This window comes from Papio anubis, chromosome 19, assembly GCF_008728515.1.
Source record: "Papio anubis isolate 15944 chromosome 19, Panubis1.0, whole genome shotgun sequence".
NCBI lineage: Eukaryota > Metazoa > Chordata > Mammalia > Primates > Cercopithecidae > Papio > Papio anubis.
The window spans coordinates 42,909,347-43,197,704 of NC_044994.1; the positions used below are offsets into that span (position 1 = coordinate 42,909,347).

At 41.2% G+C, this 288,358-nt stretch overlaps 4 protein-coding genes and 1 pseudogene across 8 annotated transcripts; 3 read left to right on the forward strand and 2 right to left on the reverse strand.

The window, feature by feature from the left end:
* The first annotated feature begins 11,174 nt into the window (after nt 1-11,174).
* Nucleotides 11,175-82,878, forward strand: ME2 (malic enzyme 2). 3 transcript variants are annotated; one of them, XM_003914383.5, is made up of 16 exons: nt 11,175-11,604; nt 29,310-29,429; nt 40,992-41,125; nt 45,686-45,835; nt 49,056-49,131; nt 50,226-50,387; nt 51,002-51,105; nt 53,360-53,469; nt 53,584-53,681; nt 54,138-54,251; nt 57,209-57,323; nt 58,856-58,998; nt 65,906-66,008; nt 74,029-74,099; nt 74,749-74,847; nt 82,014-82,878. In XM_003914383.5, the coding sequence occupies exons 2-16, from the start codon at nt 29,322-29,324 to the stop codon at nt 82,179-82,181; spliced, it is 1,755 nt and encodes a 584-aa protein (XP_003914432.1). In that variant the 5' UTR covers nt 11,175-11,604; nt 29,310-29,321; the 3' UTR covers nt 82,182-82,878. The 3 variants fall into 3 exon arrangements, with proteins under 3 accessions (XP_003914432.1, XP_021785812.1, XP_021785813.1); XM_021930120.2 differs by lacking the exon at nt 29,310-29,429; XM_021930121.2 differs by lacking the exons at nt 74,029-74,099; nt 74,749-74,847.
* Nucleotides 82,879-103,454: 20,576 nt separating this feature from the next.
* Nucleotides 103,455-123,439, forward strand: ELAC1 (elaC ribonuclease Z 1). Its single transcript, XM_009192755.4, has 4 exons — nt 103,455-103,954; nt 110,112-110,276; nt 120,168-120,635; nt 122,772-123,439. The coding sequence occupies exons 2-4, from the start codon at nt 110,120-110,122 to the stop codon at nt 123,236-123,238; spliced, it is 1,092 nt and encodes a 363-aa protein (XP_009191019.2). The 5' UTR covers nt 103,455-103,954; nt 110,112-110,119; the 3' UTR covers nt 123,239-123,439.
* Nucleotides 110,170-221,155, forward strand: SMAD4 (SMAD family member 4). Of its 3 annotated transcripts, XR_640505.4 has the most exons (13): nt 160,391-160,503; nt 177,793-178,168; nt 179,557-179,731; nt 180,164-180,193; nt 185,333-185,545; nt 188,842-188,961; nt 189,058-189,174; nt 190,601-190,651; nt 200,191-200,374; nt 201,766-201,934; nt 212,793-212,931; nt 213,463-213,575; nt 214,414-221,155. XR_640505.4 is itself a non-coding variant. In XM_009192754.3 (12 exons), the coding sequence occupies exons 2-12, from the start codon at nt 177,920-177,922 to the stop codon at nt 214,623-214,625; spliced, it is 1,659 nt and encodes a 552-aa protein (XP_009191018.1). In that variant the 5' UTR covers nt 110,170-110,276; nt 177,793-177,919; the 3' UTR covers nt 214,626-215,952. The 3 variants fall into 3 exon arrangements, 2 of the variants coding, with proteins under 2 accessions (XP_009191018.1, XP_003914434.1); XM_009192754.3 differs by lacking the exons at nt 160,391-160,503; nt 213,463-213,575 and adding an exon at nt 110,170-110,276 and having other exon boundaries at nt 214,414-215,952; XM_003914385.5 differs by lacking the exon at nt 213,463-213,575.
* On the reverse strand, nt 149,945-163,905 carry LOC110741760 (translation initiation factor IF-2-like). Its single transcript, XM_021929899.2, has 3 exons — nt 163,886-163,905; nt 159,791-160,712; nt 149,945-150,428 (listed from the first exon to the last, which is right to left on the reverse strand). The coding sequence occupies exons 1-2, from the start codon at nt 163,903-163,905 to the stop codon at nt 159,803-159,805; spliced, it is 930 nt and encodes a 309-aa protein (XP_021785591.2). The 3' UTR covers nt 149,945-150,428; nt 159,791-159,802.
* A 63,273-nt stretch (nt 221,156-284,428) lies between the features above and the next one.
* LOC103879742 lies at nt 284,429-286,156 on the reverse strand (annotated as a pseudogene).
* Between the last annotated feature and the right edge of the window lie 2,202 nt (nt 286,157-288,358).

Consider the following 288,358-nt stretch of genomic DNA (forward strand, 5'->3'; position numbering starts at 1 on the left):
TCTTAAAATATTTTGATAATGAAGACACTGCTTATTATGGCACTAGTTTACTCTTTAGACAGCTTGAAAGCTGTATTTATTTTAATTATATAAAGAATTGTTAGTACTTTTTTGGAGGTAATTACCACCATCAGCACTTCACTGTATTTGGGGAAAACATGATTTTTTTCTTAATGATCGTACTTACCTACATCAAATGCTTTTATGCTTCACTTTCAGACTAGGCTGACAAAAGGTTTGTTTTTGCAGTATGTCTAGCAAAAAAAATGCCTTTAGATATACTGTTTACTTACTCTTGTATTTTTAGAGTTTGCATTTTTAATGATCCTAATTTATTACAGAATAATTCTCAGTGGTACATCAGTATTCATTATTAATATCTTCTATTCTAAAGCAGATGGAGTTATACAAATCTAAAGATGTGAGTAGCACAATCTATCTGCTTTTGCCGTAGATAATGTGTCAACCTAAAGCCGACAATCTTACTCATATACTACTCTCATCACAAAGAGAATAACCATCTGTAAGTCTCTGAAATCTCAATAATATGGATTTTGGCCAGGCAGGGTGACTCATGCCTGTAATCCCAGCACTTTGGGAAGCTGAGGAGGGCAGATTTCTTGAGCTCAGGAGTAAGAGATCAGCCTGGGCAACATGGCAAAACCCCGTCTCTACAAAAGAAAAAAAAAAAATGTGTGTGTGTGTGTGTGTGTGTATATATATATGTATGTATGTATATAAATTAGCCAGGCATGGTGGTGTGTGCCTGAGTCCTGGCTACTCAGGAAGCTGAGGTGGGAGGATCGCTTCAGCCCAGGGGGGTCAAGGCTCCAGTGATCCATGATTGGGACACTGCATTCCATCTTGGGTAACAGAACAAGACCCTGCCACAAAAATAATAAAAATAATAATAAATTAATAAAAAGGAATCATGGTGCTTGGATGAGATAAGTCTGCTCCATTCTCACAGCAACTGATACTGGATACAAAAGTTTTTCTAGGCATCTTCCTTTAATTTTAAGAAAAGCTGTGAATATATGCCCATCTTGAGATAACTGGCACATATACTGCTTTACACTTTGCCAATGGAAGGATTTTACAGGGAAGTCACATGACCAGGTGTGTGCCCGCAGACTGCCACTTTAAGACTCCTCCTCGTTCACAGGTGAATAGGCTGAACTGAAAACAAAGCCCAAAATAGCAGCCTCAGTTTCCAACAGTACAGAATTCATACAACTAATCCACACCCCTGCCTTCCTCTGTCTGTCTGGTTATCAAACCAAACACCTATTTCTTCCTCTGGTTTCATGTTCATTTGGGCCTTGGCACCTTGTTTTACCTGATCCTCTGTGTTGTAATCCATCTTTCTTCCAAGAAGAGCTTGTGTCTTCTTTCTGGGCCCAGCATTGTTTGTATTGTTTGCAATGCCATTTGACCACGCTGACAAAGCCTTGTGAGCTTTATTCTGGGCAATCAAGAATGTGCCAAGGATGGCTCTTTCCTTTTTCTCAGAGAGTTTAGTATCAGACACCAAGGAGGAAGTCCATTAGGAAGATGTTGAATTCACAACTGAGTTGCAGTGAACCTTTACTCCCAAAGAAACAGCAATGCACAATGCAAATGGCTTGTTTTATATATTCATTGGGGTGGATATAAAATTTATGCAGTGAGGTATATAAAGTATACAAATTTCAAACATGATGAATTTTTACATATGTACACACCTATGTAGCCATTGCCCAGACTAAAAGATAGAATGTTTTCAGCCTCCAGAAATTTCCTTTATGTCTCTTTCCAGCCAACCTATCTTAACGGTAACCATTTTAAAGACTTCTGTCATCATAAATATTTCCTTAAAGACTATTTTTTTTTTTTTTTTTAGGCAGGATCTCGCTCTGTGGCCCAGGCTGGAATGCAGTGGCATGCTGTGATCTCAGTTCACTGCACCCTCTGCGTCCCAGGCTCTAACGATCCTCTCACCTTAGGCTCCCAAGCAGTTGGGACCACAGGTGTGTGCCTCCACGCCTGGCTAATTTTTCTATTTTTAGTAGAGACAGGGTTTTGCCATGTTGCCCAGGCTGGTCTTGGATTCCTGAGCTCAAGTAGTCTGCCCGCCTCGTCCTCCAAAGTGCTGGGATTACAGGTGTGAGTCACCGTGCCCAGCCAAGGTTAAGTTCTTAAAACTCAGATGAGTCATTTCTGTGTCCACAATAGCAAATAAAATGTCATAATTGTTTCTCATTCACAATAAACTTAGGTTTCAAGCATTATAATAAGCAGTATTTAATTAAGAAATTGGAAAACTGAAATTGAGAACTACACAAAGCCTTTTCCTAATTTCTTTTACCACAAGAGCTTTACTTTTTGATCATACAAATGAATGATGCCCTTGGAGCCAGCTGGGTTTCAGAATTTAGACACTTTTGAAGCATATACTGTTTGTTACATAATACCCACTGTGGGATCTGGAGCAGTGCCTATTAACACATTCACATTTTTGAAGAGAAATAAATAGATACTTACACTATGTTGGGGAAATAAAGACTATAGATAGCCTTGTGACAAATTCTTATTTGTCACCAAATAAATTCTGGCACTACCAAAATGACAAAACTAAACAACAAAAAAAACTTTTTGGATTTTGGAAGTATAGATAATAGTTTGTGGACCTGTAGTAGATAATATTTATATTTATTTATTTATTTATTTTGAGATGGTGTTTTGCTCTGTCACCAGGCGGAAGTACAGTGGCATGATGTCGGCTCACTGCAACCTCTGCTTCCCGGGTTCAAGCGATTCTCCTGCCTCAGCCTCCTGAGTAGCTGGGATTACAGGCATGCACCACCATGTCCAGCTAATTTTTGTATTTTTAGTAGAGAAGGGGTTTCACCATATTGGCCAGGCTGGTCTCGAACTCCTGACCTCAAGTGATCCATGCCCCCCCTGGGCCTACCAAAGTGCTGGGATTACAGGTGTGAGCCACTACACCCAGCTGATAATATATCATTTAAGGGACTTTTCTGCTTGAGGCAAGGCTCATTCTGATATCCATGTTCTCCACAAAGCTTTCTGAGGTAATCCAAATTTAAGAAGTGACTACTTCTTTTGAACTACTACACACTTTGAGCTTATTCTTCACATGGTGACTTAAAAAAAAAAAACTTTTCACAATGAAATGCTTGATTAAACCCAAAAGTAGAAAATGTAGTATAATGAACCCCATGAAAACCTCATCTGGGGCCGTGTGCAGTGGCTCATGCCTGTAATCCCAGCACTTTGGGAGGCCAATGTGTGGCGGATCACCTGAGATCAGGAGTTCAAGACCAGCCTGGGCAACATGGTGAAACCCCCTCTCTGCTAAAAATACAAAAATTAGCTGGTGTGGTGGTGCCCACCTGTAATCCCAGCTACTCAGGAGGCTGAGGCAGGAAAATTGCTTGAACCTGGGAGGCAGTGGTTGCAGTGTACCAAGATTGTACCGCTGCACTCCAGCCTCAGTGACAAGAGTGAAACTCCATCTCAAAAAAACCAAAAAACAAAAGCAAACAACAACAACAAAACCTCATCCAACCTCAACAGTCTCATTAGAAATATAATGATTGTATCACTTCACCTGTACATATTTAATTATTTAATAACACACTGCCTGTTTAAATACTTACATGAGTAAATACTTTGTTTCCATATTGTAATGTAGACTCCTTGATGGTAAGTGTTGTGTCTTTTTCATTCCTATTTCCCAATTACCTTTTCTCAGCAGGAAATTTAATATAGGAAAATAAATTATGCCCTGAGGAATGCTTGATGAATGCACATCAAACAGTGATTCTTAAGCTTGAGTGTATGTCCAGATCACTAGGAGAGCTTGTTAAAAGGAAGACCCTTGGGCCCCAACTCTGGAGTTTCTGATTCAGAGGCTGTCGGGTGGGGCCTGAGAATTTGCATTTCTAGCAAGTTCAAGATGATGATGATGATGGCCTGGGACCACACTGTGAGAACTCCTGCGTTAGATGTCAACATTGAGTGACTTGCACAGTAAAACAGACAGTTTTATCCTTTAATCAAGCATCAGTCATATGTGAGGACTTAGGAATACAGGAAGAAACACTTTTTATAAATCTCTACTCTCATGGAGTTTCTAATATGCTGTACAAAAAGTATATGAAACAGAAATACACGAGAACTATTAAGAAACATGGATTTTGGAGACCCACATCAGAACATTCTTATTTTATTGGTATAAGGTAGGCATCAAATTGTTTAAAGCTCCCTGGTGATTCCAGTGTGCATTTACATACTATTACACCAGTGTTCACTGAAGAGGTGAGATTAGAATTTGTTCTTGAGTTATGAAGCAATTTTTAATTGACAGCTTACAGCGGGGAAGGCTTTCCCAGGTTGGGGAGTGGGGTGACATAATGCTCCAAGCTTACTTTCAAATCTTTCCAAGACACTGAACTGTACATAAACATATTTTAAAATATTCAGTCTATACAGTGTAGTTTGTATCCTCTTTCCACTTATTAGTGGTATCCTTGGATGAATCAACCTCTAAGTCCTCAGTTTTCCCACATGTAAAATGGGGATAATAATTATACCTACCAGCTGGGCACAGTGGCTCATGCCTGTAATCTCAGCACTCTGGGAGGTCAAGGTGGGAGAATAGCTTGAGATCAAGAGTTCAGGAGCAGCCTGAGCAACATAGCGAGACCTTGTCTCTACTAAAAATAAAAAACATTAGCTGGTTGTGGTGGTGCATGCCAGTAGTCCCAGCTACTTGGGAGGCCGAGGCGGGGGGATTGCTTGACCCTAGGAGATCAAGGCTGCAATGAGCTACAATTGGCACTGCACTCCAACACTTCCAATACAATTGTCCAACTCCAGTAGTGACAGAGCAATACCCTATCTCCAACAACGACAACAACAGCAAAAACAGGAGTGGCACAGGTGGCTCATGCCCATAATCCCAATATTTTGGGAGGCCAAGATGGGAGGATTCATTGAGTTCAGGAGTTCAAGACCAGCCTGGGCAACATGGCAAGACCCCCCATCTCTAAAATAAAATAAAAAAAGAAAAAAAAAAAACAGAAATAATTATACCTACTTGATAGTGTTGTTAGGACAATTAAATAATTTTAATATATACATGAGGTGGGCAGGGTACAGTGGCTCATGTCTGTAATCTTAGCACTTTGGGAGGCCGAGGGTGGATCACCTGAGGTCAGGAGTTCAAGACCAGCCTGGCCAACATGGCAAAACCCTGTCTCTACCAAAACTACAATAATTAGCGGGGCATGGTGGCACATAACCTGTAATCCCAGCTACTCAGGAGGATAAGGCAGGAGAATCACTTGAACCTGGGAGGCGGAGGTTACAGTGAGCTGAGATCATACCAGGCACATCAGCCTCACTGGGCAATAGAGTGAGACTCTGTGTCAAAAAAAAAAAAAAGTAAAAATAAATAAAATACATTAGGTGCCTTAGAGTAACGCTTAGTAAATAGTAAGTGCTCAGTGAATGGTAATTATTATTTATGGAACATCATCTACATGCCAGGCAGAGAGCCTGCATAAGAATACTTTGTATCCTTTTAAACTTTGCAAAACCCCTGCATATTTTTTCATCTCATTCCTCTTTTCAATGCCCCTTGAGATACGTAGGGAAAGTTTAATTGTGTTCACCTAACAGGAGAAAAAGACACCCAGCCTCTTATTAAGACAGTGTGAGAGCTAGCCCTAGAATTCAAGTATTCCACACTCCCAAAGTGTGCTTTTTCCTTCTATGTAAATAATTAAATGAACAAAAATAAAACAAAAGCAAAAAAAGTTTGAAGAACTGAGGCATTTGTCCAGATAATTTTCTAACACCCCCTCCATGTCTCCCACCCCCATCCCTTAAGAATCCAAATAACCTTCCTTCTATCATTCCCTGATTATCTATAATGGGGATGTCTAATTTGTGGATAACTTATACTCTGCTTGGAGTTATATTTCTTCCTCAGCCATAGTTCTAGTCGAAAATTGTCAGGTTTTATCTTCATTTACTGGAGAGACCCTGTATTTAGAAGAGATTCTTTCCTTCTCTCAAGGATTATCCAGAAAGTGATTGAGCCATGTTTAGCCTTAAATCCTACCCTCATATTTTTGTGAAAAAGCCCATATTTGTATAAATCAACTCTAATTGGGTTTTCCATTGTTGGGAGCTAAAAATAATTTCTAACAGTTACTGTTAAAATGCACAAAAATCTTGTACCTGTCATAGTATCTTCATTTATACTTCTTCCTTTAAAATAGCTCATTAACTCTTATTAGGTCAAATTGAGGATGTCAAGTATAAACTGCTAGTAGTAAAGTAGTATTAATAGTAGTAAGGATACTCATAGTACTGTTTTGGTTCTGTGTGCTCCGACCTACTATATATTAGACTTTAACATTCATTTTTTAAAATTCTACACTTGAAAAATAACTACACACTTACATTATTTCTGGAGACCTCGGGATGTATATAATTCCCCTTGGTCCTTTAAGCATTAACTGATGAGACATTTTAGTGTCTCACTATAACTATTACTGGATCAAAGTAGCTTTTTTTTTTTTTTTTGAGACAGAGTCTCACTCTGTCGCCGAGGCTGGAGTATAGTGGTGCCATTTCCACTCACTGCAACCTCCAGTTTACCTCTGCCTCCCGGGTTCAAGCAATTCTCCTGCTTCAGCCTCCTGAGTAGCTGGGATTACAGGTGCACACCACCAGGTCCAGCTGATTTTTTTTTTTTTTTTTTGTATTTTAGTAGAGATGGGGTTTCCACCATGTTGCCCAGGCTGGTCTTGAACTCCTGAGTTCAGGCAATCCACCCACCTCAGCATCCCAAAGTGCTAGGATTACAGATGTGAGCCATTGTGCCCGGCCTTTATTTTCTCTTTTTTCTTTTCTTTCTTTTTTTTTTTTTTTTTTGGGAAACAGGGTCTCACTGTCACCTAGGCTGGAGGGCAGGGATGCGATCTCAGCTCAGTGCAACCTCCGCCTGCTGGGCTCAAGTGATCCTCCCACCTCAGCCTCTCAAGTAGCTAAAACTACAGGCATGCACCATCAGGCCTGGCTAATTGTGTGTGTGTGTGTGTGTGTGTGTGTGTGTGTGTGTGTGTGTAAAGATGAGGTTTCGTCATCTTGCCCAGGCTGGTCTCAAACTCCTGTGCTCAAGCAATCCGCCCATCTCGGCCTCCTAAAGTGCTGGGATTATAGGAGTGAGCCACCTCACCCAGCCCAAAATATCACCATTTAAAGATGAAATAGCTCAATTCAAGCAAGAATGCTGGACAGATAGGGGATAAAAGGTAAATGCAAGAAAGCACAGTATTTTTCAAAGCTTAAGATGAGTATTGTGTTTAAAGTATGTGAATGACTTTCCGCACATCTGTTTTCAATCACGCAGAAAATTCACAACCGGTTGCAGGGTAATGACCACTTTATTTAACCCAGGAGTTATATCTGCCAGTGTAATTCTTGCCTGTAGAAACCAGCAGAGGGAAATTTCAGAAGGTTTTAGACATTATGTTTCTACTAATGATTACTCATGTTTTCCAATTACATGTGTCTTTTTCCTGCCTTTTCACTGCTCAGATCCTAATACATGTAGTATGTCACTCAGCAGCTGTTACACAAAAGGAACGTGTTAGGTTGCTATATTAACTTTTCCCGTATGCATGTGTGTGCACTGAGGAGAAGAACCCGGGCTCTTCTACTCCTCTGACATCCTTAGACTGCAGGCCTTCATTCTCTTGTTTGTCATCCTATGGCCCAATGATGGGTGCCATGCAACTAAACATCTCTGGCAAAAAGTGAGATGAAGCAAAAAAGCCAAAGACACATGCTAGTTGAATCTGTTCTTTTTTTAAAAAAAAAGCCTTTCCAGAAGCCCCAGCCATCAGCTTCCTTGTATGTGTTTCTAACAGGGTCACCTTAGACCAGCATTGTCCAACTGAAATACAGAGCAAGCCACAAATGGAAACTACGTATATAAGTTTAAATTTTCTGTAGCCACATTTAAAAAGTAAAAGAGATTTAAAAAATAACTTTAATAATACATCGCATGAACCCAAAATATACAGAATATTATTTCAACGTGTGATCAATATTTTAAAAATCAAGTTATTTCCATTATTTACATTGTTTTGCACTGTCTGCAAATCCAGTGCATATCTCAACTTAAAATAGCCACATTGCAAGTACTCAGTAGCCATATGTCACTATACTGGATAGGAAAAGAAGCCTGTGACATTGTGATAGAATAGGAATGTATATTTGGTCTCTGCCATGGTTCCTGAGAAACAGCTTCTAAATCCCTTGGAATTTCCTGAGTGACAGGGGTATCTTTTGTTCTAATGAGGCAACTCTTGGTGGGCTCCTAGATAGCCTCAGGATGGGGGCTGGTTGCCAGGGGAACCAACCATGTGATTAGAGGATTGGAACTTTTAGCTCCATCCCCTGCCCCCTGAACTCCTGGGAAGGAAGAGAAGATAGGGGTTGAATTGATCTCCAATGGTCGATGATGTAATAAATCATATCTATGTAAGGAAGCCTCCATAAAACTCCAGAAGGACAGGGTTCAAAGAGGTTCCTGATTGCTGAACACGTGAAGCATTTGGAGGGTGGGAAGCCAAGAGAGGGCATGGAAACTCCACACCCCTTGCCACATACTGTGCCCCATGCATCTCTTCCATCTGGCTGTCCATCTGTGTCCTTTATGACATCCTTTATAATGTAAGTAAAGCGTTTCCTTGAGTTTTGTGAGCCATCTTAGCAAATTTATACAACCCAGTGACAGGGTAATGGCAACCTGGGACTTGTGACTGGCATCCAAAGTGGGGGACACTCTTGTGAGACTGAGCTCTCAACCTGTGCGATGAGACACTATCTCCTGGTAGATAGTATCAGAATGGAGTTAAATGATAGGACACCCACCAGGTCACAGCTGAAGAACTGGTTGTTGGTGAGGAGCAACCTATACACATTTTGGTGACTAGAGGTGAAGTATTGTATTCTGTGGTGACTGTGTGTGCACAGTAGCAGAAAAAGTTAGTTCTGTTTTCTTTCTTTCTTTCTTTCTTTTTTTGAGACACAGTCTCGCTCTGTCACCCAGGCTGGAGTGCAGTGGCGCGATCTCGGCTCACTGCAAGCTCCACCTCCTAGGTTCACGCCATTCTCCTGCCTCAGTCTCTTAAGTAGCTGGGACTACAGGCGGCCACCACCACGCCCGGCTAATTTTTTGTATTTTGGTAGAGACGGGGTTTCACCGTGTTAGCCAGAATGGAGTTCTGTTTTCATTAGAAAGTCTTTGACCAATCACTGGAAGTGGCTAAGGGGAAATAAATTGTCAGAGCAGACCAGAAAACAGCAGTGTCTACCTCCTTGACAGTAGCAGGTATTTAATAAGGAATGAATTGACTTCAATTTAAGCAAAATAAATTCCCTCCATGATAGCTCTCTACAACCTTCAACCTGGGAGTATTCGAATGTAGAATAAACTGTCCTTAAATTTTTTAAATGGACAAACAATAATTGCATATAATTATGGTCGGGCGCGGGTGATTCATGCCTGTAATCCCAGCACTTTGGGAGGCCGAAGCAGGCAGATCACTTGAGGCCAGGAGTTTGAGACCAGCCTGGGCAACATGGCGAGAAACCCCGTCGCTACTAAAAATAGAAAAATTAGCCGGGCATGGTGGCGGGTGCCTGTAATCCCAGCTACTTGGGAGGCTGAGTCAAAAGAATCGCTTGAACCAGCAAGGCAGAGGTTTTGGTGAGTCAAGATCACATCAGTGCACTCTGCACTCTAGCCTGGGCGACAGAGCGAGACTCCATCTCAAAAGAAAAAAAAAATGTATATACTTTTATGCAATGGGGTACAATGTAATGTTTCAATACGTTGTGGAATGATCAAATTAGGCTAACATATCCATTACCTCACATACTTATTTATTTTTGGTGAGACTATTTAAAATCTACTCTTTTAGCCATTGTGAAATATACATTATGAACTATAGTCACCACGCTGTGCGGTATTTCTAAAACTTACTCCTAACTAAAACGTTTTACCTTTTGACCAATATCTCCCCATTTCCCGTCCACCCTCCCCACCCCCACAACTGTCTTTCAAGGACAAAAGAATTTCACCTCTACTAATGAAGCGTTTATGTAGAAAGATACTTGTAATGTTTCGTTTCCTTCATCCAACCTGCTGCATCTTGTAAGTTCCTGGCAAGCAGGGTTACTTTAGGTCATGCATATTTATAACTTCTCCACGCCTGCGGTGGTTATTATAGCAACCACACCTATGGGTTATCACCTAACTGGAGTTTCCGCCCCACCCTTCAATGTTTAGAGAGGGGCGGCTGCCCCAGATTTTACATAATTATCAGAGTTTAGGAGGGAGAAATTCACTCTTCTCTACTTCCACTCCATCTTCTTAATCCTACATTTCCAACACTTTTAATTTTATTCTGCCTTGCCTCTTTTTTATATTTTACATCTTATTTTTGAAATTAACATTACCTTGCCTTGTTTTAAGAGTACACGAATTCATTACAGTAAAGAGTTTTGGGTGATAACATTTTCTGAATTAAGGGTGAAGAAATATCTCCCATGTCACAACAGTTGCGGGGGCGGGGGTAGGGATGTAGGAAGGCACGGTCCCTGCTGCTTTCAAGGACAAGACAATTAAGTGTTCCGTTGCTTTTCTGAGGCAGAACACTGAACATCTATTTATGGTGACTGTGACAGTGAAGGTGATTGGTAAATTCCCCGCAGGCCAATAATCTTGCCAGCAGCCACGAGGAGTGGCAAAGAATTCTACGGAAGAGCAAGTCCTCCGCACACAAAACAGCTCGGAAAGTGAAAGCGTCGCTGAAGTGCGGAAGCCTCGCATTTCCTGGGTGTTCTTCCTCCTTCCTTTGTTCTTCCTCCTTCCTTTGCAGTGTCCTGCCCTCCCGTCCTCCCCCTTCCTCTGTGGCTCAGGCAGCACGGACCCCAACTCCCAGCTTCCCTGGCCTCGGCGGGTTTGGAGACTAGGACCCCAGGGCCGGGAGTGCTGGGGGCGCGGTCGGCCAGCCCCGGCTTCCTTCAGGGAGCGGCGGAGCTCCTCCTCCTACTCTGCACTGCACTTCTCACACCCGCAGCATGGCGTTCACGAAGGCACCCGCCCCGCCTCAGAACCGTAACCTCCAAGAGCGGAGTTGAGGAAGGCGCTGAGGGCAGGAACCCCGGCGCCTGCAGCTAAGCCTCCAGACGGAGTCCGCCCCTCAGGGCGGTTCCTGCCTCCCATTGGCCCGCGAACCCGTCCGTCTCCGCGGTGGGCCGCGCCTTCCGTGGGCCGCGCCTTCCTGGCCCCGCGCCTGGCCGGCTCCGGTCGCCCTCCTCTCACCCCGCCGCTCTTCGGGCTACCTCGGGGTGTGGGGCCGCCCGCGCCTGTGCGAGCCTGAGCTGGCGGCGGCTCCGGGAGGCTCGCAGAAGGGGACGGCCGGGCTGCGCGGGAGCTGAGCATCGCCAGGGCGGGCGGCAGGGCGCAGCCTCTCCGCCGGCAGCACCACCTGTCGCGGCGCGAGACCTCTGGTAAGGCCCGGCGAGGTGGGGTCCGGGCGGGGTTCCGGGAGAGGAGCGGGCGGCGCCGGCCTCCCTTGGCCCAGCCCCGAGAGCCCAGCGCTGCCGCGCCTCCGGCCTCCGGCCTCCGTGCGTGCGGCCCCAGCCGGTCCCGGCCTGGCGGTGGGGGCTGGGGGAAGGGAGGCGGCCCGCGGAGTCCGCGCTGAGGGCGAGAGACCGGCTGCGTTGCGGCGACCCGGGTTCCAGCGACCGCGGCTCATCCGTGCGCGCGATTTCCAGGTTCCTCCGCACGCTGATGCCGGGGCGCCCCCGTCTCGCCCGGGAGCGAGGCCCTGGGCCTCCCAAACGCCAGCATCTCTTTCTGGCTCTTTCTGCACCCCTCCGCAGAAGGACTTTTGTGGCTGGAAACCCCTTTGGCAAGTCTATCTCTTATTCAGTCGGGCCGAGTTAACGGCAGGAGTTAGGCTGTGTGTGTGGCTCCTCCCTTTAAAAAAAAAGACTTGCTGCGGGCTGGAGAGTTATAAGATTGGACTGATTTCGTCTATTCTTATGAAATGCCATCTGTGGATCGGGATTGGCACGTGTTTCTTCCACGCTGGAGATAACTATCTCTGCATATGGTGTTATCTAGGTGGTCCTAGGTTTCGACTTTCTTTTTTGGTTCCAGAGATAATTCTAGAAAATTTATGTTGCTTGTGGTGAGAAGCGTGATCAAATTAACATGTGCTTTCTTACAAAACGTTTTAATGTCTTCTGTCTGTGGATTTACCTTCCTGATGCTTGTGGCTATCACCTCTAAGCAAAGCGGTTAATAGCATTGCTATTTCTGTTAGTGTTGCAGTTGATAACGATAACAATAGTAGCATGTGTTAATCGCTGGTGACAGGCAGAGCGCTAGTTTCTACACGGATTGTCTCAAAATAACCCTTTTGAGGTTGATACTGTTACTGTCTCCAGTTTACAAACCAGGAAACTAAGGTTTATGTAGGTTGAGTAACTTGCCCAAGACCACAGTTTTAACGTGACAAAGCCTAGATTCAAACTCAAGTGGTATAACTTCATAGCTGCATCCTTCACCCCCACTCCCATAAACGTGCATGTTCCTTAAGCATTGCTCATGTTGTTAAGCTAATTGCGATATTGTACCCATGATTTTGATTTTCAATTTGCAAATATTCTGTTAGATGAGAGAAACGGTTGTTTTTAAAAACATACATATAGGTCGTTCGCGGTGGCTCACGCCTGTAATCCAGCACTTTGGGAAGCCGACGTGGGTGGATCACCTGAGGGCAGCTAATTTTTGTAATTATAATAGAGACGGGGTTTCACCATATTGGCCAGGCTGGTCTCGAGTTCCTGACCTCAAGTAATCTACCCACCTTGACCTTCCAAAGTGCTTGGATTACAGGCGTGAGCGACTGCGCCTGGCTCCCAGTATGACTTTTATCGGGCATTAATAGCAAATGTTGGGCTATGCTTCTGTAGAAATATTCTCTTGAGAATAATATATTTATGCTTAATAGCTATTCCTGAGAACTGCTTATGGGTGACACCCTTAGAGGGTGTTTGTATGTTTTTGTCTTTTAATATATTTATGAAAACAAAATATTCATAAAGGAAAAAACCCATTTACCATTTGGGAACTTAGTTTGTAAAATTTAAAACTTCTAGTTATGTATGTATAATTTGTATATTAAGTTAAAAACTCTAATTGATTTTGGTGAATTTCAGACAAACTAGACATATTTTATTTTCTTTAAGACGGAGTTTCGCTCTTGTTGCCCAGGCTGGAGTGCAGTGTTGGTGATTTCCGCTCACTGCAACCTCCGCCTTCTGCGTTCAAGCACTTCTGCATCAGCCTCCCTAGTTGCTGGGACTACAGGCATGCGCCACCACGCCCGGCTAATTGTGCGTGTGTGTGTGTGTGTGTGTGTGTGTGTGTGTGTGTGTGTATTTTTAGTAGAGACGGGGTTTCACCATGTTTTTCAGGCTGGTCTCGAACTGCTGACCTCAACTGATCCACCTCCTTCGGCCTCGCACAGTCCTGGGATTACAGGCGTGAGCCATATTTTGAAACACAAATAACATTAAAACTTATATTTACTAGGGATTAATGTTAGAGGACAAAATTCACACTAAAAATTACATTGACTTTATAAAAAGATAACTTTTATTAGAAATTATTTTATTTGAAAGTTACCATTTTGATTTTATGGCAGCATATTATACCTCCTTTGATCAATATGTACAGATTTCAAAAGTGATAAAAAATATATTGATTCTGTATATACTTGTTTAGGATGACATTTAATGTTGCCTGTATCTGTATGCCATCCAAATTCTCATTCTTGACTTAGAGATTTGATTTGAAATATTTTAAATAAATGTTAATCATGATTATCCTTTCAGTCTCTTATATTAATTTCATCATTAAAAGATGTTGATGCAGAAACTAGCAGGCATTTAGAAGGCACCTTGCAACCACCTTAGTCTATAACTGCTAATAGTAATGCTTATAACTAGCTTCTAGAGCACCTAGAGGGTGTTGTGATAAGCATCTTAAATAGATTATCTAATTTAAATCTTAAAACAGCCTATTAAATAGGTCTTGTGGTTTAATGTTCCCATTTTACTCATGAGAAAATGCGAATCGGGAAGGTTGTGCCTTACTCAGCATCACAGAGCTAGTAAATGGCAAAGCCAGGATTTATTTTGTTTTGCTTTGTTTTGTTTTGTTTTCGTTTTGGAGACAGGGTCTCACTCTAACCCAGGCTGAAGTGCCCTGGTGCTATTATGGCTCACGGCAACCTCAACCTCCCATGCTCAAGCCATCCTCCTGCCTCAGCGTCTGAAGTAGCCGGGACTACAGGCGCATGCCACTACCCCCAGTTAATTTTTGAATTTTTCGTAGAAATGAGGTTTTGTCATGTTGCCCAAGCTGACCCGGAACTCTTCAGCTCAAGCAGCCCACCCTCCTTGGCCTCCCAAAGTGCTGGGGATTACAGGTGTTAGCCACAGGATTTAAATCCAGGCAGTTTGACTCCAGAACTCGCCCTTTGACCACTCTGCTAGACTATTTGGTATGGGTTTTATTAAGCAAACTTTCAAGTCAAGTAGTCAAGCTCTTTATACTGATACTATTGTAAAACTCTAAGGAGTATATTAATAATACGTATATCAACATTACTACACAGAATTCTGCAAGTTTCCCCTCCCCCACTTTATTGATGAGAAAAATGAGACATCTAAGTCAATGGCTTCCAGACTTTTGGACTTAGTGGACAAGTGAAAAACTGTATGTGTGGGGGACAGTTGGGACCAGACGTAAGATCTCCAACTTTTAGTTATGTCAAGGTTAAGAACCTTCTTAAAAACTACTGCAATCTGGTTGGGCGCAGTGGTTCATGTCTGTAATCCCAGCACTTTGGGAGCCAGAGGTGGGTGGATCACTTGACGTCAGGAGTTCGAGATCAGCCTGACCAACGTGGTGAAACCCCGTCTCTACTAAAAACACAAAAATTGGCTGGATATGTTAGCACACACCTGTAATCCCAGCTACTCAGTAGGCTGAAGCAGGAGAATCACTTGAACCTGAGAGCCTGAGGTTGCAGTGAGCCGAGATCATACCACTGTACTCCAGCCTGGGCGACAGTGATTTTTGAGACTCTGTCTCAAAAAAACAAACAAAAAACCTACTGCAATCTACTGTCCTGATCCTTTCCTTTAAAAAGGGACATTTTTACCACCACAAAGGTAGGAAGGTCATAATTACAACATAAAAACAGAATAATATTATGAAAAACTGTATTACGTTGTGTTAGTTTTTCCTGATTTGGTCATAGACCAGTCAAAAACATGTCCTAAACTAACACCAATTCAGAGACCATTTGGGAATGCCTGGGTGACACAACTGATTCTGAACTGGTAATTAGCTGAGTCCAGTCCAGATTCACTCTCCACTCTGTCTGACCGCAAGGCCTGTGCTTGTTGCCCTGTCTTGAGCTCTTTCTAGTGAACAGTGTCTAGGGTTTTGGTCTCCTGTGAACAGTCTTTCTCAGGTGTTGACTGTTTCCTTCTCCCCCCAGGTAGGGGGCCAGGGAGAGTAGTCTCCAACAGCCAATGTTTTCACAGCTTTAGTCCCAGTGCAGTTTATAAATACCACCCAGAGGGTGAGTTCCACTGCCTCCCTGTTTGAAGTAGTTCTTTTGTCCATGCTTACTCATGGAAAGAGCAAGGCAGTGGCCATACCAGGGCAGGAAACCACAGGCATATGCCAGTATTCAAGAAACTCTCCGGCCAAGTGTAGTGGCTCACACCTGTAATTCCAGCACTTTGGGAGGCCGAGGCAGATGGATCACCTGAGCTCAGGAGTTCGAGACCAGCCTGGCCAACATGGTGAAACCCCGTCTCTACTAAAAATACAAAAAATTAGCCAGGCATGGTGGCGGTTGCCTGTAATCTCAGCTACTCGGGAGGCTGAGGCAGGAGAATTGCTTGACCCGGGAGGTGGAGGTTGCAGTGAACCAAGATCGTGCCATTACACTCCAGCCTGGGTGACAGAGGAAGACTCTGTCTAAAAAACAAAAGAAAGAAACTCCGGTGAATAGCTTGATTTTACTTAGTTATTCAAAATTAGAATCCCCACCTTCTTTTATTTGCTGTTTTTACTTCCCTCGCTCCTGTAGTTCTCCTTCTGTCATCTTTGTGTAACATAAGGAGTTAGGTGTGTGTTTTCCGTGTTCTGTCTTGTCTCCAGCAGATATTAAGCCCACCTGTCTGTTTCTCTCTGTAAGTGTTCTGAGTGCTGATTTCTGCAAAGATTGGTTTTTTCCTTAAGTTGTTTTTTTGCTTATGCCTACTAAAGACACTGTTAAAATTACTTTTATATTTTATTTTACTCTATCACTTGCTAATAAAATTAAATTCTCTAATACTTTGAATAATATGTTTTATCTTTATAATACTCTTTTGCATATATTCTCTTATTTGATCATCACAGTTTTCTGTGAGGTAGATTTGAGAGGTGATGTTGTCTTTATATACAAGCCAAATTCATTATTTTATTTATTTATTTTGAGACAGAGTCTCACTCTGTCACCAGGCTGGAGTGCAGTGGCGCAATCTCTGCTCACTGCAACCTCCACCTCCTGGGTTCAAGCAATTCTCCTGCCTCAGCCTCCCAAGTCACTGGGATTACAGGCACGCACCACCTCGCCTGGCTAATTTTTGTACTTTTAGTAGAGATGGGGTTTCACCATGTTGGCCAGGATGGCCTCAATCTCTTGATGTCGTAATCTGTCCGCCTTGGCCTCCCAAAGTGCTGGGATTACAGGCATGAGCCACTGTGCTGGGCCCAAATTCATTATTTGATAGGAACAAGATTTTAACTAGGAGTTGAAAATAGAATATTTCATATATCAGAAACCTGATCTTAACTGATGATTCCAAAATGCATTTTTTGGGGGATTGCCTTTGATTCAAAATAAAATGTATTCCATACCATTTTAGATTTACCTAGTTTGCAGTACTAATCACCAAAGTGTGCGTGTGTGTGTTTGAAATGGAGTTGCGCTCTTGTTGCCCAGGCTGGAGTGCAGTGGCATGATCTCCACTCACTGCAGCCTCCGCCTCTCAGGTTCAAGCGATTCTCCCACCTCAACCTCCCGAGCAGCAAGGATTACAGGTGCCTGTCACCACACCCAGCTAATTTTTTTGTATTTTTAGTAGAGACAGGGTTTTGCCGTGGTTTGGCCAGTCTGGTCCCGAACTCCTGGTCTCAGGCAATCTGCCTGCCTCAGCCTCCCAAAGTGCTGGGATTTCAGGCTTGAGCCACGACGCCAGGCCCAAAGTTGTAACTGTAGTAAATAATGCTGTCTCTCCCGGAAGAGCCACACAAACATATGATGAATTACTTTAGAACTTCTTTTTAGCTGGATGTGATGGCTCATGCCTGTAATCCTAGCAACTCACGGGCTGAGGTGGGAAGATTGCTTGAGGCCAAGAGTTCAAGACCAGCCTGGGCAACATAGTGAGATGCCAGCTCTACAAAATATTAAAATCAGCCAGGTACAGTGGCTTATGCCTATAGTCCCAACTACTTGGGAGACTAAAGCAGGTGAATCATTTGAGCCAGGAGTTCAAGACTGCAGTGAGCTATGATTATACAACTGTACGCCAGCCTGAGTGACAGAGTGAGATACTATCTCTAAAAATAATAATAATAATAAAACTTTTTTTAAATGACAATTTTTAAAATTTAAATAGGTTTTTTTCACCACTTAGCAGAGTATCAACCATCCCAATTTTGTTAATAATACTTTTGTCGCCATGTTGGGGATTCTGGGGAGAAAGCTACTTGGTGTGCATATTTTTAACACTGTGCTGATATAATTAACATTAGTAATTTGATACTGATTAATTTTAAAAGTGTAGAAACATGATGTATATAGAATTTGTACTTGTAGAACCAACTGCCGGTACTTTCTGGAGTACGCTAATAGACGGAAATAAAGTGATATGGACCTTTCATGCAGCATAATCCTGAAACGATGTATAAAAGTCAAATTTGAGTAACTTGAAATTTAAAAATAGCCTGAAAAATCTTGCTATTTAAAGAAATCCAGTGAAGAATTCTCTTATATAGCAAATTCTCTCTCTTAAAAGTAAAATCAACGGAGTTTGTTCGAAGCAGGCTCTACCACTGTTTCTTCTTCTAGATTGTACGTATTTAATAGATATCAATTATTAGATTCAGATAGCGAAGATATTTTGTAAGTACACAATGGTGGTTCTATGTGTGTGTGTGTGTGTATACCCATACAAATTTAAAATTTTTAAAAAAGAACACTTGGGAAGCCTATACAGATATATGTCTATTTTTTAATTTAAAACTGAGAAAGGGTGAGTTAGATTTTGTTCTGAGATGGAGTCTCACTCTGTTGCCTAGGCTGGAGTGCAGTGGCATGATCTCGGCTTACTATAACCTCCACCTCCCTGGTTCAAGCGATTCTGATGCCTCAGCCTCCTGAGTAGCTGGGATTATAAGAATGCACCACCCTGCCTGGCTAATTTTTGAATTTTTAGTAGAAGTGAGTTTTCACCACGTTGGCCAGGCTGGTCTTGAACTCCTGACCTCAAGTGATGCGCTCGCCTCAGCCTCCCAAAGTGCTGGGATTACAGGTATGAGCCACTGTACCTGGCCAAGTTCTTTTTCTTGGTTTTGTTCATGTTTATAGTTCTTTTAAAAAGCACAAAGGTGAGCTTTATATAGGACTTTATAACTTACTGGTAATAGAACATTAACAGAATATATTGCATGGTGGTGATTTAATAGATTCTGTTGAATGCTTTTGATGTTTACCTAAAGAAAACCAAATCTGGCTGGATGCAGTGGCTCACACCTGTAATCTTGGCACTTTGGGAGGGCAAGGCTGGCAGATTGCTTGAGGCCAGGAGTTTGAGACCAGCCTGGGCAACATAAAGAGACCCTATCTCTACCAAAAATACAAAAAAATTAGCCAGGCATGGTTGTGTGTGCCTATAGTCCCAGCTACTTGGGAGGCTGAGGCAGGAGAATCACTTGAATCCAGGAGACAGAGGCTGCAGTGAGCCAAGATCGTGCCACTGCACTCCAGCCTGGGTGACAGTGACAGCGAGACTCTGTCTCAAAAAGAAAAAGGAAAACCAAATCTGATGGTGTACGTTTCATAGAGGCTAAAAAGACATGGATTCCTGTAGTGTTAAGTAGGATTATGAGAGCAATACTAACCGTAGGCCTCATTCCGGCCCTGGCGTGTGGTAGGTGCTCAATAGATGAGTAAATAATTATGATATAGGTTTAAACTGAATCAACTTCCAGTTTAAAGTGATCAATTAGTCACATGCCGGAATCTCCCTTTCTTGCTCTAAAAACACAGAGATGGTAAGTAAAATTGAAACAACACAGAGCCAAGTTTGAAAGCAAGAGAGAAATCTCCACATGCAGGAAGGAAGAAAGAACCTATAGCAGTGAGCTTGATTGAAGACAAATGTTCCATGGGTAGACAGGGAAGAAATACAGTACATAAATACTACTTAGGGTCTGAAGTGCTTATTGCTTGCCAGGAGATGGAAACTGAGTTCCCAAGGCCTGTTCAACATTCAGAACCAAAATTAGACATATATTGGGAAGCTGAGAATGGGGAAACACTTTTCTCTCCATGAATGAAGACTGTATCCTCACTGGGGTTGAGACAAGAGTTAAACCATCCATCCCACACCATAAGTAGAATCCTAAGCCTCAACTTGTTTGAATTTGACTTTGGAATTCTACCCGAGGTATGTAACCATCTAACACAGAAACTAACGTAGAAACTAGTTTTAGCCTGTAGACCCTCTAGATCTCATATAGAGGCAAACTTAAAACTGCCCCCAAGGGTTGATTTCCACAACATACAACATGTATGGGACCACCGTGAAAGATTGCTCTTATTTTTTTTAAAAGTGAGCTTACAGACAAAAATTATGCCATTGAAAGAGACTGAAAATTTATATTCAGGCACTAAAGACATTAGAAAATGTCTTTAAAGTAAATATTTAGGCCAGGTGCGGTGGCTCAAGTCTGTAGTCCCAGCACTTTGGGAGGCCGAGACGGGCGGATCACGAGGTCAGGAGATTGAGACCATGCTGGCTAACCCGATGAAACCCCGTCTCTACTGAAAAAAAAAATACAAAAAACTAGCCAGGCGAGGTGGCGGGTGCCTGTAGTCCCAGCTACTCGGGAGGCTGAGGCAGGAGAATGGCGTAAACCCGGGAGGCAGAGCTTAGATCTGGCCACTGCACTCCAGCCTGGGCGACAGAGTGAGACTCCGTCTCAAAAAAATAAAAAATAAAAATAAATAAATAAATAAATATCTATTTAATGAGGTCAGAATTTAAAGTTATGAAGCATGAACTGGTGACTGTAAAACAGAACCAAATAGAAATATAGACATAAAATAATTGAAGTGAAAAAACGGAATATCAGAAATAGATAACTAAAGAGCTGTATAAGAAGTTAGATGGTGGATAAATTGCTTAATCAAGAAATGAGGCCGGGTTCAGTGGCTCACGCCTGTAACCATAATACTTTGGGAGGTTGAGGCTGGCAGATCACTTGAGCCCAGGAGTTGGAAACCAGCCTGGGCAAAATGGTGAAACTCTTTCTCTGCCAAAAAAAAAAAAAAAAAAAAAAACCTACAAAAATTAGCTGCGCATGGTGGCACATGCCTGTCATCCCAGCTACTTGACAGGCTGAGGTGGGAGGATTGCTTGAGTCCCTGAAGTCAAGGCTGCAGTGAGCTGTGATCATGCCACTGCACTCTAGTCTGGGGAACAGAGCAAGATCCTGTCTCAAAATAAAAGAAAATAAATGAAATGAAATTTTGTCTTTAAAAATGGAATTTAGAAAGGAATGGGAGGGAATACGTTTATGAAACAAAAACAATATAACCAAAGGCTCAGAAGCTGAAAAATTTGGAAGAGGAAGGGAAAGCAAATAAAAACCCTGGACTACCACTAATAAGCTGAGTGATACTGGACTGTCCATTTCTATCTCTGGGCTTTAGGGTTTTTTTCATTTAAATTAAGATATTTAAACTAGGTGATATCTAAGACTCGTGATAACTATAATTATGATTCAAGAAAAATCTATGTAAATCTAATTAGAATAAAGCACTATTTAGTTTAAGGTTTATGTACTTGGTAATAGATACTGTTTTAGGAAGGAAGCTCTATAAAGGGTATCAGGGTCATAAAGATGCATTAAATAGTGTGGTATTGTACTGAATATATTGATCTTCCCAATTCTGTCACAGAGCTCCTCCAACCCTTGGATTTCCTGAATGATAGGAGTGTCTTTAAAAAAATGTTTTTAACTGATGCATAATAGATGTACATAGTTCAGGGTACATGTGATAATTTAATATATTCATATAATTTGTAAAGATCAAGTCAGTGTATTTTGGTTAGCCATCACTTTCAATATTTGTATTTATGCTAGAAACATTCTTTTAACTATTTTAAAATGTACAGTAGATTATTATAAACTATAGTCACCTTACTAATCTAACACTAGGTCTTATTCCTTCTGTCAAGCTGTATATTTGTATCCATTAATCCCCTCCCCCCCCCATGATAGGCATGTTTTTTGTCATAATGATCCCCTTTTGATCACACCTGAGTGTATGCTAGTCACATGAGGTGACTCTAGTCTGCCTAGGTAGAGCCCCTAGGCAGCCTCAGGATAGGGCTGATCACTAGAAAGACCAAGTGATTAGAGGGTTAGAACTTTCAGCCCTATCCATGAGCTTTGGGGTGCTGAACATTAAGCTCTGTAAAACTCTTGAACAACAAGATTTGATGAGCTTCTGGGTTGCTGAACACATGGCGCTGGGAGAGTGGCCTGTCCATAGAGGGCATGGAAGCCCTGCATCCCCTTGCCCCCAATACCTTGCCATCTACATCTCTTTATCTGGCTCTTCATCTGTATCCTTTGTAATAAAGGGGGATCTTTTTGAAGATGTATTAGGAAAAAGCAATTTACCACAGATAATAAGACTTAAAAATGGGCCATGGTTAAAGACTTGATAAGAGTTCGTAATAATAATGATACAATTGACAAGGAAATTTAGTTATTTCTGTGACATACAACAGTTTAGCATTAGAATTATGACTGACAACATTTCCTAAGACGTATCAGATTTCCAGGAATCTCATGCAGTTTTGGAACACATATTGACCTGTTCATGTTAATGTGACTGTAGGAAATGGTTAAACATTATTCTTTTTTTTTTTTTTTTTTTTTTTGAGACGGAGTCTCACTCTGTCACCCAGGGTTGGAGTGCAGTGGGCTTGATCTCAGCTCACTGCAAAGCTCCGCCTCCCGGTTTACGCCATTCTCCGGCCTCAGCCTCCCAGTAGCTGGGACTACAGGCGCCACCTCGCCTCGCTAGTTTTTGTATTTCTTAATAGAGACGGGGTTTCACTGCGTTAGCCAGGATGGTCTCGACTCTGACCTCGGATCCGGCCTTGCCTCGGCCTCCCAAAGTGCTGGGATTACAGGCTTGAGCCACTGCGCCCAGCAACATTATTCTTATTTGATAATGCTTCCCATATAATTTAACATGCCCAGTAAGCCTAATAGTTTCACTTGGGCTTCTGCGTGCCCTTTTGGAATGTCCAAGAGTTGGTTTAAGGTCAAAAAGATATAATTTGGAATTTGAAATTTGATTTGGTGATAGTTTAGAGATTTCAAAAATCAAGAATCCTCACTCTTTGATAGAAAAGCAACCCCATTTTCCAAAAAAATCAAAAGGCTCAATAAAGACAGTATGATGCAAACAATGTTTCTTCTATTTTGCAGCTTACTCAAAAGGCAAATTATAGTCTTTTGTTATTTTTTTATTAATACTACACAAAAATCTTATTCAGAAGAGAAAACCAAATTCAATATATTATTATTATTATTATTATTCCTTTTTTGTACTTTTTGTGGAGACAAAGTCTTACTATGTTGCCCAGGCTAGTCTCGAACTCCTGAACTCAAGTGATCCACCCATCTCAGCCTCCCAAAGTGCTGGGATTCCAGGCATGCACCACTGTGCAGGGCCTCAATGTAGTACTATTAAAGTGAATTTTAATAAAGCCTTATAAATAAATTCAATCTCAGTCAACTTTGACCACACAAGATAAGATTTCTGTAAATTTTTTACAACTACTTACAAAATTATTTCAGGTTTTTTTCTTCTCTAACTTATTTTATCAATTTAGTTTTATCTATATCATTTTTTTCCTTCATTATAAAACTTTTAAATAACCTCTAAACTAGACGGAATTACTTTTTTAAACAAAAAACACATCTTTTGTCTGTCTTATAACTTTCCTCACCAAAAAGCATCCTGCCTTTCTTGTAAAATAATTTTCTTTATATCTAGTTGTTTTAATTACATATATTGCAATTTTGACTCTTACTAATTTCCAGTATAAAACCTAGCAGGAAGCAATTTTAATTGCTATGTACCAGGTACAGAGTCCTGGACAGAGCTATGAAGACTACGTCTGTCTGGGGGACCCAGCCCCTTCTAGCATGGCCAGGAGGCACTGCTGGACCAGGAGGGCAGGACCATATAGGGCCTGGCTCTGCCCTGCAGCTGGTGGCCCAGGTACTGAAGATAAATGTATGTACCTGGGCCTCACCATGGTCACCTGTGTAGACTGCAGAATTTAAAGGCTCAAAACCAAAAACATAAGTTCAGACAAATCAAACAAATATTAAAAATATCTCAGGAGCAACAGTTTGATGACCTTAAAATAAGGAAGAAGAAACTGTAAATCTGACCAGTGGACCCAAGGCAAAAATGTCTGAATTATATTTAATACTGACAATTTTGAGACATTCTTATTTTACCAACAATTTTTAAACTAGCTTTATTTCAAATAGAATTTAAGCTTTTTCAAGAAGGAGTTTGGCTAGGTCAGAGGAGACACTGAGGAAGGTTAATCTGAACTACCAGACTACAAGGTGGAGTGGTCTTCTTTATAAATCCCACAGGGGATCCAAAGCAGACAGTTTGAGCATACAAAGGAGTTTTACTTTGTTGTAAATCTGAATTCTGCTTGTGATTTTCCTTTTGTATCTTTTCATAGATCTCTGAAAAGATAAGAGGTCTCTGAAAAATTTTCTCATAAATACAGCCAATTAATTTATTTCATAAGCACCTAAGCCAATGAGCCTTTTTCATGGAAAGTCCCAGAGGTAACTCTGCAGGTTTAGAATACCATAGACATGAGTGACATTTTTTAAATGGCACAGATGTGTTTCCGCATGATCCCCAAAAGAATTCACTCCCACAAATAGGCTAAGATAGCAGAAGACTCTTGTTGCCATAGACAGTGATGGTGTTTGTTCATGGTGTCTCCAGTATCACACAAATTTGTGGGGGGCACTAGTCACAGACCCGTTTCTCCATGACACCAGGAGGCCTACCTGGACCACCTGGAATTGGACTTACAATTTTTTTTTTTTTTTTTTTTTTGAGATGGGGTCTCACTCTGTCATCAGGGCTGGAGTGCAATGGCATAATCTTGGCTCACTGCAACCTCTGCCTCCCAGACTCATACAATCTTCCCACCTTAGCTGGTACCACAGGTGTACACCACACCCAGCTTAATTTTATTTGTGTGTGTGTGTGTGTGTGTGTGTGTTTTGGTGGAGACGGGGTTTCACCATATTGACCATGCTGGTCTCGAACTGCTGAACTCAAACAATCTGCCTGCCTTGCCCTCCCAAAGTGCTGGGATTACAGGGGTGAGCCACTGCACCCGGCCTGGACTTGTAATTCTTTATAGTTTCTTTACTTTCTGAAAAAATGTTAACATCTTTAATCTGTTTGAAAGGTTTTGCTAACTGTAATGGCAAATCCTTCTACCTCTTCTTTTTCAAAATTTCTTGGATTTTCTCACATTTGCTCTTTCAAATATACGTTCAAGCTGAGTCTAAAGCTCCCTAAAGTTCAAGGATGCAGTGAGCTATGATTGGGCCACTGCACTCCAGCCTGAGCTCAGAATGAGATCTTGTCTCTAAAAAAATAAAAAACAAAGCTCTATAAATATTCTTGGAATTTTTGTTGGAATTGCCTTAGAACTGTGTGGATTGTTTCAGGGGAAACTGATATTTTTACTGTTGACTATTCCCATCCAGAAATGGGTATTTCTATCCATGTATTTAGGACTTCTTTATGTCTATTAGTTTCTCTGTTGGTGTACTTCCTAGGTATTTTATAATTTGTATTAGTATTATAAATAGAATCTTTTATCCTATTAAAGATCTTATTGCTGATATAATCAGCCACTTTGCTGAAGTCTTCTTATTAGTTCTAGTATTTTTTTCGGTTGCCTGTCTCAGATTTTCTAGATGGCAGTTATATCATCTGCAGCTTTAGACCTGTGTTGTAAATGGGCCCAAAATAATGCTGCTTTTTTATTCTAAGAAAAACAATTCAGTGGAGTCATGAAGTGAAAAGTATAGTAAAAAAATTACTCTTTAAGGCCAGGCGCGGTGGCTGACACCTGTAATCCCAACACTTTGGGAGGTTGAGGTAGGAGGATCACAAGGTCAGGAGTTCGAAACCAGCCTGGCCAACATGGTGAAACCCCATCTCTACTAAAGATACAAAAAGTCAGCTGGGCATGGTGGCACATGCCTGTAATCCCAGGTACTTGGGAGGCTGGGGCTGGAGAATTGCTTGAACCCGGGAGGCGGAGGTTGCAGTGAACCGAGATCATGCCATTGCTCTCCAGCCTGGGCGATAGGGTGAGACTCCATCTCAAAAAAAAAAAAAAAAACCCTTTAAATTTGCTTGAATACTTGAGTTATTATAAAATAATAAGCATAAATATACAGAATAATAGTAATAGTGTATATGCAAAATCGTAATTTTATAGTATTTTGAACTTAAAGCATCAAGATGGTAGCATAAATTAATTTCTAAAAAGATAACCTGAACACTTATTTTTCATCATGGTTATTTTTGCTACTCTATTATGACTATAATAGAAATGCAGCAATGAAAAAGGATGAGGATAATGATGTAGCACCTGCTTAATGAATAAGACCAGTCAGATGAGTAAAATACATAATTTCAATAATTTGTGTTACCTTTCCCCTGAAAAGGCTATCAGGAAGTTGTTAGAGTTTGATGCCTCCCCAATAGTCAGCCTTGGTAATTGAGAAAGTAATTTGCTTGTGTTTGACTCAAAAGGTTTGTGTAGGCTCAGCTACTGGTTATTTTTCTGTCTTACTGTCTTTTGAACAGCTCAAATATTTCTTAAAAGGGTCTCAAATCTCCTATGTGTGATTTTGTAGTTTTATTCTACTAACAACATATTCAGAAATTAAATCATTTTTTTAACAGTACATTGAAGATTTTCTATTACTGCCTTTTCCTCTTACTCTTTCTGCTCTTCCCATTTTCTACATTCTTTGTCAGTGTTTTGTTAAGGCTCATAATTAATTCTTAAATTTCTTCTTTGAAGCTGTGAACAAAACCATCCCTACTATCTTGGCCTGGCTACCTGTACAGTGTTTTTCACTTTTTTGACAAAGAACAGGAAATCTTTTAAATCATTCACACATTCTTTTCATTCATGTCCTTAATGCTTTGATTATTTAGTTTAATTGCATCAATGACTATTTAATGTGAGTGAAACATTCTTGGCAATGTTGAAGGACTTCTCACTCTGACTGCGTCATATTTAATATCAGGCTTACCATCCATACATGGATGTGTTGATGAAACGCTAAGCCTCGTGCAGGTGGTCTTGAAACATCAAATCGCACTTCATTTCAAAGGTTGGTGGATGGAAGTGGTATGGGAGGCAGAAAACAACTTCAGCATAGTTACTTGCAAACTGGAGTGTTTCAGTGTCCAGGAATAAGTGATCATGCAACACCTTTAAAACATCCCTTTTTGGCCAGGCGCAGTGGCTCACGCCTGTAATCCCAGCACTTTAGGAGGCTGAGGCAGGTGGATCACCTGAGGTCAGGAGTTCAAGACCGGCCTGGCCAACATAGTAAAAATGTTGTCTCTACAAAAATACAGAAAAAAAAAAAATTAGCCGGGCATGATGGCGGGTTCCTGTAATCCTAGCTACTCGGGAGGCTAAGGCAGGAGAATAGCTTGAATCCAAGAGGCAGAGGTTGTAGTGAGCTGTGATCGCGCTGTTGCACTACAGCCTGGGCGACAGAGAGAGACTCCATCTCAAAAAAAAAAAAAATCCCTTTTTTGGTTGGGCACGGTGGCTCATGCATATAATCCCAGCACTTTGGGAGGCTGAGGCAGGTGGATCATGAGGTCAGGAGTTCCAGACCAGCCTGGCCAATATGGTGAAACCCCATCTCTAATAAAAATATAAAAAATTAGCTGGGCGCGGTGGCATGTGCGTATTGTCCCAGTTACCCAGGAGTCTGAGGCAGGATGGCAGGATAATCACTTGAACCTGGGAGGCGGAGGTTGCAGTGAGCCGAGATGGCGCCACTGCACTCCAGCCTGGATAACAGAGCCAGACTCTTTCTCAAAAATAAATAAATAAATAAATTCCCTTTTTTGAAGTTCTCGCTGACCTCTGGATTGAAATATGCGTAAAAGTAATCCAGAAATCATGCTGCCACTGAACAACCCCCCCCCACCTCGTGTGTGTGTGTGTGTGTACAACACAGGCAGGATAGTTTCCTTCCTGCCTTTCGGGTCACAGGGATTTGTAACCCTTATAGTAGAGCTTGGCAAAACTTCTGTTGTAAAGCATAAATATACAGAATAATAGTAATAAAGAGTTTATGTTGTAACAGACCAAAAGGAGGAATGGGGAATAACTGCTTAATGGGTATAGTGTTTCTTTCTGGGGTAAAAAGTTATTTTGGAATAAATAGAGGTGGTGGTTGTACAACTATAAGAATTTTCTGGCCGGGCTCGGTGGCTCATGCCTGTAATCCCAGCACTTTGGGAGGCCGAGGCAGGCGGATCACGAGGTCAGGAAATCGAGACCATCCTGACCAACACAGTGAAACCCCTTCTCTACTAAAACTACAAAAAAATTAGCCAGGCATGGTGGTGGGCGCCTGTAGTCCCAGCTACTCAGGAGGCTGAGGCAGGAGAATGCCGTGAACCCGGGAGGTGGAGCTTGCAGTGAGCTGAGATCGTGCCACTACACTTCCGCCTGGGCGATAGAGCGAGACTCCATCTCAAAAACAAAAACAAAAAAAGAATTTCTGAAATGCCTCTGAATTGTTCAGTTTAAAATGGTTACTTTTATGGTATATGAGCTTGAAAAAGAAAAAAAAAATCCTTATGTAAATGGTTTTGCTGCCCCCTCACACAGATCATGGATTTCTCCACAAATAGAAATTCCATTTAAAAAAACTTAACAGCATAATCATTGCAATGATTTGTAATGTTTAAAGAAATAAATAGGCATTTCAAATTCTGATTTTTGGTGAGGTAATTGGTAAGCAGAAGAATCTATTGTCACTAAATATTTTACATTTAATGTATAGTTTTCTCTTTAAAAATGTCCATGTTTATGATGGATGCAATTATTTTATACATTATTTCATATAAAGTAATTATACACAATTTGTATGTTTTCTAGCCAATTTATATTATTTATTTATATTAAATAACAGGTTTGCTAAGACAAAAAATTCTAGTATATTAAATTTAAACATTAAACATAGTACATTGAAATTCTAGGTCTAGATTAAGAATCAGGATAGTTTTTCTTCCTCTGTGTGTGTCTCCACTTTCCTATTATTTACTTTTCTACCTTCAAGCTAAACTCTCACTCACTAAAATGAAACTCACTTTGCTATTTACTATGTTACCTTGTTTCTTAACCTCTTAATTTGTTTCTCTCACAAGTGGGAGATGCATACCTTGCCACACTTGTGTGTCTAGAAAGAGGTTAAATGTTTTTTGCAGTGTCTGATACATAGTAGGTGGTACATAAAGAGTAGCAGTGATTATTTCCCAAGAACATAAGAGTGTTATCAGAAAAAGTTAAGTTTTCACCTTCGCCTATTGTTACCTTTTTAAAACAGTTGCAGCCTATGGAAACATGAATGTGTTTTGAAAACTGATACCCAGTGGACATGGAGGCCTATAATATGATTCTCAACAGTGGTTTATTTGGTTTGTTTTTTTCAGGTGAAAGAAAAGATGTTGTCCCGGTTAAGAGTAGTTTCTACCACTTGTACTTTGGCATGTCGACGTTTGCATATAAAAGAAAAAGGCAAGCCACTTATGCTGAACCCGAGAACCAACAAGGTGGTAACATTAATACCAATGTACATTTTCTCTCTTCCTGTTAAAGGTTTGATATATTTAAGACTGATAAGGTGTGACATATTTTTGTAGCTTTATGCTAAGGCTGTTCAGAGATAGTTGTTTACATGAACTTTTTACGCTTCTCTACATGGCAAAATCGTGGTTGCTTTATACCCCCTAAATTTCATCCTCATGACTTTTACCATCAGAAAAGGATTGACTTTGATTCCTAGTTCTAGCTTTAAAAAATAAAAACTTGGAAGAGTGCTTTGGCCAGGACGTTGGGCCACATGTGAGATATTTACATTTCCCCAGCTCACATCAGGTACTCACCCTGAGCTAATCAGTTAGGTCCTTGGAAGGTAGGGTCAAAATTGTGAAATGAACCTTTATGTAAAGTCCACATCACCCCACCTCCACCTGTCTTTTTGGACACAAACCATTGCACACAAAAAATTTTCCCCGTTAGAATGATTAGATGACTGCTTCAAAAGAGAGAGACTCTTGACTCTTTATTATACTCTTGGGACAAAAGTGACGTGCAGTATTGAGATCCAGTCATGACTTCGTCCTTCATCTATGTTTAGTTCAGTGGACAAGTGCCTGTCTGTTTTTTAGTGGCAATATTAAATGGTAAGTAAAAGTTCTGGGAAGAGATTTTTTTACAAGAAGCTTGCAAGAGGATACATTGCAATATATGAAATTTACCTTTTGGGGAAAGGTAAATTCAAATGAAAGGTGTGACTTATTTTAAAAGAGCAGTCATAAAAAACTTGTCAGTCCCATTTGTTTCCCACTATCAGGGAAAATAGTTTATTGTTATCATATGATAAGTAATGAGGGGTTTCAGGCCTACAAAGGGGAATTTGACCATGGGTAACACAGAGCACCTCACCTTTGTATTCTTGTGTGTGACACAGAATGAGTTCGGCAAGCAGTTAGTGCGTTAAATGAAGCTTAATGAAGGATATTCTAATCCTCTCTTCTTTGTGCTTGACCTCTCCACATCACATTTGCTCTTTAAGATGCACTTCATTTCAAATCCAGTTCTCCTGTAGAACCTTTTTACACCACCATGGAGGAGTAATTACTCCCTTCTCTGAAACCCCATAGCAGTTTCTTCCTGTACCTGTGGCAGGTAATCAGTATGTGTTGCTTTGTGTTTCTTTTCATGGTTTTAAGCTGTTATTGAAGTAATTTATGGTAGTTACATTTTCATGAATTTGTATCTTCTTGACTATATTTCTGGTTCCTTTTGGGCAGTGACCATTCAAATACTTCTGTGTATCTTTTACAGTGCTATGGGTGCATTTGATAAATATATTGGTTTTATTTTATCTTTTATCCTTATGGAAATAATTTATGTAAAACCTACTCTGGGGATTTAGAGATTATAAGAAATTTATAAAGTACATTGAGTGGCAAACAAGTTTGCAGATGGAGCATAGTTTAAGTGCATTACTATACTTCTCTAAAGAAAATAATGTCAGCCAGACTCAGTGTCTCATGCCTGTAATCCCAGCACTTTGGGAGGCCGGGGCGGGTCGATCACCTGAGGTTGGGAGTTCGAGACCAGCCTGACCAACATGGAGAAACCCTGTCTCTACTGAAAATACAAAATTAGCTGGGCATGGTGGTGCATGCCTGTAATCCCAGCTACTCAGGAGGCTGAGGCAGAATTGTTTGAACCCGGAAGTGGAGGGTGCGGTGAACCTAGGTTGTGCCATTGCACATCAACCTGGGCAAGAAGAGTGAAACTCTATCTCAAAAAAAAAAAAAAGAAAAGAAAAAGAAAAAAGAAGATAATGTCTAACATCTGGCCTTCTGAAATCTCTAAGATTGAATAGCATCTGTATGGTCACATCGTTGAAGGACCACTTCTGGAAACCCCTTAAACATCAGGAAGAGTTTAATTTTTGTTTGAAGAACATAGACCAGTGATTCCCAAGTCATAGGTTATAGACTCCTCAGGAACTTACCATGTAAAGAAATCAAGTTTGCACTTCAAACATTGTAGACTTAATAACTTTTCAGATTTTTGTAAATATTATTTTAAGGATATGTTGCTGCTATAATTAATAAAATAGTAATTAAAGGCAGTATTGAATTCTGAATCTTTTTAAATGTATGTCTGTAATCACTGTATACTCAAGGTATACCTGCTCTTTGTTTATAAAACTTTTTTATTGTGGTAAAGGAAGCATATTATAAAATTGACAATTTTAACCATTTAAAAGTATACAATTCAGTGACATTAAATTCATTTAGTGTTGTGCAACCATCATCACTATCTAGTTCCAGAACTTTTTTATTATCCCAAGTAGAAACCTAGTATTATTTCATTTTATTTTATTTATTTATTTATTTATTTATTTTGAGACGGAGTCTCGCTCTGTCACCCAGGCTAGAGCCAGTGGCACAATCTCGGCTCACTGCAAGCTCCGCCTCCCTGGTTCACACCATTCTACTGCCTCAGCCTCCTGAGTAGCTGGAACTACAGGCGCCCGCCACCATGCCCGGCTAATTTTTTGTATTTTTAGTAGAGACGGGGTTTCACCGTGTTAGCCAGGATGGTCTCAATCTCCCAACCTCGTGATCTGCCTGCCTCGGTCTCCCAAAGTGCTGGGATTACAGGTGTGAGCCACTGCGCCGGGCCTATGTTATTTTTTTGAGACAGGTTCTCACTCTGTTGCCCAGGCTGGAGTGCAGTGACACTATCACGGCTCACTGCAGCCTTGACCTCCCTGGGCTCAGGTGATTCTCCCATCTCAGCTTCCCGAGTACCTGAGACTACAGGCACGTGCCACCGCGCCTGGCTACTTTTTGTATTTTTTTGTAGAGACGAGGTCTTGCCATGTTGCCTACGCTGGTTTTGAACTCCTAGGCTCAAGCGATCCACCTGCCTTGGCCTCCTAAACTGTTGGGATTACAGGCATGAGCCACCACACCTGGCCAAAATTTCTTATACTTTAAAAGGTGGGACACCATTATGCTAGGTTATAAGCAGGAGTTTAGGTGCTAATTTGAGCTTTACCATTTACTAGCCATAAAACTTTGGCAAACCCTTCAACTTCTCTAGGCCTTAGTTTTTTCATGTAAATAATATAGGTAATAGCATTTGGAAACATTTAAAGTGCTATACAAGTATAAAATTGTATTTCTCCTTTTCTCTGCATGCTCATTTGGCTAACTTTTCTAATAATTTTCTGAAATTTAGCTCTGCATCCTTTCCTATACAGCAGAAGGTGAGCAGTGGTTGAGCAAGTGAAGCTTCATCTGTATTTACAGCCACTCCCCATGACTTGCATTACCACCTGTGCTCTGCCTCCTGTCAGAGGAGCACAAACCGTATTGTGAACTGTGCATGCAAGGGATCTAGGTTGTGCACTAATTATGAGAATCTAATGCCTGATGATTTGAGGTGGCACAGTTTCATCCTGAAACCATTCCCCACCCCCTGAAATATAGTCAACAAGATAAAAACTCATGAAAATATAACTATCATCAATGACTTCAATAACAGCTAAGACATGAAAAGATAAATTGTCTTCGGCCAGGTGCAGTGGCTCACACCTGTAGTCCCAGCACTTTGGGAGGCTGAGGTGGATTGCTTGGGCTCAGGAGTTTGAGACTAGCCTGGCCTGGTCTCTACCAGCCTGACCTCGTCTCTACCAAAAATACAGAAAAATTAGCCAAGCATTGTGGTGCATGCCTATAGTTTAAGCTACTCAGGAGGCTGAGGTGGGAGGATCACTTGAGCCCAGGAGGTGGAGGTTGCAATGAAATCGTGCCACTTGCACTGCAGCTTGGGTGACAGAGTGAGCCCCTGTCTCAAAAAAAAAAAAAAAAGAAAAGAAAAATTGTCTTCCATGAAACTGGTCACTGGTGCCAAAGAGGTTGGGGACCACTGCTCTAGGAAGTTTTCACTGACCCTTTTTTATACTTCCTCACCACACTGGATGAGTTACTTCCCTGTTTGTTCTTTGAGCATTCTTGTGCTCACTTCTGTCAATACCATTTATCATACTCAGTTGGAATTATCTCATTCCTCCCTTGAGGACAAGGACCATATCTTAGTCTGTATCCTCAATATCTTACCCCAGAGTACTTAGCACACACAGAGCCTCAGTACATGCTGGATAGATGGGTGAATGCATGAACAAATGAACACATAGGAAAACAAAATCTGACATGATTGGTGCTCAGAGTTTCACAGATAATTAAACATGGGTTTTGTTTTCAGAAAAGAAGTTTGGATTAGGTAGGAATTTTGTTACCTACTTCTTGTAAAACAAGTTAGGAAATACCCCATTCACACCTTTTTTTCCCAATGTACTGATTTATATGTCTTCTTGTCATTTTTTGTGTTTTTCTTAAGCCCACTTCATCTTACAAAGTCTTAAAAATTGAGTGATACAGTTTTTTTTAAAAATAAGAATAGGAGGAAGAAGAAGGAAAAAAGTAAGAATAATTTTAAATTATGTTAAAAAGTTTTCAGTTGATGAGTGATATGATTTGGCTCTGCGTCACCACCTACATCTCATCTTGAATTTTAATAATTCCCACGTGTCAAAGGTAGGACCCGGTGGAGGTAATTGAATCATGAGGGTGGTTTCCCCCATGCTTTTCTCGCAAGATCTGATGGTTTTATAAGGGACTTCCCCCTTCGCTCAGCACTCATTCTGTCTCCTGCCACTCTGGGAAGAGGGACCTTCCACCATAATTGAAAGTTTCCTGAGGTCTCCCCAGCCATGTGGAACTGTGAGTCAATTAAACTTCTTTTCTTATAAATTACCCAGTCTCAGTATTTCATCATAGCAGCATAAGAATGGGCTGACACAATGAGTATATTTTATTTCAAATTTATGTATTAAGACCTAATTCCTATACCAAAACAACATAAGCAATAGAACATGCAATGTGAGTAATTGTGGATTTGTGATGAACAGAGCTTTCCACTTAGTTATAATTTGCCCTTTTTAGTGCAAGTTCATCTCAGTTAACACATTTTCAGAAATGTAAACATGCATTTGAATGCTAGTGAGGCACTGGCTATGTGGTGCCTATCCGTATTGAGGTTAAGGGAATGCATTTTATCTCCTGCATATAAATGTATATAAATGGATTCTATCTCCTGAATCATTTGCTTTCTTACATTTCTCAGTACAAACCCAAATCAGTATTAAAGAGTCTGAAAAGTTGTTTTAGTCTTAGATTATTTCTGTTACACTCATGATATGTCTTATATTAGATTGTAAAAGGCTTAAAGATATAGATAAAATGTGCTTTACAGTATGAAATGAGTACCAGTAAACAAATATTTGGTTGAATCATAGATGATAAAATATATAATAAATGAATTGGCTATTCATTTTTAGTGTGGATTTAAAGCCTTTAGAGGTAGATAAAAGTGATACTTTCTTTTACACTTTAATAATGCTTCCATAGAGTAGAATTCTCAAACAAGAAATCTGGGGAGGATTCAGGCTGAAGTTTATTATGATTACAACTGTAAAAGTGTACAATTGTTTGATTACAAGATGAGCCAACTCTAAACTATGTACATAGCCTCCTGCCCTCAATTTTTTTTTCACTTTTGTTCTTCCTGCCTCTGTGTTGGCTGCCTTAGCAAGAGAGACGCCAGATTTTTATTGATGACCCAGTGATTTAAAGGTATAGGAGTCCTTCTGAAATTTTTTTTAAAAACACCTGAACACTATTGATAGAAGCTAGTAATTCTCAAATCACTCCTTCTATCTACATTTTTTTCTTTTTCCAGTTCCTCCCGTAATAGTACTGAGAATCTCTTTTAAACCAAATATTCTCTTCAAGATGTAAGATTGTAAAGAGATTTTACTACAGATTTTTAATTTATTTCAGCCAAATTAAAATATCCTAATGGACTCTATTTAGAATAATGAACCATAGATTGCCAGAACTAAAAGAGCTAAGTACATAGTAAATACCTATGCAAACCATTAACTTAATTCAAGAAGGAGTGTTGAAGAAGAGAATCAATAACTACAAAATTTATTTTGTAGATTCCATCCCGAAGATTTAAGGACATGCTCAAGCTTTGTATCTGGAACTCTGGTTTTCTGGTTATTAGTTCTCTGAGGGTTTTGTTAATTTATTTGTTTTTATTTTAACTTCTCCTGGCTAGTTCTTTAATGAATTTAGAATTTTCTTCTGGTTCTTATTTACACAAATAATATGACTAATAAAAGATAAAAAAAACTATCATCTATTTTTATTTGGCCATGATTCTCTTGAAAGTATACTTACTTTTAAGATTATAGCATATACTTTTCTATGCAATTTTACCACTGAGAAAAGTATATTATAAATATATCCCCAAAATGTTTCATAAGCCATATAATAAATACATGGGTGCATAATAGCGTAATAGTCATTGGATTTGGAATTCCAATGGCTGATGAGACTCCCACTTTACACCCTTACTGGCTCCCTAGCATGTTTACCTGAATATTCAAGTGTCTGTTTAAGAGATTTGTGTCAGCATTGACTCCTGTGGAGAAACAGCATGTGCCTAATGGAAAATAGTTCAGGATCTTTCAGGATCAGCTGGAAGAAGTACACCTCTGCTATGTAAATTGGGAGGGAGGGAATTGCTGTTGCATAGATGAGAAAAAGGGAGACTTGGGAGAAGTGGCAAAGGGAGATGGAGAAGAGTAGGTGAGAGGATGATCATTTCAGCTTAATATTAAACAAATAATTTGATATGTTTCTTCTTTTTCTTTTCTTTTTTTTTTTTTTATTGAGGCAGAGTCTTGCTCTGTCACCCAGGCTGGAGTGCAGTGGTGCAATCTCGGCTCACTGCAAGCTCTGCCTCCCGGATTCATACCATTCTCCTGCCTCAGCCTCCCCTGCAGCTGGGACTACAGGCGCACGCCGCCACGCCTGGCTAATTTTTTTGTATTTTTAGTGGAGACGGGGTTTCACCATGTTAACCAGGATGGTCTCAATCTCCTGACCTCATGATCTGCCCACCTCGGCCTCCCACAGTGCTGGGATTACAGGCGTGAGCCACCGCACCTGGCTGATACATTATGTTTTAATGCAAAGTATCTTCTAATTTCCCTTGTGATTTCATCTTTAGCTAGTTGGTTATTTAGGAGTATATTATTTATTCAAATATTTGTGAATTCCTCAAATTTCCTCATATTATTGGTTTCTTATCTCCTTGCATTGTAGTCTGAGATCACACATCGAATGACTTAAATTATTTTACATTTTCTGAAACTTGTTTTATGGTCTAACACGTGATCTGTCCTGGGCTGTTCTGTGAGCACCTGAGAAGAATATGTATTCTGCAGTTGTTGAGTGTTCTGTGTATCTGTCAGGACTCATTAATTGATGCTGTTGTTCAAGTCTGCTGTTTTCTTATTTTGTCTAGTGTCTCCTCCATTATTGAAAGTGGGTATTAAAGTCTCCAACTTGTTGAATTGCCTTTCTGTCTTCAATTCTGTTAGCTTTGCTTCATGTATTCTGAACCTCTGTTGTTAGGTATATCTATATTTATAACTGTTATATCTTCATAATAGATTCACCCTTTCATCGTTGTAAAATGTCCTCTGTAGTAGCAGCGTTCATTTTAAAGTGTGTTTTGTCTGTTGTTAGTATAGCCACTGTAGCTCTCTTTTGGTTACAATTTGTGTGGTATATATTTTTCCATCCTTTTACTTTCCACTTAATTGTGTCCCTTGCAGAAAGCATATAATTGGATTATGTTTTGTTTTTTCTGGTTTTTTGTTTTTTTGAGACAGAGTCTCGCTCTGTCACCCAGGCTGGAGTGCAGTGGTGCAATCTCGGCTCACTGCAACCTCCACCTCCTGGGTTCAAGCTCTTCTCCTGCCTCAGCCTCCCAAGTAGCTGGGCCTACAGATACCCGCCACCAGACCTGGCTTATTTTTTTTTTTTTTTTTTTTTGTATTTTTAGTAGAGACAGGGTTTCACCACATTGGCCAGGCTGGTCTTAGAACTCCTGACCTTGTGATCCGCCTGCCTTGGCCTCCCACAGTGCTGGGATTACAGGCATGAGCCACCGCGCCCGGCCTAATTTTGTATTTTTAGTAGAGACAGAGTTTCTCCATGTTAGTCAGGCTGGTCTCAAACTCCTGACCTCAAGTGATCCGCCTGCCTCAGCCTCCCAAAGTGCTGGGATTATAGACTTGAGCCACTGCTCCTGGCCGACGTTATTTTCTTTAGAGAAGTATGGTAATGCATTTAACTATGCTCCATCTGCAAACTTGTTTTTGTCTTTGTCTAGGTGTAGATCTCTTTGAGTTTATCATACTTGGAGTTGTTGAGCTTGTTGGATTAATGTTTCTCATATTTGGGAAGTTTTGGGGCATTATCTCTTGAAATATTCTTCTGCTTCTTTCTCTTCTTTCCTCAGACTTCATTATGCATATGTTGGCATACTTGATGGTATCTCACAGGTCTCAGAGATTCTGTTCATATTTCTTTTTTTTGAGACGGAGTCTCCCTCTGTCCCCAGACTGGAGTGCAGTGGCACAATCTCGGCTCACTGCAACCTCCGCCTCCCAGGTTCAAGCAATTCTCCTGCCTCAGCCTCCTGAGTAGCTGGGACTGCAGGCACATGCCACCACACCCAGCTAATTTTTGTTTTTTTTAGTAGAGATGGGGTTTTATCATGTTGGCCAGGATGGTCTCGATCTTTTGACCTCGTGAACCGCCCAACTAAGCCTCCCAAAGTGCTGGGATTAGAGAGAGGCATGAACCACCAGGCCCGGCAATTCATATTTCTTTATTCTTTTTTCTTTCTGTCTTAGACTAGATAATCTTGGGTGACCTATTTTTAAGTTTGCTGGTTCTTTGTCCCACTTGCTCAAATCTACTGTTGAACCCCTCGGGTAAATTTTTTATTTTCATTTATTGTACTGTTGATGAAAAGATTAAAAGTCTGTAAAACATTTGAAGAGATTTATTCTGAGCCACATAATGAGTGACCATGGCCTGTGACACAGCCCTCAGGAGATCCTGAGAATACGTGCCCAAGGTTGTGGGGGCACAGCTTCGTTTTGTACATTTTAAGGAGACATGAGACATCAAATACATTTAAGATACACATTGGTTCAGTCCAGAAAGGTGGGATAACTCGAAGCGGGGGCTTCCAGGTTATAGGTAGATTTAAATGTTTTCTTATTGGCAGTTGGTTGAAAGAGTTATTATCAATAAAAATAAATGTCTGGATTATGATAGGAGGTTTTGGAGACCAAAGTTTCTTCATGCAGATGAAGCCTCCAGGTAGCAGGCTTCAGAGAATAGATGTAAGTGTTTCTTATCAGGCTTAAGGTCTGTGTTGATGTTAATGCTGTAGGAGTACAGTGAGGCATGTCCGACCCCCCACTTGCTATCATAACCTAAACCAGTCTTTTCAGGTTAAATGTTAGAGTGCCCTGGCCAAGGAGGAAGTCCATTCAGGTGGTTGGGGGACCTTATAATTTTATTTTTGGTTTGCAGTACTTTCATCCCCAGAATTTCCATTTAATTTCTTTGTTGATAGTCTCAATTTGGTGGGACATTATTCTCACACTTTCCTTTAGTTCTTTAGACATAGACATCTTTTAGGTCTTTGAATGTATTCAAAGATGTGAATTTAAAGTCTTTATCTAGTAAGTACAATGTTTAGGCTTCCTCAAAGACAGTTTAATGATTTTTGTTGAAAACTGGACATTTTAAATAGGGTAACAGCTCAGGAAATCAAATACTCCTCCCAGGGTTTGTTGTATTGCTGCTCCTTTTGCTTGTTTAGTGATATTTCCAAACTAATTCTTTTCTTTTTTTGAGACGGAGTATCGCTCTTTTGTGCAGGCTGGAGTACAGTGGCATAATCTTGGCTCACTGCAACCTCCACCTCCCAGGTTCAAGCGACTCTTCTGCCTCAGCCCCCCAAGTAGCTGAGACCACAGGCACGTGCCACCATGCCCAGCTAATTTTTGTATTTTTAGTAGAGACGGGGGTTTCACCATGTTGGCCAAGCTGGTCTCGAACTCCTGACCTCAGGTGATCTGCCCTCCTTGGCCTCCCAAAGTGCTGGGATTACAGGCATGAGCCACTGTGCCCGGCCTCCAAACTAATTCTTTATAAAGTCTGTATTCTTGTACATGCCCACTGAAGTCTCTGATTGGTTAGTTTTGTGGTCAGCTGATAATTAGACAAAGACTTAAATGCTTGGAACTAGTAAATTTCCCATTTTTTGCCAAGCGGCTCTGTGTGCATGTTGCAGCATACCTCCAGGCAGTTTACAACTACCCAAAAGCCTTCACTTCCTGCTTGCACAGAGCCTCAAGGTTAGCCAGAGGTGTGAGCTAGGGTCTTTTCCAGGTGTTTCCTGGATGTGTCCATAGCTCATGTATGTAACCTTCTAGAGTCCCAGTAATACCTCATGGCTTTTCAAAGCTCCAATCCCATGGTCATCTCATTCTTTAGCTTTTCCTTGTCAGCTTTTTGGTTACCCTGTTGTTTTCCTCAACTGTTATCCACTGTCTTGGGCAGCTGCTATGCTAAATTATTGCCTCTTGATTATTTCCAACAAGCACTTCTGGGGAAATGGCTTTTCACACTGGGTGAGCACCAAGTTAGGTCAAATGAAGACAGCCTTGCAAGTGGGGTCTTCCAGGAAACCACCTGACAGGTCAAATAATGACATTTTCCTGGAATGGGGTTTTAGAAGAATCTCCAGCCCCTTCTCCCTGCTCCAGTGGCTTCCAGGCTGCTGATTTTCACAGCAATTGTGAGGTGTTAGTTTTCAATTTAAAACTGGCACAAAACTTGCTGCCTACTGAAATCCAGCCATTTTTCCTGAATAACTGCTCACTGGTTGCTACATTCCTTTGGTAGATTTCCAGAATGTTGAAGAAGTTGTTTCTGGTTATTTGTCCAGTGTTCTTGTTGCTTTTATGGAGGAAAAGATTTTCCAAAGGCCTTGCTCCAGCATTTTCACTGACATTGTTTTGATATGAAGAATTTAACCCATAGTCAAATACCAGAAATTGAAAAAGATTTTCTTACGATATAGATTAATTTTTTCTAAAGCATCATTTCTTCTATCCCCTTTTTTATGGTATTTCATGGTATGAATATACTATAGGATGCTTAACTCTTTCATAGTTAATGGGCTTTTGTTAGCTTGTAATAGCCAAGAGAACTAGAAACAACATTACAACTAAATTTTTGTATATGCCTCTGTATGCCATTAAGAATGTTTTTCTAGAATGGCTACCTGGAAGTCAGATTGCTTGATGAATAATATGTGCATTAAAAAAATTTAAGAATACTTTAAAACTGTCTTCCAAAGGCCTAAACTGGTTTATATTTCCAGCAGTGGTTTGTGAGAATATCTCTTTTCCACACCCTGACCAATACTGGACATCAGTCTTACAAAGTTTTGAAAGCCTGGGCAAAAATAATATGTCATTGATTTTTCAAATTTGCATTTAAATTATATTTTGAAGAACAATGTCATTGCTACCCCAGTAAGTAATAATTTTTAATCCTTTTATTTCTCCTCTTTAGGGAATGGCATTTACTTTACAAGAACGACAAATGCTTGGTCTTCAAGGACTTCTACCTCCCAAAATAGAGACACAAGATATTCAAGCCTTACGATTCCATAGAAACTTAAAGAAAATGACTAGCCCTTTGGAAAAGTAAGAATTGGTTAGATGTTTCATTTTTTTATTGGTATTCTGATTAGAAAACTTGTGAGCATTATGGTTCTTATGGCATGAGAAATATACAATCTCATATAAGTTTGTGTTTTGTCAGTTAACTACTTTTATAATGATTGTGTTTTACTTCAGTGAATACTTCACAAGTATTCACTGTTGTAAAACTTAACAAATTAGTTTTTATGCTTACAGTTAGAGCAATTCAGATTTCAGTGGAATATTAGAAGCAAAGGATACCATCTAATTTGCAATCATTTTATTCAACAACTTTTATTGATCACCTACTTTGTGTTGACACTGTACCAGCCACTGAGGCTATAAAGTGGGTAATAGATAGGGTGACCATATGCTATATCACCTAATCCAGGATACTTTGGAGAATAAAAAAGAGGTGTACCTAAAGCTATCCCTGGCAAACTTTTTTTTTTCTTTTTTTTGGACGGAATCTCGCTCTGTTGCCCAGGCTGGAATGCAGTGGCGCGATCTCAGCTTACTGCAGTCTCTGCCTCCCGTGTTCAAGCAGTTCTCCTGCCTCAGCCTCCTGAGTAGTTGGAATTACAGGCACCCATCACCATGCCTGGCTCATTTTTGTATTTTTAGTAGAGATGGAGTTCACCATGTTGGCCAGGCTGGTGTCGAACTCCTGACCTCAGGTGATTTGCCCGCCTCGGCCTCCCAAAGTGCTGGGATTACAGGCGTGAGCCACCACGCCTGGCCTTTTTCTTTTTCTTTCTTTCTTTCTTTTTTTTTTTTTTTGATACAAGGTCTCACTCTGTTGCCCAGGCTGGAGTGCAGTGGCACAGTTTCGGCTCACTGTAACCTCCACCTCCCAGGCTCAAGCAATTCGCCCACCTCAGCCTCCCAAGTAGCTGGGATTACAGGAGTGCACCACCATACCCGGCTAGTTTTTGTAGTTTTTAGTAGAGACAGGGTTTCACCGTGTTGCCCAGGCTGGTCTCGAACTCCTGGACTCAAGCAGTTTACTCGCCTTGGCCTCCCAAAGTGCTGGGGTTAAAGCTTGAGCCACTGCACCAGGCAGCAAACTTAATATATATGACCAACCCAGTAACTCACAGCCCTGTCTTCTAAAAGGTCATCAACAGATAGTTATGCTATGATTGTTATTGGTCTCTAGACCACAATGTACAGTACAATGAGAAAAGGGTACATGCAGATATATTCTGAGAGCCTGCAGAGGGCATCTAGCTCAACTTGGGGGAATCAGATAAAAGCTTCCTGAAGGGAATGACGCCTAAGCTGAATTGTAAATGGTATGTTACAGGTAGCAGGCCAAGTATTCTGGGTAGAGGGATAAGTCTGCGTGTAGAGCTAAGCGTATCAATTGAGTTTGTTAAGTATAGGAGATTATTGGTGACTGGTAAGAGTGGTTTCTTTGGTGTGATGGAGCAAAAGAGATACTGTGATAGACTGAAAAATGAATGGAAGGGGAGGAAATGTAAACTACCCTCTCAAGAAGTTCAGATAAGGAGGGAAGGAAGACATTGAATAATAAGTAAAGCAAGACTTGGGATTAAGTATGTTTCAAGCTGGGAGAAAGTTTAATGTTTCATCGTAGTTATGAGGAATGAGCCCAGGAGAAAGGATAATTGATAGAGCAAGGTCTCAGGGAAAGGAAGAAGGCATAGGGTCAAATGCAGAGATAGAGTGGCTGGCCTTGAGCAGGAACAAAGAACAGCTCATTCTCCAAAGCTGGAGGAAAGATAAATACAGATATTAGTAAGGATAAGTATGGAGATGATTGAGCAGAAGTAATGAACTCTCAGTTTAGCTGATGACCTTGCTTTCCTTTATGACATAGAATATGAAAGTCATTACTCAAATGTAGAAGGGCCAAGGTTGAGTAGAGTTGGTGAAGAGAGTGATAAATGCTTGGAAGAGCCACGTAGCTATAAGATAAAGCTGAACAAAAGCTAGGCTTGGTGGCTCATGCCTGTAATCCCAGCACTTTGGGAGGTCAAGGTGGGAGGATCACTTGAGCCCAAGAGTTCCAGACCAGCCTGGGCAACACAGTGGGACCCTGTTTCTACAAAATTAAAAAAAAAAAAAATTAACCAGGCATGCTGTTACACACCTATAGTTCCAGCAACTCAGAAGACTGAGGCGAGAGGATTACTTAAGCCCAGGAGGTCAAGGCTTCAGTGAGCCATGATTGCACCACTGCACTCCAGCCTGGGTGATAGAGTGAGAGCCTGTCTCAAAAAAAAAAGAAAAGAAAAAGGCCGAACAAGAGCAGGTTAAAGGGATGAGAGCAGACCCTGATGGCCTGGTGGCAAGATCTTATTTATATTGGTGCCATTCTGCACAGCAATGTTATTTTTCCACAGAAAAGATGAAATGTAACATTCATTCAGGCTTGGAGTTTGCTGGGCTGGCAAAGGTTACTTCAATTCATTCAGTTAATATTCAGGACTGCTATGTGCCTGGCACTGTTCTAAGTTTTGGAACTCCAAAAATGAAAACACTCAGCCCTTCTCTTCAGAGAGTTCACTGTCTCTGGTGGAAAGGCAGACACTGTGGAAGGGGAGTACAGTGAAAAATCATGTGGGGATTCCTAAACAGGAATGACAGGGAGATATTTGCTCAGAGTGAGAGATTTGATCCTGGGATTCAGAGGAGGAAACAAAGAGAATCCCCAAGGGAGCCCATAGAATTGGGAGAGAATGAAGCAGTCAGAGCTAGAGATCCCTCTGAAGGATGACGAAGTGAGGGCATCATATGGTTACCCAAAGTGGTAGAGGATTATGATCCGAGAGTGGATAAGGGCATTCACCATTACTGAGCTATAGCGATCCTAGGTGAGTGCTGCCCATCACTGAGGTACACAGAAGAGTGACTAAAGTGAAATAAAGAAAATGGTAACGTTGAAGAGATCCATGACTTGCACAGCTTCCTTCTATCACATGCCTCGTAGGTCATCTGTTCTTTCCTTAACATTACTTCCATCTCACAAAGCCATCCATTCCATTTTAGCAGCCCAGTTTGTTTACTTCCCTATACTGCAGAGAAATCTTCTCCCCTTTAATTTCTATCTATTGATACCATTTCTTCCGCTATTAGCTATGTAGAAAATATAATTGAAGGGATCACTTCTCCCCATTTATTCACCAAATATTTGCACACCAGTTGTATGCCACATATTGCTATTAATAGTTCCTGGACCTATAGAAGTATATGAGGTGATCGTTTCTAACTTACGGTATTGTCTAGACTGGAGGAATCCAGAAAGTCAAGAAGTGGAGTGAGAGTTACAGAGGGAAGTAGCGTATCATGGGACCTGAAAACAGGAAAGTCTAAAACGTGTATGTATACATGATAGGGGAGGGGAGTGGATAGAAAAGGGCCCCCAGAGAGCACGCCACCTGAGCTGCATTTGGAGTGCACGTGTATAGGACTATGCCTGGAGAGAGAGTACAGGCAAAGGGTGCATCAAACGCAGCAAGTCCAGGTTGAGTTGTGATCCTTTTGAGGAGCTAAGTAAGTCAGCATGAAGAAGATGAGACTGAAAAGTAGGCAGAGGTCTTGTTAACTATTTTAGGAGCTTGAGCCTTATTTTACGACAATGTATTTGGAAGCGAAATGATCACAGTTAGGTTTTTAAGAGAAGAATGAATTGGAGCATAGGAGGAAAATTGTATTTATAAAGACTGGTAAGAAGGCTTTTGAGGTAGCCCAGCTGAGAAATGGTGGTAGCTTGTACTGTGTGAGGGTGGAAGGAGCAAATGGATATATTTGAAAGCTATTTAGCAGGTAGACTCTGTAGGACTTGGTGATTTATAGGATTGGTGTTGGGGAGGGTAGGAGAGGAAGAAATCAAGAATGGAATCTGGGTTTCACATTTGGTCATATGATAGCAGAAGAAACAAGGTCAGGGAAAGATAAGTCTGCTTTAGACATATTTAATTCAAGATGATTACTGACTTTCAAGCTTTCAAGCCGATAGTTCCCTGTTCTCTAAATTTAAAAAGAAGTTATTTATATATTTATTGACATCAATTGACAATTGCCTTTTTTGTGCTGCTTCTGCACTCTGTGTAGACCTTATAATGCTTCTAACCCTCCTGGGTTATAAACTCCTTGAAAACAGGGGTCACTTCTTATATCTCTGGAAAATAGTGCCAAGCAGATAGTGTTAAGCAAATGTTTGAATTAATGCCACTTTATTTTGCTTCCTTGTTTATATGTCAGTGTCCTTGAAGAATGATTCTTTAAGGATAGGGACCTCATAGTGATCTTTGCATTTCCAGTGCCTTCTACAGAGCCTGACCCACAGTAAGGGTTCAGTAAACATTGTTTCTATTGTTACTTCATTGTCATCATCATCATCTACCATTTAAGTACCCTCATATTTTTGTTAATTTTTAGTCCTGGGTGTTAAATAGTGATAATCTGAGGTTTTGGGTTTTTTTAGAATGTGATGTGAGCGGGGCTCAATTTCAATTTTAGGTTTAACTTTCATAAGCCAAGACTTTTAATGTAATGCAGGCTGACTGAGACATTATTTACTGTGCTTAATTTCAGATATATCTACATAATGGGAATACAAGAAAGAAATGAGAAATTGTTTTATAGAATACTGCAAGATGACATTGAGAGTTTAATGCCAATTGTATATACACCAACGGTTGGTCTTGCCTGCTCCCAGTATGGACACATCTTTAGAAGACCTAAGTAAGGCTTATTTAAAAAAGAAAACTTGTAAATGGTTATTGAATAAGGAAAACATCATTCCATAACAGCTATTACATTTCTATTTTATATATCTTAGCCGAATCACATTTCCTACCTCACAAAAATGTAATTTTTATTAAAAGTGATTAACAAAAACCCAACATTTTATCTTTGTAAAAATAGCATCATTCATTTCTAATCTTCTTTAAATTATTGTGATTGTTAGAGTAATTATATACTTTTAGAACCTGCCCCCCCACCAAAAAAAGTCTTAATTCTGGTGGGAGAGAATCCAGAATTATTAAAATTTTTGTCAATAAAGCCAAATTAAGAGATTTTTTTTCTCATTTTTTGATCGGTTTTAATTTGTTTTTTGTTTTTGAAAGAGTCTCACTTGGTCACCCAGGCTGGAGTGGAGCGCAGCGGTATGATCTTGGCTCACTGCAACCTCCGCCTCCCAGGTTCAAGTGATTCTCGTACCTCAGCCTCCCTAGTAGGTGGAATTACAGGTGCACACCACCACGCCTGCTAATTTTTGGATTTTTAGTAGAAATGGGATTTCGCCATGTTGGCTGGGCTGGTCATGAACTTCTTACATCAGGTGATCAGCCTGCCTCAGCCTCCCAAAGTGCTGGGATTTACAGGCACGAGCCACTGCAGCCTGTTCTTTTTTTTTTTTTTTAATGAATTTTCATTTCAAATAGTTCTAGCACCTACAAACATTGTAAATGGGAAGAGTACTGAAATGGCAAGAACTGACTGTATTCCTTGAATGAGTCACATGATCCCCATGAATGTGTTTCCTTGTGACAGTTCTTTGGAAAATTATAAGCGCTCTCTCTCTATATATATATACACACACACACACGTACATACATGCGCACACACACACACACGCATGCTGTTTTTACTTAATCTGAGTTTTCTTGTCTTATTCCTCTAATCTATTATTACTTTTCTCAATCCTTATAATATTTTCCCCATGCCCAATTAACACATTCTTCCACGTGTGGAAATTCAAACAATGTATGACAGCTTTTATATTCAGTCTCCTGTCATCTAGTCTAGTGGCTTTCAAACTTTAATGTGTATAAGAAATACCTGTGGGAGTTACTCAAAATGTTGATCTCTGCCAACTTTCCTCTCCTCCCCATCCCCAAGATTTCTGATGAAAAAGAAAAAAGGTCTGGAGGTCCGGATTTTAGTGAGCACCCTCAGTGATTGTGTTGCAGGTATTCCCTGGAAGACACTGAGAAACAGATTGTTCTAACCTATATGCTGCCAACAATTACTGTAACTAAAACATTTCTGTGACATAACCATGCTGTTCAGCTATTTTATAGTTTCCTTATTAGAATGATTAAAAGATAGAGAGAAACTTGGAAATACTGATGCCTGAGCCCCACCCCCAGAGATTCAGATTCAGTTAGTCTAGACTTAGGAGTTTCACAAAAGAGCCTGGTGTGATTCTGATGTGTACCCAGAGTTGAGAACTGACTTGAAACATGAAGAGCATGGCTTATGTGTGAGGGCAAATACTGTTTATTATTTATGCAATGTATTGTGCTATGGGTTTTTTTTTTGTTGTTTGTTTTGTTTTTGTAGATGGTCATTAAATCTTGGTTGGTTGATTGATCTAAACTTTAAGCCAATTAAATCAGAATCTTTGGAGATGGGACCCTGGCATTTTACAGCGTACCAGATGATTCCATTGTATAGCCATGATTGAGATATTGCTGAACTAAACTGATTTGAACTGTAATAGTGGTGCTAAATTTAAGATACCGATGAGACAGTTAAACATAAGATCAGTTTGACAGCAATGAGGATCCGTTGGCCCTCATGTCTGCCTGAACTGTGTTCTTGAACCTGCATTTCTTCTTTTTTTCCTCCTTCTCTTCCTTCTTTGCTTTCTCTTTTGAAATCTGGATTGATTATCTGAATTAGGTAACAACATACTGTGTTTAAAATGACTTTTTTGTTAGCCATTCCACAATTTATACAGATTTCAAAACATGTTTTACATGATAAATATAGTTGACCCTTGAACAACACAGGCGTGAAGGTCCATTTTTACTCAGGTTTTCTTGTCCTTTTGCCACCCTTGAGACAGCAAGACCAACCCTTCCTCTTCCTCCTCTTTTTGATTTTGTTAATAACATTTTCTTTTTTCTAGATTACTTTATTGTAAGAATACAGTGTATAATTCATATGGCATACAAAATAGTGTTAGTTGGCTGGGCACGGTGACTCATTCCTTTAATCCTAGCACTTTGGGAAGCTGAGGTGGGTGGATCACTTGAGGTCAGGAGTTCGAGACCAGCCTGGCCAACCTGGTGAAACCCTGTCTCTACTAAAAATACAAAACTAGCCAGGCGTGGTGGTGGGCATGTAAAATCCCAGCTACTCTGGAGGCTAAGGCAGGAGAATTGCTTGAACCCTCCGTGGGGGGCAGAGGTTGCAGTGAGCCGAGATCATGCCACTTCACTCCAGCCTGGGTGAAAGAGCAAAACTCCAAGTCAAAAAAAAAAAAAATTCTTAGTCAACCTATGTGTTACTGGTTAGGCTTCTGGCCAGTGGTAGGCAACATTAGTAGTTAAGTTTTTGGAAAATCATACAATTTTTGTACGTAAATTTTTATCATGTAAATTTTTGACTTGATTTTCTAACACCCACATTGTTCAAGGGTCAACCGTATATCCAATTTTTGTCAAAAAAATAATATTAAATAAGTAAAAGTAACTTTTCACTTTTTCCTTATGCTTCAGGTAGCTCATCTTTTGTGTGAATTTATTGTAATTTTCTTCTTTCCCTTCCTGCTCCTTCAAATTTCAAATTTTCAGTTTCAGTAAGTTTTAACAGTAGTTTAGTTGGCCTTGTAATGCTCTCCTGCATTGGTGGCTTGCTTCAGATTTTTTTTGTTTTTTTTTCCTGTTGGTGTATTGAGTTTATTTGAACATGAGATGTGGATATATTTCTTCTTGGGTAAAATGATTGTATCATGTAACAATAATCTTTGTTGCATCTGCTATGAACATTGTAATTACAGTTTGAAGTACTTGAAAATGTTTGAAAATAAACCAATGTGACTTAGGTAAATCTGCTTGGAAATTATACCATGTCTTGATATTTTATTAAAATATCAAAATATTTCAATTATGAACAAAAACTTAGAAACAAAGCTGTTGTGAAATGCAAAGGTGTTTTTGTTCTGTTGCAGGGGATTATTTATTTCGATCTCAGACAGAGGTCATGTTAGATCAATTGTGGATAACTGGCCAGAAAATCATGTTAAGGTACTAATAGTACAACCCTCCTTTTCACAATGTTTTCTCTTTTCTTGTAAATTACCTCTAAATCTCCAAGAACAGTTTTTCATTGTTGCTCTGATTTATTTTGCACTTATATACATGCAGATTTAGTGCTTTGCAGCTGAGGCGATGATAATAGTAGTAGTTATAAAATGGGCTACCGGTATAGAGTTTGACTCTGAGAAAGAAATTGGAGCTAGAATACAAGGTGAGCCCTGTCGGTATCGGCACCACTGGTGTCTCTTGCCCTCTCAATATCCTTTCCTATTTCACTAATATTATTCTAGGTAAAGAAAATACTTTAAAATACCATAAAAACTTTTGTTTATAATGGTGTTAGAAAAGTTTGATTATGCCTTTTTTTCTTTTAAATCTAAGATTGAGAACCTTAGCAAATATGAAAGTGTTAAATATAAGCCCTGGCCTATTTAGTTATCTTTCATAAAGTGAAATGTAATAACTTATTTCAAGATCTTTGGGTAGGCTTTTGTAAATTTTATTATAGGCAACAATCTTACCTGCCTTTATACTCCTTTCCAAAATAAACGTTGATGAATGATCATTGGTTTGAATAATCTAGCAAAAATTTGGTCAAATAATTAAACTGACAGTATCATCTTAAGACCTTCCTTATAAGTAGGTATTTTTTTTTTGTTGTTCTAGACTTTTTCTTTTCCACAGTTGCTAAGGTTTTTCTTGTTTGGCCTAGGTTATTGTGTTGGAGTACCATACTGTTTATTTCTAAACTCTTATTTTTCTCTTATGGTAATCTCTCCATCTTGTTCATCTCTGCCATATTTAATCTTTCTGAAGATATTTAAGTTGGTCCTTTAGTCAGAAGAATTCTATTCCTAAACCGAAGTCAGAGGGAAATCAAATCTAGTTAATGTCTCATAATAGTCAGAAATCCTAGAATTTTAAGTATGGTTGATTGGTTTATATTGGAAATTAGCCAAGAAACAATTTTGTTTTTAAGAGCAAAGAGTAAATATATGTGAAGTGACTCAATCTTTTTAAAAATGCTTTTCTTTAGTGCCCCATTTTTGACAACTTTTAATTTGCATTTTTTTGTGTTTAAGGCTGTTGTAGTGACTGATGGAGAGAGAATTCTGGGTCTTGGAGATCTGGGTGTCTATGGAATGGGAATTCCAGTAGGAAAACTTTGTTTGTATACAGCTTGTGCAGGAATACAGCCTGATAGATGCCTGCCAGTGTGTATTGATGTGGGAACTGATAATATCGTGAGTAACATCATTTTCCCCCTTTATCTTCCTCCTGTATTTTTAAAAATTTGTATAGTATCCCTCTTTTGAAAATGATAATTTAAGAAGGGAAAGTTTTATGATTAAATGTTAGTTTTTTTCTTAAACTCCACTTTTAATGTTTATATAAATAATAGTAAATTAAGTCTATTAAAAGTTTCTTGGGCTGGGCATGGTGGCTTCTGCCTGTAATCCCAGCACTTTGGAAGGCCGAGGCGGGCAGATCACTGGAGGTCAGGAGTTTGAGACCAGCCCGGCCAACATGGTGAAACCCTGTCTCTACTAAAAATACAAAAAAAATTAGCCATACGTGGTGGCACAAGCCTGTAATCCCAGCTACTTGGGAGGCTGAGGCAAGAGAATCGCTTGAGCCCAAAAGACGGAGGTTTCAGTGAGCCAGGATCATGCCATTGCACTCTAGCCTGGGTGACAAGAGTGAGACTGTCTCAAAAAAGAAAAAATAAAGTTTCTTGAAGGGCAATACATTTAAAAAATTGTATTAGTAATTTTTTATTTTGCAATTTTTATTGTATGTGTTTAAACTGATTATATAATATAAATTATTTTATTTTTACATTTGTTTTGTTTTGTAGGCACTCTTAAAAGACCCATTTTATATGGGCTTGTACCAGAAACGAGATCGCACACAACAGTATGATGACCTGATTGATGAGTTTATGAAAGCTATTACTGACAGGTATTTTTTTAAAAGTTTGAGTATATGAAAGCACTTTTAATGGGGGTGGGGGCGGGGTAAAAACTAAAGTTTTGTTTTGTTTTCCTTTATTTCTTGTGAAGATAAGCAGGAAGCGATTAAATTTTTGAGAACTTTGTTCTACTGGCTGTCTCTGCCTGATTAGATGTGCTGATTTGAGGTGGTACCCATGGTCTGCCTTACTTTCTTGAGTTACCTGACATTTTGAGGGAAGTCTGCCCTCACTGCTCCTGTCAAACCCTTACTGCTCAGTACCTTTTTCAGCCTTGACCTTCCGGCTCACGCCGACCATTCCACTGAAGCTGTTGTGCAGCTTTCATATTTTAAGTTCTCTGACCATTTGGTCCTCCCACCTCTCTACCTCTTTGCAACATCGACTACGGTTTTCCCACTTCTATGTCCTTGAAACTCTCTCTTCTCTTGATTGCTAAACAGCTTCCTCCTAACTTGGTCTTCCTCCCACCTTTCTCTCTCTCTCTCTCTTTTTTTTTTTTTTTGGTCATCTTCACAGGTTCGTGCTGTCTTATTAAATGTGGATAACCACCTAGTCCTCTTCTCTTTCAGCCATGTCAACTATGACCTTTATGCATGTTACTACTAAACCCATAAAAACCCATCTGTAGTCCCCCTGCTCTTCTGAGGCCTGCATTTCTAATAATCAGAATATTCCATCTGGATATTCTGTTGTGTGTGCATATTCATATCCCACACTGAACTCCTTTCCTTTCCAAACAACCTATCTTCTGTATTCCCACCTTCTATTATTGGCAGTAACATTCATCCTATTGCCAAAACTTTGATCTTGGTGTTATGTTTGACCCTTCTGCCTTCTCCATCAGTCTCCCGTGCAGTCAGATATTCCTCAGATTCAGTGGGTACTACCACTTAAATGTCTCTTGTTTTCCATTACCACAATCTTGCTCTCTCCTTATGTCTCTTCTGAAGTTTTCTAATTCTTCCTCTAGTTTCTCTCCTCTCCAGTTCATCTCCACCTTAATACCAGATTAATTGTTTTGAAACATGTACTTCATTATGTCATTCTTTTGCTTGAAATCTCTCATTGGTTTCTTATTGCCATAGGATAAAGTCAAACTCTTTACCTTAATGATCTAACCCTGGCCTACCTTTAAAATTGCTGGCATGTAGAAGGTACTTAAAAATTAATTCCTTTTCAGAGTCGAAGTCAACAAGTCTAAAACTGAACTTTATATCTTCCCAGAAATTGTCATTTCTCCTTCTTCCTCTCACTTTCCTACCTTAGACAACCAAATAGTATCTTCTTAGTTATCCCAGTTACCTTGACATTGTAACAGCTTCTTCCTCATTTCCCAGGTGATCCTTATCAATTTCTATTCATCCTAATAGCTCATAATTACTCCTTTTACTTCCTGCACCTTCTGCTTCAGATCTCTTGTCTTCGTATCACAGTAGCCTCCTAGTTGCTTCTGCCACTAACATCTCTCCCCACACCAATATGTGCTACGTATCACTGGCAGGTTTATCCTTTCTAAAGGGAATCATATGTGAATTTTTTCCTTTCTTGGCAGCCTTCACTGTTTCTACATGGGATGCAGAAGAAAGTCCCTTTTCTCTAATTTAGTATTAGAGATTCTCCCTTATTTGGTCCCAACCTGCATTAACCAACTTCTCCCTTATCTGTTAATGTAAACCATGAAATGTATAGCCAGACTGTTGAAAATTCAGGGTCACCCTAATAATAGCCTGCTTTTCTTTCTACCTCTTTACTTTTTGTTCTTTCAGGGCCAACCTCCTTTTCAAGCCTTCCCTTACTACTTTAGCTCACCTAAACGATTGGCATCTTTTGCTGAATGTCAGTGAACTCAAATAGCAATTATTTTTCAGTTACTTATTTAATATATACTTTCTTGTGTTGCTGTTTAACTATTAATGTAATGAGAATATGCATATCAAATATATATTTTTTGAGTTCAGAGTCAAAGGAAGTATCTCCTGGACACTTGAAAATAGTTTACATAGATTGATATCCCATGGGTTTATCATGGTGCCACGTTCTTTTTAAACACCTCATACTTTTTTTATTGAATAATTTCTACATTTTGGATCTAGTCTTTTACAGGCTCTGAAATTTTTCAGATGGCCTTAATTGAACTAACATAATACATTATTTTTGAATGCTATTATAGGGAATATTAGGTGGAAAGCTGTTTAATAGTATTATTTTCATCACAACTATTGTGGGTTTTGCTGTTTTTAGATATGGCCGGAACACACTCATTCAGTTCGAAGACTTTGGAAATCATAATGCGTTCAGATTTTTGAGAAAGTACCGAGAAAAATATTGTACTTTCAATGATGATATTCAAGGTAAAGCAAAAAAAAAAAAAAAAAAAAAACAAACTTTAGGGTTTGGATTCCTACTTTTTAAACATTTTTAATGTGCCCATTTTTTATTTGTAAAACTCTTTGTTTTTCTGATAGGGACAGCTGCAGTAGCTCTAGCAGGTCTTCTTGCAGCACAAAAAGTTATTAGTAAACCAATCTCCGAACACAAAATCTTATTCCTTGGAGCAGGAGAGGTAAGTTTTGTAGGCTTTTTAAAACTTAAGCCCATCCTCTCTTCTAGAATTGGAAAATGGGCAGAATATTGATATTTATAAAAGAGCATAATGACCCTGTAATTTTGTTGAGATAGAGGGTATGAAATCAAGACTTCTTCTGTAAAACAGGTAATTTAAAATATGTTTAGAGAGAATATCACAAAGAATTTTTGTTTGATTCGTAAGGGAAAAATAAACCAAATAGTTTTTATTATAGCATATAATTTTGCTATTTAGAAGGCTATTGGGGGATGTATGTTTTGACTAGTACACAGTTTGGTACTTTTTGTAATGTTGGTTTTCATCAAATATGTTGTGATTCTTTAGCATATAGCATATATATAAGATTATATGCTATATAATCTTCATATATAAAGTAATTCAAGCATTGCATCATACTCTAGTATATATTGAAATTTATGTTTTGTTGAACAGGCTGCTCTTGGAATTGCAAATCTCATAGTTATGTCTATGGTAGAAAATGGCCTGTCAGAACAAGAGGCACAAAAGAAAATCTGGATGTTTGACAAGTATGGTTTATTAGTTAAGGTAAGGTATTTAAAATTTGGAGAAGCAAAAGAGTGTATTATATTTTTAGTTGGATTTTAAAAATATTATTCCTTAAAATCTTGTTTCTCATTGGAGTCTCCAAATTATACCAATTGGGACCTTCCGTTCTCTTTTTAACAAATGTCCCCAGTCTTGTTGTCTTTTACAAAGACTCCTGCTTCATATTTAATTAATCTGTATGTTGGCATCAGACTTACTCTTTCTTGCTTTGTTCTCTTGCTCTTAAGAGATCAAATGGCCACTGTACAAGTATGATTGTGTTTGACACTCTTAAAACTAGGTTTTTAATAGGAACTGAGAATTTCCTGATGAAATTACAGTATTGCAGAACTTTTGATATTTGAGCAGAATTTTTTTTTTTTAATTTTCTTAATTTTTTTTGGGGGGGGAAGGGGGATGAAGTCTCTCTCTGTCACCCAGGCTGGAGTGCAGTGGTGCGATCTCACCTCACTGCAACTTCTGCCTCCTGGGTTCAAGTGATTCTCCTGCCTGAGCCTCCTGAGGCCACTGTGCCTAGCCATGAGCAGAAATTCTTAACCCTTTGGAGATGATAAGCCCCTGAAGCAATCTAATAAAAATCTATGGACCCTTTCCCCAGGAAAAAAGCATGTGCTCCTGAAACCAATTTATGGATAATAAAGAGCTTATCTCCCAGATTAACTTAGTACCTTTGGGCCTGACTATCTGTTGGCATTGATTACCATTTTCACTAGCTTAAGAATGTCATATATCTTCTACTGTGTAACACATTGAAATATAAGTAAACTGTTTCATAGTTAAACCAATCCAGTACACAATGCTATTATATTTTTGTACGTATACATTAAAATATAATGGTATAGCTGTTGCTTGGCATTTATGTCTGTGGAGCAAGCTATCTAAATGTACTTTACTCCAGTTCTAAAATCTTTTCTTCTTAATTAGAACCAGTATTCTATTAGTACAAAAAATAAAATGAAAAATTGACATATGTGAATGAAAAATCTTGAGTGCTTAAACTACATGTAATTTAAAATGTAATAGTAGTTATATACCAGACATTGTTATAAGACTTTACATGTATTATCTCCTTTAATCATCTCAAAAACCCCTGTGAAGTTTTACAAATTAAGAAACCGTTTAAAAGGTCAAGGGAGTTATCCAAAGTCATCAGCTTATAAGTGACGGAGGCAGGATTCGAAACCAAGTATCCTGACTGTGAAGTCTGTGCTCTGAATAATTAAACTGTGCTGCCTCCCAAAGAGGCTGTAACTACCATATTTAACTACCATATTTACTAGTATGTAAGGCACAAGGATAAAACATCACATATTTAGAAGGCTATTGGGGGATGTATGTTTTGATTAGTACACAGTTTAGTTTAGTACTTTTTGTAATGTTGGTTTTCATCAAATATGTTGTGATTCTTTAGCATATTGGTAGGTCAGGTCTAACACGGTATTGGTAGCTACAATGTGTTTACTTAGCACAAAGTGAGAACCCTGTCCATCTCCATATTCATTATCAGATTATATATTTCTTTTCCAGTGTGCAGGTAGCTTGGCCTATGGGCATTAGGCTTCCAGTGTCTCCTGGTGACCCTAAACACTGCCCTTCATTTTGAAACTTTGAAAACAGTGACTTCTTATGTCACTGTTTGCTCAGCCTGGTTTTCTGAGCTGACTGATGATAGTGTGCTGCTTTTCTAGCCCCTGCAGGTTCTTATCTGGGGTTATCTTGGAGTTCTGATGGAAACACACTTTTTCAGGAGAAGTCTTCTTTTTTACCAAAATAAGAATATGAACTTCTCAGGTGGTTTTTGCATTCAGTATGTTTTTGTCTGCCTCAGATCTTTGAGAAACTCTTCATTGTTCTAGTCTGTCAGTGGTATCTCTTCTGGCTTTGTGGCACTACTAAGAATTTAACGTTTATGGTTTTTGACCTGGGACTTGGAAAAGAAAACATGTCTCTTCATTCAGCCATCTTTAACCAGAATTCCCTGTTCCTCTTGTTTCTGAACTCTTGGTAGTACAAGTCCGTGGTGGCTGTCTGCAATTCTGAAATCCTAAAGGCTTTGAAATTCCAAAATTTTTTCCGAAATTTATTTTGGTGACCAATCTGATTGCCCTGAACTTACCTAGTAGCAAAACCTGACTCAAACTACAAAGAAGCTCTTGGTAATCTTAACCTTTTGTACTTGATGTGACTATTCGTAAGTTTGTTCAGTTGTGGAGTATCTGTTGGGAGGGAGAATATGTAATATTTGATATATGCCATATTGTATTTCTAAAATATGAAAAATTCTCAGCCAGGAGTGGTGGCTCATGCCTGTGGTGGCTCAGCTTCCCACTTTGGGAAGCTGAGGTGGACGGATAGCTTGAGCCCAGGAGTTTGAGACCAGCCTGGGCAACATGGCAAAACCCCATCTCTACAAAAAAAATTAGCCAGGCATGGTGGTGTGCGCCTATAGTTCCTAAACTATAAGTAGTTTAGTGTACCTAAACGACTCTGGAGGTTGAGGTGTGAGGATCACCTGAGCCCAGGGAGGTAGAAGCTGCTACTGCACTCAAGTCTGGGTGACAGAGTGGTACCCCATCTCAAACCAACCAAATTAAATTAAATATGAAAAATTCCTAATTCCAAAACTCATCTACCTCAGATAAAGGATTGTAGGCTTTTGTGCCATAGTGAACTTAGGAAGACCTCATAGAGTAAATGCATTTTTTAGAGGAACTAGAAAGTTTCTAGGAATAATGGGAGATTGGATTTTTGTTTTATATTTGAGTTTATGGACATGATGAAGATAGAATTGGAAGATACAGGTTGAAGAGGAAAGTAAATGAAAATGAAAAGACATTTCTATTGTGGAAACAATGTGTAACTCATAATGATGTCTTTTTATTTCATCCTTAACATGCGTTGACTAAAAAAATACTGTATTTTATCTCAAAATTTAGGGGCGGAAAGCAAAAATAGATAGTTATCAGGAACCATTTACTCACCCAGTCCCAGAGAGCATACCTGATACTTTTGAAGATGCAGTGAATATACTGAAGCCTTCAACTATAATCGGTAGGTAAAGTTATTCTGATAAATAATTTTACTTCCTAACTGTATGTTGCCAGTCATAATTACCATGTAGGATTACTAAAAATGAGTTGGCAGTTTTATGTTTTACCTAGATTTCAGCTTGTACAATGTTTTTCTGTGATAACTTTTTGGTTACCGTGCATGAAATTCAGTTACCAGATGTTGCTTTATACTTTTAGGTCCTAGACACTGTGCAGTCGATCATGCTTTGCTTTTAGAGTTGGTATGACTGTTGGACTCAAAACATGAAAAAGACCAAAGCCGTTTGCAGATTTTACCAGGGAAATTCTGTGCAGACTCAAAGTTTTCTTGGGCAACAAAGCTGAAAACTTTGAGTGTGACATTACATAGCTGCCATCAGACTGTGCCATCATGGCATTACCTTCTCAGCAGAAAATGTAAAAATGTTTAAAAGAGGAGCTATTTAATTTTCTATATAGCTGTAAGTTGTTTTGTTTTCTTTTCTTTTTTTTTTTTTCTGAGGTGGAGTCTCGCTCTGTCGCTCAGGCTGGAGTTGGCTCACTGTAACCTCCGCCTCCCAGGTTCAAGTGATTCTCTTGCCCCAGCCTCACAAGTAGCTGGGATTACAGGTGCCTGCCACCACGCCCAGCTAATTTTTGTAATTTTAGTAGAGATGGGGTTTCACCATGTTGACCAGGCTGGTCTCGAACTCCTGACCTCAGGTGATCCACCTGCCTCGGTGGGTGAGACTCCATCTCAAAAAATAAATAAATAAAAATAAACAACTCCCCATTTTCCCCACCCCCCACCCCCTAACAGCCACCATTCTACTTTTCGTCTCTATGAATTTAACTACCTCATATAAGTGGAATAACATGGCATTTTTCTCTTTGTGACTGGCTTATTTTATTTAGCATAATGTCAAGTTTCATCCATGTGGTAGGTAGCAAGTGTTATCCTCCCAATTAGAGTGATGAAGATAGTCGTATACTCTTTTTAAAAATTGGCTGGGCATGGTGCCTTACGTAATTCCAGCACTTTGGGAGGCCGAGGCAGGCAGATCACCTGAGGTCAGGAGTTTGAGACTAGCCTGGCCAACGTGGCGAAACCCCGTCTCTGCTGAAAATATAAAAATTAGCCAGGTGTTGTAGCACACACCTTTAATCCCAGCTACCTGGGAAGGTGAGGCATGAGAATCACTTGAACCCAGGAGGGGGAGGTTGCAGTGAGCTGAGATTGTGCCACTACACTCCAGTCTGGGTGACAGAGCGAGACTCTGTCTCAAAAAACAAAAAGTTAAAAGAATAAAATTTCCCATAATTTACTATGTGTATAGTAGACAATAAATATTTAAGTGAGAACTTTCAGCATCTTGTTTTTTCTTTTCAGATTTGAGATTGCGTTCTCATAGATTTTGCATTGCTGAGATAGTGCTGTCTTTGTGATGAGATATTACCTGTGTTTTTGTTATTGCAGGCCTATTGTAGAAATGCTATTGATAAGCATTGCTTTTATACCTGTAATGAAGTTGCTGTTTTTCCCTCTTACTACAGGAGTTGCAGGTGCTGGCCGTCTTTTCACTCCTGATGTAATCAGAGCCATGGCCTCTATCAATGAAAGGCCTGTAATATTTGCATTAAGTAATCCTACAGCACAGGCAGAGTGCACGGCTGAAGAAGCATATACACTTACAGAGGTATTACTAATCACATGAATTGATATGTGTATTATTTTCCCTCCACTAGCTTATTAATTATACATTCTTACACAGTTGTTCTAGTGGTTTCCCTAGAGATTACAGCATGCATCTATGGGTGATCAAAGTCTGATATAAATCATTGCTTATGCCAATTATGGGAAACAGGTACTTTATAACTCCATTGAAATGCCCTCACACTGTTTGCATTATTGTTGCAAATTTTAATTTTCTATGTATTTTAAACCCAAAATACATGATTGTTATATTTTACAAAAATTATTCAGATTTACCTACGTTTTAATTTATCACTATTCTTCCTGCAAGTCTGCTTCTACCTAGGATCATTTTCCTTCTACCAGAAGAATTCCTTTATTTAAGTGTAGATCTAATGAATTCTCTTGGTAATTTATTTTGCCTTCATTTTGAAGGATATTTTCACCGTGCATAGAAGTAAAAGTTGGTAAATACTTGAGCATTTTGAAGCTATTTTACTGTTTTCTGACTTTTGTTTTGTTTTTGATGACATATCATTGTCTTAGGTTTTTTTTTTTTTTTTTTTTTGAGACGGAGTCTCGCTGTGCTCCCAGGCTGGAGTGCAGTGGCCGGATCTCAGCTCACTGCAAGCTCCGCCTCCCGGGTTCACGCCATTCTCCCGCCTCAGCCTCCTGAGTAGCTGAGACTACAGGCGCCCGCCACCATGCCCGGCTAGTTTTTTGTATTTTTAGTAGAGACAGGGTTTCACCATCTTAGTCAGGATAGTCTCGATCTCCTGACCTCGTGATCCGCCCGCCTCGGCCTCCCAAAGTGCTGGGATTACAGGCTTGAGCCACCGCGCCCGGCCCATTGTCTTAGGTTTTTAACAGTTTGACTACGGCAGACCTTTGGGTGGCTTTCTTTGTATTTATTCCACATGGGGATTATACTGCTCCTGAATCTGTGGCTTGATGTCTGTTTTTGGTTTTTGTTTTTTCTGTTTTGAAAAAATACCAGCCAGTATCTCTGCTTTGGCCACATTCTCTTTCTCCTCTTATGGGACTCTAATTATATGGTCAGAGATATATCTCACATATCTTTTACACTGTTTTCTATATATATTATCCCTCTTGCTCTCTGTGTTTCAGTCTGGTGATTTCCTTTGGCCCTATCTTCCAGTTTGCAGATTCTGCGTTCAGCTGTGCTCATCTGTTGTTAGGTTCTTAATTTTAGTTACTGTGTTTTTTTCATTTGTAGAATTTCTGTTTTATCTGCATAGTAATTTATTAATTTAGTAACAGACTTAAAATCATGTACTGTAGAAACAATCAATTTCTAAATATTGCCTTTTTGTACTGACATTTCATGAAACATTTCTTTTTACTCTCTTCAAATGCGTCATCACCATCAGTGTTTGTCTTTTCTAGGGCTGTTTTTTTTGAGTCATCTGACAGCTGTGGAGAACAAATTTTTATTTACATCCAAACTGTTTAAGATTGACTACTTTTAGATCTTTGACACTAGCATGGGTTATAGCCCAATTAGAAATATCAGCCTATAAATCACTTGACATTTGGGTTTTTTTCCTACCAGTCTGTAAGGATGTAGTTGTAATCTCCACAATTACTTTCTATATTGTTCTGGTAAGTGATCTAACTGGCTCTAGGAAGTGATTTTTAAAGGCTTGTTTACAATGATGTCTAGCAACTGTAATTGCTAGATTACATCCTTGAGATTAAGTAATAAATCTGTGATACATTTTTTAATCTTCACTCCTTTAAAAAAAAGATTTTTATAATAGAAAAATATTATAGTTTATGTCTTAAAAGCTAAGGATTCTTTTAAAAATATAACCACAGGGCCGGGCATGGTGGCTCACGCCTGTAATCCCAGCACTTTGGGAGGCCGAAGCAGGCGGATCACGAGGTCAGGAGATTGAGACCATCCTGGCTAACACGGTGAAACCCCGTCTCTACTAAAAATACAAAAAAAATTAGCCGGACGTGGTGGTGGGTTCCTGTAGTCCTAGCTACTCGGGAGGCTGAGGCAGATGAATGGCATGAACCCAGGAGGCGGAGCGTGCAGTGACCTGAGATCGCGCCACTGCACTACAGCCTGGGCGACAGAGCAAGACTCTATCTCTAAAAAATATATATATACACACACACACATATATGTGTATGTATATATGTGTGTGTGTATATATATGTATAACCACAGTACTGTTATACCTCATAATTTGAACAATAATTATATCTTGTCATTTAATTTTTTTTTTTTTTTTTTTTTTTTTTTGAGACAGGGTCTCCCTTGGTCGCCCAGGCTGGAGTGTAGTGGCACAGTCATAGCTCACTGCAGACTCCAATTCCCGGCTCAAGTAATCCTCTTGCCTCAACTTCCTCAGTAGCTGGGACTACAGGCAAGCACCACCATACCCAGCTAATTTTTTAATTTTTATTTTTGTAGAAACAAGGTCTTGCTTTGTTGGCCAGGCTGGTCTCAAATTGCTGACCTCAAGTGATCCCCCTGCCTCAGCCTCCCACAGTGCTGGGATTACAGACATGAGCCACTGTGTCCCACCTAATTTCTTGAATATATGAATTACAATTAAAATTTTCTGATGGTAACAAATATCTCACCCATTTTTATTATCTATCTTTTGTTCTGTCTTGGTTATCAGGTTTGTTTATAAGGCTAATTTGTACTTTGTTTTTTGTTTTGTTCATTTTTTTGTTTGTTTGTTTTGTTTTTCACCTGCCTCAGCCCCCCGAGTAGCTGGGCCCCTGCCACCATGCCCAGCTAATTTTTTTGTATTTTTAGTAGAGACAGGGTTTTACCGTGTTAGCCAGGATGGTCTCGATCTCCTGACGTCATGATCTGCCTGCCTTGGCCTCCCAAAGTGCTGGGATTACAGGCGTGAGCCCCTGCACCTAGCCTGTTTTTGGTTTTTTTAATTGAGTGATGGATAGTGTAGAAAAAGAACTACAGCAATAATTTAAGGCTGTGGTTAAAGTTATCTTTGGAGAAAGGGACTTTACTTTTTCGAGTAGATCACCATAATCCAGTCAGGATGTGGTCCACATGAGACCTGGGGTATTTCCAGTTTGCCCTTTCTCCTGGTATCCACTGCTTTGGGTATCAATCATCAAAAGTCCTGAGGTATTTATCAGCACCTCTCATCTTTAATGGTCCCTGAACATCCATTTTCCTCTCTGTCATCATGAGACTTTGGGTAGCTTTGCTGTTCAGGGTCTCAGCCACAGCTTTTGATTTGGAAGTCAGCAGTCATCTTGAGGGGAAGAGCTTCAAATGCTAGGCTCCTATATCTTGCTTCCCTCTTCTCTTGGATCTTGGAAACCACTCTTCCCCAACACCAAACTCTCACTATCTTGTTAGGTCTCTACTTCCTTACAAAAATTTTTAAAAATGTATTTTATCTGGTTTTTAAAATTGTAACCAGAGGAAAAATTGGTATGAAATAACCCAGAAAATCATTGCCAAAGCAGAACTCTCAGAACTTCTTGAACTTAATATTCATACTCTTGCTATATTTGGCATTCTTTTTTTCCCATTGTTGAACACTGTGTAGGCCAGGCACAGTGGTTCATGCCTATAATCCCAGCACTTTGGGAGGCCGAGGTAGGCAGATCTCTTGAGGCCAGGAGTTCAAGATCAGCCTGGCCAACATGGTGAAACCCTGTCTCTACTAAAAATACAAAAAAATTAGCCAGATGTGGTGGCTCACGTCTGTAGTCCCAGCTACCTAGGAGGCTGAGGCTGGAGAATAGCCTGAACCCAGGAGGCAGAGGCTGTGTGAGCCAAGATCATGCCACTGCACTCCTGCCTGGGCAACAGAGCAAGAGTGTCTCAAAAAAAAAAAAAAAAATTTATGTTGACACATGTATTCTCTCAAAATTCTTTTGCTTCCATATGGCCACTCTGTTAGTCAAAATAAATTCTCGTGACGTGACTGTTGGTTTCCAACTGATATAATAATTATTGAAGTCTCTTCTTCTAAATAAATCACAGAATCATCATACAGATACTTAAAAATTAGTCTCTTTAGTATACGGTCTTATCTTTTTATTACTTTTAGTTTGATTGCCTGTCCTCTTCACCAGGCTTTACTACTTAAAACTAATGATTATTGCTCCCCAAATTAAATCTTAGTCATCTACAATGACTATTTGGTAAGGATATTAAATGCATCATGGATCGTTGACATTTCCAAAATATAAAAAATTTAAGTATTTCGAGCAGTAGTAGTGTATCACCAGAAGACTGCTCATTTAAGAATTTTATTTTTTTAATAAATATTGTAATAAATGTACATTATTGGAATACATAAAAATTCCCCAAGGAGACTAGTTTGATATACTGTATTTCATCAGTTTTAAGATCAAGGATCACTTGAGCCCATGAGTTTGAGACCAGCCTGGGCAACATAGCGAAACCCTGTCTGTATAAAAAATTTCAAAATTAGCTGGGCATGGTGTTGCACACCTGTGGTCTTAGCTACGTGGGAGGCTGAGGTGGGAGGATTGCTTGAGTCCAGGAGGTTGAGGCTGCAGTGAGCTGTGATTGTGCCACTGCACTCCAGCCTGGGCAACAGAATGAGACACTGTCTCAAAAAAAGTAATAATAAAAAGAGCATTGTGTCATAGTTTACTTTTACATAAATTATTTGTTAGTGTTACATGAAATAATGGCATAGAATTTTGAGTAGTCATCACCTGTTAAATTTTTAGTCCCCTTTTGTTTTCACTGTGGAGATGTTACTCCAACACCCTTTGCTGCTCAGCGAGAAAAATACTGACAAAAAAAAATCTTCATAGTTGAATTGTCAGCTGCTTACGTAGGGCAACTTGGACTTCAGAATAAGAATATACTATTATTAAAACCTGGCCACGTTTAAGCCCTGGATTAATTATTGGGTTAAATGGGCAGGGGAGGCAGGGATAATGACCTGGAGAACATGAACTGCTATAGAATGTTGTCATTATTGAAGAGATTCCCAAGATCTGTCTTTTTTTTTTCTTTTTTTTTTTTTTTTTTTTTGAGACAGAGTCTCGCTCTGTTGCCTAGGCTGGAGTGCAGTGGCATGATCTCATCTCAGCTCATTGCAAGCTCCGCCTCCTGGGTTCATGACATTCTCCTGCCTCAGCTTCCTGAGTAGCTGGGACTACAGGCACCCGCCACCAGGCCTGGCTAATTTTTTGTATTTTTAGTAGAGACGGGGTTTCACCGTGTTAAGCAGGATGGTCTCAATCTCCTGACGTCATGATCCGCCCACCTCAGCCTCCCAAAGTACAGGGATTACAGGTGTGAGCCACTGTGCCCGGCCAACCAAAATCTTTCTAAATTTCCAAACTTAACTGATATCATGAGAACATTTTTTCCATGACGTGCTATATTGTATAATCTACCTTATAAGACTATTAAAATTAATGGTGCCAGAAAAATAAGTATGTGCTTATTGTGATAACATGTATGATATTAACCATGAACTAACCTTAATCGTCAAAGAAACAAAATTTTTAGTCATAAGTAATGTTTGGAACAGATAGAGAATTGTAATAGCTATCCATAGAATAGGTGGAAAATGATAAAACAATATAGAGTTGCAAGTCTAAGATAGACAGCTGTGCCCTAGTAGCATAGTTAGCTTGCTTCTACTCTTAAACCTTGTATCATTTTGAAATGGAAAGTATTTCCTGTAAAAGTAATGCTTACTCTGCATTGTTGACCTTCAGATTACCTGGAGTCAAATTCTTGAATGTTAAATCCACTAAAGCCAAGGGTCTACAATACTATAAAGAATAATAATACAATTAATTATCTTAGAAATACTGAATATGCCAGTAACATTTATTATATGCCATTATAGAGCATAGTATCAAAATTGGATAGATGTGACAAATTTGGAGAAGTATTCTGCTTTAACAAGGCATCAGGCCATTTGTTTTCCTGGAGTGATACTATGGTCATGCCATATGCCTGTGTTATAAACTGCCTACTGCTGGGTATTACAGCATCATTGAAAACCTGTGGCTGTGGAGTTACAAAAAAATCTAGATTAAGATTTAACTACTACAGTTTTGATGTGTGACTTTTGACAAAGTATTTGAAAATAGCCTTAGTTTTCTGATTTTTTAAAATTAGTGAAATGGGGATGATGATGAAGTTTTCATGATGGCAAATTAACTGAGTTAACACATATAAAGTACTTGGTTATTAGTTTTAGCAGTTATACAGTAAATGACGGCCATTTGTTTTGGTATTTCCCCTTCATTCATAGGTGTTTATATTGGTCTTTATAATATGGAATGATATTTATTGGCTATCTACATTTTAAATTTCTTTTCTTTTTTTTTTTTTTTTTGAGATGGAGTCTTGATCTGTTGCCCAGACTGGAGTGCAGTGGCATGATATCGGCTCACTGCAACCTCTTCCTCCCAGGTTCAAGTGATTCTCCTCCTGAGTAGCTGAGATCACAATAGGCATGGGCCAACACACCCAGCTAATTTTTTGTATTTTTAGTAGAGATAGGGTTTCACTATGTTGGCCAGGCAGTCTCAAACTCCTGGCCTCCAGTGAGCTGCCCACCTCAGCCTCCCAAAGTGCTGGGACTGCAGGTGTAAGCCGCTGTGCCTGGCCTTAAATTTCTTAAAAATAAGTGTCTGGTTTTTAAATTTTTAGTAATAAATGATGTTTAACTTTATTAATTATTTATTGAATGTATACTACACATAAAACAAACCTCATTCTAACAAAGGATTGTAATGAAAAGATTGTTATATAGTATATTATGCTTTGTTTCCAAGTAATATATTGGTCTACTTTACTCCAGGACTTGATTTTGTATGAATTCACCCCAATTTTCTCATCCACAGAAAATAACAAAATTGAAGTTATTCCATCTTCTTAACAGGGCAGGTGTTTGTTTGCCAGTGGCAGTCCATTTGGGCCAGTGAAACTCACAGATGGGCGAGTCTTTACACCAGGTCAAGGAAACAATGTATATATTTTTCCAGGTAATAAATGCTGTCATTATTTATGTTATAGAGCAATAGTTAATTATGTAAAAATACTTAATGGAATTCTTTGGAATGGAAGATTAAAATGAGCAACAGTATTAGAGATTTTGGTATAAATGTACAAGGAAACTCAAGGAATTCATTGAATTCAGCATGCTCCATTTTCTCTGAAAATTTATTCATATTGTTAATTAAATGTTTTTATTATAGAAATAATGTATTCCATGATTTGTGAAAGTTCAGAGGAACAGAATGGCACAAAATTCTGTAACCCTCTCTATCTTCCCTTGGTGTACCTCCTTAATCATACTTCCCAGAACCGTTGTCAGTAATTTGCTGGGAGTTTTTCTGGTGGTTACCATCGTGACTGATAGCTTTGTCTCCCAGGTTCAAGCAATTCCCCTGCCTCAGCCTTCTGAGTATCTGGGACTACAGGCATGCACCACCACACCTGGCTAATTTTTGTATTTTTAGTAGAGATGGTGTTTCACCGTGTTGGCCAGACTGGTCTAGAAATCCTGACCTCAGATGTTCCGCGCATCCCAAAGTGCTGGGATTACAGGTGTGAGCCACCACGCCCGGCCAGGTGTTCTCATTTTTTAAGATACAACCACTATACTGGTATCACACCAAAGGAAATTAATAATAACTGCTTAATATCATTTATTATTAACTCAGTTCAACAACTTATTTTTATTCCCAATACCTTTTTTTTAATTTTAGAATTGCTCTTTCTAAATAACTACTTTAAAAATAAAAACGGCTACAGTATTCTTTCAGCTTTTTCTGGAGAATTATTAGGATACCTTTTAATATTTCTTCCTTTGTGCTGTATTTTCCATAAATTTCTGGTAATCCTCAGTTGTCTCTTTCTTTTAAGCAAGACTATATTGAGTAAAACAGGAATTTTGTATGATTTTCTTTTGCACTTGTGTCTTTTTTCTTCTGGTAGGTCTTTCCCTGACTAGCTGACAGCAGGCTCTAATTAAGATATGACAAGTAGTCTTATAGTTTATATAGGCTGGCATCAGGCAAGCATGTATAACTATTGTCAGAGTAAAGAAGGTATTTAGTCTGTGAATATCCTAGTGCTTTTCTATATTTTTCTTTTTTTTGCCCCTCATGTTTTCCTGTTATCTTGAGACCTAACTTCTATAATAGAAACTGTCCCGTCATCCATGATCTCTTTCTAGAACTTGATAATGTTCAAAATCAATATGTTCTATTCAGTAACATTTCTATGGCCTAAAAGGCATGAGGGCAGGAAAGGCAATACTTTTCTGCTGATTTTAACAAAGCTATTTTTTTTAACTTTTTTTTTTAGTTTCAGGGGTACATATGAAGGTTTGTTGGGTAAATTGTATGTTGCAGGGGAGTTCATGTATAGATTATTTCATCGCCTGGGTAATAAGCATGGTACCCGATAGGTAGTTTTTTGATCCTTACCCTCTTCCCGCCCTCTACCCTTAAGTAGGCCCCAGTGTCTGTTGTTTCCTTCTTTGTGTCCATGAGTTCTTATCACTTAGCTCCACATATAAGTGAGAACATATGGTATTTGGTTTTCTGTTCCTGTGTTAGTTCACTTAGGATAATAGCCTCCAGCTCCGTGCATGTTACTGCAAAGGACGTGATCTCATTCATCTTTATGGCTGCATAGGATTTTTTTTTATTTATATACATGGTGTGTATGTGCCACATTTTCTTTATCCATTTTACCATTGATGGGCATTTAGGTTAATTCTGTGTCTTTGCTATTGTGAATAGTGCTACAGTGAACATACACATGCATGTGTCTTTATGGTAGAATGATTTATATTCCTTTGGGTAATACCCAATAATAGGGTTGCTGAGTCGAATGGTTGTTCTAAGTTCAGCAAAACCGTTTTTTATATCATATCTGAGTATTAAGGAATTTAGCAGTTGATTATTTTTATGTAACCCTTTAAAGTCCTAACTTTAATAACAGGGATACCATAAATATGGACATTAAAAATGACCTGGCCAGGCATGGTGGCTCTCACCTGTAATCCCAACATTTTGGGAGGCTGAGGCAGGAGGATTGCTTGAGGCCAGGAGCTTGAGACCAGCCTGGGCAACATAGTGAGACCTTGTTTCTTCCAAAAATTAAAAAAATTAGCCAGGTGTGGTGGTGCACGCCACTAATCCCAGCTAGGCAGGAGGCTGAGGTGGAAGGATCACATGAGCCTGGGAGGTCCAGGCTGCAGTGAGCCATCATCATGCCAGTGCACTCCAGGCTGGGCAACAAAGTGAGACTGTCTCAAAAAAATAAAATAAAATGACCTGGCATTTGAGGTAGAAATGAGCCTAAAAATAGGAGGATTGGCTGAAAGTCTGTTTATAAAGCAACTTAAAAAAAACTTAATATTTGAATGACCTAGTTCAGCAACTGTAACAACTGGATGAAATTTTTTTTTAAGACCATAAAAGGGTCAAAGGGATAAGATACTGACTCTAATGGAATATTGGGGAATTCTGGACCAAGGTTAGGGAGGGAACTAAGGCACAGAGCCAGCTCTTGAAGCCAGTTTTACAGTGGAAGCACAGACCAGGAAGAAAGTGGCTAAGAGGTACAGCTGTGCTTTTCATGGAAGGTGGACAAGATCGGCACCGTGTCCAAGTCTGGCACCACCTCCCACTCTGGACTGAAACCCTAAAGTGCTGTACCTTGGATTGGGGGTATAGTTTGCAGCAGCAATGGGTGATTTAGAAAACCTCAGGCCTCTGTTCGGGACTGCCAGTGCCCACAAGCGCCCAGCAGAAGCAAATAAAAATTTCTCTGAAATAAGATAATACTATCCTAGTCCTCAAATTATTTTTATAAATTTTCAAGTACAACCTAAGTGGAAAAATAAAAAAAGATAATGAGGCACATAAAGAGACATAACAACAGAAGCCAAAACCAATGAAAACAAGAAAAACAGACATACTGAAACCCTAGATATAACACAAACGCTATGAAACAAATATGCTTATTATATTTATAGAGATAAAAGCCAATCTTGAAAACTTAGACAAGTACCATTAAATTCTAAAATTGAAAAATGTAGTAATCTGTAAGAATTGAGTGGGCTGGGCGTAGTGGCTCATGCCTGTAATCCTAGCACTTTGCGAGGCCAAGGTAGAAGAACTGCTTGAGCCCAGGAGTTTGAGACCAGCCCTGGCAACGTAGAGAGACCCCCATCTCTACAAGTTTAAAAATATATATATATATTAGTCAGGCATGCTGGCATATGCCTGTAGTCCTAGCTACTCAGGAGGCTGAGATGGGAGGATCACTTGAGCTTGGGAGGTCAAGGCTGGAGTGAGTCATGATTGGTCCCCTGTGCTCTAGCCTAGGTGACAAAGCAAGACCCTGTCTCAAAAAAAAAAAACACTGAGTGAATGAGGCTTATGGCAGATTAGACCAGAGAGAATTAATCAACTGGAAAATATCTCTGAAGAAACAATCCAGAATGCAGCACAGAGAGACCAAAAAAAAAAAAAAAAAAAAATAGGTAAGGGACAGACATTTCATTGATAGATGTTTAATTGAAGTCCTAGAATAAATGAGAATGAAGCAGAGGCAACATGTGCTGGCCTCATGGCTGAGTTATTTTTAGAACTGATGATTGACAATCAATATTCAAAAAGCTTGCAGAAACCCATGTGGGATGCATAAAAAGAAATCTACATCTAGGCACATTACTGTGAGGCTTCAGAATCACCACAAAGAGAAGAATATGAAAGCAGCCAGAACAAAAAGATTTCCTTCGAAGAAGCGACCAACAGACTGACAGCAGGCTCCTCAGTGACAATAAGATCCCAAGGCTGTGGAATGACCTATGAAAGTTGCTTATGGGAAATACTTGCCACCTAGAATTCATTACACAGTGAAAATATCCTTCAAGAATTAAGGCAAAGTGAAGACATTTTTCAGAAAAACAAAAAAACCGGGGATTCACCACCTGGCAGACTGTTTTTATATTAAAGGAAAGGAAATTTTGTTCCTTAGGGAAAAAGAAAATAATCCCACATAGGAACTCTAAGGTGTAGGAAGGAATGAAGAGCAAAGAAAGTCTATGAATAAGTGGGTGGGTACAACAAAATGAATGTTGTTTATATAGAATGAAACAAACATGGGATTTTGAAAAATACATATAGAAAGAATTAAAATGCACAATAACAGTAGCTCTGTGAAATAGAGTTAAGCTGTTATGAGGGACTTACATTGATTGGCAGGAAGGTAAATTAAAAATTAATGTGGAGCGGGGGACATTGGCTCATACCCATAATCCCAGCACTTTGGGATGTCAAAACAGGAGGATCACTTGAGGCCGAGAGTTTGAGACTAGCCCTGGCAACATAGGGAGGCTCTGTCTCTACAAAAAAAAAAAAAAAAAAAAATTAGCCAGGTGTGGTGACATGTGCCTGTAGTCCCAGCTACTGCAGACACAGAGGACGGAGGATCACTTGAGCCCAGGAGTTTGAGGTGGCAAACTTTGGTCGTGCCACTGCACTCTAGCCTAGGCAATAGAGTGAGACCCTATCTCAAAAAAAAAATTTAATGTGGAATGTTGGTAGTTAAAGATGCATGATATAAATTTTAGGATAACCATTAGAACACTACAAAGACTTCCTGTTTATGGTAAGGTTGGGATGAAATGAAGCAACAAAAATCCGAAAAGCAAGAAAGAAGAGGAAAAGGAACATAAAATAAGCAAGGCAAGGTGAGATGAGAGTGATGAGACTAAGTGTTTGGGGGCTAAATCTGTCCCAATCACTTAAAAAAAAAAAAAAGGTAAAAACTACATTAAATGTAGATGGACCAAATTATCTACTTAAAAAAAATGCTATTAACCATGTGATCTTCTCAGCTATGAGGTAATTGGATGACTACCCTTCCTCAAAGCCAGTTGGGATATTCTTTGAATAGAATAAAACAGTGTTTCTAGGCTGGGAGACACCAGACATAGTTGAGGACAGAGGTGCTAGAAAATAGGAAGTTTAAAGGCTTGTATGGTGATGCTCAGAGGAAGCAAACCCCACTCTCACGCTCATAGCTTCCAATCATTTTCTCTAGTTCTTAAGCCTTAAATGTGAGAAATGCTTGAAGATTACTAGTCATATGAGGAAAGTCTCTTTATGAAAGATTTTCATAAAAGACCAAAGCAGACAAACAGAAAAAGACATATTGGGGAAAAAAACAAGGATAATGGGAAAATTTAAAAATTATCACTATCCTCAGGGTGACAAAATATTATATCCTCTGAACAAGACAGAATTTTATTTAAAAAAAATTAGAAAGCAAAACAAGCTCCTAAAAATAAAGTTTGATAGTAGAAAGATTAGAAGAAAAAGATGAGTAAGTTACCTAAAAAGAGAGCAGAGGACAGGAGAAGGAAAATAAAGAAGAAAATTAGCCAATCCAAGAGGTACAGTATCAGAAAATATAAATGTCAGGGAACAAGAACAGAAAAATGGAGGGAAGTGAATCCTCAAAGCTTCACGAACATTTCCCAAAAGTGAAAGACTCATGTTTTCAGATAGGAAGCGCCTACTCACTGAATGCTAAACATGATGAGTTAAAATAATGCACATCAAGGCACAGTGTTAAGAAATTGCAGACCGTTAGGTATAAAAATAAGGATCTGGCTGGGCACAGTGGCTCATGCCTGTAATCCAAGCACTTTGGGAGGCTGAGGCAAGAAGATTGCATGAGTCCAGAAGTTTGAAACCAGCCTGGGCAGCATAGTAAAACCCTGTCTCTACAAAAAATAAAAAAATTAGCCAAGTGTGATGGTACATGCCTGTAATCCCAGCTACTCAGGAAGCTGAGGTAGGAGGATCGCTTGAGCCCATGGAGGTTGAGGCTGCAGTGAGCTGTGATTGTGCCACTGTACTCCAGCCTGGGTGACACAGCGAGACTGTTGCCAAAAAAAAATTTTTTAAAGGGATCCTACTTGCATCCAGAGATTAAACAAAAACAATCACCTAAACAGGATCTGAACTCAGATTGATGCTTCTTACCAGCACAGGAAGCTAGACAGTATTGGAATAATACCTCACAGTTCTGAAGGAAAAATATTTCCAAGCCAGAATTCTAAACCTAGACAAACTATCAAATGTAAGTAGAAAGAAGTAAACACACACGTTTTCAGAAATGCAAGTTTTCAAAAAATGTGTATCTCCCATGCACTGTTCTTCGGAAAGCTATGGGAGAATGTACCCTACCAAAAGAGGGAGTAACAAACTAGGAAAAGTTGAATTTAGGAAATGGAGTCAACTTAGAAGCAAAGAGCCCATGATGATAAAGGGATTTTCTAGGATGACAGCTCCATAGCTGGAATGGGGGACAACCAGACCAGAATGGAGCTTTAGCAGATTTATTCTAGAGCATGAAATTCGAGAATATATAAAGTAACTAAAACAGAAGAAAATTTAGACAATTGAGAGTTCCAGAGTGAAATAACAATGTTAAATACTAAAAAATCAAAGTAAAGGAAAAAGGATAATTATTAACTTCAAGAAAGACAAAATTGTGCAGAAAACAAAAAGTAATTATGATATAAGCATTGAATATTGATTGAACCAAAATTATGCTCTAACTATATCGGGAAGAAGAGAGAAAGCTGAAAATATGAAAGAGCACTACTTACTCTTATAGGAAGGAGTCAGTGATCTCCAAAACAGAAAATGCAAGATCAGCACAGTAAGAGAAGGCAAAAAAAGAAAAAAAAAAAAAAAAAAAGAGAGAGAAAAAAAATCACAAGAAACAAGTTATTTAAGAGTGAGAGAGATAAACAATCAGCTAAAAAAAAAAATTGAAAGTCCTGGTGATCCGCCAGCCTCGGCCTCCCAACCTGCTGGGATTACAGGCGTGAGCCACCGCGCCCTGGCTGACACGGTGAAACCCCGTCTCTACTAAAAATACAAAAGATTAGCCGGGCGTGGTGGTGAGTGCCTGTAGTCCCAGCTACTGGGGAGGCTGAGGCAGGAGAATGGCGTGAACCGGGGAGGCGGAGCTTGCAGTGAGCCGAGATCGCGCCACTGCACTCCAGCCTGGGCGACAGAGCGAGACTCCGCCTCAAAAAAAAAAAAAAAAAAAAAAATTGAAAGTCATTGCCTCTGTAGAGCAATAAATGGAGTGTTAGAGGTGGGCTGGGAACTGGTGTTAAAACAAGCGTTGATGAATTGTGTGTATTTGTCATTTTCATAAATGTAAAAACTAAACTGAGAAAAGCCATTTGATATTTCTGAAATTACTTACAAATAAGAATCATTAAAGATATCGTTTGATTTTGGCCGGGCGCAGTGGCTCAAGCCTGTAATCCCAGCACTTTGGGAGGCCGAGACGGGTGGATCACGAGGTCAGGAGATCGAGACCATCCTGGCTAACACAGTGAAACCACATCTCTACTAAAAACTACAAAAAACTAGCCGGGCGAGGTGGCAGGCACCTGTAGTCCCAGCTACTCGGGAGGCTGAGGCAGGAGAATGGCGTGAACCCGGGAGGCGGGGCTTGCAGTGAGCTGAGATCTGGCCACTGCACTCCAGCCTGGGCGACAGAGCAAGTAATCCCTGCACTTTGGGAGGCCGAGACGGGTGGATGACGAGGTCAGGAGATCGAGACCATCCTGGCTAACACGGTGAAACCCCGTCTCCACTAAAAAAATACAAAAAAACTAGCCGGGCGCGGTGGCGGGCGCCTGTAGTTCCGGCTACTCGGGAGGCTGAGGCAGGAGAATGGCGTAAACCCGGGAGGCGGAGCTTGCAGTGAGCTGAGATCCGGCCACTGCACTCCAGCCTGGGCGACAGAGCGAGACTCCGTCTCAAAAAAAAAAAAAAAAAAAAAAAAGATCGTTTGATTTTAACTCAGATTTCTGTTTTTTCTTGGCTGTTCTGTTTGGGGGGAGTTGTTTGGGATATGGATGGACATTTATTTGCCTGAATATAGAAATTGACTTCTTTCATAATTTGAAAAGTGACCGTACTAAGTAAACTTTAAAATGTATTCTAGGTGTGGCTTTAGCTGTTATTCTCTGTAACACCCGGCATATTAGTGACAGTATTTTCCTAGAAGCTGCAAAGGTAAATGTTTTAAATGTTGCTTATTTTATAAAGGATGAATTATGAAGGTGAATAGATCTGAAAATTAAAAGCAGAGAGAGAATGGGTTAAATCTGCCTTATTAATGAAAAGGAAGTTACTCATACATTACTTTTATGGTTTGCCTATTTATGCATAGAATTGATTTTTTTAATCATGACCTTTCAAATGTTTGTAAACTGAATCCTCTCATTTTAATAACATTTAGACTATACTTGCTTTATATATATCTGGATATATTTTGACAGCATAGATAACTCATTGCATGCTTTTAATGGACAAGTACTGGTATTATTTGGAGTGCTGGCCTATGGGAGCTCCAAACTTTGAAGTATTTCTGAAGAACTCACATTAATACAATTAATGTCTGTTTTCAAAGTAGCCACTGCAATTAAGGCACGCTCTACATGTATAATATAAAGTAGAATATAATCAATAAGTCTTTAAATCTGGTTATTTATTGTTTAATGATAACAGTTTTAATTTCTGCAGTGGTTTAAGTGTATTCCTTCAAGAAATAACGGGAATTATATTACCTGTATTACTCTCTGTTTCCCCAATGCTTTTTCCATTTTCCTGGGTCCTTATTCTGTTATTTAAACAAAGAGCAAAATGCTGTTTTTCTCTTCAGGCACTGACAAGCCAATTGACAGATGAAGAGCTAGCCCAAGGGAGACTTTACCCACCACTTGCTAATATTCAGGAAGTTTCTATTAACATTGCTATTAAAGTAAGTAATAACTTAAACTTCTTCACATTAATTTTCTTATACAAGAAATACAGGTTTACTAGAGATAAATCTGAAACATTTAGAAGGCTGCAAAGAAGAAATTTTAGGCCCGTATTCTTACTACCAGAATATAACACACATGATTATTTTGGGCTTGTTGCCTTCTAGACTTTTTTCTTTGCAAACACATATATGCATATACACATGCATGTAGTCACTTGTGCCTTTTTAAAAAATTATTTTAAAGAATAGAGATGAGGTCTCCCTGTGTTGCCCAGGCTGGTCTCTAACCTCTTGGCCTGAAGTGATCCTCCTGCCTTGGCCTCCCAAAGTGGCCTGTGCCCATTCTTATAATTGGTTTCTTACTGCACTTTTTCCACTTAATATATTGTAAGCCTTTTCCATGTAAGTTAATAATAATTCTCATGTATGTGATCATTAATGCTGCATGGTGTTCTCTTTATATCAAAATGTGTTTCATCATTTCTCTGTTTTTGGACATTTAAGTTTTTAGCTTTTTATTGTTAGAAATAACACTGTAGGCTGGGTGCAGTGGCTCACACCTGTAATCCCAGCACTTTGGGAGGCCGAGTCATCTGAGGTCAGGAGTTTGAGACCAGCCTAGCCAACATGGTGAAACCCCATCTCTACTAAAAATACAAAAAAAGTTAGCCAGGTATGGTGCTGGGTACCTGTAATCCCAGCTACTCTGGAGGCTGAGGCCAGAGAATCACTTGAACCTGGGAGAAGGAGGTTGCAGTGAGCCAAGATCGTGCCATTGCACTCCAGCCTGGGCCACAAGAGTAAAACTCCATCTCAAAAAAATAAATAAAAATAAAGAGTTTTTTAAAAAGAAAGAAAGAAAGAACAGTGTAGTGAACATTTATCCTTACAGCTAAATATTTGTGTGTACTTTGTGTGTATTTGTGATGGTTTCTTTTTTTTTTTTTTTTTTGAGACAGAGTCTCACTCTGTCGCCCAGGCTTGAGTGTAGTGGCGGGATCTCAGCTCACGGCTCACTGCAACCTCTGCCTCCAGGGTTTAAACAATTCTCCTGCCTCAGCCTCCCAAGTAGCTGGGATTACAGGCGCCCACCCCCATGGCCCAGCTAATTTTTTGTATTTTTAGTAGAGACAGGGTTTCACCATGTTGACCAGGCTGGTCTCGAACTCCTGACCTCAGGTGATCCACCCAACCTGGCCTCCCAAAGTGCTGGGATTACAGGTGTGAGCCACCACACCCGTACTGTGATGGTTTTTCTTTGCAATAAATTCTAAGCTTAAGAACAAAGGTTTTTAAGGTGTTTTAAGGCTTCTGATGCATGTTGTCAAATACTCTCTTCAGAAAAAAAAGTACTGATTTACATTGCAGCAATTAGATATGAGTGTATGTTTTTCCACACTTTTGCCAATACTTACAATTATTTTTTTAATCTTGCATATTTACTAGGTAAAATTGTTTCTCATTATTAAGGCATTATTAGTGAGATTGAATAATTTTTTGTTTATTCAACAATTGTATTTCTTCAACGAACTACTTTTTCATGACCTTTGCTCTTTTTTATATTGGATATTTGCTTTCCTACTTTCTGGCATTGATTTCTGAGGGCTTGTTTTTTATATATATATATATATATATATTTATATTTTTATACTTTAAGTTCTAGGGTACATGTGCATAACGTGCAGGTTTGTTACATATGTATACTTGTGCCATGTTGGTGTGCTGCACCCATCAACTCGTCATTTACATCAGGTATAACTCCCAATGCCATCCCTTCCCCCTCCCCCGTCCTGAGCTTTTTATATATTAAGTGTAGTGATCTTCCTGTTCACTGTGGTGCAGATATTTTCCCATTTGTCATTTGTTTTAACTTTATAGAATTGTTTGACATGTCTTTTTAAAGTTTTTTATGGAATTATTTGTTTATTTTGTGGATTCTGTCCTCACCTTTTATGAATATTAATGCCTTCTCTCACCCCAAAATCATAACTGTCTACTTGCATTATCTAAAATAAAACTTTTTTAATCTCTCTGGGATTTATTTTAATGTATGATATGAGAAAGGGAAACATTTTTTCCTGAGTAGTTAACCAGTTGCCCCAGCATTGTTTATTGATTAATGCCATTGTTTATTGATTAATGCCTCCGTTGTTTACAGTTAATTGGCAATTGAATCTGTTCCTGGGATTTCTATTCCTGACCATTTTTGTTTACCATCTGACACTGTTTTAAATTTCGTAATGTGTGTAATGTGGTAACATTTGGTACTTCATCTTTCCCATCATTATACTTTTTCAGTATTTTCTTGACTGTTCTAAATTGTTTTCTTTTGGACAAATTTTTGTATCTGCTTTTTTAATTTTAAAAAACTTTGCAACTTTGTATGAAATTGTTACATTTATAAATTGGTGAAATTGGGTCTTTCAGTATTGAGTATTCTCTAATCACTATCTCTGTTTATTAAGATATTTTTTAAAAAGTCTTTCAGTATAATTTTGTTTTCTTCATCTGAATATGGCTACTTTTTCCTAAATATTTTTAAATTTCTGTTATTCTAATATAATAAAGACTTTTTTTTCTTTCCAAATATTTTTTCATTGATCATTTCTAATTTATAGGAAAAGTTAGGAATACTAATACTAATTTGAAAACATTCATTTTTATGAATTTACTTGATGACCAGTTTTTTGAACAATCTTATTTTAATAGTTTTTCATTTCATTTGGAATTGTTTTAATTGTCTGCAAGTAATTTTTTCTTTTTTTAATATGCATAGTCTGTTTTTCTCTAACTATAAACTAGCTGAAACTGCAGAATAGTCTTAAGCAATTAGGTTAGTAAGGGTATTCTTGTATTTTTTTTTCAATTTAGAGACAGAGTCTATATGGCCGGCCAAGCTGATCTCAAATTCCTAGGCTCAAGTGATCCTTCTGCCACAGCCTCCTGAGTAGCTAGAGGCACATGCCACCACCTGGCTAACATCTTTGTATGTTAATATTAAATGTGATGCTAGCTTTTGATTGAAATAAGTATTTTCGTCTTTTTAAAAGAAGTAGTCTTCTATTTCTAGATTACTAAGATTTTTCTTAAACATGAGGATTGACTATGGAATTTATCAACCACAATTTCACTTCTGTACAGGTGATCATAAAATTTTATCATTTTGACTAATAAATTTATTTATTTATTCTGAGGCAGGGTTTTACCCTGTCACCCAGGTTGGAGTGCAGCAGTGTGGTCTCAGCTCACTGCAAGCTCTGCCTCCCAGGCTCAAGCGATCCTCCCACTTCAGCCTTCCAAGTAGCTGGGACCACAAGCGTGTGCCACCATGTCCAGCTAATTTTTTTTCTTTGCATTTTTGGTCGAGATGGGGGTTTGCAGTGTTGCCCAGACTGGTCTTGAACTCCTGAGCTCAGGAGATCTGCCCACCTTGGCCTCCCAAAGTGCTGGGATTATAGATATGAGCCACTGTGGCCAGCTTTGACTATTAGTTTTATTATTGCATTATTTTGGTGCCTGTCACCTAAGCAAAGATTGGGAATTGGTAAAGGATGGTATGTTTAGGGAATAATAGTTGAGCCTGGAGTCTAAGGAACAGGTAGGGAAATGGCATAAAAGAGAATTTGAAAGTTATATTAAAGACAGCTGTACAGATATACAAATGCCAGCCTAAGGAGTGTGATTACCTTCTACTGCAAAACAATTGAAGATTTTAGAACCCAGAACTAGGATGATAAGAGTCCGACTTTAGAATTTATAGAATGATATTACAGGTAGGGGAGATTTTGGAAGATACTGGTCAGTTAAGAGATTACTGGGCCAGACACAGCGGCTCACTCCTAGAATCATAGCACTTTCAAAAGCCAAGGCAGGAGGATGGCTTGGGGCTGTAAATTTAAGACCATCCCTGGATAACAAAGATCTCACCTCTACCAAAAAAAAAAAAAAAAAAAAAAAATTAGCCAGGCACAGTGGTATGTGCCTGTAGTCCCACCTACTCAGGAGGCTGGGGTGGGAGGATCACTTAAACACAGGAGGCCAAGGCTTCAGTGAGCTATGATCATACCACTGCACTCCAGTGTGGATGACAGAGCAAGACCCTGTCTCTAAGAAAAAAAAAAGAGAGAGAAATAATTGGTATATCCAAATGAGAGGTGGCCGGGCGCGGTGGCTCAAGCCTGTAATCCCAGCACTTTGGGAGGCCGAGACGGGCGGATCATGAGGTCAGGAGATCGAGACCATCCTGGCTAATACGGTGAAACCCCGTCTCTACTAAAAAATACAAAAAACTAGCCGGGCGAAGTGGCGGGTGCCTGTAGTCCCAGCTACTTGGGAGGCTGAGGCAGGAGAATGGCGTGAACCCGAGAGGAGGAGCTTGCAGTGAGCTGAGATCCGGCCACTGCACTCCAGCCTGGGTGACAGAGCAAGACTCCGTCTCAAAAAAAAAAAAAAAAAAACAAATGAGAGGTAGTACATGAGGTCATAGAAGACCTCTGCTTTGGATTAGTATAGGAACACAGGCCCAGGTTCATGTCTCCCTGCGTTTCCCCAGAGGCAGGAGTAGAGAGAGTGCTGCATCTGCAGTGGCATAGGCTTTTCTTTTTAGAAACAAAGAAGAAAGTGGTGAGTAGAGGAGGCAGAGCTTTGTGTCTGTCCCAACCTCAAACAGCCATTGATTCACCCCTTTGGCTCTATGAGCAGGGCTGTGTGTGTTCCTCTGACAGCCACCAGTCACCTCCTGCATGCCTCCAGGACCAAGGGGAGCTTTCTCCAATCTCATGCCTTGTCCCTAATCTTTTTCTGTGGGTACCAGCAGCCTGTGGGAAAGAGATTTGCAGTGAGTGTGAGCCCCCCTTATGTCTAAAGTTTGCAGTTGTTCCGGAATAAAACACTAACTCTCATTGACCTTTGGCAGTTCCTTAAAATTTTAGCTGACTTTTTATTGTATGCATGGTGGCCACTGTCATTCTCCCTCCCATGCTGTGCCACAAGTGAGAATTTGTATGTCTACTCTGCTGCCTTCTCTCCTTCGTTCATTTGTTTATGAATTTATATTTATTTACTTATGTTAATTATACTGCTTACTGGCTTCAGAACACCTCCCACCACCCCTCACATCAGGCAGGCCACGTGCTCAGCTCTCCAAGGTCGGAAGGAAAAGTGTGTGTATTCCATCTTTCTGGAAGCAAAAATCTCTGCCTGTCTTTTTATATCATTCCGTTTTTCCTGTTTAGTACAAAAACTGAGAAGAGCAGTTTGGTCAACAAACTACTAATGACATGTGTTATGTTTATTTGGCCCTTGGGTTTTTTGTTTGTTTGTTTGTTTTTGAGATGGAGTCTTAACTCTGTCGCCCAGGCTGGAGTGCAGTGGTGCAATCTCAGTTCACTGCAACCTCTGCCTCCCAAATTCAAGTGATTCTCCTGCCTCAGCCTCCTGAGTAGCTGGGATTACAGGTGCCTACCACCACGCCCGACTCATTTTTGTGTTTTTAGTAGAGACAGGGTTTCACCATGTTGGCCAGCCTGGTCTCAAACTCCTGACCTCAGGTGATCCATCCGCCTTGGCCTCCCAGAGTGCTGGGATCACAGGTGTGAGCCACTGCGCCCAGCCAGCCCTTAGGTTTTTAACCTTCTCAGATCTTTATTGCAGTTACCTGCCACTGAGGATCTAGCCCTTCCCTACTTCTTTTTCTTAGTCAATAATAAAATATTAGTAAAATATGTTTTATATAATAGAACAGAAAACAATTGAACACATTTTCTATCACAAAATACACTGAGATGGAGCTCTTGGTACCAAGGATTATTTTTTTAATCACCATCTTATTCTGAGATTTTTCTTTTAGAAAGTTGAAATACGAAACTTTAATAATGGTTACCATTTGGAATGAGAATTAGAGGAGGAGAATGACACCTTATAATTGTTTGAATTTTTTCTGCCATATGTCACTACATTTTTTTAAGTTAAAATAAAACCTGCCAGGCACGGTGGCTCATTCCTGTAATCTTAGCACTTAGGTAGGCCGACGCGGGCGGATCACCTGCAGTCAAGAGTTCAAGAGCAGCCTAGCCAACACGGCAAAACCCCATCTCTACTGAAAATACAAAAATTTACCAGGTGTGGTGGTGCATGCCTGTAGTCCCAGCTACTGGGGAGGCTGAGGCAGGAGAATCGCTTGAACCCAGAAGACGGAGCTTGCAGTGAGCTGAGATCGCGCCACTGCACTCCAGCCTGGGTGACAGAGTAAGGCTCCGTCTCAAATAAATAAATAAATAAATAAATAAATAAAGCCATGACTTGAGAACTTTACTGTGTGAGAGGCACTGTGTTACCCTGTGAGGAAGCGTTTCACATTCCTCATTTTATATCAGAACTGAGGCTCAAAGGCTTATTCTCACCACCAATCATGGTATGTGGCTTGGGTGCAAAATTTGAAATTCAAGCCACCTTTGGTGGGGAGTAATCAAGCTTACTGTTGAGGGTCTAATATCTAGACTCAGAATGCTTTGGGTTTGAAACAGCTCTCACGTAACTACCTTGGGCAAATTACTTAAACTCCTCTCATTCCTCATATGCAGAATGAGAATAAAGATAGTACTTATCTCATGGGGTTCTTGTGGAGAGTAAAGGAGGTATCCTTGTAAAACACACAGAATATGCCTGGCAGTCAGTGATAGTGGTGTCAGTTCCCATGTATAGGTTGTAGCTCTGAATTTACTTGACTTTATAGTTCTAGTGTCTAACTCCTGATTTATAATAATTACTATGCCTCTTAATCCAAATTCTAGAGTAGAAACCTCTCCTCACCTTGGGTTGGGTTTTCATCCTGGTCAAGTTGGCTATGATTAGGAAATAGACTCTGTGGCCCTCTAGAAAGGCCACCCTTTCAGCAAGACTGGGAGGAATGACATAGGCCGGGCAGATTACCTAAATGTATTTACTTGCATCATACACAGTAGAACTTAAATGTGTTTGGTTTTATCTTTTAAACTTTCCATAGTTTCCAAATGTTTTGAAAGAAGTCAAAGTAATGTTACTTTTTATTTTGAAAAAAGAAAACTGCCATTCTTTTAAACTTATTTTCCTGTGTTATAATAGTACGTTGTCTCTCTAATAGGTTAATACTCAGAGCCTACACAATAACCTTATTTATTTTTCAGGTTACAGAATACCTATATGCTAATAAAATGGCTTTCCGATACCCAGAACCTGAAGACAAGGCCAAATATGTTAAAGAAAGAATATGGCGGAGTGAATATGATTCCCTGCTGCCAGATGTGTATGAATGGCCGGAATCTGCATCAAGCCCTCCTGTGATAACAGAATAGAAGCACTCCCCTGATAAATACTTTCTGTGCTCCAGGGAATCCCTTTTTTCAGACAAGAAGAGATAATGTCTTCAGTTTTATGGTGTTTTATGTGTTTTGTTCTGCCCAGCCACTTTGGTTGACGTATTTTTTTCCATGCGTCTCCACATCTGTTGGGGTAGACGTGTTGATTGATTGCATTGCCCACCAGCACCCTACAATCAGATAGTTGTGATGCTTTAATTCTAACATACAGCCCATACCACATCCAGGAGATGTAAAAAGTGTGTTTGTGAATGTCTTCACTTGTATTCTAATTCAGACTTGCCAAAGTATTTGCTATTTACTATTATGGGTAATAATCTTCTCTCGCCTGGTTGTTTTAGAGCTACTAAAATAGAAATTTACTTTTATGGATAGAAGTACAGAATTTTGAGAAGAAACTAAATTTTAAGGAAAAATTGTCAGCATCTAAAAATGTTCTTCTACATCTGCTTCATCTTACCTTCATACTCTGAAATTCCCTTATAGCAGACAGAGCTAGGGAAACATTAAAATTTTACCCTATTTATTTTCTGGAACTAAATCAAGGCTTAACTATAACATTATGAGAGTAATGGGAACTACTGCTGGCTTTAAATAAATAAAAGTCATTGTTTTCAACAGTGTATAAAAATCATAATGTAACCTTTTTATTTAATAAATATCTTAAATTTAATTGTTTCAGTTATGCTATGTTATTGCCCAACTAGAAATTTAGATTTGCTTATGAAAAACACATATTTTTGTTACTTCTAGATGATTCTAGGAGGGAGTATAAGATACCTAACTCATATGGGGAACATCACATGACTTTTAAAATCTAAGTTAGTCATGCTTCACATCAAAATGAGTCATATTTAACTGGAGAAACTATGCCCTTATTCCAGAACTGATGCTCTTTATTACTTGAGATAATTTTGGAATGTTACTATGATACTGTTTCTTTGAATGTCATTACTAGTGACATCTCTTTCTCCATTGAAGGCAGACTTAATTTTTTTAAGCCACCAAAATTAATTTAGAGCTAAGCGGGAATGAATAAGGTTGGTGTTCATCCAGGAAATGCCCTTTTTAATCCCAGTAAAATGGGTAATTATGGCTAATGAGAACAGTTTTCTTGTGTAGCTTGCATATTGAAGAATTCTAAAGGAAAATGTATCTGCCTACCGTGGTTGCTTTGAGGGAAGAAAACTTTTAAATGCTCATTCTAGGATAGAACAACAACAGATATTCATTGATAATATGAGCATGCACAGTATTTTATATTGCTTTGTAGGAAAAAAGAGACTTCACTTTTTTCATCTTCTGCCTATGGGTACAAATTGATTCTTTTTTTTTTTTTTTTTTTTAAACAGAGTCTCGCTCTGTTACCAGGCTGGAGTGCAGTGGGGTGATCTCAACTCACTGCAACCTCTGCCTCCCAGGTTCAAGTGATTCTCCTGCCTTAGCCTCCCAAGTAGCTGGGACTACAGGCACGTGCCAGCACGCCCAGCTCATTTTTGTATTTTTCATAGAGACAGGGTTTCACCACATTGGCCATGAGGGTCTCGATCTCCTGACCTTGTGATCTGCCCATCTCGGCCTTCCAAAGTGCTGGAGTTAACAGGCGTGAGCCATGCGCCCGGCCAATTTTTTTTTTTTTTTTGAGACAGAGTCTTGCTCCTGTCGCCCAGTCTGGAGTGCAGTGGCATTATCTCTGCAACCTCTGCCTCCTCAGTTCAGGCAATTCTCCTGCCTTAGCCTCCCAAGTGGCTGGAATTACAGGCACCTGCCACCACACCCAGCTAATTTTTGTGTTTTTAGTAGAGACAGGGTTTTACCATGTTGGCCAGGCTGGTCTCAAACTCCTGACTTCAGGTGATCCACCCACCTTGGCCTCCCAAAGTGCTGGTATTACACGTATGAGCCACCACACCTGGCCCAATTCATAATAATTTTGAATATAATTTGATAATTTTAAAATGGTTGCAATGACATTGCCATTTGGAGTATGGGAAAGTGCAGTTGGTTAATTCATTGAACAGATGAGTAAAGTCAGAAGTCTTTTTCATAACATATGGTCACAATTCCTTTCTTTTAATTAAAGATGAAAGGTTTGTGGGTTTTGGTTTGTTTGTTTTAGATACGGGGTTTTGCTGTGTCGCCCTTGCTGGAGGGCAGTGGCTGTTCACAGGCATGGGTCATAGAGCACTGCAGCCTGGAACTCCTGGGTTCAGGCTCTCCTCCTGCCTCAGCCTCCTGAGCAGCTTGGACTAAAGGTGTGCACCACTGCACCTGGCTGAGAGGCTTCTGTTTCTCATGTTCCCTCTGTCAAAACAAAATCACGCCTAAAAATACTCTCTGTGTGAAATCTTGATTTTAGTTCAACCTAAGAAGTACAATAAGTATAAACCTGTTTCTTGCTTAATGTTTATTGAAGGCAGGAACATATGCTGAATTAAAGTAATTTTACTAAGAAGTTTGCTTATTAAGTATGTCTGGTACAGTCTTCATGGAAGTTATTAAGTATTTTAAGGAAAAAAATAGGCTAAATGGCATATAGCCTACTTAAATAAAACAATTCTATTTTTTTAAAAGCTCCCTGTTTTCATTGTTATTTACCAGTCAATATTTTAACAAGTATCAATTATTAGATGTAAATAAAGTAAAATTGCTTAATATTAAGCTAAGAATACAGGAAGGATTATTAGCATTGAGGAAGTCGGGGGAGGCCAGAATGGCATCAAGCTGGAAAAGAAATTAAAATGTTACCTTCGATAAGACTTTACCTAGTAAGAAGGTAATTATTTTGAATAACAGCAATAGAGAATCTTCTATTTTGAATTGAGAAGAAATTCTGATGATTAGTGTCAGTAAGAGAAAAAGGTGAGAATACATGTGTTTCTAATCTCCCACGACCACCTGTTGTATGGAACAAATTGGATTACTAGCAAGGGTAAGGTTTATTGACAATAATGAGAAGTTTTAGTCCAAGATTTTAGTTAAAATATTTTTAAAGGATGGATTCATAACCAAGAAGTTGCCTCAGATCACTGTGAAGCTTTAAAATGCAGGTGCCTTTGCTCCTCTTCCCTCCAGGCCCCCAGGGCAGAGTCCTGGCTGGTGTCTCTTCAGGAGGTCCCCTTGACACACCGATTCTGCCTTCACAATCACTGCCTTAAAGCAGGCAGCAGAATCTTTTGGAGAACTAACAAGATTCTGATGCTGATGCAGGGGACCTGGGATAGGGCCTCAGATTCTACAGTTTTGTTTGAGACAGGGTCTCTTCCTCTCTCACCCAGGCCGGAGTGCAGTGGCACACGCTCACTGCAACCTCCACCTCCTGGGCTCAAACGATCCTCCCGCCTCAGCCTCCTGAGTAGCTGGGACTATAGGCGCAAGTCACCACACCCAGCTAATTTTTGTATTTTTAGAAGAGTCGGGTTTTTGCCATGTTGCCTGGGCTGGTCTCGAACTCCTGACCTCAAGTGATTCAACCACCTCAGCCTCCCAAAGTGCTGGAATTACAGGCATGAGCCACTGCACCCAGCCAAGAATGTCCGTTTCTGACAGGCTCCCAGGTGATGCCTATGCTGCTGGTACAGTGAACAACATGCTAAGAGGCATTGCTCCAAGGTACTGCATGTAGTGAGCAGTTCTTTATTGTTTATGTACCATATACTTCAATTTACATGAAAAAGATCAACTGAAATTATGTTCTTACACAAAATAGTTTTCATCTAGTTTTATTATGTTTTTACAGACTGTTTACAAGAACAAAAATTAATAGAGAATTTTTGAACATACTTTTCTGAAAACATAAAAACTAGAATACTCTTTAATTCTAAATTATAGATTTGTAGCATACTTAGTGAACCCAGCAACCAATTTTCATTTGTAAAAGATTAGCTATCAAGTGGACATTTATTTCTCTATTATCAGCTTGCTTAGGACATGACTTACCTTATCCTTTGTCGTTTTTCTATAAATTGTCAGCCTCTGGAGAAACACGATTTTGCATTTTTGCCGATGAGTTGCCAATGAATTAAGACCAAAACATCATTATTAAGGAGTATGAAGCATTATTTACTGGCTCTCAGATAACAGAAAACCCAAAAGGGATGGTGGGGGAGTGAAGAAAGCCTTTCCTTGGGAAAAATACTTCAAGTGCTCCTGCAGCTTTTTTCTCAAACCCAGTCAGTATCCTTCAAGGATAACTTTTTCATACTTTTTTTGGTTTGTTTCTGCTAGCTTTATGGCAGAGGTTATAATACTCTTTTCTCCTCTCTTCTTCTTTGACATGTTACGTTGTCTTTTTTTTTTTTTTTTAACTTCTTCATACTCTTAAAAAGCTCCAGAGTGGCCAGGTATGGTGGCTAACGCCTATAATCCCAGCACTTTGGGAGGCCGAGGCGGGCTGATCACGACGTCAGGAGATCGAGACCATCGTGGCTGACACGGTGAAACCCCCGTCTCTACTAAAAATACTAAAAATTAGCCAGGCGTGGTGGTGAGTGCCTGTAGTTCCAGCTGCTCGGGAGGCTGAGGCAGGAAAATGGCGTGAACCCGGGAGGCGGAGCTTGCAGTGAGCTGAGATCCGGCCACTGCACTCCAGCCTGGGCGACACAGCGAGACTCCGTCTCAAAAAAAAAAAAAAAAAAAGCTCCAGGGCTTTGTTGAATTCACCAAAATGGAGTCCGCTCTGGTGAGCCTACGTAATACTCGAGAGCGTTAATATAAAGCTATAGCTCTTTACTGGGCTTCCATTTAAAAGGAAGTCCTGAGAATGAAATGGCACCAGCATCGTGTTTTCATCCAAGACAAGAGCACACGTGTACAGGTGCCACGCATTCATGTAGCTCTCAACTGATTCGTGGTTTCCACTTTGTGCATCTAATTATTAAAATGAAGCTCTCTACAGGTGAGCTGAAGTAACATACTTCATATTTAAAATGTTCACAGCAATTTGACCATAGAAAACTTTCTCATCTGAAATCAGGATAAGATTTTTTTTTTAATGTAAGCAGAGAAAAAACTCAGTGCTTTATTTCAAATTTCAGTAAGTTCAGGTGGGCCTAATTAAGACATGACTATTACTACAAATCCTATTCTTGCCAGAAGTTACTTAGATAGACTAGCGATTGGATTTTAAAAACATTTTCCTTTCTTGAATAAGGAAAATTGTGCATCACAAAGAGAAAAGTAAATATGGAAATATGTTCATAGTTCAGTTGCATAAAATAGACACATTAAGTCAAGTGATTTGAATGCTTAGTATCTTTTGGTAAACAGCATTTTGTCAACAAACTTTTCATATGGCTATAGGATCTTGTTTTTTCCAAATAAAAACTTTGCAATTGGGAAAGTTATTCCTCCATTCAGCACACTTTTTAATGTTAAGACTAGGGGAAACTTGTGGGTATATATTCATTGGTTTTCAGGATTTTCTTTTATGTTCTAGAAAAGTAATTTTTCCTTTCCTAGTTTTAAGTGTATATTCTAGCAAATCATTGATTCGTATGCAGCCATTGGATTATCACCAACACATTTGGTATATACAATGGGCTAATAATGACAAACTAAAGTTTATGGATAATACCTACTGTATACCAGACGCTGTTCTAAGGATCTGACATAATTTAATCCTCACTCCTAACCTCTGTTTCTGTGCCTGATTTACAGATAGGGACAGAGGCACAGAGAGGTTAAGTGACTTGTCAAAGGTCTTAGGATGTGTGGCAGAGCCTGGGTTTTTAGCTCAGACCCCTCGCAGTGAAGAAAGGCTTCTGTGTAGCCAATTTGATCTAATACCTTCGGGAACTGTTACTTCAGATGAGAACTCTTACCTATTCTTATGAGATTAGTCTTAGGTCCTTTTTAATACATTTTGCCAGTTCATCTGATTTTTACTTTGTTCCCATTTCTAATTCAAATATAATATAAACCGTTTATTCATTTAGTGTTCAGCATTGTAAGTATTGGACACAAACATTAAATATTTGGTTTTGAATTTAATAAATTACACCAAAAATCTCGGTAGCCAATTCACTAACATCTTTTGATTTAGTAATCTTCGCAGAATCAACAACTGTTATCACCTCTGTGCTATTCAGTTTCAGTTGTGCTTATATATTATAATATTCACTTTAGGAATCTACCTGTCAATTTGCAATTCAATTATAAGGTATATTTTAAGTGATATCTATGTATTGTATATATATATTCCATCAAAAGGTGAGAATAATTAGAAAGTAGTAATATTAAAATATGTATGAAATAAGAACTTTCTTAAAAGACCTAGTTTAGCTGAATAAATGACAATATAAAATGTCTGCCCAATGTTTTATTATACTTTGCCTAATGACCTTGAAATTTAACCGAAATTAAAACCGTACTTTTGCAGTTGATATTTGTGTGTTCCCTTTGATAACATCCCAAGCACTAATTATTGACTTAAGGAAGCCACGTATTGCAAGTCATTGCTTAGCCTTTCACATCTTTGTGTTGATAAGATGATGGAATGGGTAGTCTTGTAGTAATTGCTTATGGGAATGCTAGTTTAAGAGGAATGCCTTGTATAGAACATATTATACCAGATTGACTTGTTAAAAATGGTTCCAAGAATCAGTCTTAAAACTTCATAATTACGTGAATTACTTTTTCTCTTTTGTGACATGTTGTAATGAGATGTGTGCTCTTATATTTTCTTAGTAAAATTTTCTTATGCATAAAATGCTTTATGGTCTTGTTTTTAAAGGCTCTATGTATAGGACACTTTTGAAACTTGGTAATATAAACCTTAACACACACACACTCTCTCTCTCTCCAGAATACTTGATCCCCTGGGAATGTGTTGTTGGACTTAAATTCACATATGGAGTACTAGTTTTGCTCCTCAGCTTTTCATTCCCTTTTGTTCAGCTTCCTACCCTATTCCTCTCCTTATTTGATTTAATTATGATACTAAAGGAATTCTCTATCGCCTTTTCTTCTCCCCACTTCTCACACACAAACACCGAGACTCTAATGTTAAAATACTAAATCAGGAGAGATGTATGTTGATTTTGTGATGAAGGGGGGAATTATATAATAACAAATACTGACTGAGACCCTCAGATAAAAGTTCTTTTTTTGCCTCAGGATTCATGAATAGCTTCCGGGAGTCCACAAAGCCCCTGAAATAATACATGATCCTATGCTTGTGTCTCTTGGAGGGAGAGAATCCATCACCTTCTTCAAAGGGCCCTTTCTTTTACCAGAATACGTTGAGAAAAACTAGCCTACACCTCTTTTTTTTTTTTTTTTTTTTTTTCCGAGACAGATTCTCACTCTTGTCACACAGGCTGGAGTGCAGTGGGGTGATCTCAGCTCATTGCAGCCTCTGCCTCCTGAGTTCAGGTGATTCTCACCTCAGCCTCCCAAAGTGCTGGGATTACAGGCGTGAGCCACTATGCCCGGCCGGCCTATACCATTTTTTAACAAGTCCATCATGCTTCTTTATTGGGAGGGTTGGCATGGTGAAATACAGGCCCCAACTTGCATGCCGGCTGAAACAGGTAGCCAGACCAATAAAGGCCTTTCGTTGCCTCTATAGTAAATGACACCCAGATACCTCAGCAAAAGCAGTGGGTCAGCAGCACGTACTTCCCCAAATACAACTGCTCTGTTCTTGAATCCTGAACAGTGTGGACCTCAGATACCACCTGGTCTGTGTCCAAACTGAATAGAATGCAACTTTGAAAACAAATGATTTTCTTTCTCAAGCTGATCTAAAAATTACACTTACAACCTCGCAGATCTCCAACTGCTGGAAATACAAGTAACTACCATCTCCAATTGCAGCGCTCTGAAATTCATCATGGCTTTCATGTGGAAGCCATGCCTCCTGTGGGCTGCTCTTAGCCAGTGATTTCTCACAGCAGGGATGGTATGACAGGCCTATTCCTGGAAGACAGGAGACTCCTCGGATGTGTAGCTTTAGCCCAAGCCCTCCCCCGTAGCCTTGCCAAGCTCAGAACTGTACTTCAACCTAAGGCACTTCTTCACTCAACCTCTCTTCCTTTCCTGTCTCTTTCACTTGGGATCAGATCTGTATGATGCTATGAAGGCTCTTGCATGCTCTTCCTGGCTCCCTCCCCACCTTCACAGACGTTTCTTCTCATATAAATTACTTGCGTATCAGCTGGATACGGTGGCTCATGCCTGTAATCCTAGCACTTTGGGAAGCTGATATGGGAGGATTTCTTGAGCTCAGCAGTTCGAGGCCAGCCTGGGCAACACAGTGAGACCTCATCTCTACAAAAGATACAAACAATTAGCCAGCATGGTAGTGTGCGCCTGTAGTCCCAGCTACTCGGGAGGCTGAGGAGGGTGGATTGCTTCAGCCCAGCAGGTCAAGGCTGCAGTGAGTCCTGATTGTGCCACTGCACTATTTCAAGAGACCAAAAAAAAAAATTACTAGCACGTCTATCCTCATCTTGGATGAGATGTTCCTTCTTGGATGACCCAGACTAACATAGCAAGTGATTCAGGATGTAGGTTTGCCAATTAGAAACACTAAAACTATTAGAGCTATTGGTAAGGTAATTAGACTTTCTAGATTTTCTGATATGATCTTTCTTCCAGATACACTCTCTCAACTCCAGACCATGTCGTGAGCTAACCTAAACCAATTTGGACACATGCTCCCAAAATAGGTACTTTCAGGTGGCTAACAGTACCAAAGAGGTTTTAAAAACGAGCCTCAGACCAAATTCTGCCATGTATGCAAACATTCATTAAGCAAATATTCATTAATAAGCAGGCACAGGCCAAGCATGATGACTCACACCTATAATCCCAGCATTTTGGGAGGCCGAAACAGGGGAATCACTTGAGCCTAGGAGTTAGAGATCAGCCTGGGCAACATAGTGAGACCTTGTCTCTACAAATTAAATTTAAATTTAATTTAAAATTAAATTAGCCAGGTGTGTTTGTATACACCTGTGGACCCAGTTACTTGGGAGGCTGGGTTGGGAGGGTCTTTTGAGGCTGGGATGTCAAGGCTGCAGTGAGCTGAGACTGTGCCACTGCACTCTAGCCTGGGTGGCAGAGTGAGACTCCATCTCAAAAAATAATAAGAATAATAAAAAATAAATAATTTAAAAAGCAGACACAAAACAACTCATATTTCTTAGTCTACTCAGGCTGTCGTAACAAAATATCAGAAACTGAGTGGCTTAAACAACAAAAATTATTTCTTCACAGTTCTGGAGGCTGGAACTCCAGCAGTTTCTGGTGAGGGCTGTCTTCCTGGCTTATAGATGGCCACCTTTTTACTGTGTGCTCACAGGGCCTTTTCTCAATGTGTGCATGTGGAGGGAGGGAGAGAGCAGAGGACAGAGAAAGCGCATGCTCTGGTCTCTCTTTCTTTTTTTTTTTTTTTATTATTATACTTTAAGTTCTAGGGTACATGTGCATAACGTGCAGGTTTGTTACATATGTATACTTGTGCCATGTTGGTGTGCTGCACCCATCAACTCATCAGCACCCATCAACTCGTCATTTACATCAGGTATAACTCCCAATGCAATCCCTCCGCCTTCCCTGCTCCCCATAATAGGCCCCGGTGTGTGATGTTCCCCTTCCCGAGTCCAAGTGATCTCATTGTTCAGTTCCCACCTATGAGTGAGAACATGCGGTGTTTGGTTTTCTGTTCTTGCGATAGTTTGCTGAGAATGATGGTTTCCAGCTGCATCCATGTCCCTACAAAGGACACAAACTCATCCTTTTTTATGGCTGCATAGTATTCCATGGTGTATATGTGCCACATTTTCTTAATCCAGTCTATCACTGATGGACATTTGGGTTGATTCCAAGTCTTTGCTATTGTGAATAGTGCCACGATGAACATCTCTTTCTCTTCTTATAAGGACACAAATCCTCAATCAGGGCCCTACCCGTATAACTTGATTTCACCTTAATTCCTTCTGTAAAGACCTCATCTCCAAATACAGTCACATTGAAGTTTAGGGATTCAACATTTGAAATTTGGGGAGAGATTCAATTTAGTACATAGTATGAACTGTACATTTGATGACATTCTAGCTCTCTGTCCTTTTAGGGCCTCTAACTATACCTTATAGGAAAGGTTCACTCAAGGAGAACAACATCCCAGAGGCAGGATTTTTAATGCCCTCTACTTGGCATCATGAAATTAGAAAAGGCTCTCCCCAAGACAGCCAGGGAATCCAAGCTCAGGTGCCATTCCAAGGGTATAAGTTATAATCTCAATAGATTCTTTAGTTTGTTAATCCAAGGATGGAGAAAATCTCTGAATTATTTCAGCCAATCTACCTATATTGAATACTCTGCATTTTACCAATGATAGCTTATTTCTAACATTCATCATGCTAAATAACAAACCAATAAAACCCAGTTTTTGACATTCGGTATGCTAATTTGCAAATCATTGGTTTTCTATCAAAATGATAATAGCAGAAGGTCTTGTGGTAGCTACTTTTACAGTGCAGCTCTTTCTGATTTAAGGCAATCATTCCAGTATTCTTATTGGCTGACCACCCCCTAAAATTAAAGCTTAAATTAATTGACAAATACTTAATAATACATCAGTAGACTGAAATATTTGAAAGCAAATTACAGGCCGGGCACAGTGGCTCAGCCTATAATCCCAGCACTTCGGGAGGCTGAGGCGGGCGGATCATGAGGTCAGGAGATCAAGACCATTCTGGCTAACATGGTGAAACCCTGTCTCTACTAAAAAATACAAAACATTAGCTGGGCGAGGTGGCGGGCACCTGTAGTCCCAGCAGTCGCAGCTACTCGGGAGGCTGAGGCAGGAGAATGGTGTGAACCCGGGAGGCGGAGCTTGCAGTGAGCCGAGATCGCGCCACTGCATTTCAGCCTGGGTGACAGAGCAAGACTTCGTCTGAAAATAAAATAAAATAAAATAAAATAAAATAAAATAAAATGCAAATTACAGGCGGGGCACAGTGGCTCATGCCTGAAATCCCAGCACTTTGGAAGGCCAAAGCGGTGGATCACTTGAGGTCAGGAATTCAAGACCACCCTGGCCAACATGGTGAAACTTCATCTCTACTAAAAAACACAAAAATTAGGCGGGCGTGGTGGCAGGTGCCTGAAATCTCAGCTACTCGGGAGGGTGAGGCAGGAGAATTGCTTGAACCCAGGAGGCAAAGGTTGCAGTGAGCTGAGATTACACCACTGCACTCCAGCCTGGACAACAGAGTGAGATTCCGACTCAAAAAATAAACAAATTGGCTGGGCATGGTGGCTCATGCCTGTAATCCCAGCACTTTGGGAGGCCAAGGCAGGTGGATCACCTGAGGTCAGGAGTTTGAGACCAGCCTGGCCAACATGGTGAAACCCGGTCTCTACCAAAAATACAAAAACTAGCCTGATTGGTGGCGGGCTCCTGTAATCCCAGCTACTCAGGAGGCTGAGGCAGGAGAACTGCTTGAACCAGGGAGGCGGAAGTTGTAGAGAGCCGAGATCACACCATTGCACTCCAGCCTGGGTGGCAAGAGCGAAACTCCATCTCAAAAAAATAAATAAATAAAATAATAAATAAATAAAATTATAGCTATTGTAACAGATCATCTCTCCCAATTTCACTTAGAAAATAGTTACTATAGATTTGGAAGGATAGTGTTTAAAAATGCTATCAAGAAGGGTATGGAAATAGTTCATTTGAGTGAAATCCAAGTGCCACTATCTTTCTCTCTCTCTCTCTCTCTCTGTCTCTCTCTCACACACACACACACACACACACACACACACACACACACACACACAATGTAGACTGAAGTGAGGAAGAAGCAGGCTTAGATGAAGAAAATAAAAGTTCTGTGGGGGTCAGTTAAGTCTGAGGTGTGTATTAGACACGTTTTGGGTGACAGTCAACATCCACTCTGTTATTTTGGAGGGATTTCTCACTATGTGGGGTGTTGCAGGGGATGAGGTGTGCTGTCTTCCACTATGGAAGCCAAAGCTGGTATGGGGAGGATCTGCCTGCACCCTACCTCATGGCAACCAAGAACAGAGGCCAGTATCTACTGGCGTTGTCCATGGCAATGCCCTAAGAAGACTCTGAGGCAAGACCTTGACTGTGGTTCCTGCTGCCTCCATTAGCTCATGTTTTCTGTCAGTTCTGTGGATTATCCAGTTTCCTTCCAGTCTGCTTAAATTAGCCAAAATTAACTTCTGTTTTAGTAACCAATAATTCTAACTGACATCGAATGAAGAAGATCTCAGCTATTTATAAGAGTGTATATATTAGATCATTCAACCAGACTTTAAGCAAAGTGAGGACAGGAGTTGTGTCTTTTATTTTATATAGTCTCAAAATCTCTTTCTCACCCAGTCCAGGGCTCTTTCTCTTTATTTATTTATTTATTTATTTATTTATTTATTTATTTATTTTTATTTTTATTTTTATTAAGACTAGTCAAGTACAGTAGTGAGAAGGGGGTAAAGAGTAGAAAAAGGAACTGAATCTGTAACTGACTATGAACAATCTATTGAGATTACTCACTACCTTTGGACCAGCACAGGATTCTTTTTCTACTCTATAGGTTTAAGCAGTGCTTGATTTCACATAATCAAATGATCAATTTCTGACTATAATTTGAAAGAGAAAAACAGTGATGAAGCCTGCCATGTTAGCAGTTTGTTGGCTCTAAAACTTGCCTACTACTTTTTAGTAATTTGTAATCAAAGGCATTATTTTCCCCCTTCATTCTAAGTTAGTTTTTTTTGTTTGTTCGTTTGTTTGTTTGTTTGTTTTTTTGAGCAGCAGCAAGATTTATTGTGAAAAGTGAAAGAACAAAGCTTCCACAGCATGGAAGGGGACCAGAGCGGGTTATCTCATTCTAAGTTAGTTACCCATGAGGACAAGGCAGTAGGTAGGTTTATTTACTGATTCTAGAAGACCACTATTATATTACATGTAGATTACCTCTAAGCAGAGAGCAAGGGAGAAAAGGGAAAACAGCTTTCTCTTATCTGTATAAATTGTACTATTAGATGTGCTAAGTATCACTTTGAAATGACTTAAATTTGAATAACTCATTACAAAGCATTTCAACAAGCACCATTTAGTCCTTATAGCAAAAGTTTAAGGCACAATTATTATCCACATTCTACCAATTAAAAAAAGAGGTTCTGAAAAGTTAAATGACCACCTGATCCAGGTCACTCAAACACAATGGGACAAAATCAAGATTTAAATTGTATTTTGATTAAAAAGTTTATATTGTTAAGAAATGAAAAAAGACATATGAAAAATTGGGGAAAAGATTTGCAACTTATTTCATAGTTAAAGAGTTATTATTGGCCAGGCGCGGTGGCTCACACCTTTAGTCCTAGCACTTTGGGAGGTCGAGGTAGGGGGGATTGCTTGAGCTCAAGAGTTTGAGACAAGCCTGGGCAACATGGCAAAACCCTATCTCTACAAAAATACAAAAGTTAGCTGGATGTGGTGGCACACACCCGTGGTCCCAGCTACTTGGGAGGCTGAGGTGGGAGGATTGCTTGAGTCCAGGGAGATCAAGGCTGCAGTGAGCCATGATCACATCACTGCACTCCAGCCTGGGTGACAGAATGAGACCCTGTTACAAAAAAAAAAAAAGAGAGAGATATTATTCCTAATATACAGAAAGCACCAAAAAAAGAGAAGATAAAGGCCACTAATACAATAGAAAACTGACCAAAATATATGCACAAAAAGTTCACAGAAAAAAATGCAAATGAGGCCAGGTGCAGTGGCTCATGCCTGTAATCCTAGCACTTTGGGAGGCTGAGGCAGGCGGATCATTTGAGGTCAGGAGTTCAAGACCAGCCTGGCCAACATGGGGAAACCCGTCTCTATGAAAAACACAAAAATCAGTTGGCCTGGTGGTGTGCACATGTAATCCCAGCTACTTGGGAGGTTGAGGCGGGAGAATCACTTGAACCTGGGAGGCGGAGGTTGCAGTGAGCCAAGATCATGCAACTGCACTCCAGCCTGGGTGACAGAGCAAGACTCCATCTCAAAAAAAAAAAAAAAAAAAAAAAAACACGCAAATGGATCTTAGATTTATGAAAACATACTCAACATAGCGCACTTATCAAAGATAAATGCATTTTTAAACTACATTAAGATATTAGACTGGCAAAAATCCAAAAGTTTGACAACATTATTGGCGATGGAGATCCAAGGAAAAAGGCACTTTCATAAATTGCTTAACGGAAGTCAAAATGGCACAACCCTCATGGAGGGAATTTTAGCAATATATAGCAAAATTATATGTGCATTTACCCTTTAAGCTATTTATCCCATTTGGTAGAAATCCATGCCAAAGATATACTTGCGAAAATAAAAAATTACTTATAAAGAAGACTATTTGTTACCATAATGAGATAACAAAACAAAACAAAAAGCAAAAAGCAAAACTGGAAACAACTCGAAGGACTGACTGAATAAAATGATATAAAATCACTCAGCAAGTACTAGGTAACTGTGAAAAGGAATGAGGAGGAATTTTGTGTATTGACACAGGGTTGTGCTATTTAGAACTTCCTTTAGAAAAAAAACTTGCCATTCAGCTACAAGGAGTGCACCTTTACTAGTGCATTTTGGTTTTTGTTCATGGGAATTTTAATTCTCATCTGGGGGCCACTTGCTTTCAGCCTGAAGATATTCCTTTAGTATTTTTTCTTTTCTTTCTTCTTCTATTTTTTTTTTTTTTTTTTTTTTTGAGATGGAGTCTTGCTCTGTCATATAGGCTGGAGTGCAGTAGTGCGATCTTGGCTTACTGCAACTTCCGCCTCCTGGGTTCAAGCGATTCCCCTGCCTCAGCCTCCTGAGTAGCTCAGACTATAGGCACAAGCCACCACTTTTAAAAATATTTTTAGTAGAGATGGGGTTTCACCGTGTTAGCCAGGATGGTCTCGATCTCCTGACCTCGTGATCCACTTGCCTCGGCCTCCCAAAGTGCTGAGATTAGAAGTGTGAACCACCGCGCCCAGACTCTTTTTATTTTTCTTTCTTCTGACAGGGTTTCACTTTGTCACCCAAGCTGGAGTACAATGGTGTGGTCACAGCTCACTGCAGCCTCAACCTCCCAGGCTCAAGTGATCCTCCTGCCTCAACCTTCCAAGTAGCTGGGACTACAGGTGTGCACAACCATGCCTGGGTAGTTATTTTTTAATTTCATTTTTTAATAGAGAAGAGGTCTCCTTATGTTGCCCAAGCTGGTCTCAAACTCCTCTGTTTAAACGATCCTTCCACGTCAGCTTCCCAAAGTCCTGGGATTAGAGGCATGAGCCACCACACTCAGCCTGGCATTTCTTATAAAGCAGTTCTGCTAGCAACAAATTCTCTCAGGTTTTGTTTATCTGAGAAAGTCTTTATTAATCTTCATTTTTGAAAGGTAGCTTTGCTGGATACAAAATTCTTGGTTGACAGGTTTTTTCTTTGTGTACTTTAAATATGTTATCCTACTGCCTTCTGGCTTTCATTGTTTCTGCTGAGAAGTCATTTCTTAATCTTTTAAGTGATGAGTCATTTTCCACTTACTATGTTCGAGATTTCCTCCTTGTCTTTGCCTTTCAGCATTTATATTATGATGTGTCTGTCTGTAGATCTCTTTGTGTTTATCCTATTTGGAGTTTGTTGAGCTTCAGGATGTGAAGATTATTGCTTTTCAATAAATTTGGAGAAATTTCAGCCATAATTTCTTTTTTTCTGCTCCTTTCCCCCTCTCCTGATATTCTCAATACACTGACATTGGTGTGCCTAACCATGACCCACATTCTTCTGAGTGGGTCACTGAGTTTTACTTATCTTTCTTCATTCTTTTTTCTCTTTATTATTTAGATCGCATAATTTCTGTTGACCTAGCTTCAAATTTGCTAATTCTTTCTTCTGTTAGTTAAAATAAACTATTGGGCCCCTCTAGTGAGTCCTTCTTTTTTTTTTTTTGAGACAGAGTCTCTCTCTGTTGCCCAGGCTGGAGTGCAGTGGCATGATCTTGGCTCACTGCAAGCTCCGCCTCCCAGGTTCATGCCATTCTTCTGCCTCAGCCTCCTGAGTAGTTGGAACTACAGGCGCCCGCCACCACACCCGGCTTACTTTTTGTATTTTTAGTAGAGATGGGGTTTCACCGTGTTAGCTAGGATGGTCTTGATCTCCTGATCTCATGATCCACCTGCCTCGGCCTCCCAAAGTGCTGGGATTACAGGTGTGAGCCACCGTGCCTGGCCTAGTGAGTCCTTCTTTCTTTCCTTCCTTCCTTTAAATGAAAAGAATAACATATAAAAGAACTCCAATATGTCTGGCAAGAGATTTCTCAGTTGAAAACTTATGGACCAGGAGAGAATGGCATGATGTATTTAAAGTGCTGAAGGAAAAATACTTTTATCCTAGAATACTGTATCCAATGAAAATATTCAAAAATGAAGGAGAAATAAAGACTTCTCCAGAAAAACAAAAGCTGAGAGATTTTGTCAACACCGGACCTGTCCTACAAGAAATACTAAAGGGAGTTCTTCAATCTGAAAGAAAAGGATATTAACAACCTATAACATGTCATCTGGCCTGGGCATGGTGGTTCACACCACCGTGGGAGGCTGAGGTGGGAGACTGAGCCCAGGAGTTCGAGACCAGCCTGGGCAACATGGTGAATCCTTGTCTTTACAAAAAATACAAAAATTAGCTGGGCGTGGTGGTGTGCAGCTGTAGTCCCAGTTACTTGGGAAGCTGAGGCAGAGAATCGCTTGAGCCCAGGAGGCAGAGGCTGCAGTGAGCCAAGATGGCACCATTGCACTCCAGCCTGGGCAATGGGAGTGAAACCCTGTCTCAAAAAAGAAAAAAAAAAAAAAAAAAAAGATATCATCTGAAGGTAGGAAACTCACTGGTAACAGTAAGTACACAGACAAATAAAGAATATTATAACACTGAAACTGTGTTCTTAAATTTAAGACCTAAAACTGCTACCGACCTCGATCCCTGGTGGACTGAACAAAGAGAGTGAATGCAGGAATAAAGACAAAGACAAACAAGTATGTTTGGAAGAAGGGGTGAGGGGGCACCTTGACTCTAGTGGACAAGGGCCCAGGCTTTCCACAGCCCTTAGTATTTATTGGTAAAAGAGATAGTGAGAAGTGGGGTGGCAGAAAAAGTCAGCTGCTCGGTCCAGAGTAGGCTTGCAAGACTGTATTCCTCAAACAATAGGCTCTAGATGTCCCAGCAGATAACCTCAGGGAGCCAGGTGCCAGGGAGTGACCGCCCTCAGCAAACCTTCCGGCAGCAGGCGCAGTGTGAGTTTGCCCACATCCTGCATTCATGATAGAAGGTTTTCTGTTTGATCATATAGCCTCCAGTGGAATGCTGAGTTGGTCACGATCCCTTTGGCCTTTTCAGCTCCCAACATAGAACTATGGAAACTACTAAAAGAAAACATTGAGGACACTCTCCAGGACAATGATCTGGACAAAGAGTTCTTGAGTAATATCCAAAAAGCACAGGCGACCAGAGCAAAAATGGACAAATGAGATTACATCAAGTTAAAAAGTTTCTGGCACAGCAAAGGAAACAACTAACAAAGTGAAGAGAAACCCACAGAGTGGGAGAAAATGTTTGCAAACTACCCGTCTGACAAAGTATTAATAACCAGAATATATAAGGAATACAAACAACTCTATAGGAAAAAATCTAATCAATTAAAAATGAGCTGAAGATCTGAATAGGACTTTTCTCAAAAGAAGACATGGTCAAGAGGTCTATAAAAGGTGATCAACATCATTGATCATTAGAGAAATGCAAATCAAAACTACAATAAGATATCATCTAACCCCAGTTCAAATTGCTTCTATCCCCAAGAAAGGCAATAATGAATGCTGGCAAGGATATGCAAAAGAGGAACCCTTATACACTGTTGGTGGGAATGTAAATTATTAGGTTGCTACAAAAGTAATTGTGGTTTTTGACATTAAAAGTAATGACGGCCAGGTGCGGTGGCTCACCCCTGAGAGCCAAGGAGGGTGGCTCCTGCCTCGGAGGCCAAGGCAGGTGGATCACCTGAGGTCAAGAGTTCAAGACCAGCCTGGCCAACACAGTGAAACCTTGTCTCTACTTAAAATACAAAAAAATTAGCTGGGTGTAGTGGTTTGCACCTGTAATCCCAGCTAGTCGGGAGGCTGAGGCAGGAAAATCGCTTGAACCCAGGAGATGGAAGTTGCAGTGAGCCGAGATCGCACCACTGCACTCCAGACTGGGGGACAAGAGTGAGACTTTGTCTCAAAAAAAAAAAAAAAAAAAAAAGAAAAAAAAGAAAAAGGAAAAAAAGAAAGTAATGACAAAACATTACAGAACAGGGTAAAATCCCATTTACCCTGATGTGATTATTACCCAATGTATGCCTGTATCAAAATATCTCATGTACCTCATAAATATATACACTTACTGTGGACCAATAAAAATTAAAAAAAATTTTTAAATTAAAAAAGTTATAAGATGATTAGGAAAATTTGAACAGTCACTGGATATTTGATGATATTAAATAATTATTTTCTTATTTTTACAATATAATGATATTATGGTTCTATTCTTAAAGTTCTTATGTTTTACATATATTTACATACTAAAATGCTCACCATCATTATATAGTGATGAGATTTTTTAAAAGGGTCCTTAAATGCTCATAGAGGTATTTATGAACAAAATGATATTTTGCCTGGAATTTGCCCAAAAAGAATCCAGGGTTTTGTCACTGTTGCTGTTGTTGCCTTTGGAGAGAGAGGGGGATACTGTGGATGGTTGTCCTCTCCAAATCTTATGTTGAAATGTGATCCCCAGTGTTGGAGGTAGGGCTTAGAGGGAGGTGTCAGATCACGGGGGTGCATCCTTCATGAATGGCTTAGTGACATCCCCTTAGTGACGTCTGAGTTCTCACTCTATGAGTTCACTGGGGAGCTGGTTATTTAAAAGAAGCCTGGCCCTTCCTCCTCGCTGTCTTACTATGTGACATGCCTACTCCCTCTTTATCTTGCCATGATTGTAAGCTTCCTGAGGCCCTCACCAGAAGCAGATGCCGGCAGCACACTTCCTGTACAGCCTGCAAAACTGGGGGCCAAAATAAACTTCTTTTCTTTATAAATTACCCAGTCTCAGGTATTTTTTACAGCAATGTAAATGGACTAATACAGAGGAATAATAGGTGAAACAAGACGGATCGGATGTTTCTAACTGTTGAAGCTAAGTGATGATTGTATATAAAGGTTCATTCGTAATTTTCTCAACTTTTATATGTTTGAAATTTCCCACAATAGAAAATTTTTTAAATGAACAAATAGTTCTATCCACTATTCTCTAAAAGTATAATAACCTCCGAGAAGGCAGTAGGAAGCTTTGATGGCTGGGCAGAAATAAGTCCTAGCCAGGTCTATGGAGAATACTGCTCTGGGAGACCCCTAGCTCAGGAGTCTTCAGCCCTGGGCTGCAGACCAGTACAGGTCTGCGGCCTGTTAGGAACTGGTCCACACAGCAGAAGGTGAGCGGCAGGCCAGCAAGCATTACCGCCTGAGCTCTGCCTCCTGTCAGATCAGCCGGGGCATCAGATTCTCACAGAAGCGTGAACCCTATTGTGAATTGTACATGTGAGGGATCTAGGTTGCATGCTCCTTATGAGAATCTAATGCCTGATGATCTGAGATGGAACACTTTCACCCCCAAACTGTATCCCCCACCCCCTGCCCCCAAGGAAAGATTGTCTTCCATGAAACTGGTCTGTGGTGCCAAAAAAGTTGGGGACTGCTGTCCTAGCTGATTGTGATCAAGACCAAGCTGTAGAATGCTATGTGTCTTCTTAAGGAACTTTTAGCTAGGCAAGTGTCAGGATAGATAAGTTCAAGTTCCAGTGTTCAATGCTTTGCTAATTTAGACCCCACTTGACCAAGTCCATTTTATTTTTTTCATTTCCACATTAATTCGAGTGTCATCCATCCTACAAGACCCAGCTCAAATTCTACCTCTTCCTCACTGATCTCTTAGCTAGTGATCTCCCTTTTTCCATATCCTTTTCAGTGGATTGTTTCCTGACAACTTTTGCCAACCTGAGTATAGGCTCCTTAAAACCAGGGACTGGCAGGGCACGGTGGCTCACGCCTGTAATCCCAGCACTTTGGGACACTGAAGCGGGTGGATCGCTTGACTTTAGGAGTTTGAGACCAGCCTGGACAACATAGTGAAACCTCATCTTAAAAAAAAAAAAAAAAAATTAGCTGGGTGTGGTGACTTGCCTTTAGTGCCAGCTACTTGGGAGGTTGTAGTCCTGTAGTCCCAGCTACGAACACTTGGGAAGCCGAGGTGGGAGGATTGGTTGAGCCCAGGAGTCAGAGGTTGCAGTGAGCTGAGATCGCGTCACTGCACTCCAACCGCGGTGATAGAGTGAGACCCTGTCTCAAAAACAAACAAACAAACCCCAAAACCAGGGACCATGACAAATTTTTAAAATCTCTCAGCACCAAAAATAATACTATCCACAAAGTCAGAGCTCCATTAATATTTGAATAAAGGTTGAAAGAGTCCAATAAGTAGATCAATTAATGATTTTTTAAAAAGTGCTGGTCTCTCTGTCCTGGTAGTTTCAAAAAACCCCACTCCGATTCCTATTTTGAAGCCGCTGGATTTTTTTTTGTTTGTTTTTTTGTTTGTTTTTTTTTGTTTTTTAGACAGAGTCTTGCTCTGTCGCCCAGGCTGGAAGGCAGTGGTGCGATCTTGGCTCACCGCAACCTTCACCTCCCAGGTTCAAGCAATTCTCGTGCCTAAGACTCCCGCGTAGCTGGGACTACAGGCGTGTGTCTCCATGCCCGGATAATTTTTTTTTCTTGTTTTGTATTTTTAGTAGAGACGAGGTTTTGCCATGTTGGCCAGGTTGGTCTCGAACTCCTGAGCTCAGGCAATCCGCCCACCTTGGCCTCCCAAAGTGCTGAGACTACAGGCGTGAGCCACGGCGCCCAGCCAGCTGCTGGATATTTTGACCACTTCAGGTATACTGAGCACGAAATCAGTGCATCTGGCAGTACATAGGAGACTGAAATACTTTTTTTAAAGTTGTTATTCAAACTGAAGGAGTTTTTCCCTGTGATCTATAATCGCCACGTGCCCGTTCTGTATACGGCCATCCTGGGCTTTTTCAATCCCATGTCCACTACCTAAGAGAACACGTCTGCAAGGCTTGGAGTGAGTACGGTACAATTAGCTTCAGATGTTAAGCAAATATTCCAACCTGGAGTAGGAAAATGGAATATGGATGGGGCTTTATGAAGGTGAATGGTCAGGCAAAGGATCTTAGTGGATGAAAGACAGTAAAGATTCCTCCCAACCAAAGACCAAAAACGACACATATGAGCAAAACATCAGGAAGAACACTCCTGTGTGGAAAATATTACACGGAAAACAAAAGAAGAGTCACTTTTTCCCTTTTGGTTTAGCCCGCTCTGTTCCTCAGGTCGACCGTCACCACCTGACACACAGCGACCTGGGACGGAGGTAAACGCAGACACTGCCCTCGCTGCCCAGGGGAAGCCCGGAAGCGCGCCCAGAGCCAGGCCCCGGGCGGGTGCCACCGAGCGCGGACATCCCTCGCATCCTAGAGCGGCCGCGCGGGACCCGGCCGGCGGCGCACTTCCGCCAGGGCGCATTGCAGCCCCGCGGACGATTGGGCCAGGGTGTGGGCCTGCGCCTACCTCGGCTTCTGGCGCGGGCCTCGAGGGTGAGTGCGGTGGGCATGCCAGAGGGGGGCGGGCGCGCTTCCTCGGGACTCGCCGGCTCGACCAGGCCCGGCCCGGCGCCGGGGACCTAAGCCTGGGGAGCGCCCGGGAGCGAGGACGCGCCTCGTTCACCGCCCCGGGCCGGAGCCTCGGCCGCCCGGCGCCGCCGCCCACCCTGCCTTTTTCGAGGCTAACACGGTCCCATGGGGGAGCCTGAGCTCTCTAGAGGCGGAAATCTGGCTTCTGGCCCTGCCTGTACCTCGGCCTCTCACTTTCCGCCTCCCGGCCCCGGTTCTTTCAGCTCTAAGATGGAGGACGGCGGTATCTGCCCTCTGCACAACGCAGAGTGATTGCAGGGTTGACACTGCCTGTCTGAAAACGAAGGAGCTCTGGTTCTCAACCCGGCAGCCAGTAGAATCGTTTGGGAAGCCTCCAAATGCTGATGCCCCATCATCACCGGGGAATTGTGATCTGTGGCCAGGACCGAGATCCACGGGCCCAGAGTGAAATGACAGTAGTGTGATCACGACTGGAATATGCACTTCGCCGAATGTGGATCACAGTCTTGAGAAAGCAAGCAGCTGGGTTTTTGTTTTTGTTTTTTGTCCAAGAAGACAGGGACCTAATCTGGTTTGCTCGCATTTAATTCCTAGTGCCTAGAATGGTGCATGTCCCAAAACATGCACCATTGATGAAATAATTTCTAATTATTTCCCGACCTGTTTGGAGGGTTTTCATTATATTTGTTTTAAATTATTATGGAAACCTTCAAGTCATATATGAAAATTGAATAGTATACTGAACTTCCAATTCATGATCAATCCTGTTTCATCTGTTACCCTCTCCCCCACTGTAGTATTTGAAAGCAAATCTGAAATGTAACATTCCATCTGTTATCTTGTTCATGTTTATAAAACACAGTGACACCTTTTAAAACATAAAGCCGTTATCAGTGTGATTAGCACCTCATTTTACCCTCTACTATCCAGTCAGCATTTACATTTTCTTAGTTGTCTTTCTCCTCTTCCCCGGTTTGTCCAAATCAGTATCCAAACAAACTACACACGTTCCATTTGGTTGATGTCTGTTAGATCTCTCTTAATCTTTTCCCCTCTGTGTCTATTTTGTTCCCCGTATTTTACTTGAAGAACAAGTCATTTGTACGGTTCACGTTTTCTACATCCAGGATTTTGCTTTTTCCATCTCCTTTAATAAGCAGATATTTAGACCTGCAGCCTTGTTCAGGTCAGGTTCTATTTTTTGGCAAGCGAGCTTAATGGGGGATTACTGTGTTTATCACATTGTGTCACGCCAGGAGCTAGAGAGCATCTTGCCTCTTTGTGGACCTTTTAGCATCATAGGGTAACAGTTGACCAGGGAATGCCAGCAAATACATACAAAAGAAATGAGACACTATCACCTTTTGGCAACCTCTAATGAAATAATGGATTCTGGCAATGATCACTAGTGGCTGTTAACATCAGAAAGAGAGACAGCTAGACAATGCGTGCTGCCTAATGGGGTGCTTCCATCAGACAGCACACGTTTGTCTTATCAAGTATTCTTGGAGTAATGGGGTTGGTGTGTATAGATGAAACATGATTGCCTATGAGTTAACAATTGTTGAAGTTCGATGATGGGTGTGTGGCATTGCATTATGCTAATTTCTACTTCTATATGTGTCTGAAGTTTTTCAGAATAAAACTTCTTTTAACAAGATTGATTAGTTGGTGAGTTTAGATCAACCTGATCCATCCATTGCAGTTCTCTGTTAGCCTTTTCACTAAGTGGTTCTCAAATCTGACTCCATGTTAGGATCACAGGAGAAGGCTTTTTATTTTTTTATTTTTTATTTTTTAATAAACATGTCTCACTTGCAGAATTTCCTATCTAAATGTTCTGGGATGAAGCCCAATTATTGATGTGGTTTTTTGTTTTGTTTGGGACTACAGGTGTATGCCACCATGCCCGGCTAATTTTTTATAGAGACAGAGTCTTGCTGTGTTTCCCAGGCTAGTCTTGAACTCCTGGCCTCAAGCTACCCTGCCAAAATGCTGAGTTTACAAGCATGAGCCACCATACCTTCACTGATATGTTTTAAAAGCTCTCCAGGTGATTCTAATATGCCCCCGGGGTTATGTACTACTGATCTAAATCCATTATTTGTTAGGGATGACAAAGTGATTATATTCTATTATTCCTTCTGCAGTTCATTTGCCTTTACAAATGTTAACTTTCTGCATTCTATTTATTCTTACCTATCTTGCAAATCAATAAAGAAGCCTCTGCAAATAAAGCTCCTTTATTATCAGAGGAAGACTTGATCTTGGAGGTGAAAATGTAGAGTAACACATGGAAGGGATATTAGCAATAACCTCAAGGCTATGCTTAAGGTAGAGATGCACCACCTTATGTATGACGGTTGGGGGCAGAAAATATGGGGAGGAGCTGTTTCCCAAAATGGAAAGGAAGACTAGATGGCGTGTAGTTAGAGAAGCATGTTTGGGCGTATGACACATTTCCAAAAAAAAAAAGAAAAAATCAGCGTTAAGTAAATATAAATTTTTTAAAAATGAAATAAAATGCCACTTATTAAAACATAATCCAAAGATTTAAAAGAAAAGTTAATCCCCCATGCAGCCCCCACCCCATCACTTTAATCACCCCTGAAATAACCCATATTAACAGGATGGTGTGTATCCTCTCCCACATCAGACTTCCTCTGTCTTACATAAATGTAGGGGTTTGGGGTATTGTTATAAAAATGACATCATGCCATAGCCGTCTGTAACTTTTCTCTGTCATCCCTCCATGACAGTAGTTACAGAAGACTTTATTAGCTGCAGAATAAATAGTTGATAGAATAAACAATAGTACAAATGTACAATAAAATATTCAGCCATTTTCCTATTGACATATTTAGATTGCTTCCATATTTTAGCCAACTTGAGACCACCACAATATGCGTCATTGTACATAGATCTTTATTATTTGGGTAGATTCTGAAAAATGGGAATTGCTGGGTGAAAGCATATAATTATCAACAGCATCATTATTACTGGTAATATATATTGCCAAATTATTCTCCCAAAGCATAATCGCAATTCATAACTTTGTCACCATTAGTTTGTGACAGTACCCATTTACCCTCATCCTGGTTAGCACTGGCTAGCATTGCTCCATTGATACTTGCCTGCCAACTGATGTGTGGTAAATGGTCGCTTTTTTTGTTTGTTGTGAGAGTGTTCTTGTTCTGTCTTGTTCTGTCACCCAGGCTTGAGTGCAGCAGTGAGATCACAGCTCACTGCAGCCTTAACCTTCCAGGTTCCAATGATCCTCCTGCCTCGGCCTCCTGACAAGCTGGGACTACAAGCACATGCCTCCATGTCCAGCTGATACTTGTTTTTAATTTTTTTGTAGAGACAAGGTCTCACTATGTTGCCTAGGCTGGTCTCAAACTCCTGGGCTCAAGCGATCCACCCACCGCTGCCTCCCAAAATGCTGGGATTATAGGCATGAGCTACTGCACCCAGCCTCTTTTTTCTTTATTTTGCATTCCACTAACTAACTGAACACTGAACCCTTATCTTTTATTTATTACTGTTAATTTTTTAAATTGATACACGATAGTTGTTTGAACCTTTTTCATGCTTATAGGCCATTTGGATTTCTTCTGTGATTCATATATATATGTGTGTGCGTGTGCGCGCGCGCATGTGTGTGTGTATATATATCCTTTGCCTGGTTTTCTGTTGCACCAGTATTTTTGGATTTTGAATGCATTTGCATAAACTTTTTTTTAGGAGCATTAACCCCCTCTCATAAGGGGGTCCAAACAATTTTTTTCAGGTTTTTTTTCCTTGTCCTTTGACTTTATGAGTCTTGATATGTATAAAAGATTTTATTTAATTAAAATGTCTGTTTTTAAAATTTCTGGATTTTATGTCTTGCCAATAAGGGCTTCCCATCTCCACAGTTAAAGGTGTAAACATTCTCCTAATTCTTTTGAACATGTTATTGGATTTTTTACATTGAAATTTCTTAACTATGTGAAATGTGTTTTTATATACAATGCGAAGTGAGCATCTTGCTTTGCTTTTTTCTGCTAGAACAGCCAATTATGTCAGTCCCATTCATTAAAGAAACCACACTTTTTACACCTTCGTTGTATACTGTATTGATTCCAATAGGTAGTTGGTTTATTTCTGAACTTTCCTTTCCCTTTTATCTCTATTTTTGTGCCAATATTATTCTGTTTTATTTATTTATTTATTTATTGAGACAGAGTCTCACTCTGTCACCCAGGCTAGAGTGCAATTGCACAATCTTGACTCACTACAACTGCTGCCTCCCAGATTCAAGTGATTCTCCTGCCTCAGCCTCCTGAGTAGATGGGATTACAGGTGTGTGCCAGCATGCCCGACTAATTTTTGTATTTTTAGTAGAGACAGGGTTTCACCATCTTGGCCAGGCTGGTCTCAAACTCCTGACCTCAGGTGATCCACCCACCTCAGCCTCCCAAAGTCCTGGGATTACAGGCATGAGCCTCCGTGCCCGGCCTATTCTGTTTTAATTATGTCAGATTGCTGTAGTAAATGTTAATACCTAGAAAGGCAGGTCACTACTCACTGCGTTTTGGAATTTTCTTGCCCCTTCTCAGACATTTATTTTTTCTTCCGTATGATTTTTGGATTGTTTCTGTTCCAAAATAAATCCCACTGGAAATCTGATAGAATTTGCACCAAATATATCTACATTAGCTTAGGAACGATGAACATCTCTGTGATTTCAAGTCATCCTATCAAGGACGTAATGTGTATCTCTTATTTGTGTGAATCTTTTGGGTGCTGTTCCTTTTCTGCTAACTTTATTTCTGGTAATTTTGTTTTTGCTCTTGGAATGGGTTTCCCCCCCCATTTCTGTTTTTATCTTGTTATTGCTAAGACTGAGAAGAGTTATTGAAGTTTTTGTATCTTATATATCCAGCTGTTGGTCAAATTATCTTATAGTAGTTTTTCTTAAGCTTGTTTTCTTCCCTGACGTCAATGTGGATAATCTATAATCGGTTATGTATAAATTTCAGTTCATTCTAATTTATTCTGTTTGATACACATCTTCCATCTCATAAGTATATCAGCGATGTCAGATGCACCTGGAAATAGTGAAAGGAATAGTGCTAGGAGTTGGAATAAACCTGCACATTCAACAGGTTATTGCTGATCACTTAAAATAGCAGAGTCCCAAGTCCTCGTGAGTCATGGACCATGTCACGTAGGGAGTGAGACATTTGTTCAGCATTATTGTGAAATATCAGCATGACTGGAGAGCATCATAGAGCATTACTGTTATGATTGTTTAGAGAAAGGGCTGATCATTATGGGCATCAGAGACACCATTTGATAGGCATCATTAAATACCATCTCTTGCCTAGTATCTCAGCTAGAGTTGTTATTGTTTAGTGTTTATTAGAAGGAATTTTATTTTATAGTTAATAAGTAGAGAGTACAGAGAGTTCCCATATACTCTCTTATCTCTCACCCCTCAGTTTCCCTTGTATTAACATCTTGCATTAATGTGGTACATGTTCAGAAGCTTAAGGGCTCATGAAAAAAAAAAAAGAAAAATGTGCTACATGTTACAGTTGATGAGCCAATATTGATACACTGTCAACTAAAGTTTACATTGAACTCATTCACTCTAGTGTTGTTCATTCTGTATACAATTGACCAATGTATAATGATGTATGTCTGTCTTACTATATCATACAGAATCGTTTCACTGCCCTAAACATCCCCTGTGCTCCACTTGTTCATTCTTCCTTCCTTTCCCCTGTATCACTAGCAAGGGCTATTCTTTTTACTGTCTCCATAGTTTTGCCTTTTTGAGAACATCACATAGTTAAAATTCAACTATAGTTTTTAATTGCCTGGGTTTGGTTATTTTTGTTTGTTTGGGTGTGTGAACAATTATACAAGATTTGTTAACTTGTAGTTTTGCCAAGTTATTTAAAATCTTACTGTGGATATGTGTGGAATACTATGAGAGAACAAGAATCCAGACTTCTAAATAACCAAAAAGTAATAATAGTGATAAATATTACAGGAATGTGTTTTTGGTGCAGTGATATGAAATAATCCGCAGATGATCTTTCTGTTGCAGGGTGGAAGATGTCTATGGATGTGACATTTCTGGGGACGGGTGCAGCATATCCATCTCCAACCCGGGGTGCCTCTGCTGTGGTCCTTCGGTGTGAAGGCGAGTGCTGGCTCTTTGACTGTGGGGAGGGAACACAGACACAGCTTATGAAAAGCCAACTTAAAGCAGGTTAGTGTGCCTTCAGCTATCTCATTAAGATTTTTTTGGTGTCCTGCTTCATTTTCTTGGCTCTCCTTGGACATTTTGTTCGGAAACAGCCCTGATGGTTGCATCCCACTTCAATGCTAGATCCTGGTGAGACTTGGAGGGCCAAGTCCACTGGACTTCATTTACTTATTTACTTGCTTTTCATTTATCCTGTGGATGTTGAGAGCAAGGGTTCGTGTAGGCTCGGGGTTTGGGAAATGTCATGGGATATACCAGGCATATTAGATGGACACTACTTTAGCAAGGAAGCAGTGTACATACTTACTTCCACCAGGAGATAGTTTTCCTGAGAGGATGCAAAGGGTAGGAAATGTTTGGAGGAGGGAGATGCTCTTTTCCTCTTGATGTTATCAGGGCAAACTTCTCAGAGAAGTTGACTTGTCGGCTGTCAGAGGAGGAGGAGGAATTTCAGGGCTGAGGAGAAGAGGGGCATTTCAGCCAGAGGGAATGGAGTGAGCAGAGGCCAGCACCGGGGAGACAGAGCAGTCCAATGGTGAAAAGCTTCAGCTCAGAGTCAGGCAGACCTGGGTTCTAGTCCTGGCTGTGTGTTGGGCTTGTGACCTTAGCAGATCAGCAAACTTCGACTTTACTTTCCCCATCTTGCAAATGGGGATAAAAAGTCTACTTAGAAAGGGTGTTATGAGAATTACATGTAATCACTTATTCTCTGTGTGGGTGCCTCTTTGTCAGTTAAATCTTAGCTCAAATGCCATCTTCTCAGAGGCTTTACCAGATCCTCCTGGATTAAATAGTTCCTCTCTCACCCCAGTCATTCCTTTACTTTGTCCTATTTTTATTGACTTCTTTGCATTATCAGTATCTGAAATTATGTTATTTAGTTTGTTTCTGTGTTCTTTATCTCCCTATACTGTAAAGTAGGTTCCATGATCATTCATATACCTAGTAGGTGCCTAGCTATATCTCTTCAGCTAGGCATCTTACTAAGTATGTAAATGATTATGGAACTTACTTTACTTTAGTGAATGGATAAGACGTTTAGCAACTTAGCATAGTGCCTCTCACTTATTAGGTCTTGATAAATAGTATTGAAATCATTATTCCTACAACTCATCACAGTACCTGGCACTTGGTGACTAAAGATACTTCTAGTGTTCAAGGATCTCTTGGTCTAGTGATGGAAACTGACATGCAAACGGACAGTAATCAATCATGTAATCTGATAAGTAGAATAATGGAGGTATTTTCTAAGTACTTTGGAACACAAAGGAGGGGGAAGTAACTAACCATTCATTAAGAGAAGGCATCCCAGAGATTGTTAACAGTTGAGCTGGGATCCAAGAGATAAATAGAAGTTTTTCTGAGAGAGAAGTAGAGATGGACATTGAGGGAACAGACAACAAAGTGAGCAACAAGTAAGGAAGTTTCCAGGAAACTGGAAACTTGGGGAGCATTGAGTAGTTGGCTAGGCTAGATGGAACTAAGAATGCTGAAAAGGTAGGCCGGGCGCGGTGGCTCAAGCCTGTAATCCCAGCACTTTGGGAGGCCGAGACGGGTGGATCACGAGGTCAGGAGATCGAGACCATCCTGGCGAACACGGTGAAACCCCGTCTCTACTAAAAAATACAAAAAACTAGCCGGGCGAGATGGTGGGCGCCTGTAATCCCAGTTACTTGGGAGGCTGAGGCAGGAGAATGGCGTAAACCCCGGAGGCGGAGCTTGCAGTGAGCTGAGATCCAGCCACTGCACTCCAGCCTGGGCGACAGAGCGAGACTCCGTCTCAAAAAAAAAAAAAAGAATGCTGAAAAGGTGAGGGCTGACTGTGAAGTCCTCTGTAGCATAGTAAGATATTTAGATTTTATTATTTTACTGGGAAAAAGGAACCATTCATGTTTTTAAGGGGGGAATAATGCGATCTTGTTTGTGTTTTAGGACAGAATTTTCTGATGGCACATGTATTGGGAGAGAGAGAATAGCATCAGGGAGACCAGTTCCAAGGCAGTTGCAATTCACTTGTATTAATTTATTTTCGTACTGCTATGAAGAAATACCAAAGACTGGGTAATTTATTAAAACAACAAAGAAAAAAGGTTTAATGGACTCGCAATTCCACATGACTGGGGAGGCCTCACAATCATGGTGGAAGGCGAAGGCAGAGCAAAGCCATGTCTTACATGGTGGAAGGCAAGAGAGCATGTGCAGGGGAACCACCCTTTGTCAACTCATCAGATCTCATGAGACTTATTCACTGTCATGAGAACAGCATGAGAGAACCTGCCCGCCATGATTCAATTACTTCCCACCAGGTCCCTCCCATGACATGTGGGGATTATGGGAGCTACAATTCAAGGTGAGATTTGGGTGGGACATAGGTAAACCATATCATTCCACCCCTGACCCCTCTAAAAGCTTATGTCCTCACATTTCAAAACCAATCATGCCTTCCCAATAGTCCCCCAAAGTCTTAACTCATTTCAGCATTACTGCAAAAGTCCACAGTCCAAAGTCTCATCTAAAACAAGGCAAATCCCTTCTACCTGTGAACCCGTAAAATCAAAAGAAAGTTAGTTACTTCTTAGATACAGTGGGGGTACAGGCATTGGGTAAATATACCCATTCAGAATGGGAGAAATTGGCCAAAACAAAGGAGCTACAGGCCCCATGCAAGTCCAAAATCCAATAGGACAGTCAAATCTTAAAGCTCTGAAATGATCTCCTTTGACTCCATGTCTCACATCCAGGGCATGCTGATGCAAGGGGTAGATTCCCATTATATTGGGCAGTTCCACTCCTGTGGCTTTACAGGGTGCAGCCCACTTCCTGGCTGTTTTCATGGGTTGGTGTTGAGTGTCTACAGCTTTTCCATGCACACAGTGCAAGCTGTCAATATATCTGCTATTCTGGGTTCTGAAGGATGGTAGCCCTCTTCTCACAGCTCTACTAAGCAGTGTCCCAGTGGCTATGTGTGGGGTCTCACACCCCATATTTCCTTTCCACACTGCCCTAGTAGAGGTTCTTCATGAGGGCTCCACCCCTGCAGAAGACTTCTGCCTGGACATCCAGGTTTTTCCATACATCCTCTGAAATCTAGAAGGAGGTTCCAAAACCTCAGTTCTTGACATCTGTGCTTCCACTGGCCCAACACCACATCTAAGCTGCCGAGGCTTGGGGTTTGCACTCTCTGAAGCAACAGCCTGAGCTATACCTTGGCCCCTTTAAGCCACACTGGTACGCAGAGCACCAAGTCCTGAGACTGCACAAAGCAGCAAGGCCCTGGGCCCAGGCCAGGAAACCATTTTTCCTTCTAGGCATCTGGGCATGTGATGGGAGGGGCTGCTGGGAAGACCTCTGACATGCCCTGGCAACATTTTCCCCATTGTCTTGGTGATTAACATTTGGCTCCTCATTACTTACACAAATTTCTGCAGCCAGCTTGAATTTCTCCTCAGAAAATGGAATTTTCTTTTCTATCACATCGTCAGGATGCAAATTCTCTGAACTTTTATGCTCTGCTTCCCTTTAAACATAAGTTCCAATTCCAAACCATATATTTGTGAATACATAAAAGTGAATGCTTTTAAGAGCACCCAAGTCACTTTTTGAATGCTTTGCTGCTTAGAAATTTCTTCTGCCAGATACCCTAAATCATCTCTCTCAAGTTCAAAGTTCCACAGATCTCTAGGGCAGTGGCACAATGCTGCCCTCTTTGCTAAAGCATAGCAAGAATCATCTTTGCTTCAGTTCCCAATGAGTTCCTCATCTCCATCTGAGACCACCTCAGTCTGGGCTTTTTGGTCAAAACCATTCAACAGGAAATTCCAAACTTCCATGTCTTCCTGTCTTCTAAGCCCTCCCAAGTCTCTAGGAAGTTCTAAACCTTCCCACATTTTCCTGTCTCCTTCTGAGCACTCCAAACTGTTCCAACCTCTGCCTGCTACCCAGTTCCAAAGTCATTTCCACATTTCCAGGTATCCTTATAGCATTATCCCACTCTACCAATACCAATTTACTGTATCAGGCCATTTTCATACTGCTATGAAGAAATACCCAAGACTAATTTATTAATTAAAAAAAAGAGGTTTAATGGACTCACAATTCCACATAGCTGGGGAGGCCTCACAATCATGGTGAAAGGCAAAGGCAGAGCAAAGGTATGTCTTACATGGTGGCAGGCAAGCGAGCATGTGTAGGGGAACTGCGCTTTATCAAACCATCAGACCTCATGAGATTGATTCACTGTTGTGAGAACAGCATGAGAAAACCTGCCCCCATGATTCATTTGCTTCCCACCAGGTCCCTCCCATGATGTGGGGGACTATGGGAGCTACAATTCAAGATGAGATTTGGGTGGGGACACAGCCAAACCATATCATCACTGTGTATGTGTGTGTGTGTGTGAGAGAGAGAGAGAGAGAGAGAGAGAGAGAGAGAAGGAGGATGTTGAAGTATAGAGATGGAGATGAGAGATTCAATTTAAGAGATATTTGTAGAGCCAAGAGGAGGTGGTCACTGAATGTCTAGTGTGTGAGGACGTGAAGAATTAATACAAGTTACTGATGGTGATGTCCTGGACTTAGAGAAGAAGTCAGGAAAAGAGTTGTAAGAGGAAGGAGCTAATGCATATTGTTTGGGACATGTGGCCTTCAGGTATGTACAGTTGAACCCTAATTATATACTGTCTTGTGTTGAAACTTTGAGATAAGTCAGGTGCTATTCTTTGCTTTACTTGGATTGTACAGAGATTCCTTTCATGAGAACCTTTATGAGAGCCCTCCGGGCAGGCACAGGTCAGAGTAGAGACTTGATAACATTTCAGACAGTAGGAGTTGAGGTGGCAAGGTGTACTAAAATAGAAACAAGAAATTGTTAAGAGTGAGTACCAGAGGTTTGGCTGTGGGAATACATCTTTTTATTTAATATGTGTGTTAGTTATCTGATATTATCTAATAATGCATAACATTATAAATTTAATGGCTTTTTTGCATTTATTATCTCCTAGTTACTGTGGGTTAGGGAGTTCGGGCCTGGCTTAGCTAGGTTTTCTGCCTCAGGGTCTCAGTAGACTGCAGTCTAGGTGTTGGCTGGGGTTACAATTTCATCAGAGGCCCAGCTGGGGAAGATTTCTCAGCTCTTTCAGGTTGTTGGCAGAACCCATACAGTGGTAGGACAGTCTGCCCTGAGCTCTTTGAGTTCTCTGCATTGTGGGTTTCTGCTTCATGGTAGCTTACTTCTTCATAGCCAGCATGGGAGAAGGAGACTCTAGAGTAAGTCTGCTAGCAAGATGGAGTCTTATGTCCCATAATGTAATCACACTGCATTCTTGTGCCATATTCTACTGGTTAGAATCAAGTCACAAGTCCTGGCCACACCGAAGGAGAGGGGATTATAGGATGTGAACACCAAGGGGTAGGGGCCACAGGGACCACCTAAAATATCCACCACAATTTTACAGTTCCTTTATATATGATTTTTTTTTTTTTTTTTTGAGACAGAGTCTTGCTCTGTCACCCAGGCTGGAGTGTAGTGGTGTGATCTTGGCTCACTACAACCTCTGCCTCCTGGGTTCAAGTGATTCTTACGCCTCAGCCTCCTGAGTAGCTGAGATTATAGGCACACACCACCACACCTGGCTTTTTTTTTTTTTTTTGTATTTTTAGTAGAGATGGGGTTTTGCCATGTTGCCCAGGCTGATGTCAAACTCCTGAGCTCAGGCCATCCGCCCACCTTGTCCTCCCAAAGTGCTAGGATTCAGGTGTGAGCCACTGCGCCCAGTCTATATAGGATTTAAATAAACAGTTGGAGTTGGGCACAGTGGCTCATGCCTGTAATCTCAGCACTTTGGGAGGCCAAGGCAGGAAGATCACTTGAGGCCAGGAGTTTGGGACCAACCTGGGCAACATAAAGAGACTCTGTCTCTACAAGGAATTAAAAAGCCGGGTGTGGTGGTTTGCACCTGTGGTCCCAGCAGGAGGCTGAGGCGGGAGGATCCTTTGAGCCCAGAAGGTCAAAGCTGCAGTGAGCCATGATTGAGCCACTGCACTCCAGCCTGGTGACAGAGCGAGATCCTGTCTCAACAAATAAGTAAATAAGCATGAATGCATGCATTCATACATATAGTTGGTAAATCTAATCCTGGCCACAAAAACCCAAACAAACAAACAAACAAAAAACCCCAAAAGCCCAAAGGAGCCTTTAGTTTACTACATTTCTATAGGCTTAGAAAAAAAAATTTCTGAGGCCAGGAGTGGTGGCCCACACCTGTAATCCCAGCACTTTGGGAGGCCAAAGCAGGTGGATCATGAGCGAGGTCAGGAGTTTGAGACCAGCCTGGCCAACAAGGTGAAACCCCATCTCTACTGAAAATATAAAAATTAGCAGGGTGTGGTGGCAGGTGCCTGTAATCCCAGCTACTTGGGAGGCTGAGGCAGGAGAATTGCTTGAACCTGGGAGGCGGAAGTTGTGGTGAGCTGAGATCATGCCACTGCACTCCAGCCTGGGCAACAGAGCGAGACTCCATCTCAAAAGAAAAAAAAAGAAAAATTTCTGGCCTTAGAGAGGAAGGTGAGATAGTAATCCCAGAGCATTAACTGTGACTCTCTAGTACTTCATTCAGATGCCCCCAGTCTCAAACTGGAATGAAGCACCCTCAGTACATACTAATTTCTCTCCATAACCTATTATGGACCTATCATTAGGTCCTATCATTAGGTCCATAATAGGTTGAAGCCCTTTCAGCTTGTACTACCTCCAGGTATAATAAGTTTTGAATACAATTGCAGTTTTGTTACATGGATATATTACATAGTGGTGAAGTCTGGGATTTAGTGTACCCATCACCAAATAATGTACATTGCACCCATCAGGTAACTAATCATCCCTCATCCTCCAGCCACCCTTCCACTCCTCCAAGTCTTCCATGTATATTATTCTATACCCTATACTCATGTGTACATATGAAATGATTATTAAAAGTATTATAGGCCAGGCGCGGTGGCTCACGCCTGTAATCCTAGCACTTTGGGAGGCCAAGGTAAGCGTATCACCTGAGGTCAGGAGTTTGAGGTGACCTCCTCGAACATGGTGAAACACCGTCTCTACTAAAAATACAAAAATTAGCCGGGCATGGTGGCGGACGCCTGTAATCCCAGCTACTCAGGAGGCTGAGGCAGGAGAATCGCCAGAGCCTGGGAGTTGGAGGTTGCAGTGAGTAGAGATCGAGCCACTGCACTCCTGCCTGGGTGACAGAGCAAGACTGTGTCTCAAAAAAAAAAAAAAAAAAAAAAGAAAAAAAAAAAAAGAAAAAGTACTGTAAGAGCATGATTTTTTAAATGATATAAAAAGTATAAATGCTTATTGTAAAAACTCAAAGCAGAAAAGTGTAAATAAGAAAAGTCCGAGTCCCCCCCATAGGTGAATTTCCTATGTATATAGATATGGTGACAGTACGGAGTGTGTGTGTGAGTGTGTGTATAGTTCTGCATACATAGAATTATACTGCTCTTGGCATAACCTGCTTTTTTTTTCAACTGAACAATGTATACAAACCATATATTGCAGCTTTTCCAAATCCACTAAATATACCTATGTCTTCATTTTTAGAGAATGTTCAGTATTCCACTCCTCTGTGGATGACATATTCCCCCATAACTTCCTTGTTTCCAAGGGAAAGGGAACTCAGGCATTTTTGTGTCTTCATTTGAGAGCTTCCTCATACCTTTGATAATTGTGGTTGCCATTCCTTCTCCCTTTGAAATCAGGTTTCTTGAAAAATGAAGTGTTTGTCTCCCTGAAACTATGATAACTGTAAAAAGCAGTTTTTTACTTAATTTGCCTCACTTCGGGTTCACAGGTTGTTTTGGTGTTCAGTTTGGCTTTGTTTTAGAGTAGATAGAGAAGGGCCCAGAAAGTCAGATGCTGGCAGTTTTTAGGCCACTGGGGGATCTGGACTCAGTGACTGCTGTAGTTCTTTTTTTTTTTTTTGAGATGGAGTTTAGCTCTTATTGCCTAGGTTGGAGTGCAATGGTGTGATCTCGGCTCACCACAACCTCCACCTCCTGGGTTCAAGCGATTCTCCTGCCTCAGCCACCCAAGTAGCTGGGATTACAGGCATGCGCCATCACACCCAGCTAATTGTGTATTTTTGGTAGAGACAGGGTTTCTCCATGTTGATCAGGCTTATCCGCCTGATCAAACTCCCAACCTCAGGTGATCCGCCCACCTTGGCCTCCCAAAGTGTGATTATAGGCATGAGCCACCGCGCCTGGCCCTATTGCTGTAGTTATTTTGTCTGCAGAGTCCTCAGGTCACGCATGGAGGTGGCTTGGCAATCTGGACAGGGAGACGGGGGAAATGAGGGATTCAGGCAGTAAAAAAAAAAAACAGCAAAAAGGAGCATATTGAGGAAACTTCTAGCGTGCCTCCTGGGGATTCACAAGTTCCACAATCAGCCTGTGCCAATCTATTGTTCTCTCTGTTGCTGGGGCCTGAGCTTGATGTTGTAATTCTGGGAAGACTTCCTTGGAGAACACTTGATATTATGGAACAAATCACATTATAGTAAACTATTCCTGTTCTTTTATGGTATCAGTAAACTGTTTCTGTACTTTTATAGCATCAAATATTTAAAATAGGTGGGCCTTGAGCAAAGGACCAGAAGCCTCTTTTGTACTAGAAATGTGTAAATTGTGGTTGTTACTTTTGAAATGCCATGTGGTGCATCTCAGAAAATGCTGATGTGGCATCCTGCCACATTCCAGCAATAAATTCGGTTTACCATTGGCTAAACCAAGTTATAACCTAAGCCCATATGCACTGAAAAAACTGTTGTGTTAGTTCAGACTGAAAGGAAGAATGGACCCAAGTACCCTTACATAATCGGCCCTCCTGCATTCTGGCATCTATTGCCCATCTTCCTTCTCAGTTCCTCACCTTGTTCGTCTCCTACCTCCATTCTCCCTCCTCCTTTTCCCCTCCCTTCCTCACCCTCTTTCCTTTTTCTCCATCTTCTTCAACCTCACCCAGACAAGCAGGCTGTGACCTGATTGGTTAATCCCTGTCCAGCACAGGGAGTCCTTAAAAGGCAATTTTGGGTTCAGGCACTGGTCCAGTCAGTTGGAGCCAGTGGAACATTTTGTTTTCCTGGAATACATGTTTGCTTTTCTCAGAGGGAGCAGTAGGGAGCAATGTAATTGCTAGATATTTTTGATACTTGAGGCCTATCTATTTAATAGTTAAGTGAATTATTTTGGTACACTTATATATTTTACTTGTTTTTTTATGTGGCAGAAAATGTATGAAAATACTCTGAGAGCTGTAAAACTATGTAATATGAAGATGTTTTATGAAAAATGTTATATCTTACTGAAACCATCTAGCGGGGCTAGGCACAGTAATCCCAGCACTTTGGGAGGCCAAGATGGGAGAATTGCTTAAGGCCAGGAGTTTGAGACCAGCCTGGGCAACATAGCAAGACCCCATCTCTACAAAATTAAAAAAAAAGAAAAAGCCAGACATAGTGGTAGGCTCCTGTAGTCCTAGCTGCTTGAGAAGCTGAGGCAGTAGGATCACTTGAGCCCAGGAGGTCAAGCTGCAGTGAGCTATGATCACACCACTACACTCCAGCCTGGATGACAGAGCGAGACCTGTCTCTTTAAAAAAACTATTAAAAACAAACAAACAAACAAACAAAAAACCATCTGATGAAATAAAGCCTGTCTTTCTTGTTTTTGGAATCATGTAGCAAAATGTAAATGAATAAGTTTATGATGGTAAGTAGAACTTTTAAATTCAATTTACTATTTTTAATGGAAAGTGTTAGGCTTGTTTCAAATAGCTTTGTATGGGTTTTTAGTTAATGAAAAATTTCCAAATGTATTTCTCTATCTCCATCAAAAGGGAGAATTACCAAGATCTTCATCACACATCTTCATGGAGACCATTTCTTTGGCCTTCCTGGGCTCCTCTGCACAATCAGCCTGCAGAGTGGCTCCATGGTGTCCAAACAGCCTATTGAAATCTATGGCCCTGTAGGGCTTCGGGACTTTATCTTGCGAACCATGGAACTCTCTCACACGGAGCTGGTCTTCCGTTATGTGGTTCATGAACTGGTTCCTACAGCGGATCAATGTCCTGCAGAAGAATTAAAAGAATTTGCACATGTGAATAGAGCAGGCAGTCCTCCCAAAGAGGAACAAGGAAGAACTATCCTATTAGACTCAGAAGAAAACTCGTACCTTCTGTTTGATGATGAACAGTTTGTTGTAAAAGCATTTCGCCTCTTTCACAGAATTCCCTCATTTGGGTTTTCAGTCATGGAAAAGAAACGCCCAGGTAAACTCAATGCACAGAAACTAAAAGACCTTGGTAAGTGTCTTTTTTTTGTTTTTATGCTTTTCCCCCCCTTCTCATCAATAGGGCTCCTGTTAACTGAAGCTATAAGAAGTGTCATAGTAAGGCCAGGAGTGGTGGCTCATGCCTGTAATCCTAGCACTTTGGGAAGCCGAGGCGGGCGGATCACTTGAGTTCAGGAGTTCAAGACCAGCCTTGGCAACATGACGAAACCCCATCTCTACTAAAAATACAAAAATTAACTGGGCGTGGTGGCATGCGCCTGTAGTCCCAGCTACTTGGGGGACTGAAGCAGGAGGATCACTTGAACCCGGGAGGTCAAGGCTGCAGTGAGCCAAGATGGAGCTACTATACTCCAGCTTGGGTGACAAAGTGAGACTCTGTCTCAAAAAAAAAAAAAAGTGTCATAGTAAACTTCCACTCCTCTATCCCAGGCCTAAAACTGACATTTTCTCCACTTAGTCCCTTTGCCCAAAGTTTGCTTATTAAGGAAAATCCATGGGACCAAAAAATGCTATTTAGAACAAAAGCCAAGTATACATTTGAATCCTATCTTCAGCTTCCTGGATCCACATTCTTTCTTATACTATCTTGGTTGGCAAGGTGATTTGGGTGATAGTGGTGGTGGCTTTAGGTCCAGGCTTTATTTTTTCACGTCTTCCCTTTGATATGTGTTTTTGATGACATCTTTGGTCTGAGAATTTTTGCCATTGATCTTAACCTTACAACTGCAACCATGTGCTTTCAGAGTTTCCTTCTCTATCTACTTTGCTTACTAATGTAACCTTCATTAAATTAATTTGGTATTCAAAACCCTGTGCCTCAACCAGTTTGATATACCAGGGTTCGTTACAGTGGAAAGCAAGCATGCAGAGGTGGGCTTGGGGCCCATCTAAGGCTTCACACCTCCTCCATGCTAAGCCAGTATGCATGAGGGGATCTTCAGCACCTCTTGCGAGGTAGAGTCCAGGTACATTATATCTCCAGTGTCACTGCCTTCATGGGCATGGTGTGGCAGTGCCTGTAAAAAGCATGGTGGCATTTTGTGTGTGCTTGTTTTTTTATTTATGCGATCTCTTCCTCAACTAAAACAAAATGCTAGATAATGAGGAAAAGTGACTTAGGTTAATGGTATTTTTATTACCTGAAAGCCTGTAGAAATACTATTATATTTGGAAACTTTAAACATGATCTGTGTTGGAATTGGTGGTCATGTTATACTAGTTTGTAAGTATTGTCCATAGTGATGATCAGGTCTTATTTTAAATTAGTATGAGATTTAAGCCCACTTTGATTAAGTGTGGAACTGCCCGTCTACCAAGAAGATTAATAATGTACAATTGCCTGAAAAAATGCTCCTTGATCTTGTAATACAAGCAATCTTCACTAACAATTTTTTTATTAAGTTACTTTTAGGTACTTGTTTTGACGAGGTGTTGATCATATCGTGTTTTTTTTGTTTTTTAGTTTTTTTTTTTGAGGCAGTCTTACTCTGTTGTCCAGGCTGGAGTGCAGTGGTGTGATCTCAGCTCGCTCACTGCAACTTCTGCCCCCTGGGTTAAAGCAATTCTCGTGCCTTGGCCTCCCATGTAGCTGGGACTACAGGTGTGCACCACTACGCCTGGCTAATTTTTTGTATTTTTAGTAGAGGCAAGGTCTTGCCATGTGGCCAGGCTGGTCTTGAACTCCTGAGCTCAAGTGATCTGCCTGCCTTGGCCTCACAAAGTGCTAGGATTACAGGCATGAGCCACTGCGCCCAGCCTGATTATATCATTATTTAGATGCACTCTCAAATTTTACCCAAAAGTGAGCTTATTAAATAAAGCACTCTCAAAAACTGTTGTTTCCTTGCACAATAGAGAATCAAGGATGTTATAGTGACTACAATAAGGTCCTAGTGATACTTAGGAGACTAAAACTTGTCTGACATGTATGCATGGGAAATGTTTTAAGTACTAAGGCATTGCTAATATCAATCAACACTGAAACTTTAAAAATGTATAAATAATTCCAGTTTTCCACAAGTAGTAAAACATTTATAACAATTATGGATGCCTTTTCCATTAGCTATTTGCAATGCTGTTAAAATAGACTCTTGAAAAGTCATAAATTCCATTCCTATAATGTAATGTTATCTGCCTTCATCATTAGGTGTTCCACCAGGTCCTGCCTATGGGAAGCTGAAAAATGGAATTTCTGTTGTTCTGGAAAATGGGGTTACAATTTCTCCCCAAGATGTCTTAAAAAAGCCTGTTGTTGGAAGAAAAATCTGCATATTGGGTGACTGCTCTGGGGTTGTGGGTGATGGAGGAGTAAAGCTGTGTTTTGAAGCAGACCTGTTGATCCACGAAGCGACCCTGGATGATGCCCAGATGGACAAAGCAAAGGAGCACGGCCACAGCACACCACAGATGGCAGCCACATTTGCAAAGTTGTGCTGTGCAAAGAGGCTGGTTCTGACTCACTTCAGTCAGAGGTACAAACCAGTTGCCTTGGCCAGAGAAGGAGAAACAGATGGCATTGCAGAACTAAAAAAGCAAGCTGAATCAGTGTTAGATCTCCAAGAAGTGACTCTAGCAGAAGATTTTATGGTGATAAGCATTCCAATCAAGAAATGAAACCAGTGTTCCTGGGTGCATACTGACATGTCTGTGAATATGTTACTGAACCTACAGTCCAGTTTTTTATTTCTTGTTTTAGTCTGAGATTATTTGGGCCTTAATAATCCTAAAAAGAATGGAGCTGCATTGATGAATTGGCTCAGTATTTAAAGGGAGCAAGCTTTTTGATAATAAATCTTTTTAAGAGAAAAAAAACCCCAGCATCCTTTTTAAAGTCCAGATTTGACAAAATGATAGACTATTCAGGTATACGTCTCATTTTGTGCTGCTACCACAGATAGCCAATATTCCATGCAGTCCTGGGTTTAGCTTCTGCCCAGCTTTATTGCTGCTGTTGGCAAAGAGCACAGGACTCAGCCCTCGTGGCTAAAAATGGTATTTTGGCAGTTTGTATTGAATCTGTTTGTGTTATTAACAGAATAAGGAGAAATGTCATGAAACGCTGGACACGCAGGATTGACGATAGCATGACCATAGCTTTGCTGGAATACTGAATGCAGGGTTTGGCTAGGTGTTTATTTTCACATTTTATTGAACTTTCTGTTTGACTCTTAACCCATAGTTCTCAGCTTGGGTGACACTGCTCCTCTGGAAGCAGGTTTGAAATTATGGGGATGTTTTCTTGTCACAGTGACTGAGTATGGTGGGGCTAGGTGGTGGTGGTGGTGGTAGTGGTGGTAATGGTGGTACTACTGCTACTGGTATTTAGTCAGCAGGGATCAGGGATGCTAGATGTCCTGCAAAGTTTTGGTCAGTAATGTACAATAAAGAATCATCTCACCCCGAAATGCAAATTGCAGACCCACTGAGATACACAGCAAGTTAAAGTTTATACTCTTGATGTGAATATAGTTTACCAAAATTAGTGACATAATGAGTCAAATTACTAGGTAAGTCAAATCCAAAAGAGTGAATATGTTAGAATTGCAATGTCATACCAAATAACATTCAAAAGAAATGAGCCATCAAGTGAAGCTTATGAACCTGGAGGTAAAAAATGCTTATCTATTAAACTAAGGTTTCTTTTTTTTTTTTTTTTTTTTTTTGAGAGGGGGTTTGCCCTGTAGCCCAGGCTGGAGTGCAGTGGCCAGATCTCAGCTCACTGCAAGCTCCGCCTCCCGGGTTCACGCCATTCTCCGGCCTCAGCCTCCCGAGTAGCTGGGACTACAGGCGCCTGCCACCTCGCCCGGTTAGTTTTTTGTATTTCTTAGTAGAGACGGGGTTTCACCGTGTTAGCCAGGATGGTCTCGATCTCCTGACCTCGTGATCCACCCGTCTCGGCCTCCCAAAGTGCTGGGATTACAGGCTTGAGCCACCGCGCCCGGCTAAACTAAGGTTTCATTTATGTGTCCCTATTAGTAAACATTATTTCCCCAACAATGTTTCTTAAAACATGCTCCATGGCTAGTCTTGAGTGCTGATTCACTCAAAGGGGCTCCTCAGTCAAATCAGTTTGGGAAACACTTTATTGCTGTCTGTCCTTCTAGGAGTGGTGTAGTGCCCATCAACATATTAAAAACAGTATTGCTTCAACTGATCGTAAACCAGTGTTGGATGCCAGAAAGACCTGATCCTACAGTCCCGTTCTGTGACTTATGGTGGTACCTCTGTGTGGTCTGGAGCAGGTAACTCACTCTCCGAGTTTCTTCAGCTTGTTCATTTCAAAAATGGGAAAAACAGTAAGACCCATGTCATAGATTGTTAAACAAGACAACATATATAAGGGGCATAGCACATTGCTTAAATGTGTTGAGAAATCCTGCAGTACAGAGGCCTGTCATCTCTATTGAACCCCTTTCTCAGTCCTATTTCACCAGGTACTACCAATTAACATCTCAGGAACCTGGAGAGCTTTACAGCACACATATTTAGAAACACTGTTGTAGTACTTACTGTTCGATTCCTCTGGGTTCTGGGGCTTCTCTGGCCAAAATTTTTGACTCCTGGCTAGTTGTGGAGACTCCAAAGTGGTGATGATCGGCTGGGGGCAGTGGTTCGTGCCTGTAATCCCAGCACTCGGAGGCAGGCGGATTGCTTGAGCCCAGGAGTTGCAGACCAGCCTGCGCAAATGGTGAAACCCCATCATTACAAAAAATACAAAACTTAGCCAGGCATGGTGGTGTGCCTGTGGTTCCAGCTACTCAGGAGGCCAAGGTGGGAGCCTGGGGAGGTTGAGGCTGCAGTAAGCCATGATCGTGCTATCACAGTAAGCCATGATCATGCTATCGTACTCCAGCCTGAGCAACAGAGCAAGACCCTCTCTCAAAAAAGAAAAGAAAAAAGCAATGATCAAGATAGGTCTGGTTACTTAAGATATGATCATCCTGATGTAGTCTCTAGAATGGTCTGTCTTACTGTAGACTCTGCCCCCAGAAAATGCCAAATTTTGATCATGCATAAAGCATGTCATGGTTTCTAAATTCAATTCAAATAAGCATTAGACATTTAATATGTACCCAAACTTGTGCAAGAGGCTAGGACTAGAATGGCTCTAGGACTAGAATGGCTTAGATGAGTATCTCTAATGCACGAAGCCCCTGAAGATAGAGATTATGTCTTAGTCACCGCCACATCCTTAGAAATGCCTACCTAGAGCTGAGTGCAGTGGTGTGTGCCTGTAGTCCCAGCTACTCAGGAGGCTGAGGTGGGCGGATCACTTGAGCCTAGGGGTTTAAGTCCGTAGCATATGGCAAGACTCCATCTTGGCTGGGAGCAGTGGCTCACACCTGTAATCCCAACACTTAGGGAGGCCGAGGTGGATGGATTGCTTGAGGCCAGGAGTTTGAGACCAGCCTGGGCAACGTGGCTAAACCCCGTCTCTACTAAAATTACAAAAATTAGCTGGGCATGGTGGTGCACATCTGTAATCCCAGCTACTCGGGAGGCTGAGGCACGAGAATTGCTTGAACCCGGGAAGTGGAGGTTGCAGTGAGCTGAGATCACATCACTGCACTCCACCCCCTGCCAAAAAAAAAAAAAAGAAAGAAATGCCTACTTATAGTAAGTACTCAGAAATGCTTTAAGTTCAGTAATGAAACTAGCGCATTTCATTGCAGAACTTACCAGAAAGAATTTAAACCACCGGTTTGGTGGTGCCTCATTGACTGAGTACTAAATAAGTGCCAGACTTTATTGTATTGGTAGTACATAAATGAATAGACAAGTGGCAAAATTTCAGCCCTAAGCGCACAGCCTAGTGAAAGAGACCAGTAGATAAAAGTAAATCTGTAGTTGCTTCACATGTTCTAATCTTGTAGCCTGGGCACTCGGATTTTGCTGTTCCTGAGCATTACTTGGTAGCTGACTTGAGCCATGCCCTTAGAATCAGGCTCTATAAATACGTATGGGCTAAGCCCTCAGAGGCCATGGGAATGTGGAAACGATATGTTGGGTCAAGTGTAGAGTATCAGTCCATGATGATAAGTTTTTCTAGACCCTCTTCTGGGCTAAAATTTGTTTTCAATGATAGGGACATTCTAAGAATTTGTGGAGCCAGAATTAAGAAAGAAGTTTATATTAGACTTCTCAGAACCTGTAATCTACCCAAGGATTTGACTTTTAAGTGGGGAGGGTGACCATAATATGCATTGTGCCCCAAATTTACTTGATTACTGAATCCTCTTTTTGCCAAGGAAGATGTTGGAACTTTAGAACTTTAGAAATGCCATCCTCCATATGTCGCAAAATTATTCTATTTATATTTTTTACCTGCACAATTTACTGAGGTAATGATTTCCATGTCTACACTTAATATATTACTTCCTTTGTCCTAAACTGAGTCAATTGTGAGGAATCCATAGATACCTACTTATTTTAGATTTTATTATTATTACTATTTTTTTTTGAGACAGAGTCTGGCCCTGTATTTTAGATTTTAAAAATGTACACTTGCAGCCAGGCACCATGGTTCACCTGTAATCCCAGCACTTTGGGAGGCCAAGGTGGGCGGATCACTTGACGTCAGGAGTTCAAGACCAGCCTGGCCAACATGGTGAAACCCCATCTCTACAAAAATTAGCTGGGCGTGGTGGCTGGCGTCTGTAATCCCAGCTACTCTGGAGGCTGAGGCAGGAGAATCGTTTGAACCTAGGAGGGGAGGTTGTAGTGAGCCGAGATCACACCACTGCACTGCCTGGGCGAAAGAGCAAGACTGTCTTAAGAAAAAAGTGCACGTTTTAATTCTCCAAAGTTGTTTACACTTTCCCAAATAGACCTTAAATCAGCTCTGTTTAATACTCATGCCTCATTAATGCACTTTTAATGAACTTTGAATTATAAAAGCAGCGTATGCTTGGTACAGAATTTTTTTTTTTTTTTTGAGATGGAGTCTCGCTCTGTTGAGGCTGGAGTGCAGTGGCGCGATCTGGGCTCACTGCAACCTCCGCCTCCCAGGTTCACGCCATTCTCCTGCCTCAGCCTCCCAAGTAGCTGGGACTACAGGCGCCCACTCCCACGCCTGACTAATTTTTTATATTTTTAGTAGAGATGGGGTTTCACCGTGTTAGCCAGGATGGTCTCGATCTCCTGACCTCGTGATCCTCCTGCCTTGGCCTCCCAAAGTGCTGGGATTACAGGCGTGAGCCACCGCGCCCGGCCTGAGAATTTTTTTAACATTCAATAAAAGAAGACAAGTATTCATAATTCCTTTACTCATAGAGAGCTGTTATTTCTGATCCAGTGGTCCCCAAACTGAGGGGTGAGTGAGAATTACTCAGGGTGTGTAGTAGACAGAGATCCTTAGGCTCTGCTTTAAAAGACTTAATTCACTAGGTCTGGGGTAATACCCAAGAATCTGCATTTTTAATAAGCCCCCAAGGTGATTCTGAGGTATATGAGTGGCAGACCATATTGGGAGAAAGAAACTGTGTATTCTATGCATTTTTAAAGTTTTGTGTATGTTTAGATATTTTGTATGTGCTTCTACCTATGTTTGTATATATGTACATTATACACATGTACACATGTATATTTTTACATGTAGGCTGACCTCAACTGTTTTTCTCATTTAGCATATATGAGCATTTCCCCACGGCATTAAGTGTTCTCTGAAAGCATGAATTTAATGATTTTCTATTATTGCATTCTGTAGATACAGTATCATTTAACCATTTTTTTATTTGGAGGCAGTGAGATTGTTTTCCATTATTATAAATAATACTATCACGAATAGTCTTATGCATAAATCTTTATCTATGAGTATTTCGTTCCTTAGAATTGATTTATCTGAGGGTGAAAATCTGACTTCTTTTTGGAGGTTCTGCGTAGGAATTGCCCACTGGTTTCCATGCTCTTTTACACTCCTAGCAGCAGTGAATAGGAGTGGCCTGTCTCGGTATTCTATCTGGAGATGATATGGAGTATCATCAGCTCATGACCTTGCTAACTCTTCTTCCCCAAGACATTAGTCCTATGAAGATTATTTTCACCTCCCAGTGCAAATAACTTTGTTATGTCTTGCAAGTAGGACGTATTGTGATTTCCTTGAATACTCTTATGCCAACTTAAAAATTTGGTAGTTTTTACTTTAAGGGTAAAAATCCTTGCTTCAAATATGTCCATGACAGACGTACAGTGAAGGTACTTTTTTACTAACAAAGGTATAAATTTATCATGAAATGTGCTGGTTCTGTCCTTACTGATTGATGGATTTTTCAGGTAATGAATGAGTCAGCATTTTTCTTACATGGGAAGACTAAAAAGGAAGCGCTGGTAATGCTTTGAATGTTCCCTCTTGGCAGGATAAGAATAGAGCGGGGGGTGGGCCGGGGGGAGAGGGAGGAACGGGGAGCGGGTAAGATCGCAAAATTCGTTTCTTCCTTAGTAGGAAGTAAACAATGTCTAAAAGTGAAAAATAAATAGTACTCTAAGCATAGTATGTTTTTAAAAAGCAGAAGGAGGGGAGGAGGGACTACTAGATGAATAGTTAAGAGTGGAAGAAGGGATCAGAAGGGTCCAGGGGTAGGGAGGGATGGTCAGGGGACCGCTATTTTTTATTAGCCAAATAATATTAGCACTATTTGATATTTTAAACTATTTGTGTGTATTCATTTACTTCAAAAATTACATTAAAACACACATACAGATAAGATGCTGCTCTGAGTAATCTTATCAACTGCATGTCTCCCCATGGGTACTCCAGGCAGTTAACAGCTGCTGTCAAGCCTTTGTAACATTCCAGTCCCATTCTCCATACTGCAGTCTGAGTCTGTGTGTTTTGTTTTTTTCAAAATGCACATTTGAGTCTCACATTCCCCCTGCTTGAAACTTTTTAGTGGCCATATCTTACCCACCTTCCCAATCTAATCTTCCTCTATACTTCTGCAGCCCCAACCACGTGGGTCTTCTTTCAGTCCTTTGTCAGGACTTTCTGTTGTCATGAAGCCTTTGTTAGGCCTGCTCCCTCTGCCTGGAATGCTCTTTCTCCTCTCCACAAGTTAACCCTTACTGGGCCTTCAGATCACAGCCCTATAGTCACAGCCTCATGGAAACCTTCCCTGGCCTCCCCACTAGGTAGCATATTACTCTTTTCTTTTCTTTTTTTTTTTTTTTTTTTGAGACGGAGTCTCGCTCTGTTAACAGGCTGGAGTGCAATGGCGCAATCTCTGCTCCCTGCAACCTCCGCCTCCCGGGTTCGAGTGATTCTTCTGCCTCAGCCTCCATAGTAGCTGGGACTATAGGTGTGCACTACCACGCCCAGCTAATTTTTGCATTTTTGGTAGAGACGGGGTTTCACCATGTTGGCCAAGATGTTCTTGATCTCCTGACCTTGTGATCTGCCTGCCTCAGCCTCCCAAAGGGCTAGGATTACAGGTGTGAGCCACCACACCCGGCCGCATATTACTCTTAGAGCACCTGCACCTGACCTTCCTGGTGCTTGGCACTTACTATTTTCATGTTGGTTCTGTGAGCGATGTTTCTCTTTCCCATTAGCATTGTAAGCTTCTCAAGAGCAGAACTGTGTCTTTTGTTTCCCTCTGTGCCTAGCTTGGTGCCTGGAACATATTAGGCACTCGATAAATAGTGTTGACTGGTTCAGTTTTCCCTGTCATCCTGTTATTCAGTTAATATGCAGTGCCTTGTTTTCCTAGGAATTCTTCCTGATCAATATTAAAAACAAACAAAATTTCCATCCCTAGTCTCTGAAATAAAAGTGGGAAGGAGGATAATGGTTGTCTGTGACTGTAGTGGGGTGAATCCTTTTAAGTACTAATTTTAAAGCTTTAGTTTTGTGTCATACGATATGCAGACAGAAACCTGGACCCATGGGAAGGGTTGGAAAAAAGATTTACTCTGCCTAAAAAGTTGGGATGTTAGCTTTTGCAATGTGTAGGGAAATCAGAACAGAGAGGAGACAGCCAAGCCCTAGGCAGGAGTCTGGAGCCCTGTGCAGGTAGGAAAAGTGGGAAAACTTTAAGAACGCAGATATCTGATACTCAATTTCATGTTTCCTGCATTGCTTGGAATTAAATCCGTACTTTCTACCTGACTTTCTTTGAAGTCTGCTATACACACATGACTTGGGGATCGCTTCCCCACCCTGCACACCACCAAAAGAGAACAAGTTCTAAATTCCATGACTAGGTTGACCTGGCAGGGGGCAAAGGACAGCAGGGAAGAGAGTGAGACAATCCCCAAACTCATACAGTTCACAGGAGCTGAAGTCAGAGGTGATTACATGAACCAATGTTTCCCAGTTATTTTCAGAACATTGTGAGGACATTTACCTTAACATAGTCTATGGAATGAGAGTGTCGGGGTTAAGCCAATTTCATGTATATCTTAAAGGACAGGGTAACTCCACCTGACATCTAGACACAGATATTTCTGTGTCCTTGATATGTTTCAAGGGTTAAAAGGCCGTCATATCCAGTATAACAAGGAAGTTTTTTGCGGGGAAGCAGTGCCTAAGTTTATCCAAAGTAAAAAATATTTCCACCCCTAAATAAAGCTAGCTGAGAAGCACTGCTGCTCAGATGTCAGGATGCTAATTATACACCCAGCAGACATGGAAGGTACAAAGATGACATGCACCCACGAAAAAGTAAAAGGGGAAAGGCAAGGAATCAAGTTTTCCAGCTATATAAATCTACCTTTAATTGCCAGAAATGGTTCAGGCAGCCTCAGGTAGAGAACTACACAATGTTTAGTTCACTATCACCAAATGAAACCAAGGTTATCTGGGTTGTTTTCTACATTGTTGTGGCTTCCAGACATCATAGGCTTGTCTGACTATGTCTCCTTGACACATCCTGGGCTGGAAGTGACCTTGTCACTTTGCCTTCTAAAGTGCTGGGATTACAGTTGTTGACCCAGACATGGGTACTTCTAAGGTACCCAACTCAAATGCTGATCCCAACTGGCATACAAAGGGCCTTCCCATGGAATACATTTTCACACAGCTAGCAGATAATAGGGCACAATCCTCCCCAGCATGCCTATACCAAGAGGTAGTATAGCCTAGTGGAGTGGTCTTCAGGCTAGGTAATAGTATCCCTGGAGATATGTAAAGACTTTTCTAAGGATACATAGGCATATTCTCATATGAAATATTTCCCAAAGTTTATTTTCCTGAGAACTATTGCAATCAAAGTGTTTTGCTGTAGATTGTGTATTGTTCCAGAACGAAAAGCCTCTGGGATACCAGTGAAAGGGATAATTGAAATATTGATATTGAGGTTGAAAAAAATGAATGATTAACACCTTCTTTTATAAGTTAGGTAGTCTCCAACTTGTTTTGAACAAAATTGAAGGAGGATCTAATCTGTCCAATGATAGATTTGTTTAAGCAGCTTTACGGAGATGTAATTCACATGCCATACAATTTGGTAGTTTTTCATATAGTCACAGAGTTGTGCAACCATCACCACTATCAATTTTAGAACATTTTCAGTATCCCCCAAATAAACCCCATACTCATTGGCACTCACTCCCACTCCTCTCCATCCCCCAAACCTACTATCCCTAGGCAACCACTAATTTGCTGTCTCTATCGATTTGCCTATTTTGGACATTTCAGATAAATGGAGTCATATGTTATGTGGTCCTTCGTGACTGGCTTCTTTTAGTATAATGTTTTCAAGATGTATCCATGTTGTATCAGTCCTTTATTCCTTTTTATGACCAAATAATATTCCATTCTGTGGAGATACCACATTTTATTTATCCATTCATCAGTTGATCCAATAATAGATTATGAAAAATATTGTCTACAAAATTCGTATATCAGGAATGAAAAATGAGATATTGCTACAGATCTTATTTGTAAGATATTGCTACCTGATATGTCCGAAATACTATTTCAACCTATAATCAATGTAAAAAATGATTGAACTATTATTATACATTCTTCTTTTCATACTGTCTTTAAAATCCAGTGACTTTTTCCACTTACAGCACATCTTAATTTGGACTAGCCACAGCTAGATTATAGGTTGAAATAATATTTTGGACATATCAGGTTAAATAAAAGACGTGACTAAAATTAATTTCACTTGTCTCTTTTTGCAGTTTTTAATGTGGGTAGTAGAAAATTTAAAATTACCTATGTGGCTCACATTGTATTTCAACTGGACAGCGCTGCTTTAGACAGTCTTTCTCAGTGCCAGCAGAGTGGTTCTTTAAAGATACAATTCAGATCATGTCACTACTCTGCTCAGAACCCTCCAGTAATATCTGATCTCACTCAAGAGCAAGTCAAAATCCAGATCAAAGTCTACCAGTTCTTGTGTGATCAGCCTCCACCCCACCCCTTCTCTCTCAGGTTCAGTGTAAATCAAGTTCCAGATTTTGCGAAACCTGAAGTTTACATCATGGGAGAAAGGAAGGGGAGATGAAGATGGGTTCTTGCTAAGAAAAAGAGTACAAATTATGAATTTATTTATTTATTTATTTAGAGACAGAGTCTTGCTCTGTCCCCCAGGCTGGAGTGCAGTGGCACGATACTGGCTTACTGCAGCCTCCACCTCCGGGGTTCAAGCAATTCTCCTGCCTCAGCCTCCTGAGTAGCAGGGATTACAGACTGGGTAATTTTTGTATTTTTAGTGGAGACGGGGTTTCATGATTCACCATGCCCAGCCAGATTATGAGTTTAGAATTAGGTACTGTGATGGTTAGTACTGGGTGTCCACTTGACTGGATTGAGGGATGCCTGGATGGCTGGGGAAGCATTGTTCCTGGATATGTCTGCGAGGGTGTTGCCAGAGGAGATTGACATTTGAGTCCCTGGACTGGGAGAGGAAGGTCCAATCAGCTGCCAGAGCGGCTGGAACAAAGCTGGCCGAAAGGGGGAAGAAACAGCTTCCGGAGTCCTCTCCGGCGCTCTCTCTTCCTGTGCAAGATGCTTGCTTCCTGTCCTCCTGCCCTTGGACATCAGACTCCAGGTTCTTCGGCCTTTGAACTCTGGGACCTGCACTGGCAGGCTCCTGGAGGCCCTCCGCCCGTCGGCCTCAGCCTGAGGGCTGCACTGTCAGCTTTCCTGGTTTTGAAGCCTTCAAACTTGGACCGAGCCATGCTCCCGGCTTCTCTCTGTCTTGCAGACAGCCAGTCATGGGACTTCGCTAATCCTGTGAGCCAATTCTCCCTGATAAATTCCTTTATATATATACACATATATCCTATTGGTTCTGTCCCTCTGGAGAACCCTAATACAGGTTTTGGTACCAGGAGTGGTTCTAGAGGAACATAATTTTAAGCATAAATTTCCTTTGTCGGTTTTGGGGTTTCTGGAGTTGGATATCTAATCTGATTAGACCCAAATGCTAAACACTCTATTTCTAATAGTATGGACAGCAGTAATAGTCCTTGGCTTGAACTGTTTAGAGAGTTATGCAAAATACATGCATTTGATATTCTGATTCCCTGTTCCTAAGAGACAAGGAGTTCGGTGACTCTATACATGATACCTTTGAACATTTGTGGAGAACCAAGGAATATAATGAAGTTGGTTGGTTGCTCCTAAGTTCACTGGGCAAAGTGATGAAGGAAAAGGATGAGCTCAGGGATTCTATTTCCTGGTTCTAGATACACATGCACAGCCAAAAAGTTTCTCAGGGTGCCCTAGGTAAGAGTCTTCTCTTCTGTGGACAAAGAGCTGAAATTGCGGAAAATCAGACACAAGCTCTTACGCAAGTGGCTGACCTGCAATGGAAGGTTCATGCTTAGCCTCACCAAGTGTCTACTGTCAAAGGGAGGGCTTTGATTGGGAAAGAGTGGGACCCTGTAAGTCGGGATGGGAATATGGGGGACTCTGATGAAGCTGGGGACACCTGAACAACTAAATTCTGATGAGCCTTTTTTGCCAGAGGAAATGGCGTCTCCACCCCCAGTAGTGGCAACATGCTTTTACCCACGCACTCCAGTACTAGCCTTTCTATCTTTGAGATTAACCCTGCATTTTCCGGGGAAATAGTGATGTCCTCCCTTGAGGCAGCTGCCAGGAAAGACAATGCTGGTTCTCCTCGGGACCCATCCCCACCCATCTTTGTCTCTGGACTCTAACTGGACTCCAGTTCCTACAGGCCCCTAGAGGTGAGGTTCAGGTTATGACTCATGAGAAGGCGTGTTACGCTTCAAATACTAATCAGACTTTTTGGGGGCTACTGGATGCTGGCTCCAACTACTCGAGTTTTCTAATTTACATGAGAAGAAATCCAGGGAACAGGTATGGGAATGGATATTAAGAGTGTGGGATAATGGAGGAAGGACCATAAAGTTGGATCAGGCTCAACTTATTGCTATGGGTCCACTAAAGATTCTGCATTTAATGTTGCAGCTCAGCGAGTTAAAAAGGGTTCTAATAGTTTTATTTGCTTGGTTTGCTGAAACATGGATCAAAAGATGGCCCACTGTGAGTGAGCTGGAAATGCCTGATCTCCCTTGGTTTAATGCAGAGAAAGGATCCAAAGGCTTAGGGAGATTGAAATGTTAGAGTGGATTTGTCAGTGAGGACCTACTTATCCCAACTGGGAGGGTCCAGAAGACACACCTTTCACCAGTACTTTGTGAAACGGATTTGTGAAGGGAGCACCAGCATCCTTGAAGAGCTCTGTGATTGCTCTTTTCTGTATACCAGATCTTACAGTGGGAACCGCAGCCACTCAATTGGAAAACTGAAATGCAATGGGAATAATTGGATCCCGAGGTGGCAGAGGCCAAGTAGAGTACTCAACCATCAAAGGCAAGGTGGGCATGGTTAGTAATGGATAGCAGAGGCAAAGCAGCAATCAGAATAGTCTGAAACCTGTACAGCTCTAGCATTGGCTAATTTATCATGGTCTTCCTAGAAGTGAAGTCAACAGGCAGCCTACTATGTTCTTACCTGATCTGTATAAGCAGAAAACTTCCAGGTCAAGTGAACAGTAGTCCAATTTGAATTACAAAACAGAGAATCATGGTCCTTCAATCAGTTTCCAGACTTGAGCTGGTTTACAGACCCAGAACCCCTTGAATGAAAGGGAGGCCAGGTCCACTTGAGGAAGGACCCCACTATACTACTGAAAATTTATACTGTTAATCTTTCTCCTAACCTTCCTCAAGGAGACCTCTGGCCTTTTAGCAGGGTAACTGTGCTCTGAAGAAAGAAATAATCAGACTTTTGGGGGGCTACTGGATACTGGCTCTGAACTGTCATTGATTCTAGGGGAGCCAGAATATCACTGTGGGACTGGGCATGGTGGCTCATACTTGTAATTCCAGTACTTTGGGAGGCTGAGGTAGGCAGATCACTTGAGTTCAGGAGATCAAGACCTGGCTGACCAAAATGGTGAAACCCCATCTCTACTAAAAACACAAAAAATTAGCTGGGCCTGGTGGCATGCATGTGTAGTCCCAGCTACTTGGGAGGCTGAGGCAGGTGAATCACTTGAACCCAGGAGGTGGAGGTTGCAGTCAGCTAAGATTGTACCAGTATACTCCAGCCTGGGTGACAAATGAGATTCCATCTCAAAAAAAAAAAAAATCATTGTGGCCCTCCAATTAGAGTAGGGGCTTATAGGTGTCAGGCAATTAATGAAGTTTTATCTCAGGTCTGACATATACTAAGTCCAGTGAGTCCCTGGATCCATCCTGTGGTCATTTCTCCAGTGCTAGAATGCATAATTGGAATAGATATTCTTAGTAGCTGGCAGAATCTCCACATTAGTTCCCTGGCCTGTGGGGTGAGGGCTATTACAGTGGGAAAGGCCAAATGGAAGCCATTAAGAATGCCTCTACCTGGGAAAATAGTGAATTAAAGACTTGAAACACACAGGGTAGTGATTCCCACCACATCCTCATTCAGGTCTCCTATTTGGCCTGTGCAGAAGATGTGGATCTTGGAGAATGACAGTGGATTATCATTAGCTTAACCAAGTGGTGACTCCAATTGCAGCTGTTATAGTAAATGTGGTTTCATTGCTTGAGCAAATTAACACATCCTTTGGTGCCTGGTATGCAACTATTGATCTGGCAACTGTCTTTTTCTCCATTGCTGTCCATAAGGCCCACCAGAAGCAATTTGCCTTCACTGTCCTACCTCAGGGGTATATTAACTTTCCAGCTGCATGTCATAATCTTTTTCACAGAGACCCTGATTGCTTTTCCCTTCTACAAGATATTATATCAGTTCATTACATTGATGACATTATGCTGATTGGACCTAGTGAGTGAGAAGTAGCAACCACTCTGGCCTTATTTGGTGAGACATTTGCATATCGGGGGTGAGAAATAAATCTGACTAAAATTCAGGGGCCTTCTGCCTCAGTGAAATTTCTAGGGGTCCAGTGGTGTGGGGCCTGTCGAGATATTCCTTCTAAGGTGAAGGATAAATTGTTGCATCTGGCCTGTTCTACAACTCTGAAAAAGGTGCAACACCTAGTGAGCTTATTTGGATTTTCGAGGCAATGCATTCCTCATTTGGGTGTGTTACTCTGGCCCATTTATTGAGTGACCCAGAAGGCTTCTAGTTTTGAGTGGGACCCAGGACAGGATAAGACTCTGCAACAGGTCCAGGCTGCTGTGCAAGCTGCTCTGCCACCTGGGCCATATGACCAGCAGATCCAATGGTGCTTGACGTGTCAGTGGGAGATAGAGGTGCTGTCTGGAGCCTTTGGTCAGCCCCCATAGGTGAATCACAGTGGTGGCCTCTAGGATTTCAAAGGGCAGCCTTACCTTCTTCGGCAGGTAACTACTCTCCTTTTGGGAGATAGCTTCTGACCTGCTACTGGACCTTGGTGGAAACTGAACATTTGGCCACAGGTCACCAAGTTACCATGCAACCTGAACTGCCTATCATGACCTGGGTGCCTTCTAACCCATCTAACCATAAAGTTGGGCGTGCACAGCAGCATTCCATCATCAAATGAAAGTGGTACATACATGATTGGGCTTGAGCAGGTCCTAAAGGCACAAGTAAGTTACATGAGGAAGTGGCCCAAATGCCCATGGTTCCCACTCCTGTGACCCAGCCTTCTCTCTCCCAAGCTGCACCTATGGCTTCATGAGGAGTTCCCTAAGATCAGTTCACATATGAAGAGAAGAGAATACCTGCTTTATAGATGGTTCTGCACCATATACTGGCACCACCTGAAAGTGGACAGCTGCAGCACTACAGCCCCTTTCCAGGACATTCCTGAAGGACAGTGGTGAAGGGAAATCTTCTCAGTGGGCAGAACTCTGAGCAGTGCACCTGCTTGCGCACTTTGCTTGGAAGAAGAAATGACCAGATGTGTGACTATATACTGATTCATGTGACGTAGTTAGTGGTTTGGCTGGATGGTCAGGAACTTGGAAGGATCATGATTGGAAAATTGGTGACAAATCTGGAGAAGAGGTATATGGATAAACCTCTCTGAGTGGTCAAAAATGGAAGATATTTGTCCATGCGAATGCTTACCAAAGGGTGCCTTCAGCAGAGGAGGATTTTAATAGTCAAGTGGATAGGATGACCCATTCTGTGGACACTACTCAGCCTCTTTCCTCATCACCCCTATAGTTGCCCAATGGGCTCACAAGCAAAGTGGCCGTGGTGGCAGGGATGGAGGTTATACATGGGCTCAGCAACATGGATTTCCACCCCACAAGGCTGACCTGGCTACAGCCACTACTGAGTGCCCAATCTGCCAGCAGTGGAGACCAACACTGAGCCTTCGATATGGCACCATTCCTTGGAGTGATTAGCCATCTACCTAATGGTAGGCTGATTACATTGAACTACTTCCATCATGGAAGAGGCAGCGGTTTATCCTTGTTGGGACAGACAGTTACTTTTTTTTCTTTTTTTTCTTTTTTTTTTTTTTGAGATGGAGTCTTGCTCTGTCACCCAGGCTAGAGTGCAGTGGCGCCATCTCAGCTGACTGCAAGCTCCGCCTCCCGGGTTCCCGCCATTCTCCTGCCTCAGCCTCCCGAGTAGCTGGGACTACAGGCGCCCGCCACCACACCCGGCTAATTTTTTGTATTTTTTTTTTAGTAGAGACGGGGTTTCACCGTGTTAGCCAGGATGGTCTCGATCTCCCGACCTCGTGATCTGCCTGCCTCGGCCTCCCAACGTGTTGGGATTACAGGCGTGAGCCACCGCGCCCGGCCGGGACAGACAGTTACTTCTGATATGGATTTGCCTTTCCTGCATGCAGTTCTTCTACCAAGACTACCATCTGTGGGCTCACAGAGTGCCTTGTCCACTGCCATGGTACTCCACACAGCATTGCTTCTGATGAAGGAACTCACTTCCCAGCCAAAGAAGTGCAATAGTGGGCTCATGTTCATGGAATTCACTGGTCTTAACTATATTCCCCATCATCCTGAAGCAGCTGGCTTGATATAATGGCGGAATGGCATTTTGAAGCTGCAATTACAATGCCAACTAGGTGACAATACTTTATGGGACTGAAGTCTTCTCCGGAAGGCTGTATATGCTCTGAACCAGTGTCTAGTATATGGTACTGCTTCTCTCATAGCCAGAATTCACAGGTCCAGGAACCAAGGAATGGAAGTGGAAGTGGCACCACTCACCATCACCCCTAGTGACCTACTAGCAAAATTTTTGCTTCTTGTTCCAGTGACATCATGTTCTGCTGCCTAGAGGTCTTAGTTCCAGAGGGAGAAATGTTGCCACCAGGAGACACAATACAATTGTGTTGAACTGGAATTTAAGACTGCCACTGGATACTTTAGGTTCCTCAAGCTTCCTAGTCAACAGGTTAAGAAGAGAGTTACAGTGTTGCCTGGGGCGATTTACCCAGACTGTCAAGATGAAATCAGACTGTTACTCCACAATGGAAGAAAGGAAGAATGTCTGGAATTTAGGAGATCCCTTAGGGTGTCTCTTAGTATCACCCTGCCCTGTAATTAAGGTCAATGGGAAACTACAGCAACCCAATCCAGGCAGGACTACAAATGGCCCAGACTTCAGAAATGAAAGTTTCGGTCACACCACCGGGTAAAAAAACCACAACCAGCTGAGGTGCTTGCTGATAGCAAAGGGAATACAGAATGGGTAGTAGAAGAAGGTAGTTATTGTTAGGGACAAGCTGCCTCAGGGATTCCCCCCACCCTCCCCAGCAATGCAGCTGACCCTTACCCTGAATACTCTGCAGCTGAACTCCTGAACCCTTATCTAGGTGCCACAGCAAGGTCACCAGACTTGCTGAGCAAACCCTGATTATAGGCCCCCGGGCAGCACTGGAGAGGTCACAAGAAACCTAAGTTACACCCTCTTGTAAATTCCTATTTTCACAAGACAATATATTGTAAGCCAGTCACTGTCACAAGATGATATGTGGTAAAGTTAACTGACAAAGAATCCCAGGTCTCTCTCCCCCATATAAACCCCTCATTTTGTAAGCTCAGGACTGCCTCCTCTGACTATGGTGGTGGTAATAGCCTGGCAGGTTAATGAACTTCCTTGCCTGACCTTGGGTCTCTCTCTCTCTCTCTCTCTCTCTCTCTCTCTCTCTCGTCCTTTCTTTCTACTAACCTTACAGTTATCAATACCAGCTACCACTACATGACCCATTTCAGAAACGAGGACTGTAATTGTCATGAGTATACTCCTTATTTTGTTAATAATACGTTTGTGCATATATACACCTGTATTAAGTAGATATCTTTGTTTTATGTCTTTTCTTGTTTCTTTATGATGTAACATAAGATTTACTGACTTCACATCAGCACTTAAGTGTTGTTAATTTTATGTAATAGTATTTAAGTTAAGGATTAGTGCATTTTCAGTTGTACAAAGGATAGTTACATTATGTTGGGTGGAATTATGACCTTGTTATGGTCTTTATTTGGAGATAAGTATGATTTAAGGTGTGTGTGAGTGCCAAGTTGACAAGGGGTGGACTTGTTATGGTTAACGTAGATGTCAACCTGATTGGATTGAGGGATGACTTCATGACTGGGGAAGCATTGTTTCTGGGTGTGTCAGTGGAGGGTGTTGCCAGAGGAGATTGACATTTGAGTTGTTGGACTGGGACTCAGTGTGGGTGGGCACCATCCAATCAGCTGCCAACAGAGGCTGGAGCAAAGCAGGCAGAAGAAGGGGGACAAAGCAGCTTGCTGAGTCTTCTTGCTCTCTCTCTTCGTGTGCCGGATGCTTGCTTACTCTCCTGCCCTTGGACATCAGACTCCAGGTTCTTCAGCCTTTGAACTCTGGAACCCCCACCAGTGGCCTCCTGGAGGCTCTTGGGCCTTCAGCCTCAGACTAAGGGCTGCATTATTGGCTTCCCTGCTTTTGAGGCTTTTGGACTTGGACTGAACCACACTCCCAGCTTCTCTCTTTTTCCAGCTTGCAGATGGCTTATTGTGGGACCTCACCTTGCTATCATGTGAGCCAATTCTCCCTGATAAACTCCCTTATATATATATATGGAAGAATATATATCTGGAAGAATGCTTCCAGATTGCAACTTGGTTCCCCTTTACCCCATCTAGAATTCTCCACAACCCCAACAACAACTGCCCAGGCTAAGGGGAGCCTTGAAACTCTGACCTCACTGCCTTTGACCTCCCCTCTCTTTCTGCCTCCTTACTCTTGTTTTCACCATGCCGGTGCCCACTGTACAGCTTTTCCATTTGCTCTTTCTTGTGCTTGAAATGCTCCATACCCAGCTGTCCACAGAGCTCACTCTCTCATCTTCAGGTGTCTGCTCAAATGTCACATCAAAGCAACCTACCCTGTTCTCCCTGTAAAAAGCAGCAACGCACTTCTGCACTTTCTATTCTCTTTACTGTGCTTTAATTACTCTCATAACACTACCAGCTGACATATTCTGTGTTTACACATTTGTTTATTCATTGTCAGTCTCCCTTCTTTAGAATGGAAATTCAGGAGGATAGGGACTGTTTTGTCTCCTCAAGTACACCTAGCACCTAAACTAGGCCTGGCCCTTGATAAGACACTTAAAAACTATTGGTTGAATGAGTGAATATAAGTTGAATAACAAGGAAGCCTTATTTTTCAATATGGAATTAACTCTTTAAGGAAATAATTCACTCCACACTCCCAGCCCATATCCTCAATTATCAGTTACCTCAATTACCTACTGGTGTGTAATAGCTACTATTTTTGGCTACCTGGCATGCTTCCACATCATTCTTACTCTAATCCCACACTCCACTTATCCCCAGGAATAAGCACACACTCAGCATGGCCAAGTGGTATGCTCCAGATGATTGGTCAGAAATGAGCTCACCACCTAAGCTTGGCCAATCCATGACTTCCTCAAGATCATTCTCACTGGAGTTAGGGAAGAGGAAGTAGCCCCTTGACATGTGTCACATTATTGAGCTAGAAGGCTGTGAATTAAGGGCTCTGAGGGATGTGTTTTTCCCTGGCAGAGAAAGAGATGGCTTGAAAGAAAGTCCCAGCAGCATGCAGCCCTGGGTCCAGTTTCTGGAGCTCCTCTGCTTCCTGCAGCTCTTCCTGCAGTTCCAGGATGCTGGAACCTAGGAGTTTCCCAGCATCCTTCCAACTTCCTTTGCTGCTTTAACAAATACCAACTGAGCTCCTGTTACTCACGATTAAAACTCCTCACTAATATGCACCAGGCACCAGGCTGTTCACTGAGGATGTAGTGATGACCTGGACACTATCCTTGCCCTCAAGGAACTTACAACCTTCAGGGAGAAAGCAGAAGGGAAGATGGCAATGGCAATGCAGTCCGAACACATGTATTGGATACGGGACTTGCCAGAATTCAAAGATCTGACGTGTGTCATGACATTGATCAGCTACTTTAAGATCTTGTGATAATTCTATGTTCAAAGCAACCTAAGGATCTAAAATAATATTGTTGGTCATCAAATCAATATATATACTAACTGAGCACCTACTGTATGCAAAGGTTGCCGTAAGTGCTATGATACAGACCTGTAGAGCATTCTAACTGGGGTAGGTTGCCCTTCTAAAAAATAATACATGGTAAGTGTGAAATGAAGTCATAGGGCATTCTATTTCTTCCTATCTGTGTCTTTCTTTTTTTAATTCTATTTTTTTTGATATGGGGTCTTGCTTTATCACCCCAGCTGGTGTGCAGAGGCACGGTCATAGCACATTGCAGCCTCCAACTCCTGGGCTCAAGTGATCCTCCTGCCTCAGCCTCTCCAGTAGCTGGGACTACAGGTGTGCACCAACATGCCCAGCTAATTTTTTTAAGTAGTGATGAGGTCTTGCTATGTTGCCCGGGCTGGTCTTGAAATCCTGGGCTCAAGCTATCCTCCCACCTCAGCCTCCCAAAATGCTGGGATTATAGACATGAGTGAGTCACTGTGCCTGGCCCTATCTGTGGCTTTCTAAAGGAGCAGCTTAGCATATGGTTGGGAGTGTGAGCTTTGGAATCCCAATTGTGTCACTAGCCAGGTGATCTTGGGCAAAGTCACTATCTCTGTGAGACTCAGTATGTTCCTGTAGACTGGATAATGTAACTATTTATTTTACAGGGTTGTTAGGAAGATTAAATGGGTCCATTTGAGTAAAGCAGTTAGAATAGTGCCTGATACATAGTAAATCCTCAATAAATGTTAGCTAACAACACTATGTCTAAACCATATGAATTATAAATTCCTCAAAAGAAGGAGCCTTACATTATTTGTAGCTGTGCTAACATGTACAGACCACTCAAGATTTTTCTAGTTGCTTGGCTCAGCAGTATTAATATATTAGCAGATGTAGCATTGTCTTGCTTGCTGGTTTTTCCATCTGCTCTAAATTTAGTACTAAATAAAGCCAGTTGTAGGGGTGGAGGAGGTTTTAAAGATCTCTGGTCCAAATCCATTAGGTTTTTTGTTTTCTTTGAAAGCTGTCATCCAGAGAGAGTTTGGAAGCATATGCTAAAGACCATTTTTAGGCATGTTTTGCAGAAATTTATAGCATCTATTTACATTATTATGTGTTTCCATACTTTGAACTGTCAACCCTTTGCATATAGTAGTATCCTAACTGATGTTCCAAATTTGCTACTATGCTATACGTGGGCTTGCATAATTCCTAACTCATAACATATGGATATTAAATAAATTAGGTTATGAGAAGCAATTCACTTTTTTCCATCTTGGTAAGCAGAATAGTCACAATCCAATAAAGATAAATAAAGATGTCTAGGACTAAGGCATCATAATTACACCTTGTATTTGTATAGTGCATAATAATACCTTACATTTGTATACCTTATTTAATTCTTACAACCACTCAGTGAGGTAAGCAGGCATGGAAGTATCATGAATTCCATTTTACAGATGAAGATATTAGAACCTAGAGGTTTTAACTGACTTGCCTAAGTTTACTACATGGTAACAAATGGCAGAGCCAAGATCAACTTGGGTTTGTTGACTGGTAGCCCAATGCCCTTTTTACTTTACTGGTAGAGGAAAGTGTTAGGAATTCTCATTTTCTTCCACTGATATTTACAGCCTGACTCTACAAAGAACCTTGCCAATAGTGGTCTGTTGTGAGCCTTCGGCAAGGTATGGGTCTCGGATGCTTAATCCCAATTTGTAAATGTTATAGAACCATCCCCCTGGCAAGGAGGATTTATATCAGGCAAATGTTGCAGATAACAGTATTTAGCTGCATGTGCTAGAGCTGACAAACTTTGGAATCAAAAGAAGAATCATCAGTGAAGTAACTACAACACTCAATCTCCTTGGTCCTTAAATTTCAAGCTAAAGATGCCTATAAAACTCCATATAATATAATCACAGAAGATATTTTGTAGGTAGTACTTTGCACAAAAGCAATCATAGGAGTTTTACAGTTTGTTTTTATTGGAAGAGAGCCACCACTCCAGAATTTCTTGTCATTGAATAGATGGGAGGGAGCGGGAGTTAGAAGCAGAAAAGAGAATCAGCCTGAACGTACAGATGCTGGGGACTATGTGGTTGGGGCAGAAAATGTTTATGCTGTGAGGAATTGGTATGAGTGGTAGAGACAGAGTGACTAAAATTTCTACACAATTACTATATAAATTCTTTTTTTAGTATGTAAATTCTGATCAGACTAGTGTAAACTGGCACACACAAATATGAAGCAGTTGATGTTGGACATAGAAATGGCAGAAAAGCCAGACAATGTAAAAAATTTATTCCCCACCCACTCCAGATAACACCCCATTGTGAGAGTTAGGAGCCCATACATTTCAAGAGACTGAAAACCAATTCAATGAGCTTGAAAAATAATAAGATGTATTGATTCTCATAGGTCAAAAAAACAGGGATGGTACCAGCATCAAATGCAATTGTCTCAAAGGATCATAGGGTTTTCCCTCTCTCTCCTTCTGGCTTTCTACTCTGCTTTCTTGTTTATTATTTTCTTTCCTACTGCAAATGAGCTTCCTTGATGTAGTCAGAGAAGCTGGCTGCCAGCAGTGGCAGGCCGATACTCCATGCTAGGGTACCACTGTTAAACGAAATCCCAGCACAAAGAAAGAACACTTTTCTCTGATGGCTTCCATGTATAATGTCTTAGAGAAAGATTGTGATTGGTCAGTGTGGACCACATGTCTGCCTGTGAACCAGTCTCAAGCTCTTGAGCAATGGAGTGCTAGGACTGGCCAATCCTTGGTTATGTCTTCACACTTGTAGCCAAAGCAGATGGAGTCCATCACCAGAAAAGTGGTAAAGAATTCAGCTGAGCTATCCCAGTTAATTACAGCAACAGTTCCCAAATTGACCTGAAGATAAACATCCCCTGGACCCTTGTTAAAAAACAGATTCTTTGGTTCCCAGCTTAGACCTCCATAATCAGAATTTATATAGGAGAAGGATGGTAATTTGTATATTTAGCAAGTACCCCAGGTGTATTAGTTTCCTATTGCCACTGTAACAAATTAACACCAATTTAGTGGCTTAAAACAACATGGATTTATTATCGTCTGGAGGTCAGAAACCCAAAATCGGTTTCACTGGGCTAAAGTTCAAGGTGTTGACAGGTTTCTTCTGGAGGCTCTGAGGGGAGAATCCATGTCTTTGCCTTTTTCAGCTTCTGGTGGCTGCCTGTGTGTCCCATTCCACCATCTTGGAAGAGCATCACTCCAGTTACTGCTTCTATAATCACATCACCTTCTCCTCAAACTCTGACTCCTTCTGTGCCCCTTTTACAAGGACCATTGGACATGGGTCCACTTGGATAATCCAGCATAATCTCCAAGTTCAAGATCCTAACTCAGTCACATCTGCAAACTCCCTTTTGCCATATGCTATATGGTTTGGAAGTGTCCCTCAAATTTTGTGTGTTGAAAACTAAATCCCCAAATTCATATCTTGATGCTATTTGGAGGCAGAGATTTGGGGAGATAATTAGTATTAGATGAGGTCATCAGGATGGGGCTCCTATGATGGGACTGGTGGCTTTATAAGAAGAGGAAGAGAGACTTGAGCTTGCATGTCTGTGGTCGTTTGCCATATGATGCCCTTCACCATGAAAACCCTCACCAGAAGTTGAGCAGATGCTGGTGCCATGCTCTTGGACTTTCCAGACTCCAGAAGTGTGAGAAATAAATTTCTTTTATTTATAAATTACCCAGCCTTAGGTATTCTGTTATAGCAACAGAAAACAGTCAAAAACACTATTCATGAAAACCCTTACCAGAAGTTGAGCAGATGCTGGTGCCATGCTCTTGGACTTTCCAGACTCCAGAAGTGTGAGAAATAAATTCTTTTTATTTATAAATTACCCAGCTCTTAGGTATTCTGTTATAGCAACAGAAACAGTCAAAAACACTCTTCATGAAAAACCCTTACCAGAAGTTGAGCAGATAGTGCCATGCTCTTGGACTTTCCAGACTCCAGAAGTGTGAGAAATAAATTTCTTTTATTTATAAATTACACAGCCTTAGATATTCTGTTATAGCAACAGAAAACAGTCAAAAACACTATTCAAGGTAACATTCACATGTTCCAAGGTTTAGGACATGGACATAGTGAGCCACTATTCAGCCTACCACACCAGGTAATCATTATCAGGTAAATCTGAGAAATACTGATAAAGGAGTTAAAAAGAAATTACTTACACAGGTTGTGAAGGTAAGGACGTCCTTGGTAAGGTTCTCCTTTTAATGAAAAGCAGCCCCCAAATCATTTTCTTTTCTAACAAAGAGCAGCCTGTAAAATCAAGCTGCAGGCATAGACAAGCAAGCTGGAAGCTTGCACGGGTGAATGCCGGCAGTTGTGCCCATAGGAAAAGGCTACCTGGGACTAGGCATGATTAAAATGGCAGCTCCATGTTTCCTTCTCTTTGCTAGCCATGTGTACAGTAAGGAGCAGACAAGACAGCACTGGCCAAGTGGAAAGCCATTTGCATAGTAAGATTAGGGTGGGGCAACCAGCCATCTCCGTGTGCTATGTAAACATCATACCTGGTCAAACCAATCTGTGGGCCCTTCGTAAATCAGACACCACCTCCTTAAGCCTGCCTATAAAATCTGCTGCAGTTTGCAGCAGGCCAGCTTTTCCTTTCAGACAATGCCTCTCTCTCTCTCTCTCTCATAAAAGAGAGCTGCTCTCCTTTCTCTTTCTTTTGCCTATTAAACCTTTGCTTCCAAACTCACTACTTGTGTGTCGGTGTCCTTAATCTTCTTAGCACAAGACAATGAACCCCAGGTGTTTACCCCAGACAGTGATACCGCTTCAGCACCATAGGAATGGTTAACACCACAAGTGCAACATAAATATTCCAAACATAAAAATTCCCAATATTATATAAGCCTAACTAATCACTTAACTGTATATAATATATAGATGCCCCAATTGGGTGGCCCAACCACCATGTTTTTGAATGTGTCAGTAACTCATTTCATTTTTATTGTTTAGTGTTCCATTGCTATGGTTTTGAACATCCCCCCAAAACTCATGTTGAAATTTAATTGTCATTGTGATAGCATTAAGAGGTAAGGTTATGATGAAGCACAAAGGCCCTCACCAGATGCTGCTGCTATACTCTTAGTCTCCCCAGCATGCAGAACCATGAACCAAATAAATTTCTATTGTTTATAAAGTGCCCAGTCTCAGGTATTCTGTTTTAGCAACAAGATAGAGCCAGGATTTGAATGCTTGTCCATTTAACTTCAAAGCCCATCCATTATCTTAGCCTCTATGCTACTGTCTCATAATGAAGTAGAATGTATACACACAAGACTACAAAATCAAGTGCCAGTGGACTGGCTTGAGGTTGTTTGGATGAGATCAGCAGAGGAGATGGAGTCATCAGTAGGAGGGGAGTTGGCCTCATGCATGAGTGAGATTTGTAAAGATGGAGGCAGGAGGGAGGGCAAACCTTGGGCCTGGACCTGCGATTGTCCACTGTGGCTTTGTCCTTGGCTGAAGAAGCCAGTTCCCACCTTCTCCTGGGAGAGCAGTGAGGATGGAGGGCCAGCTGTAGAGTCAGGACTGTGTAAGCCGCATTCCTGGGCCTTTGTGTCATACCTACCAACAAAGGACACTTTCTGAAGAGCTTTTGTGGACTGTGGTTAGGCCTGCAGTCAGGACCCGCATTCTAACTAAAAAGTGTAGCCTCCGGCAAGTTCAGAGCCACTTTGCAGCTCCCTGGCAATGGGGATTATCTGTGTACTGGGGAAGGCAGCTGGGCCCAGAGGGGCTTTTGAACCACAGCATTTTTCTTAAACATGAGGGATGTTATTTTTGAACCAGGTAGGAGGTGACCCGGGAACCAGCCTCCCTGAAGAGGAGGGAGGGAGACACCTATGGCCAGGGTTATGTGGTGCTCTTATTTCCTTCCTGATTAAAGATGTAGATGCGTTGGTACTTGAGCCCTGCAGGAGGCTTCTTCAACCTGAGAAAGCACTGTGCCCCAGCTCATCCTGGGAGCTGGCACAGAGGGAAGGAAGGGGGTGGCAGTTCAAGGGCAGCAGCTGGGAGAAGCGTGTCAGAAGTGCCAGGGAAGCGAAAGTTGCCTAGGGAAAGGAAAGGGGAAGAAGGAAAAGCAGAGAGGCAGCAGCAGCTCTGGGAGAAAGGGACAACAGACCCTTAAGAAGGGCAAGTGTTCTGGGAGCCTCAGAGCAGTGATGGATTTTCCATCTTGGAATCCCCTCCCTTCTCTGCCCCTTACACACAGCTTGTCCTGAGGAGCAGACATGTGGTCTGTGCTCACCCAAGAACTCACAGTCTCCTTCTCTCTTCAATACCCATTTGCTGGGCCTAATTCTTACCTCAAAAAGGTAACTTGATTATTCTTAAAAGTTTTAAAAAAAATAATAACTGTGATTTTGGTCTAAGCTAAAGTTAATCATTTTTCTTCAAGGTTGTCTCCCAAGAAAAATGCTTAAAGAGGCCGGGTGCAGTGGCTCATGCCTGTAATCCCAGCACTTTGGGAGGCCGAGGTGGGCGGATCACCTGAGGTCAGGAGTTCAAGACCAGCCTGGCCAACATGGTGAAACCCCCATCTCTACTAAAAAATACAAAAATTATCTGGGTGTGGTAGTGAGTACCTGTAATCCCAGGTACTCAAGAGGCTGAGGCAGGAGAACTGTTTGAACCTGGGAGGCGGAGGTTGCAGTGAGCCAAGATCGTGCCATTGCACTCCAGCCTGAGTGACAGAGTGACTCTCTCTCAAAAATAAATAAATAAATAAATAAATAAATAAATAAATAAATAAGAAAAATGTTTAAAGAATATGAAAATAATTTGGTGTTGTTTAGGTAGATTGTTTTCCTCCTCAGAGTTGAAAGCTAAAAAAAGTAACACAGATATTCACTAGATTTTATCACTGAAATGACACCATAGCACTGTTGCCCAGGCTGGAGTGCAGTGGTGCAATCTCAGCTCAGTGCAACCTCTGCCTCCCTGGCGCAAGTGATTCTCCTGCCTCTGCCTTCTGAGCAGCTGGGATTATAGGCACATACCACCATGCCTGGCTAATTTCTGTATTTTAGCAGAGATAGGGTTTTGCCATGTTGACCAGGCTAGTCTCAAACTCGACTTCAAATGGTCTGCCTCGGCCTCCCAAAGTGCTGGGATTACAGGCATGAGCCACTGTGCTTGGCAGGTTTTTTGTTTTTGATGAACTTGTCATTTCCAGCACTCCCTGCTTGCGATGTTCTCTCTTGTACCTGTGACACTGAGGGAAACTGTTAGATGCCAAATTCACCTGAGGGACTAAAATCTGTCTAGATGTAAGTCTGATCTGGCGTCTACTGGGGGAAGGGAAAGACTGAGTAAACTCTGTTTTAGTTCATATCCATTGCCATTCAATTCTGAATTCTAAGATATGGCACCCAGTAGGGTCACTCCACATGTTTATTCAATGGAAGTGATGTCTGAAAATTCAACTTTTATCAAAAAGCATTTTAGGTGGGTAGAATTATGACTGTGAACTGTCTCCTAAATAATTTAGTGTTCCATTATTCCCCTTCCCAATACATTTTGGATTTTAGGCCCTACATAGGTCTAGACCCTGGAGTCTAGGACTCTGCTTCTGGAACCAGCAGTATTGGCCTCACTTGAGAGCTTATTAAAAATGGAGAGTCTCCAGCCCACCCTCAGATCCAAGGAATCAGGATGGACTTTTTAACATGCTCCCCAAGTGATCTGTGTGCATGTTAAAGTAGGAGAAACGCTGCTCTGAGCATCTGATCAGGAGGCCCTCCCAGCCCTGGCTTCAGGGTAGAGCTATCTGGGTTGCAGGGTGGCACCATGCCACACATTGTGGGCAGAGAGTTCAAATTCCAGCTCTGCTGTGAACTTCATCACAGGGACAAGTGACCTAAAATTTAAAAAAAAAAAAAAAAATCAAACTCACAGAAAAGTCGCAAGAATAGTACAAAGAACTTCTGTAAATACTTTACCTAGATTCACCAACTATTAACATTTTGCAATGTACACTTTATCTTTTTTTTCTTTCTACCTATGTATGATGATTATTCCTGAATTATTAGAGAGTTAATTGTATATACTGGCATGTCTTTACCCTCAAGACTTCAGTGTGTAGCTCCGATAACAAGGACATTTCCCTACACGACAACACCAGGGCTAGAACTAGAGGGAGGCTAACAAGGCCTGAGCCTGGGTGGCCCTTCAAGAAGGCTTCCTTCAACTTTGTACCCTAGGAACCTCTGTTGTCTCACCCTAGTTCTGGCCTGCATGCTACAGGTATCAAAATCAGGAAACCTAACGCTGACTCAATACTATTATCTAATCTACAGTCTATTATATTTAATCTATAATCTATTATATATCTATAGTCTAATCTTTAAGCTATTTTCCAATCATGTCTATTGTCCCAATAAGGTCCTTTGTAGCAAAAATTTTCCCCAGATTCAATTCAGGATCATGTATGACATTTAATTATCCTGTGTATTTAGTCTCCTTTAATCTGGAACAGTTCCTCAGGCTTTGTCTTTTATGATATTGATATTTTTGAAAATTATAGACTAGTTATGTTACAGAATGTCCCTCAATATGGGAAGAAGTTACTTTTTAATCTCTTAATGGTTCGGTTTCATCACTATTAAATTGGGAATAGTCCCTCCTTGTTGTTGAATCAAATAGATGAAGACACGTAATGGGCTTGACACATGGCAGGTGCAGGTGGATTAAACAAGAAGCTGCCACTGATCGGGCACTTGTCAGCGCCATGCCAAGTGCTTCACACGCATTGTCTCATTTTGTTTTTACTGCAGCTCTGTGAGATGGGCTGTATTTTTACCCCTACTTCACAGAAGAAGAATCTGAGACTTAGAATCATTTGTCCAAGGTCTCATAGCTAGTAAGGAGTGACATGGGGACTTGAATCAAGTCAGTGAGACTGCAAAGATTATTCACTTGTAACATGCTTGTGGTGCTTGCTACAATCTAGCTTTTTAAGCATAAAATTTTCCTAAAGTTCACCATTTTAACCATTTCAAAGTGTATAATTCAGTGTCTCTCAGTATATTTAAAATGTTGTACAACTCTCAGCACTATCCAATTCCAGAACATTTCCATCGCCTCATGAAGAAACCCTATACCTCCCAATTCCCCTGATAACCACTAATCTGTTAATCTACCTCTGTTTCTGTGGATTTGCAGATACATAAAATGAAATACTACTAAGCAATAAAAAGGAACTAACTACTGATACGCAGTAACATTCTGGATCTCAAAAACACACTGAGTGAATGAACCCAGATACAAAAGACTGCATATGGAAATATTCCATTTATGTGAAATTCTAGAAAAAACAAAGCCTTAGGAACAGACAACATGGCAGTGGTTGCCTGGGGACAGGAACGTATGGTTGGGAGGTGGCACTGACTGCAAAGGGGTATAAGGGAACTTTTTGGAGGGACAGAGGTGTTCTAATATTTGATTGGTAGTGGTGGTTGCACATTGGATATATTTGCCCAAATGCATCAAATTGTCCACTGTGTCAAGTTTATAATATGTAAATTATACCTCAATAAGATTATAAAAAAAGAAGAAAAAAATCTAAGCATATCTGATCCTGAATGGAGTTCAATTCATCAGCACAGCTTCCTTTGTTGCCTGGCCCCAGATCCATCTTCCCAGCCTCATCTCTCACTTCTCTGACACTTGCCATGGGCAAGCCCAGTGTTGGGCACTCAGAGAATGTGGGGGAAGGAGAACCTCTATCTTCAGGGAACTCACAGCCTAGTCTGGGAGCAGAAAGAAAGGGCAGCCAACTCTGACATAGCAGGGCACCCTTCCTAGAGGACCACTGAATCCTACGGACAGGAACAAAGATATTCCAGACACAGCCTGGATTCCAGTCATTTTGAATCTCAAGTTTGAATCAAGTTTCAACCTAATATTTTGAATAGGTAATACATTTCTATGGCTGTATACTTTAAGCCAAAGAGATGACAGAGTTTATTTTAGTGCTTTTAGGAATGTGGGAATCACTTGTAATGTTTAGGTTAATCGATGTTAAGTAATTTTCGGGAGTAACTGGAATTATTTTAAAAATCACTGGGTTAAACTGGGTGCAGTGGTGCGTGCCTGTAGTCCCCAGCTACTCAGGAGGCTGAGGCAAGAGGATCACTTGAACATAGGAGTTTGAGTCCAGCCAAGGCAACACAGCAAGACCCCATCTCTAAAAAACAAAACAAAACCAAACCCAAAACATTGGGTTGACACTAAAATATCATGATGCTAACCTGTGCCAGGAGGTCCTTTGCTTGAGGGAGGAGCACTGTCTCCATCCCTAGCATGAAAAGATTAAACTTCTATATTCTCTTCACCCTTAGAAAGCTCCTATTCATAAGAGGTGAAACCATTAAATAAAACAAAAGGAATATAAACCTTTCAAGCCTTTGCCTGCCCCATCAGAGATCTATGTGGAACTGGCAGTAGCTTGGCTCCCTTTGAGTGCTTTGTAACTATGGTCTTCAAGATTTCTTGCTTGCTTTTCTCCTATAAGAAATTTGAGGCCGGGCGCGGTGGCTCAAGCCTGTAATCCCAGCACTTTGGGAGGCCGAGACGGGCGGATCACGAGGTCAGGAGATCGAGACCATCCTGGCTAACACGGTGAAACCCCGTCTCTATTAAGAAATACAAAAAAACTAGCCGGGCGAGGTGGCGGGCGCCTGTAGTCCCAGCTACTCGGGAGGCTGAGGCCGGAGAATGGCGTGAACCCGGGAGGCGGAGCTTGCAGTGAGCTGAGATCTGGCCACTGTACTCCAGCCTGGGCGACAGAGCGAGACTCCATCTCAAAAAAAAAAAAAAAAAAAAAAAAGAAATTTGAAAAACTGTGTTTTGTTCTTTCTTCCTTCTTTTCTTTCCTTTTTCTGTCTTTCTCTCTCCTTCCTTCCTTCTCTCTTTTTTTTTTTTTTAAATAAGAGATAGGGTCTCATTCTGTCACTTACGCTGGAGTGTAGTGGCATGATCACAGCCCACTGCAGCCTCAAACTCCTGGGCTCAAGCAATCCTCTCGCCTCAGCCTCCTGAGTAGCTGGGATTACAGGCATGAGCCATCATGCTTCGCTAAAACTGTTTCTTCTTGTACTTTTAAAGGTCATATCTAAAATGTTTCATCACAAGTTTAAATTATTATTTAATTTAAATTATAAATTATTATTTAACAAACCTATTATTTAATAAGGTTTGTTATTTCTGGCTTAAGTATTGGCATTTTAAAATAAGATTGCTACATCATTCTTTAAATGTATCCAAGGAAATTTAAAGATCATAATGCATCTATCATCCATTTAAAAACTACATGAACAAGCTTTTCTTTAAAGTAAATTTTACATCAGTCTTTATTTTTCTTATCTTGTACTTCCATTCCACTTACCCCTGAACATTTTAATATAATATTTTAAGCTGGAGAGTCTTTTATTGATCAACCTACCGCATTTCCCTACAATTTTTTTTTTTAAAGAAAATTCTTGACTGACTCTGATAAGCTTAAAAAGCTCATTTTGATTGCATAATTTTAATACCTAATTGATCTAAATGACACAAAGTATTACATATTTTGGTATCTATCAAAATTAAAGGATATTTTTGCTGAATGAAATAGAATTGGGTCAAACCTAGTCCTAGTTTTCACTTCTATGGATAGAAACACAAAATACCTTGTTCATTCATTCAACAAATATTTATTGAGCATCTCCTACGTGTCAATAGCTACTTTAGGCACTTGTGATACACTGGTAAATACTCCAGATAAATCCTTGCCCTCATGGAGCTTACATTCTAGTCGGGGGTAATAGGCAATAAACAATAAACACAACACATGAGTAAATCATATAGTATGTCAGAAGTGCTATAGCAAAAGAGAAAGCAGGGTAAAGGGGCTTTAGGTGTACTGTGAAAGTTAAGAATCGGTTGTGATTTTTAAAAGGTCAGGGTAGGCTTCAATGAGGTAACTTTCGACCAAAGGAGGTGAGAGAGTTGGCAATGCAGATATCAGGGGGAAACATGTACAAGGCAGAGGGCACAGCCAGTGCAGAGGCCCTAACTTGGGAGCATGGCTGACATCTTCTAGGGACTAGAAAAGACATCGGGAAGGCTAGAACATATTGGAGAATGACTGATAGGAGATGAGATTAGAGAAGTAATGCTCAGGGGTGGAGTGGTGGTACTGATCTTATAGAACCCTTTAGACTATTGTAAGGATGTAGATTTTTACTCTAAATGAAATGAGGATCATTTAATGTAGGGATTTAAGCAGAGAGAAGATATCTGACTTATTTATTTTTTTGAGATGGAGTCTCGCTCTGTCGCCCAGGCTGGAGTGCAGTGGCGCAATCTCCACTCACTGCAAGCTCCACCTCCCAGGTTCACGCCATTCTCCTGCCTCAGCCTCCCGAGTAGCTGGGACTACAGGCGCCCACCACCGCGCCCGGCTAATTTTTTTGTATTTTTTAGTAGACCCGGGTTTCACCGTGTTAGCCAGGATGGTCTCGATCTCCTGACCTCGTGATCCACCCGCCTCGGCCTCCCAAAGTGCTGGGATTACAGGCATGAGGCACCGCGCCCACCCCTGACTTACGTTTTAAAACGATCACTGTAGCTATTATATTGGGAAGAGGCAAGCATGAGAACAGGGAGAGCTTTTAGAAGATGAATCCAAAGATGAGATGATGGTGGCTCAGACCAGGGAGTAGCAGTGGAGGTGGTTAGGGATGCTCTGTGGATTAGACATGCGTGTGAGAAAACGAGGGGAATCCAGAATTGCTGGACAGCACTAAGGATTTACTTGAGGTTCATGGTGATGAAATTAAAGTGAAACTACTCGGGGTTTTTGGTCTGAACAACTTGCACAATAGAGTTATCAAATGAGATCGGAAAGCTAGTGGGCTCAACAGGTTTGAGGGAGAATATTGTTCAGTTTATGACGTGTTTGAGGATATCAGAATCTGGAGTTCAGGTAAGGTCTGAGCTGAAGATATAAATTTAGGAGTTGTCATCATATATGATGATATCATATATCTTAGATAGTATTGAAAGTCAGGAGACTGGATGAGATCAAGGAAGTGTATATAGATTAAAAAGAGTTCAAGGGGCCAGGCACAGTGGCTCACGCCTGTAATCCCAGCCCTCTAGGAGGCTGACGCAGGCAGATCACCTGAGGTCAGGAGTTCAAGACCAGCGTGGCCAACAAGGCCAAACCCTGTCTCTACTAAAAATACAAAAATTAGCCGGGTGTGGTGGCGGGTGCCTGTGATCCCAGTTACTTGGGAGGCTGAAGCAGGGAGAATTGCTTGAATCTGGGAGACAGAGGTTGCAGTGAGCTGCGATCATGCCACTGCACTACAGCCTGGGTGACAGAGACTCTGTTTCAAAAAAAAAAAAAAAAAAAAGAGTTCAAGGAATGAGCCCCAGTTAAGGGGTTTGAGAGAAGAGATGGAATCCAGCAAAGATGACAGGGAAGGAGGAACCATGAATGAAGGAGAAAAACCAAGAGGATGTGGTTAAAAAAAAGAGAATCAAGTGATTAGCTGTGTCAGCTGTTACAGATAAGTCAATCAAGATGAGAACTGAGACTAGATCATTGGGTTTAGCCAGCGTGAAGTTCTTTGTTGGCCTTCGCAAGAGTAGTTTTGATAGTGTGGTAAGGATGAAAGCATGAATGGAGTTTCAGAGAGGATGGGAGACCTAACACTCAGCTGATGACCTAAAATACGCCACATGTGTACCTCACATGTAATGATTCTACTACGTATGTATGGAGTCTTAACATACATATCATGCTTGACATGTTTTTGAACTTTATATAAATGGTATTGTATGGGATGTATTCTGCTGTTGTAGAATGGGAGAAGAACTGCAGATAAAGTATAGAAAACTCTTTTAGAAGTTTTCTTGTAAAGGGAGTAGAGAAATGGGTGATAGCTGACAGTAGAAATAGGTCCAAGAGAAAAATCTGTGGGATTGGAAAAATCACAGCTGCTGGTAAACTTACCAGAATGACACAGTAGAGAAATATTGATAATACAGAATAGGGGGATAATTGCTGGAGTGACAGTGAGGATACTGATTAGGCAAGATAGGACTGGAATCTATGTGTTGGTGACAATGCTCCTTTAGCTAGGAGCATGGCAATTCAACCATGTGAGGGTGGGGAAGGCAAAGTAGAGGATGGCATGTGGGTGTGGGTGATGCTGAGATTCTGTAGAATTTTTTCTCTTATTGCTTCAATTTTCTCAAACAAGGCTGTTAATTGAGAATGATGGAGGGGAGGATGTGCAACTTAGAGGACAGAGAAAGTACAAACTCCACAAGAATGGAGGAGGGAAGGAGAATTGCTGGACAGCACTAAGGGGTCTGCCTGAGGTTCCTGGTGATGAAATTAAAGTGAAAGTAGTCAGTGTGATTGCGTTCTTCTTTCGCCACATTCAGGGCGCTAGCTTGAATCAGGGTTGTGGTTTTGCCAGGCAAGCACAACAAAGGGAGAGAAAGGCAAGGGGGCTGAGGGCATGTGTAAGAGTGATTGTGATTGGCCAGGGGTTGAGGCTGGGTGAGAGCAGATATGAGGGGTTAAAGAATTGTCGCAGTTAGAGTACTACAGGGAGTGACCTAGAAAACCGAGGTGGTGATCAGGGTATGAGATGTTTGAAACTGAGATAATGAAGAAGTTGCAGAGTTCGATAAGGCTACTGTGATTATGACCATGGGAGGAAGTGGCTTAGTTAGGGTATGTGCAAGTTAGAAGTTAGAGAAGGTACAAAATCCAGAATGATCAAGGGGAGGATGTGTAAGTTAGAGGACAGAGAAGGTACAAAATCCAGAAGAGTGGAGCAGAGAAGTGTAAGAGAATTGCTGGACAGCACTAACGGTCTACCTGAAGTTAATGGTGAACAGTGGGGGTCTCCACCCAACAGCCAGCAAGGGACTGAGGCCATCAGTCCTGAGGCCTGCAAGGAACTGAATGCTGCCAACAACCACATGAGCTTGGAAGCAGATCCTCGTCCCAGCCTCACGTTGTAGAGGACCCAGCCAAGTGATGCCTGGACTCTTGACGCAGAGAAACTGTAAGATCATAAAATTGAAGCAATGAGAGAAAATCTTTGAAGAATAAAAGGAACTGAGAGGCCAGAGTACTGGGAAGATCTTATAACCACCTAGCACTAGGACAGAAGTGGCACTGGAGTGACTGACAGGAGCAAATTGTGCAGAGATAAAGTGGGGTAAGGTCAGCGATAGAGGTATTGGATAGCAAGATTTAAAGTTGCTGGTTTAGAGGAGGAGGGGGACGGCCTGGAAGCAATGTTGAGAAGCAAGAAGGAAACCTACCTCACCTCCAGGCACTAAGAGGCTGAAGGTTGAAAACACCATTGCCACTACTTGATAGGTGGAAGAAAGAGCAGTGTCCCAGGGCAAAGTTGGGTTTCCCTTAACTAAAAAGGTGAAGGGAACCTGAAGGGAAATTCTGAGAAGAGGTTGAGCTTATAGGGAATATCATTTGCATAAATAAATAGATGGTGTGGTAGATTCTAAACAGGCCCCAAATGATCCCCGCCTCCTAGTGTTCAAACTTTTGTGTTTCCTTCCCCTTCAGTGTAGGTGGCGCCTGTGATTTGCTTCTGGCCAGCAATGTATGGCAAAGGTGACAGAGTATGAGTGACACTGTGTATGTGATGATGTTACATAAGATTGAAACCAGTGTCTTGCTGAGACTCTCCCCGTTGCTGGCTTTGAAGAAGCAAGCTGCCATATTGTTAGCTTCCCTATGGAGAGGACCACATGGCAAGGAACAGAGGGGGTCTCCAGCCAACAGCCTGCAAGGGACGGAGGCCCTCAGTCCTGCAGCATGCAAGGAACTGAATGGTGCCAACAACCACATGAGCTTGGAAGCAGATCCTTTGTTCCAGCCTCACTTTGTAGAGGACCCAGCTGAGCCATGCCTGGACTCCTGACCCAGAGAAACTGTAATATCATAAATGTTTGTTGTTTCAAGCTTCTATATTTGTGGTGATATTGTTATATAGCAATAGGTAACTAATACAGACGGAATGGAAGAAGTTTAGTTATAACTATGTGTCAATTTTTAAAAAACTTCTTCTGAGGTATATTACCTAAGAATCACATATTGATCTATTACCAAATCATGTTTTGTAATCTATCAGCTGACAGATCTTCCTTCAGTTTCGTTGACAGAAAAGATCTGAAAACTATCTGACTTGAAAAATAATTTAATATCCATTCACTAAAGTCATTTACTTTCTCAGCATAGATACCGATTTTTGAATTGTCCCTTTTGGATTGCTGGGGAAGTACTGCATTGATCCAATGCACATTAGTAATGGGTGAGAATTTTGACTTTCTTTTGTAAGGTGGGAGGACAGTTTTGAAAGGGGATGCTGTGTCCTCAGCTCCTTTCTTAAGCTGGGCAATTTTCGAAAATAGAACATACAGCAGTGGAAGATGTGGAAATGAATTCCCTTAAAACTGGTCTTCATAAATCCCAGGAGTAAGAGAACACCAGTTTGGAGCTTAAGGAGCTTTCTGGTAAAAGAAGGAATGGCCCAGGCAGTGATGTGGAGGATAGAATGAAGCACTGAGTATGAGTGATGAAGGCGTGCGGTGGGTGTAGAGAGTTTCTGGGCGACGTGACTTAAGAAATGACTTTAGAACTGGCTAATCATTAGTTTTGGAGGGACTAAAAGTAGTTCCAAAGTAGTTCCTGGTTGGTGAATATAAATCATTAATGTGTTTTAAATGAAAAAGAAATGCATGCGTCTTGTAAAAAATATGAAATAAAAGAAGCATAAAGTCAAAAGCAGAGCCTGTGCCTTCCCCCACCAAACAGGTAACCTAGTTAACTGGTGTGTCGTAGGATTCGAAGTTCCCCTCCCGCAGAGAGTGCGCCTACATCGCTTCCAACAAAATCCACTCACACTTGCAGGGCAAGGCTCTTCAATATGTGATTCCTTGACTGTTCTGTGCGTCTCTCGAGTTCAAACACCTCTGGGGCTCGTGATTTGGGGCTGCCACACAGGGAAGGAAGGTGCGGCCAGCGTCTGTTTCTTCCCTAAGTGAACTCCTACAACCTAGCCACCTTCTCCCCAGAGCTGTCGACCGGTGGTTGAAGGCCAATTTTTGTGCCTACGCAGGTCCTCCACACAGAACAAAACAAATACACAACAAAAGCCGGGCTAATAGCTATTTATAAACACTTACTGGACGCCCACTCTACGCCGAGCTCTCCCGCGCTCCTTGGGAACTTTTTTGCCAAGAGATGCCAATTTTCCCGGCGACCACTCCCTCAAGCAGGCCTTCGCCTCTGCCCGCGCGGAGGCTCAGGCCCAGGCCCAGGCCGGGATTCAGAGCCGCCCCTCGGCTGGCTCTGCCCTGCAGGCGCCTGCGCAGAGCGACTCTCGCCGTCACTTGGGGCGGGAGGCGGCGACAGCCGGGAGAAAGGAAAGCTGCGGGGGAAAAGGGCCAAACCCTGAAATTACCCGGATGTGGTCCCCGCGCGCGCATGCTCAGTGTGTTCTCGACAAGTTGGCAGCAACAACACGGCCCTGGTCGTCGTCGCTGCTGCGGTAACGGAGCGGCTCGGGTGGCGGAGCCTGCGTTCGCGCCCTCCTGCTCTCCTCGGGAGGCCCTTCCCGCCCTCCCCTCGGCTCCGCGGCCGCCCAGGGGGTGGGAGCGGGTGAGGGGAGCCAGGCGCCCAGCGAGAGAGGCCCCCCGCCGCGGGGCGGCCCGGGAGCTCGAGGCGGTCCGGCCCGCGCGGGCAGCGGCGCGGCACTGAGGAGGGGCGGCCTGGCCGGGACGCCTCGGGGCGGGGGCCGAGGAGCTCTCCGGGCCGCAGGGGAAAGCGACGGGCCCGGCGCGTCCGCGGACCAGCAGCGGCGGGAGAGCGGACTCCCCTCGCCACCGCCCGATCCCAGGTAACCGCGCCATGTCCCCTCCCCTTCCCCCGGCCGGGCCCGCGCACCCCGCCCGCGGCTTCCCCGCCCCGGGGCGGGCTCCCGACTGCTGCTGCGGCGGCGGCGGCGGGGAGCGCGCGGAATCCGCTGGGAGGGCGACCGCGGCCGCCTGACGAGCCGGGCCGGGCGGCGGTGCCTTGCCTCCGTCCGGCCCCCAGCTTCGCTTGCAGCTCGTGGGAGAATCAAGTTAAAGTCAGACGGGACTCCTGCCGCGGCCGCCGCTCCTCTTTGTTGTTCTCGAGTAGTTTCACGGTCGCCCCGGCTGAGCGCGTTGGGTCGGCTGGAATGTGTTGCCTTAGGGTCTAAATGAAAGTTGTAAATTGTTTGTCTTAATTTATTTTCTCCAGCCAATTTCGGTTTTCTCTTTGTCCCCTACTTTCTCTTCCTAGTCTTGTCATGCCAGTTTACGCTTCTGGCTTTGATATGTTTACTTTTTGAGTATTGAGAGTGACGGCGGTATGCAGGACACATTCTTAGCACCTAACTGAACCCCTCCTTGCCCCCAATAAAACATGCTTCCTATTAAAAGACATAGTTGATCTTACTGTTAGCACTACATGTACTGAGAGTGAAATTGGTGTAGGGTGGAGGGCGGTGGCTCCATCACTTGTCCCAAACTGCTGTTAGGATTTCTCAAACTAGATTTTCAAAGGGACAAGTGTGTAGTTAACGTGAAAAGTTTATTTGCTGGTGCAGAGGCTTTAAAAAGCCCTATTGAAGATTGATAGCTGTTTCCCCTTAAAAACCTAAGTACGTTTGTTTTTATTTTAAAAAAACATTTTATTATGCATTATAATTTGGAAACTATTATTTCCAAATTAGTTTCTTAATGCATTTAGTTTTTGCACCGTAGTTTAAGATGGAATTGCCAGTTATTTAGGAATAATAAATACAACAAGATAATAGGGGAATTATCCTAAAATTGCCTTCTGCAAACATATGGTCTCAGCTAATTTTTGTTAATAACCTTTGACTTTTGCCAGAATTAGCATCCTTTTAGTCTTAGTAGCAGCTTGGTTACTCGGGTGTTTAAGAAGTAGGTTCACTACTTTTTGCTGGCAAAAACCATTTAGTCTCTAAAAAAAAAAAAAAAATGAAATGCATAATTTCGTAATTAGATTTAGAACATGGCATTTGAATAATTTTTATGATGGATTTCATAAATTGCTTTTGCCATACCCTGCGGAGACTAAATATATACATTTCAGTTGAAATATAGGAAGTTCTAAAATGTACCTTTTTTTTTTTGATGCTGAGGACTTTATATTGGAAAGTTCTGATATGATTAATACACAATATTCCAAACTGTAAAATGATTAACATTTAAAAATACAGTTTTTTAAATTAGTGTTTCTTCCATAATGCTGTCATGATTTTGTTTACTTAAATGGGTTTGTTACAGAAAAATGTAATAGAGATAGATAGGCCAAGCATTTATAATTTGGAGTAGCTTTAGATCTAAAGATAGTGGTGAATTATGTAGGTTTTAAGTTGTTGGAATTAAAACTAAAAGCTTCTTTAGATAAAAATTGTTGTAACAGTTTGTGACTATTAATAGAAGTGGCTTTTTCTTTGCTTTCCAGGTTTTTGAGTGAGTTTTAAAGAATTATTGCATCTTAGTTTTTTTATTTTTGAGGTGAGAGTGTATGTCTATTTAGGTAACTGCCTTCAGTGTAAATCTTGAGTTTAGAAAAAACCAAACTGCAAATGTTTTTCAGACTTAATGAAAATTTGTACTGAGAAAATCACTTTGAAATATTTTGGAGTAAGTTGGCTGGGCGGGGTGGCTCACGCCTGTAATCACAGCACTTTGGGAGGCCGAGGCTGGCGGATCACGAGGTCAGGAGATGGAAACCATACTGGCTAACACGGCGAAATTCCGTCTCTACTGAAAATGCAAAAAATTAGTCGGGCCTGGTGGCGGGCGCCTGTGGTCCCAGCCGCTTGGGAGGCAGAGGCAGGAGAATGGCGTGAACCCGGGAGGCGGAGCTTACAGTGAGCAGAGGTCGCGCCACTGCACTCCAGCCCTGGCGACAGAGTGAGACTCCGTTTCAAAAAAAAAAAAAAAAAAAAAAAAATTGGAATAAGTTTTACGTGAATGATTTTTAAAAGCCTGTGCTTCACTTTCTTAAGCTACATTTTAGTCGAGTGATTGTGTGTGAATTCTTTTTCTGTATTCCTCTTCAGTTTTTCTTTCCCCCCAAATTAAGGAGCAAGAATTAACCTAATTTACGCTGCCCAGTTACACTCCAGCTCTCTCACTTGGAAGCAGTTTTTTTCTGATTGAGCCAGTGTTATAGTAACATCATTAGGCACTATTCTAATTGAGGTGTGAATTACTGAGGCCTCTACTAGGGAGGTTAACCCTACAGAATCTGCAGGGTTCATTATATTTAAATTGCATATTTAGGCTTGTCTAAATTTTTGCCTATTTTGGTGAAAACATGTTGTTCTGCCGATGTTTAAACTTGGTTCATTTTATCCCTCTCTAGTTCATGACTAACCATTTTTTTCATTTTTAATTCAGTGATTTTTTTTTAGAGTGACTGGTTCTTTAAGCATCTTGTATTAGCCATTTCAATACTCATTATGTATGTTTGGATTTCTCTTATTTTGTTGGTCTAGAAGACAGTGTAGTTATGCCAAAAAAATTTTTTTTTCTTAAAGCGATGATGAATGGTGACTCCGAGTTGACCATTAATCGTGTATAAAAGTAACCTGACTAAAATGTTTCATTGTTTTCTACAGTTAAAAGACTTAGACCAGCATAACACAGCATTTTTTTGTTTTTGTTTGACATGGAGGCTTGCTCTGTTGTCTAGGCTGGGGTGCAGAGGCATGATCTCCCTCACTGCAAACCTCGCCTCCCAGGTTCAAGCGATTCTCCTGCATCAGCCTCCCGAGTAGCTGGGATTACAGGCATGTGCCACCACACCTGGCTAATTTTTGTATTTTTAGTAGAGATGAGGTTTCGCCATGTTGGCCAGGCTGGTCTTGAACAACTGACCTCAGGTGATCCGCCCGCTGTGGCCCCCCAAAGTGCTAGGATTACAGGCGTGAGCCACTGTGCCTGTCCTATAATACAGCATTTAATACAGTTTTGTAAAATCACATATGCCAAGCATATGCTTGATCGTAAGTCAGATTTAGAATTTTTGGATTTTGTTTTCTCTTTCTAAAATGTGTAATTTTGGTAATGGGAAATTTGACTGAATTCCAGTTTCTCAGGAACAAGGTATTTTAGGTTGTGTCACCTTGATACTATTGCATGGTGTAATTGGCATCCTGGAATATTTGTGTTTAATTATGAGAGTGAATGAAAACTAGGGTAGTGCTTACATACGTAAAACTAAGATCATGCATAGTCGGATTCTTACAGTTTATAAGGTTCTTATAATCTAAGCCTTGATAAGTTGCTACTGCAAATTATATCATAGATCAGATAAGTACCAAAGACCAATTGTAAAGAGGGTCTGTTAACATTTTAATCAGTTTATAATTGGTGGTAACAGTAAAGACCATTCGGCTCAAAGAATGTATTTCATTATTTATATTTCAAATGAGAATTTTTTGCAGTTTGGAAAACTTGTAAATGTGTTGAATTCATCTTTTTATTGCTTTTTTACTCCCAACGTTTAGGGCAATGGTCTTCTCTTCTCTCCTGTCTTTCTTTCTCTCTCCCTTTCTCCCTCCCTCCCTCCCTTTTTCTTCTTTTCTTTTCTTTGTTTTTTTTTTTTTTTTTTTTTCCTGAGACGGAGTTTCGCTTTTGTCGCCCAGGCTGGAGTGCAGTGCAGTGGTGCGATTTTGGCTCACTGCAACCTCCACCTCTTGGGTTCAAGCTATTCTCCTGCTTCAGCCTCCCGAGTAGCTGAGATTACAGGTGTGCGCCACCATGCCAAGCTAATTTTTTTGTATTGTTAGTAGAGGATGGGGTTTCACCATTGGCCAGGCTAGTCTTGAACTCCTGACCTCAGGTGATCCACCTGCCTCAGCCTCCCAAAGTGCTGGGATTATAGGCATGAGCCACTGCGCCCAGCCTTCTTTTTTTTTTCTTTTTCTTTCCATCTTGCTCAGTGTCCCAGCCTGGAGTGCAGTGCTGCAATCATAGCTCACTGCTGCCTCTACCTCCCAGGCTCAAGCAATCCCACCTCAGCTGCCCCAGTAGCTGGGACTACAGGCACACACCATCACACCTGTCTTAATTTTTTGAAAATTTTTTGTAGAGACAGGGTCTCCCTCTGTTGCCCAGGCTGGTCTTGAACTCTTGGGTTCAAGTGATCCTCCCACCTCAGCCTTCCAAAGTGCTGGCATTACAAGCATGAGCCACCATGCCTGGCAAGTAGTTTTCAATCTTGGCTGTACTTTTAGATCCCTTGAGGAGCTTTACAAAATACTGATGCCTGAATTCTAGCCCCGGAAATTGTGATTTGGTTGGTCTGGGGTGCAGCCAGGTTAGCCCTCCACAGTGATTGAGCCGTTAGGGTCCTCTGACTTTTTCTTTTGAGCTGTTTCACTTGTGTTAGCTTTACATTCTTTAATGCAGTGATATACGCATGTACAGTGTAGTCATCTCATACATCTATGTTAACATGTATGAGAGTATTGCCACATTTGCTTTGCTTCTGTGTCTGTCTCTTTTCTTTCTTTCTCTCTCCCTTCCTGTCACCTATTCCTTTCTCCTCTGTTTCTTTCTTCGCATTCAGTTTATTTGAACTGTCTGGTAGTAAGTTTTAGGAAGCTGTATTTCCCATGATGAGAAGTTAATATATCATCACTATTTTAAATAGGAAGTTGGTCTTCTTTTAAAGTATATTCTCAAATGCTTACTTGTACTCCTTTTGGAGACTAATTACTTTAAATCCCCAAGTTAGCATCTAAACTCCCTGTGGACTTGGTCTAGTGGCTCACATCTATAATCTCAACGCTTCTGGAGGCTGAGGCAGGAGGATCACTCGAGCCCAGGATTTCAAGGCCAGCCTGGGCAACAAAGTGAGACCTTGTCTCTAAAATAAATAAATAAATAAAACAAACTCTCAATGCAAATTGTCTTCTCAGGGGGTTAATCTGCTTGGTAAACCATACATTTTTGCGCCTCCAATTAACTAGTCACTTAACTGGTTTCTGAGAGGCAGGTTGCGTTGGGCCTTTTCCGTCAAGGCTTGTCTTATACACTGCGAGACAGTTGCTCAGCTAGGCTAGCTAGCCAGTTTCTTTAGGGATCATCTAGGGCATGTTCAGCTCTCCATTTACGTCACCTGAAGTAGTTCCCAAGTGCTGGGCTATGGAGTAGTTTCATCTCTGTCTCTGGAAGAGCTATTTAAAAAAATAAAAAAAATTTTCCCACTTGATTTCAACACACATTTTGCTTCAGAATGGGAATGGAGTGGAGGAGGCATGGGAATCTGTGTTATTTTTAAAAAGTGCCTCTTGATTCTAAAGGTTTTGTTTATTTTAGTATGCTTATCCTTATTGCTTTATTTACCTATTTTTTAGAGACAGGTTGCCCAGGATGGAGTGCAGTAACACCATCATAGCCCACTGTAACCTTCAACTTCTGGGTTCAAGAGATCTTACCTCAACCTCCAGAGTAGCTAGGACTACAGGCATGCACCGCCACACCTGGCTGATTTTTTAAAATTGTTTTGTAGAGATGGGAGTCTCGCTTTGTTGTCCAGGCTAGCCAAATCTTATTTATGATTTAAAACTAGTACTGCTACTGAATATTTATTTTTATAGGAAGGTATTATTTCTGTATCTTAATATGGATGAAGGTATGCTATTTAGGTCTTTTCAAGTAAAAATGTATCTCTAAATATAAACTGAATTAAGGATATTTGTCAGTGATATTCACTAGTGAATTCTAGAGCATATGTTATCAGTAGATGGCCAGTCATTGTAAAAATTGAATAATCTAGTGAAAGGATGACTGGAAATAATGGGGTAAGCTAAGCCAGGAATCATTGTACATAAACACATTAGGTGTGTCTTATATCATAAGTATGCCTACTAAAACTAGTTGAAGGAAGAACGTGTATAGATGTTGCAATAATGAAGGGCTGGCTAATTGTAAGGAAAAATGATACAACTTCTATGTAATTAGTATTTTTAATCAGTTGTGTATATTCATGGTATTTAATTTGTGAAGTAAAGATTGTAGACTAGATCAATGCTTTGTAAAACTAACAGTACCTCAGACTTCCAGAGTGCTTTTTATTTTTTTTATTTTTATTTTTTGAGACGGAGTCTCGCTGTGTCACCCAGGCTGGAGTGCAGTGGCGCAATCTTGGCTCACTGCAATCTTCGCCTCCCAGGTTCACACCATTCTCCTGCCTCAGCCTCCCCAGTAGCTGGGACTACAGGTGCCCACCAACACGCCCGGCTAATTTTTTTGTATTTTTAGTAGAGATGGGGTTTCACCGTGGTCTGGATCTCCTGACCTCGTGATCCACCCGCCTCCGCCTCCCAAAGTGCTGGGATTACAGGCGTGAGCCACCGTGCCTGGCCTTCCAGGGTACTTTTTAAAGTACAGCCCCACCCTTGATTCTAGTTAGTGGAGCTGGCCTAACCTGCAGGGGATTTTGATATATCCCCCTTTGAAGGAATAAGCTAGATGACTTGAAAGTCTCATTCATTTAAAAGTTTTATGAAATGAGGCCGAGTGTAGTGACTCATGCCTGTAATCTCAGCACTTTGGGAGGCCGAGGTGAGGGGATTACCTGAGGTCAGGAGTTCGAGACCAGCCTGGCCAACATGGTGAAAGCCTGTCTCTACTAAAAATATAAAAATTAGTCGGATACGGTGGCACACGCCTGTAATCCCAGCTACTCACATGCCTGTAATCTCAGCTACTTGGGAGACTGAGACAAGAGAATTGCTTGAGCCGGTGGACGGAGGTGCAGTGAGCCGAGATCGTGCCACTGCACTCCAGCCTGACCGACAGAGCGAGACTGTCTCCAAAAAAAAGAAAAAAAAGCAAGAAAAATTTTATGAAATGTATTTTTCAATTATCAGTTATTGAAATTCAGTTTGGTTTCCACCATCTTTTGAAACAGTGGTTCCCAAAGAGTGGTCCACAGACTCCTGGAGATCCCTAAGATCCTTATATTTAAGGGGTTCACAAAATCAAAATTATTTTCATAATGAAACTGAGATGTTATTTGCCCTTTCAGTGTGAGGACATTTGTATGAATGGTGAAGGAACAGTGGTGGGTAAATTGCTGGCACTTTAAAATGACTCTAGGCAGTTGTGCCAAACGTATGAGTCTTTATAGTCAAACACACATTAAGCATTTGAAAAAAATGCCGGTTTCACTTAATAATCCCCTTGCTGCAGCAGTAAAAAGGTGTAATTTTAAAAATCTCTACCCTGGAGTACTTGTCTTTTTAATATTCAGTGTGATTAAATGGGAAGTATGCATAAAGCATTTCTGTACATTGAAGTACAGTGTTCTTTTCTAGGAAAGGCACGTGTGTGATTGAGCTGCAAGCTGAACTAGCTGCTTTTTAGTGGGACACCATTTTTATTTAACAGGACGACAGATAAGCTCAGATAGCTATTTAGATTTGAGTATTTGGCAGGTAATTCGTTGGAAATGAATAAAGTGAGCCGGCCGCTTTGAGGAAAACATTTATAGCCAGTACTAAAATCTAATGTTTCAAGTGAAAATTAGATTTTTGGGAAACTCCTGTCACTATGACTTGCCAGTTTCTTAATACTTAAAGACTTTTCTGATGAGATGGGTGGTGATATTAAGGAATGGGATTAAAAATAATATGTTGGGCCAGGCCCAATGGTGCATACCCGTATTTCTAGCACTGTGGGAGGCGGAGGTGGGAGAATTGCTTTTGGCCAGGAGTTCGAGACCCTGTTTCTACAAAAACGTATAAAAAATTAGGTGTAATGGCATCTGCCTGTAGGTCTAGCTGCTCAGGAGGGTCAGGTGAGAGGATTGCTTGAGCCAGGGAGTTCAAGGCTGGAGTAAGCTAGGATCGCACCACTGCACTCCAGCCTGGGCTACAGAGTGAGACTGTGTGTGTATGTGTGTGGGGGTTGGGGTTGGGGGGGCAGTATGAGGAAGTGTGTCAACACTGGGAAGATCTGTGTAACTCATTGGACCAATATTTTCCCAAATGACCAATTCATGTTATAAAATCATGCATGGGTAGGCAATCCATTCAAAGTACAACATAGACAAATGGATTTTTATATACCAGAGCCAAAAAGTTCATTGATACAGTGAATTCTACATTGCAACTAACTTTTCAGAATTGCCACTTGAGTTTTGGTGTTGAATAAAAGATGAATATCCATTGCTTTCTGAAAAGGCTATTAAAATACTCCTCTCTTCCAATTAGCTGTCCATGTGAGGCACATTTTCTTCATGTACTTTAACCAAAACAACATATCAGAACAGATTTAGTGCAGAAGCACATAGGAGAATCCAGCTGTCTCCTATTAAGCTAGGCATTAAGAGAAATTTGCGAAGATGTAAAACAGTGTTACTCTGATTCCTAACTTTTTTGTTTTAGAAAATTCTGTTTTTCATGAACTTATTATTTATATTAACATGTAATGGGTTTATTATTTTAAGTGAATTAATAAAGCAAATACCAAAAATTTTAGTAGTTGTATTTATTTGTAATATGATAAATATCAATGTATATAGCCCACATAAAAGCTATTTGATGTCTTTAATAATTAATATAAATAAAGGTCCAGCTTGGCCAACATGGCAAAACCCTGTCTCTACTAAAAATACAAAAAATAGCTGGGCGTGGTGGTACATATCTGTAATCCCAGCCACTTGGGAGGCTAAGACACGAGAATTACTTGAACTTGGGAGGCGGAGGTTGCAGAGAGCTGAGAACATGCCTCTGCAGTCCAGCCTGGGCAACAGACTGAGACTCTGTCTCAGAAAAATAATATGAATAAAGGGATCCTGAGATCAGAGAGTTTGACAGCTGCTATTTTAAAGTAACTATTTCTATGTATTCTCGACTAAATTACTGATTGATTTGTTTCTGTGGTTTATACTATATTGCTGTTATTTCTAAGGATGTTAGTCATTCAGTTTCTGTTATCAGGGAACGTGTAGTAGACTTAAGTAAAAAGGGGAATTCATTGGCTTGATCTGGAGATTGCTATATCCAGGGTTTCAAGCAACATCACCAGGGCTCTTGACTTTGCTTCCTTTCAGGTAGTTTGCAGGCTAGCTACTCCCAGCTTCAAGGAAGCATGAAGAGGGCTTTTTTTTTTTTTTTTTTTTTTTCTCTGTAGTTCCATCGGAAGTGCTGGCGCTATGTCACTGGCCTGTCTTGGGTTCTTTTTCATCAGAAACAACACTGTGACCAGGGGTTGGCTCTGGTTAGTCTGGGAATTGTCCCACCTGGCCAGATTGGGAGATTCTCCTTGGAAAATCAGACAGCTGTGTTACAAATAGGGAAATATACACTGGTACACAGAAACTGATGTCCACCTATAGTACTTTGTTATTTCTTCTTTTAACAGCCTTTATTAATCCAAAAAGGGTAATTTTTAAATAAGATCATTTAAACTGAAGGTGGCATACCAAAATGACATTTAAACTTAAGACTCATGGGTAAACAAGAAGCATACCTCTCAATTTGTCCTTTGTAATTCATCTTAAAAGTTAAAAAAAAAAATCTTTTTGTTGCTTTTATTGCTTTATAAATCCTTTGTGCTCTTGGAAGTTTGCCAACTGCCCTCAGTTTGAAGAACCTCAACTTGCTGTCTAGTGTTTAGTCTTTAGCTTGTGCTGCAGACAGTTGCACTAACCGTGAACACCTTTTTTTCCTGTTGGTAAACCTAAGTTTAGAGTTTCTTCCTAGTGATATATTACCAGGCCCAGCTTTTTTCTCCCTCCCCTAGTTGAATTTAAGCACTTTTCCGCCGGGCATGGTGGCTCATGCCTGTAATCCCAGCACTTTGGGAGGCCAGGGTGGGCGCATCATAAGGTCAGGAGATCGAGACCGTCTTAGCCAACATGGTGAAACTTGTCTTTATTAAAAATACAAAAATTAGCCAGGTGTGATGGTGTGCCCCTGTAGTCCCAGCTCGGGGGGAGGCTGAGGCAGGAGAATCGCTTGAACCCAGGAGGCAGAAGTTGCAGTGAGCCAAGATCGCACCACTGCACTGTAGCCTGGGTGACAGTGAAACTTTGTCTCAAAAAAAAAAAAAAAAAAATTTAAGCACTTTTCGCAAATATTCCCGTAGTAAGTAGTTTATTGATCACTGATCAAAAAAAGACACTTATAACTTCTAGAAAATATATGTGTGACACATATAATACAGTCAATTCAAAAATTAACATCTGAGAAAAAATGTCAACATTCCTTACCTAAAATGTATGAATTTACATGAGAGCCTCTCTCAGGCCAATATTCAGCCTGTTTAATTTTAGAGAGTATCTTAATTTGGTTATTTGGCTTTCTAGTCCATTGATTATTATACCTGTGGTCAACATCAGGTGACAGCTTATAATTAATAGCAAGGCTAGAGGAAAAACACAGCAGGCAGGTACAAGAATCAGCTGTCTCTTCCTGCTGACTCTTTGCCTCTCATTACTCTTTACTTGACTGATTGTAATACCTGTATATGTTAGTGCCTTTCAGATAGGCCTAACTTCTCTACTCATCTCTTCAAACTCAGGATATCTAAAACTGAATTTGTTACATACCTCCTTTTAATTTTTTTTTTTTTTTTTTGAGATGGAGTCTCGCTCTTTGGCCCAGGCTGGAGTACAGTGGCGCGATCTCGGCTCATTGCCAGCTCCGCCTCCTGGGTTCACGCCATTCTCCTGCCTCAGCCTCCCAAGTAGCTGGGACTACAGGTGCCTGCCACCACGCCCGGCTAATTTTTTGTGTTTTTAGTAGAGATGGGGTTTCACCGTGTTAGCCAGGATGGTCTCGATCTCCTGACCTCGTGATCCGCCCGCCTCGGCCTCCCAAAGTGCTGGGATTACAGGCATGAGCCACCGTGCCTGGCCCTTTTTAAATTTTTTTATCATTGAGTTATCTAGAAATGGGTCATCTTTTAATTGTCCCCTCTTTTTCACTTTTCATGCTTCAGTTGGTTAAAGACTCCAATCTTTTCTACCTAGAAATAGCTCACTGATTTCCCCCTCCCCTCTTTGGCCCATTGCCCATGGCCCTAGTCTAGGATCTTACCACATTTCTGATAATTGTTTCCTAACTGGTTTTCTATTTCCTTTTCCAAAGCTGTTCTCTAGGCTCTCACTGAAGTTTTCTTTCTAATACAAATCTAATGCTGTTTTTTCTCCTCTTTTTCTACCATGAACCTACTCTAGACAAAGCTCTTATCTGTCTCTGCTTTTCTTCATCATTTTCCTTCAGCCTGGCAAATTCTTATTCATGTGTGGTAATCCATTAATACTATTGTACCAGTATTCTGATGGCTCTCCCCTGGCACATGGTAGTATTGTGCTTCTTTGTCTCCCTTATCCCTACCTTGAAATTAGGCATGGCTCAGTGTTTCTTGCATTGGCACTGTTGACATTTTAGGCTGGATAATTTGTTTTGGGGGTTGTCCTGTGCTTTGCAGGGTCTTTAGCAGCAACCATGGCCTTTAGCCACTAGATGCCCGGTAGTATCCAGTTGTGACCATATATTGCCTCCACATACTGCCAGGTGTCCCCTGAGGGACAAAGTTGCCCCTGGTTGAGAACTCTTGGCATGGCCGTATGACTTTAGCCAGTCAAACATGAGCAGAAGAAGTAGCCTGTAAAAGAAGATACATAAGCTGTCCTATCCCTTTTCCTGCCATTTAAGGACATATGTAGAAATGGAGCCTTTGTCAGTCTAATTTCTGAGCGATGACAATGAGCAGTGCCCGCAGTTGATGAATGTGTGTTATATCTTAAGCAGGAAATAAGCTTTTGTTTTAAGCTACTGATCTTTCGGGGATTGGTTGTCACTGCAGCATAGACTTGCCAGTCCTTACTGATGCATTGTGCCAAGACCTAGGTTACCTATGAACTTTCCATGCTCCCTCATTTATAGTCCCAAATCACTTTATACCTACTTCTATTTTTTTTTGTTTTTTGAGACGGAGTCTTGCTCTGTTGCCCAGGCTGCAGTGCAGTGGCGCGATCTTGGCTCACTGCAAGCTCCGCCTCCTGGGTTCACGCCATTCTCCTGCCTCGGCCTCCTGAGTAGCTGGAACTACAGGCACATGCTGCCACGCCCAGCTAATTTTTTGTATTTTTAGTAGAGATGGGGTTTCACTGTGTTGGCCAGGATGGTCTCAATCTCCTGACCTTGTGATCCGCCCGCCTCAGCCTCCCATAGTGCTGAGATTACAGGCGTGAGCCACCGCACCTGGCCCTGATACCTACTTCTTTTAGCATTTATTACTTATGTAATAATATGTTTGGGTCTTCCAGATTAGTAGTTCTCAGTGGAGTAAGTACTGCTCTTTAAGGGATGTTGTGGAAATTTGTGGATGGGTTTGGTGGGTTGGGGGCCAGGGATGCCATCCTGCAATGTGAGAGTGAGTAATTATCTTGCATCCCACAAGACTTTCAGATGCCCCAGAAATTCATGTAGGAGGAAAACATAATTAGCCCAGAACCTAACTCTATAATGTATATTCACTTTGCCAGGAGTTAAATTTCATTTAATTCATTTTTTTTTTTCTTGCCTGCCTCCCTCTCTCCCTCCCTCTTTCTCTGTTTTCTGTCTTTTTCCTTTCTCCCTCCCTCCCTCCCTTCAGGCTCTGTCACCCAGGCTGAAGTGCAGTGGTATGATCTTGGCTCACTGCAACCTCTGCCTCCCAGGCTCTAGCCATCCTCCCATCTCAGCCTCCTGAATGGCTGGAACTGTGCAGTGGCGTGATCTTGGCTCAGTGCAACCTCTGCCTCCCAGACTCAAGCCATCCTCCCACCTCAGCCTCCTGAGTAGCTGGGAGTACAGGCATGTGCCACCATGCCCCACTAGTTCTTTGTATTTTTTGTAGAGAGGAGGTCTCACTTTGTTGCCAGGCTGGTCCTGAGCATAAGTGATCCAATCATGTTGGCCTCTTAAAAGTGCTGGGATTACAGGCATGAGCCACCCTGCCTTTGTTTTTTTGTTTTTTGTTTTTGAGACCAAGTCTTACTCTGTCACTTGGGCTGGAGTGCAGTGACTCAGTCATAGCTCACTGCAGCCTCGGTCTCCTGGGCTCAAGTAGTCCTCTTGCCTCAGCCTCTTGTTAATTCATTTTCTTAGTTCAGGTTGTTTAAGAGTTCACCATTTGGGAAAATCCATGTTACCGACTGCAGTGCCATTGTGCTATTTGAGTTGCCAGTATAACACATTTGTCTTGGGAGGTCTGAATTTGTAGCTGTCATATTTGTGATGATTCTGTACATAAGTGCTGGCATCTAACTTCTTCGTTACACATTCTAACTTAGTTGGCATGCCTGAGTATAGGTGAAAGTACACATTATATATTAAGCTTTTCCTCCTTTTTGTTATAGTTAGGGCATTGTTGAATTTTCAAAATATGTGTAAGTAGTTTAGAATTTTGTTTCAGTAAAGCTAAGGTGGTAATATAAATTATTTGTTAGAAAAAAATGGGATGTTGCTCTGAGAGAGTCCAGACCCACTTTCTTACTGTGGGCTACCTGTTTTTGTATCTGTAGTGCTTTGTATGTACAGTGTTTGTTGAATTGGTCAATTTATGTTTCCCAGATTTCTTTTATGTACATTGTTGCATCTAATTACCACAGTAAATTTGTAAAGTTGGCAGGGCAGGTGTTTTCATTTTATAGATGAGAGAATTGAAAGAGATGTTAACATTCAGTCATGCTGCTTAGACCTTTACTTAGAATATATAATTTTATTTATATTGATATTATGCCCTTGCCTACCATACTTCCATAATCTAGAACCATTTAATGTAGGAATACATCTCTATATTCCTGCTGGGATTATTTTTTATATACATAACTTCTAATTATGTTTCAGGCACTTGTGATCATAGGAATACAATAAAGAGAAAGATGAGAAAGCTGTGTTTGTTTAAGAAAGCAAGGTCATTATCATTTGTATTCAAAGCAACTTGATGTTAAAACAACTTTGAGATACCATTAAGGCCCCAGAACAGCATACATTTTAGAAATGATGACATGTGATGGTGAGATTGTGGTGAAATAATTACACTTAAACATTTTAATTACACTGTAGATTCATGCACATCTTTTGGAATATAATATCAGAAAATGACTTCAAAAGTATATGCAGTCTTCTTCTTTGTTGTAAGACAATTCCACAGATAAAAAGCTATGGTCAGTCCAGAAATACTTGCCTGGTATTTGTCAGGAACTGTGCATGGTTCCTGGAATTTCTAAAATGAGAGTGTTGTTGCTGTTTCCTTGGATTTCTAATTAGTGGCAAAAATGTGAGACAGGTATGTAATCAAATAACTAATGTGTTAAATTGTAATTTAACATATCTTTCCTTTTCCCTATTCCCCAATTCCTTTCCTTTCTACTGAGTCTCACTCTGTTGCCCAGGCTGGGGTGAAGTGGCACAGTCATAACTCACAGCAGCCTTCAACTCCTGAGCCCAAGCAATCCTCCTGCCTCAGCCTCCTGAGCAGCTGGGACTATAAGCCCACACTACCATGCCTGGCAAACCTACATTTTTGAGACAGATTTTAATAGAAAATGCAGAAAAATGCGTAATGCATTTTAGGAAAAAATATCCTTGTAAAACTACTACTATTTTTTTGAGATAGAGTCTCACTCTATCTCAAAGTGAGAGTGGCTCTATCTCAAAGTGCAGTGGCACAATCACGGCTCACCACGGCCTTGACCTCCCAAGGCTCCAGTGATCTTCGAGCCTCAGCTACCCCGCGTAGCTAGGACAACAGGCGTGTGCCACCACACCCAGTTAATTTTTTTATTTTGAGTAAAGATCGGGTTTCGCCATGTTCCCCAGGCTGGTCTCAAACTCCTGGGCTCAAGCGGTCCACCTGCCTTGGCCTCCCAAAGTGCTGGGATTACAGGTGTGAGCCACCATGTCTGGCCACAATTAAGCATTTTAATATTTCAACAGTAGCTTTTTCACTGAACACTATGTATCAGACACGTTATGTAGAATTTTTCCTTTGAGCTTCTGTATACCCTCCTTTTAATCCAGATTCAGAGTAACTTCATTTTCTGACTACCGTGAAAACTGGAATTCTAATCCAGATCTCTGACTCCAAAATCTCCATGCAGGTTATCTTTGGTTATCTGGAAGGTGTACCTTCAGTGTGTGTATTGAATGTGGGCAAGTGCTATAAGACATGTGAAAAACTGCTTCTCTGCATGGGGTTTATGAGTTGAGACAGACATTTATGTAAAAGGGATAACAACAGAGGGAGAAGCAAGTCTTAAATATCAAGTGATGTACATTCTGAAGAGGCTCCAAACTACAACAGCGGCAGGGAGAATGGAAGGAGAGATAGAAATGACTGAGGTAAAGAATCTTGTAACTGTGAGGGAATGTAGGGATAGTGAAAGAAAGAGACAGGTCAAAGATCTTTTGCAAAGCTTTCCAAGGCTGGGTAATTGAGTGGAATCGATACTTTAACAAAGGTCTTCAGAAGAGGAAGAGATTTTGGTAGTATGATGAGTTTTATTAATCTTGTGGGAGGATGCTTTTATACAGCAAAAGAAAATGAAAGCAAAGTGAGTCTGGAATGCAACTTCAGTGAACAAATAAAATACAACCAAGCACACACAGTACACGCTCCAGTCCTGCTTTGCCTTCTTCTTAGGCTAATGGCCTTTTCCTATTCTCTGTGGGGTCTTGGCGTCAGATAAGTTACTTTAGTTTTCTACCTGTTGAATGGATTATTTATTAATCTTCACTTTTTGTTATTTTTAAGTTTTTTGAAAATAATTTACCGTGATGCTTTTACAGGTAAAATCTTTTGAGGAATTTAGTGATCTCTTTAAAGAATAGCTGTATTGAGATATAATTTCCGCACCATAAAATTCACTGTTAGAAAGTGTACAATTCAGTGGTTTTTACTATAGTCAGAGTTGTGCAACCATTATCAGTATCAATTTTTAGGAGTTTTTCATTACAACAAAGAAACACCGTACCCATTAGCAGTCATTCCTCATTCCCCTTCTCCCAGGCCCTGGCAACCACAGATTTACTTTCTGTCTCTGTGGATTTGCCTATTCTGTATATTTCATATAAATGGGATTATATAACGTGTGACTTTTTGTCAGGAACTTCTTTCACTTAACATGTGTTTTCAAGGCTTATCCATGTTGTAATGTGTTAGTACTTTATTCTTTTTTATGGTTGAATAATATTTCGTTGTATGGAATTTTATTTATGCATTCATCAGTTGATGGACATTTGAGTTGTATCCATTATGAACAACGCTGCTGTGAACATTCATGTACAGGTTTGTGTGGACATAGGTTTTCATTTCCCTCAAGTAGAAGTATGAAGAGTGGAATTGCTGGGTCATATTTACTCTGTTTAACATTTTTTATTAATACCAGACTTTTCCAAAGTACCTGTGCCATTTTGTAATCCCAGCAGCAATGAATGAGGGTCCAGTTTCTCTGCTTCTTCAGTACTTATTGTCTTTTTGATTTATCCATCTCAGTAGGTATGAAGTGGTAGCTCATTGTGGTTTTGATTTTCATTTCCATGATGTCTAATGTTGAGCATCTTTCATGTGCTTACTGGCCACCATCTTTGGAGAAGTATCTTTTAGAATCCTTTTGTTCATTTCTAAAATTTTTTTTTTTTTTATCAGTCTCTTTTAACAAAGGTGAGTGTTAACTGCTAGGTAGCATTTAATATCAGGGGATGGTAAATTTTTCATAAATATTAGTAATAGACTTTTAGGTTTAACTAGTGCTGTTCCTCATAAGTAATCCTTTAAAAAAGTGCTGGTGAGATTTCCTTCAGGGTGACTAGTAAAGTCAGTAAGACTTGATTGAGTGTGCCACTATCATAATGAGAAGACCTAACTTTAATGGTTTTGGAATGTCAAAAACAGTGACATTTTAATTAAGTAATTTTATTTTTTAAAATTATTTTTAATGGTTAATATTTTATAAGAATTTTAAGTAATTTTCAACTCTGAGCATCAAATTTTAATTATGTGCATTGAATCTCTGGCTTAACCAGAGCAATTTCATTTTTTCCCAAGTAGTTGAATCTACTTCGTGAAATGTGTTCTCATGTGTGTCTTTTTTTTTTTTTCTTTTTTAGGTTATCCTGAATACATGACTAACAATTTTCCTTGCAACCTTAGCTGTTGTTTTTCACTGTTTCCAAAAGATCAAAATTGCTCCAGAAATTGGAGACATATTTGATTTAAAAGGAAAAACTTGAACAAATGGACAATATGTCTATTACGAATACACCAACAAGTAATGATGCCTGTCTGAGCATTGTGCATAGTTTGATGTGCCATAGACAAGGTGGAGAGAGTGAAACATTTGCAAAAAGAGCAATTGAAAGTTTGGTAAAGAAGCTGAAGGAGAAAAAAGATGAATTGGATTCTTTAATAACAGCTATAACTACAAATGGAGCTCATCCTAGTAAATGTGTTACCATACAGAGAACATTGGATGGGAGGCTTCAGGTTAGTCTTACAAGAGTTTTTCTATACCCTCTGTGTTGGCAGATTTAAAAACTTGCTAAGTTTCCTTTCAAGCTACTACAGGGTAATTTAATGCCTGCTCCATCTCTTCAGATACTGTGCATCCTGTACAAATATGCGTTATGGGAATTTGTGGAAGAATATGCAAAAGATAAAATTTTAAAGTTTTTTAATGTTCTATCAGAAAAAAGTTCAATGGAGAAAATTTGGAAAATAAAAATAAAAAGCAGAAGAAAACCCACACTTTGCAAGAACTACCTTTAGCACTTTGGTTTTCATTTTTGTAGCCTGTTGTTTTCTTTTTTTTTCCCCTAGATGGAGTCTTGCTCTGTCACCCAGGCTGGAGTACAGTGGTGCGATCTTGGCCCACTGCAACCTCCACCTCCCAGATTCAAGCAATCCTCCTGCCTCAGCCTCCTAAGTAGCTGGGACTACAGGCGAGTGCAACCACGCCCGGCTAAGTTTTGTATTTTTAGTAGAGACGGGGTTTCACCATGGTGGTCAGGCTGGTCTCAAACCGCTGACCTCAGGTGATCCACCCGCCTTGGCCCCCCAAAATTCTGGGATTACAGGCGTGAGCCACTGTGCCCAGCCATGTTGCTTTCTTTTTTGATATCGTATGTATATTTAAACAATTGGATTACACTTAGTCTTTTTATAATTTAGAAATCTGATATGTTTCACTGTTACCAAATGTTTCATTGATCACATTTTTCAGGTAGAACTTCATAATCTCCCTTGCTGAAATAAATCTTACAGACATTTTATGTCTTAGATTTTAAAGTTTTATTTCAAGACTTTATACATGGTTTCTACAACACAGTCTTTTTAAATATTTATTTATTTCATTTTTTTTCTTTGAGACATGGTCTCACTCTTGCCCAGGCTGGAGTGCAGTGGTGCAAACATGGCTCACTGCAGCCTTTACCTACTGGGCTTATGCAATCCTTCTGCCTTAGCCTCCTGAGTAGCTAGGACTACAGGCACATACGACTATACCTGGGTAATTTTTTATTATTTGTGGAGACAAGGGCCTTGCCATGTTGTCCAGGCTGGTAATGAACTCCTGGGCTCAAGCGATCCTCCTGCCTTGGCCTGCCAAAGTGATATGATTACAGGTGTGAGCCACCATGCCCAGCCACTTTTTGCATTTTTAAAACCTGAACACAGGCCTTGAAATTATACCAAGGTTTAAATTACAGGTCTGATGCATGACATGGCCAAGTTAGTTATTTTGAATTTTAGTTTTCTCATTTATGAAGTGGGGATTGTAATACTGACTTGGTAGGATTGTGAGGATTAAATCAGAATATATATAAAAGTGTCTTGCATAATGTGACAGATGAATAAATGGTCGTTTATTTTTCTAGGTGGCTGGCCGGAAAGGATTTCCTCATGTGATCTATGCCCGTCTCTGGAGGTGGCCTGATCTTCACAAAAATGAACTAAAACATGTTAAATATTGTCAGTATGCATTTGACTTAAAATGTGATAGTGTCTGTGTGAATCCATATCACTATGAACGAGTTGTATCACCTGGAATTGGTAAGTAGACTTTGCTTTTATCCTAAGAAACATAAAGGGAAAAGGATCTCAATAGTGTTTTAATTTTTGTAAGTTAAATTATAAATTTGGAAGATAGCCCACGACTTTAAATAAGGTTAAAGAATCAGACATTTTTAATATACGTGTTTTAATTTGAACTTAGGAACAAACTTATATTTTGACTGCTAAAACCAAGTATTATAGTTGATATTTTGCCCATTTAGAACATTGTTTTTGAGAAATAAGATGGAAAGCGTTATAAATTTGAATACTTACTGTGTGTATTGTTAGATAGTGTTTATGCTACTTCTGAATTGAAATAGTTCATGAACTTTTGTAATCTCTGGTTTAACTTGACATTCTCTGTTAAATGGAAAATATTTTCATTGTAATGATTAATGTTTCATTTGTTTTCCCTTTTAAACAATTAAGATCTCTCAGGATTAACACTGCAGAGTAATGGTAGGTAATCTGTTTCTTATTACTTTCTCTTTCTTTTGTCCTATCCTCTCTGTTTTTTCGTTGACCTAGAATTAGTTTGTGTGGGCAGCAGTAACATTAACAAGAAAGTAACTTACTGATTTGGAAATTTAGATTTTGGGGTTATGGGGCACGTCAGCATTTAAAACTGGATTTAAATTGGCTATTTGCTCTTTGTATATGAACTGCAATTTATGAACTAAAGTACTGTAAAAAACATGATAGAGGAATGTACCAAAAACAAATACAAAGAATATTTTTTGAGTTAAGACCCATTTTTGAAGAAAATCTCACAGAACCAGTTTTAATGGGTGTTAAGTACCCAGAACGTTTGGTAATATGGAATCACGTATAACATATCCTTTAAAAATGCCAGTATTCTAATTTTCCTTCATTTCAGCCTAACATTTTTATGAATGATAATGTTGAGAATGGTTTAAAATCGTGCTCATTTGTATTTTTTCAGTCTTGTTACATTTTGAGTAAATAAATCAAGGCTACTTAAAAGCATATGCCCATCACAGCTTACCTAATTGTATTCTTAAAAAGAAGAACTGTTTTAAGGTGATTGAGAAAATGAAATGCGAATGGGGGTGTGTGTTTTTGTTATTATAATATTTGAGAATGGAGTTTTATTAAATCTTTAGCTCTGTTACTTAGAACTTAATAAACTCAAATTTCTGTAAGAACTAATTATTTGCGGAGAAACTCTTATAAGGAACCACTGTCAGCCAGGCATGGTGGTTCACGCCTGCAATCCCAGTACTTTGGGAAGCTGAGGCAGGTGGATCACCTGAGGTCAGGAGTTTGAGACCAGCGTGGCCAACATGGTGAAACCCTGTCTCTACTAAAAATATAAAAAATTAACCAGGTGTGGTGGTGGGCGCCTGTAATTCCAGCTACTCAGGAGGCTGAGGCAGGAGAATCACTTGAACCCTGAAAGTGGAGGTTGCAGTGAGTTGAGATCACGCTGTTGCACTCCAGCCTGGGCAACAAGAGTGAAACTCTGTCTAAAAAAAAAAAAAAAAAAAGGAACCATTGTCGTCTTAGAAAAGGTGTGCTGTTGCTCTGGAGGGAAATTAGTAGTAGTTTAGCACCTTTTTTGTTTGCAGAATTTTATAGGTGAGTCAGAAATACTAGGTGACCTTAACGAAAATTTAGGAAGAGTATGCAGTTCTACTTGATTTTATTTTCCACCTTTCTCCCATATCACTAGTAATGGAGGAAGACTCAGTGCCTTGTTGTGCTCGTTAGTGACTAGTAGGTGTCTGACAAGTGTGGGTTTATTGTTAGGAGCTGTTGTGGCGGTCTGGGAAGGGTTGCTTTAAGATTGGTTAAAACTCTGCCTCTTTGCTATGCAGACATTGATATTATATCACTTCTTTTTTTTGAAAGTAAACACGCTTCATATCTTCACTGTTTTCCATCCATGTTTTTGGAGAAAACATTTGGCTCAGTGGGTGTTAAAAGTTGGGAGACTGCAATGATAAGTGTATCTGAATCTCTCTATGGGGCTGTTTGTGAGGGGATTCAAATTCTGAATGCTCATCACACACCTCCCCATTCTAAAATTATTGATGCACCGTTACTGATGGGATTGTGTGGGTTTTTTAGCCTTTCTTTAGTGACTGTAGGACTGTATTCAGCCTTGTAGGTCCCCCTAGTGGTGGTTTTGTAAAGGCTGTCTTCAGTGCCTTATTTCCTCAGAAAACAACTGGTATTTCTCACAGCTCCTTCTAGATTTGGACAAAGGAATAATATAAGACCAGGTAACTAAAAGTTAAGAAAATAGGACGGTTCCTTCATTTTTGAGTTAATGTCTTATGGTAGTCATTTCCAGCCTTTTATCTTTCATGAAACTTTCTGTGACCACGTCGACCTGTGTATTCATTTTAACAAATATGTAATGAGCATGTATTGCCTGGTACTGTGTTAGTTTCCAGGGATGCTAAGATAATAAGGTATGTTTTGTCTGCTCAAGTGAGCTTATAGTCTAGTGGAGGAGAGAAAAAGTAAATAAGAGAGTGATAATACCATCAGATAGGTGCTATGTCCTGGCTGCTGGTGATGATAAAAAATACAGACCTAGGGTGGGCCCAGTGGTTTCAGCTTTTTTGTCACCTATAGAAAATATATTCTTTGACCCTCTTAGAACATTTTCTTTTTCTTTTTTGAGACAGAGTTTCGCTCTTGTTGCCCAGACTGGAGTACAATGGTGGGATCTCGGCTCACTGCAACCTCCGCCTCCTGAGTTCAAGCGATTCTCCTGCCTCAGCCTCCTGAGCAGCTGGGATTACAGGCGCCAGCCACCATGCCCAGCATTTATTATTATTATTATTATTTTTGTATTTTTAGTGGAGATGGGGTTTCACCATGTTGGCCAGCTGGTCTCGAACTCCTGACCTCAGGCGATCCACTGTCTCAGCCTCCCAAAGTGCTGGGATTACAGGCATGAGCCACTGCACCCAGCCCTCTTAGAACATTTTATAATCACTATATATATGTAAAACTACTCTAAAAATATGGTTAAATAATAATAGCTAACACTTACTGGGTACTCATTGTGTGTCAGGTCAGACTGAGCTAAATGATTTCTGAGTATTATGTCATCATTCTCATGATACTTCTACATGGGAGGTGGGATTATTTATACTTTAACAGATGAAGGAACTGCTACCTGGAGAGGTGAAGGAACTTGCCCAAGAATAGACAACTAGGAGGAGCTGGAGTAATGTGTGTTTGCTATTAGATATTTAAACAATGGGAAAATATTACAAAAGACTGCAAACTCCATGACAGCAGGGATATTTGTTTTGTTTATGGCTATATCCCAAGTACTAGAACAGTACCTGGAACATAGGTGCTCAAGAAATATTTTTTCAGTGAATGAATTTGTTGAATGCTAGCCCATAAAGAGAAATATTTAACAGTTTGGTGTCTGTTTTTCTGGACTTTAAAAAATATATACTATATGTTTTTTTAATTTTATTTTTTTGAATAGGCAATACATGGTCCATAAATCAAAATACTATAAAAAGGTATACAGTGAAAAGAAGTGCTCCCACCCCTGCCCCCATTCCCCCCTAATTCAGGTAATCACTTTTTTTAGTTTCTGGTGTTTCCTTCCAGGGTTTCTATATGCAAAAAATACATACCTCCTTTCTTACACAAAATGTATACTGTGCATACTGTTCTGGACCTTGCTTTTTTACTTAGAGTATATGATTTTTTAAACATGCATATGATCATAGTGTACAATAGTGTTTTGTAACTTGCTTTTTTTCTCTTGGCAAAAATATATTGCAGATTTCTATACTTGTTGATACCTTCAGTTTTACCTGAGAAACATTATGGATTATCTGGGGTTAAAGAAATCTGTAGACCAGTAGAGGTTTCAAACTTACATTTGGGAAGTTTAGCCAGCATATTTAAGGCAAGAAAGATTTATGAGTCATAACTGTTTAAAAGCAGAATGCAGTAGGTACTTAAAGATGTTATGATTGCTGATTACACTGAAGAGTCACCTGAAAAGCAAAAGCAGTGAGTACCAAATTGACCAGTTGTATCCTCAAATCAGCTAGCAAAACCAGTAAGTCGGTAAAAAGATCCTGGTTGTTATAACAGCAGAAAACCTAAAATGTCCAGGAATTATTTAGAGATGTCAGGATTTATATGAAGAAAATCATTGAACTTTGTTGAAGGGTATAATACAAGGCTGAATAAGTGTAGACATACCAATTTTATGCCCCATTTTTTTTCTTTTTATTATTTTTATAATTTGGCCAATGTTAGTGACGAGTGATTGTGTTCAGTTTTTTTATCGATACATAATTTGTTAAACATCCTTTTGATTATCTTTTTGTTTCTGTAAAATTTCTAAAGAGGAACTTTGGAATGGGATTTATGGGGTCTTCAGAATATCATCGTCATGACTTTTGATGCATGAACGTACTTCTTAAGAGGTTTTTAAGAGGTTGCACATAGAAACTTGCACAATGGATGATTATTACTGCCTTGAAATAGTCTCAATTTAATAAAAAATACCCATGTAACTTAACTGATATTTACATGTAGATTTTTTTCGAAGGTTGACATAGGGAAAGATAAGGGAAATGATATGCTGGTTCTTAATGAAAAAGGGAATGTCTTTTTGTGGTCTACTAATTTACTGCTTTAAGAAGAGAACCTACTATTAGTTCAGTGGATTGTTAAGTTCTGGAGTAGTGTTAGTTCAGAAGCAATAAAGGATTGGTTGTTAAAGATAAAAAGCAAACCTTAAAACAATAACCTAAAACCAAAAGGAAGGTTCCAGGCAGAGAATTAACATTTATGCAGTTCAGTTTCAGTTTTCTTTTTCTCATACAACAGAGCAAACTATTTCCTGGTTTGTTAATGGAAAGGTGTTATGCTATATCAACTGGAATCTAGCTTTACTTATGAAGGTGTAACCACATAGGTGAAAGATTGATTACTGAGTTTTCTCACACCATATGTTTATCAAATATTCTTATTTGGGTTGGGTTTCTAGAGGGAAATTTCAGCTTGACTTTTCATTTAGAATTTTTCTGTTTGGTTCTAAATCTATAGGGGACATTCAGTACACTTCATTTTTAAAGAATATGTTACTTAACAATAATTCTAGATCCTGGAATTGGATATCTGTCAGATCCCACTGATATCTCCACAGTGTGAAATTAGCAAAAGGATGTAGTTAAATACTCAATCTCGATTTAGACCGAATAATTGTTTTTCTCAGCTGGATACACATTTTCCAGCCTTTTGGTTTTTGCCTGCCTTATGTATTTAGGTGATTATTATTCTACGTTTCTCAAGAAACTGAGGAGTACCTTTTTAGGATTGTTGCTGGAGGCTGTTGGAACATAGACTAGCTTCGAATTTGAGAGTCAGATTGATGGATAAAATATATCTGATGCTGTTACCATTAAATAAATGACTTTTGCTGGTAAAGTAGTATGCTTTTAAAATAATATGAAAAAATTCTGATTTAAAGTTATTTACACTGTAATTGATTTTAGATGTTATATTACTTGCTAATAAGATTTTTTTTTTCTGGGGATAGAAGCTTATAAAAATTTAAAATACGTTTAATTTTCTACATAGCTCCTTCAAGTATGATGGTGAAGGATGAATATGTTCATGACTTTGAGGGACAGCCATCGTTGTCCACTGAAGGACATTCGATTCAAACCATCCAGCATCCACCAAGTAATCGTGCGTCAACAGAGACATACAGCACCCCAGCTCTGTTAGCCCCATCTGAGTCTAATGCTACCAGCACTGCCAACTTTCCCAACATTCCTGTGGCTTCCACAAGTGAGTTCTAGAATCAGATGTAGTCAGCAAGTTGAGTTTTCCTAATCATTGCTTATTTATGTGTAGTCATTTGGGGGGAAACTCCAAGTAAGTAAACATTAAAAGTAACTGTGGTATCTTTCATAGGTAAACAGGTGTTAGACAGGTATGTACAATCGCTTGGAATTTAATGGCTTTGATTAGAATATTGATTCAAATTAGTGATCTGATTTGAACTTTACTATTACATGTAGAAGTAAGTAGCCTCTTAAGCTCTCAGATAGATTTTGGAGAAATATTTAAATAATAAGTAGTTTTGATCCAAGATGTTTATGAAGGTCTGTGTTAATGGAATTGCAACCTTTCTTTTAATCCAGTGTTCTTATTTTGGTTTATCTGGGAGAATATTACCATATAGTAGTTGTCTTATTTTCTCACTGTGCAAAGGGATCTTGACAAATTTGTTATGTATTGCTTAAGATAGACATTAAGTAATTAAGTCAATTTTGATGTAAGCTAACTTCTATATCTCTTTTAAAAATATTTGTCTATATTTTTAAAAAATTAGTCTGTTTCAGAAGGATCCTTCTTTTCTGCCATGTCATAGGAGGCAAAGGGGCTGCTAGGTTTAGGTTTTTTGGGGCCTGATGGTATGACCTGGTTCTGTTACTTATTTTCACAGTAACCAAAGGTTTGATAGTTTGCTGCCTTGCAAATGAAGTAGCTTTTTTTGCTTTTTTTTTTTTTTTTCCAGTTAATCATAGTGCATTGTCTTGGCATGTGTATGGTGTTAGTTGCATGCAATTGCTAAAGGAATTATATGTAAACCTACATCAGAATAGATTTTTGACAGCTCTGGTCTAATACTGTGTTAGTTGCTGCCAAAAGTACCATTATTCTATTTGCTTTACTATCAGATTAGATTCAACATAGAAATTTTGATCTTTGGAATAAATGGGGTACTGATTTCTGTAATTGTGAGTTTTCAAGTGAAGTACACCAAAATTTCCCCTCTTTAATTCATTACACCACTTCAAAGCAATATGTTTTTGGTTTGCTATATAAGAGATGATGGTCTCACTATAGGCAGCATATACTAAATGGGTCATATAGGTTAAGCACTTGAGAACCCAGATCCTTAATCACTTGGTTCTTCTGTTATCTGTCTACTTTTTATTTACCACATTAGGAATATGGTTGATAAACAGTGGGTAGTGATAGAAAATAAAAGAAGGTACATTATAGCCGCTTGAACGTAGATTAGTGCTAGAGCACAGCTACCTACTTCTGTTTATATTATCTGGAGATTGAATTTCTGTACCTTTGTTAATGCTTGCTAAAGTGACTTCATTTTGACTGTTTTATTCCCTAAGGTTGAGTCCTATGCAAAGATTAGAAAAACTGATATAAATGAAATGCAGCTAATTTTATCCTGGTATTTATTGGGTAGATTTTAATAACCAAATACTATAAATACTGTAAGTTTTAGAACTTGTGTCAAAATGGGCCGGGCGCGGTGGCTCAAGCCTGTAATCCCAGCACTTTGGGAGGCCGAGATGGGCGGATCACAAGGTCAGGAGATCGAGACCATCCTGGCTAACACGGTGAAACCCCGTCTCTACTAAAAATACAAAAAACTAGCCGGGCGAGGTGGCAGGCGCCTGTAGTCCCAGCTACTCGGGAGGCTGAGGCAGGAGAATGGCGTGAACCCGGGAGGCGGAGCTTGCAGTGAGCTGAGATCCGGCCACTGTACTCTAGCCTGGGCGGCAGAGCAAGACTCCGTCTCAAAAAAAAAAAAAAAAAAAAACAACTTGTGTCAAAATGTTCCCTTAGATCTCAAAAAGTATATTGATAAAATTAAATGAACAAAAAGAAGTTGAACTAGAATAGAAGATTTGAAAGGCTATTTTACATGAGCTGATATAGTCGTGTTGTTTAACTGTATTTTACATACTTAGAATTGCATAAAGGAAGTATTCAGTATGGATAACTACAATGGGTCACTTTACAATTTATGTTCGTTTGACACCTGAATATTTTAAGGATTTCCTTTTAAATATCTGTAAATTAAAATAATTTATCCTGTGTAGTTAATGACAATTTTTGTAAGTTAGCTAAGAGTATTGCATGTATAATTATTAAAAACACGAACAAAACCATAATTAACCTTTAAAGATAAATTGCAGAATCTGGGGGATGAGTAGGAAGGGAGGTTGCTAAAATGCCATTTTTACAGATAAATAATTTGGGGAGTATTGAAATATTCTCTTTAGGTTTTGGTTTTGTAATTCTTAGCTTTAAGGAAATGTGATATGTAGAGAAAAAAAAATATTCCTTTTCTTTGATAGTTTGAGCAATGGTGACATTTACTGTCTTCCAGATATCTGATTATACTCCCATTTAGAAAAGAATGAGGTGATGCCAGTTATAAATAATTATAAATTTAGTGCTTTCCAAATGGGGTGAACAATTGACTTAATTAATGCTCTTTAAGAAATCAAATTTCCACTTTAAAAAAAAAGCCTTAAAAATGTAGGACAGTAAGCAATATCATAGGATGGTTTTTGAATGGAATAGAAGCCAGGAGAAGTTTGCTTCTCTTGGTATATTGCATACAGAGAGGGCAACTAATTGTGTAAATCTGGGAATATGATGGTGGTGTTGAAAAGAAATGACTCTTGGTTTATAAAAGCTCTTGAAAAAATTGGAAAGTAGAGTGATAGTTTTTTTGTTTGTTTTTAACCAGTAAATGGTATATTGATTGGACAGCAGAGCTAGATCTTTTTAACTTCCTCCTCTTCACCATCACATCCTGTTTAAAATAATTTTCTGCTCTGCTTTTCTCTGTCAAACCCTAGCATTCTGCCATTACTAGTACCAGTGCTGACAATGATTAATTTTTCAGTTTTCAACATTTTCTTGAGCCTGGATTTTTGGGATCCTAATCAGAAAGGTCCAGAGAGAGAAGTGGTTGGAGTGGCCAGGATGAACTGATATACTTCTGAAGAAGTTAATATGATAGGCCAGACATACAGTGGTGTTTTGCTGGCATTTGAAATACGTTTGTGAAGAAATAAGCCACTAAAATTAGCAAGACATTACCTAAAATGGAATAATTTTGAGCTTCTTCAAGTTAAGGTTTGTCTTTATAGATGACTTTAGGTTTTTTTTTAACCTGATAGGCCATGGGTGAGTTACACTTTTTGCCCATCTTTGTAGTTGTGCATTATCAGATAAAATTAGTCCTTCATTTAGTATATGAAATCATAAGTTGACATCTATGAATGTACCATGTTAATGTCTTCTTGTTCCTCTAGGTCAGCCTGCCAGTATACTGGGGGGCAGCCATAGTGAAGGACTGTTGCAGATAGCATCAGGGCCTCAGCCAGGACAGCAGCAGAATGGATTTACTGGTCAGCCAGCTACTTACCATCATAGTATGTACATACTTTAAAAAAATCTTTTAAATAGTTGAGAAAAAAGTAGGCAGCCTTTATAAAAGCAAATTAACCCATGTGGGCCTTAATTTTTAGACAGCACTACCACCTGGACTGGAAGTAGGACTGCACCATACACACCTAATTTGCCTCACCACCAAAACGGCCATCTTCAGCACCACCCGCCTATGCCGCCCCATCCCGGACATTACTGTAAGCTCTTGTTTTTGTTGTAAGGGCTCTTTTTTTTTTCCTTTTTTTTTTTTTTTTTTTTTGGTAGGGCTTTGTTTTCTATTTTTTAAAAATGTTTTTACATCTTTTATTCATCCTGTGATTTTGTTTCATTAAATAGTGCTTTTCAGTAGTTTTTGTAAACAGTAGTGTTTTTCATAGTTATCATACCTTTTTATTTTAGAGGAGTGATGTTCGCTAAATACATTTATTTCTCTGTTGCTAATGTTTCATTAACATCACATTGATTTCCATTCATTTGTTTGTTTACTTTGTATATGTTCTTAGATCTCATCTGTGTCTTGTATATCCACCCATAATGGATTAAAACCCTTTGAGCACTGAGTTCTCAAGGTTTTCCTCAGCGTAGTATTCAGTGTGCTTTGGATAATGTTGAATCTATAGATAACTTTGTGCCGGCATGATTGGGAGGAATACCCTACAGATAGCCTATAGTTTCAGGTAGAATAGGAGCACTGTTCATATGGCTTAGTAAAATCAAGAGTATAACTTTTATATACATTAAATTCCTTCTCGTTATAATATTAATAGTACCAAAGAAAACTTAGAAAATACAGAAAAGTGTAAATAAGAAAAGCAAAATTACCCTGAATCCTGCTACTCAAAAATAGCCACTTCTAATATTTTTGTCATTTTCCTTCCAGTCATATAAACAGGTATATGTAAATTGACAGGGGGCTCCTACTCTATGTGTATTGTATATGTCTTGCTTCTTTTCAGTTATGTTACTATTTTTTCCGTTTCTTAAGAGAATGTAATTTTTAATGGCTGCCTAGGCATAGTGTTTAAGGGTGCTGGGTTTGGACCTTTAACAGGCTTATGTGACCATTGGCAAGTTATTTCACCTCATTAAGCCTCAGGAGCAGTAATACTAGTATCTACCTCAAGGGGTGTTTGTAAGAAGTAAATGTAATAATTTATGTGAGGTGTTTAGCACTGTGTCTTAACACATTACAAGTTTCCAGTTATGTTAGCTACGATTCCATTAAATAAACATCCTTAATTAACGTAAGCACTTGTTTTTAGAATAGACCTAATAGTTTATTATTATACATTGCATTATAAATTGTACTATATTGGATGTTACATAAATAATTCATTTATGATCTGTATTAAATATTGGATGGAAAATTATGTGTAAATTGTGTAATAATAACACTTGGCAGATAGTACTAAAATGTTAGTTATTAAATATCCACAAAAGTGTTAATAGTTTAAGACTATTTGCTTATTGTAAAGTAAACTTTTAAGTTCTTAGACATTGCATAAGCTTGTTTTCAACAATTCCTAACCGATAATAGTTATATTTAAGTAAGATTTACTAAAAGTGTTAGCATTAGACAACTTTTAATAAATAAAAATGGAATTTTTGTTGTCTTTTCTTTAGGGCCTGTTCACAATGAGCTTGCATTCCAGCCTCCCATTTCCAATCATCCTGGTAAGTGTATTTCAAAATCGATTTCCTGTGTTTAGATTTAGTGGTGATTGAAACGTGCAAACACAGGCTTTAATAGAATTATAGGGTCACTTCTCAGATAAGTACAATACTCATCATGACATGAGTTAATCAACAGTATGAATAGCCAATATAGTTACACATAGACTGTCTGTATTTTATTCAGTTTAACTGTCCCCGAAAGAAAAGAACTGTCTTTTCAGCTAAAATGAGAATTACAGAAATGCTGGCTTCAGCATTGAATACATACATATGCAGCAGAATAAAACTAGGTTTCAAAATAGAACAGCTGTAAAACTATAGCTTAAAAAGCCAGGAAAGAATCTTAAGTACATGCTGAAAAGAAAAATAATTCACTCTATTATTCAGGGTCTCTGGTTAACTGGAATTTAGAAACTATTTGATTAAATTGTATACAAAAGAGTAAATAGCTAAATAGCTTTCCTCAGTTCAAAGTTTGTGTATAATTTTTGAAGTTATAGAGATAATAAAACAGAAAACACTTGAAAATGAAATACTGAAAGTCCCTTGTAACACAAACATAGATTTTGAATTTTTTTCTCATCCCTTCATATCTGTTTTTCTTAGCATAAAAGGATGCAAATATATTACTTCAACTAATCACCTTAATTTTTTGGAAACTATAAACTCAATTTTCCTCCTAATTAAAGTAACATTGTTATGAAGAATTATGTTTTTATTTTTACTTGTTTATTTTTGAGACAGGGCCTGGCTCTGTCACCCAAACTGGAGTGCAGTGGCATGATCTCAGCTTACTGAAGCCTTGACCTCCTGGTCTCAAGCAATCCTCTTGCCTCAGCTTCTAGAGTAGCTGGGACTATAGGCAGGCACCACCATGCCTGGCTAATCTTTGTATTTTAGTAGATACAGGGTCTCACCATGTTGCCCAGGCTGGTCTCGAACTCCTGGGCTAAAGCAATCCTTCTGCTAGTAATTTTATTTATTTTTAAATTTTTTGCCGAGGTGGGATCTCGCTATGTTGTCCAGGCTGGTTTTGAACTCCTAGCCTCAAGTGATCCTCCTGCCTTAGCCTCCCAGAGTGCTGGGATTATAGACATGAGCCACCACACCAAGCTTGAAGAATTAAAAAAATTTTTTAAATGATTTTATTTTTCATCTTTGTGGGTACGTAGGAGATGTATATATTTATGGGGCATATGAGATGTTTTGATACAGGCATGTAATGCATGATAAGCACAACATGGAAGATGGGGTATCCATCCCCCTCAAGCATTTATCTTTTGTGTTATAGTCTATACTCTGTTAGTTATTTTAAAGTGTACAGTTAAATTATTGACTACAGTCATCCTGTTGTGCTCTAAAATATTAGACCTTATTCATTCTAACTACCTTTTGTACTATTAACCATCCACACCTTCCCCCAACTCCCTACTACCTTTCCCAGCCTCTGGTAACCATCCTTCTACTCTCTGTCTCCATGGGTTCAATTATTTTGATTTTTAGATCTCACAAATAAAAACATGTGATGTTTGTCTTTCTTTGCCTGGCTTATTTCACTGAACGTAGTGCCTCCAGTTCCATCCATATTGTCGCAAGTGACTGAATCTCATTGTTTTTTATGACTGAACAGTACTCCACTTTTTATATAAAAAGTTTATATAAAAAGTTTTTATATAAAAACTCCATTCTTTATATAAGTCAAGCATAAAGAATTTTAAGCATACCAGAATAGTACAGGAAGTTCCCCTGTTGTACTCATTCCTCAGTTTCAGCTATTATCAGCTAATGACCAAACTTATTTCATTCATACTCTCTTTCTTCATTCTATATTATTTTGAAGCAAATCCTGTATCATAGGTTTATGTGTATCTTAGTATATACTTCCAATAAAGGTTTTTTAAAAACATAAACACAGTGCCCATAATGATTAATTTAAAGGGTAACATACAATTCTTAAATAGGCCCACATAATTTTCTCTGTGTAAATAATGTTCTGTTATTGATTGTGTTGGTTTCAGTTTTTCTTCTAGCTGTTTAAAAAAATAGAAGGGAACATCTTTGTGTTTATAACTTTTCTCATATTTTAGTTCAAGAGATTTATAGAATTTCTAGATCGAAAGGCCATATTACAGTGACATCAGAGTGTGAGAACCAGTGTTACTGTGCTGGCTAGCAGTAGATGTGATAGTTTAATAAACTTTCTGCTGCTTTAAGAGGCAAATATTTGTTCTGGTTACGAGAAAAGTGATGCTAGTGGGGCAGAAGCATTCTTTTAACTATATATTTATTATCTTCTTTAACGGATTTTCTGTGTTATATTGTGTGTTGTGATTTTAAACATTTTTGTAGGTCAAGGGGTCTAGCCTTTTCATAAAACACTTTTTTTGAGAAATGTAATATACAGAAAAGTATATAACACAAATAAGTATATAGTCTAACATCACTAAAACCAGTACTCATGTAACCACTATCCAGATCGAGAACTAAAACATTACAGCATCCCAGAAACCTTCCTACCCCATGAATTTTGTCTCTGTCAAAACCTTCTCTTTCCTTCTGCCCAGAGGTAGCCACTGTCCTGCTTTTTATGGATAAAAAGCACTTTTTTTTAATCTTTCTTTTATTTTTTATTTAAAAAATTTTTTAAATTTATTTTGAGATGAACTCTCGTTCTGTCGCCCAGGCTAGAGTGCAGTGGCGCAATTTGGCTCACTGCAACCTCCACCTCTGAGTTCAAGCCATTCTCCTGCCTCAGCCTCCCGAGTAGCTGGGATTATAGGCACCCGCCACCTTGCCTGGCTAATTTTTGTATTTTTAGTAGAGATAGGGTTTCACCATGTTGTCCAGGCTGGTCTCGAACTCTTGGCCTCAAGTGATCTGCCCCATCGGCCTCCCAAAATGCTGGGATTACAGGCATGAGCCACTGCACCCGGCCCTTTTATGCTCTTTTAAAGTGATGAAGACATCCCTAAACAGTCTAGTAATCTGGCTTTACTTGTTTTTTAAATTATATAAATGGAATTACTGTATCAGGATCTTGATTCGTGTGTGTGAATATATTGTGACAAGAGGGGAAAATCTAGAGTCTGAAGAATGAGAATTTTTGCTGGCTGTCCTTGAGAGTCATTAGTGGCTCCTGGCAATTTAGGGATCTCAGTGTTCATATAGCTTAGTGGGAGGTAGTCTGCAGCAGTGAGGGTAATCAAGGCTCTGAAGAAAGACCTACCCTGGATAGAGTCATAGGTGGGTATAGCGGCGGTGACATTTAGCTAGTCATTTGGACCTCTTCAGTACTTGCCTTTGGACTCTTGGTAGATTTAATTCATTCTTTTCATGGTAGAACTGGTGTTTAGGCCCGACATCTGGTTAGAAAATAGCATTAATCAGTTGAGGCTATGCTTTTATAGTAGTGTGCATTGACATTAAAGCCTCTGTCTTTTTTTTTAAGAAACCGGGTCTCACTATGGGCCTCTGTCTTTGAGTAGAATAAGGAAGTGATTTATTGGTGAGGCTGGTCCTGAAAAGGTCTCTGTCGAGGTAGTTGCCGCAGAGGATTTGCTCTGCATGCACACCTTTAATGGAGTCAGCAGGTAGAACCCAAATGGTCTTTGGCTGTGGATACTAATGGGCCCTTGAGGAGTTCTGTCTCACAACTGTTCCTCTTCATTTCTCCTTTTGTACTGTTTCAAGAATATTGTAACTGATTTCCCTGTTAGGAGAGCTTCCAGTTCTAGTACCCTCCTTCTCAACTGTATCTCTACTGCTACTCAATATTTATTTTAAAATTTGAATCTAGTTATTTCTTTGCTAAAGAACTTATTCCCCTACTCAATGCTTGGCCATAGGATAAAGTCCAAATTCCTTAGCTAGGCAGAAAAGAATCTCTGGTCCTTGTCCTTGTGTGCTTCTCTAGCCTCATCTCTTGAAGCTTTAACCTAGGTATATCATCCCTCTGCTTTTTTCTCGTACTCTATATTAGTTATCTATTCCACAACAAATTACTCCAAAACTTAGCAAATTGAAACAATAACAATTTGTCATATCACTTAGTTTCTATAGGTAGGGATCTACACAAGGCTTAGCTGGGTGGTTTCGGCTCAGGATCTCATGAGGTTGCACTGAAGTTGTCAGCTGGGGCTGCCATCATCTGAAGGCATTTTCAGAGGCTAAAGGATTCACTTTCAGGGTCGTTTACTGACATACCTGACAAGTTAGTGGTCTCGGCGGTCTCGTTGGCAGGAGGCTCCAGTTTCTCTTCTTGTGGATTTCTCTTATAATGTGACAGCTAACGAGTGATCAGGAGAGAGTAAGACAGAGTCTCGGTGTCTTTAAATACTTAGCCTCAGAAGTCACATCATCTTATCTGTAAGAGTCCATGTCCTGTGGGAGGGGCCTACACAAGGATGTGAATATCAGGAGGTGAGAATCATTGGGGGTCATCGTGAATGTTGGCTCCCGTGCTCTCCTATCCTCCCAAATGTGGTGAGCTCTTTGAAAATCCAGCGTAAGTGCACTACTGATGGGAAGCCTTTCCTAATCCTTTTTCCCTGCTACCTAGTACTTTATAATTGTACTAAGTTATAATTACTAGTTTACATGTCCGCTATCCTTGCTTAATGTAGAAAAGAAGCCAAAGTTTAAAACTTTGTGTAGGTATATGGTTAGTGTAGACTCTTATGGTCTGATGAAGCAGTGCTAAAATATTCTACCATAGATTTAGAACTATTTAAACAGGAAATATACATATACCTTTGAATCTTTTATATGTGTAAAAATCAATAATATATAGTAAATTTATTTTGAGAAATTATTTTTGAAGATAGTTACATAAATGTTTTAGGAAATAGATGATATAATTGTAGAAAATGAAAATAAAGATTGGTCATAATTACCTTGGTGTTAAAAGATTTCAGATAGGCAGCATACTTGGTGATTCCATGTGTTGACTTTGGAAAAGTTTAATCACCTCATTTCTTTTTTACCAACTTAATGTTTTTGCTTTTTGTTAAAACTGAGGTGTATTCATCAAATTGAATACTGATTACAAATTAAAGTGAAAGATTTCTTCAGTGTCTGAGGTTATTTTGTTCAGATTCACAAATGGATTCGAAACCCACAAATTTCCAACTTCAGGTGTGTTCTAGACTTTGGAGAGTACCTTTTTGTATTAATAAAAGATTCTCACAGGGCATCTCATCCATATCTGAATAATAAAGGTAATAATTCATAGTGAGTCACTTAGGTGCTTTAAGCAAATCTTTACACTTTATTGGAATGACTTTATTTTTATTTAAAATATTGAAGATAGGCAGAGCACTTTGGCTTACTCCTATAATCCCAGCACTCTCAGAGGCCCAGGCCAGGGGATCGCTTGAGCCCAGGCGTTTGAGACCAGCCTGGGCAACATAACAAGACCCCGTCTCTACACAAAAGTACCAACAAATTAGCCAGACATGGTGGTGTGCACCTGTAGTCCCGGCTACTCTAGAGGCTGAGGTGAGAGAAGCACTTGAGTTGGGGAGATCAAGGTTGGGTGAGCCATGATTGCACCATTGCATTCCAGCCTGCATCTCAAAAACAAATACGTAAAAATTCCGAAAACAAAAAATTGAAGACAATACCTTGGAGACCTAAATCTTTCATTATAATTTAACAGCATTTATTTGATAAGACGGTACTTTATAATTTCCCTGTTACAAAAAGTATTTAGATAAGTTTTTTCATTGTAAACAATTTTTTTGTTAACTCAGTCTTTTAAAACCTTTTCTTTGGCCAGTGATGAACAGTTTTGGGCTTCATGAGACTGGCTTAACTTCACTAATTTAGGAGCAAAAAAATAAAAATATCAAAGTTAGCTCATAACTGTCTTACTCCCTTTCAAATGAGTTGGGGCATTCAGAAAGCCCATTCTGTGCTGAATAATTCCGGCCTTCTGTTGATGCTAGTCTTGAGAACTGCGGAGTTGTCATTATATGGCATTAGTCCTTGCGGGCAAAAGCTTAAAGAGATTCTAGAAAAGTTTAATAGTTGTTTCCTATTACTTTCCCCTGTTTTTAAAATAAGAATGATCCCTTCTGACTGATTAGCAAATTGAGAGTGGAGTAAAAAAGTTTTTCACATAGTGCTTTGTATCTCAGTACTGTCAGATTTGCTGGGACTCATTTAGATGAGCTCTAGCCTTCTCTGTCCTCCTAAGTGGTAGCCCACTTACCTTTGCATTCCTAGGCCTTTTTAAGTCACTGATCGGTAGTGCAACTCTCCTATGCTAGTTTCTTTTTATTCTCAAGTCTCTTAAAACGTGTCTTCCTAGTACTAGCATGTCAACTCAAACTAAACAACCTGTTCAGAGTGCAGCTTTAGATAACCATTGTTGTTTTATGGTGTCTGAACTATTAAGACAAACAAAAACAGTTACTTTAGTGAGTAGGAAATAATGGAGTAAGGTTTAGGTGCAGTTGCAAATGTTGTAAATAATGATGATAAGAGTACATTTTTCAGGCCCGGTGTGGTGGCTCACACCTGTAATCCCAACACATAGGGAGGACAAGGCAGGAGGATCACTTGAGCCCAGAAATTCAAGACCAGCTTGGGTATCTTAGGGAGACCCAACCCCATGTCTACAAAAAATTTAAAAAATTAGCCACGCATGGTGGCCTGCACCTGTATCCCCAGCTACTTGGAAGGCTGAGGTGAGAGGATAGCTTGGGCCCGGGATAGCTTAGGATAGCTTGGACTGCAATGAGCTGTAATCGTGCCATTGTACTCTAGCTTGGGCAAGAGAGTGAGACTCCCATCTCCCCCCTCCTCCCAAAAAACATATTTTTCTTAACCATAGAGGCTATAAAATTCCCATTTACCCCCCATCCCCCGAATTGACTCTCACAGAAAAAACGTTGCTTACCATGGAACTTTGCTGCTGGTTAGTATCTTTCAGTATAAACCAGGAAATGTATGTACTTGGACCTTTTTTTTTTTTTGAGACAGAGTCTCACTCTGTTGCCAGACTAGAGTGCAGTGGCACCATCTTGGCTCACTGCAAACTCCACCTCCCAGGTTCAGCTGATTCTCCTGCCTCAGCCTCCCGAGTAGCTGGGACCACAGGTGTGTGCCACCATGCCCAGCTAATTTTTATATTTTTAGTAGAGACGGGGTTTTGCCATGTTGGCCAGGATGATCACCATCTCTTGACCTCGTGATCGGCCCGCCTTGGCCTCCCAAAGTGCTGGGATTACAGGTGTGATCCACCACGCCTGGCCCTCATTTTCTTCTTACCTAGTATTATAAATATTTGTTTATAACTAAATTTAACATTTGGACTGATTGTGTAAAGACAACTTTTAAGTGCTGTTACTGTTTTTTTGCTGTGTTTTTTTTTTTTGGCCGCCAAAACATTGGGTGATTGATGTCTTAGACAATCTCTGTAGTTTTGGTTTAACCAGTATACCTATCAGTTGTTCGCTGAAGCTTCTTGTCCATAGCATAATGTGATATCTTCACATTACATTTTCTATAGATAATAATTTTTTTTTTTTTTTTTAATTTTTGAGATGGGGTCTCTGTGGCCTGGGCTGGAGTGCGGTGGCACTCTCATGGCTCACTGCCATCCCGACCTCCCAGACTTAGGTGATTCTCCTATCTCAGCCTCCTGTAGCTGGGACTACAGATGTACACAACCATGCCCAGCCAATTTTTCTATTTTTCGTAGAGGCGAGGTTTCACTATGTTGCCCAGGCTGGCCTTCCTCCTGGGCTCAAGTGATCTGCCCATTTTGGCCTCCCAAAGTGCTGGGATTATAGGCATGAGCCACCATGCCCGGCTGAAAATAATTACATAAATACTTCAAAACTGGCTTTTTAAGAAGACAGTGAAGACACTTAGTGTATCACTGGTTTTTGTGTTCTAATCATAATGAAATATATTTAAACAAATACTTATCTTTGTGACGAGTTCATTAGCGTGACATGGCAAAACATTTGAGTTTTTAAGTTTTTGAATTATCCAATCTTCATGTGATCTGTTTTGGTAACTCCTCATTGGAAAGTACTTTATTGCTTGGCAGCATTTCGAAAAGTAATTAGGGTACATAGCTTTTACAAGCTGTTTTCTTTTTAAAAAATTTTAAGCATCAATCATACTTCATTCTAGGTTATTTTTTTCCCCCCATAAGATCTGGGTTTCTTTTTTGTCATTCTAAGTAACTTTGTCGAAAGTAAGATTGTTGAAAGTTTTGTTGCTTCAAATTCTAGTTTAAAGTTCATAAATAGCATATTGAGATACAGATAAATCTTTCTTTTAAATATGTCGAACCCATTTCCACCCTAGGGTCTTTGCTTTTGCTTCCTCTCTGAAATCTGTTTACAGTCTTCACATAGATAAAAGGTTATTCAGATCTCATCTTTTCAGATAGGATGTCCCCTACCATCCAGTCTGAAGTGTTCTTTCCAGTCATCTGCTGTTCCATGCCCTGTTTTATTTTCTTCACAGTGTTCATCGTTACCTGAGTTATTTTATTTGTTAGCTTATTTGTCTGCCCCTGCACCTCTGTGAGAACGGGGACTGTAGCTGTTTTGTTTCCTACTGTGTATGCAGTGCCCAGAAAGATCCCTAGATACTCTGTAGATGTCTGTTAAATGAGTTAAAACAGGAAAGCCAAATAATTTTTATGTATTTGGGCTTGATGTAATAATTATTGTATACAAATAAAAATTAGAAATACTTGATCAGTTGTCTTTGCAAACCAAAGTAGCACCTCTTTTTTTCCCCCAATTATTTAAAATTGTATATTGCTGTTCAAATGAATACACTAAATACGTCTTCAAAGTTAAAATTATGGTAGTTAACATGACCTGACTTCACTAAAAATGTCTTTTGCTATGGCATAGATGGGACAAATGACCTACTATCCAAGAGACAATTGAGAATCTGTGTGTACAACAACTGTGCGATTAGAGTATAATTAACCTTAACTCAGGGATGGGATAGCTGATTTGCTTGTGCACTTTCTCTCAATTAGGGAATCTATAAAAACATGTCATGAATCGATGTTATTCAAGGACAGTTCCCTGGAATACATCTTAGAGTCAGTGTGTTTTTAAAAAATGAAAGTTGAGGCTACATAGAGAATATGAGTAGTCAAATGAAACATCATGGTAAAATAATTTATTTTAGATTCTGATTATATCTGTTTCTTTAAATTCTCAGTTGACCTGGTCCTTTGAGGTAAGAACCAAATTCCAGATTTTAAAAAATGACTTTTAGAACTTGAGGATAAGTGGTAATTAGAAATTAAAAAAAAAAAAACAAAATGACTTTAGGGTTTTAAGAACAGTGCTAGGTACTCAGCTAGAAAATAGAAGACATGGAAATTCCTACTTTTTAATGCATTATGTTATTTTAATCCAGTTGTTTTGGGGGCATTACATTTCCTCTCCCCTTCCTTCACCCTTTCTTTTAGGAAAAGCTTTGTGTTGTGGAGTGCAAGTGAAAGCCTTATACCTTTCTCTCATGGGAGGATGTTCTTTCCCATTTATTTCCTATAGCTCCTGAGTATTGGTGTTCCATTGCTTACTTTGAAATGGATGTTCAGGTAGGAGAGACATTTAAGGTTCCTTCAAGCTGCCCTATTGTTACTGTTGATGGATACGTGGACCCTTCTGGAGGAGATCGCTTTTGTTTGGGTCAACTCTCCAATGTCCACAGGACAGAAGCCATTGAGAGAGCAAGGTATTGATTGTATAGTCAGATAGTTACTTTAAAAATTTAGCATAATACATTGTCTTTTATTCAAAGTTATGTTTCCCCGTTTACATTGTATGTGTTCTTAAATATAAATAAAGGAATAAAGGTCATGTTGAAAATTCAGAATTTGTAAGCACTCCATCTTCATTGTCGATGTTTTTGTTGTGTAACATATAATGATAAAAGATAGCCTTTTTTATGTTAGTAGATTTCTGTTTCAAATAGTAAGTATACCTTTTGGAATTCAATTTGAAAATTTTGTTTTCTGTGATCATACATTTCTACAAATTACTGAAAGGAAGTAATATTAAATGAGAACATGTTTCTGAAAGTTTTAGTTACAATGTTAAAAGCATTGGTAATAAAAGGGAAATGGTTAAGTAAATTATGATAAATTTTTCATTTTTTATATAGTCATTAAAATGTTTAAAAGTTTGTATAATGAAGCTGGGTGCGGTGGCTCACGCCTGTAATCCCAGCACTTTGGGAAGCGCACTTGAGGTCAGGAGTTCGAGACCAGCCTGGCCAACATGGTGAAACCTTATCTCTATTAAAAATACAAAAATTAGCCGTATGTGGTGGTGCATACCTGTAATCCCAGCTACTCGGGAGGCTGAGACAGGAGTATTGCTTGAACCCGGGAAGCGGAGGTTGCAGTGACCTGAGATCATGCCACTGCACCCCAGCCTGGGCGACAGAGTGAGACTCCGTTTCAAAAAAAAAAGTTTATATAATGAAATAGAAATGCTTACAATGAAATACTACAGGAACATACCATTTTAGCTACTGTATGATCTCAGCTTTTTAAGGATGTGTGTGCTAAAGAACATAATCTTGGCCCTATCACTTGCTGTGTGACTTTGGCAAATTACCTAACCACTAAGCCACTTCTGGCTAATAGAGTTTTCTGTGATGAAGAAAATGATTTATATTTGCACTGCCCAGTTCAGTAGCCACTAGCCACATGTAGCTATTGAGCACTTAAATTATAGCTCACTTGATTGACTAATAGGATTTCTAATTAGTTTTAATTTAATTTAAATAGTCACATGTGGCTAGTGGCTATCAATTTGGACAGTATGCCTTAGTTTCCTTATCTAAAAAAATAGTAATAGTACTTATTGAGTTGTAAGGGTTTAATGAGAATTCATACTACATGCTCCTGACACATAGTAAGCGTTGTATATATGTGCGTCATTATTAGATATGAACAGGAAAAGAAAGAAGGAAATATACAAAAATGTTATTAATAGCTATCTTTTGGTTTTGTATGATCATTTTTAATTTTTCAATATTAAGCATGCTATACAGTCTGAACTAAAATTTAATTTTAAATATTTATCAAGATAAAATGTAATTTCTTTTTTCTTCCTAAGGTTGCACATAGGCAAAGGTGTGCAGTTGGAATGTAAAGGTGAAGGTGATGTTTGGGTCAGGTGCCTTAGCGACCACGCGGTCTTTGTACAGAGTTACTACTTAGACAGAGAAGCTGGGCGTGCACCTGGAGATGCTGTTCATAAGATCTACCCAAGTGCGTATATAAAGGTTAGTTACAATTTTATTTGAATAGTATAGACTTAAAGCTCTATTTGTTGTCAAAAGAATTGAAATCCAGGTGGAAGGAATGGAAAAATGTTTGTTTTAAGTATAAAGCACATTTTCGGAGGGCATTTATTGACATGATCAGTAATCTAGTTTGGTGGTTGCCAGTTTGTTACATGTTTTATTTTTTATTTTATTTATTATTTATTTTTGAGACAGAGTCTTGCTGTCTTCGCCCAGGCTGGAGTGCAGTGGTGTGATCTTGGCTCACTGCAACCTGCGCCTCCCAGGTTCAAGCAATTCTTGTGCTTCAGCCTCCCAAGTAGCTGGGATCACAGGCACATGCCACTGTGCCTGGCTAATTTTTGTATTTTTAGTAGAGACGGGGTTTCACCATGTTGGCCAGGCTGGTCTCGAACGCCTGACCTCAAGTGATCCTCCTGACTTGGCCTCCCAAAGTGCTGGGATTACAGGCGTGAGCCCCTGCGCCAGGCCTGTTACATGTTTTATAGTAATACAAAGGCTCTTGAAAATACTGAGTGAAATTTCCAAAGTTGTATTCCTTTAACTTGAAATTTGTAAGAATCAGACTCTGGACTTTCATCTTAGCCAGTCTTCAGGATTTTATGGAAGGGAATTCTAAAATTAATAGCTTTTCAAATTAAGAACCTGATAAGCCTGAAATATTTTTCACTAGTTATTATATGTTCAACCTATTTGAATTTTACTTTATAATATAACCTGTTTTTGAAAGAGAAAGATAGTTGTAATTAGATAGCTTAAATATATTTTTAATTTTGCATCATCCTCAGCATTTTCATTGTCAGTGATTGTAAATTGGTGGAATTAACTGTATCTCATAACTTATTCCCAGGAGGTTGCTTAGGGTAAAAATAATATAGCCCCATAGCATCTATAAAAATGGAATTGCCTGATTGCCTTGCAACAGCAAACCCAGTTTCTCATTTCCAGTTATGGTTCAGTTAAAGAATATTGGAATTTTTTTATATGACACTTTAAAACATACCAAGTATAGAGAAAATAATAAACCACCTGTACGTATCATCTAGCTTCAACGATTATCAGCATTTTACCAATCTTTAATGTGTTTCTCCCCCAACTTTTTTTTCCTGGCATTGTTGAAAGCCAATTTCAAACAGCATAGTCACTCATAAAATATTTCTGTGTGAGTAACTTATAAAATACGCCTGTGTGACTCACAAATCTATACAGACTTCTGAAAAACATAATCTCTGTGCTGTTTATTAAAATTAATAAAATTAGCATCAATTCCCTGTTAAAATTTTCAACAATAGAGCATTAGTTATAGTTTTAGTCTGTTAGAACAATAGAGTAAAACAACAAAATATTATATTTATTGATAAGATATCCATGGTATAGAGAAGTTAGTTATTAAACAGTACATAAGGCCTGATTCAGTGGCTCATGCCTGTAATCTTAGTACTTTGGGAGGCCGAGGTTGGAGGATTGCTTGAGGCCAGGAGTTTAAGACCAACATGAGCCACAAAGTGATACCCCCCATCTTTACAAAAAAATTAAAAAATCAGCTGGGTGTGGTGGTGCATGCCTGTAGTTTTAGCTACTTGGGAGACTGAGATGGGGGTATTGCTTGAGCCCAGGAGTTCAAGACGGCGGAGAGCCATGATCATGCCACTGTTCTCCAGACTAGGTGATAGAGTGAGACCCTTTCTCAAAAATAAATAAATAAGTAAATAGACAATACATAGACTATGATCCCATTTTTGTTAAATGATGTCATGGTCTTTGTATTTGTTTATACGGACCCATAAGTCTAGAGTGGCATGTATAATGCAGTTGTCTCTGTGAGGTAGAAATTATTTGTATTTTGCAGTTTTTTTCCACAAGGAATTTTTATATTGATTATTTATGCTTTATTATTATTATTATTATTTTTGAGACAGAGTCTTGCTCTGTCGCCCAGGCTGGTGTGCAGTGTTGCCATCTTGGCTTACTGCAACCTCTGCTTCCAGGGTTTAAGGGATTCTCGTGCCTTAGCCTCTCTGGTTGCTGGGATTACAGGTGTGCACTACCACGCCTGGCTAATTTTTGTATTTTTAGTAGAGACGGGGTTTCACCATGTTGGCCAGGCTAGTCTCGAACTCCTGATCTCAAGTGATCCGCCCAACTCAGCTCCAAAAGTGCAAGGATTAGAGGTGTGAGCCATTACGCCTAACCTGTTGTTATTATTTTTTAATGGCTTTGGATTTCCTTATATGTTTTGTAGTCCATTTTGTATTTGTTGGCCAAGGTTGTTTTGAGAGAATTCACTCATTTTATTTTTTATTTTTTCTTCCTGTCATTGCTTCACCCCATGTGGCAATTTTGCTTTACCCTGGCATCTGGGATTCACATCTCAGAACCAAATCTTATGAATTTAGGAAGTAAATTAGGGGGATTTTGTCTCCTGAGGAAATTGGGTTCCATTCTGCAGGTATGCTTGGGGCCTAATTCCCGATTGCCTAGATTTCTCTGAAACTTATTCCTGCCATGGGCAAGTATTTTATTCCTAGGTGTACTTCTGAATTGGCTGTATTTTGCCAGTACTTGATTTATGGGCAGGTGCCCAGTTGTAGCCCCCAGAGAGTTTGACTATTGTCTCTCTCCATATTATTCCAAGAAGTCAAATTCCTGTCCCCTGCCCTTTGTTTATGGTCTTGGTACCCCTAGTACCTCCTATCTTTAGTCTCTGCTCTCCACTGTGGGTTTTATTTATCATCAGTTTGGATGTATGGATTGTTTCTGTATGAATTCCATGATCAGTTTGGAGAGGATAACTATTTTAAATAGTTTTTCTGTTATTTGTATGTGGTTGGAGCAGAGAGAGAAGGTGATTACGTATACCCACTTACCCATCTTGACTGAGAAGACTCTTATGTTACTTACGTAATTTAAAATGACTGGATAGAGAACTACAGTGTTGAATATATACTGTGTGCCAGATAGTATTTATAAACTTAATCAGATATGGAGTAGTATTTAAAACAATTGGGCTTAGGCTGGGCGCGGTGGCTCAAGCCTGTAATCCCAGCACTTTGGGAGGCCGAGACGGGCGGATCACGAGGTCAGGAGATCGAGACCATCCTGGCTAACACGGTGAAACCCCGACTCTACTAAAAATACAAAAAAAAAAAAATTAGCCGGGTGTGGTGGCGGGCGCCTGTAGTCCCAGCTACTTGGGAGGCTGAGGCAGGAGAATGGCATGAACCCGGGAGGCGGAGCTTGCAGTGAGCTGAGATCCGGCCACTGCACTCCAGCCTGGGTGACAGAGCAAGACTCCGTCTCAAAAAAAAAAAAAACAAAAAACAATTGGGCTTAAAATGTAGAGTCTTGCAAGTGTAATTTCTTGGATTGTCAAATAAATATATTGTGACTTATTTATATTTTGGTACAGATGGCCTTTGAAAAGCCCCCAAGGTGTGAGACAAGTCATCACTTTGATAAACCACTGTCTTGGACAGATCTTAATAGTGATCTCATACTTTTACCATGAACAGTAGATAAATATCTTGTTGGACAAGATATTTGAAGTTAAAAAAAATCTCATTTGGTTATATTAACTAAGATTTTAAAATAATTATTTCTGTTTACCAAGTATATTACTGTTCTTTAGGAGAGTCTTACTAGTCAGAAAGAGACAGTTACAGGTACAACCCCTATCCACAATTTTACTTTCCATGGCTTCGAGTGTTTATGGTCAACCAAAGTCCAAAAATATTAAATGAAAAATTCCAGAAACAATTCGTAAGTTTCTTTTTTTTTTTTTTTTAAATACTTTAAGTTCTAGGGTACATGTGCACAACATGCAGGTTTGTTACATGTGTATACATGTGTCATGTTGTTGTGCTGCACCCATTAACTCGTCATTTACATTAGGTATATCTCCTAATGCTATCCCTCCCCCCTCCCCCCTCCACACAATAGGACCCGGTGTGTGATGTTCCCCTTCTTGTGTCCAAGTGAGCTCATTGTTCAGTTCCCACCTATGAGTGAGAACATGCGGTATTTGGTTTTCTGTTCCTGCGATAGTTTGCTGAGAATGATGGTTTCCAGCTGCATCCATGTCCCTACAAAGGACACAAACTCATCCTTTTTTATGGCTGCATAGTATTCCATGGTGTATATGTGCCACATTTTCTTAATCCAGTCTGTCACTGATAGACATTTGGGTTGATTCCAAGTCTTTGCTATTGTGAATAGTGCTGCAATAAACATGCGTGTGCATGTGTCTTTATAGCAGCATGACTTATACTCCTTTGGGTATATCCCCAGTAATGGGATGGCTGGGTCAAATGGTATTTCTAGTTCTAGATCCTTGAGGAATCGCCACACTGTTTTCCACAATGGTTGAACTAGTTTACAGTCCCACCAACAGTGTGAAAATGTTCCTATTTCTCCACATCCTCTCCAGCACCTGTTGTTTCTTGATTTTTTAATGATTGCCATTCTAACTGGTGTGAGATGGTATCTCATTGTGGTTTTGATTTGCATTTCTCTGATGGCAAGTGATGATGAGCATTTTTTCATGTGTCTGTTGGCTGTATGAATGTCTTCTTTTGAGAAATGTCTGTTCATATCCTTTGCCCACTTTTTGATGGGGTTGTTTGTTTTTTTTCTTTTAAATTTGATTGAGTTCTTTGTAGGTTCTGGATATTAGCCCCATAAGTTTTAAAATGTACACTGTTCTGAGTAGATGATGAAATCTCACTCCATTCTACTTGGGATGTAAAACCTTTTGTCCAGCAAATCCATGCTGCCTACACTACCCACCCGTTAGTCACTGAGTAGCGAGCTCAGTTATCAGATTGACTGTCATGGTCTCACAGTGCTTGTCGTCCAGTAGCCTTTATTTAGTTTATAATGGTCCCAGAGTGCAAGGGTAATGATGCTGGGATATTTTTAAAATTGTTCTGTTTTATTATTACCTATTATTAATCTCTTACTATGTCTAATTTGTAAGTTAAACTTTATTATGAGGTTTATGAGGTATGTATGTATAGGAAAAAACATAGTATATGCACAGTACTATCTAAAGTTTCATGCATCCGCTGGAGGTCTTGGAACATATCCCCCATGGATAAGGGAGGACTACTATATACCTTAAAATTTAACCATTGGCATTTTCTTCACTTGTTTTTTGGGTAGCAGTAACTAAGGGATTTGTAGGTTGTCAGATTTTCATGGAAGATGATATTATTGGGGTAAATTGTATGTAGATAACATGCACTCCTGGAAGGAGTGCCCACACTTTGAGTACACATACCTGGGCCTGCACGCACGCACACACACACACGCTTTTCCCTTTTTAATTAAAATGAGGAAAACAGACTTGGAGAGCCATAATTTCATTTTATAAGCCAAGAAGCTAGTTCTCAGTTGTGGTTTTTTTGCCCCTTCTAAGTTGACTTTTTCCTGATTCTCTCATGACATAGTAGTCATTTTATACTTGTGAAAATCTGATGTAATGAAATGACATTTTACAAGCTTTAAATGAAGCACATGTTTGAATTCTCTTTAAGTGGCTTTGTTCTTTTGCTTTCAAAAGTAAATCTGTTTTGTGTTGTTTAGCACTGGGTGTTCCAGGTTTTTAATAGCTTTATTGAGATTTTGAGAGATAATTCACACGACATACAAGTCACCCTTTTGAATTGTACAATTCAATGATTTTTAGTATATTCACAACATTGTGCAGTTATTACTGCTCTTAATTTTGGAGCGTTTTCATGACTGTGGAAAGAAACTCCATACCCTTTTAACTATCACCCCCAAATCTCCATGCCCATTAGCTCTATTCAACCACTATTCTACTCTCAGTCTCTATAGATTTGCCTACTCAGGGCATTTTATATAGAAGAGAATTATGTAATGTCGTCTTTTATGACTTGTTTCTTTTCACTAAGCATAATGTTTCAAACTTCATCCATGTAGCACATATCAATACTTCTCTCCTTTTTATGGCTGGATAGTACTCCACACACATTTTGTTCATCAGTTTATCTGCTGATGGACATGATTTCCACTTTTTGGCTATATTCTGAAGGATACTACTGTGAACATTTGTGTATAAGTGTTTGTGTGTTTTCATTTCTCCTGGGTACATACCTAAGAGTAGAATTGCTGGATTGCAAGGTAACACTATGTATAACTTTTTGAGAAACCGCTAGACTGTTTTACAAAATGGCTGCACCATTTTACATTCTCACTAGCAGGGTGCGAGGATTCTAATTTCTCTATGTTCTCATCAATACTTGTTAACTGTCTTATTTATTTTAGCCGTTGTAGTAGGTGTGAAGTATAATCTTACTATGGTAGTTTTGATTTGCAAACTTTCTCTGATAATACTGAGTTGGGTTTGTTTTTTTGAGCACATTTATTTTAAAGGAAGGGACAGCGGATGCTTCTAAACCACTGGTGGGCTAGGTCAGAGGGTATTATGAACCTCATTTAAATGTATTCCCGGTTACCACATACTGTGATTCCCTAAGTCAAGTAGAACTTAGAATGTCCTTAGTGCAATCTTACTTATGTTCAGATGCATTTTTCATTCTGGATTATTGTTTCCTAATGTTAATTTAAGATTATATAGTATTGCAGTTAAGCCTTGTCAAAGGAAAATGGCAAAATTTGACTCCTGGTTGTAAAAGACAATGACCTAAAGCTGTTGACAGTGATCTTTATGAGGCATGTGTCTTTGTTAAGTGATGGGTTTGTAATAAATTCACAAAACATGGTTAAGTAAATTAAAGCAGAAATTAGCTCAGGAATGGTGGTCAGAAATATTTTTTGGATCTGAGCCAAAAAGAATGTTTTAAGCCTTTGGTTACTTTGAATTGCCTTTGTCAACAATGTAGTCAAATTATGAAAGGAAGATGGTAGCATTTCAATAATAGCTGTAATTTTTATCATCTAGTGTAACAAATGGAATCTGTTATGGTATCAGTTATCAATGGATTAGTTACAGTGTGGAGTCAGGAGGCAACGCAGGTTTTAGTTAGTAGTGAGCCTAACTGAATAATTTTAGGTCTTCTGATTTGAGTGCTATAATTAGGTAAATAATCTGTGGAAGGGAGGCTTGCTGAGGTGCCTGATGAATCATTTTTACTACATCTGCAGATGCAAGTCATAAAGTTTAATCCGTGTGGGTAACCTGTAATATGTACTGCTGATGTTCGCATAGATTCAGGCTGAAACAATCCTAATCGCGATTATGTGCAACACATTGGAGAGAGCCTATGTGTGACATATTACTTGGTTATTTTTTTAAATGACTCATGGTGGGGGTGGGGGAGTGTTAATGTTAAAGGCACACTTGAATCTTGGATATTATAATTAAGTTTTATTCCCCACTCCCAAATAACATTATATATAGATACCATACTTGGTTAGTGATGATTAAAAAAAAGTGGTTGTAGAGACCTAAATGTAAAACACAAAACTATAAAACCTCTAGAAGATAATATGAGAGAAAAGTGAGAACTTTTTTTTTTTTTTTTTTGAGACGAAGTCTCGCTTTGTTGCCCAGGTTGGAGTGCAGTGGCGCCATCTCGGCTCACTGCAACCTCTGCCTCTCGGGTTCAAGGGATTCTCCTGTCTCAGCCTCCCAAGTATTTGGGATTACAAGCTTGCGCCACCACGCCTGGCTAATTTTTGCATTTTTAGTAGAGACAGGGTTTCATCATGTTGGCCAGGCTGGTCAGGAACTCCTGACCTCAAGTGATCCGCCTGCCATGGCCTCCCAAAGTGCTGGGATTACAGGCGTGAGCCACTGTGCCCAGCCAAGAGAAAAAGCGAGAACTTTTAACATACAGCATCAAAGGCGTGATCCATGAAGGAAGGAATTGATAGGCCTGACTTCATTGAAATGAAACACTTCTGCTCTGTGAAAGACAGGGTCAGAGAACAAGAAGACAAGGCACAGACTGGGTGAAAATATTTGCAAAAGACACATCTAATAAAGGTCTGTTATCCAAAAATTACAAAGACCTTTTTTTTTTTTTTGAGACGGAGTCTCGCTCTGTCGCCCAGGCTGGAATGCAGTGACCGGATCTCAGCTCACTGCAAGCTCCGCCTCCCGGGTTCAGGCCATTCTCCTGCCTCAGCCTCCCGAGTAGCTGGGACTACAGGCGCCCGCCACCATGCCCGGCTAGTTTTTTTGTATTTTTGGTAGAGATGGAGTTTCACCGTGTTAGCCAGGATGGTCTCGATCTCCTGACCTCGTGATCCGCCCGTCTCGGCCTCCCAAAGTGCTGGGATTACAGGCTTGAGCCACTGCACCCGGCCCAAAGAACTCTTAAAACTCAACAATAAAATAAACAATGCAGTTAAAAAATGGGCAGAATAGCCTGCGCATAGTGATTAACTTCTGTAATCCCAGCACTTTGGGAGGTCAAGGCAGGAGGATTGCTTGAGCCCGGGAGTTCAAGACCAGCCTGAGCAACAGAGCAAGACCTCATCTTTACCAAAAAAAAAAAAAAAAAAAAAAATTAGCCAGGCATGGTGGCATGTGCCTGTAGTCCCGGCTAGTTAGGAGGCTGATGTGGGAGGACCCTTGAGCCCAGGTGTTCAAGACCAGCTTGGGTAACATAGCAAGACCCCATTTTAACAACAAAAAAAAAAGGGCAAAAGACGTGAACAAACACCTCACCAAAAAAGATACACATATGGCAAACAAACATATGAAAAGATATTCAGCATCATAAATGTGTACAAACCCACAGAATGTATAACACCAAGAGTGAACCCTTATGTAAACTGGATTTTGGGTGATAATGATGTGTCAGCATAAATTCGTTGATTGTAACAATTGTGCCACTGTAGTGGGAATGTTGATAGTGGGGGAAGGTTGTATGTAGGGACAGGGACACTGTACTTTTTGCTCAATTGTGCTGTGAACCTAAAACTGCTCTAAAAAGTAAAGTTCATTAATTTACTTCTTTAAAAAAGTGGTTGTAGAGCTATTTACCTTTTCAAATGTTTGAGTCCCTGTTTTGTTCTGTACTGGGTAATGCCGAGAAAGCAGTGATTTCACTTCTGGGTATTGTAGGCTTTCTGGTTTCTGGAACCTGACTTTGTCATGCTTTCTTTCTTTTAAGTTTTAATTTTTTGTGTGGAGATGGGGTCTTGACTGGTCTTGAACTCCTGGGCTCAAGTGATCCTCCCATCTGGACCTCCCAAAGTGCTGGGATTACAGGCATCTGCCACAATGCCCCTGTCATTGCTTTCTTTACTAAAGTATTTTAGGACCTAATAGTCCAGGAAATACATACATGTATATTTGACACATTCGTATCTCTTCAAAGAATGGGGTAGTCTGACTGTTGTCCTTCACTGGTGCTAATTGGGAAAGGTTTTTTGAGGAGGTGGACACTGAGTAGAGAAATAGGAGTAAGTAGGAATGCAATTTGTTATTTGGAGAGAGCATATTATTGTATGTTTTTGTGGTTCATGTAAATACCACGGTTGAAGATAGAATTTTTTCAAGCATCTGAAAATTATGGTTTAAGTTCTAAAACTATTGTTTATCAACTAATAAATTATGCATTCTCAGATTTCTCTTATTTTCAAGATTAATTATGCTTGCTTATATTGGGCCCCTTATGTACATAATAGGACTTTAAAAAATATTCATGTCCTTTTAGAATAGGGAGTATAGCCACATGGTTCAGAAATTAAAGTGATTTAAAAACAGTGGACATTGAGCAACCTTGCTTCTACCCTGTCCTTGTCCTCCTTTCCTACAAATTCTTTTTGTGTAATCTTCCAATGCTTTTTAAAAATGCAAATAAGCAAATATTTTAGGAAGATTTTTTCCCCAGAAAGAAAGATGTGATTTATTATCTGTAATTTGTTCCATATTAAAAAAACATTCCAGTACTTTTCATGAATATAAGGGTAGGTATGGCAACCCCTTCCTTACTTTGCCAGTTCTTCACTTGGTTGATAAAAGTAAAATTGTTTATTAACTCCTTAACTCATCCTGAAAGATAAATGATTACAGGGGAGGCTAAAAACAAAATAAGTAACTGTATACTATGCCAAGTTTGCAACAACCTCATGAAAGTATGTACACTTAGCATTCCAATTTTATAGATAAAAGAAACTCAACCCATATATTTAGTAGATATCAGTGATGGGATTTAAAACTGGACTTTTTTTTCTTTAAAAATTATGAACGTTTTCAAACAAATATGAAGAGAAACTAATGAAATTCCATATACCCATCCTGCAGATTAAGTAATTATGATTTTGTATGTGTTTGGTCTAGTCTTTTTTTTTTTTTTTTTTCGTTTCTTCTCAAGTATTTTAAAGCAAGTCCTGGATATTATTTTGCTTCTATTTGCTAAAGCACACATCTCTGAAAAATGTTGATGTCTCTTATATAATGACAGTGCCATTTTGTTAAACTCCTCCAAATAAAAATAAGACCAAAAGTTGGCCAGGCGACCAAAGCTATCAACTCCAGCCTAAGGAAAATTCAGCAATTTGGTTATGAAACGGGGAGGGGGACTTCTTAGTTGTTCATTTTACACAGATTTTCACAAGGACAGTAACAGCTGATCCACATTGCACATCTTAGATAAAAGATACAGAGGCATGTGGCAGCCAAAGCCATCATGATGTTGACATGGTCTTCTTGGTCAGCTCCAAGCCACCTTTCCTAACTAGTTTTAGACCAATCACAATGTACATAAAAGTTTACATGTTTTAATTAATTATCTTCGTGTGAGAGGTAAAATGAAACTGAGTCTTAAATAAGTCAGGCATTGGTTTTTGATGTATGGAATTTTTCTTCATGGACTCATGAAATGTTTTTTCTTAAAAGGTCTTTGATTTGCGTCAGTGTCATCGACAGATGCAGCAGCAGGCGGCCACTGCACAAGCTGCAGCAGCTGCCCAGGCAGCAGCCGTGGCAGGAAACATCCCTGGCCCGGGATCAGTAGGTGGAATAGCTCCAGCTATCAGTAAGTATGCTTTTGATTTTTTTTTTTAAAGGTGTAATAGTTGAAATTTTTATCTTGATTTACTCAGTTGATTAGTTTCTTTGAGCAATAATAGAAATTAAAGTTCTTTTTACTGGGACGATAACATTTTTAAATTGGTGAAATCTGTTCTTCTGTAATAGTTGCTTTTTGCCTGTGACCCTGTTTGCATTCTTTTTGTATCAAAAATGGAGTATGGGATAAAGGAGAAAGGGGATGATTATATTATATTATACTGTTCCATCTCCTCCTTTTTTGTTGATGCTTATTATAATTCCTGTCTCACCAGCCAGGGTGGGTTGTAATCACCGAAGTGCTTGGCTTTATTCTAGTAAGGAAAGCATATTTCAATTTCAGAATTGGACACCTTTCCAATTTTTTTAAAGTGTGCTAAACGTGGAGAGAAAACTAAGTGAGGGTGGTATTTTGATAACTTGTAGACTTTTTTTTAATTTTAGGGTAAAATTGAACTGTGTGCCAGGTTTCACACTGATGGGGAATTTTTTACTGCAGAGTTAAACTCCTGACTATAGACTTTTATGATGGAAACACGTGGCACCCATCTTCCACGTCTGAAGGCATAACTAGTGATTCATTCAACCCCTGTTCTTAACCTCTTCAGTGTGGTAAGCAAATCACACTGGCTAAGAAAACTGCAGTGGCCCTGCAGGTTTCTCTACAGTACATGCAAATTCCTCCCATTAGTTTCGTTGTAATATTGATGAATGCAGATGGACTATATGACTGTATGTTCTGACTGGAAAATTAGATGCAGTCTCCATTGTGACTTATGTTCAGGAGTTTACAATTTACAGGTAGATTAGGCATATTCATTGAGATAATTTGATTTTTTAAAATTTGGGGATCTAAACCATTAATTTGCTAGTTTCAGTGTTATAAACATGCTTTTACTGAAGAATCCAGAACTATTATTAAGTTTCATATTCTCATCAGTTGCCACCACTGAGTAATAGTGTATTACTCTGTTACACTTTGAAATTGAGAGAGAGACTTCATCTCGGTCATCTAAGAGGTCCTAGTGGAACTAAGAATATTAACTGCTTCATTATTAGTTATATCTTATTCTGAATTAGGCTGTTCAGACAGTAAGGTTTTTAGAAGCAACCTGTGGACACGCACTACCTCTTAAAAACAAGTTGTTTCTTATCCCTTCACCTCCACTTCTAAAGAGAAAAATAGGTGAGGTGTTGGTGGATTGTGGTAATTTACTTTATAATTGGTCGTAGCTAGAAGACACATGTGGAATGTAAAGTTCCTTAACCAAAAGGGTTCAACTTGTTGATAACGTTTAGATCTATTGTTACTTCTTGGCACTTTAGCAGAGAAAGTTATATGCTGAGGAGAATGAAATACAGAAAGCTGGTCACTTGATTAATTTAGAATGTAGGGAGGATGGAAGAGATCACCCTGTCCTTCTAATGTCTTCCAAATCTTTTCTGTTAGGTCTGTCAGCTGCTGCTGGAATCGGTGTTGATGACCTTCGTCGCTTATGCATACTCAGGATGAGTTTTGTGAAAGGCTGGGGACCAGATTACCCAAGACAGAGCATCAAAGAAACACCTTGCTGGATTGAAATTCACTTACACCGGGCCCTCCAGCTCCTAGACGAAGTACTTCACACCATGCCGATTGCAGACCCACAACCTTTAGACTGAGGTCTTTTACCGTTGGGGCCCTTAACCTTATCAGGATGGTGGACTACAAAATACAATCCTGTTTATAATCTGAAGATATATTTCACTTTTGTTCTGCTTTATCTTTTCATAAAGGGTTGAAAATGTGTTTGCTGCCTTGCTCCTAGCAGACAGAAACTGGATTAAAACAATTTTTTTTTTTTTTTTTTTTTCCTATTTAGAACTTTTCAGGCATGGCTCAGAGCTTGAAGATTAGGAGAAACACATTCTTATTAATTCTTCACCTGTTATGTATGAAGGAATCATTCCAGTGCTAAAAAATTTAGTCCTTTAAAACGTTTTAGAGCCTTTTATCTGCAGAACATCGATATGTATATCATTCTACAGAATAAATCCAGTATTGCTGATTTTAAAGGCAGAGAAGTTCTCAAAGTTAATTCACCTATGTTATTTTGTGTACAAGTTGTTACTGTTGAACATACTTCAAAAATAATGTGCCATGTGGGTGAGTTAATTTTACCAAAAGTAACTTTACTCTGTGTTTAAAAAGTAAGTTAATAATGTATTGTAATCTTTCATCCAAAATATTTTTTGCAAGTTATATTAGTGAAGATGATTTCAATTCAGATTGTCTTGCAACCTCAGTTTTATTTTTGCTAAGGCAAAAAACTCTATAATCTGTGTGTATATCGAGAATCCCTTAAAATTACCAGACAAAAAAAGTCATTTAAAATTACATTTGTTATTCCTAATGGATGACTGTTTATCAAGAAGTATACTTTTCCCCTGTGAAACAGTAGTTGTAGTTGTATTCTTCTGTATTTCTAGGCACAAGGTTGGTTGCTAAGAAGCCTATAAGAGGAATTTCTTTTCCTTCATTCATAGGGAAAGATTTTGTATTTTTTAAAACACTAAAAGCAGCGTCACTCTACCTAATATCTCACTGTTCTGCAAAGGTGGCAATGCTTAAACTAAATAATGAATATTTTGGAAACTGCTAAATTCTATGTTAAATACTGTGCAGAATAATGGAAACATTACAGTTCATAATAGGTAGTTTGGATATTTTTGTACTTGATTTGATGTGACTTTTTTTGGTATAATGTTTAAATCATGTATGTTATGATATTGTTTAAAATTCAGTTTTTGTATCTTGGGGCAAGACTGCAAACTTTTTTATATCTTTTGGTTATTCTAAGCCCTTTGCCATCAATGATCATATCAATTGGCAGTGACTTTGTATAGAGAATTTAAGTAGAAAAGTTGCAGATGTATTGACTGTACCACAGACACAATATGTATGCTTTTTACCTAGCTGGTAGCATAAATAAAACTGAATCTCAACATACAAAGTTGAATTCTAGGTTTGATTTTTAAGATTTTTTTCTTTTGCACTTTTGAGTCCAATCTCAGTGGTGAGGTACCTTCTACTAAATGACAGGCAACAGCCAGTTCTATTGGGCAGCTTTGTTTTTTTCCCTCACACTCTACCAGGACTTCCCCATGGACATTGTGTATCATGTGTAGAGTTGGTTATTTTTTGAATTTTTATTTTACTATAGCAGAAATAGGCCTGATTGTCTACAAGATGATAAATAGATTGTCTACAGGATAAATAGTGTGAAATAAAATCAAGGATTATCTTTCAGATGCTTCTACTTTTGCCTGGAGGACTTGTAGCTATAGAAACACTTGTGTCATGATAGTCCTCCTCATATCATCTGGAATGAACACAGCTTCTACTGCCTTGCTCAGAAGGTCTTTTAAATAGACCATCCTGGAAACCACTGAGTTTGCTTATTTCTGTGATTTAAACATAGATCTTGATCCAAGTTACATGACCTTTGTTTTTAAATAACTTATCTACCAACTCATTTGTACTCTTGAGTACTACAGATTCTTTCAGTAAAAGCCTAATTTTCTTCTGTAAAAGTTTGGTGATTTAACTTTTATTGGCAGTTTTATAAAAAGATATCTTCTCTAGAAATTGCTAACTTTAGGTCCATTTTACTGTGAATGAGGAATAGGAGTGAGTTTTAGAATAACAGATTTTTTAAAATCCAGATGATTTGATTAAAACCTTAATCATACATTGATATAATTCATTACATCTTTTTTGTTTGTTTTTTTTGAGATGGAGTCTTGCTGTGTTGCCCAGGCGGGAGTGCAGTGGTATGATTTCAGCTCACTGCAACTTCCACTTCCCAGGTTCAACTGATTCTCCTGCCTCAGCTTCCCTGGTAGCTGGGATTACAGGTGCCCACCACTATGCCTGGCCAATTTTTGTAGTTTTAGTAGAGACGGGGTTTTGCCATGTTGGCCGGGCTGGTCTCAAACTCCTGACCTCAAGTGATCTGCCCACCTCGGCCTCCCAAAGTGCTGGGATTACATGCGTGAGCCACCACCGTACCTGTGGTGGTGGTGGCCTCATTGCTCCCTTTTCTACTTTAAGGAAAGTTTTCATGTTTAATCATCTGGGGAAAGTATGTGGAAAATATTTGTTAAGAAGTATCTCTTTGGAGCCAAGCCACCTGTCTTGGTTTCTTTCTACTAAGAGCCATAAAGTATGGAAATACTTCTAGTTGTTAAGTGCTTATATTTGTACGAGATTTACTCACATGCTTTTGAGAAAACATCTAATATGTTATGATCAGCTATTCCTGAGAGCTTGGTTGTTAATCTATATTTCTATTTCTTAGTGGTAGTCATCTTTGATGAATAAGACTAAAGATTCTCACAGGTTTAAAATTTTATGTCTACTTTAAGGGTAAAATTATGAGGATATGGTTCTGGGTGGGTTTTCTCTAGCTAATTCATATCTCAAAGACTCAAAATGTTGAATTTCAGTGCAAGCTGAATGAGAGATGAGCCATGTTCACCCACCGTAAGACCTCGTTCCACGTTTGTCCAGTGCCTTTCGGTTCATTATCAAAGGAAATCCTTCATGGTGTTGCCTTTGTTTTCCAGGGAGTAGATCCTTTTTGTGGGATATGGTCTATCTCATTTTTAATAGTTTACTGCCCCTGGTATACAAAGATAATGACAATAAATCACTGCCATATAACCTTGCTTTTTCCAGAAACATGGCTCATTTGTGTTGCTGTAACCACTAAATAGGTTGCCTATCCCATTCCTCCTGTGAACAGTGCAGATTTACAGGTTGCATGGTCTGGCTTAAGGAGAGCCATACTTGAGACATCCAAGTAAATGGAACTCATATTAGCTGTGCTGCATTTCAGACTTAAAATCCATTTTTGTGGGGCCGGGTGTGGTGTGTAAAGGGGGGTGTTTGTAATACAAATTTTGAAGGCAGAATAAAATGTCCTGTCTCGCAGATAATATGTATCTTATTATTTTTAAAGTTTATTGCTAATTGTAGGAAGGTGAGTTGCAGGTATCTTTGACTGTGGTCATCTGGGGAAGGAAAATTTTACATTTTACTATAATGCTCCTTAAGTGTCTATGGAGGTTAAAGAATAAAATGGTAAAGAAATATTTCTGTGCCTGGTTTGATGGTAACTAGTTAATAGTTACTATTTTATGCAGAGTCATATTAGTTCACACCCTTTCTGAGCCTTTTGGGAGAAGCAGTTTTATTCTCTGAGTGGAACAGAATTCTTTTTGTTGACAATTTCTAGTTTGCTCCCTTCATTATTGCCAATTTTATTGGCTTTTTATTTAATGATAGCAGATTGGGAAAATGGTAAATTTAGGTTACTGAGGTAAATGAGTATATGAAAGCAATTACCTCTAAAGCCAGTTAACAATTATTTTGTAGGTGGGGTACACTCATCTTAAAGAAATGCATTTTTTTTTTCCTTAAAGGCAGAATCCATCTTGTTGCAGATAGCTATCTAAATAATCTTTTGCAAAGACTATAGAGAATAGGCTATGAGAATCTTGTGCAAGCCTTCCATTTTTTTTCCGTGATAACTAAGTAATTTCTTTGAATATACCAAGAAGTATGTAAAAAGTCCATGGCCTCATTCATCTGCAAAGTGGCATCCTAGGCCCAGCCTTATCCCTAGCAGTTGTCCCAGTGCTGCTAGATTGCTTATCTTGTTTATCTGGAATCACTGTGGAATGAAATTTTCCACATAATCCAGAATTGCCTTATTTAAGCAGTAAAATGTTTTAATTTTTAGCCTTTTTTTGGTGGAGTTATTTAATATGCATATCAGAGGATATACTACATGTAACATTTCTTTTTGTGCTTGGCTATCTTCGTGGACTTCAGGGGCTTCTAAAACAGGCAGGACTGTGTTGCCTTTACTAAATGGTCTCAGACAGCTATGGTTTTGAATTTTTAGTTTTTTTTTTTTAACCCGCTTCTCCCCTCCTGGTCTCTTCCCTCTCTGATAGCTACCATTCATATGTGGGTGTTAAGTGTGTCTCCTTTTAGCATTTTCTTCTTCTCTTTCTGATTCTTCATTTCTGACTGCTTAGGCAAGGAAACCAGATAACCAAACTTAGTAGAACTTTCTTTTAAAACATAAGTACAAACTCTGGGACAGGACCCAAGACACTTGTGAAGTGCTGAAAAGGACCTCATTGCATTGGCATTTGATACCAGTTTGATGTAGCTTAGAGTGCTTCCTGATTCTTGCTTAGTTTCAGGTAGTTGAGATAGAGAGAAGTGAGTCATATTCATATTTTCCCCCTTAGAATCATATTTTGAAAGGTTTCATTGCTTCCACTTGAATGCTGCTCTTACAAAAACTGGGGTTACAAGGGTTACTAAATTAGCATCAGTAGCCAGAGGCAATACCATTGCCTGGAGGACACCAGCAAACAACACACAACAAAACAAAACAAACCTTGGGAAACCAAGGCCATTTGTTTTGTTTTGGTGTCCCCTTTTAAGCCCTGCCTTCTGGCCTTACTCCTGTACAGATATTTTTGACCTATAGGTGCCTTTTTGAGAATTGAGGGTCTGACATCCTGCCCCAAGGAGTAGCTAAAGTAATTGCTAGTGTTTTCAGGGATTTTTAACATCAGACTTGAATGAATGAATGAATGAAACTTCTTTTCCTTTTTTTTTTTTTTTTTTAAATGTAATAAGGACTAAGGAAAACCTTTGGTGAAGACAATCATTTCTCTCTGTTGATGTGGATACTTTTTACACCGTTTATTTAAATGCTTTCTCAATAGGTCCAGAGCCAGTGTTCTTGTTCAACCTGAAAATAATGGCTCTGGGTTGGGCCAGACAGTTGCACTCTCTAGTTTGCCCTCTGCCACGAATTTGATGTGTGACCTTTGGGCAAGTCATTTATCTTCTCTGGGCCTTAGTTGCCTCATCTGTAAAATGAGGGAGTTGGAATAGATTGATTATTCCAGCTCTGAAATTCTAAGTGACCTTGGCTACCTTGCAGCAGTTTTGGATTTCTTCCTTATCTTTGTTCTGCTGTTTGAGGGGGCTTTTTACTTATTTCCATGTTATTCAAAGGAGACTGGGCTTGATATTTTATTACTGTTCTTTTATGGACAAAAAGTTACATAGTATGCCCTTAAGACTTAATTTTAACCAAAGGCCTAGCACCGCCTTAGCAGCTGCAATAAACACTTTACAAACACACACACACACCCCTGAGAGGGAAAAGCTTTCATTTTTCTGTCATCTCTGGTCAGAGTTTATTAAGGCTTTCTTTGAGTTATGACATTCTAGCTTTCGAGTTGGTGTGTGTGACACCACCCTCCTAAGTGATGTGTGCTGGTAATTTTTTTTTTTTTTTTTCAATGAAAATGGATTTAAAACCTCTTGTTAATGCCTAGTGATATTATGCTCAAAACAAGGAAGTTCCCCTGAACCACATCAATTAAACTGGTTTATATGACTCAAGAAAACAATACCAGTAGATGATTATTAACTTTATTCTTGGCTCTTTTTAGGTCCATTTTGATTAAGTGACTTTTGGCTGGATCATTCAGAGCTCTCTTCTAGTCTACCTTGGATGAGTACAGTTAATGAACTTGGTATTTTCAAGGACCTGGGAGCCTTCCTTGGGGCTGGGTTGAGGGTGGGGGGTTGGGGAGTCCTGGTAGAGGCCAGCTTTGTGGTAGCTGGAGAGGAAGGGATGAAACCAGCTGCTGTTGCAAAGGCTGCTTGTCATTGATAGAAGGACTCATGGGCTTGGATTGATTAAGACTAAACATGGAGTTGGCAAACTTTCTTCAAGTATTGAGTTCTGTTCAATGCATTGGACATGTGATTTAAGGGAAAAGTGTGAATGCTTATAGATGATGAAAACCTGGTGGGCTGCAGAGCCCAGTTTAGAAGAAGTGAGTTGGGGGTTGGGGACAGATTTGGTGGTGGTATTTCCCAACTGTTTCCTCCCCTAAATTCAGAGGAATGCAGCTATGCCAGAAGCCAGAGAAGAGCCACTCTTAGCTTCTGCTTTTGGGACAACTGGTCAGTTGAAAGTCCCAGGAGTTCGTTTGTGGCTTTCTGTATACTTTTGCCTGGTTAAAGTCTGTGGCTAAAAAATAGTTGAACCTTTCTTGAGAACTCTGTAACAAAGTATGTTTTTGATTAAAAGAGAAAGCCAACTAAATCATTATGTGCTCATTCTTTTTCTTAAGCTTGTGGATGTCTTGGATCTGGAAAGGGTTTCTAATCACTTAGAGAATTTTCAAACTTGAGGTCAGCATTTTCCTTTATTGCCTTGTGGCCATTGAAATGGGAAATGTGACATTTAAAATATGACCCTGGAATAACAATCCCCATCCTTTTTTCATTTTTAAAAGGAGAAGGTGGAGTGATGGTGATCAGAGAGATGAGTGCTAGGGGATTATGAGAACCAGGATGCTTAAAGGAGAGGTACAAATTGGAAATTGGAGACCCTTTCATTGCCTAGCTAAGGGATAAGGAAAGCTGTTTCTCTTCCATCTGCCTTCTCTGTGAAATGGGGGTCAATGGGAGGGGAGTGGTGGTCAGGTAAGTTGCCTCTATGGCAATGGCTTGTATATAACATGACCACATCAACATTTGATTTCTAAGCTTGCTGACATGAGTTTCAGAGAGTTTATCGGGCTGAGAGATTTCTTCTCACCTGTTTTAACCTGAAATTTAGAGTATTTTAGGCCAGAACTTGAAGAGGATAGTAGGTTAGCATGAAGTTGAGAAAAAGGAAAAACGTTCCTTTGTGGAGCACTTCAGGAGAAAGGGCAGTTGTTTGTTTCTCTGCCTTCTGCTCTTGACCCTTAATTCTTTGTGCTTAATTCCATCTCCTCCCACATCACAACTCTCCCACAAATGGCAGTCTCAAAGCTGAGGACGTCTCCATCACTTCTTCAAACCTTTCCCACCCCTGTTGTCTCACTGATAAATTGTAATGCCCTTTCTCCTCAGCCCTTTGTATTCTAAAAGAGTAATTCCATTAGTTCTGACCTACTTTTGGAGTGGCATCCACATCTATATTTTGATAGTTTTTTGGGCCACCACTGAATCTCAGACAGATGGACAGGAGGGATTTAGGGAGAGCAGAGAATTCATTGTCAGCACACCTACCTTAATCGAATGGTAGTAAAGGAAGTTCCCTAAGTGGAAAGGAAATAATGATAGAAGGAAAGTTGGAACATCAGGAAGGAAAAAACAAAACCACCCAAAAAACATGGTAAGCAAAAATATGGGTAAGTAGGATTTCCTTCTCATCTTGAGTTTTCTAAATTATATTTGATAGTTGAAACAAAAATTATAACACTGCCTGAGGTGGTTCAAAATGTATACAGAGGAAATATTTAAAACAATTATAAACAGGTAAGAGTAAAAGAACCTATAGGAATATAGGTTTTCTACATTTCACTCAAACTGGCAAAATGACAATAGTAGACTGTGATGTTATGAATATATAATGAAATTCCTAGTACAACTACTGAAAAAAGTATACAAAGATGTATACACAAAATCATTACAGATAAATCAAAATGAAATTCTCAAAAATGTTGAGAATTCTCAAAAAGTAACTTAGGATAAGGCAGGAAAAAGAACACAGAAACAACAGAACAAAGGTAAATGGAAAATTGGAGACTTAGATGCTAACATATCAATAATTACATTAATAGAAATGGTCTATACTAATTAAAAGAAATGCTGGCAGAATGGATCAAGAAACATGACCCAACTGTATACTGTCTACAAGAAACTCACTTAACAATAAAGGCAAGCTGAAAGAAGTATGGAAAGATACATATCAGGTAAACATTAAAAGAAAACAGTAATGGGGCTATACTAATATCAAAATAGGTTTCAGAGCAAAGAAAATACCAAAGAGGAACATATAATGATGAAAGGGTCAGTTCATGAGGAAGACATAGGAATCCTAAATGTGTATGCACCAAACAACAGAGCAGCAAAATATGTGGAGGAAAAAAACTGATAAATCCGTAACTATATTTGAGGACTATAATACTTCTCTTTCAGCAATCAATAGAATTAAACATAAAATCAAGAATATAGGAGAACTACTATCGGCCAATAAGATCTAACTTACATTTATAGGATAAGCCATCCAATAACAGCAACATTCATATATCTTTCAAATGCTAACAACATAAACCAAGATAGGTCATATCATGGGCCATAAAACAAAACTCAAAAAGTGTAAAAGAAGTCAAAGTTTTCTCTGACTACAATATAATCAAACTAGGAATCATCAACAGAAAGATAACAGGAAAATCTCCAAACACTTAAAACAATGTAAGTAATCCATGGGTCAAAGAAGTCTCAAGGAAAATTAACAAAACCATGAACTGAATGAAAATGAAAATAAAACACCAATGTTTGTGGAATATGGCAAAAGCAGTTTGAAAGATAACTTTATAGCACTAAATGCAAACCTTAGGGAAAAAAGGGAAAATTTCAATACTCTAAGCTCCCACTTCAAGCACCTAGAAAAAGGAGAGCAAGGCCGGATGCAGTGGCTCATGCCCGTAATCCCAGCATTTTGGGAGGCTGAGGCAGGCAGATCACCTGAAATGGGGAGTTTGAGACCAGCCTGTCCAACATGGTGAAAACCCATCTCTACTAAAAATACAAAAATTAGCTAGGCGTGGTTACGCATGCCTGTAATCCCAGCTACTTGGGAAGCTGAGGCAGGAGAATTGCTTGAACCTGGGAGATGGAGGTCGCGGTGAACTGAGATTGTGCCATTGCACTCCAGCCTGGGTGACAGAGTGAAACTATCTCAAAAAAAAAAAAAACAAAAAACAAAATTAACTGAAAACAGGCCAAAAGACGGAAATAAAGATAGGAGCAGAAACTAAAATTGAAGCAAAAACATTAGAGAAAACCAATGAAATAGCTTGTTATTTGGAAAAATTAAAATTGGAAAAACCTTTAGTAAGACTCACAAAGAAGACAAATTACCAATATGAGGAATGAAACAGGAGATCACTAGATTCTGCAGACATCAAAAGGATAATAAGAGAATGCTACAAACAACTCTACACACATAAGTTGACAAACTAGTGGAAACACCAATTTCTTGAAAACCTACCATAGCTCATCCAATATGAAATAGATCATTTGAGTGTCTATAACTATTAAGGAAATTAGGTTCTTAATTTTAAAATCCCAAAAATATCAGGCCTAGATGGTTTTACTGGAGAATTCTTACCAAATAACACCAATTTTGTAGTCTTCCAGGAAACAGAAGAAAAGGAAACACTTTCCAAATCGTTTTATGATACTTGTATTACCTTAATACAAACTCAATACAAAAAAAAGAAAATCACAGATCAATATCCCTTGTGAATATTCACACAAAAATCCCTAACAAAACATTAGCAACTGGAATTCAGCAACCTATAAAAAAAAAAAAACATCATGAGCAAGTGGGGTTTATTCTAGGAATCCCAGACTTCATGTTTGAAAATCAGTCTAACCCACCACATTGTCAGACTAAAGGAGAAAAATGTTGTCATATCAATTGATGCAGGTAAAGCACGTGACAAAATCCAACAACCATTCATGATAAAAACTCAGAAAAATAGGAATGGGAGAGACTGCCTCAACTTGATAAAGAGCATCTAGCAAACACCTGCACCTAACATTTTATGCCTAATGGTGAAAACTGAATGCTTTCTGCCTAAGATTGAGGACAAGTCAAGGATGTCTGATTTTACCACTCTTTTCAAAATAATGCTGAAAGTTCTAGCCAGTGTAATAAGGCATGAAAAGGAAATACAGATTGGAAAGGAAGAAACAAAATGGTTCCTATTTGCAGATGATATGATTATCAATGTAGAAAATTCCAAAGAATGTATTTTTAAACAAGTAACTAATAAATGAGTCCAGCAAGGACACAAGATACAAGCTCTACAGACAAAAATTCTATTATTAGCAATGAATGTGTGAACACAAATTAGAAATACAATACCAATTACACCACTTGAAAAAAGAAATAGGTGTCAGTCTAAAAACCATGTATAGGACTTACATGCTGAGAACTATGCAGTGCTGATAAAGATCTAAATAAATGGAGAAACCATGTTCATAGATTGAAACACTCAACATGGTAAAGATGTTGATTCTCCCTCAATTTTATTAAAATTTACAGGCTTAATGCAATTTCTACCAAAATCTCAACAAGATATTTTTGTATACAAACAAGATTATTCTGAAGTTTATGTGTAAAGAAAAACTAGAATAGTTAAAACAATGTTGAAAAAAGAATAAAGTGGGAGGGATCAGTCTACCTGATGTTAAGGTATTATAGCTACAGTAATCAAGACTGCGTGTTATTGGTAGAGGGATAGACACATAGACCAGTGGAACAAAAGAGAACCCAGAAATTGATCCACACAAATACACACAACTGATTTTTGACAAAGATGCAAAAGCGATTCAATGGAGGAAAGCTAGCCTTTTCACCAAATGGTGATGGAGAAAGTGGACACACATAAAAATGAATGTTGACCCAAGTCTTATACCTTGTACAAAAATGAACTAAAAATGGACTACATACTTAAAATGTAAAACTATAAAACTTTTAGAGAATAACCAAAATCTTTGGGATCTAGAATTAATCAAGAAGTTCTTAGACTTGACACCAAAAGCTCAATTCGGAAATGGGAAAACTGATCAATTGAATTTCATCAAAATGGAAAACTTTTGCTCTGTGAATGACCCTGTTAAGAGGATAAAAAGACAAGTTTTGGACGGGGAAAAATATTTACAAGCCACATATCCAATTAAGGCCTTGTGTCTAGAATGTATAAAGAATTCTCAAAACTCAACAATAAAAAAAATCCAATTAGAAAATGGACAAAAGGCATTTCACCAAAAACGACGTACAAATGGCAAATAAGCACATGAAAAGATGTTCAACATCACTAGCTATTAGAAAAATGCAAATTAAAACCACAGAGATGTATCACCACACATAAATCAGGGAGGCTAAAATAAAAAATAGTGACAACTGCTAGTGGGGATGCAGAGAAAATGGACCACATATACACATTGCTAGTGGGAAGTAAAATGGTACATCCACCCTGAAAAACCGTTTGGCAGTTCCTTTTAAAGAAACTAAACATGTACCTACCATTTAACCCACCAATTGTAATCCTGGGCATTTATCCCAGAGAAATACGAAAATGTACCTGAATGTTTATAGCAGCTTTATTTATACCAACCAGAAACTAGAAACAGCACAGATGTCCTTCACAGATGAATGGTTGAATAAACTGTAATACACGCATGGAATACTACTCAGCAATAAAAAGGATCAAATTATTAATACATGCAGTAACCTTGATGAACATTTAGAGAATTATGTTGAGTGAAAAAAACCATTCCCAAAAGATGGATTATTCTATTTACAAAATGTTCTTGAAATGACAAAATTACAAAAATGGAGAACAGATCAGTAGTTGCCAAGGGATGGCATAGGATGGGAGGTAAGTGGGTGTGAATCTAAAAGGGTAACAGATTATTCTAGGGATGGAAATGTTGTCTATCTTGACTATTAATATGGATACCCTGGTGTGATATTGTACTAGCATTTAGCAAGATGTTACTGTTGGGGTAAACTGTGTTAAGGGTACCTGGGATTTTTGTGTCATTTCTTAGAACTGCATGTGAATCTATAATTATCTCAAAGTTTTAATTTTAAAAAGTCGTTACTATGAGGCTTATGATGAAAGACAACAGTCTCTTACCTCCCCATTTTCCACTCCCATTCCTGTTTCTTAGCTGTTTTTTCTGGGTTAACCCACATCTTCATCTTTGTAAATAGCATACTCATATTGCCATATCTTTCTCCCGTTCTTTTATTATTAAATGTAGACATCTACTGACTTCTTACTCTGGAAAATGAGTTAGCTCTCTCGTATCAATACTACCACCATTATTACCCATTCACTGAAGAAAGTAAATCATAACTTTTGATTAATTCATTATTCACAGCTGGGCCACTCTGTAAATTTTATATCTTACACAACTTTTTTGCCTTTTCCTGGAAGTTAATTGCCTCAATATGTTCATTTGCTTGTTTTTCTGTGTAGCTCTTATTTGAGCCCCCAACTTTGCAACAGAATAATAAAATTTCTTCATTACAGTCAGTCACATCCGACAACCTTTCAGTTCCATTCATTAATTGACTCTTCTGGAGGTGGCCCTCCATCTTAGAGCTTCAGTTAGGACTAGCATTTCTCTAGGGCTGCCTCATAGTTGTCATCTATGGACATCTCTTCACCATCAGTGACAGCATTCTTGAGGTTTCCTTCTTTGGGACCAAAAAGGTGAAAGCAAGAGTTGGAGGATGTGACCTTAGTGAGTTGCCAGTGAAAACACATAGAAATGGGCAAATCTAAAACATCGCTGAAACAGAAATGTAACAGCAGGTATAGTAAGAGTAGGGGATTTCAATTAGGGAAGGCAGCCAAGCCTCTCCACAAGTATCTACTGATAGGCCCAGGAAGCAGGACTTCAGCAGGGACAGAATCTGTCTCACTCGTCCTTGCGGCAGGGACAGCTGACATCACCATCATCTGACGCAGGCTACAAGCAGAAGTCGATTGACAGGCAGGAGGATCAGCCATGAGAGCTCCAGTGCCAACAGTATCCTTTGCAAAATTCCTTAGAACTTTGCAGACAACCCCTTTGGCTATAGTTATTGGCATTTAAAACAATTAAAACGATGCTGGGATAGGTGTGGTGGTGGCTCATGCCTGTAATCCCAGCACTTTGGGAGGCCAAGGTGGATCGATTGCTTGGGACCAGGAGTTTGAGACCAGCCTGGCCAACATGGTGAAACCCCGTCTCTACAAAAAATACAAAAATATTAGCTGGGTGTGGTGGTGTGCTCCTGTAATCCCAGCTACTCCTCTAATGGCTACTTTAGAGGAGAATTGCTTGAACCTGAGAGGTGGAGGTTGCAATGAGCTGAGATCACGCTACTGCACTCCAGCCTGGGCAACAGAGACTCCATCCCAAAATAAATAAACACATACATACATATTTACATACATATATACATACATACATACTGTGTAATGATAAAGAAAAACATAATATATAAGATATGCAGTGTAATAGTAAAATGAGCACCCACAAACCCACTCTCTACCTTCAGAACTAGAATGGTTGTGACAGTAACAACCTTTTACAAATCTCCTGTGGGTTTGGGGACCTAGGGCTGCTGGACCACTGGGGAAGCATTTACTTGAAGAAAACCTGCAGAGCTACCATGGTCCACATCAGCTGCCACAGTTGCTGCTTCAGGCAGAAATCAGGGGCAGTGCAGGTTATGGAAGCATAGGAAGAGGGCAGGGCTGGGGACACCTGTGACTGCTGCCGTGACCGTGGTGTTCCTGTAGAACTCTGAGAAAGTCCACGTCGACCATGAAGTAGCCTGCAGGGCTCTTCAGAGCCTCCTTTAACTCCTGTTTTGTATAGTGGGCTTGTTAGGTAAACCACCTCTCTGCAACCCATGAGTTCTCAGAGAGCATAGAGTGTACTTTACACTTCATGTTAAAATAAAAAACATTTTTTTTTCCTTTGAGACAGGGGCTCACTCTGTTGCCCAGGCTGGAGTGTAGTGAGCAATCACAGCTCACTGCAGCCTTGACTTCCCAGGCTCAAGTGATCCTACTTACCTCACCCTCCCAGGTAGTTGAGATTACAGGTTTGCACCACCTTGCCTGGCTAATATTTTTGTATTTTTTGTGGGGACAGGTTTTGCCATGTTGCCCAGGCTAGGTTTTTTTTGTTTTTGTTTTTGTTTTGAGACAGTCTTGCTCTGTCACCAAGGCTGGAGTGCAATGTTGCAACTTCTGCCTCCCGGGTTCAAGCGATTCTCCTACCTCAGCCTCCTGAGTAGCTGGGATGACAGGTGTGCACCACCACGCCTGGCTAATTTTTTTTTTTTTTTAATACTTTAAGTTCTGGGATACATGTGAAGAACATGCAAGTCTGTTACATAGGTATACACGTGTCATGGTGGTTTGCAGCACCCATCAATCTGTCATCTACGTTAGGTATTGCTCCTAATTCTATCCCTTCCCCAGGCCCTCACCCCCTACAGGCCCAGTGTGTGATGTTCCTCTCCCTGTGTCCATGTGTTCTCATTGTTCAACTCCCACTTATGAGTGAGAATATGCAGTGTTACCTTGCTGAGAATGATGGTTCCCATCATCATCCATGTCCCTGCAAAGAACATGAACTCATCCTTTCTTTATGGCTGCATAGTATTCCATGGTGGATATGTGCCACATTTTCTTTATCCAGTCTATCATGGATGGGCATTCGGGTTGGTTCCAAGTCTTTGCTATTGTGAACAGTGCCGCAATAAATACATGTGTGCATGTGTCTTTATAGTAGAATGATTTATAATCCTTTGGGTATATACCCAGTAATGGGATTGCTGGGTCAAATGGTATTTCTGGTTCTAGATCCTTGAGGAATTGCCACACTGTCTTCCACAATGGTTGAAGTAATTTATACTCCTACCAACAGTGTAAAAGCATTCCTATTTCTCCACATCCTCTCCAGCATCTGTTGTTTCCTGGCTTTTTAATGATCGCCATTCTAACTGGCATGAGATGGTATGTCATTGTGGTTTTGATTTGCATTTCTCTAATGACCAGTGATAATCAGCTTTTTTTCATGTTTGTTGGTTGCATAAATGTCTTCTTTTGAGAAATGTCTGTTCATATCCTTCGCCCACTTTTTGATGGTAGTTTTTTTTTGTAAATTTGTTTAAGTTCCTTGTAGATTCTGGATATTAGCCCTTTGTCAGATGGATAGATTGCAAAAATTTTCTTTGTAGGTTGCCTGTTACTCTGATGATAGTTTCTTTTGCTGTGCAGAAACTCTTTGGTTTAATTAGATCCCTTTGTCTATTTTGGCTTTTGTTGCCATTGCTACGTCCTGAATGGTATTGCTGAGGTTTTATTCTAGGGTTTTTATGGTTTTAGGTCTTACATTTAAGTCTTTAATCCATCTTAAGTTAATTTTTGTATAAGGTGTAAGGAAGGGGTCCAGTTTCAGTTTTCTGCATGTGGCTAGCCAGTTTTCCCAACACCATTTATTAAGTAGCAAATCCTTTCCCCATTGCTTGTTTTTGTCAAGTTTGTCAAAGATCAGATGGTTGTAGGTGTGTGGTGTTATTTCTGAGGCCTCTGTTCTGTTCCATTGGTCTATATATCTGCTTCAGTACCATGCTGTTTTGGTTACTGTAGCCTTGTAGTATAGTTTGAGGTCAGGTAGCATGATGCCTCCAGATTTGTTCTTTTTGCTTAGGATTATCTTGACTCTGCAGGCTCTTTAGTTCCATATGAAATTTAAAGTAGTTTTTTCTGATTCTGTGAAGAAAGTCAACGGTAACTTTATGGGGATAGCATTGAATCTATAAATTACTTTGGGCAGTATGGCCATTTTCATGACATTGATTCTTCCTATCCGTGAGCATAGAATGTTTTTCTATTTGTTTGTGTCCCCTCTTATTTCCTTGAGCAGTGGTTTGTAGTTCTCCTTGAAGAGGTCCCTCACATCCCTTGTAAGTTGTATTCCTAGGCATTTTATTCTCTTGGTAGCAACTGTGAATGGGAGTTGACTCATGATTTGGCTCTCTATTATTGGTGTATAGGAGTGCTTGTGATTTTTGCACTTTGATTTTGTATCATGAGACTTTGCTAAAGTTGCTTATCAGCCTAAGGAGATTTTGAGCTGAGACAATGGGGTTTTCTAAATATACAATCATGTCATCTGCAAACAGAGACAAATTTGACTTCCTCTCTTCCTGTTTGAATACCCTTTATTTCTTTCTCTTGCCTGATTGCCCTGGCCAGAACTTCCAATACTATGTTGAATAGCAGTGGTGAGAGAGGGCATCCTTGTCTTGTGCCGGTTTTCAAAGGGAATGCTTCCAGTTTTTGCCCATTCAGTATGATATTGGCTGTGGAGTTGTCATAAATAGCTCTTATGATTTTGAGATACGTTCCATCAATACCTAGTTTATTGAGAATTTTTAGCATGAAGGGGTGTTGAATTTTGTCAAAGGCCTTTTCTGCATCTATTGAGATAATCGTGGTTTTTGTCATTGGTTCAGTTTATGTGATGGATTTTTACATTTATTGATTTGCGTATGTTAAACCAGCTTTGCATCCCAGGGATGAAGCCTACTTGATTGTGGCGGATAGGCTTTTCGATGTGCTGCTGGATTCAGTTTGCCAGTATTTTATTGAGGATTTTCGCATCCATGTTCATCAGGGATATTGGCCTGAAAGTTTCTTATTTTGTTGTGTCTCTGCCAGGTTTTGGTATCAGGATGATGCTGGCTTCATAAAATGAGTTAGGGAGGATTCCCTCTTTTTCTATTGTTTGGAATAGTTTCAGAAGGAATGGTACCAGCTCCTTTGTATCGCTGGTAGAATTTGGCTGTGAATCCATCTGGTCCTGGACTTTTTTAAATTGGTAGGCTATTAATTATTGCCTCAATTTCAGAACTTGTTATTGGTTTATTCAGGGATTCTACTTCTTCCTGGTTAAGACTTGGGAGGGTGTATGTGTCCAGGAATTTATCCATTTCTTCTAGATTTTCTAGTTTATTTGCATGGAGGTGTTTATAGTATTCTCTGATGGTAGTTTGTATTTCTGTGGTATCAGTGCTGATATCCCCTTTATCATTTTTTATTGCATCTATTTGATTCTTCTCTCTTTTCTTCTTTATTAGTCTGGCTAGCAGTCTATCAATTTTGTTGATCTTTTCAAAAAACCAGCTCCTGGATTCATTGATTTTTTTTGGAGGGTTTGCCAAGGTTGGAATGCAGTGTCATGATCTTGGCTCACTGCAGCCTCCGCCTCCTGGGTTCAAGCGATTCTTCTGCCTCAGCCTCCCAAGTAGCTGGGTCTACAGGCACGCACCACCATGCCTGGCTCTATTTTGTATTTTTAGTAGAGACACGGTTTCACCATGTTGGCAAGGCTGGCCTCGAACTCCTTACCTCGTGATCCACCCACCTCAGACTCCCAAAGTGCTGGAATTATAGGTGTGAGCCACCGCGCCCAGCCTGAAGGGTTTTTTTTTGTCTCTATCTCCTTCAGTTCTGCTCTAATCTTAGTTATTTCTTGTCTTCTGCTAGCTTTTGAATTTGTTTGCTCTTGCTTCTCTAGTTCTTTTAATTGTGATGTTAGGGTGTCGATTTTAGATCTTTCTTGCTTTCTCTTGTGGGCATTTAGTGCTATAAACTTCCCTGTAAACACTGCTTTAGCTGTGTTCCAGAGATTCTGGTACGTTGTGTCTTTGTTCTCATTGGTTTGAAATAACTTATTTATTTCTGCCTTAATTTTGTTATTTACCCAGTAGTCATTCAGGAGCAGGTTGTTCAGTTTCCATGTAGTTGTGCGGTTTTGAGTGAGTTTCTTAATCCTAAGTTCTAATTTGATGGCATTGTGGTCTAGGAGGCTGTTCGTTATGATTTCCGTTCTTTTGCATTTGCTGAGGAATGTTTTACTTCCAATTATGTGGTCAGTTTTAGAATAAGTGCGATGTGGTCCTGAAAAGAATGTATATTCTGTTGATTTGGGGTGGAGAGTTCTGTAGATGTCTATTAGGTCCGCTTGGTTCAGAGCTGAGTTCAAGTCCTAAATATTTAAAAAAAATTAATGTTTGTTAATTTTCTGTCTCAATTGATCTGTCTAATATTGACAGTGGGATGTTAAAGTCTCCTACTATTATTGTGTGGGAGTCTAAGTCTCTTTGTAGATCTCTAAGAACTTACTTTATGAATCTGGGTGCTCCTGTATTGAGTGCATATATATTTAGGATAGTTAGCTCTTCTTGTTGCATTGATCTCTTTACCATTATGTAATGATGCCTGGCTAACTTTTGTATATTTTGGTAGAGACAGGGTTTCACCATGTTGGCCAGGGTGGTCTCGAACTCCTGACCTCAAGTGATCCACCCTCCTTGGCCTCCCAAAGTGCTGGAATTATAGGCATTAGCCACTGCACTCAGCTGGAGACTGGTCTTGAGCTCTTGAGCACAAGCAATCCTCCCTCCTCCTGCCTTTCCCTCCCGAAGTGCTGGGATTATAGGCTAAAATTTAAAAAAGAAAAACAAAAAAAAGTTTATCTTTACCTACTCACACAACTGTCCTGGCACCAAACCCCGTTGTTCAGGGTTTATACCAAGGCTTCGTTACAAAGGTGTGATTGACAAAATCATTGACCATGGGTAATTAAGTAAATCTCCAGCCCTGGAGGTGGAGGGGAAAACTAAATCTAGTCCTCTAATCATGTGGGTGGTTCCCCTGGCAACCAGCTCCCCCATCCTTAGGGGCTTCCCAAAAATCATTTCATTAATGTAAACTCAGCTGTGGTTGAAAATAACAAGACACTCTTCTCACGTTTATCACCCTGGAGCTATTTCAGGAACTGGGGACAAAACTGAATATAACAAAAGATGCTCCTTCCACTTTCGGCACTTAGAAAATTATAAGGGTTCTAGAAACTCTGACCAGGAGCTGGAGAGGAAGATCTAATATCTATTTCTAATTATTTCACATCATCACAGTGTTCCACACATGGAATCTAGCATGTGCTTCCTTGCTGTATGTCCTCCAAGAGATGTGTTGATGGGGGAATGGAAACTTTCTCTTCAAGGAGCTTGTGTCCCTCTCAGTGCTGTGCTACTTTCATACCAGGGTGACCTCTAGGAAACAGAGACATCTGGGAAGAACTTGCTCTGGGGAGGGGGGCTGTGCTCCCTCGAATGATGAAATTAGCAGGTTCTCCAGATCACAGCAGCACTGCTCAGTGAATGAGCCCTAAGAAGCTGCCCGGAGTGAACCCCAGCTCATCCCAGGACTGCCAAGGAAGCTCTGGCTCTGAAGAGCAATGGATGCTCTGATATTGTTCTTCTGGACCCTTGGGGAAAGGGTGGTCCTTGGGCCTGCAGGTCTCACAGCCATGTGGCCATGGGAAGGAGCCTAGCTCACTTCCTACTTTGATAATCGCTCATCCACACTAAGCCTTTGTCAAAATCCTTGGATCACCGCACGATCCCTCTTGCTTCCGGTTTATTCTGCCCAGTTTACTTGTGTAATTACTCTTTTCTGTTTCCTTTTGTTTCAGGGAGTCTGTGTTATGCTTCTTGTCTAGAATATGAATTCCTTAAGGGCATGATTTATCTAGTAAGCAAAGAAACCAACTTTAGCTAATTTAGGCAGATAAGAAATTTATGTCAAGGATACAGCTTAGTAATCAGAATATTATCTAGAGTAGGACACCCAGGCTTAGCGTCCACAAACTCAGGAAGGAACTGCCCCTCATCCCATTGCAGATTTGGTCTGGTGGAGTCCTCACTGCTGTTGCTGGGCTTGAACTCAGACTCACAGTGAGCTTTTCCCGCACTGCACACACTGGGGCCTGGATGCTATTGCTAGATCACTGTCCTTGCTGCCTCTGGAGCCTGGAGGCAACTGCCCTGCCACAGGCCCAGATTCTTTACAGTCCCCACTTCTTTCTGTTGACTACAAAGTGAAGTGCATCAGGTACACATGGTTGCAGAGCAAAGATCATGTGTGCCTGTCTTGGCTTCAAGAGAGGTTGGGAAAGCAGAGATTTGGCACATTTAGGTTCTGTAGCAGGAGCTGGGCTCTGCTTAGGAAGGTGGGGATTCTGTAAGAGGGAACTTAGGCTACAGCAAGAATACTCTGTATTTTCTGTAGCACCTAAACAATACTTAGCATAGGTAGTAAGCGGGTTATTTCCAATTTGTGATTGGGGCATGACTCAGCTAAAATCTTGCTGATTAAGGATCCACAAAATAACAGATGTCCACGTATTCGTCACTATTTCTGGTTTTCAACTTAATTTGTTCTTTTTTTTTTGAGACCGAATTTTGCTCTTGTTGCCCAGGCTGGAGTGCAGTGGCATGGTCTTGGCTCACTGCAACCTCTGCCTCCTGGGTTCAAGTGATTCTCCTGTCTCAGCCTCCGAGTAGCTGGGATTACAGGTATGCACCACCATGCCCAGCATTTTTGTATTTTTAGTAGAGATGGGTTTCACCATGTTGGCCAGGCTGGTCTTAAACTCCTGACCTCAGGTGATCCACCCACCTCGGCCTCCCAAAGTGCTGGGGTTACGGGCTTAAGCCACCTCAGCCAGCCAACTTAATTGGTTCTTACTGAACCAGCCTACCTGGACACAATTAAGAATGTCAGAAACCTAATATTTCAGTGAAATGTTTATCCCAATGAAATATATCAATATATTTTATTCATTTCTTTGTAACTCATTTATTCAACCAATATTATGGAGTTTCCCTACTCCATACGTCTTCTCACCTTTTTCAATTGCGACAGAACTCCAATCTTATTCTGGGTAGAAAAAGATCCAGTTAAAAGATGACATTTGCTAGCCTTTTTTTGCAGCTAGGATACCAACTCAGGATTTTTTTCCTTACTTGGTTTTATAAAAGTTACTTGGCTCTCTGGATCTGTGTTGAGCAGTCTAGGGCTCTGGTGCCCATGCAATGCCAATGGGAGGGCTGCCATAATCTCAGGACTAAAGACCCTTTCATAGTCCTCAGGTTCTCATCACTGCTTCCCATTATGCTGCCATTTGAGATTTATAGATTTGTGATCCAGGTCTTATTTGACTTCACTTCTATTTTTCATTGATACCCCCGTTTAAGGTAGTAGCATCCTGCACTGCATGAGAGGGACCGGGTGTGAATTGGATCAGAGGATGCAGTGGTTTCCGGACAGTGGATGTGGGGGTTGGCAGCAGTGCTGGTGCAGGGCTGGTGACACTCGAATGCCCCAGGAGTTCCGGGAGCTTTATACAAATGCAGATTTCCTGGTATCCCAACAGACTTACTAAATCAGACTCTGGGGCCTAATAGTATGTATGATTCTAAGTTCCCTGGGGGATTATGTTGCACAGCCTGGTTACAAACAACTAGGTGACCTATTTATAAGATTTGTTCAAACTCTATATTTGGCTGATGCCATCTTAATTTTATTTATCCAAAACTTACCTCACTGCAAATAATAAACAGAATCTTGGGTACACTCCTATTTTAGGATTTGGTGAATGTGGTTGATTTTATTGTTGTTTAAAAAAATCCACTACCCGTCCATGGGGGGAATGATATGGGAAGGGGACAGGGAAGTGAAGGGTATAGAAGGGCAGGGTCCCTAGTGAGGGCTCCACCCTTGGGACTGTGTCCATGGACCTGAATGAGAACAGGCACTCCTCTTTTTGCGCCCAAATGTTGCATTTTCCAAGACCACTCTGACCTGCCATGCCACCCTTCCTGTGCCCATATAAACCCAACAGCTCAGCGGGCACACACGCAAGTGACTGAATGTCAAGACCAGCAGACCAGTGATGGTAGAACGACAAAGGAAGAGAAAGAAAAGAGGAGGGATGTTTGGACGCCAGGGGAGTTTGGCAGAGGGCGGTTGGGGAAGAGTCCAGCTGCTGGGTGTCCTGACTCCAGGGGAAGACCACCTTCCCACTCCATCCTCCCTTCTGGCTCTGCACCCATCTTGCTGAGAGCCCTCTCTACCACCAGTTAAACCTTGCACTCATCCTTTCAGCCTGCATATGACCGGATTCTTTCAGGACACTGGACAAGAGCTCGGGATGCAGAAGGCTGTCATACTGGCCCTCTGCCCTTGCGATAAGGCAGAGGGTCTATTGAGCTGACTAACACACAAGCCATCTGCAGACCACAAAGCTGGAAGAGGTTGGTAACACTGGGGTTGCAGGCACCCACCCCTAGACACTACTGCGGGGCCGAGAGCCCAAAGCACTCACCCCAGCCTCTGCACCTGCCCATCTGCATGCTCCCCCTGGGGGTCTGAGCTGCAGGGTGACCAAACAGGTGAGCCACATCCCTGTCACATGTCCTGCAAAGGGAATTGGGGAACTCTCCTGTTTCAGGAAGATTATACTCTCTTTCCCCCAAGTTGATACCATGTGACCTGCTCTGACCTTTGAAATGCAGCAGAAGTAATGTGTCACTTTCAAGAAGACAAAACAGAAGAAGGAAGAAGTGTCCTGAGGAAGAAAGGCTGGTTCAGTCTCTTTGAGGTGGTAAGTACCAAATCAAGGGGCTGGTGATCACACCCACTGCCGCAGCTCCAACTGAAATAAAAGATGCCTTTGGTTGAATGTTTTGAGAGTCCTGTTGCTACCAGAGACTGACTGCACTAGACCTAAAACAACAGTGGAGGCCCTTGTCTTCTGCTGAGCCCCTAAAGAGGTCATATTTTCAAACGTTCTCTTCAGATGCAGCCAAAGAGGATGATAATGGAGAAAGAATGACCTCCTGGGGTGGAGCCAAGGGTCACAGAAAACTATGGACTGCCATCAACTCCTGGGAGCAGAGCTTCTTGACTTCTGATACTGCATTGTATCAACTTAATTGAGGAAGACAATAAAGCACGTCAATTTAAAGTTTACCATTCAATGAGTTTTGAAGCACCACCAACGTCGAGATAAAGAACATTTCTATCACCCCAAAGTGTTCCCTCTTGTATGTCAACTCCCTTGGCCCTGGGCCACCATTGCTTCCTGTCCATATAGAGTGACCTTTTCTAGAAATGGAATCATACAGTCTGTACACTCTCGTGTTTGGTGCATCTTTCTCAGCATAATGCTTTTGAGACTCATCCAAACTGTTGTATGTATTGGAAGTTCATATCATTTTGTGCTGTGTGCTACTCCATTTTATGAATGTATCACAATTTGTTCATTCACCTGTTAAAAGACACTTGAATTGTTTTTAGTTTTTTGCTATTATGCATAAAGTTGCTATGCACATTTGTGTGCAAGTCTTTAGATGGACATTTGTTTTTATTTTTCTGGGGTAAACCCCATGAGTAATATTGATTGGTTGTATAGTGAATGTATGTTTAACATTTTTCAAGCTCTTTTCCAAAGTGGTTGCATAATTTTATTTATTTCTTTCTTTTTTAAGACAAGGTCTCACTGTCACCCAGGCTGGAGTGCAGTGGCACAGTCGTAGCTCACTGCAGCCTTGAAATCCTGGGCTCAAGAAATCCTCATGCCTTGGCCTCCTGAGTAGCTGGGACTACAGGTGCATACCACTACACCCAGATAATTGTTTTATTTTTTGTAGACACAGAGTCTCACTATGTTGCCCAGGCTGGTATGGAACTCCTGGCCTCAAATGGTCCTTCCATCTTGGCCTCCCAAAGTGCTGGGATTACAAGTATGAGCCACTGCATCCACTGCTTCATTTTACTTCTCCACCAGAGAAAAATGAAAGTTTTCATTACTCTACATTCTCACCAACACTCAATATGGTGAGTCTTTTTAATTTTACCCATGCTAATGAGTATGTAATGGGATCTTATTGCAGTTTTAGTTTACATTTCCTTAATGACTAATGATATGAGCATCTTTTCATGTGTTTTTTGGCCATTTGCATATCTTTTTTGGTGAAGTATTTATTCAAATTTTTGCCACTTAAAAATTGGATTGTTTGCCTTATTAATGAATTGTAAGAGTTAAAACAATTATTCTGGATAAAGACCTGTATCAAGGAGAAAGATATATTTTCTTCCAATCTGTAGTTTGCCTTTTCATGTTCTTAGCAACTTTCAAAGAGTTGTTTTAAAATTTTGATGAAGTCAACTTTATGAATTTTAACATTTATTTTTTGTGCTGTTTGTGTTCTAAGAAATCTGCCTACCTCAGGATCACAAAGATTTTCTTCTAGAAGTTTTATACTTTTAGGTTTCATGTTTAGGTCTATGATACATTTCAAGTTAATTTTTACATGTGCTATAAGGTGTCAAGGTTCATTTTCTCCCATAAGTATATCCAATTGTTCAAGCACCTTTTATTGAAAAGTCTTTCTGTCTCCTCCATTAAGTCACCTTAGCACCTTTGTGAAAAGTAATTGCCCAAGTAACTTCACACTGAAGAAACCCAACAAACACTGCCTCAGCCAAGGCAGTCAAAGTTCACATCAACAGTTATGTTGATACTCTGTGCCCTTGATATGATGTGATAAAAATGTGACTTTACCTCTTTGGTCTTTTTTCCAGTCTAATCATAAGAAAAATATCAGGTGAAGGGCATTTTATAAAATGCCAGTACTCCTGAAAACTGCCAAGGTCATTCAGAATAAGGAAAGTCTGAGAAACTGTCACAGCCAAGAAGAACCTAAGGATACTTGAGAATTAAATGGAATGTGGTATTGTGGATATAGGATCCAGGAATAGGAGAAGGACATTAGGTAAAAATGAAGGAAATCTGAATAAATTATGGACCCTGGTTAACAGTAATGTATCAATATTGTTTCATTAATTATGCCAAATGTACCATTTCAGTGGAAGATGTTAATAACAGGGGAAACTGCATGCAAAATATATGGAATCTTTTTGAATTATCTTCAAAAATTTTCTGTAAATCTAAAACTTCATAAAATAACAAGTTTAACAAAATCAAAAAGTCAATTAACCACATGTGTTTTGAAGCTCTGTTATTGATTGTGGTTACATTTAGGATTTGTACATCCTTTTATGAGTTAGCAATTAAATGGTGAAATGTCTTTCTTTATCCTGATAATTTCTTTTTGTTTTTTTTGAAACAAGATCTCACTTTGTCACATAGGCTGGAGTGCAGTGGCACGAACATGGCTCACTGCAACCTCAACCTCCCAGGCTCAAGTGATCCTCACACCTCAGCCTCCTAAGTAGCTGGGAACATAGGCACATGCTACCATACCCAACTAATTTTTCTATTTTTTTGTAGAGGTAGGGTTTCTGTGTGTTACTTAGGCTAGTCTCAAACTCCTGAGCTCAAGCAATCAGCCCACCTTGGCCTCCCAAAGTGCTGGGATTACAAATGTGAGCCACCACACCCGGCCCCTGATCATATTCTTTGCTCTGATTGTACTTTGTCAGATGTTATTGTAACAACTCCATTTCTTTTGATTCATATGCATGGTATATGTTTTCACCATCCTTCTACTTATAGTTGGGTCTTGTTTTTTTCATCCAGCATGACCAGCTTACTTTCAAAAAAATCTCTCTATATGGGTTATTTAGACCATTTATAGTTCATGTAACTATTAATATAGTTGGATTTAAAACTCCCATCTTGCTATTTGTTTTCTATTTATTCTACGTTTTCTTTGTTCTTTTTCCCTCTATTCCTGATTTCTTTTGGAGTGATGTAGAATTTTGTATGATGCCATTTTATCTTCTCTACTGGCTTATTAGCACTACCTCTTTGTTGTATTTTTAGTGGCTTTTTTAAGGCTTACAATATGTACTTTCAACAGAATCTACCTTTAAATAGAATTCTATTTCTTTACTTACGATATGTGAACCTTATTTCCATTTCCCTTCTTCTATTCTTTGTGTTACTGTGGTTGTACATTTTTTTTCTATATATGTTATAGACCCTGCATTACATTGTTACTATTTTTGTTTAAACAGGCAATTATCTTCTAAAATATTAAAAAGTGGCTAGGTGCACTGGCTCACACCTGTAATCCCAGGACTTTGGAAGGCCGAGATTGGAGAATTGCTTGAGCCTAGGAGTCCAAGACCAGCCTAGGCAACAAAAAGAAGAAAAGACTGCTTCACTACTATCCCAGGGATTGTCTTCCCAGCTGCCAACACTCATTCTGCAATTTTTTTTTTGAAACAGGGTCTTCATCTGTCACCCGGCCTGGAGTGCAGTGGCATGATCATAGCTCACTACAGCCTCAACTTCATGGGTTCAAGCAATCCTTCTGCCTCAGCCTCCCGAGTAGCTGGGACTGTAGGTATGCACCACCATGCCCAGCTATTTATTTATTTATTTATTGAGACAGGATATTGTTCTGTTGCCCTGGCTAGAGCGCAGTGGTGTGCACAATCTTGGCTCACTGCAACCTGTGCCTACCAGGCTCAGATGATCCTCCACCTTGGCCTCCCAAGTAGCTGGGACTACAGGCGCATGCCACTGTACCCAGCTAATCTTTGTATTTTTTGTAGAGACAGGGTTTTGCCATGTTGCCCAGGGTAGTCTCGAACTCCTGAACTCAAGCTATCTGCCTGCCTTGGCCTCCCACAGTGCGGGGATCCCATTGTGCCTGGCCTAATTTTTTTTTTTTTTTTTGGTGATGGGGTTTCTCTCTTGTTGCCAAGGCTGGAGTGCAGTGGTACTATCTCAGTTCACTGCAACCTCTGCCTCCTGGGTTCAAGCATTTATCCTGCCTCAGCTTCCTGAGTAGCTGGGATTACAGATGCCTGCCACCACACCCAGCTAATTTTTTGTATTTTTAGTAGAGATGGGGTTTTGCCATGTTAGGCAGAGGCTGGTCTTGAACTTCTGACCTCAAGTGATCTGCCCGCCTTGGCCTCCCAAAGTGCTGGGATTACAGGCGTGAGCCACTGCGCCTGACCTAATTTTTTATTTTTTGTAGAGACAGGGTCTTATTATGTTGCCCAGGCTGGCCCTGAACTTCTAGGCTCAAGTGATCCTCCCATCTTGGCATCCCAAAATGCTGGGATTACAGGCATGAGCCACTGCACCTGGCCTACAATTTTTTTTTTTTTTTTTTTTTGAGACGGAGCTCACTCTGTCACCCAGGCTGGAGTGCAGTGGCTCGATCTTGGCTCACTGCAGCCTCTGCCTCTCTGGTTCAAGCAATTCTCCTGCCTCAGTCTCCCAAGTAGCTGGGACTACAGGTGTGCGCCACCATGCCTAGCTAATTTTTGTATTTTTAGTAGAGACAGGGCTTCGCCATGTTGGCCAGGCTGGTCCTGAACTCCTGACCTCAGGTGATCCATCCTCCTTGGCCTCCTGAAGTGCTGGGATTACAGGCGTGAGCCACTGTGCCTGGCCTGGCCTACAATTTTTGATGCTGGTACTTTCTTGATCTCACAAAAAGCTTTCAGAAACAGACAGGACTCCTTGTTCCTTCCTCAAATGGTCCTTAGGTGGTTTGTTAACTGAAATTTCAAGTGTTCACATATGTTCGGGATATGTAGCTTGACTGGCACTGGGCCACCCTCGATTGTAAGGTGCCTTCTGAGCTGTTGAAAAGTAGTAAGTGTGTGTCTCCAAATCAGTTGCTAAAATGTGGGCTCTAAGTATTGTCCTGCAATTCCTTTTCTCACCTACTGATATATGCTCAAGATCTTTTCACGTTAGTCCATTTAGAGCTGCTACCTTGTTTTAAAACACTGTATGAAACCTGCAGTATTCCTGGTATGGTTCTACCACAACTCGTCTAACCACTGTTCTATTGGTAGGTCTCTAACTTGTTTCTAAATAGTATTGGATGGTACAATATATGTATCTCACATGCCTCTGAGTGTATTTCTCTAGGACGGATATTGAGAAGGGGAGTTCTTGGATTGAAGGGTACGCCCATTTAAAATTTTTAATTGTCTCCCAGAAGCCCTTATCATTTTGCAGTCCCACCAAATGTGTATTCAAGTGTTTATATATTCCATTGCCCTTGCTCACATTGGATATTATATATTTAGGAATCTGTGTCAATCACATTGGGTTAAGAGCGATGCTATAATGTCATTTTACTTTGCATTTTCCTTACTAGTATTAAGGTAAGATGATTTTAACATGCAGAGCAGATGAAAATAACTCCTCCCCACCAACTTATTGGCTTACTGTTCTACAGGTCAGGAGTGCAGCCTTTTTTTGTTTTGTTTTGTTTTGTTTTATTTTAATAGAGATGAGGCCTTGCCATGTTGCCCAGGCTGGAGTGCAGTGGCTACTCACAGGTGAAGTCCCACTACCGATCAGCATGAGAATTTTAACTTGCTCTGTTTCCAACTTGGGCCAATTCACCCTCCTTGAGCAACCCGGTGGTCCCCACTCCCAGGAGGTCACCTTATTGATGCCAAAGTTAGTCCAGACACCTGATGGGCATAGTGTACTACAGCCTCAAGTAGTTGTGATTACAAGGCTGAACTTCCACATCCAGCAGGAGGCCAGCACATTGTAGCTGAGTCCTCCATTCAGCATCTCATAAGGCTGAAACCAAGGTGCTGGCCAGGTGCGTCCTCATCTGGAGGCTTGATGCGCTTCCAAGCTTCCTCAGGCTGTTGGCAGAATTCACTTCCTTACAGTTGGAGGACTGAGATCCCTTTGTCTTGCTGGCTGTTCGTTGGGAACTGTTCTCAAATCCTAGAGGCCACTCTCAGGGCTTGCCACGTGACTTCCTCCAGCTCAGCCATGGGAACCACCCACCGTCAAGTCCCTCTCATGCTTTGAAGCTCTCAGACTTCCCCTTCTGTGACCCACAGAAGAAAACAGTCTGCTTTCAAAAGGCTCACATGATAAGGTCAGGGCCACCCAGATCATCTCCCTATTTTAAGGTCAACTTTACCATTTGACATAACTGAATCACAGGAGTAAAATCCATGATATTCACAGTCTCAGGGATCTTTCAGGTCAGGGCACAGGCACTCAGGGGACAGGACGCTTTGGAAATCGTCTTAGAATACTGCCCACCATACCACCAAAGAGGGCGCAAAAGAGAGACCTTTCACATCAGACGGGAGGTTGTATGTGGGCACTGCTTGTGCTAGGAACAGGGGTGTGTGTGTGTGCATGTATGTATGCATGTGTGCATGCATGTGTGCATGCATTTGTGTGTGTGTGCACACGTGCGCGCGCATGTGTGTGTGTGTGTATGTGTGTAAAGGACCTTCAAAGAAGCCCAGGTAGAGTTTCCATGAGGAGCTCAAAGTCTGATAGATGATTAGCAGTTGAAGGAAGCTTGGGGCACATGACTCATGACTGGGAAGTGTTCTCTTTTTCAATGAAACCCTCCCAGCAGCCCCAGCGATGTCGTCTATGCGTGGTCTCCAGATGCTCTCCATTACTGCTGCGTAGGAGAAGGGAGAAGGGTGAGAGACATACCTTTACTTCAGATTAAAGCAGCACGTGGTTGGTGTCTGCACTGAAGGTCAACTTTCTGAGGAGGAAGGTGGAGGATCAGGGAAGGCTTCCTGGAGGAGATGGCTTTTAAACCTGGCCTTGAAGACTGGGGAGAATTCCAACAGGATGATCTGGATGTGGAAAGGGGCTTCCAGGAAAGACACAGCCAAGTGTGGAAGCCCGAGGAGCATTTCAGGAAGGGCAAGCAGCCAGTGTGTAGAGCTGAGAATGGAGGATCAGCAGCAGGAAAGAGTTGGGGCTGGGCCAGGATGAGGGGTAAGGACCAGGCAGAGAAGCATGGGTTTCAGTAAAAATGCAAGGTCAGCTTGACTTATCTTGACATTAGAATATTCTTGCCACTTCCCAGGAAGAAGAGACTATATTCCAAGTTAATAGTCCATTTTAACACCTAACACGAAAGAGAGAGAGAGAGAGAAACACGAGCACTTAAGCCTGGAGTAAATACAGTCATTACAGTGACCACAAAAGCATCACTGATGGATCAATAAGAAGTGAAAGGAGTCATGGGGGAAACCAGTACATCTCTGCAATGTGTAAAGCAACCCAACCTCATAAACGCCGCTGACCTTTCCTCTGACAAAGCAAGCCCTGAGAGCTTTCCTTTCAAAGGACAGTGAGACCACAGGCACATTGCCCTTCACTGCTGTTATGGGTTGAATTGTGTCCTCCTAAAAGAGATGTTATTCTAACCCTCAGTACCTGTGAATGTGACATTATTTGGGAACAGGGTGTTTGGAGAAGTAATCAAGTTAAGATGAGGTCATTAGGGTGGGGCTCAGTTCACTATGACTGGTGTCCTTAGAAAAAGAAAAGACACAGACTGACACCAGGGAGAGCACCATGGGAAGATGGAGGCAGGGACTGGAGTGATGCACCTGCAAGTTAAGGAACGTCCAGGATTCCAGCCACCTCCAGAAGCATGGAGAGAGGCCAGGAAGGACCTTCCCTCCCAGTGCCAGAGGGCACGTGGCCCTGCTGACACCATGATTTTGGACTTCTGGTCTCCAGAACTTTGAGAAGATAAATTTCCATGGTTTACGGCACCTGGTTTGTGTTACTTTGTTATGGCAACCCTAGAAAATGGGTATAGCATTCATTCATTTGTTCATTCATTCATTCATCCATTCATTTTTTTCTCTGTCACCCAGGCTGGAGTGCAGTGGCACGACCTCAGCTCACTGGGTTCAAGCAATTCTTGTGCCTCAGCCTCCCAAGTAGCTGGGATTACAGGTGCCTGCCACCACGCCTGGCTAATTTTTTTGTATTTTCAGTAGAGATGGGTTTCACTATGTTGGCCAGGCTGGTTTCAAACTCCTGGTCTCAAGTGATCCACCCGCCTTGGCCTCCCAAAGCGCTAGGATTACAGGCATGAGCCATCGAGCCTGGGGTCAGTCATCCTTCAAATGTGTAGCGTGTGCCCACTGTGAACCAGGCTTTGTGCTGGGGGCTGAAGGTGGATTCTCTGCTGAGCAAAATGGTGGCTGACTTCACGCCCTGGCAGGCTGCTTTCTTTAAGGAGAAATTATTATAGTCTTGGGCCAGGCCAGGCCATGTTGCAATGTCCTTAAGGGACCCCGCTGGAATTGCAGTCTTGGCCTGGAGAGGCCAAAGCTGAGAGGCACATGCGGTGGGATCAGAGCAAGTCGGAGGAACACCCAGGGCAGAGCTGGGGCAGGAGGACTTAGCTGTCACCTCTGGTGAGCTGGAAGTACCTGTCCTTGGTACACTGAAAACCAACCAAAGGACTACTCAGGAGGAAGAATAAAGGTGCAAAATATTCCGCCGCAGGTGACCACACTACCACAATAATACATCTTCCTACAGGTTTACAGGAATCAGTAACCGAACGTTCAGGTGTCAGATTAAGAGACTCTGGCCTCCGTCCCTCCCGAGGTCAAATCTTAGCTCTGTTATTGCGTGTTGGAACTTCACAACGTTTTTAACTTTGAAAGTCTCTGTATCTTTATTTGTAAAACACTGACGGAAACACCTAACATCTTAGGTTTGGCGTGAGCATAAAGTGAGAAGAGTGTACGTAACGTTCTTAACGATATGACTGGAGCCTGGGAAGGTATTCCTGAGGCCTCGCTACCGAAAGTGAAAGGGAGGCATAATGGAAAAACGTTAAGTCTGGGAGATGTCCGCGGCCTTTGAAGTGGACAAGCCGGTCATAAACTTGGCCCAGAGGGACTGTTCAGCGTCTTCTGGGAATGGTGGCCTCCTCTGAGGCTCACCACCGCGCCAGGTGTGGTCCTGGCTCTGCGGGTGGAGGGAGCTCCAGATTTTAGGTGTGGAGCGAGCCCTTTGCGAGGTGACAGCGCGAGGTCCCCCCAATGCCCTGGGGCGGCGGATTTTCCCAGCGAGAAGGGGCTGGCAGGAGCGGCGTAGATTGCGAAGGCCCGCAGGTAACGGGGCCACGCACCCCGGGGCGAGACTGGAGTTAAAGGTGGGCGGCAGTCCCTGGTATTCAAGGCCTCCTGAGACCTGGACGGTGGACCCTGGGAAAGAGCCGGGGTGCCCCCGTCCTGGCCGGGGTTTGCCAGTTTTGGGGCGGAGGGAGCCGGGGCGGGCAGCGCTGACGGTAGCCTGGACCTGGGCCAGGGTCTGCGAGGCGGGCGGGGGACTGGCAGCCGGGCAGGAGGGAGGAGAAGGAAGAGGGCAGTGGGGTCGGAGGGCCCAGGTGCCTGCCCCGCGCTGGGGACGCCGCGCACCCGGGTTCCCGCGGCCACCACTGGGTGTCGCCCTTGCCCCGCGAAGAGGGACGGGCGCGCATTTCCCGAGGCGCCTCCGTCCTCCCAGCGCCTTCGGGTTAGACAGACAATGTCCCGGGACCCAGGTGGGCGTAGTGGTCCCAGCCTGGAGTCGCCCACCGCGGTCCCCGAGGGGCCGGCCCTGTGCAGAGCCCGAGGCCAGGTGGGCCCGGGCCGCTGCCTTCAGAGAGCCCGCCAGGCCCAGCCTCGCGCGGACGCTCCCAGCACCTGGATTCTGCGGAGTCCGGATCGTCGCTGCCACGCTGCTGGGCCCTCCGGGAGACGTCCTGCGACCGCTGTCGATTTAGGGCCTCAAGAGCCTCGGTCTTGCAGAGGGACCACGCCAGGGCCTCACCCGTCCAGAATCCGCAGGCGGCGGAGTCCGCCTCCGCAGGACAGAGGCCCCGCCCGACCCTGCGGGCCTCAAGCCTCCTGGACCCCGTCCCCTCCAGGGGCCTAGGGGACAGCGGCCCCCAGTGATCAGGGAGCAGCTCCCAGAGCATCGCTGGGAAGGTTGTTCCTCGGTCCTCACCCCGCACCCGGACTCAGCTCCCTGACAGACCCTGTTACTGAAAGGCTGGGGGAGCCCCCAGCATCAGGAGCCAAAGGGGAAATTCTAGAGCCAGGCCCAGGAGGGACAAAAATAATTAAAAGCAGCAACAGCTCACACTTAGCACTAACCTTGCCGGGCACTGTTCTAAGTACTTTACATGTCATTACTCATTTCATTCTCAGAGTCTTTGGGGGATACTATCACTGTTTTACAACTGAGGAAAGTGAGGCACACAGATCTGAAGTCTCTCTGGGTCTCAGTTTCCTGAAAATCAACAGTTTTGAAAGGGAAATGCCCTAGAAGTCTGCCTGTGAATGGGCTCAGAGGACCTGTGACTCGGGAGGGAGGCTTTCAACCCCTCAACACGTCAGGGATACATCGTTACGGAAATGGGAAGAAATTTCATAGTGAGAGTCAAAGTGCAGGGGGCTGAGGAGGATGTATTTCTGGACATGCTGGGGACAAGAACATTAGAAAAATGGCATTTAATGGGTTGGAGTGCAGCGGTGCAATCACAGCTCACTGCAGCCTCAACCTCCCGGCCTCGCGCAAGCCTCCCGCCTCGGCCTGCTGGTGGTTGGTCTTGATAGTGGGGAAGGAAAGCTACATGCGATTGAGGGGAGGATGAAAAGAACACCCATCACGGGACTATTCACAAACGCGAGACAGACGCAACCCCGACGCCTGGGTCTTCAGTCGCTCTGCCCCAGCATCATTCCAGAATCTAGCCCCGCCCTCCCGGCGCCATCTTGTCCCAAGGCCCTGCTGCCTGGCCTTTGGGAACACTGTAAGGTGCCACTGCCGTGGTCCTCTGCCTGACCTGTTCCCCAGCGTGAACGTCCCCCGCCATATGCCCAGTTTGGAATTACATGAGGGGGAATGTGGGCAGGAACTTAGAGAAACTGTTTTAAATAACAGAAGCTAACACTCTTGAGGACAGTCCAAAGAGGCTTTCTTTGATGGTTAAGCCTGGGAGAGTTAAGACTGAAGGAAGGACTGGAAGAAGGAAAACGAGGATCTGGATGAGACTACAGGTGAATTTACCGCAGATGGAAGCGCTGGAGAGGGACGCCGAGCAGCTCTGCAGCGCCCATCAGCAGGAACACCAGGCAAGCTGGGCCTCTGTCCATCGGTGCTTCGGGCTCCCCATCTGTGCAACCGGACGACCATCACCCCTCACAGAGTTGTTATGAGACTCCAAGGAATCACTGTGTATGAATCACTCAGCACAGTGCCTGACTTGTAGTAAGTGCTCTATTTTAGTATTATGTTTCCTTTGAAATAAAAACTTGCAGAAAATTAGGGAAGCGAACAGGGAGAGCCCATGGGAACATTCAGCCTGACTGCTTCCCTTTAAGGTGAGGAGACAGCGCAGAGAGCTACTCTCCCAACCCACACCTGAGTAGACGCTCCCGCCAGGGCCTCCTGTCCCCTGCTGCCCACTCCTTTCTTTGCTGGTGAGGCACAGTCAGGACGGTTCCACAGCACTGCTGGGGGCTGAGTCTGACCACAGCGCAGCGCCTGGGTAGTCCGCACAGGCTGTCTGCAGGTCAGTCAGGGTGCTAGGGATAGACAATCCAACTCAAAATAGTTTAAGCCAACTTCCCCGCCCAAAAAATGTACTTGTTCCTTAACTAAGACGTCTGGGACTGGCAGAACCTGACATGACTCCATCAGGACACTGTCTCTTCTGTGTTTCCTTTCTCCCCTTCATTTCTTTCCTTCCTTTCCCTCCATCTCTCCCTCCCTCCCTCCCTCCCTTTCCTTCTCTTTTCTTTCTTGACACGGTCTCACTGTCACCCAGGCTGGAGTGCAGTGGCACAGTCATGGCTCACTGCAGCCCTGAAGTCCTGGGCTCAAGTGATCCTCCCGAAACGGGAAAGGTTCCCCTGTGCCCCTGGCAGGGTGTGCGACATGGGGAGTGGCTCGCTTCTTCAGTGTCTCGCTGTTCAAACCTTTAGGGGGGCATACAGACGGGCAGGCTGGGGGGCTCCAACCCCACTGCAGTGTCTAGGGGTGAATGTTTACAGCTCCTGAAGTCCCAGTGGGTGTGCGTTACAGGGTCTTTTAGTTTGCCCTCTATAGGCGGTTTGTGTTAACCAGCTCAATTAGACCCTCTACCTTGTCCCAAGGACAGAAGGCTTTCTGTATCCCGGGTTCTCGCCTCGTTGTACTGGAAGATTCAGATCACACATGAGCTTGGAGAATGACCGCAAAGTTTTTCTGAGTGGAAGTAGCTCTCACCCACTGGGGGAGCCAGAAGGGAGATGATTTTCACCTGGAGTCTGGCTGCTCAGCGGCCCCATCTCCTCTCCAACTGCCTCGGCCAAACTCCACATCCTTCCACTGGTTAATGGCCGGTCTGCCAGGCGGTGGGCTCTCAACCACCAGCTGCTTGTCTTCTTCCTTCAATGTGTTCCCCATGACTTACAGCCGCTTCTGTGTCTGCCCTCTAAGGGGTCACAGGTTTTTATAGGCCCAGGATGGGGGCGTAGCAGGCCAGGATGGTCTTGGGGAATGCAACATTTGGGCAGAAAATGCCTGTCCTCACCTAGGTCCCTGGGGGTGGAGCCCTAGCCAGGGACCACGCCCTCCTCTACCCAGCACTTCCTTTCCCCTTTTCTGTATCATTTAAAGGGACCAAACTCTTCCCTTCCCAGCATTTCAGTGTCACTCCCACCTCAGCCTCCTGAGTAGCTGGGACCACAGGCATGCACACCACACTCGGCTAAAGTTATTTATTTTTTTGTAGAGATGGGGTCTCACCATGTTGTCCAGGCCGGTCTTGAACTCAGAGGCTCAAGGGATCCTCCCACCTCAGCCTCCCAAAGTGCTGAGATCCTCTAGGTTTCTTTGGGTTCATTCTCAGCATTCTTTGGGTTCATTCTCTTCATGTGGGGTAAGGTGGCCACCAGCAACTACAGGCTTACATGGTCCTCGTGTTTTAAAATGCAGGTTTTCTGGCTGGGCATGCTGGCTCATGCCTGTAATCGCAGCACTTTGGGAGGCCAAGGCTGGTGGATCACAAGGTCAAGAGATGGAAACCATCCTGGCCAACATGGTGAAACCCTGTCTCTACTAAAAATACGAAAATTAGCTGGGCGTATTGGCGCATACCCGTAGCCCGTAGTGGCAGCTACTTGGGAGGCTGAGGCAGGAGAATCACTTGAACCCGAGAGGCAGGGTTTGCAGGGTTCAGTGGAGCTCCACAGAGCTTGGAGTGTGGAGATGGTGCCACTGCACTTCCGCCTGGAGACAGAAGGAGGCTCCATCTCAAAAATAAATAAATAAATAAATAAATAAATAATAAAATAAAATGCAGGTTTTATCATTAGTATTTAGGTATGGTGAGGCCGACGGATCAGGAGACAGCTGCCGTTGAAGAGACTGTTACCCACAGTTCCCAAGAGGAGGGGGCACACTGCATCACACAGGGCCACCCGGGGAAGCAGGAGTTGGTCAGGAGGCAGAGGATATGAGGGGAAAATGTGGGCAAGAGCCATCATTGTGTTTTCATGGGAAGGAAGGGTCAAGGTAGGTAAGCAGGTTTAGCAGGTGTAGGATTGGCCAGCTTGAATAATTTCAGCAGGGTCTGGGATGTAAAGGCTGCCCTAATTGTCTGATGTCTGTGAAATGGAAAAGTTCCCTGACCCCTCTTGAGGATGTGTCACAGGGGTGTGGTTCGTGTGTTTGGCCACCGTACGCTGAAACCCCTATGGGAAGGGGAGCAAGCAGACAGGCAGGCTCAGGAACATGTGTTACAGTGTGCTCTTTTAGCTTTGCCCTCCATAGATGGCTTAAGTGTTAACCAGTTCAGTGGACCCTCTGCCTTTCTACAAGGGCGGAGGGCCAGTGTAACAGGTGTCTATATCCCAAGCTCTTGTCCAGCGTCCTGGAAGAATCAGGTCACACATGAACTTGAAGGGTGGTGAATGCAGGGGTTTTATTGGGTGGTAGAGGTGGCTCTAAGCAGAATGGATAGGGAGCTAGAAAGGGGATGGAGTCAGAAAATGATCTTCTGGGTTTTGGTCATCCAGTGGCTAAACTCTCTAACTGCTCCCAGCCAAACTCCTCTTGGTGTTCAGACGCTCCTTCTCGCCTCTCTGTCACACCATTCTGCCATTCTTCTGTTTGTCTTCTCATCTCCTTTTGGAGCCTGGGGTCTGGGGTTTATATGGGTACAGGATAGTGAGGTATGGTGGGCCAAAAGACAACTTTTTGGGCGTGAAAACAGGAATATCTGTTTCCATTTAGGGCCACGGTTATCCAGGCTTAATGATGGGGCCTTCACTGGGGAACTGCCCTCTTCTACCCAATATTTCCCTGTCTCCTGTTTGTATCATCAGGGCCTGGATGAGCAGGGCAGGTCGATAGTGTCCCGAGTGTGAAAGCCCAATAAAGGGGGCTGCTGGGGAGTACGGGGTCTGGACTGGTTCATGTGCATGTGAAAGGCACACCAGTAGGAGAATCTTTTGCTATTTCTAGGAATTAGCTATCCCTGGGAGGGCAGTCTCTTCAAGGTCAGCAAGGCTCCAGATGTCAAAGTATCAAAAATATACAAAACAAAAAGTCATACTTAACACACTTCACAATTAGCCACCTCAGTAAAGAACTTGCCTCTCTTGGCTGGTGGCTCACGCTTATAATCTCAGTGAGAGGTGACAGCGTGCTGGCAGCCCTCGCTCTCTCTCGGAGCCTGCTCGGCCTCAGTGCCCACTCTGGCGGCACTTGAGGAGCACTTCAGCCCACCCGCTGCACTGTGGGAGCCCCTCTCTGAGCTGGCTGAGGCCGGAGCCAGCTCCCTCTGCTTGTGGGGAGGTGTGTAGGGAGCGACAAGGGTGGGAACCGGGGCTGCACAGGGCACTCCTGGGCCAGTGCGAGTTCCGGGTGGGCGTGGGCTGGGTGGGCCCCCACACTGGGAGCCCAGCCAGCACTGCCGCCCGGGCAGTGAGGGACTTAGAACCCGGGCCAGAGGCTGCGGAGGGTGTGCCGGGTCCCCCAGCACTGCAGGCCCGCCTGCGCTGTGCTCGAATTCTTGCAGAGCCTCAGCTGCCTCCCCGTGGGGCAGGGCTGGGGACCTGCAGCCTACCATGCCCGGGCCTCCCCACCTCACCGCCATGGGCTCCTGTGCGGCCACAGCCTCCCGGAGGAGCGCTGCCGGGAGCTGAGGAGTGCAGGCATGGGAGTGGCTGGCAGCTCTGCCTGCGGCCCAAGTGTGGGATCCACTAGGTCAAGCCAGCTGGGTTCCTGAGTCTTGGAGAACCTTTATGTCTAGCTAAGGGATTGTAAATGCACCAATCAGCACTCTGTGTCTAGCTCAAGGTTTGTAAACACACCTATCAACACCCTGTGTCTAGCTCAAGGTTTGTAAATGCACCAATCAGTGCTCTGTATCTAGCTAATCTAGTGGGGACTTGGAGAACTCTTCTGTCTAGCACTCTGTGTCTAGCTAAAGGATTGTAAACGCACCAATCAGCACGCTGTGTCTAGCTCAGGGATTGTAAACACACCAATCAGCACTCTGTCAAAACGGACCAATCAACTCTCTGTAAAATGGACCAATCAGCAGGATGTGGGTGGGGTCAGATAAGGGAATAAAAGCAGCCTGCCAGAGTCAGCAGTGGCAACTCCCTTTGGCCCCTTTCCACTGTGGCAGCTTTGTTCATTTGCTCTTTACAATAACTTGCTGCTGTTTGGGTCCATGCTGCATTTTTGAACTGTAACACTCACTGCAAAGGTCTGCAGCTTCACTCCTGAAGCCAGCAAGACCACCAACCCACCAGAAGGAAGAAACTCTGTTCACATCCGAACATCCCAAGGAACAAACTCTGGACATAGCATTTTTAAGAACTATAACACTCACCGTGAGGGTCCGTGGCTTCATTCTTGAAGTCAGCGAGACCAAGAACACACCAATTCCTGACACACCACCACTTCGGGAGGCTGAGGCAGGAGGATTGCTTGAGGCCAGGAGTTCAAGATCAGCCTGGGCAACATAGCAAGGAGATACCCCGTCTCTACAAAATTTTTTTTAAAAATTAGCCTGAGGTCTGCAATAGGCTACTTGGGCAAGCCCTGCATAAAAATCAGAGGAGAGTTCAGTACAGAGCTAAGAGTGACACCGAATGAGGACTGTGGAAGCCAGATTTGAAGACCCAATAAAAATACTCAACTTTTTAACAAAGATAGTGAAGTGGTCTTCATTGATTTTGATTTTCACTGCCAAGCCAATCATGTGAAGGACAGAAACTTTTGCCATGAGCCCTGCACATCAGGGAAAATGACCTTCACTGCTGTTAACAGTAATGTGTCCCTTTCATTTTCTGGGTCAAGCCTTCTCAGCAGTGGATCTCGATATGGGTAAAGTAAGGTAAAGGGGATGATATTCCACAACCTATGCACACAGAAGATCCATGGAGCCCATCAGACCCCAAGTGTCTTGAAGTGTTTGTAGAAACCCACTAAAATGCCCACTTCTCTGGGTGTGGGCCTTTATTTCTGCTGTCTCACAGCCTGAGCTGGGGTACGCAGAAATGGGGGTTCTCCCTTTATTTTCATTTTCTCCCCAATAGCAGTTTTTCTCCCATTGTTTTACCTTCCTACTTCCCAAACAATTCCTCTTTGTCTTTTGCACCAGTTGCTGGAGGCCCTTGTCATTTCAAAAAGAATAGTCTCTTTTCTTACTCTGGCAAACCTGTGAGTGATTCCACAAAGATATGGTATTACTTAGCTATCTGAATTATGGTAGAAAAGGTCCTAGTAGGTTCCTATACAAAGCATGTGGAAGATAACCTTGTCGCCTTATGAAACTTGAAAATAGGGATTCTGGGGTGAGGATACAAAGATATTGTCTTATTGTCTTGCATATCCATAAGCAGGTCTTACAGCATTATTCCAAACTCTAGCTGTTTCAGTAGTTCTATGAGGATTGCAAGTCATAGGTGTGTGTGGCATATGAGTCCATCTCCCTCATCTCCATTTTCAGTTTCTTCCCCACAAAATTTTGAATTGAAGCTTTTATATGACGTTTGCCAATTGCAGAACTTCTTTAGCTAAGGTTAATTTGATGCTATGATAAAATTGAGAGATGTCAAAAAGCCTCTTAGAATATTTAAATCTTTAAAGACATTTCAGGATATCTCATTTTTTAGGTGAGGGTGACAGATGTATTTCTTTTTTAACAAATAAAAGGCATTTAAGTAAAATTAAAATGAAAAAGTAGGCCTTTTGACATTCTGTACCTGGTGGTTCTGTCCCTCTGTAGGTAACAAATCTCATTTTTATTACCAAGAACTGTATGAAAGAAGTAAATGTGCCCTGATTCTGTATGATTAATTCCATCTGTGTTTGTCATTTCTGACTGGAAAACTTCTTAATTCCATACCTTGTTTGATATGGAGGAAAAATAATTGGATTGCCTGATCAGTCTGCCAATAGACTATCCAGAAATAGCAGGTGTAATAGTCCCCACTATACAAATCTTATGGTTTGTATAAACACTAACATTTTTCCCTTCTGTAGTGGTATGAAAAAACAAATATTGTTAGCATAGTAGATAAATTGTTATGAAATATCAGAAAGAAAAAAAATTTGTATCTTTTAACTGAGACCAACCAATACCCAGATAAATGACTGTATCAGGATTTCATTTGCATGTTAGTCCACAGAATTGCCCAGAACCCTAAATTTATTCATAAGAGAAAATATTGATAATTATTGGTCATTTCTTATAAGTGTAGTTGTTGATGTGTGCGTCCGATTATTGCTTTTTTAATTTCACGAAAATTGTGTGAAATTACATTTTTTTCCCCCAGGGGAGAAAAAACATCAAACAAACAAAAAGAGAAACATCTAAATCATCCTTTCTCTTATTTTTTGTTTTTTAACCACTTTTAGGTTTTCCCCTTGCAGAAACCACAGAAATATTCCCTTAGAATAAAATAGTATAATTGTAAAAATTAGCCCGACGTGGTGGTGCATCCCTGTAGTCCTAGCTGTTTGGAAGACTGAGGCAGGAGGATTGCTGAGCCCAGGAGTTTGAGGCTGCAATGAGTTACGATCATTTCACCGCACTCCAGCCTGGGTGAAAGAGTGAGATCCTGTCCCCCCCCCCCCAATAAAAAGGTCCAGGGGAGGCTCTGATTGGCTCATGTGTGTCTATGCTCAATACCAAATGCTGGCAAGGATGTGGAAAGGCTGGATCTCTCATCCGTTATTGGTAGGAATATAGAATGGTACTGACACTCAGGAAAACAGTTTGGCAGTTTCTTAAAAAACTAAGCAGACACTTCCTGTATGACTCAACAATGCCATTTCTGGGTATTTATCTCAGAGAAATGGAAGCTTACATCCACACAAAAACCTAAACACAAACGTTCATAATAGTTTCATTTGTAATAGTCCCCAAAAAGCCAATCTCAAAATGTCACCTATTGTATGATTCCATTTATATAACATTCTTGAAATGAGAAAATTAGAGAGGGGGAGAAGAGATTACGAATTGCTAGGGGTTAGGGATGGTAGGGGTGGGCAGGGTAGCGTGCGGGAGATCTTTGTGAGCTGGAATAATTCTTTATCTTGATGGGTGGTGGGTACAGGAAGCTGCACACTGAGGAAATGGCACAGCATTATACACACATTGTATCAATATCAATTTCCTGGTATGCTGTTTTACCATACTTATGTAAGACATAACCATTGGGCATAGAGGGGGGTGAAGGTTACATGGAACCTCTCTATACCATTTTTGTAACTTGCAATCTATATTTATTTCAAACTAAAAAGTAAACAAATACTGGAGAACACTTAGCCCTCGGGGGAAATTACCATTCTGTGGGGGCTCAGGCAGTGCTAGGTGAATGACCAAATCCCAGTTGCCCTGGGGGAAGGGTGGGACAGCTGGCTCTATTTCTGCCTGTGCACTGAGAGAAGAGGGTTTTTTCTGTTCTCCCATTAATTCCAGTTGCAACCATAACTGTGCTGAGTGATAACCTTCAGACTCATCCACCTAGGTCTCCCTGCTCACTCTTAGCTCAGGTTGGAAAGAGAGGCCCATACTCCCACCTCCAGGTGCATGTGTAATCCCTTGCATAGGGGAGGAGTCTTAAAGGCACTATTGGCCTTTTGAAATGAGAAAGTTCACCTGGCGTAGTGGCTCACGCCTATGGTCCTAGCTACTCAGGAGGCTGAGGCAGAAGGATTGCTTAAGGCCAGGAATTTGAGGGTGCAGTGAGCTATGATTGTGCCACTGCATTCCAGCCTAGGAAACAGAGGGAGACCTGACGCAAAAAAAAAAAAAAAAAAAAAAAAAAAAAAAAGTCGATGGAATTTTATTCAGACAGCCAAAATGAATCCAGTATAACGTAGGAAATACTTAGGATGGTCAGTGAAACAATTAGGAGACAGTTTTATGTGCTCCATATCTGTACCTATATATAAAATACGAGTATCTGGATAAAAACAGGAAGAGAATATGTGAAAATGAACACACTGTATCATGCTTTTATGGCAGTAGGATTAAGGGTAGGTTTTCCTCTTTTGCTTTTCAAACTATTCATGAAGTTGCTTGTGGTACTTTTTATTTTAGTTTTTAAATGTATAACTTGAGACATTCTTTCTAACTGCCCCCATATCCTGGTTCCCAACAACCACTTTAGTTAGTTTCTTGTACATCCTTCTGAGATGTGACAATGTGCTAGCAGCCTTCACTCTCTATGCCTCCTCAGCCTCAGTGTCCCCTCTGGCAGTGCTTGAGGAGCCCTTCAGCCCCACAGCCACTGCACTGTGGGAGCCCCTCTCTGGGCTGGCCGAGGCCGGAGTCGGCTCCCTTGCTTGCCAGGAGGTGTGAAGGGAGAGGTGCGAGCGGAAACCAGCACTCATAGGCCAGCGCAAGTTCCAGTGGGTGCGGGCGTGGGCTCAGTGGCCCTGCACTCTGAGTGGCTGGCAGGCGCCGCCAGCCCCGGGCAGTGAGGGGCTTAGCACCCACGCTACCAGCTGCAGAGGGTGGGTGTGCCTAGTCCCCCAGCACTGCTGGCAGGTGGGCGCTGGGCTGGAGTTCTCACTGGGCCTCAGCTGCCTCCCAGCGGGGCAGGGCTCGGGACCTGCTTGGCGTCCCCCAGTCCCATCAACCGCCCAGGGGCTGAGGAGTGCAGGTGCACCACAGGGGACTGGCAGGCAGCTCCGCCCGTGGCCCTGGCACAGGATCCACTAGGTGAAGCCAGCTGGGCTCCTGAGTCTAGTGGGGACTTGGAGAACCTTTATGTCTAGTTAAGGGATTGTAAACACACCAATTAGCACTCTGTGTCTAGCTCAGGATTTGTAAATACCAATCAGTACTCTGTCTAGCTCAAGGTTTGTAAGTACACCAATCGGTACTCTGTATCTAGCTAACCTAGTGGGGACTTGGAGAACTTTTCTGTCTAGCACTCTGTGTCTAGCTCAGGGATTGTAAACACACCAATCAGCACTCTGTCAAAACGGACCAATCAGCTCTCTGTAAAATGGACCAATCAGCTCTCTGTAAAATGGACCAATCAGCAGGATGTGGGTGGGGCCAGATAAGGAAATAAAAGCAGGCTGCCCAAGCCAGCCGGCAACAAGCCGCTTCAGTCCCCTTCCACACTGTGGAAGCGTTATTCTTTCAATGTTTACAATAAATCTTGCTGCTGCTCACTGTTTGGGTTCATGCTGCCTTTATGAGCTGTAACACTCACTATGAAGGTCTGCAGTTTCACTCCTGAAGCCAGCAAGACCATGAAGCCACGGGGAAGAGCAAACAACTCCAGACGTGCTGCTTTTAAGAACTGTAACACTCACTGCAAGGTTCCCCGGCCTCATTCTTGAAGTCAGCGAGACTAAGAACCCACCAATTCTGGACACGCTTTCACATTTTTCTTTCCTTTTTTTTTTTGAGGCTGAGTCTCGTTCTGTCACCCAGGCTGGAGTGCAGTGGCGTGATCTCGGCTCTCTGCAACCTCTGCCTCTCAGGTTCAAGCAATTCTCGTGTCTCAGCCTCCCGAGTAGCTGGGATTACAGGCGCAAGCCACCATAGCTGGCTAATTTTTGTATCTTTTGTAGAGACAGAGTTTCACCATGTTGGCCAGGCTGGTCTCAAACTCCTGAGCTCAGGTGATCTACCCACCTCGGCCTCCCAAAGTGCTGGGATTACAGGCATGAGCCACTATACCCAGCCATCCTTCCGCATTTTCTTGATGCAAATATAAGCAACCCTGAACTATATATATATATATATATATAAAATAGTATGTGTATATATATGTATATATACATACTTTTTTTTTTTTTTGAGGTAAGGTCTCACTTTGTTGCCCAGTCTGGAGTGCAGTAGTGCTACCACAGCTTCATGCAGCCTCAACCTCCCGGGCTCAAGTGATAGTTCTGCCTCAGCCTCCAGAGTAGCTGGGACTACAGGCACGTGCAGCCACACACTTGGCTAAGTTTTTTTTAACAAGTAGATACGGAGGTCTCACTATATTTCCCAGGCTGGTTTCAAACTACTGGGCTCAAGCAATCCTCCCCCCTCAGCCACCTGAAGTGCTGGGATTACAGATATGAGCTACTGCACCCGGCCCCTGAACGATATTATTTCTCCTCATTGGAACATAAAGGCTGCATACCCAAGGCAGTTTTTGCCCATCCCCCACTTTTTATTACTTTTTCTTTTTGTATCGGTACATAATACTTAAAAAAAAAAAGGCAAAAATCCCAAACAAGCAAATAGATGTGTGAGTGCTGTGATTGCCAAACAACAGGCAAATGAGAATCCTGCAAGCAGAGGCTCACCTGGTCCAGGCCACCCCCTCAACCTAAATCTGTCTTCCCATTCACCTCCTAGTAAAATGAAAGGCTCGCGTCCCTTGCCATTTACCAAGCATTGATCTGCAGTCCAGGCTAGTAAGCAAGTATCTGTTCCATGTTGGTTAGTTTTGGGAACAGATCTCAATGGGTTTCTGTCAGCAGCTAGGGGCATCTCCTGCTCTGCTTTGTCACTTACTGGCCTGTTTCCTCCCAGTAAAGAAGACTGTTTCTTTTCTTATTGCTTTAACCTTTTTAGTCGACATGTAATAATTGCACGTGTTCACGGGGTACTGAGTGATACTTCCATACATGTCTAAAATGTGTAATGAACAAATGAGGGTACTTAGCACATCCATCACCTCAAACACCCATTATTTCTTTGTGTTGGAAACATTCAAAATCCTCTCCTAGCTATTTGAAAACATAAATTATTGTTAATTCTAGTCGTCCTGCAGTGCTATAGAACATTAGAACTTGTTCTTATCTCGCTGCAACTTTGTATTCATTAACCAATCTCTCTCCACCCTCCCCTCTGCCTTACCCTTCCCACACTCTTGTAACCACAATTCTTGAAGTGGACTAATTTTTAACAATATAGGCAGCCTTAGTTATAACTAAAGCCGAATTCCCTCCCCTGCAGAGGTAGCCTGCCCTGTCCAGCCTGCCCTGTCCTGCCTGCCCATTTGCAAATAAGATAAAATCTCTGAGTCTCTTGGGACAATTAAGAGCTTCCAAGGCCTTCAGCGGTAAGCTGAGACGCCTCTGGCTGTGAGGGCTGCTCAGTTCCAGTCTGAGTCCCACCCTTGCGTGGCACCCTGCCTTCCCTGTTCTGAGAGCTGGAAGCATCTGAGTGTGGCTGGCCCCAGACACCCTGGGAGACAAAACTGCACTCCAGAACCCCAAAGGTAGGATGCCATCAGGGACAGAGGATGTCACAGCAGCGGGAAAAGGAGCAGGTGAACATTTGTCAGAGGCCACTGCTCTCTCAAATGTCTCCTGTCATTGGTTTAGCTTAAACTGTGTCCCTTTCTTTTCTGGGCCTGGTTGTGGCTCCTGGAAACAGCCATGGGGTGGCTGACTGGACTGGATTCTGCTCCCTAGGCTGGGCAGACCCTGGTTACTTGGCCCTGAAATATCAGAAAGCTGGGAAGAAGCCCCAGATCTCAGGACACCCTCACCCTGGGTACCACACTAGAGCCAGGTCCTTGTGTTTGGTGGATGGCAACTTCTCAGTGCCTCAGGTTCCCCATGGGAGATGGGTACAAGAACCACCTTCCCTTTCATTATGGGATGCAACAAAAAAGTCAGATCAGGATGGCAAACTCAGGTGCCTCCAATGAGCAAATGGGGAAGGCAGCTGGGTTAAAAAGAGAATAGATTTCTTTTTTCTTTTATTTTTCTGAGGCGGACTCTTGCTCTGTCACCCAGGCTGGAGTGCAGTGGCACGATCTCGGCTCACTGCAACCTCTGCCTCCCAGGTTCAAGTGATTCTCCTGTCTCAGCCTCCCCAGTAGCTGAGATTACAGGTGCGCGCCGTCACGCCTGGCTAATTTTTTACTATTTTTAGTAGAGATGGAGTTTCGCCATGTTAGCCAGGCTAGTCTTGAACTCCTAGATTTACTTTCTTGAAACGTGAAGCTCTTTTGGCTTCGCTTAGATTTCCTGGCCATTTGGTAGAGACATAGGAATGAAAAACACCACTTGCCTTCTCAATCCTGCTCTAAGGAAAACTAGAGAGTGTAGTTGACTGTAGCTGCCAACTGCTTCGGGCCTCAGTGCGGGCAGGGGATGGGCAGTGGGGACGGAGGGGGGGATGCCACTTCCGGGGGCAGCAGCAGGCCATGGCCAGGCAGGAAAGCAAGGCTTTCGCCGCCAGGGCAAACTTTTCAAGAGAAATCAGAAACCTGTATTTATTTATTTATTTTTTTTACATTTCTCAATGTTTAAATGCTGGCAAATGATTCAAGAAAGTTTCAAACACTTTGGGCCAATCAAAACAGGTCTGAGGGCCAGATTTCAGCCTCAGGCTGCCAGTTCACTGACCTCAGACCCAGACCTCTTTGGAGCCACGTGCCGGCTGGCACTGGGCCTGCTGTTTCCACAGGCCGTGGGGAAGGTCCGCAGACCAGCTGTCCCGCCCCACAGCTGTCATTCTCTGAGAGACACTGAAAGATTTCATTTTGAAATATAAATGTACTAAGGATTTTCTGCAAGTTTGTCACTCACCTTTTTCACTGTTTCTCAGCAACAGCTTGACATAGCTTAAGTGCCTGCACATGGGTGACTGCAAGCTGGGCAAGTCATTCCTCTCTAGTCCTCAGTTCCATCATCTGTAACGTGAAGGGGTCCAACTAGACACTTATCCAGCTCAACCTTCACTGGCTCCAAGACCAATTTTGGGGGGTGGGGAAGGAGTTTTTCTAAAGGTAACAACTTCACTCATGGTTTTAGCTGAGTCTCTAAGAGTGCACTGCAGAGGTAATTTTAAATCTTCTAGTAGTCACATTAAAAAATTAAAAATTAGCTGGGCGTGGTGGTGGGTGCCTGTAGTCCCAGCTACTCAGGAGGCTGAGATGGGAGGACTGCTTGAAGCTGGGAGGCAGAGGTGGCAGTGAGTTAGATCACGCCACAGAACGCCAGCCTGGGTGACAGAGAGAGATCCTGTCTCAAAAAAATATAAAAAAATTTAAAAAATAAAAACTAAAAAGTAAATAAAGTTAATGTTAATGCATTTTATTTAATGCAACATAGAAACATATCAGTTCAATATGTGATCAATATAAACATATTAATGGGATATCTGACATTACTTTTTCACCCCAAGTTTTGGAACTCCAGTGTGTGTCTTACACTCACAGAACATTTCAGGCACTCTGTGGCCACCTGTGGCTAGTGGCTACCATATCAGAAAGTGCAGTTCCAAGGCAAGAAGTGCCAGCAATTGCCACATTCCCAAGAGAGACGCTAGATTACCTAAGCGGGAAGAGAATCCTGCATCTCCCGGAGTAGGTAAAGCAGTTCGTATTCTCCCCACCTGCCCCTCAGCCACATTTTTCTTTCGACTAAGAACATGTCTTCATGGGCCCCACGTGGTGGCTCACGCCTGTAATCCCAACACTTTGGGAGGCCGAGGTGGATCATTTGAGGTCAGGAGTTTGAGACCCCATCTCTACTAGAAATACAAAAATTAGCCTGGCGTGGTGGTGCATGTCTGTAGTCCCAGATACTCGGGAGGCTGAGGCATAAGAGTCACTTGAACCCAGGAGACAGAGGTTGCAGTGAGCCGAGACCGCGTCACTGCACTCCAGCCTGGGTGATAAAGCGAGACACTGTCTCCAAAAAAAAAAAAAAAAAAAAAAAAAAATCTTCATAGTGAGGGAAGACCACAGCATGCTCAGCTTACCTGGCACACACTGCTGTCCAGGCCAGCAATCAGTAGTCCCCCTTATCCACGCACGGTTTCAGTTACCCGAGGTTAGCCTCAGTCTGAAAACACCAAATGGAAATTCCACTAATAAACAATTCGTAAGTTTTAAATCATGGCTGTTCTGAGTAGCGTGATGAGCGTGATGAAATACTGTGCCGTCCTGCTGTGTCCTGCCCGGGATGTGAATCATCCCTTTTCCAGCATGTCCATGCTGCAGACACTCCCCACCAAGTTAGTCACTTAGAGACACTTCAGTTATCAGATCCACTGTCACAGAATCGCAGTGCTTGTGTCCCAGTAACTCTTCTTTGACTTAATAATGCCCCCAAAAGTGCAAGAGTAGTGACATTGGCCTACTGTTATAAATGTTCTATTTTATTATTGTTATTGTTAATCTCTTACTGTGGCTAATTTATAAATTAACATTCACCATAGGTATGTATGTATAGGAAAAAACAAACCTTATAGGATAGCAGGGTAGTAACCCTACCCTATAGGATTGTAGGGTTTCATACTATCTGTGGTTTCAAGCATCCGCTAGGGGGCTTGGAACATATCCCCTGCAGGTAAGGGGGGACTCCAGTATCTGTTTCCACCATCAGCTATCAGAGTACCCCCTTATTCGGGGCTCAGCTTACCAGGTATGTACTGTTGTCCAGCCCAGCAGTCAGCCCTGGTGCCAGCTTTGAGTAGTTAAGACCCTGGGAGCAGAGAGTAAGAGCCCGCTCTGGAACTTGTAGCTGACACTGCCTCCAGCCGGTCAGGGCCACTATCCCACCGCTGTTGACCCTGAAGTAGCCATAGGCAGCTGTGAGGGTGAGGAAGAGAAACTTGAGGTACGGAATGCAGGCAACACCCACCCAGGCCCCCTGGAGAAAGGCAGGCTCCCAGGCTGCAGCAGCCTGGCCCTGGGTGGGAGAATAAGCTTTAGCTGAAAATGAAGTTTGAGAGTCCTGGATCATTCTGTGGGGTGGATTTACTCATTACTGAACTAAGGCAGTTTGAGTTTCTAAAATTAATCAGAGGGCTTGCTTTAAAACATTCCAGAGGCTGGGTGTGGTGACTCACGCCTGTAATCCTGGCGCTTTGGGAGGCTGAGGTGGGCGGATCATGAGGTCAGCAGATCAAGACCATCCTGGCCAACATGGTAAAACCCTACCTCCACTAAAATACCAAAAATTAGCCAGGTATGGTGGCGCGCCTGTAGTTCCAGCTACTCAGCACGGTAATCGCTTGAACCCGGGAGGCAGACGTTGCAGTGAGCCGAGATTGCGCCACTGCACCCCAGCCTGGTTACAGCACAAGATTCCATCTCAATTAAAAAAAAAAAGTTCCAGAAAAAAAATTTGTTGGGGTGAGGTGGGAATTCGTATAACAACATGGCTGTGAATGGTTACATGGCAATCCACCATACCATTGTCTTTTTTTCTGGTGATGTGTGAAAATTTCCATAACGAAAAATTTTAAACAGTGGCTACAGGGCTTTTTAAAATTTTGAGTAAGCAGGAGAGGTACAGAACCTGCTGGAAATTCACACATGGGTGGGATCAGAGCTATCTTCACAGAGTAGGTTTCAATGGGCAAACTATAGGGGGAAATGATAAAATAATCCAGTTGTTTTCTGAGTACACTCTGTGAGATCACTTGTCCAATGTTCTGCTTATTTTTTCTGGGTGGTTGAATTTATGTGTTCCCATTCTCCATTCCTAGAGAATGCCTTCTAGCCAAGACTTCCCCAGTGCTCACCCCAGTAGGATCTGGGCAGTTCTGTGGCTCCCTGGCTTTTTTGGGCAATCTGACGACATGGCAGCTCCTTGCCACAGACACCAAGATAGATGTTCCCAGAGTACAGAGCCCTGGGGGTGCGGAAGGACAGCCTCTGTGAAGATATTCAGCATAGCAGGGGCCATTAGTCACCAAGGATCATTTGACATTTTGAAATGAACTCCTGGGCTCTCCTAAGTAAGCTGGAACACTGAATCATGCCTAGGCCGGTGGCTGGGTCTGGGGCTGAGGGTCCCCGCCAGGAGGGGAGGCTGGGTGCAGCGCCTCAACGCGGGGAAGTGAGCAGCATAGCGCATGCGCAGGAACCCCCTGGGTCCGCCTGTGGTTCCTCCGCTGGGGTCACAGCCCATGGCAGCTTCAGTGGTGTGGATAGGTGACCTCGCTTACCATTGACCTTTGTGACAAGCCTTACTGGCTCTTCTTCAGGAAGTTGCCACCGAATGTCAGCCGAAACCTGAGTCGGCTGAGGCCTAGGCCAAAGGTCCCTCTAGCTGTCCTTTCTCAGGCCCAGAGGATGCTCACGGAGAAAAGCCACCACTCAGCTGAGTCCATCTCTGGCACCAAAGCTCACAATGAGGCTGCGCTGAGGAAACTGGCTTTTCATAGTCAGATTTGGTTTTCTTCCCTGAGCGTGACAGCCAAAACTTTATGAAGACTCCCTGAATGCTGGGCATTGTTCAATGCTTGGAATCATGTAATCCTCACAGCAACCCTGGGAGGAGGGGCTTTCCGCTCCCTGTTGTATGGATGAGAAACGGAAGGCTTGCAGAGGCTGCCATGAAGTGACTTGCCCAAGGGCACATAGCAGGCGAGTTGTGTCTAGGACTCAACGCGGCCACAAAAGCCTGGCTCTCAACCACTGATCCTGCCTCCCCGGGAGCTTTAGGAAATCAGGTTTATTACAAGTTCCATTCAAGGCAGGGATGGGCGGGGATCCCAGCTGAGGCCCTGGAGCAGTCCTGCAGCCTTACGTTTCTTCAGAGCCCGGTACGTGTGGGACATTCCAATCCAGGTGTGGTCAAGTGAGGCCCTGTCATGCAGGGGTTCCTGGGTGACCTAGGGGAAGAATGATTTTTTTTTTTTTTTTTTTTGAGACAGGGTCTTGCTTGGTGGCCCAGGCTGGAGTGCAGTAGCTCAATCATGGCTCACTGCAGCCTCAACCTCCCGAGTTCAAGCTCCCACCTCAGCCTCCAGAGTAGCTGGAACTACAGGCACATGCCACCAGACCCAGCTAATTTTTGTATTTTTTTGTAGAGAGGGGATTTCACCGTGTTGTCCAGGCTGGTCTCGGACTCCTGGGCTCAAGCCATCTGCCCACTTCAGCCTCCCGAAGTGCTGGGATCACAGGCATGAACTATCGCATCCGCCCTGTGCTGTCTTTTAAGGTTCATTGGTGAGGCCGGGCGCGGTAGCTCACATCTGTAATTCCAGCACTTTGGGAGGCCGAGGCGGGTGGATCACAAGGTCAGGAGATTGAGACCATCCTGGCTAACATGGTGAAATCCCGTCTCTACCAAAAAATACAACAAATTAGCCAGGCATGGTGGCACGCGCCTGTAGTCCCAGGTACTCGGGAGACTGAGGCAGAGAATGGCTTGAACCCGGAAGGTGGAGCTTGCAGTGAGCCAAGATCGCACCACTGCACTCCAGCCTGGGCGACAGAGCAAGACTCCGTCTCAAAAAGAAAAATACAAACAAACATTGGTGAATGAGTTCATTCATTTACTAGGAATTCTTGGATGTTTGTTTATAAATGCCTATCTCCCCAACCAGACTCTGAGCCCTTTTAATCAACTCAATGCATTATGAAACAAACCAACGATGCAAGCCAACTAAAAAAAAATGTGCATCTTGTCCCCAAGTAGGAACTTCCCCACAAATCTCCTGATCTTCCAATAGCCCCTTCTCCCCTGCACAGCTAGCATGGGTTCTGGGGTAGGGTTTCTGTCTCCAAAAGTGCCTAATAGGAACTTATCATTAGTTCTCCAAATCTGGGGAATGCTCATTTGTTTGCTTGTGCGAAAATGAATGTATAGTTTACCCAATACACACACAGACACCTACAGACATGCACACACACACACACACGTTAGTCGAGCACAGAGAACAACGTTTGGAAAAGTGCCAGATCATAAAGAGTGTTTAATGCTGGGGTTGGGCCAAAATGTCATTATAGGCAATTTTCACCTTTTGTGAATGCTTACAGCTTATTCAAAAAATATTTTCAAAATAGAATATTGAGTATGTATAAAAGAATAGCAATAAAATGTAAGTAAGGTATGAAGAGTTATGATACAATAGACATTCATACTCACCACCTGGGCAAAGAAATAGAACATAGTACTATTTCCTCTGAAGTCCCCTGTTAGCCCTCTCCAGTGCCATCCCTGCCCCTTATCCTTCAGAGGTAACCATGTCCCTGAATTCTGTATTTATCAGTCTACTTTTCTTTTAGTTTTACCATATATGTTTGCAGCCTGGACAAGCTTATTTTTCATTTTGCATTTTTACATTTTCAATAAATGGAAATATAAGTACTTTTCTGCAACTTGGGAGATTAATCCACGTTGTTGCATATAGTTCATTCATTTTCAGTGAGTACAGTTTATTCGTTTTCAGTGCTATATAGTATTCCATTGTATGAATATATTATAATGTATTTAACTATTTTCTCATTGTTGGACAGCTGCATTGTTTACAGTTTTTTAAAAAAATATTATAAGTGAGGCTATTATGAACATTTTTGCACAAGTCTCATGGTGTTACACACTGCCATTGAGAAAAATATCTGAGAGAGGAATTTCTGGTCATAAGAATGTACATATTTAACTTTACTAGATGATGTCAGTCATTCAAAGTGGTTGTACAAATGTATACTCCCACCACAGTCTTTGGAAGCTTCCATTGATACTCTTCCTTATCAATTACTCAGCAATTCTTGTTAGACTTCTTAATTTTAGCTGCTGGGTGGGTGAGTAATAGTGTCTCATTGTAGTTGTAATTTGCATTTTGCTGATTACCGATGAGGTTTAGCACATTTTCATGTTTATTGGCCATTTGGAAATCTTTTCTGAAGTGCCCGTTCGATTTAAATTTTTTTTTCTCTTTGTCCTCTGGTGCTAAAACTGAAAACCTGTTCAATACTTTAGTCTATTTTTCTACTGGGTTTTTGATGTCAGTTTTTGGTAATGCTTTCTATATCCTAGAGATGGGGGTCTTTAATATGTGCAGCAATGATTACCGCCAGTTCCTCGGCTCGCCTTTTCATTCTCTTCGTGGTGTCTTCTGATGAACAGGAGTTCCTAAATGTAATGCACTCAAACTTAGCAACCATTTCTTTTATGTTCAGCACTTTTTGTGTTCTGTTTAAGTTTTCCTATCCTGACAGCATGAAGATATTTTCCTATATTAGTTTCTGGAAGCCATCTTGTTTTGCCTTTCATCTTTAGATCTACCATCTACACTGATTGCTGTGTATGTTGTGCGGTGGGGCCACATTTCTTTTCCTTTTTCATATGGATATCCATGGAGCTATTGAATAGAAATGGGTGCCCTTTTCTCACTGCCCTGCAGAACTGCCTTTTCCATAAGTGTGCATGTGCCATAGATCCGTCTCTATCCTATTGGTGTATGAGTCCATTCTCACACTGCTATAAAGAACTACCTGAGACTGGGTAGTTTACAAAGAAAAGAGGTTTAATTGACTCACAGCTCCACAGGCTGTGCAAGAAGCATGGTTGGGGAGGTCTCAGAAAACTTAAAATCATGACAGAAGGTGAAGGGGAAGCAAGCACATCTTACCACAGTAGAGCAGGAAAGAGAGAGCAAAGGCGGATATGCCACACACTTTTCAACAACCAGATCTTGTGAGAACTCACTCACTATCACGAGAACAGCAAGGGGGAAATCTGCCTCCATGATCCAATCACCTCCCACCAGGTCCCTCCCCTACATTGGGAATTACAATTTGATATGAGATTTGGGTGGGAACACAGAGCCAAACCATATCAATTGGTCTCTCTGTGTTTGTTATACAATATAACAGTATAATGTCTTATTTTAGCTTTCTAATGAATCTTGCTTCCTGACAGAGGAGATCTTCAAGATGATGTCAGCTACCCTTGACCTTTTGCATTTCCTTATTAATTTTTTGTTTTGTTTTGTTTTTGTTTTTGAGATGGAGTCTTGCTCTGTCGCCTGGGCTGGAGTGCAGCGGCGTGATCTTGGCTCACCACAACCTCCTGACCTTGTGATCCGCCTGCCTTAGCCTCCCAAAGTGCTGGGATTACAGGTGTGAGCCACCAAGCCCGACCTTCTTTTGAATTTTAAAATCACCTTGTCTGGGCCAGGTGTGGTGGCTCACGCCTGTAATCCCAGCACTTTGGGAGGCAGAGGTGGGTAGATCGCCTGAGGTCAGGAGTTCAAGACCAGCCTGGCCAATGTGGTGAACCCCTGTCTCTACTACAAATACCAAAAGTAGCCAGGCATGGTGACAGGAGGCTGTAATCCCAGCTACTCGGGAGGCTGAGGCAGGAGAATCGCTTGAACCCTGGAGGCGGAGGTTGCAGTGAGCCGAGATCGCACCACTGGCCTCCAGCCTGGGCTACAAGAGCGAGACGCTGCTTCGAAAAAGAAAAAATCAACTTGCCTGTTACCACAAGAAGGAAACTTTGATTGGGCTTGCACTGAATCTATAGATTGGTTTTGGAAGAATTTATATCTTTACAATATTGAGTCTTCCAATTTCTGAGCATGATATCATTCTTTATTTAGTTAGATCTTTTTTTCAGTACTGTTTTATAGTTTTAAACATATGAGTCTTGAACATCTTTTGTTAGAATTATTCCTAGGTATTTATTTTGATGCTGTTTTAAAATTTAATTTCCAAACTACTGCTGGACCCTAGAGATGCAACCGATTTTTATACTGATCTTGTATTTCAAAACTTTGCTATACTGGCCCTTTCTGCATTTATTGAGATAATATGATTTTTCACTTTCATTATGAAAGTGTGTCAAATTATAATGATTGATTTTCCAAAGCTGTCACTCTTGCAGTCTAGAAATAAACTCCACTTAGCCGTGATACATTATCCTTTTTATATTATATATCATTGGATTTGGTTTGCTAATTTTTCAAAGGATTTCAAAAATTGATATTAATGACACTTGACTTACATTTTCCCTTTTTGTAATTTTGCTGTCAGGTTTGGTATCAAGTCTATGTTTTAAAAAATAAGTTTGGCGTGGTGGCTCATGCCTGTAATCCCAGTACTTTGGGAGGCTAAAGCTGGCGGATCACCTGAGGTCAGGAGTTTGAGAACAGGCTGGCCAACTTGGCGAAACCCCATCTCTACTAAAAGTACAAAAATTAGCCGGGCGTGGTGGCAAACGCTAGTAATCCCAGCTACTCAGGAGGCTGAGGCACAAGAATCGCTTGAACCCGGGAGGCAGAGGTTGCAGTGAGCAGAGATCATGCCACTGCATTCCAGCCTGAGAGACAGAGTGTGAGATTCCATCTCAATAAATACATAAATAAAAATAAAAAATAAGTTTGGGATTATTTCTCTTTTTCTGTTCTCTGGAAAAATTGTGTAAGATTAGTGTAAGGGTTTCCCTAAAAGTAAAAACTTACCACTGAAGCTGTCTGGAAGTGAAGGGTTCTTTGTGGGGAAGGATTTAGTAACAAATTTAATTTCCTTGATAGATACGGACTATTTAGATTTTCTATTCTTGTGTCAGTTTTGATTAAGTAGTATTTTTGTTAAGAAGTTGTTCATTGTCAGTTTTCCAATGTAATGCCCAAAGTTGTCATAATATCCTCTTATCATCTTTTTTCTTTTCTTTCTTTTTTTCTTTTCTTTTCTTTTTTTTTTTTTAGAGATGGAACCTTGCTCTGTTGCCAGGCAGGAGTGCAGTGGCGCGATCTTGGCTCACTGCAACCTCCGCCTCCTTGGTTCAAGCGATTCGCCTGCCTAGCTGGGACTACAGGCGCAAGCCACCACACCCAGCTAATTTTTGTATTTTTAATAGAGATAGGATTTCACCATGTTGACCAGGATGGTCTTGATCTCTTGACTTTGTGATCCACCTGCCTCGGCCTCCCAAAGTGTCTTTTCTTTTTTCTGTGAGACAGAGTCGCTCTCTGTCACCCAGGCTAGAGTGCAGTGACAGGATCTTGACTCACTGCAACCTCTGCCTCCATGGTTCAAGTGATTCTTGTCCCTCAGCCTCCCCAGTAGCTGGGATTACAGGTGTGCACCACCACATCTGGCTACTTTTTGTATTTTTAGTAGAAATGAGGTTTCACCATGTTGGCCACGCTGGTCTGGAACTTCTGGCCTCAAGTGATCCACCCACTTTGGCCTCCCAAAGTACTGGGATAACAGGCATGAGCCACCACGCCCAGCTACCTTATTATCTTTTGAATGTGTGTGGGATCTGTAGTGATGGCTTCTATTTCATTCCTCATGTTAGTTGTTTGGATTTCACTCTTTCTAGTCAGCAGCTTATTGATTTCTTTCTTTCTTTCTTCTTCTTGTTTTTTTGAGGTGGAGTCTCATTCTGTTACCCAGGCTGGAGTACAGTGGCGTGATCCCAGCTCACGGTAACCTCTGCCTCCGCCTCTGCCTCCTAGGTTCAAACTATTCTCCTGCCTCAGCCTCCTGAGTAGTTGGAATTACAGGTGCATGCCACCATGCCCAGCTAATTTTGTATTTTTAGTAGAGATGGGGGTTTCACCATGTTAGCCAGGCTGGTCTCGAACTCCCAACCTCAGGCCTCCCAAAGTGCTGCGATTACAGGCGTGAGCCACTGTGCCTGGCCATTGATTGATTTTTTTGAACAAAGAACCAATGTTCAGCATTGTTGAATTCTCTATTTTATTTGTTTTGTATTTTATTAGTTTTGTTCTTATCATTACTATTTCTCACCTTCTACTTTTTTGGGGGGCTAATTTGCCTTCTTTGAAAAAAAGGTTTTTTAGAAGAATGCTTAGATCATCAACTTTTAGTATTTCTCCTTTTCAGTTGTGCAATTAAAGGTATATATGTCTCTCTAGGCATAGTTTTGGATGCATGCCACAGGTTTAGAGATTTTTATTACGTATTATTATTTGGTTCAGAAATATTTGGTTCTGGTGGAGCATGATGGCTCACTCCTGTAATCCCAGCACTTTGGGAGGCCGAGACATGCAGATTACCTGAGGTCGGGAGTTCGAGATCAGCCTGACCAACATGGAGAAACCCTGTCTCTGCTACAAATACAAAATTAGCCAAGCGTGGTGGGACATGCCTATAATCCTAGCTACTTGGGAGGCTGAGGCAGGAGAATTGCTTGAACCTGAGAGGCGGAGGTTGTAGTGAGCTGAGATTGTGCCATTGCACTCCAGCCCGGGCAACAAGAGAGAAACTCCATGTCAAAAAAAAAAAGAAAGAAAAGAAATATTTGGTTCTAAGTTACTTTTTGATACTGTCTTTGATCTAAGTGTTACTTAGAAGTTTATGAATTTCCAAACATATGGAGATTTTATAGGATTTTTTAATTGATTAAAATTTCATTTCTACAGTGGTCAAAGAATATATTCTGTGACTTCATTTTTTTTGGCATTTGTTGCAAATCAATGGCCCAGAACGTGATATATATTTGTAAATTGTCTGTGTCCTTAAAACAAATGTGTGTTCTGCAGTTGTTGGGTTCAGTGTTATATATATATCGGTTAGGTCAAATTTGTGAATCATGTTTTTACAATTTTGACTTCCAAAAAACTTTTTATTTTTAAATATAACACACCTTCAGAAAATCACATAAAACAACGTACTGCTTAATGAATTTTTATAAGGTGAATATTTTTGCAACCACTACTCATGTAAGAAGATAGAAGCTTGCAAGCAAGTGCCCTCTGCTAATCATAGCCATTCTCTTACCCCACACAAATGTCTACTATTCTGACTTTTATAGTAATGACCTTCTTGTCTTCATGACTTTGTCATCCAAGTATAAATACCTAAACACTACAGTTTAATTTTGACTTTTTAAAAACTGTTTTTATATGTCTCTTAATTTGTAGTTTTCCTCTTCTTCTGTCTCATAATTTGTTTTAAAAAACCAGGTCATTGGTAGAGTTTCTCTTATTCTGGACTTTTCTTTTTTCTTTTTCTTTTTTGAGACAGGCTCTGTCACCCAGGCTGGAATGCCCTGATCTTGGCTCACTGCAGCCGCAACCTCCTGGACTCAGGTGATCCCCCTCAGCCTCCTGAGTAGCTGGGACTACAGGTGCACCACCATGCCCAGCTAATTTTTGTATTTTTTTTTTTTTTTTTTTTTTTGAGACACAGCTTCACCATGTTGCCCAGGCTAGTCTTGAAGTCCCGGGCTGAAGCAATCTGCCTGCCTCAGTCTCCAAGGGTGCTAGGATTATAGGTGTGAGCCACTGCACCCGGTCATATTCTGAATTTTGCTGGTTACATTTCCATGGCATAATTTAACATACTCCTCTATCCTCTGTATCTCTTGTAGATTGGTAATTGATGCTAGAGGACTAATGAGAATTATGTTAGTTTTGTTGTTTTTTGACAAGAGTCTTCATGAATAGTTGCTTGTTTTTTGTTTTTTTCTATCAGGAGGCACAACATGTCTAGAATTCCCTCTTTATGAGATTTAGAAGGTATTGGTGTTCCATGTCTAGGTGCATTAATTCATTCAAGGTTGCAAAATAGTGATATTATAGTTCTATCATTCCTCCTTCATTCATTTGCTGGAATACTTCTAGAAAGAGAAAGTTTACCTCATCTACTATTTAATTCCCAATTGTACAATTCAATAGAAAAGGCAAGATAAATGCTTAATCATTTCCCTTTTCCTACCAGTTTTCCAAATAAAGAGTTGGTTTCTCAGCAATCCTCCAAGGGTAACCAATTTGTATTTTGTGTGTGTGAGTGTGTTATAATGAACCAATGGATTTAAACATATTTGATGTGTTTCATACATTGCAGTAATTACCCTGGATGTTCAAATTGTCCCATATTTGGGCAGTTGGAGAGCTAGTTGGCTCCTGTGTTTCTGAAAGCTTCTTTTCCATCTGGTAAAATGAGATCCTCCAGGCTTGTCTTGTACAATTCTTGTCCCAGACATTTTTCCCTGAAGCAGTGGTTTCTTTTAGTGGAAAATAATACACTACTATCCAAATATGGTTACTGAAAACAGTTGGAAAGATTATTTTGTGTGTGACTTCTCACCCCATTCTACTTTGCCCTGCTCTTGCTCTTCGTCTTCCAGGGAGCATACAGTTAGTTTCATATGTGCACTTTTTCTTTTATATCCCTCATGCAGTGTCAGTTTTACACACACACACACATCAAAATGCCATTCCTTAGCAGTTTCCCAAGAAAAGGGTATAGAATTAATATCCCCTGAGTTTTTTAATGTTTTGCATGTAATTCTTCTGCAATATTCATATTAAAAGTTAATTTGGGCTGGGTGTGGTGGCTCACACCTGTAATCCCAACACTTTGGGAGGCTGAGGCAGGCGGATTACCTGAGGTCAGGAGTTCGAGACCAGTCTGGCTGACATGATGAAACCCTGTCTCTACTAAAAATACAAAACATTGGCTGGGTGCGGTGGCTTACGCTTGTAATCCCAGCACTTTGGGAGGCTGAAGCGGGTGGATCACCTGAAGTCAGGAGTTTGAGACCAGCATGTCCAACATGGTGAAACCCCGTCTCTACTAAAAATATAAAAAATTAGCCAGGCATGGTGGCGGACGCCTGTAATCCCAGCTACTCGAAAGTCTGAGGCAGGAGAATTGCTTGAACTTGGGAGGCGGAGGATGCAGTGAGCTGAGATTGAGTCACTGCGCTCCAGCCTGGGCAACAGAGAGAGACTCCGTCTCAAACAAACAAACAAAATGTTAATTTGACTAGATAAACAAAAAATCTTGGCCTTTATCTTCTTTACTTGAGTATCTTGAATATCTTACTCATTTTCTTCTGACATAAAATGTTGCTATCAAAATGTTTTTTGACAAGCACATTTTCTTTTTCCTGTAAGTTACTTGGTCTTTTTGCCTATATATCCAAAAGATTTTTCTCCTTTTTTTCTAAAGTATAATATTTAGTTTCTCCAGTTATAGTGTGCCCTTTAGATTCCTTTCAGATTGTGTGTTTTCCTCAAAGTTTTGGGAAAAAAATGCATTACTCTTTCCTAACTATAATTTTGGATTTGCCGATTTTTTATTTTAGTTCTAGTTGCTTTCTACATTTTTGAGTCAATGCTATTATGTACATGCAAATTTAGATTTGCTAGATCTTTCTGGTAAATTAAAACTGTTATTATAATAAAAGACCTCTTTACCTCTAGTAATGCTTCTTGCCTTTAAATCTATTTTTTTCTGATATTAATACCCCAACTTTCTTTAGGTTTTTGATTGCTGTATCTTTTTTCATACTTTAACTTTTACCATTCTGTGTTTCTTAAGCATGCTTCCTGCAAGCACCTTATAATTGGGTTTTGTTTTTTTAAATTAAGCCAGACAATTTTTATATTTTAATTAGAGCATTTAGCCCATTTATATTTAATATAATTACTGATTCACTTGGGTGTAAATGTTATTATTTACTCTCCTTGCCCCAATTAGTCTGTGTTCCCTTTTCTTTGTTGCCTTTTTAAAAATTATTCAATTTTCTCATCTCTTAACTTGATAATTACTTTTTTTTTTTTTTTGAGACAGAGTTTTGCTCTTGTTGCCCAGGCTGGAGTGCAATGGCACGATCTTGGCTCACTGCCACCAACCGCCTCCCGGGTTCAAGTGATTCTCCTGCCTCAGCCTCCCAAGTAGCTGGGATTACAGGCATGTGCCACCATGCCTGGCTAATTTTGTATTTTTAGTAGAGACGGGGTTTTTTCATGTTGGTCAGGCTGGTCTCTAACTTCTGACCTCAGGTGATCCACCTGCCTCGGCCCCCCAAAGTGCTGAGATTACAGGCATGTGCCACCATGCCCCGCCAGTAGTTACATATTTTTAAAAATAAGCTCTTTAGTGGTCAGATATTGCAACATATTTGAGTTACCAAATTCTAAAAGGAATTAGTACATTTACCTCTTCTCAGACAATATGAGTGCCTTAGAAAGACATTAATTCCATTCACTCCGCTTCTGACTTATATGCTATTATTGTTGTTGCACACCCCCACCCAGCAGCCTGTCAAGCTTTCAAAAGCCATGTTCAGTCTTATCAGCTGTCTGTACAATCAGTAAATGCATCTAGGCCCCAGAAACCTGCCTTATCTGCTTGACTTTCTGCTCTCCAGAGATCTTGGCTGAGTAATTTTTCACTGTCATCTGGGCTCTTTGATGCTTTCAATAATTTCCATATTTAGTCCAGCTTTTCTAGTTGTTCTTGGTGGGACAATTGTTCTGGTTTACCTATTCTGACATTAGTGGAAGAAGAAGCTCGATGCTACTAACTATACTTGATGAAGACCCATTGAGCAGGCATAGAGTATGGCTGCCAGCAAAGCAGTCTAAGCCCCATAGCTCCTCAGAATCTGCAATGTCTGGGAGAGGTGACTCATGGCCCAGCATGCGATGTTGCATCTGGAGTCAGAGGTGTGTGCTAGCCAGGCCTGGGAACTGTATGTATTGCTTAGCTGTCTCAGTAATGGTGTCTCTTCATCCACAAGGGCACCTGAGGCAGCCTGTGCTGTGCTGAGATTTTGGATCTGTGCCCAGGGCCCAGTGCCATGGAGGTCTACCTAGAAAATAGTCTCTGTTCTACCTTCACCAAGATAGATACAGTGAGCGCTTGGTGCAGGTTCAATGCCCTGTAGCTCAAAGACAGGAGTCTGGGCCAAAGGTTGGTGTTATACCTCATCCTTGCCAGGGGCTGAGGAAGGGTGAGAGATGGGCCACTCCTGGAGCTACTGCTTCATCTTCTCATGAAGGTGAATGATGCTGCCACTGCAGGTAAGGGCTCAATAAGGACAGAGCTCCAGCCTAGGACCTTCACACCTTGCACAACGCCATTTTATCGGTGTTATGGACTGAACTGTCTCCCCCCAAAATTCCTGTATTGAAATCCTAACCCCCAACACCTCAGCATGTGACTGTATTTGGAAATCGAACCTTTATTTATTTATTTATTTTGAGACAGAGTCTCACTCTGTCGCCCAGGCTAGCATGCAGTGGCATGCTCTCGGCTCACTGCAACCTTCGCCTCCCAGGTTCAAGCGATTCTCCTGCCTCAGCCTCCCGAGTAGCTAGGATTACAGGCATGCGCCACAATTTGCCTGGCTAATTTTTGTATTTTTAGTAGAGATGGGGTTTTGCCAGGTTGGCCAGGCTGGTCCCAAACCCCTGACCTCAGTTGATCTACCCGTCTCTGCCTCCCAAAGTGTTGGGATTACAGGTGTCAGCCACCTCGCCTGGCCTGGAAATCAGAGCTTTAAAGAGGTAATTAAGGTTAAGTGAGGTCATGAAGGTCTGGCCCCCACAGTGTCCTTACAATAAGAGGAGGAGGAGAAGCCATGTATACACAGGCACAGAGCAAAGCCCATGTGAAGGCACCATAGAAGGTGAGCACTGCTGAAGACGGGCACTGCAGAAGGCGGGCACTGGGCACTGGAGAAGGCAGGTACTGCAGAAGGTGAGCACTGCAGAAGGTGGGCACCAGGTGAAGGCACTGCAGAAGGCGGCCAGCTGCGAGCCGAGGAGAGCAGCAGCAGGAGAAACCAACCCTGCAACACCTCCGTCTTGGACTTCCAGCCTCTAGAACTGAGAAAATGAATGTCTGTTGTTGACACTGCCCAGTGTGGTATTTTGTTACGGCGGTCCTAGTACACAAATACATTTGGGGTGGGGTCAGACACTCAGTTGACAGGAAGGTGATGGTGAAAGTTTCCGTCCTCCCTGGAAACACCCCACCCACGTGGTCCTGAGGTGTCTGGCTTTCAGAAAGTGACTCTCCCCAGTACCTCATTTGCTCCGTTTGTTTCTAAGTGTGTCTGGGTCTGTTTCCAGCCTTATTTTGTCTTCCTTTACCAACCACCTCCTTCCAAATAAGAAGATTCTAGCAGGTCCATTCTCAGAGGGCAGAAAACCCAGATCTCTGGAGTTTCTGTCTTGAGGGGACCTGGCACCTAACTTCCTGACTCGACTGCTGGAGGGACCTGGAGGACTCTTGATTGGACTTGCTCCTTCGTCAGGTCCCCACACCGTGAGTGGCAGGACTAGAGCCTTGCTGCATTATGGGCTTCTCTACTGGCTGGCATACATTTGGCCACTTCTGGCTGTAAACCTCTTGCACAGCTGCGCTTCTTGTTCTGATTCTGTGGTCACTGTGGTTTCTGAGATGTCTGAGGAACAACCTGAACAAAGCTGTGGCCCTTGCCCTCCTGACCATGACAGCCCAGACCTAATCCCTGGGACCCCCAATCACTGGCGAGGGAAAGCCAGTGAGTGCTTGAAGTGTCACACACTCCCCTGCCCCCAGGGCAGTGGAGCAAGTGAGGAGCCACTTTGTCACTCCCAGGGCGATGGCCCCACCTGTCTCCTGTGGCCTCCGGGGCTGTGTGCGCGTGTGTGGGTGTGTGTGTGCACCTGTGTGTGTTGCTGGTAGTGAACATGCCCTCTGGTGGCCCCCGCAGACAGGCTTGCTGCTTTTTCCCTAGATGTTAGCCTCGCCTCTTTTTTTTTTTGTTTTAACCTCTTCCGCATCTGCTTAACCTCAGTTCCCAGTAAACATGCAAGGGACAACAGGCTTCCCTAGGGCCCCCTCTCTTTGCTAGTCCTAAGCCCTAAAAGACCTCGCTTTAATTCTTCCAGCCTGAGCCTTTGTTGTAGCTAATTCTAGCTATCTGATTCAAACATGAGAATAATGGTTTTTGCACCTGAGTCATGTACAAACCGCTGTTACACAAAGGAAACCAGAAGTCGTATGATTCCCTAGGGATGACTGAAATTTTTTTTGTTTATCATATTACTTAAATAGGTACGAACTTTCTTTTTTTTGAGACGGAATCTTGCTTTGTTGCCCAGGCTGGAGTGCAGTGGCGTGATCTTGGCTCACTGCAAAATGTGCCTCCCAGGTTCAAGGGATTCTCCTGCCTCAGCCTCCCCAGTAGCTGGGATTACAGGCATGCGCCCCAATGCCTGGCTACTTTTTTGTATTTTTAGTAGAGATGGGGTTTCACCGTACTAGCCAGGATGGTCTCGATTTCCTGACCTTGTGATCCTCCCGCCTTGGCCTCCCAAAGTGCTGGGATTACAGGCGTGAGCCACCGTGCCCAGCCATAAAATTACTTACATTCTGAATATTTTAATGACTCTTAAATAATTCTAAAACCAAAATCAGTGCACAAAGAAAACACCAAAAGTCCCTGAAAAACCACCCAAACTCGTTAGCACATTAATGTGACTTGCTGTGTTGTCTTTCTGAACTCAAACACCATGACTGCCGTGCTCAGTGATACCCCGGCTGTGTGGTGTAATCATGGGGCTCTTCAAATCTTGCCTGTATTGGAAAAATTGCCACATTTCACTCATATAGAACACTATCATGGTATTTACAAATGACATCATCTACTCCATCCTATTAAATTACTACTATTTGGCTCTGAGATCTCTAGAAGTACTTAGTTGTGAGATGATCTGTCATCTGATGTCAGATGTGTTTACATTAATTTTTAAGACCTTCATTCAAATGAAAACTAAAAGTCTCGTAGAGGGGTCACGAACCTCCTGAATGTGTCTGGTGTGAGTCTCAGGGTGTTTGGAGACTCCAGATCTAAAATTCTTGGATTTGAGATCCTGGTATTTCACTTAAGAAGCTCTTTACCTGCCTCTCCCTAGGCCTGGGTTTGACTCCAGCCACTCCCAATGCCCTGTGGGGCTGAGGTCCCTCAGGCAGGCACTAGGGGTGTGGCTTGTTTTTGTTTTGCTTCTCCTGGGCAGGGCAGGTGCACACTACATGCTCGATGCGAACTGAAACACAAAGTGCTGGGTGGCCGCTCAGCAGACGGAGCTCCCTGCTCCCCTGTGGCTCCTCAGCTCAGTCTGTGAAGGGTCCCCACGCCCCCAGGCTGGGGGGGCCTGCTACCCAACTGATGCTGGTGGGGGACCAGCTGCTCATCGTGCCTCCACCAGAGGAAAAAATAGCAGTTCAGTCTTTGGAAAAAACTAGCGACTCACACGACCAGAATAGCAACTGAAGACGCTCTAAAAAACAGAAACACCTGCTTCAGAATTATGGCAGGAAATGAGATTTCAGAAATGCCACAAGAAGCTGGTGTCGCAGCTGCCCCTCCCTCGTGTTCCCCCAGCCTTCGCCCGCCAGCTGGGGCTGCCCACAGGGAAAGCCCCTTGGCCCACTGCCCGTGGTGGCCGCTGGACAGGGCCTGGCATGTGGGGTCAGGGCCCAGTGCCGCCTGCCTGGGGCTGTCCAGCAGCTGCCCCTGCCATGCTGGCTGCGGGCAAGACTCCACACTCCTGTGTCTGAGCCTCTGGAGTGGTAACAGAAACTCAGGGTGGACTGGTCATGCAGGAAAGAGGGATATGTGGTCTCCTGCGAGCCCCCTGGACTGAGCCTTTCTTAGGCAAACTGTGCAGCTGTTGGTTGAGCCTCTGGATTGATGACATCTCTTGAGGGACTCCACCAGGCTTTCAAGGGAAGTGGAGGGGTGATGTGTGAGCAGGGTTCTCCAAAGTGGGGTGCATACATCTCAGAGGGCTCAAGGAAAGAAAAACAATAGTGCATCTACTTAGATGAGTGTTTTGCTTCCAACATGAAAGAAAAAGCTCTGCGATGTTGGTAATTTTGAATGTGGAGGGACTCACGTGCCTTAGACGGCTGTGTGGGAGGAGTACTTTGTGGGAGGAAGAGCGGGGATTTCATCAAATTGCAACTTACATAGTGCCCACCAAAGGGAATTTAGATATTCTATTATCTATTTTTAAGTCAACTAAGGCTCCCAAAAAGGATAAGTGGCTTTAAAACAATGTTGAAAAGAAATCTTGGACTGAAGACAACACTAATATGGAAATCACACTGCACAGCCCCCACACAGCAGAGCTGACCCTCCCTCCTCTGCCCCCAGCCACATTATGAAATGAAAACAGCAGCGCTTTCCTCAGACCTTGCAGAGTTGGCTGCAATTGCAATCATCCAGAAGACTATTTGAAATACGACTTTACATCCATAATCATTCTAGTTGGATGTTGTCTGAAATTGCGTATTGTGCCAAGAGAGGGTAATAAGACATTTAAAATATTGTTAATTTCACCTTTATCTCATCCTTTTTACTCTTCTTTTTTGGATGTTAAAAAATAATAGTATGATAGTGCAATGTATGATAGTGCAGGGACTCCTGATCCAGCCCAGTGGGTCTCAGGCCCACCCCCAGAGTTTCTGATCCATTGGGCCTGGAATGGAATGGAGAATTTGCCTTTTTTTTTTTTTTTCCTTTTTTCCAGGTAACCATTATTTCCTTCATTTTGTTTTCATTATAGCATGTTTGCTTATTTTACAGCAAGCAGAAAATAAGCTGGGTCTTGTTTTGATCCAAACATTGATGTTTGAAAAGCTGTACACAATATTTCCTAAAAATAACACATAACATTACCTTTTTAGAAGTTTCTATTAGAAAGAAAATACGAAGTTTAACCTCACCATTTTCCTCTTTGCCACAACTTCAAACTACTGGTACAGTTTTAAATAGACTTTTTGTTGTTTAACCATACATCCAGGAAAATCTCAAAAAATTATAGAAACGTGCATATAAATGATGCATAGCAGAACTTGGACATTAACTGCAAATGGTAAAGAAATGAAAGTTAGAAACACTATCAAATATACAAAGGTTCTAGAATCAATCCTTTATAAACACATTCCACAAACAATATTTAAAAGCCACGTTTTTGTTCTTTACAGGCAAAGCCTCGATTACTAAAACCAAAATTGAAAAAAGTAATCCTTTAAAAGGAATGTTTCCCTAAGATAATTCATACTTAAATATGTAAGCAAGCATGTCAGATTTTAAAAGATGCTAGCTTTTTATTCTGAAACGAGATTGGACATGTCAAGTCACTTTTGCCCCCAAAACAATCTTTCAGAGAAACACTTTAAATTGTAAATGATATATTTGAATGAAGGGTATAATAAATGAAGGGTATTACTCCATTTTTAGTCAGGCACTACATTGATAACCAAAAACTCAGAGATGTGACTTGCTGAAAGTTGACTAATTCTTTTTCCAAAATTACTTTGAATTTCATGGCACCACAGAATCACCTAGAATGAAGTGCTGTCTTTCATCTTAGCTCACATTAAATAAACTGAGGCATGAAGAGCAAACCTCCCTCATAAAGAGGTAGGCAAATTTGATACAAACGCACACGCCACATACTGCAAGCATCAAAATTTAGTACTTTTATATTTTATTTTTTTGAGATGAAGTCTCACTGTGTCACCCCGGCTGAAGTGCAATGGCGCGATCTCAGCCTTCCGAGTTCAAGTGATTCTCTTGCCTCAGCCTCCTGAGTAGCTGGTATTACAGGCATGTGCCACCATGTCTGGCTAATTTTAGTATTTTTAGTAGAGACGAGGTTTCACCATGTTGGCCAGGCTGGTCTCGAACTCCTGACCTCAGGTGATCCGCCTGCCTCGGCCTCCCAAAGTGCTGGGATTACAGCTGTGAGCCACCGCACTCGGCCTAAAATTCAGTACTTTTACATATGCACATGCAAAATCTACTTTGAAACAATTTACTTGCTTCTAACAGCAGTATGAAAACAAAGCAATACCATGGTCAACAATGCTCCTTAAATCTTAGAATAATTGCATGGGAACATTCTTTTCCCGTTAAAATGATTTCTGCCACCACTGAACTGCTCAAATTTTAAGGTAAGTTTTTCTCATGTTTTCTATGTCCAAATCTTCATAGAAACCAAAAGAACTAGTGAAGACTCCACGTTTCAGTCAAAACTCAATCTCCCTGAAACTATTGCATAATCCGGTTGGCATCATTCCCTAAAACAGTGGGGTCAACAAAAGAACTATTCCCCATTGCATGATAAACAAACGATTATCACGGGCCTAGACATCTTGTTAAGACATCCAGGCATCCAGGCCCAGCCTGAACCTAAATGTGTCTGAGCAATAGTACTTTACTGTGGCTACAACTTCACTTTTGTATCATTCTATCTTATTAGCAAGCTACATTTCTAAGTTAACAATTCTACCAAATATGAATATGAAAGTTTATTTTTAATAAGACTATGTGAGGCCAGGCACGGTGGCTCACACCTGTAATCCTAACACTTTGGAAAGCCAAAGTGGGTGATTTGCTTGAGCCCAGGATTTTGAGACTAGCCTGGGCAACATGGCGAGACCCCATCTCTACAAAAAATTTTAAAATGAGCCAAGAATGGTGGCGTGCGCCTATAGTCAAACTACTTGAGATGTGGTGGTGGGAGGATCACTTGAGCCCAAGAATTAGAGGTTGCAATGAGCTTTGATTGCATCACTGCACTCCAGCCTGGGTGACAAAGCAAAACAGCCTGTCTTTAAAAAAAAAAAAGAAGAAAGAAAATGTTGCAAATTATGGCCAAGCAACATCTTTTTGCCACAAATTTCAAACACGAAGAAAAGAATCTTTTAAAAATATACAGAGACACCACGAACTGGTGGTTACCTATAACCTTAAACAAACTGGACTCTTTTTTGTTTGTTTGTTTTTTGAGACGGAGTCTCGCTCTCTCGCTCAGGCTGGAGTGCAGGGAAGCGATCTCGGCTCACTGCAAGCTCCGCCTCCCGGGTTCACGCCATTCTCGTGCCTCAGCCTCCCGAGTAGCTGGGACTACAGGCGCCCGCCACCTCGCCCGGCTAATTTTTTGTATTTTTGGTAGAGACGGGGGTTTCACCGTGTTAGCCAGGATGGTCTCGATCTCCTGACTTCGTGATCCACCCGCCTCGGCCTCCCAAAGTGCTGGGATTACAGGCGTGAGCCACCACGCCCGGCCTGGACTCTTTTTTTAATTGTTTTTTGAGACGGAGTCTCGCTCTGTCTCACAGGCTGGAGTGCAGTGCGCGATCTTGGGTCACTCCTAGCTCCGCCTCCCGGGTTCACGCCATTCTCCTGCCTCAGCCTCCCGAGTAGCTGGGACTACAGGTGCCCGCCACTACGCCCGGCTAGTTTTTGTATTTTGTTTAGTAGAGACGGGGTTACAAACTGGACTCTTAAAAGTGACTTCTCCACAGCATATCATTTGAATTATTACCATTGCCTGGTACAGTGTTTTTAAAAAGAAGTGTTTTAAAAGCATCGTTACAATATTGTGTTCCTGATTTTTTTTTTTTTTTGAAACAGGGTCTAATTTTGTCACCCAGGCTGGAGTGCAGTGGTGTGATCTCAGCTCAATGTAGCCTCGATCTCCTGGGCTCAAGCAATACTCCTGCTTCAGCCCCGCAGGTAGCTGGTACCACAGGCACACACCACCATGCCCAGCGAATATTTTAAGTTTTGGTAGAGATAGGGGTTTCACTATGTTGCCCAAGCTGGTCTCGAACTCCCGGGCTCAAGAGATCTGCCTGCCTCAGCCTCCCAAAGTGCTAGGATTATAGGGGTGAGCCACCATGCCTGGCCAATTCCTGATAATTTAAGTAAACCAAACTATAAATAAATGATATGTGCCTAAAAACAATCTTAGTTTATACTATCAGTGGCCGTTGGCTTTAGGAGCAGTCCAATACCTTGATTTAGATTTTGAACTAGAACTAGACTGTGATCTTTACTGACATTTGGATCTAAATAGTTCTTTTTTCTTTGATTCCTTTTCATATCTTGAGCCAGACTTATTTAATATGTCTGGAATCTGATTTATTTATTCATTTTTACTTACTTTTTGAGACAGGGTCTTGCTTTGTCAGCCAGGCTGGAGTGTAGTGGCACAATCGAGGCTCACTGCAGCCTCCACCTCCCAGGCTCAACCAATCCTCCCACTTCAGCCTCTCAAGTAGCTGGGACTACAGGCATGCACTGCCATGCCTGGCTAATTTTTTTTTTTTGTAGAGACGGTGTTTTGCCACGTTGCCCAGACTGATCTCAAACTCCTGAGCTCAAGTGATCCTCCAGCCTCAGCCCCCCAAACTCCTGGGATTAAAGGTGTGCGTCACTGCACCCAGCCTGGAATCTGTTTTAGAGGTGCCTCTAGTCTTGGTGTGGGATGCAGACCCAGAATGTGATTTAGCCTTCATCCAAAAAATATGGATTTTGGTGTTTGAATCCACCATTGTCAGAATGGCTTCTGCTACTCCGTGGTTTTCCAGTTGGTTGATTTCTAGGACTGTAAGATCTTCTATAATTGTAATCAAAAGACTGACTTCTGGATCTCCTTTAATAACTTTGGCTTCTAGAATCTCTGTATCTGTCATAACCATCATGGCGTGAAGAACTGTACACATTCCTCTGTTCCTTAGCTTTCATCTGATTTGGTGTCTTCTGATTCCCCTGTGTAAACTGTATTTCAACTTGATGTCCACAAATCTATTTCCTGTCTAAATTATGCAAAGCATCTTCAGCATCACGAACATCCTCAAATTGAACATAAGCAAATCCTCCTGGACGGCAGGTGTGGAAATCAAGTGGAACATAAACATCTCCTGTAGGACCATCATGACCAAATTTATCGTGTCCATCTGCAGACCTGGTGTCATTGGCCACGTTCCTGATGGACAGAGACATGTTTTGGAGGATTGTGCAGGTAGTGGGACATGACGATGGCGTGATTCCAGGCCGGAGGCCCTAACAGACCAGGCAAACTGTCCACAGCTCTGCTGTTAGAAATTTGTATTGCTAACAAGTTCCTAGGTGACGATGATGCTGATGGTCTGGGTACCACTGGTCTATAGAAATGACCACAGCCTGAATGAAGACAAGCTGAAGGCAGTGAGGCCACCTCTGCCCTTGTCAACCTTGCTCACAGGTGGAGAAAAGACTGTCACCTGAAGACTGATGATCTCTCCCCACAGCCTGCCACATGCCTGAAATTCACCCTCAGCGCCGGACTCCTTAGCCTTAAAGTTGGCTTTGCAACTGCCTCTAGAAACTAGAAGCAGTGTTAGCGAGAGGCTAGCAGGGATGCAGAGGGCAGGGATGCGGAGGAGGAGGGGTTTGTGATCCCACCTACCAGCCTCACTGCTGAGGGCACAGGCTTGGAAGCCTCAGGCTCTGATGTCAGAGATAGCTGAGCTGGTTTCCCTGTGCAGCCGCTAGCTAGCTTTTGACCTCAAATCTCAAGAAAAAAGACCTTATTATTTCTAATTCTCTTCCTGCCTTCTAAGATGGGTGGGTCTTGGTAGCTGCAGGCTCTTGTCTGCCGGACTCAGTGTGGGTCGTGGGCCTGTAAGCATGGAGGAGCTGGTAGCGGGAGCTGGGGAGTGGGAGGCTGCTGTGGAAAGGAAGAAGGAGGAAGCTGGGGCCAGTGAGAAAGCACTGGGGAGACCTAAGAGAAGGAAGCTGTGAGCTATTGGGGGTGCAGCCCACCCTGTTCCTCTGGCCCTGCATGTTGCCATCATCTTCTATGGGGCAGGTCCCGGGAGGCTGAGTCCATATCCTGGTGGGTGTGAGGAAGGCCTGGTGCAGGACACGTGCCTGGTAGGGCAAAGTTGCCAAGTAGATATCAGGGCCTTCTCCGTTCCTGTCTGCCCCAGGACTCCTTTCACCTCACACATCCATTTTTCTTTCTTTATTTTTTTGAGATGGAGTCTCGCTCTGTTGCTCAGGCTGGAGTGCAGTGGTGTGATCTTGGCTCACTGTAACTTCCACCTTCTGGGTTCACATGATTCTTCGGCCTCAGTCTCCTGAGTAGCTTGGATTACGGGAGTGAGCCACCATGCCTGGCTAATTTTTGTATTTTTTAGTAGAGACGGGGGTTTCAGCATGTTGGCCAGGCTAGTCTCGAACTCCTGACTTCAAGTGATCCACCTGCCTTGGCCTCCCAAAATGCTGGGATTACAGGCATGAGCCACCATACTTGGCTTCTTTATTTTTTAAATATGCATTTTTATAAGGGATTCCTGAAAACCAGAAGCAGTGACACACCAAGGGATGTGACTTTAATCGCAGGATTTCCTGGACAGCACAGGCCAGGAGAGAGTCAGTGTCCTTCAGATTGGGCCAAGTCATATCCATGCATCCAGGCTGCTCGCTTCTGCAGAAAGGCCTGCTGTGATACCAGGTTTCTGGACCTGCCCATGCTGGCATTGGAATTCCAGCCTCCAGCATGCAGCCTGCAGGGAGAAGGGAGCAAGCTCTATGCAGCTCCACAAAGTTCCAGTGTAGCCTGTCTGTGCCTGGTGCTACTGGCTGGGGCTGACATGGGGGAGCCTCTGAGCTCCCTCCTTTTTCAGCATGGCTCATGCACCCATTTGCCTTTGGGGTAATTCTGGAGCCTCCTTTACCTGCATGAGTTAGTGCCTATAAAAGGCCGGTGAGAACTGTGTGGAGACAACAGGCCTCAGAGGGTCCAATCCTCATCCCATCCCTGGCCACCTGGGTGACCTTGAGCAAGTTCCTCAATGTTACGGGCCCCAATCCCTTGCTCTGTAAAATAGCGTGATGAGGGTGCTGACTGCGGACGGCCATGAGGGTGAAGTGAATGTGTGTGAAGAGAAAGGCCCAGTGGATGCTCCCTTGCATCCTTACTATAGGCTCATCCAATTGGACTAAATTCTAAAAAACCCTGTGGGTTATGTCACTGAGCTAAGCTCAGGGAATCTTATGGTGGGATTTCTGGGGTACCTGAAGGTTAATTCATTCCTTTATCCATGCGACAAATGTATACGGAGTGCTGACGGCATGTCAGACAATAAGCTAGTACATAGCTAAGAACAAAAGCTTCTCTGGGAGGACTATTCACGCAGTAGGGCCTTGAGGCTCTGGCAGACCTCCCTGGAGACTAAGCTGCTGGGCAGGTGAGAATGGGGCAGGCAGTGGGCATTGCCAACGGATGGAAGCCCTTTTCCATACCAGGCAAAGTGGCAGAAGACCACGGAGGAACTGCCAGGCTGAAGGGCCCTCAGTGAGACCTTGGGGAGTCTGAGGCTGCAGGGAGTAGCCAGCCGCCTTTTTGGGCCATGAGTGCTCGGCCAGCTCTTCATCTGGGTGGGAGGATGGGAGGAGGCTGGGCTCTGCAGGAGCTACTCTCTGCACATCTGCCCTCCCGGAGTCGTCCCAGTGCACTGCAAGCTTTGGAGGTCAGGGCTTTGGAGTCAGACCTGGATGCAGACCCTCCTCCTCTACTCTGCCTTGGGAAAGTCACTTTAACTTCTGGGCCTTAGTTTCTCCATGTGTGAAATGGTGATGATAATTGCCTCTTCTTATTTACTCTGCCCAGGAGAACCAAATGAGATAGTAAGAGCAAGTGCTTTCAAGATGATAGCACCTTATGCCCAGTGTCTACCATGTGGCAGTCTATAGCAACAACCTCCTCCTCGAATGGTTTTTATATTTTAAAACAGAAACAAAATCTCTCACATGTAACAGAAACATGGAACAAGGACCTTTCAGCCTCTTTATGGCGAGGCAAGGATCTTACCAGACTGATGGGGGAGTTGGAGGAAAGGAGCCGAATATTGGAGCAGCTGAGCTGCAGCGTGTAGGAACATCTGGCTTACCCTTAGATGGACAGTGGGTCTGAATGGCTCCAGTGGGTGCCCCAAATGCAGTGGCTGCACAGATGGTTCAGTGGGCAGCTGCTGCCTTGTAGATGTGCTCAAGCTACAGCTTCAAGACAGCAGTGGCCACACTGCAGATGGTGGTGACCTGTCTGCACTCCCCACCTCCTGCTTAGGGTGCTCAGTGGCTTCCTGTTCACTCAGTTTTCTCACCCAATCTTTTCGATAGAACTTTTACCCACAAAGCACAGCCAATGACCAAGGACACCTTAGAGCAAGGACTAGTAAACCACAGCCTTTGCACCAATGCGCCCCACTGCCTGTTTGTGTACAGCCTATGAACTAAGAAT

What these genes read in the sequence shown, in the direction of transcription:
- LOC110741760 (XM_021929899.2), bottom strand. Translation starts at nt 163,905, where the DNA reads ATGCATGATCTTAGTTTTAC. An exon ending in ATGCATGATCTTAGTTTTAC is followed by an intron (nt 160,713 to 163,885) that starts GTATGTAAGCAC and finishes TTCTCCCACGAG; the next exon opens with CTGCAAGCGAAGCTGGGGGC.
- ELAC1 (XM_009192755.4), top strand. Translation starts at nt 110,120, where the DNA reads ATGTCTATGGATGTGACATTTCTGGGGACGGGTGCAGCATATCCATCT. An exon ending in GAAAAGCCAACTTAAAGCAG is followed by an intron (nt 110,277 to 120,167) that starts GTTAGTGTGCCT and finishes CTCCATCAAAAG; the next exon opens with GGAGAATTACCAAGATCTTC. An exon ending in ACAGAAACTAAAAGACCTTG is followed by an intron (nt 120,636 to 122,771) that starts GTAAGTGTCTTT and finishes CTTCATCATTAG; the next exon opens with GTGTTCCACCAGGTCCTGCC.
- SMAD4 (XM_009192754.3), top strand. Translation starts at nt 177,920, where the DNA reads ATGGACAATATGTCTATTACGAATACACCAACAAGTAATGATGCCTGT. An exon ending in TCCCATTTCCAATCATCCTG is followed by an intron (nt 190,652 to 200,190) that starts GTAAGTGTATTT and finishes TATTTCCTATAG; the next exon opens with CTCCTGAGTATTGGTGTTCC. An exon ending in TGGAATAGCTCCAGCTATCA is followed by an intron (nt 212,932 to 214,413) that starts GTAAGTATGCTT and finishes CTTTTCTGTTAG; the next exon opens with GTCTGTCAGCTGCTGCTGGA.
- ME2 (XM_003914383.5), top strand. Translation starts at nt 29,322, where the DNA reads ATGTTGTCCCGGTTAAGAGTAGTTTCTACCACTTGTACTTTGGCATGT. An exon ending in TGAACCCGAGAACCAACAAG is followed by an intron (nt 29,430 to 40,991) that starts GTGGTAACATTA and finishes TCTCCTCTTTAG; the next exon opens with GGAATGGCATTTACTTTACA. An exon ending in ATGAAAGCTATTACTGACAG is followed by an intron (nt 51,106 to 53,359) that starts GTATTTTTTTAA and finishes TGCTGTTTTTAG; the next exon opens with ATATGGCCGGAACACACTCA.